This window comes from Equus przewalskii, chromosome X (genome assembly GCF_037783145.1).
Source record: "Equus przewalskii isolate Varuska chromosome X, EquPr2, whole genome shotgun sequence".
Lineage (NCBI taxonomy): Eukaryota > Metazoa > Chordata > Mammalia > Perissodactyla > Equidae > Equus > Equus przewalskii.
This window is the reverse complement of record NC_091863.1, coordinates 68,205,378-68,493,735: the sequence shown is the minus strand read 5'-3', so window position 1 is coordinate 68,493,735 and position 288,358 is coordinate 68,205,378. Positions and strand designations below refer to the sequence as shown.

The 288,358-nt window shown below is 35.7% G+C and overlaps 1 protein-coding gene and 1 pseudogene across 1 annotated transcript; one reads left to right on the top strand and one right to left on the bottom strand.

Moving 5' to 3' along the window:
* Positions 1-95,892: 95,892 nt before the first annotated feature.
* Positions 95,893-204,827, bottom strand: KLHL4 (kelch like family member 4). The gene is made up of 11 exons (XM_070606696.1): positions 203,960-204,827; positions 139,905-140,072; positions 138,709-138,845; positions 135,463-135,659; positions 131,205-131,417; positions 128,360-128,546; positions 117,720-117,944; positions 113,668-113,830; positions 111,667-111,879; positions 98,859-99,030; positions 95,893-97,363 (listed from the first exon to the last, which is right to left on the bottom strand). Exons 1-11 carry the CDS (start codon positions 204,379-204,381, stop codon positions 97,304-97,306), a joined length of 2,157 nt encoding a protein of 718 aa, XP_070462797.1. The 5' UTR covers positions 204,382-204,827; the 3' UTR covers positions 95,893-97,303.
* A 32,285-nt stretch (positions 204,828-237,112) lies between these two features.
* LOC139080867 (tigger transposable element-derived protein 1-like) lies at positions 237,113-238,885 on the top strand (annotated as a pseudogene).
* Positions 238,886-288,358: the final 49,473 nt, after the last annotated feature.

Here is a 288,358-nt window from a genome sequence, read left to right as displayed (position 1 = left end):
TTTTGTGGTATGGATGTCCCTTTTTGTTGTATGTTGGAGGGGACAGAGTCCCAGTCAAGTTCACTCTGCCATTATGCTGACATCCTCTGTCCACTCTCATTCTCAATTGCTTTTTTCCATTCAACATTTTGGTCCTCTTCTTATACTTATTGCAAACATTTTTCCTCGGTCCAACTAGAGAAGAACCATGTTTGAATATTTTTGCCTTGATATCTTGGCTACCTGAAATACTCCATATGTTTAAGAGAGTAGAGTAAAAAACAAGATGAAAGACCAGAAGAAGGTTTAATTTAGGAATGTATCAGGTATAAGAAGCAGAATGCCTATTCATAGTGACTTAAATAGGAGCTATTTTTTCCAACTAATAAGAAGTCAGAGAGTAAGATTCTGGCGCTACTTTAGCATCTTAATGAGATCAAGGCTTTTAATAGTTCTCTCTGTTTCTTTTGGCTTTCCTCTCATAGCCATTACACATGGTCACAATGACTGTATCTACACCATTCTCTAACTTGAGGTTAAAGGCAGGAAAGAGGGAGTAGCATGGAGCAGAATTTTTCTCTCATCCCCATCTTATATCAGGGAGGAAATGATTTCTCAAAAATGCTCCTCCTCCAGCAGACGTCTCTTTAACATTTATTGGGCAGAACTGGGTCATATGCTGACCTCTAATCTGTGAATGGGATCAGTTTCCCTGAGATCAAGGGATTTCCACCTGATACCTTTAAGGAAGGAAAATGGGTAAATGACTCCTTGGTAAACAGCTAACTGTGTGTGCCACAGAAAGTATAGGAGATAGTGTGGACACACACACACAAACACAGAATTTTATCCAATTGGTTTAATATTTACTTTCTATTCTTAGAAACCTTTCGAAGGCTCTTGGTCACTATGTATAGTCAAAAATAGGCAATTAAGGGAATATCAAATGAGCCTAAGAAAAAGTCATAAATTTATCAGTCTACTTCAGGTTTCTTTCCAGAGTTTATCTTTTAAGTTCTTAGCACTTTCTCACAACTTGATCTGTCAGGCTTCAAGATTTAGATGTTCTTATGGTAGTAAGGCAGGTAACTAGACATGTGTATGGTTTCTTTGGTGTCATCTGCATAAGTGAGGTCTTTTTAAGGTATTTTGATTCAAATGAGGGTATAGAGACTTCATTACAAAAGAACATGTTTCTCTTTGGCTAGAAAGTGTTAGCTTTAAAAAGGGGTTGAAAATGACAGCATTGATATAAAGATAACTATTATTTTGTGAATCAAACATTCTAATGTTATACTCATTTTTTTTTTTTTGATGAGGAAGATTCACTCTGAGCTAACATCCTGTGCTAATCCTCCTCTCTTTTTGCTTAAGGAAGATTAGCATTGACCCAACGTCTGTGCCAATCTTCCTCTACTTCGTATGCAGGTTGCCTCCATAGCATGCCTGATGAGTTGAGTAGCTCGTCACCTGGGATCCACATCCACGAACTTGGGCTGCCGAAGTGGAGCATGCAGTACTTTAACCACTTGGCCATCAGGCTGGTCTCCCATTTTGTTTTTATATAAATATATTTATAGCTAGATATTCACATTTGTGCCCAAATGGTAAAAATATCTGACATAGGATTTTAGCATAATTGACTGATTTGCATAACCCTTCCAATAGTACTATTGGATTATTTAGCAGCAGTCTGTTAGGACATATAATAAAAACAATGAATGCAATAAAATATTGTACACAATACAGTAGTTCATTAGACATACAAAGATAATTTACATCGTGGGTGGATCTTTACATTTAGATTTTTCATACATAAGAATGTAATTAAAAACATCCTACAAAAAGACTGTTAAGAGCTTTTTTGTAGAGGTCTGATTTTCCTTATGATTATTATTTCCCCTTTGACACATTTCACCAGATATATCGCATTGTAGTTCATCAATCATATTTTCAATATTTGATTCAACTAAGGCTGTCACTATGTCTCCCACTTGGGAAATTTATGAGGATTTTTTGTTATTGTTGATTTATTTTAATTTTTACTTCATTATTTTATTATTTTTTATTTATTATTTTATTTTATTTTTATTTTCTGTTCGTACTAGTTTTCTCTCCACTTCCTGGAGGTTTTCCTCAGCAGTGTTTTCCTAGGAAATCTGGTAGGACTCCCACTGACCTTAATCACAACAGATTTTCAATGCTTAAATAACTATCATTAAATGATTCATTAAGTTGTGGTATAAATAGAGTATTAAATAACTTTAGAATAATTTAGTATTTTGGAATATTTCCTCACTTTCTATGACCCATTTATCCTTCATTAGCATGGAGTCATACACAAAATTTGTGCTCACATACCGTGGTCATTTTTCTCCCTCATTTTTGTGTGAACATGTTTTATTGTATTTCCAAGTGGAATGAAGTATCAGAAAAACTGGTTTTTGTGCTCAGATCCTTACACAAGCTATGGAATTTGGGGGAGAATCCTTTGATTTCCCAGACTTGTATTTTGTTACCTACAAATAGAGATATTAGTGTTAATTTTTAGTGTGATTTTTTAAGGTTGTATAAATCAAATGAAATAATATTGTAAACAATAACTTTTAAGCTGTATGTAAAATTTATAAATTGAAAATTAGTATTTAAATGTGTACGATTGTTATGATTTAACTCAATTAATTGTGGGTGGATGTCGCATGATTCACCTGCTTTATAAAACTGTAGAAATCAAGAATTTAAAAGCAAATTAGTGGGCCCGACCCAGTGGCACAGCAGTTAAGTTCACACATTCCCCTTCGGCGTCCCGGGTTTCACCGGTCTGGATCCCAGGTGCGGACCTCTGCACCGCTTGTCAATCCATGCTGTAGCAGGTGTCCCACATATAAAAGTAGAGGAAGATGGGCACAGATGTTAGCTCAGGGCCAGTCTTCCTCAGCAAAAAAGAGGAGGATTGGTAGCAGATGTTAGCTCAGGGCTAATCTTCCTCAAAATATATAAATAAATAAAAGCACATTAGTGAGTGTTCTTCTAGTCTGAAATCTTTGTTTTCCTGATATGATGTTCAAGGCTCTGAAGAATTACTGCTTATTAACTGTGGTTATGGAGAAAACACTGGGATAGCATTCTTGAATGCTTGCCAAATAACCGTCTCTAACATCTGTGTTTAGAATGTGATCTCTGTTCTATTAAAACATAGTAATCTGCAAGTCCCCCAGGATTATTAGCTGGAAATATCAGATGCTGTATTACAGAGGAATTATATATTTTGATCTTATATACCAGAGAAGTATTAAGTTTTTAGTGCTACCCTTGAGATTTCAAACATTCTAAGGCAGTTAGAGTTATTGAATAAGTTCCTAAATTCTAATGGCTATAAGAAATATACCCTGTGTCCCTAGACACTGTGAAGTTATGACAAGCTGTCAAGGGAAGCATAAGTACTATCATACAGACTTCTAGTGAGATGAACAATATGACAATTTTCAGAGGTTTTTAAACATTTTAGAAAGACAAGCTATTTGAAACATACATACAGAAAGAATTTACTGATATGAGATCTAACAGACACAAGACAGCTAATTCTCAAATTTTGTATTTTTTTCTGCTACTGAGAAACAGAATTTGATATAAAATTAAATGAAACTAGATACTCAGTTCAACTTGCAGAGATTACAGAGAGTCTGAAGTCTTTGAGTGACAAAATACGTAGTGCCTTATCATGCAGTCAAATATCCTTGGTAAAACAACATGTACACTTGATGGCATAATTTTTTCCAAAATACTGGGAAACAGAAGAACAATTAATTTATTTAAGTTCATTATTTGGACTTTTCTTAATAAGAATAACACTGGATTAAATCCATAGTAACTAATAATAATGTAGACATGATACGATTGGTTTTCCCATCAATAAGAAAAGGTATTTAGTCTTACTAACCTTATTCTGCTACTAATGATAAGCCCTGTGCTTTGCTAGTGGAATGTTCTGTGCTCAGAAACCACATTTCAAAGATCAAAGAGGTTGCAACATATGCCAGATATGAAAAAATAAATCTATCATAGGATTTTAGAGTAGGAATGAGGCTATCTTTTAAACTACATTGAATCTGTAAAAAGAGCATCATTAGCATTAAGTTCTTAGTTAAAACTAACTTCTACACTCAGGTTTTCATGAAAATCTATCATAGTAGTAGTTGTAGTAGTACTAGTAGTAGTAAAAATAACTATGTTTTGAACACTCACTATCAGCCAAGCACTGTGCTATGTTCCCCTTCAGTACGCTCTATGATGTGGCATAATGATGAAATCACCTAATGACACATTTCTCAGAACCCATACCTGTCATTAAGTGACACATGACTGTATGTTCACAAGGTTTTGAATACCTCACCTCTATTCAATTCCAGAATGTTTTCACCACCTCCAAAAGAAACTCCATGCCTGTTAGCAGGCATTCCCACTCCCCCACCCCCCCCCCCGCCCCATACTCTGGCAAACACTATTTACTGTCCAAATGAATTTTCCTATTCTAGGCAATTAATATAGATGAAATCATACAGTATGTGGCTTTCCTGTCTGGCTGCTTTTACTCAGCATAATCTTTTCAAGATTATTGTAGTATGTATCTGTACTTAATCCTTTTTCTTGAAAATTAATAGACTTTAGTATTATTTTTTTTTAGGGAGGAAGATTTGCCTTGAGCCAACATCCTTTTCTAATCTTCCTCTTTTTCTACTCAAGGAAGATTGTCCCTGAGCTAACATCCACGCCAAGCACCATGCTGTCTTTCAAAGTGGATGTACCATTTTGAAATTCCGCTAGTAAAGAGTGAGCATTCCTGGAGCTCCACATCCTCACTGGCCTTTGGTGTTGTCAGTACTTTAGATTTTAGCCATTCTAGTATGTGTGTGGTGGTATCTCATTGTTGTAATTTACAATTGCTTAACGACATAGGGTGTTCAACAACTTTTCATAAGCTTCTTTGCCTGCTTATTTATCTGTATATCTTCTTTTGTGAAGTATCTGTTCAGATCTTTCTTCTGTTTTTAATTGCATTTCTTGTAGGATTTTAAGAGTTTTTTTGTATATTTTGGATAATATTTTCTCAGATATATCCTTTCCAAATATTTTCTACCAATTTGTGGCATATTTTATCTCTCTCTGGACACTGTCTTTTGCAGAGCACAAGTTTTTAGTTTTATGAACTTCCACTGGTCAATGGTTTCATTCCCAGATTTTGCCTTTGGTGCTGTATCTAAGAAGGCATCACCATACTCCAGGGTCATCTAGGTTTTCTCCTATGCTATCTTTTAGAAGTTTTATAGTTTTGCATTTTACATTTAGGTCCGTAATCAATTTTGAGTAAATTTTTGTGAAGGGTTTCAGTTCTGTGTCTAGATTCATTTTTTTTTTTTGCATGGAAATGTGCAATTATTCCAGCACCAATTATTGAACAGACTATCCTTTCTACATTGCATTACCTTTTGCTGCTTTGTCAAAGATCAGTTGACTAGATTTATGCAGGTCTGTTTCTGGTCTTTCTCTTCGGTTCTGTCGATCCTTTTGTCTGTTCTTCCACCGATATCACACTGTCTTGATTACTATAGCTTAATAGTAAGTCAAAGTTGAATAGCGTCAGTCTTCCAACTTTGTTCTTCTAATAGTGTGTTGGCTATTTTGTTTTTTTTTTTTTTGCCTCTCCATCAAAACCTTAGAATCAGTGTGATGATATCCACAAAATAACTTGCTGGGAATTTGATTGGGATTTCATTGTATCTATAGATCCAGTTGGGAAGAACTGATATCTTGACAATATTGAGTCTTCTGTCCATCAACATTGAATCTCTCTCCTTTAATTTAGTTCTTCTTTAATTTCATTCATCAGTTTTGTAGTTTTCCTCATATATATCTTGTGCATATTTTTTAGAACCATACCTAAGTATTTTTTTATTTTTTTGTGTTTATGTAAATGGTATTGTGTTTTTACTTCAAATTCTAGTTAATCATTGCTGACATATAAGAAAGTAATTGACTTTTGTATGTTAACCTTGTATCCTGCAAACATACTGTAATCACTTATTAATTCCAGGAACTTTGTGGTGACTCTTTGAGACGTACTATGTAGACCATCATGTCATGTGTGAGCAAAGATAGTTTTATTCCTTCCTTCAAATCTATACCTTTTATTTCCTTTTAGTGTTTTATTATTTTAGCTAGAATTTCCAGTCAGTGTTAAGTAACAGTGGTGAGAGTGTTCTGGAATGACTCAGAAAAATGGTGGCATAGGAATTTCTACTGCTCATCCCCTCTCAGAAACTTCAATTTGAAAATACCATCGCAAGATTTAAGGATTCCAGGTGAGTTATTACAGGACCTGGGTGAAGCACAGAACTAAGATAAGATCCATTGAGAAGTATAGGAAAGATAGATCCACGCTAATCCCATCACCCCTTCCCCAAGCCTGGGCAGCCCAGTGTGGAGAGAGATGCCCTCTCTTGGGAGAAGGAGAGTAAAGCGAGTACATGACATCACTGTGGACCCCAGAACCATCTCACCCCAGCACCAGGTCAACTTCCACAGCCCCAGGCTTCTCCCTAGAGGCCCCTGTGAACCCAGGCCCCTGGCTTACCCTGGTGCCTGCTGGCTCCTAGGGCCTCAGATGGCATCCTTAGCACCAGCCTCTCAGCAGGGTCCTGTGAATCCAGGTCCCTGGCTCTCCCCAGCACCTGCCAGCTCAAGTGGCCTCAGATAGCTCTCATAGCCCCTGGTGGTATCCTAGGCACCAGGTTCCTGTGAACACAGGACCCTGTCTTCTCCTCGTACCTGCCAGCTCCATTGGTCCCATGTGGCTCTCACAAAATGGAAAGGCAACCTACAGAATGGGAGAAAATTTTTGCAAACCGTATATTGGATAGGGGCTTAATACCCAAAATATATAAAGAACTCACATAAGTCAATAACAGAAAAAACAAACAATCTGATTAAAAAATGGGCAGAGGAACTAAATAGGCATTCTTCCAAAGAAGACATCCAAATGGCCAACAGGGATATGAAAAGATTTTCAACATCACTAAGCAGAGAAATCATTAGGCTAAAGAAAACCATAATGAGATGTCATCTCACACCTGTTAGAATGGCTTTCATCAAGTAGACAAGAAATAACAAGTAGAGCAATATATATGCACTCCTTTGTTCATTGAAGCAGTATTCACAATAGCCAAGATATGGAAACAACCTAGGTGCTCACCAATGGATGAAGAGATAAAGTGATGGGTATATATGGTAGTCCCCCCATATCCATGGGAGATAGGTTCCAAGATTCCCAGTGAATGCCTGAAACCATGGATAGTACCAAATGCTATCTTTGTTTTTTCCTGTCCATACATACCTATGATAAAGTTTTATTTATAAATTAGACACAGTAAGAGATTAACAACAACTACTAATAAAATAGTATAATTGTAACAATAAACTGTCATAAAAGTTACTGTAGATCTTAGCAACCTCAGCATATGATTGTTTCTTCTTTATTAAGTCAAGAATGTTCAACTTTTTACTTGAAGGAAGCACTGTATAACTTCTCTTTGTCATATTCAAATTGCCAGCATGACTACTCTTGTGCTTTGGGGCCATTAAGTAAAATAAGGGTTATTTGAACACAATCACTGTGATACTGTGATAGTCAATCTGATAACCAAGATGGCTACTAACTGAATAATGGAAGGGTAGCAGATAGATCATGGATATGCTGGACAAAGGGATGATTCTTGCCCTGAGTGGGATGTAGCGGGATGGTGCAAGATTTCATCATGCTGTTCAGAATGTTGTGCAATTTGAAACTTACGAATTGTTTATTTCTGGAATATTCCATTGAACGTTTTTGGACCACAGTTGACTGTGGGTAACTGAAACTGTGGAAAGCAAGACCATGGATAAGGAGGGGGCTACTGTGTATACAATGGAATATTATTCAGCCACAAGAAAGAAAGATATCCTTTGATTTGGTACAACATGGATGGAACTTGAGAACGTTATGCTAGGTGACATAAGTCAGACAGAGAAAGACATACTGTATAACACCACTTATATGTGGAATCTAAAAAAAAGCAGGCTCATAAAAACAGAGAGTAAAATCATGGTTACCGGGAATGTGGGGTGGGAGGATAGGACAGTTGGTGTTTAAGGGTACAAACTTGCAATGAGTAGCAAATAAGTCCTAGAGATCTAATGCACAGTATGGTGAATATAGACAACAATATTGTATTATAATCATCAAACTTGCTAAGAGACTAGAATTTAATTATCCCAAACATTATAAAGAAATGATAATTATGTAACATGATAGAGGAGGTAATTATCACTACAATAGCAATCTTAGTAGAATATATAAATGTATCAAAATAATATGTTGTACATGTTTAATTTACACATTATATGTAAAATATATTTCAATTAAGAAAATAATTAATAGAAGACCAAATGGTTAGACACGGAAAAAAATAAAATTAAAAATCCAGGGGACTCATCTTAAGTTTGTCATAGCTCTCAATGCTAACTGGCAAACATAAAAAGACAGATAACTATGTCACTGAACAGCTTATACTGAATCAAACTTATTTTAGCATTTGAAGCTAATGGTACTACATATTTAAATTTGTGAAGCATGAACTTAAAGTGTTTATCCATTAAAATAAATTAATGAAGCAATGAATGAATACATTCACACACAAATAGCACTTATAAAACCCTTCAAAGTTGACAATCCTACATTTATTTTGTCATCAAATATAGCAATCCTGTTAAGCAATTTTTCCCCTGTTTTACAGCTGAGTAAACTGAGGCTCTGAAAAAGAATAGTAGTAACTGGCCCCAAGACACTATACCCAAAACTCAGAACCAGGTTCCCTGACCCTAAACCTTCTTTTTCTTCAAAAGCCCATGTTGTCAATTTTCAAGAAACAATAACACACATAATTCTTTGAGTTCACACTGGACAACTGTTACATCTAGGGAATAAGAACCTCCCATCTTCTAAAAGAACTGTAGTAATTCAGGTGTTTTATTTTTGCAAGTGTGTCATGGGTGTTGGGAGACAATTCTCCATGGCTTTCTCACATTTATTCATGTCTTGTGAACAGAGGCACTGATAGCTTTTCAAGGATATTTGTATAGCAAACTGCCTTGGAAGACAGATATAGTATCTTCCTCTGGGGCAGATGACAGATTTATTTACTGTCCAGTTTGAGAAAGATAACACTTCTGGGGCAAAGGATGGCAAGTTTCCTGCCAGCCCTCCTATAATACTGAGGGTTTCCTAAGCTCAGAGTTTCTCAGCTGTGACACAAACTCAGCATCCACTTGCACCTAATACAGTTTTCCCATCTGACTTGGGCAAGAAGGGAAATTGATGTGAACTTGAAGTTCATGCTGCCTGTTATGCCATGAGTAGTAAAGTCCTTTTTCTCTGACCCAGGAGTCTCATGTCTTCTGCCAATATTCATGAAATTGTTGAAGGCTAACTTGTTAACTTTCAAGTAGGATGAAATCTCAGACCTTTCACAGTTCTTGAGAGTGGGCAAAGTAGCAAATGTTGAACATTTGTTGTACATCACACTCCAAAGAAAACTCTGAACCAAGTCAAAGATATTCTGATCCCTGAAACATACCACTAAGCAGCAAGGATGTTTTGGAGATGGAAAGATCCCTCAGACCAAATATTTATGTCACAGTAGAAATGGAAGGACATGGTAGTTCATTTGTAACTCAGGAGCTCAGCTTGCAGCAGAGAGAAACAACTTTGGCAAATGATTAGATAAAAGCCCTTCATCAAAATCATATGCAAGAAAATGGTGGCTACTGATGCAGAGTAAATAATAGAGCAGGAGTAGTTCAACTTGAACATGATAACTGGCAAGGGAACTAGACATCTACTTGAGAGTGAAAACTAGTCTTACTGCCCGTGTAAGACACATGAGAATCCTTCAGGCAGAAACAAGCAGAAATTGTAAATAAATCCATTAAAACCTCTGGAATTGACTGAAAATATGGTAAAAATGATTGGTCCCTTAGGAAAAATGTTAGTGTATTAAATTTGTTGAGCAGATTTGTCAGGAAATAGGTTTAGGTGTAACATGTTTTACTGAACAAAAAGAGTGGATAAAATTAAGATAAGCAGATGTTAAAAGGCGGGGGGAGGGGTGATTTGCAAAATTATCTTCAGGAGGAGTTTATCAAGTTGGCACAGAACGTAATAACGTTTTTCTAGTCTGGTAGTGTGATAAGCATAAAGTTTTGTGTTATTTCACTTTGATTTTCTTTATCAGTTCCTTTAAATTTTAAAGTATATTTTTGCCTGATTTTACATAGCTTGCCTGTGCAATTTACCTATCTAGAATTGGAAAGTTTGGTTAATATATGTGCATATACATATACTTACATCCATATAATTTTGTTTTTAGTTGCATGTGTTTTTTAATATGAAATATTTTTTATTTTAATGCAGTCTATCCAGCTGTTCTTCTGCTTTGTAATTCTTGTCTTTGCACATATACAACTAAAATGTCTCCCTTACTTTTAGATCAGATAAATGTTCACCTTTTAGTTATAGTTTCACTTTTATACACTGTATGTCTTAAATTCTTCTCGAAAATATCTTGTTATTGGTATGAATTAATTACCTTTTTATTTCCAAGTAGTTTAAAATATGTGTACAAAATAACAGATAAATATTCAGAATAAGTAAAGAAAACCTACAAATTTTTAAAAAGCAGCAAAATATAAATATGTGCTAAATATATGGACATCAATTCACAGAAGAGGAAATATAATAGCCCAGCCTATATGAAAATATGCTAAACCTTACCAGTGTTAGCAAATTAAAACCATCATGAGATATTATCTTTTACCTCAGAATGGAAAAATTGTGTTTTTCTATAAAGTTCAGGTAAAAGTTGGAGAGAACAGATACCTTTTGTCCTATTTTAAATTGAGGTATAAGTGACATGTACCATTGTTAGTTTCAGGTGAACAAGAAAATGATTTAATGTTTGTATATACTGAGAAATGATCATCACAATAAGTCTAGTTAACATCTATCACCATAGTTATGAATTTTTTTTTCTTGTGATGAGATATTTTAGATCTACTCTGTGAGCAAGTTTCAAGTTTGCAGTTGAATATTATTGTGTCTGTGGTCACCCTGCTGTACATTACATCCCCATGAGTTAATTTTATAACTGGAAGTTTGTACTTTTTGACTTCTTTCACCCACTTCCTCTACCCCAACCCCCACATCTGACAACCATCAATCTGTTCTCTGTGTGTATGAGCTGGTTTAAATTTTACATATAAGTGGCATCATAATGTATTTGTCATTCTCTGTCTGACTGACTTCAGAAAATAAATACTTTTAGAGTTACCAGATGTAGTAAACAAAAGTACAGGATGCTCAGGTAAATTTGAATAATTTCTATTTTCCTATGCATATTGAATATTGAGATCAAAGAAAAATATTGCATCAGACATACTTTTACTAGAAATTATTTGATATTCACCTGAAATAAATTATAAGTAGTGTAAATTAAATACTTTTTAAAATTAAATTTTATTGATAATTTGGTTCTTTGTAAGAGTTCTGTATTTTTCAGAATTTGCATATAAAATTTCTTGCAATTGTACACTTTCTTCCATTTACATTGTGATTTGGCTTTTTCAGTAGCCACATCCAACTTAATTTTGTCCTTTTGTCCATGGAACATTCATTAGTGAGAAAATACAGTCAATATTAGTATTATGAATCACTATACTGAATATGTACTGGCAAAAAATTAAGTCTAAAAATTGTTATTCAAATTTGATTTTTTTTTTGTACATAATACCAACTTCTGTGGTGTAACTTTCTTTTCCATTCTTTAGGACTACCTTGCATTGTTTGATTTACTTTTTAAAATGTTGTCCACTGATGAAAATGATGTTTTCTCAGTCTTCTTCAACACTATACATGATGATTCCACTTGTTCCCATTTGGGAATAGTATTTAATATTATCCATTTAAAGAATCAAGTTCTTGGGGCAGCCTGGTGGTGCAGCAGTTAAGTTCACACGTTCTGCTTCAGCGGCCTGGGGTTTGCTGGTTCTGATCCCGGGTGCGGACGTAGGCACTGCTTGTCAAGCCATGCTGTGGCAGGCATCCCACATATAAAGTAGAGGAAGATGGGCCCGGATGTTAGCTCAGGGCCAATCTTCCTAAAAAAAAATATCCTTGATACCTAAAGCAATAAAATTTTGTCAATTCTTTAACAAATTCAACAATTTTCTTAAACAATAGAGTACTTCAATAGTACTGTGTACCCTTCTTTCATTTTGCATAATTCTATTGTTAAAGAGATATTAAAAACTAAACAATGAAAACTAGGCTTCATTCAGTAGGTTATTGAAAAAGTTAAGAACTTTTGAGGCCTTTTCTTCAGAATTAAAGTATGATTTCAGTGCCTCCAAAAAAACTTAGTATTCTCTCAACTAAATAGAGCCAATAGGTTTTTAATTGTGAGACAGTTGAAGAATTCCGTGGACCAAAACCAAAATTTAAAAAGATATCCTTTAGTCATTCAGTTTGAATTGCATAAATGTTGAAGAGAATGATTTTTTGAGAGTTGCTTCAATGTCAGGAGAAAGAACTTCAGATACTATTTGAGCAGCATTATGCAGCATATGGGTAGGATAGCCAAGAACTTCCATGGAATCACTCAAACTTTTATTCAACTTTGACTATAATTGTACCTTTAAACAAACATCCACTAAAATCTGTATTTGTATTATCTCCACCAAAAGTAGTATAATTTTCTCATTAGGTCCTAACTCAGTAAGGGAGTTTATGTAAAAATTAACTGTTTCTGAAGTTTTACTTCCAATAGCCTTATAAGCAAGCGTTTTTTTGTGAGACAATATGGCACAAGCAGCAGAAAATTTCTTTCATGTATTGTGATTACTTGTATCCGTTAGTATTACGTAAAAAAAAAGGGGGGGTGTTTAGATCTTTAGTAATCCATTTCATAGTAAGTGGAGCAGTTTACTTTTTTTTCTTATTGCGGTAGATTTCATCCTGGAACTGGGAAATTTGCTTGCAATTTTGAAATCAGAAAATACTTCTGGTAGCAGCATGTTCAGTCCTTTTTGCTGATGTATGGTGCAGAAGGCCATTACAACTTTTGCTGTGATCTGTTTATCTTTGTCAGCTGAATTTCTGTTAATCAAAAGATTGATCACTTACTTTGGCACTAATTGAGGACATCATACATATCTTATGTTTAGCTATTAGTATATGGTTACTTATATCTGACTTTCCACTATTTTTAAAAAAAATTTTGAGCTCGTCTTTGCATTCCTTTTTTTTCAGTTTTTTTTATATGAGTTCATAATAGTTTACACCATTATGAAATTTCAGTTGTACATTATTTCTTGTCTGTCACCACATAGGTGCTCCCCTTCACCCCCTGTGCTCACCCCATCCCCTTTCCCCTGGTAACCACTGAATTCTTCTCTTTGTCCCTGTGCTTGTTTATATTCCACATGTGAGTGAAATCATTTGGTGTTTCTCTTTCTCAGTGTGGCTTATTTCGCTAAGCATAATTCCCTCCAGGTCTTTTCGTGTTGCTGCAAATGGTATGAATTTGTGTTTTTTTCCTGGCTGAGTAGTATTCCAGTGTGTATATATACCACTTCTTCTTCATGCAATCATCAGTCGATGGGCACTCGGATAGTTTCCACATCCTGGCTATTGTGAATATTGCTGCGAAGAACATAGGGGTACATATGTTAATTTGGATTGTTGATTTCAAGTTGTTTGGGTAGACACCTAGTAGTGGGATAGCTGGGTCATATGGTAGTTCTATTTTTAGTTTTTTGAGGAATCTCCATACTGTTTTCCACAGTGGCTGCACCAGTTTGCATTCCCACCAGCAGTGTATGAGGTTTCCCTTCTCTCCACACCCTCTCCAACATTTGTCCTTTTTAGTCTTAGTGATTGTAGCCATTTTAACAGGTGTAAGGTGATATCTTAGTGTAGTTTTGATTTGCATTTCCCTGATGATTAGTGATATTGAACATCTTTTCATGTGTCTATTGGCCATCTGTATTTCTTCTTTGGAAAAATGTCCATTCATATCTTGTGCCCATTTTTTTGATCTGGCTGCTTGTTTTTTTATTGTTCAGTTGTGTAAGTTCCTTTTAACTTACGGAGATTAACCCCTTGTCAGATATGTGATTTGCAAATAGTATTTCCCAATTGGTGGGTTGTCTTTTTGTTTTGATCCAAGTTTCTTTTGTCTTGCAGAAGTTCTTTAGTCTGATGAAGTACCACTTTATTTTTTTGTTTGTTTCCCTTTTCTGAGAAGACATGGTATTCGAAAGGATCCTTTTAAGTTCCATGTCAGAGTTTACTACCTATATCATCTTCCAGAACATTTATGGTTTCAGGACTTATCTTCAAGTCTTTGATCCATCTTGAGTTTATGCTTGTGTATGGCATGAGATAATGATCTACTTTCATTCCTTTGCATGTGGTTCTCCACTTTTTCGAACACTATTTATTGAAGTGACTGTCTTTTTTCCATTGTATTTTCTTGGCAGCTTTGTGAAAGATTAGCTATCTGTATATGTGCGGTTTTATTTTTAGGGTTTCAGTTCTGTTCCATTGATCTGTGTGCCTGTGTTTGTATCAGTACCATGCTGTTTTGATCACTATGGCTTTCTAGTACATTTTGAAGATGGATTGTGATGCCTCCAGCTTTCTTCTTTTTTCTCAATATTGCTTTAGCAATTTGAGGTCTTTGGTTGCCTCATATGAATTTTAGGATTCTTTGCTCTATTTCCATGAAGAATTATCATTGGGATTCTGATTGAGATTGCATTGAATCTGTAGATTGCTTTGGGTGGTATGGACATTTTAAGTATGTTATTCTTACATTCCATGTGCCTGGAATCTCTTTCCATCTCTTTATGTCATTATCTACTGCTTTTAATAACATCGTATAGTTTTCATTGTATAAGTCCTTCGCCTCCTTAGTTAAGTTTATTCTTAGGTACTTTATTCTTTTATTCACGATTGTAAATGGAATTGTATTCTTGAGTTCTCCTTTTGTTAGTTCATTATGAGAGTACAGAAATGCAACTGATTTTTGTAAGTTGATTTTGTACCCCACAACTTTACTGTAGTTGTTAATTATTTCTAATAGTTTTCTGATGGATTCTTTAGGGTTTTGTTGAGCATTTTTGCATCTATGTTCATCAGCAATATTGCCCTGTAGTTTTCTTTATTCTGTCCTTATCAGGCTTTGGTATCAGAGTGAGGTTTGCCTTGTAGAATGTGTTAGGAAGTGTTCTATCTTCCCTAATTTTTTGGAATAGCTTGAGAAGGATGGATATTAAATCCTCTCTGAAAGCTTGTTAGAATTCCCAAGGGAAGCCATTTGGTCCTGGGGTTTTATTCTTTGGGATGCTTTTGATTACTGTTTCAATCTCTTTACGTGTGCTTTGTTTATTCAGATTCTCTGTTTTTTTTGATTCAGCTTTCATAGGTTGTAAGAATCTAACAGTTTATCCATTTCCTCTAGATTATCTATTTTGTTGGCATATAGTTTTTCATAGTATTCTCTTATAATCTGTTGTACTTCTGTGGTATTTGTAGTTATTTCTCCTCTTTCATTTCTAATTTTATTTATCTGAGCTTTCTCTCCTTTCTTTTATCAGTCTGGCTTTGAGTTTGTCAATTTTATTTATCTTCTCAAAGAACCAGTTCTTTGTTTCATGGATTATTTCTACTGCCTTTTTTGTTTCAATAGCGTTTATTTCTGCTCTGATGTTTATTATTTCTCTCCTTCTGCTGACTTTGGGCTTTGTTTGTTCTTTTTCTAATTCAATTAAGTATTCTTTGAGTTTGCTTATTTGGGTTTTTTCTTGTCTGTTAAGGTGAGCCTGTGTTGTGATGAATTTCCCTTTTAATATGGGTTTTGCTGCATCCAATATGAGTTGGTATGGTATGTTTTCATTTTCATTGGTCTTCAGATATTTTTTGATTTCTCCTTTAATTTCTTCAATGATCCATTGCTTCTTCAATAGCATGTTGTTTAGTTTCCACATCTTTGTCCTGTGTCAGCTTTGTTCTTCTAATGAATTTCTAGCTTTATAGCATTGTGATCGGGAAAGATGTTTGTTATTATTTCAATCTTTTTAAATTTATTTAGGCTTGCCTGGTTTCCCAACATATGTTCTATTCTTGAGAATGTTCCCTGTGCAATTGAGAGGAATATGTATTCTGCTTTTTTTGGATGGAATGTTCTATATAAGCCCAACTGGTCTAGCTTTTCATTTAATTTCACTATTTCCTTGTTGATTTTCAGTCTGGATGATCTGTTCATTGATGTGAGTGGAGTCTTGCAGTCCCCTACCTTTTTTGTGTTGTTATTAATGTCTTCTTTTAGGTTTGTTAACAGTTGTTTTATGTACTTCTGGTGCTCCTTTGTTGGGTGCATAGATATTTATGTGTTATTTCTTCTTGATAGAATGTCCCTTTGATCACTATATACTGCTCCTCTTGTCCTTCTTTCCCTATCTTATCTTGAAGTCTACTTTGTCTAAGTAGGGCAACACCTGTTTTCCTTTGTTTGCCATTAGCTTGGAGTATCATCTTCCATCCTTCACTCTGAGTCTGTGTTTGTCATTGGAGCTGAGATGTGTTTCCTGGAATCAGCATATTGTTAGATCTTGTTCTTTAATCCATCTCACCACTATGTGTCTTTTTATTGGAGAATTGAATCCATTTACGAGTAGGGTGATTATTGATATATGAGGGCTTAATGCTGCCATTTTATCACTGATTGTCTGGTTCTCCTATATTTCCTTTTTTTCTCATCTTGTTTATTTTGGTCTCTCAATTGAGTTATCTAGTTATTTATGTTGTGTTTCTTTGTTTTCTCCTTATTTGTTATTTGTGTCTCTAATCTGCTTTTTTGTTTAGTGGTTATTCTGAGGTTTTTATTCAAGTTCTCATGGATAAAATAGTCCCTTTTCTGATGGCCTCCAATTTCCTTAGACTAAACCGATTCAGTCAGCTTCCTCTTTCCCTCCTAATTTTTTTCCCCACATTTTATTCCATCTTGTTTTATGAGTTTGTGGTTAAAATGACAAGATTATCTTTGTTTTTGCTGTTTTCCTTCCCCTTGTCTTTACTGCTATACTTGAATATTTGCTCTCCTGCTCTGATTCTGTCTCCTTATTTAACTGTTTACTCTAGGCTTTGTATCCCTTTCTCCCTTTTCTTTTTTTTTCCAGGTATGAGGGCCTTGTTGAGGTTTTCTTGTGTGTGTATGGGTGGGGTCTCATGGCTCCAAACTCCCTTAGCTTATGTTTGGGAAAGTTTTTATTTCCCCATGATATCTGATGGATATATTCGCTGGATAGAGTATTCTTGACTGAAGGTTTTTGTCATTCAATGATTTGAATATGTCATTCCAGTCTCTCCTACCCTGTAATGTTTTTTCAGACAAATCTGCTGAAAGCCTGATGGAGGTTCCTTTGTAGGTTATTTTTTTCTGCGTTGCTGCCCTTAGTATTCTTTCTTTGTCAGTTTTGCCAGTTTAACTATTAGATGCCTTGAAGTAGGTCTTTTTACTTTGGTATATTTAGGAGACCTGGCAGCCTCTTCCACATGGATTTCCTTGCCTAGGTTTGGGAAATTCTCTGCTATTATTACTTTGAACAAGCTTTCTACTGCATTCTTCTTCTCTTCTCCTTCTTGTATACCTATAATTCTTATGTTGGATTTCCTAATTGAGTCAGATATTTTCGGAGTCTTTCTTCATTTCTTTTTAGTGTTAGTTCTCTCTCCTGCTCCCTCTGGAGCATTTCAGCTTTGATTATGCTGATGTGCTCCTCTATGGTGTGTGCTTGAGCATTCGGGGAATCCATATTTTGTTTTATTCGTTCTATTGTATGTTTCATCTCTAATATTTCTGATTGATTCTGCTTTATTGTTTCAATCTCTTTTGTGTATAGCTCCTCAACTCATTTAATGGTTTCTCTACATTCTCTTTCACCTTGTTTTTTGATGATAGCTGTTTTGAATTCTTTGTTGTTTAGATTACATATTTCAGCATCCTCAGGACTGATTTCTGGGTACTTGTCATTTTCTTTCTGGCCTGGATATCTAATATAGTGTTTTATATTGCTAGAGGGAGTTCTGTTCTTTCACATCCTCATGTTATTTGCTTGCAATTACCGCCTGTCACCACTGGGTGGGGGTCAAGAGCCACATATTCTGAGCCCTGTACTTTTCAGCAGAAACCCCAGGGGCTGGAGCCTCACTGAGCAGGTAGGGGAGGGGCACTTTCTCCTGTGTGCTGTTGGGATTTTCTCCCTCTGTTCTCCTGGGGTGTTGGCTTGATAAGGTCACCCCTTGTGAAAGCTTTCGCTCCAATAGAGGGCTTCCCTCTAGGCTGCAAGGGCCCTTGCAAGTCCTTGATGTTCCTGCCAACAAACATCCACTCTCCCATTCCTTCCCTCTTGGAGCACTGCTGTGGTCCTGGATCTCAGTATATAAGGGGAGGGAGCAAAGATTTCTCTTACCCCATCCCACCTCCTCCGAGGGGGTTCCAGTCTCTGTGCCCTCTGTTTGATGGCTGTGTGGATATCTCTGACGTTTTTTTGTTTTGTTTGGATGTCCTCTGTTGGATTACAGACTTTTTTTTGTTGTATATTGGAGGGGAAAGATTTCTGAGAGACCTCCCTCCACCAAGATGCTGATGTCACTCCCTCTACCAGTTTTTTTTATGTTGAATGAACAATTACATATTACACAAAGAGCTTTAAAAAGACTTTTTTCATCTTTAATAAATGCTGATTGTTCAGAAAATTCATCACAAAACTTGTATTTGTGTTTTGCCATTTGCTGATGAAATATGCACAAAAAGTAGTTGATAGTGAGAGTTGAAAGATTAACCTTGATAATGTCATCTCATATCCACATCAGTGTGTCACTCACACATCCAAACCCATGACTAATCCTAAGTTAGGGCTGAACATGGACAGGGTCATGAACTAGTGAAACATTGAATTAGATATCTGATGTAAAAATGCTTAACCTTCTGTTTCCTTGAGGGACTGCTGTACTTGTAAACTGTAGTCTTCTCAAGCAAAGCTAAAGTGGATTTTATATAAGGTTGTGTTTAGCTTGGGGGTTCAGGGATTGGTGGACTTTCATAAGTACAATATTTAGGGATTATAGAATTTTCACCTCTGTTTCTGTTGTCACTTGAGTAAGGCTGCTGTGGAGCAGTTAACTTGCAGAAGCATGGTCACTGGAGTGAGTCATTTGCTGATTAGCTATTGTCTAAAAGAGTGAAGCTGTCACTGATTGGCTGACTTTAGGGACTATCATTGGTTTGCTAACTTTCAAAGGCATAGTTACTGGGATGAGGCTATTGTTGACTGTCTCATTTTCAGAAACATGGCCACTGGAGGGATGCCGTCAGATTGCCTTATTTTCTGAACATGTCTCCTGCTTCCAAGTTATCTTTAACTACTGGTAGTTCCTTATTCAACACTTGGGACTCTGACGAAAAGTAGTCTTTCCTTGAATAAGAAAAATGCGTAATTTTAATTTTCAGTCCTGCCTTTTTGTTTTCCTGCCACTAAACCAATAGGAGAGACCATTAAAAATCAGACTTTTCTTTTTATTGTGTAAATTTAAGGTGGACAATGTGATGATTTAATATACGTATATATTGCAAAATGCTTACCACAATAAAATTAGTTGACTCCTCCTTCACCTCACTCAATTACCAGTTTTTTGTTGTTGAGAACATTAAAACTCTACTCTCATGGCAATTTTCAATTATGCAAACACAGTACTGTTAACCATAGTCATCAAGTTGCACACTAGATCCCCAGAACTTACTCAGCTTATAAATGAAACTTTGGACCCTCATGATGATGAGAGTTAGACATTCTGACTCCGGAGCTCGTGTTAATCACCACTAACCTATACCAGCTTGTGATGATGATGGTGATGACGGTTATATTACTATGTTTAATGGTTAGCCAGAGCTAACCTACAAAAAAACAGGCTTTGCCTCTCATGATAGCCGCAATTAGGGCAAATACTTGCACCTGGATTGAATATCTAAAGTGTCACAGCATCCCTATTTACAGTTTAACCAATTCTAGAGCCCTAAGAAAGTCTTTTCAAGAAGGTCTCTTTTTGGGTTTTTGTTCCTCACATGAATCTCTAGCCTTAGGGAAAGGAACTTTTACAGTATTATCTAACTTATTTTGAGCTAATCACAAGTGAAAGTTTGTGTTCGTGATAGATCTATAGTCAGTTTTATAAAGCATATTTGCCTAAGTAAATTTGCCAAAGTTTTATCAAAAGGTTATATTTTCTCATACTTTAAAAAACAACTTCCGGGCCAGTCCCATGACCAAGTGGTTAAGTTCACGTGCTCCGCTTTGGTGGCCCAGGGTTTCGCCAGTTCGAATCCTGGGTGCAGATATGGCACCACTCGTCAGGCCATGCTGAGGCAGCATCCCACATCCCACAACTAGAGGGGCCCACAACTAAAAATATACAACTATGTGCCATGGGGCTTTGGGGAGAAAATGGAAAAATAAAATATTTTTAAAAAAACACAAAACTTCATTTTTTCAAGGTTATTCTCCAGAAAAATTGATGGAAAGACTGGAATTTGAGTCAGAAAACATGATTTTTCTGTTTAGTAACTGTGGCATTGGAATAAGAGCTTAATTTCTCTGAATCTCTGTATCTTCACCTTAAAATGCAGCTGTTTCTTAGAGTGTTTTGTGGATGCATTATACATAGGGCAGGCTACACAAGGCTGATATATTGCTTATAAAATCATAATCTTTGTTATAACATTGATCTTCATAACTTTTTAAGTGTTAGAACACTGTAGTGGTTTTATAAATATGTGCACAAATTCTTTAATACTCCTCCCTTTAAAAACTGGCGCCTCCTCATTAGGATGGGCTAAACTTCTTGACTCTCTTCTAACCAAAAGAATGAGTGGAAGTGATGGCGTGACACTTCCAAAATTAGTAGCTAAAAAGACAACAACTTCTCTCTTGGGTACACTTGCTCTCTATCTCTCTATTGGACCACTCACTATATGTAGATAAGCTGCCCTGTTATAAGTGGTCCTATTGAGAGGCCCACGTGAGGAACAGATGGTGCCAAGTAACATCCAGTATGGAACTGAAACCTTTTGTAAACAACTGCAAGAGTCAAGTCTTGAGATGACAGCACATCTGACCAACAGTTTGACTACAAATTTCCAGGAGACTCTGAGCCAGAACAATTCAGTTAAGTCAGTCCCAGATTCTGTATCCTCAGAAACTTTGTGGTGTAAAAACTGTTTGTTGTTTTAACTGTTCGATTTTAGGGTAATTTTTTTATAGAACAATCGATAACTAATACAGAACTATTCATGAATATCTCTACCTCTGTTTCTTATTCTTTACTCTCTCCTTTTCTTTCCTTCTCTATTCAAACTCATCCCTTGGTGATCACATTATTCTCATAGCATTAAATTCTGCCTGTTTGCTGATGGATCCCAAATTAATATCCTGATACTATACTTCTCCTTTGACCTCACACTCATATATTGGACCCTGAATCAGATCTATATTTGGAGGTCTAATTGACTTCTCAAAACACAGCCAAAATGGAAATTTTCCTTAGTGCGTTTTCCTCTATACCACTCTCTACCTAACCTGTTTCTCCTCATTTCCTGTCTCAGTAAATAGAGCCACCATTTACCCAGTTACACAGATTAAAAAAATGGGAATCTTCCTTGATTATCCCTTTTCCCTTTATATTTCATAATTTGGTCCATTGTCAAATCTTTACCACTATTTCAGAATATATCCCAAATCTTAGTACTACTCACCACCTTCCTCAATACCCAACTACCATCACCTCAGCTGAATTACCGAAATAGCCTCCTGATTTCTCTGTTTCAGACCCCTTCAATCTCTTCTCAAGCTGGCAGCCAGAGTGATCCTTTTAAAACATGAATCAAATCACAGTTCAAAAACTTTTATTGAATTCCCATCATACTCAGAATAAAATCCAAGGATCTACAAGGCCTCGCTTTTATTGACCTAGTCCACCTCCAACGGCTACTCCTATCCTTCTCCCATAAGCTCACTGTGCTTCATCCCCTCTGATCTTCCATGTGATCTTAAACCCATCATGATAATTCCTGCTTGTGTCTTTGCATCAGGTGCTATCTCTTCCTGGAATGTTCTTCCCCTAGATTTTGGAATTGGACAGCTATGTCTCCTAATACAGATTTCAGCCAAAGTTAATATCAGCTCCTCTGAGAGGTCCTTTCTTTTTTTTTTTATTGAGTTAATGATAGGTTAGAATCCTGTGAAATTTCAGTTGTACATTATTGTTTGTCAGTCGTATTGTAGGTGCACCAATTCACACTTTGTGGCCACACCCACCCCAGCTTTCCCCTGGTAGCCAGTAATCTGCTCTCTTTGTCTACATTTTTAAATTCCTCCTATGAGTGGAGTCATACAGAGATTGTCCTTCTCTAACTGGCTAATTTCACTTAACATGATTCCCTCAAGGTTCATCCAAGTTGTGGCAAATGGGACAATTTTGTTCTGCTTTACAGCTGAGTAGTATTCCATTGTATATATATACCACATCTTGTTTATCCAATCATCTGTTAATTGGCACTTAGGTTGCTTCCACGTCTCGGCTATTGTAAATAATGCTGCAATAAACATTGAGGTGCATAGGACTTTTGGAATTGCTGACTTCAAGCTCTTTGGATAGATACCCAGCAGTGGGATAGCTGGGTCGTATGGTAGTTCTATTTTTAATTTTTTGAGGAATGTCCATACTGTTTTTCATAGTGGCTGCACCTGTTTGCATTCCCACCAGCAGTGTATGAGGGTTCCTTTTTCTCCACAACCTCTCCAATATTTGTTACTATTACGTTTAGATATTTTTGTCATTCTAACGGGTGTAAGGTGATATCTTAGTGTAGTTTTGATTTGCATTTCCCTGATGAACAGCGATGAGGAACATCTTTTCATGTGCCTTTTGGCCATCTGTATATCTTCTTTGGAGAAATGTCTGTTCATGTCTCCAGCCCATTTTTTCATTGGGTTGTTTGATTTGTTGTTGTTGAGTTGCGTGAGTTCTTTATATATTATGGATATTAAGCCTTTATCAAATATATGACTTGCAAATATTTTTTTTCCCAGTTAGTGGGTTGTTTTTTGTTTCAATCCTGCTTTCATTTGCCTTGAAGAAGCTCTTTAGTCTGATGAAGTACCATTTGTTTATTCTTTCTATTGTTTCCCTTGTCTGAGAAGCCATGGTGTCCGAAAAGATCCTTTTAATACTGATGTCAAAGAATGTACTGCCTACGTTTTCTTCTAGAAGCCTTATGGTTTGAAGTCTCACCTTTAGGTCTTTGATCCATTTTGAGTTTATTTTCGTGAATGGTGAGAAAGAATGGTAAATTTTCATTCTTTTTATATGGCTTTCCAGTTTTACCAGCACCATTTGTTGAAAAGACTTTCTTTTCTCCATTGTATGCTCTTAGCTCCTTTGTCGAAGATAAGCTGTCCATAGATGTGTGGTTTTATTTCCGGGCTTTCAGTTCTGTTCCATTGATCTGTGCACCTGTTTTGTACCAGTACCATGCTGGTTTGATTACTGTAGCTTTGTAGTATGTTTTGAAGTCAGGGATTGTGATGCCTCCCATTTTGTTCTTTTTCTCAGGATTACTTTAGCAATTCGGGGTTTTTTGTTGCCCCATATGAATTTTAGGATTCTTTGTTCTAATTCTGTAAAGAATGTCATTGGGATTCTGATTGGGATTGCATTGAATCTGTAGATTGCTTTAGGTAGAACAGACATTTTAACTATTTTTATTCTTCCAATCCATGTACATGGAATGTCTTTCCATCTCCTTATGTCCTCATCCAATTCTCTCAGAAAGGCCTTGTAATTTTCATTGTATAGGTCTTTCACTTTCTTAGTTAAATTTATCCCAAGGTATTTCATTCTTTTTGTAGGGATTGTGAATGGTATTGCCTTCTTGAGTTCTTTTTGTTAGCTCGTTATTAGAATATAGAAATGCTAACTGATTTATGCAAATTGATTTTATATCCTGCAACTTTGCTGTAGTTGTTGATTACTTCTAAAAGTTTTCCGAAGGATTCTTTGGGGTTTTCTATATTTAAGATCATGTAATGTGCAAACAGCGAGAGTTTCACTTCTTCCCTCCCTATTTGGATTCCTTTTATTCCTTTCTCTTGCCTGATTGCTCTGGCCAAGACCTCCAGTACTATGTTAAATGAGAGTGGTGATAGAGGGAATCCTTGTCTCCTTCCTGTTTTCAGAGGGATGGCACTCGATTTTTGCCCATTGCATATGATGTTGGCTGTGGGTGTGTCATATATGGCCTTTAGTATGTTGAGGTAGTTCCCTTCTATGCCCATTTAGTTCAGAGTTGTTATCATAAATGGCTGTTGGATCTTGTCAAATGCTTTCTCTGCATCTATTGAGATGATCATGTGGTTTTTATTCCTTGGTTTCTTGATGTGGTGTATCACGTTGATTGATTTGCAGATGTTGAACCAGCCCTGTGTCCCTGGTATGAATCCTAGTTGATCATGATGTATGATCCTTTTGATGAATTGCTGAATTCTGGTTGCCAAAATTTTGTTTAGAATTTTTGCATCTATGTTCATCAGCAATATTGGCCTGTAGTTCTCTTTTTTCGTGGTGTCTTTGTCAGGCTTCGGTATCAGCGTGATGTTGGCCTTGTAGAATGTGTTAGGAAGTGTTCCATCTTCCCTAATTTTTTGGAATAGCTTGAAAAGGATAGGTATTAAATCCTCTCTGAACGTTTGGTAGAATTCCCCAGGAAAGCCATCTGGTCCTGGGGTTTTATTCTTTGGGATGTTTTTGTTTGTTGTTTCAATCTCTTTCCTTGTGATTGGTCTGTTCAAATTGTCTGCTTCTTCTTGAGTGAGCTTTGGGAGATTGTAGGAGTCCAAGAATTTGTCCATTTCCTCCAGGTTATCCATTTTGTTGGCATAGAATTCTTCGAAGCATTCTCTTATAATCCGTTGTACTTCTGCGCAGTCTGTTGTTATTTCTCCTCTTTCATTTCTGATTTTGTTTAATTGAGCTTTCTCCCTTTTTTTCTTTGTAAGTCTGGCTAGGGGTTTGTCAACTTTATTTGTCTTCTCAAAGAACCAGCTCTTTGTTTAATTGATCCTTCTACTGCCTTTTTCATTTCAATAGCATTTATTTCTGCTCTGATTTTTATTATTTCTCTCCTTCTCTTGACTTTCAGCTTTGTTTGTTCTTCTTTCTCTAATTTGGCTAGGTGTAGTTTAAGATTGCTTATTTGGGATTTTTCTTGTTTGTTAAGATGTGCCTGTATTGCGATGAATTTTCCTCTTAATACAGCTGTGGCTGCATCCCATAGGACTTGGTATGGTGTGTTATCATTTTCATTTGTCTCCAGGTATTTTTTGATTTCTTCTTTAATTTCTTCAATGATCCATTGCTTGTTCTGTAATGTATTGTTTAGTCTCCACATCTTTGTGCCTTTCTCAGCTTTTTTCTTGTAATTAATTTCTAGCCTTATAGCATTATGATCAGAGAAGATGCTTGTCATTATTTCAATTTTTTTAATCTGTAGAGGCTTGCCTTGTTTCCCAACATATGGTCTATCCTTGAGAATGTTCCATGCACACTTGAGAAGAATGTATTCTGCTGTTTTTGGATGAAGTGTTCTATATACGTCTATTAAGTCCAATTGTTTTAGATTTTCGTTTAGCTCCACTATTTCCTTCTTGAATTCTGTCTGGATGATCTGTCCATTGATGTGAGTGGGGTGTTGAGGTCCCCTACTATTATTGTTTTGTTTTTAACATCTTCCTTTAGGTCTGTCAATAGTTGCTTTATGAACTTTGTTGGGTGCATAGATATTTATAAGTGTTATTTCTTCTTGATGAAGTGTCCCTTTGATCATTATATATTGTCCCTCTGTGTCTCTCTTTACCTGTCTTATTTTGAAATCCACTTGGTCTGATATGAGAATTGCAACACCTGCCTTTTTTTCCTTGCTATTTGCTTGAAGTATTGTCCTCCACCCCTTCACTCTGAGCCTGTGTTTGTCCTTGGGGCTGAGGTGTGTTTACTGGAGGCAACAAATTGTTGGATCTTGTTCTTTAATCCATTTTGCCACTCTGTGTCTTTTTATTGGAGAGTTCTATCTGTTTACATTGAGAGTGATTATTGATGCATGTGGGCTTAATGCTGTCATTCTCTCACTCATTATCTGGTTTTCCTGCATTACCTTTGTTTCTCGTCCTGTGTGTTTTAGCCTACCCATTGACTTTTGCAATTTCTTATGCTGGGCTTCTTAGATTTTTCCTTATTTATGTTTTGTGGCTCTATTCTGTTTTTTAGTTTAGTGGCTACCCTGAAGTTTGTATTTAGAATCTCGTGTATAATATAGTCTCTTCTCTGGTGGTCTCTTACTTACGTGGCCTAGACTGATTTAGTCCCTTTGTTTTGCCCTTCCTAAATTATTATTTTCATCTCTTATTCCAACTCGTGCTATGAGTTTGTAGTTAGAGTGAGAAGATCGTCTTTTCTTTGGTGGTTTCCTTCCCTTTATCCTAAAGCTATAGTTGAATATTTGCTATCCTATTCTGGTTCTATCTATCTGTTTCCCCACTCTGTGGTTTGTGACCCCTTTCTCCCTCTTTTTTTTTTAGGTATGAGGGCCTTCTTGAGGATTTCTTGTAATGGAGGGCTTTTGGTTACAAATTCCCTTAACTTTTGTTTGTCTGGAAAAGATTTAATTTCTCCCTCATATCTGAAGGAAATTCTTGCTGGATAGAGTATTCTTGGCTGAACATTTTTATCCTTTAAAGCTTTGAATATGTCACTCCTTTCTCTCCTAGCTTGTAAGTTTTCTGTAGAGAAATCTGCTGAAACTCTGGTAGGAGTTCCTTTGTAGGTTATTTTCTTCTGTCTTGCTGCCCTGAGTATTTTTTGTCTTTCCTTTTTGCCATTTTTGCTATGATATGTCTTGCAGTAGGTGTTTTTACATTGACAAGTCTAGGTGATCAGAAAGCTTCCTCCACACACATTTCTCCTTCAATCCCTAGATTTGGGAAGTTCTCTTCTATATTTTCACTAAGCACACTTTCTGTTCTATTTTCCTTTCCCACATCCTGAGGAATTCCGATGATTCTTAAATTCGTTCTCCTCATTGAATCTGCTATTTCTCTGATATTTTCCTCATTGTTTTTAATCCTTACTTCTCTTTCTTCCTCTGTCTGGAGCCATTCAGCCTGTTTATCTTCAATTATGCTAATTTTCTCCTTTATGGTGTCTACACTGGCATTCAGGGAATCCATATTCTGTTTTATCTGGGCTATTGTATTTTTCATCTCTAGTATTTCTGATTTATTCTTCTTTATAGTTCCAATCTCTTTTGTGAGGTAATGCCAGAACTCGTTGACTTGTTTCTCTGTGTTTCCCTCTACCTCATTGAGTTTTTTGATGATAGCGACTCTGAACTCATTTTCACTTAGTTTACCTATTTCCAAGTCTTCAGGACTTAATTCTCTGTTTTTATTGTTTTCCTTCCAGTCTGGAGCTTTTATAAATTGCTGAATGGTAGAGGAGTGGGTTTTGCACATGATATTCGGTTGCAGTTACAGCCTGTTACCGCTAGATTGGGGTTGAGAACCACACGTTCTGAGCCCTCCACCTTCAGTCAAGATGGTGGCACCCACAAGGATTGGGGGAGGAGGGGCACATTCTCTCACGCACCTATCTGGATTCCAATCAGCTGTTGCTGTCTGGTCTCCGGGGGCCCTGGCTTGATGAGGTCCCTGCACACAGAAGCTTTACCCTGTCAGCGGGTTTCCACTTCACCTGCAGTGGGAGTCCTGGATGATCCCCCAGTCGCACAGCCCCTCCCCCCACTCCTTCCCTCCCCCATGGCAGCGATTCCAGTCTCTAGGGGAGGGAGAGAAGTTCTCTCTTACCCCGTCCCAGCTCCTCTGAGGTCGGCTGTGGCCTCTCTGTCCTCCATCATCTTATTGCTGTAGTTCTCTGATGGTCTGGTTTCAGGGTTATTGGTTGAAATTCAGTTTTTCTGATTCTTTGATTCTACTTTGGAGGGGAGAGAGTCCTGGGTCAGCTCACCCCACCATTTTGCTGCTGAGAGGTCCTTTCTCATCATTCCCTTTAACGTAACCATGCTTGCTTGCCCTGCCATTACTCTTATCCATTTCTCCTACTTAATTTTTCTTTCCTAAACTTATTACTTCCTGACATTATCCTATGGTTTCTTTGTTTTCTGATTTACATTTTATCTATCCCACTAGTAAATTCTTCTTTTATCATTGTATCCCTAGCACTTAAAGCAGTGGCTGAGACATGGCTGATATTTAATATATATTTGTTGAAAGAATTAGTGTATGGGATGACAAGACATATGTTTGTACGTATGTTTAGCCAGGAAGCATCATAGATCTCACTCTTGACAATAATTTTTTGTCTAATATCCCTGTAGAGGAAGACATAATTGTGTAGTTGATAAGTTAGTCTATAACTGAAAAAATATGTATAATATGATGGAGTTCACAGTATCCTGTCTTGTCTGTGTGTTGAGAATTTTGCTATTCACATCAGAAAGATTTGTCAAGTTCATATTTTTGTCCTATACAAGATAACAAGTGGACCAAGACAATAAGATGAACCAAAGAACTATGATCCATGAATGGAGTATGTGTTGAGGAGAATAGCATAGTGTACCGTGGTTAGAAATACCAGGCATGGAAGACAGAATTATCTCTCTGTCTTTAGTACTTAGTAGTGGAACGCTGAAGGAATTACTAAAATTTTCCAAAATTTAATTTTGTCGCTACAAATGGGAATAATAAGACAGCTCATAGAATGAGTATGGCATTGAATAAAATAATGTAGGTAAAATATTTGGCACCATGCCAGGTGCATGGTAAGTGTTTACTAGATCTTAGTGGATACTTGTAGTAATAGAGGTAGTTCTAATAGTGATAGTAGTATTATTTTTGTCATTGTTTTAGAGCACTAATTTTGAAAATCATTTTCTATGATTAGTTCTGCTGCATATATCTCATTATGTGATATACCATAAAATAACATAAAGTGTCCTAAAATAAATTAAACAGTATGAAACATTTAGTCTAGACAATGGAAGTTGATGTGAAAATTTATACTACATCAGTATGGCAATGTTGTTTTAACCTTTGGAGAGTTTCAACTGATGAGATTAAGGGTGTGTGTGATAGTGACAGAGTCCAAATATGATAAGAATGACAGTTGTGCCATTTCAGGAGAATGTTCTTTTCACAATAGAGATAATGCTAAGAAACTTATCAATTGATGTCATAATCTGCGTTTATTCATCTCCTTGGGCTTCAGCCACTCTCAATAAGTATTTACTGAATTGAAAATGGATATAAATTTCCTCCAGCAGATATGGCCTTGCACAACGTCCACAATGGTTACAAACTTATGGGTTTAATAATCTTCTGTCTTGTATTTTTGTCAAATGTATCATATTCTGTTTTCTTTGGCTAATCCTTCTATCTATGTTGCCTACCACTGTATTTTGCTCATCTCACGTTAGCAATAAATGTATGAATACCTAGAAGCTCTGTATTAATGGCAGGTAGCAAAATCCTAAAATACTAAGAATAAGAAGATACATTTATTGTATGCCAGTTGATTCATTACACACCTGTTTAATGCTGATGTACTGTCTTGTCTGATTCCATAAAAATTAAAGTCACAGTCTTTGTCTATTTTTAAATAACATTCTCTGCTAGGTTTTTATGTTTTCTCTGCTATCTTCTATGACAAACGGAGCTTTGAATTGACGGTGAGCAAAAGGATATTCTGAGCCAACCTTATTTAAAAGCATATTTGAGTTCTTGCATTTGGATTTTGAGAAGAACGTCTTATAAAAGCCTTGCAAGGCCATGAATTGAGGAACAGAAAATTGCTAAGAGTAGCTTAGATATATAGTGGTTTTTCTCCAAAGAACTTAGTCGCTTGTAATATAAAACTTGATTTTTATAGGGACTGAACTATTTTCTTGGTGTAAAATAGGAATCTGTACATAATAATCTCTATTTCAGAAAAACTAGACAATATTTAGTCCTCTTATGGATTTATTTCCTTAAATTGCAGTTTGTTTTGTCTTGAATTTTGTTTAATGTTAAAATCACCTTTCTTCCCCATGCTTTCTTTCTTGTTCCTTAAAGGATTTTGGCTTGAAATAAAGTCATACTGTGCCTTAATTTTAAACAAATATCAAATGATTTAAATAACAATCCACCATAAAATTTTCCTGTAGACTTACTGATATCTTCCAGTTCATTACCTATGAACTTCGCTTCCATTACATAAGCTGAAAAATCTTTATTTTTTCCCTTCTCTTTCAAAAAGTATGTCAAAATGTCAACGTAGGCTTTACAAAGCAATTATCATCACCACCTGAAAGTATCTACTCTCAGCTTTTAGTAACTTAGATGTGTCCCAAGGGCATTATCATTGGCTATACAAAGGCCCAGAAGTAGTCTGAAGTATTCTGAGGACCTCTTTTGAGACCCAGAATGATGATTACGACAGACCACACCATGGTATTCTTTCCCTCCAGATTATCAGCTCTTGGAGGGCAGGGGCTCTCTCATGTGCTTGGTACATTCTCAGTGCCTAAAACACTATTCAATAGTTAATAAACACTCAATATGTCTTCTGAATGAATGAAAACTGACAGCATGAAGAGTGCTGGTAGAGTTAGCAAGAAGTTGGATAAGAGAGAAAAATATATGTTACAAATATTAAGAAAAGGCTCTAATTGTAGCTTTGAGAGAGAGAATAGGAGCAAGCTTTGGTAGCAGATTGTGTGTCATGTGGTGTCACCATGATCAGTAACTAATTGGCCATTCTCTTCTTTATTGTGAGACTAAATAGGGGAGTGCATCGCCCACCATTCAAGTTCTACAGAATCAGAGGCGAAAGTTAAATTTATTTGGCCTTTGTAGACCTTGAAAAGTTTTAAAGAAATCGTAAAACTACAAGCCTAGTAAGATATGACTAGCCATTATTTTACAGATGTTTTGTTCACAAATATTTTGAATACATGCACCAGTATCTTCTTCAAGTACCCATTGCCATATAGGTGACAGAAATCCATTTTGAATTTTGTTTATCTTCTTTGAACTTTTACCAGAAAAAATTTTTTTTCTTTGTGATTAGAGTGAATAATCCACTAGAAGTTCCTGAAAGTAAAGCAAAGTTTCCTACTCTTTGAAAAATGATGAAATACGGATTTCTTAATATTTGAACAAGTATGCAAGTGATGCATCCCATCTTTACTCTTTCATGTTAGCGAAGCGTTAAAACCAAAGCACAAACTGTAAATTTATATTTCCACCTGAAAAATGTATTGTATAAATAATATGTTTCTGAAAGCTGAGATGTGTTGGATATGACCTGTCATTATTCTTAAAATATACATTTTTGTTCGTGTTTATTGTCTGAATATATACCTCCAAATAATTACTTTTGCATTTTGCCACATATTTGTTTTGAGGACAGTCACTATGTACATTTTAAATGTAAGAAGAGAGAGACATAGTGGAATAAATAAGATTCTAATTTAAAAGGTGCCCTGATATTCGTTGTCAATATTAAAGGTGAAATTTGTAGTTTTCAATAAAGGGATTTTTGCTTTTGAGTACCAAGATGTTTAAATAGATATTTATAACTGTAAATGTATTGAATACATGTTCTTTCCTTAGAATCCTCAAAATAATCACTGTCAACAATTCCCTCCTGATGCTCTGTAGCATGTGGAATTTTAAATACTTTTCAACTTCTACAAAATATCAACTTTGTTTATTACAGCAAGAAACCTGAATGCCCTCCTTATAAACTTGATTGTAGGAGTCATGGTGCTGTCAAAGCTTACATAATGAATCACAAAGCATATATGCTGAAACACATTTTAAAAGAACTTTTATAAAGTATCATTCAATTATTGCAATTTAATGTAGAATATAAAATGCTGAAGGATGAGGATTAACAGAACAGCCAGAACTTGTGGACTTCATCTCGGAAGGCTCTAGGAAGAGTATTTTTGAGGTTTTCTTAAATTGCGGTAATATACACATAACAAGAAATTTTCCACTTTAGCCATTTTTAATTGTACAGTTCTGTAACATTGACATTCACTTTGTTGTGCAGCTGTTGCCACCAACTATCTCAAGAACTTTTTCCTCTTCCCAAACAGAAACTCTATACCAATTAAACAAAAACTCCTCTTTCCCCACTTTGACCAGACCCTGGCAAACACCAGTCTACTTTCTGTCTCTATGAATTTGACAAATCAGTGTACATCATATAAGTGGAATCATAAAATATCTGTCCTTCTTGTGACTGATTTACCATAGTGTCTCCAAGGTTCATTCATAAGGTATCATGGGTCAAATTTTCTATTTTTTAAGGCTCAATAATATTCTATTGTGTGTACATATCAGATTTCATCAGTTCATCCATCAGTGGACACTTGGATTGCTTCCAGCTTTTGGCTAATTGAATATTGCTGCTATGAACATGAGTGTATACATATCTGTTAAAGTCCTTGCTTTAAATTGTTTGATATACCTAGGATATTTACCTAGGAATGGAATTGCTGGGTCATATCATAATTGTATCTTTAATTTTTGGAGAAACCACCATACTATTTCCTACAGTGGCTGCACTGTGTTACATTCCTTCCACCAATGCAAAAGGGTTCCAGTTTATCGACATCCTCACCAGTACCTCCTTTATATATATATGGTGTATATATATATATATATATATATATATATATATGTATATATATATTTATATATTTATATATATATGTATATATAATAGCCATCGTAATGAATATGAAGTGTTATTTAATTGTAGTTTTGATTTCCCTGTCCTTAATGGTTAATAATGTTGAGCATCTTTTCATGTGCTTTTTGGCCATTTGTATATCTTCATTATGGAACTATCTATTTATGTCTTTGTACATTTTTTAATTAGGTTGTTTTTTGTTGTTGAATTGTAAGATTTCTTCATATATTCTGAATATTAATCCCTTATCAGATATATGATTTTCAAATATTTTCACCCATTCGGTAGATTGTCTTCTCACTCTCAATAGTGTCCTTGGATCCATAAACATTTTAATTTTGATGAAGTATGACCTATCTATTTTTTCTATTGTTGCCTGTGCTTTTCATGTCATATCCAAGAACTCACAACCAAATCCAATGTCAAAAATCTTTCCCTCTATGTAATTTGTCTATGAGTTTTATAGTTTTACCTCTTTTGTTTTGGTCTTTGATTTATTTTGAGTTAATTTTTGTGTATAGTGTAAGAAAAAGGTCCAACTTCGTTACTTTACATGTGGATATCCAGTTTTCTCAGCACCATTTGTTGAAAAGAATGTCCTTTCTCCGCTGAATTCTTTTGGCACACTTGTCAGAAATTATTTGACCATATACGCAAGAGTTTTTTCCTCAGATCTCTGTTCTTTTACATTGATTTATATATTTCTCTTTATGCCAGTACCACAGTGTTTTGACTCCTACAGCTTTGTAGTAAGTGTTGAAATTGAGAAGTGTGAGACGTGTAATTTTGTTCATTGTTTTTAGATTGTTTTTGCTATTTAAGGTTTCTTGAGATTCTGTATGAAGTTTAGGATGAATTTTAGTATTCATACAAAATGTCATTGAGATTTGATAGGAATTGCATTGCATCTGTAGATTGTCTTGGTTGGTATTTACATCTTAACAGTATTAAGTCTTCTAACCCATGAACATGGCCTGTCTTTCCATTTATTTGTCTTTAATTTCTTTCAGCAGTGTTTTGTAGTTTTCAATGTTCAAATCTTGTACCTCTTTGGTTAAGTCTATTCCTCAGTATTTTATCTTCTTGATGCTATTGTAAGTGGAATTGTTTTCTCAATTTTCTTTTCTTTTTGTTGATCGTTAGTCTATAGACAGAAAACTGATTTTTTTCTATTCATTTTGTATGCTGCAACATTGTTGAATTTGGTTACTAGTTCTAAAAGTATTTTTGGAGGTGTGGACTCTTAGGGTTTTCCACATATGAAATCATGTCATCTGCAAGCAAAGATAGTTTTGTTCCTTCCTTTCCAAATTGGATGCTTTAATTTCTTTTTCTAGCGTAATTGCTCTGGCTAGGACTTCCAGTACTATGTTAAATAGAAGTATTGAAAGAAGGCGTTCTTGTCTTGTTCCTGATATCAGAGGAAATAATTTCAATCTTTCACCATTTAGTATGCTGTTACTTTTGGGCTTTTCATATATATTGCTTTAATAATGAAGAGGTATTATTTTTTTCTATTGCAAGTTTGTTGATTGTTCTTATTGTGTTTGTGCTTTTCTCAGTTTCCTTCTGCTGTTGCTTTCTAATTTGTTTTATTGTGATTGCCATGTTGCTAATGTTTCTCCTTGAGTTTTAAAGAAGAGTCAGGTATATGAGCTCGTAGAATAAAAATGAGAAGCTAATTAATGTCAAGGTGAAAAGACAGTCATGTGGAAACAGAAAAATTGTGCGTGGGTTAACACAAACAGATCTGTTGAAATCAGGCCATGTTTGTTTTGATTTAAGAAACACCAAGAGCAGCCTCACAACCCTAACTTGTCTCCCCTTTGAGCTCTTCCAGGGTCATTGGCACTCCTACCTCTCTAATCCTTTAGCAGCATTGAAAAGTTGACTCAAAATAAAGAACCTTTCAGAATTTCTTATTTTGGTAATGGCTGAGTACTTGTATTGGAATAACTTGTCACAGATAACAATCATACACGCTGGATAAAATATATTACACCATTACTTGATGGCACTTATGAGTAGGGAAAAAAGCTGATAAAAAATACTAAGGATTCAACATGAGAAGAAAGGAAATACACTGGATGAGATCTACATTTATTATCTTTTCCCTTGAGGGCACATCCAAGTCCACATGATGGAGGGAAGACAGAACTCACATAGAAGGCTGTAGTTTATTGCCTTGAAGTGTTTGAGTATGGAGATTGGGAGCCTGAAGTGTGGCTTGAAATTAAGAGGATATATCCATGAGAAGAAGTATCAGAAGTGGAGCCTAAATCTGCATATGAACTCACCTAAAATCCTTGGCTAACCCCTAAAATATATACCCACACAAGAGACTGAAAGGAACTCAGCAGAAATCAACAGTTTTGAAGCTTGCAAAAGTTGAGCAGAGATTTCAGCTACTACCCAAGATAAGAGAAACAGAACTTTGATTCTGAGTCTAAGTAAACAAATTGGTAATTCCCTTACTCTTTTCATTCATCTGCTGACAGATCAGTCTCATGACTACTGTAAAAGGGACATTTCAATCATATGTGAAACATGCACTTTGGGGGTATATAACCGCTCTGTACACCCCACTTCTTTGGTGCCCTTTCTTCCTTGGGGAAGGAAGGCCTTGGGCTATATGGTCCTCACACTTGGCTCATAATAAACTCACCCCAGTTTTGATTTACAGATTGGTTATGGATTATTTGCATTGATATCTGTTTTCAGGAATTCTTTCTTGTTTATTTCCATGTCCTATAATTTTGTGTTGAAACTGGACATTAAAATGTGGCAACTCTGGAAATCAGATTCCTACCCACTAAGGGTTTTGTTGTCCTTCTTGCTGTTTGTTTGTTCACACACCTTTCTGAACTAATTCTTTAAGTCTGTATTCTTTGTCTTGTATGGCTGCTGTAGTCTACTAAGTTGGCTTAGTGGTCATCTAATAATTCCACAGAGACTTCCTTAAACATCTGGAACTAATAAGTTTTTCAGTCTTTGCTGAGGGGTTGTGTGTGCATGTTGTGGCATGCCTTCAGCACTCAGCCAGGTTGTTTACCACTTTGCCTTAGCCTTCACTTCCTGCTTGTGCAGGCCCTCGAGGTCAGCCAGATGTGAAAGCTTAGTGCTTTTTTAGGTCTTTAGTGAGCTTTTGCACAGCACTGGGCATATGTGCCCTTCTAGACTCCCAGGAATGTGTCAGAGCTTTTCAAAGCACTTATTCTGCAAAGCATCTCATTCCTCAGCCTTTCCTCCCAAGCTTTTGGCTAGTCCATTGTTCACCTCAACTTATATGCATTGCCCCGGACAGTAGGAACTAATACATTTACCTGTAAATGTTTTTGAAAAATGCTCCTCTTCTTACCCAGTTAGCTGCCTCTGCTCTGGGAGAGTTCTGAGTTATGCAAACTACAGGTAAGGCCTTTGAGAAGTCCTCTCAGGAAGCCCCCTGGCAGTTAAAATTAGGAGAATTGTTTGCAAGTGAGGCTGTTCTGCTCTACCTGAATTCCAGTAGTGGGAATGTGGGATCTTAGTTTCAAGGCTCTCACTGTGCTAAGGCTTTAGGGAATACTACTAGACTAAGTTAAAATCCTACAAATCTTGCTATTCTTACCACTTTCAGCTGATTATCTTGGGGGTTTTTTTGTTTTGTTTTGTTTTTTTGAGGAAGATCAGCCCTGACCTATCTACTGCTAATCCTCTTCTTTTTGCTGAGGAAGACTGGCCCTGAGCTAACATCCATGCCCATCTTCCTCTACTTTATATGTGGGATGCCTAGCACAGCATGGCGTGCCAAGTGGTGCCATGTCCACACCCAGGATCTGAACCAGCGAACCCTTGGCTGCTGAAGCAGACCGTGCACACTTAACCACTGTGCCACCTGACCAGCCCCTCAGCTGATTATCTTGAATAAGCATTCCACAAGTTGATATAAGCTTTTGGTTTGTGTCCATGGTTCCAAAAGTGTTCATTCTGACAGGTTTTCAATTGCTTCTATGTAGGGGTAGACTCTTAGAATTTCCTACACTACCATTTCCTCTGATGTCACTCCCATGTATTCATCTTTGACAAAGGTGATATCTGTATTTAATGTGGAAAGGAGACTTTTTTCAACAAATGATGTTGGAAGAACTATGTATTTGACAAATAAATGACAAGCAATAGGATATATTGGAGTATATGAGGAAGCCATTTTGTGTAAACCTAATTCTGCCTGACTTTGTTTTTCCAAAAGGGCCTGACATGGCCTTTGAGCATGCATTGTATATCTGCTTTAAGCATTTCCTATGCCACAAAGGCAAGAACAAATGGCCTTAAGATAAAGGTGGACCTTCCCCACATTTGCATTTCTTTAAGGATAAGCATCTTTCCCTATGCTAGGAACTGATTGCTTGGCTCACTTGTGACCACCCAGCTCAAGACGACAGACCTGCTACCCTGCTGTGTCCACCTAGACAGTGGACCTACTGCCTGCTGTGTCCATCAATCACTGTTGCAACAGAGTAATCTCATGACTATTATAAAAGGGACATTTGAATAATACTTACTTAAAACATGCTCTTTGAGAGTATATAACCACTCTGTACACTCCCACTTCTTTGGTGCCTTTTAAGGAAGGCCCTGGGCTAAGTTAGTCCTCACATTTGGCTCAGAATAAACTCACTCTAATTTTCATTTATAGGTTGGTTATGGATTATTTTCATTGGTATATTCAAGTGAAGGAAAAGAGCTTTCATTCATAACTCTCATTGTAAATGAAAAAATAATTAGATATATATCATACATCTAAAGTTAAAAGCTAAATCTATAGTACCTCTGAATTAAAGGAGAATATATTCATGACCTGTTGTATGCAAAGTCCTTTTAGACAGCACATAGAAAGCAATAAACATAAACGAAAAAATTTTAAAATTTGATTAGATGAAAATTTGAATAAAAAAATCTATTGATCGAAAAAAACACCATTAGGAAAATGAATAGAATACCAAAAGGAAAAGCAAAAAGAGTAAAAATAAACTAGTGGAGCTGCATAAAAGCAAAAACTTCTGCACAGCAAAGGAAACCATCTTTAAAATGAAAAGACAACCTAGTGTATGGGAGAAAATATTTACAAATCATTCTATCTTATAATGAGCTAATATCCAAAATATATAAAGAACTCATATAGCTCATTAGCCAAAAAAATGTGATTAAAAGATGGGTGGAAGATCTGAACAGATATTTTTCCAAATACAGACATACAGATGACTAACAGGTACATAAAAAGATGCTCAATGTCACTGATCATCAGGGAAGTACAAACCAAAACAACAATGAGATAACACCTCACATTTGTCAGAATGGGTGTTATGAAAAAGAAAAAAAAACACACACACAAGAAATAATAGCTGTTTGTGAGGATGTGGAGTAAAGGGAATCCTCATACACTGCTGGTGCAAATGTAAATTGGTGCAGCTGCTACAGAAAACAGTATGGAGGTTTCTCATAAAATTAAAAATATAACTGCAGCATGATCCAGCAATTTCATTTCTAGGTATTTACTTGAAGAAAATGAAACCTCTAACTTGCAAAGCTATAGAACAGCTCCATGTTTGTTGCAGCATTATTTACAATAGCTAAGTTAGGTAAACAACCTAAGGATCCGTCAGAGGATGAATGGATAAAGATGCGGTCAATATATTCAATGGAATGTTATTTAGCTATAAAGAGGAAAGATCTCTTGCCATCTATGACAACATGGATGGACCTTGAGGGCATTGTACCACGTGAAATATGTCAGAGAAAGACAAATAGTGTATGATCTCAGTTATATGTGGAATCAAAAAAACAAACTTAGATACAGAGTACAGATTGGATGTTGCCAGAGTTAAGGGGCAGGGCATGGGTGAAACGGATGAAGGGGATCAAAAGGTACACATTTCTAGTTATAAAAGAAGTAAGTCATGGGGATGTAATGTGTAACATGGTGACCATAGTTAATGATACTGTATTGCATATTTGCAAGATGGTAAGAGAGTAGATCTTAAACTTTTCAACACAAGAAAAAAATTTTCTTGTAACTCTGCAAGGTGACGAATGATAACTAGAGTTATTGTGGTGACCATTTCGCAATCTATACAAATGTTGAATCATTATTTTGTATACTTGAAACTAATATCTCAATTATACGTCAATTTGAAAAAGTTAGAAGTGAATAGGCAAGCCACAGACTGAAAAAGAAATGACAATATGTATATTTGGCAAAGAATTTGTTCCAAAATATATAAGGAATTCTTACAACTCAATAATAACCAAAAAAAATTCCCAAAAAGATGGTTAAAATACTGAACAGACACTGTAAAAAGAAGGTATAGAATGGTCATTAAAGACATGAAAAGACGTTAAAGGTGTGCACACTATTATTATTTAGCAGCTAAATGCAAATTAAAATCAATATGGGACATGCTTTCACGTCTACTAAAATGTCTAAAATTAAAACGGCCAACAAATACCAAATATTTATGAAGATGTGTATTAAATGGGACTACTATATATTCCTGATGGGAGTGGAGAACCATACAGTCACTTTGGAAAAGGTTTTGGCAGACTAGTTGTAAAATTAAACGTATGCCTATCTTATGACCTAGCAGTTCTACTCCTAGTTATTTCCTCAGGACAATAGATAAGCAGATTATCGATTTTCATATAGTGGCTGACTACTCTGCAAAAGAAAAGAAAAAAGTGAACTACTTATAGATGCCAAAGCATGGGTGAATGTAAAAACATTATGCTCAGTGAAAGAAGCCAGATACAAAACTGTACACAGTGTTCGATTTTACTCTTAGGTTTTGCCTGTTCTTCAACTTCTTATCTCTTATATTAGAAACAAGAATAGTCTGCCTGTGGGTGATGGGATTGACTAAAAGCAGGCATGAGGAAGCTGTCTGGGGTGATGGAAATGTTCTATATTTTGACCAGGGTCATGTTTGCATTGTTAGAAAACGAACCAATTTCCACATTTAAACATATGTATTTCAGTGCATTTAAATTGTGTCTAAGAGAAAAAATATAAAACATCTATCTGGGATTGAAAACACATTTAAGCTCTCTCTCGATAGGCTCTTTTCTTCTTCAGTTTACTCGTATATCCCTTATTTTGCAAACTCTTTCCATGACTGTAGGAAAAGCATTGGACTAGTGTCAGATAATACATTTCCCCCTAGGTTTACCACTTACTAGCTTGGTGATTTTGCGTAAATTTCGAAGTGTCATAGATCCATAGACTTAAAGCTGTGGAAAAGTGTAAGGTGAATAAGAAGGACTGAACTGAATTAAAAAATTCCTCTTGAATGCCTCGTGGGCCTCCTGTAGAAAGGGTCCCTTTGATGTGCAATTGAAATTACTTTAATCCCTTAATAGTGCAAATTAAAACTTTCTATTTATTTTGAATGTCATCTGTTCTTAGAGCAAATTGCCCAGAGTCTTATGAAAGTTCTTATTTCTCTTGGGTCACACCCAAGGCTAATTGATTGGGATGTTTGGAATCGGGCATCCTTTAGAAATCCAATCTGACTCAATATCGCTTATGACTCCATGTGTACTCCCTTTCCTCTTGATAAAAACACTCAATGTATAAGAAAAGATTGGATTATGACATTAAAAGAAGAACTTTGACATTTTAAGGTTTTATTCTTTCATGAGGTAAAATGATATTGCTCTATAGAAATATCTGTGCTTTCTTTAAAGTGTTATGGTTAGCAAAAGCCCTGAATAGATATCAAGAGTAGACAAAATCTTCTTGGGAAATTGCAGTCAGGTAACAAGTTCCTCGTGACTGTACTCATTCATTTTTGAAAAGGAAGGAAACATTTTCCACTTCAGTATTCCTTTCACATAGTCTTTGGAGACTATTTTATTCACTCACATTGAAGAAAACCTCTGGTTGTTGATAAATTTTTGAGCATCTTCTAGGTATAAGAAGGCCCTTGTGATCTGATGCAGTGTAATATTCTGAGAACCTGGTAGTTTTCCACATGGAAAGAAATTTCTTTCTTTATTTTCAGTTTCCTTTTTAAATCAAATACAGTCACTGTGTTTGGGCTATGCCATTCCATTGTAAGTAGGCCCACCTGTTCAGCACTTACATAATGTATAGAAATCTTAATGCTTTGGCTATATACGTTACAATGGTCCATCCTGTTTTTGTTGGAGTTATAAAATTATGTTACAAAGGACTTGAAGATCCTCATATGAAACAACAACAATTGATATGAAATTTGCAAAAACACTTTTTATCTCAAATACTCAGGTAAGAAGTTCTAAGTAGAATGAAAAACACACAATTCAATCTCAGAGTTAAACCTTTTCCTCTTTGAAATAATTCAAATAGTCTCAGATTACTTTCTGTTTAGGTTCGTTTGAACCTTTCCATGTTTTTTGTTTCGGAAGTTTAACGCATTGTAAGATCATAGTTTCTTTTTTTCACAGATATTTATTTATATCCACGTTTCTCTATATCTCATTTCCAATTTCCCTTTACTGTCATTTAAACTGTCACCTCCATCTCAAATGGAGCCTTGTTTGTTCATCAGAAGCTCTTTGATTTTCAAATCTAACAGTCTCATGAGTATTCTCAAAGCCCTTATCAAACAATATATATTTAGGAGAGCTTGCTTTTAAAGTGGCATTGAAGCCTCAACTTCATTTTGATAAAAGAGGAAGGACACTGTATTCTAAAAATGCTTTCCTAGGCATGTTCTTTATAATAATTTTGCTTTCATCCACTTTCAGTTTTGTCACTCTTTTCACTGAGAATCTTTTTCATTTGAAATAAAATCTGCAAGTGGAAAAATATCCACTTCCTGGTTAAATAGTTTTCTCCTTATTCATTCCTTAACCCTAAGTCTCATAATTATTTTCCACTTATTTACTTGTACAGTTAACACACACAGAGACACTCAAAGACACACAAGGAACAAAAAACTAGTCATAGTAATGATAATATTTATTATTATGATAGCTGCTAACATTTATTGAGGGCTCACTATGTGTCTGGAGACTCATGAGGTTAAAATTATAAAGTAGATGTCATTAATGTCACACAGGCAGTAGTAGTGAGATTCAAAACCAGGCTTATCTGACTTTAGCATGTGTGTTCTTAGGGTACATATGAAAGACAGTCCCTGTTTTATTCACTGTGGTATCTCCTAGTGCCCAGCATAGTGCCTAATGAATACTAGGTATTCAGTATTGATGGATGACTGATAACTGCCCTCAAAAAACATAGCCTATTGGGAGGAGATATCACACATAATACATAACACACATAAAGTTGTATAAGGAACCGCGACTTAAATATCACACTTCAGTTGCAAATCATATTTTAAGATATTCTTAAAATTTGAGATTTTGTGAATAGTTGTGCTGATGATTTTTTCAGAGGAAGGAGCAGCAGTTGGGAAAGGAAATTTTCCTTGAGTCTAAAAGGATTGTAGTTCTCATTCGAAGTTGATTAGCCAAATTAGGGAGGAAAGAAACCTGGAAATGGACCAGGTCCACATCAGTATTTTTCGATTTGCTTTTTTGCTAGAGCTGTGCTGTTTACTCTCCCCAAAGCCTTAGAAGTCTTGCTAAAACAGTGCTTTTCTGGGTCATATATCAAGCATTGAGATGTGATGTTTCTGAAATATTTTCCCTGTTTGTATAATACATAATGCCTTCCAGACAATCTGTATCCAATTTTAACTTGAGATTGGATCTAAGTTATTTCCAATTCTGTTAAAACATTTGATGTTTAAACAAGAAATTTCTGTGCAGAGGACTTAATTTGACTACAAAATTTGGTTCAGGAAGATTATTCTTAGTAGTTTTCTTTGAGTTAAATCCATAATGGAAAAATCTGCTTTAAGGACAAAGGGCTTTTTAAAGCAGGAATCTACAGGAAAATTTTATAAATTTTTTTTGCAAATTGAGATTAATAGAGTTATCATTTATGTTTTAATAGCGTTTTGCATTATGGTCACCTTTTAATAATTAAAATTAAATAAATGAAAACTGTACAAATCACAGAGAAAGATAATAATGAAGGAACATTAACATACAATAGGTTACAGTAACAAATTGTTGTAAGATTGAAGAATAACTGATATGTCCCCACTGAATTCCAGAAAAGTTCATGACCGGGAGGAAGCATTTATAGTAGATATAAAGGCTGGAAAATAGAGAGACCCTTATAAAATCTATCATGAGAACATGTTCTCCAGCAAAATAGGGGTATACAGTAAAAAAGAACAAGATTTTGAGTTTCTTAAGATAATGCTGTGAAAAATATTTAACAGCCAGTATAGCATGACAGTGACAAACGAGAATGGATTCTCAAACAATCAAGAGACGCTGGGTGCTTTGCCATACAGCTGTATACTAGCTAAATGTCAGTCCTGGGTGTAGGGACCATGAATCTTAGTTAAGAGAGCTGAGAAAATTAGTCCCAGGGTAGCAACTGTATGGCAAGGCTGCAGAGCAGTCTGTCCAGATGGGAGCAGAATGATGGAGGGCTCCAGGAGGGAGGTGTCCAGGAAAATTAAACTCAGGAGAGCAGATGCTATGGTAGACAGTGTGATGGTGCAACTGGAAAGAATTAAGAGCATTTGGAAAATTGTTCAAGGGAACAATTTAGGCAAATAACAACCTGAAGTTATGAAAAATGTAATTAAATATATCTGATAATAAGATTTGGCTGTCCAGTCAATAATATTTACATAGTAATAATTATGAACAAGCTGATTAATAATTTAAGCAATATAGTGAGAGAGATGCATATATATTTTGAAGTGCAAGATAGCTAAATCTTCATCTATTATAATAGAAAGTCAATAGAGGTCGCTCGAAAAATGTTTAAAATTAAAAAGCCAAAGAAAGATTTTTTTCTATCCATATAGTGTAGAAATATGAACATCACCATCAGCTGAAGCACTGACAAGAATTTAAAGTATTGCCTCTGGAGAGCAGGGGTAGGAAGAGTTGGAGCCAGGGGCTACTGTATTTCATTAACAACCTTTCAGCACTGTGTAGTATTTAAGTACGGTCATAATTTATTTTGGTACATTAGACATTATATTAAAAATCAAAAAAGAAAACCAAACAAAACAAAGCGTTAGGAAAATAACAAAAACAAGAGCTTGTACAGAAGTGAAAAGTGCCAACACACTGGGAAGCCTTGCTCAGTGCAAACCCCATTGGCCAGGTGCAGTTCTCCCCGCTCCCCACGCTCCACCCGCTGTGTAGAAGCAGAGAGAGTCATGGATCTAAGTGCTTTGTAAGAGAAAAGATATTCTTAGTGAATGCGACTGTGCCCTCTGGACATTAGGTAGGTACTCAGGAAAATGTCCTTAATGTACAAACTAAAAATGTTAAACTTTACCTGAACCTTGTGTGCTGGAAAACAGTGACAATTCAGAAACCCACTAGCCTTTTGTGTTTCAGGAGATAGCTAACTGCAATGAACCACACTTCCTCATACAAATTAGATGATACTGGTGGATGACCCTCTTGTTTACCTATGACAAGGCTAGACAGTGAACTTCCAAATTCCCATTCTTTGCCCCATAAATTGGTTTGGTGAACTGTTTGTCCCCACTGACCAATCTGGACTAAATGCCACTAACTTGGCTTAATTAAACTTTAGTTAGGCTTCTCTCCTTCCCTAGGTCCCAGAACTTTGACTCACCCTCAGCCTGAACCAGCATCAGAATGTGGAATAGCCCTGCTTTTGGGCTCCTCCAGAAAGTTGGTTGACTGTAAGGAAAAACATATCCTTCTCAACTGTCCATCACAGCGTTTACCCCACTACCCCGTATGCTGTTTTTCTCCAGCCTTGTTCATCCCTCCCAACAAAGAGACTTGCAGATCTCAGGATTGGAACATTCTCCCTATTGCAATAGTCACCCTCATCTTATGAAAAGAATCCTTTCAAATAAGGTCTTTCCTTACTTAATTCTAATTTTTTATTTGACAAAACTGACATCAAAAATAATGATGTTTGTGAAATGAAGTCAGAATCTATGTATGAAATAGTCAAAGACTATCACAACATACTGTCATAATATTTAAAAATGACAGATTATAATTTTTATTAGCACAAGAAAGCTTGGGACCTGTAATGTTGGCAGTCTTTTATTAAATAGTTATAGACACACATGGTTTACAGAAAATTCTAGCTTCAGATCTAATTGTTTAGTATTATGCCTAAATATAGTTTGAAAAATAAAATACCTAGGCACTGTAAACTGATGAAGATGGACTAATTTACAGATGGACTGATTACATGAGTTTTATTTTTCAGTGTAAGAACAATCCAATTCTGAAGACTTATACCAAAATAAGACTAATATTCTGCTTCTTTGTAGCTTATGATTGCTGTTATAATGAATGCTAAATAAGAGAAATTCCTTCTCTCTAAATGCTGGCTGTGTGTGTGTGCTTGTGCCTATGGAGTAGGTTGTTAACAGAAAACTAACTGTTATCGGGTGATAAGTGAGGGTGATGGTCTGCAAATGGATGTTGTGACAGTAAATGCCAAGATGAGATCTGGTCCTGAGAAGTTGGTAGGAAATTTCAGTGAGATAAAGAAATGAAGCGGCTGGCTGGTGGCCTAGTGATTAAGTTCGCGTCCTCAGCTTTGGCGGCCCAGGGTTTACCAGTTTGGATCCTGGATGTGGACCTATGCACAGCTCATGAAGCCATGCTGTGGCGGGCATCCCACATGCAAAATAGAAGGAGATGGGCACGGATGTTAGTTCAGGGCCAATCTTCCTCAACAAAAAGTGGAGGATTGGGAGCAAATGTTAGCTCAGGGCTAATCTTCCTCAACAACAACAAAAAATAAATCAAAGAATAAAATGAAAATAGAAAAATTACTTATGTGGAAGAAATGTAGTACCTGTCAAATATCTTCACTGGCATAGAGGGTTAATAGGCCTTCTGAGAAAGATAGATAGAAATCAATCTTCAAAGAAGATCCAGTCTTATCCTTCAGAGAACTAAGCTAGATGATATTTATGCAATCAGAGAGCTCAAAATAATAATAGCTAACATTTACTATGTGCTCACAAAGTGCCAGGTGCTTTCTGTGTATTGTGTTCTTTAAGGCTTGGAACAACAATGTGAAGTAGATAGTATTAGTAACTTCCTCTCACAGCTAAGCAAACTGAAGCACAGAGGGCTTAAGTAACTTTCGAAGGTCACCCAGCAGGGAAGTTGATAGAGCCAGAATTTGAACCTAGACCATCTAACTCCACAGCCCAAGCCCTTGACCATTGTAATATACAAACAGCAAGACAGCCATCCTATCTACATACACACACCTTCCTCTTTGTATGACTACAGTAGACTTATTCTACATAAAACAAAGTGAGTGATCATTTTTCTTTGAAATTAAAATTCAATGAGCAGTGTAATTTAGTGGTATTTTCCAAGGTAAAAGACGTGAAAATAAAATCAGTCAAGGTTTCAACAATAGGTTTCTTTATTTGGAGGAATTATGGATATTTATTTTCTTGTTTGTTTGTATTTTCTGATTTTTCTATAATGAAAATAAATTGCTTTTATAAGAAGAAAAACATGAAATTATTTCTTATTAAAAACATGCCGCCTATAGTACGATGACCAATATTGCTTTCGTTAATATAAAAGCTGCCAGAGGGCCAGGCCATTTCCCTGGTGCTGTCCCCACAGAGCTTCTGTTTCTTCTCATCATTTATGGGTTCTTTCTGCTTAGAAGTAGGATCTCATTACTAAAGCACTTTTCAAAATTTCTTATGTTTAATAATCACCAGAGGTGTTAAAATATTTCAGATGTCTGGCCACTCCAAAAGAGTCTCATTCAGTTTTCAAAATCTGCATTATTTTAAAAAATCATTTTGGTTTTTTTCCTCCCCAAAGCCCCAGTACATAGTTGTGTAACCCAGTTGTAAGTCCTTCTGTCTCTTCTATGTGGGATGCCACCACAGCATGGCTTGTTGAGTGGTCTGTGCCTAAGATCCAAACCAGCGAACCCCAGGCCTCTGAAGCAGCGCCTGCGGACCTAACCACTATGCCACTGGGCTGGCACCTGCATTTTTTTTTTAAGAAGCATTTTTAATCTCATTCAAGATGAGTTAGATGCATGTGGTCAAAGAATAGATTGATCATCAGATTTGTAACATATAAACTGTAGCATTTTAGAAAGCGAAAGCCAATTTCAAAAATAATTTTTTATTTATTAACTGGCAAACGGGTTTCACTCTATTGGAAGACCTATAAAATAGTTACATTCAAAAACTATTCTCAAAAGTGGAATTATTTCAAGAATAAAATAGCTTATATCTGTACACTTTAAAGCAACATTTAAAAAATTACATAATTTATCTGAACATTGAAAACTAACATATGTAGAACACTTATTCTTGGTATATATTAATACACTTTAATCACTTTCTTAGCCATATCTACCTGTAATATCATGCCATTGATTTTTTGGACAAAAAAATTGATTTTAAAATATCATTTTTAAAAAGTTTTTCCCGGAAATGTTTTTTCAAGTTTCATTTTATAGTATATAAATTTGAATTTTTTGTACTGTCAATTGATTCTTCGCTTCAGACCATGATAATTTTAATTGAGAAAACTGTCTATAAGTCCTGAGATACTTGGGAAACTCAGAGAAAGTTCTCCTAAATGGACTGTATTCCCAATTCTATTGTTCATATTGAAATGTATATTTTTTAGGTAAAATATATTATTTTTGCCTCTATCAAGAGTATCTTTCTTCAACAAAGGCTTTTACAAGATAAAATTCATCAAGAAGTCTCTTCTTATGAATTTTTTGCAAGTTTTTCCAAATGTAGATGCTGCAAAATCATATTTCTTATTTTTTCATTCTATTACATAATATGAATTTATCCAATAAAAATATGTGCTCCATCAAAAAGTCACAGTCGAGATATTCTGAAGGGAAATTTTAGAATTACAGAATTTCAAAAAGAAAACTTTTCACAGTTTGAGTGCTCATCTTTAATTCAATCCATCCCTTCTGTAATAATAAATTTCAATATCCTCCTTTTTGCAAGCTTTGTTCTCAGTCACTGCAATTCATTAAAAGCTTGCAAAAGCAACATCGGTTAGGTATTTCATTTGTTGTATATTAAAGAGTTACAACTGATTTTGATAGAAATTCAACTCACATTTAAAGAACTCCTTGACAAAAAGTAATTCATTGCAATTGTAGGGCAGATTAATTTACGAAATAGTTATTGAAAGGCTTAAACATTTCTAAACTCTAATTAATGATGGGCATCAAGGAAAGAAATCAGGTAATTACGTGCAGAAGGGAATTTCTTTTTGGATTCAACATCACCTTCACACAAAAGTTTACAGTTTTATTACTCTTTGTCCATATAAATATTGACAATGTTTTCTACATTGTTTGGAAGAGTATTAAGGCATTTTAGGATGCAATTATGAATTATGTGTATTCCAAAAATAATTCCAAATAAATGTCTACAATAATTCCTTAATAATATAATATACCATAATGTTTGTTCAACTAATATTTGGATTCATATAGTGACTATAAAAATAATTTTTTCTCCAGAGTGTACCTTTAAACTGAATTTTAAAATGTTTTCACAATAATCTCAAAGATTTTACCTTTGACAGAATATACTTCCAAAGGAAGTTCCAGTCAAATTCATTGATTCCATGAATTGGATGAAAAAATAAAACCTGTTAAAAGCAACATTTTCTGTTTAAAGCATTTGATGTCATTGATCGAAAATTGCCATCATGTTACTGTGAAATTCTTCTGTTAATGGAACTAGCTCATTAAGTTACCACTTCACTTTTTGTTTATGCATATGAAAGGCTATAGCCAAATGTGAGTTCAGTTAATTCAGCATAAAAGTAATTTGATCTAAATAAGTAGCACATTTTGTACAAGTTATACATTTATCAAGTTTTTTAGAAACAAGATTGACATTACTTATTTTTCATTAAACACAATTGACTTTTCAATTATTGAGGTCATAATGGTTTATAACATTGTGCAATTTCAGGTGTACATTATTATTTATCAGTTTCTGTATAGACTACATTGTGTTCACCACTAGTAGTCTAATTTTTATCTGTCACCATATAGATGTGCCCCTTTACCCCTTTCACCCACCTCCCAACCCAATTTCCCTCTGGTAACTACTAATCTGCTCTCTTTATCCATGTATTTGTTTATCTTCCACATATGAGTGAAATCATGCAGTATTTGTCTTTCTTTGGCTTATGTCACTTAACATCGTACCCTCAAGGTACATCTATGTTGTTGCAAATGGATAATTTTGTCTTTTTTAATGGCCTAGTAGTATTCCTATATATATATAGGATTTATATATATATATATATATATACACCAGATATTTATCCATTCATCAGTTGATGGGCATGTCTTGGCTATTGTGAATAATGCTCCAGTTAGTTACCATAGGTGGTGCAGGAGTCTCTTTGAATTGTTGATTTCAAGTTCTTAGGATAAATACCCAGTAGTGGGATGGCTGTGTCATATGATATTTCTATCGTTAATTTTTTGAGAAACCTCCATACTGTTAGCCATAGTGGCTACACCAGTTTGCATTCCCATCAGCAGTGTATGAGGGTTCCCTTTCTCAACAATCTCTCCAACATTGATTATTTTTTTTGCCCTGTTTGTTATAGCCATTCTGACAGGTGTGAGGTCGTATCTCATTGTAGTTTTGAGTTGCACTTCCCCAATAATCAGTAATGTTGAACATCTTTTCATGTGCCTGTTGGTCATGTGTGTATCTTCTTTAGAAAAATGTCCGTTCATATTCTCTGCCCATATTTCGCTCGAGTTGTTTGTGTGTTGTTGAGTTGTATGAGTTCTTTATATACTTTGGAGATTAACCCCTTGTTGGATTTATCATATGCAAATATTTTCTGTGAGTTGGTGGGTTGTCTTTTCATTTTGTCCGTGGTTTCCTTTGCCTTGAAGAAGCTCTTTAGTTTGATGAAGTCCCATTTTTTAATTTTTTCTTTTGTTTCCCTTACCGAGTAGATATGGTATTTGAAAAGATCCTTCTACGACCAATGTCAAAGAGTGCACTGCTTATATTTTCTTCTAGGATTTTCATGGTGTCAGGTCTTACTTTCAAGTCTTTAATCCATTTTTGAGGCAATTTTTGTGTATTGTGTAAGCAAATGGTCTACTTTCATCCTTTTGCATGTGACTGTCCAGTTTCCCAGCACCATTCATTGAAGACACTTCCGTTTATCCATTCTAAATTTTTTGCGCCTTGATGGTTTTATTTCTTGGCTTTCTGTTCTGATCCATTGATCTGTGTGTCTTTTTTGGTTCCAGTACCATGCTGTTTTGATTATTATAGCTTTGTAGTATATTTTCAAATCAGAGATAGTGTACTCTTTCTGATATAAGAATGCCAGCACCTGCTTTGTTTTGCTTTCCCTTTGCTTGGAGTATCATCTTTCATTCCTTCACTCTGAAACTGTGTTTGTCTTTGGAGCTGATATGTGCTTCTTGGAGGCAGCATATTGTTGGGTCTTGTTTTTTAATCCATCCAGCTACTCTGTGTCTCTTGATTAAAGAATTCAAGCTATTTACATTTAGAGTGATTATTGATATATGAGGGCTTAATTTTATCTTTTGTTTTCTGCTTGTTCTACAGTTCCATTTTTTTATTTTTCTTTGTATTTTAGTGATGGTTTTCTCAGTTTCCTCTTTATTTATGATTTATGATCCCGTTTTGATTTTCTTTTTAGTGATTGCATTGAGATTTGTATAAAAGATCTCATAGATGAGATAGTCCATTTTCTGATAGCCTCTTGTCTTCATTAGCCTAAGCAGGTTCCAACCCTTTCCTCTTCCCCATCTAAGTCATTGTTGTCATAATTTATTCTTTTCTGTATTTTGAGTTTGTAAATAAAATGAAGAGTTTATAGTTATTTTTGATGTTTTCCTTCCTTTATCTTTTATCTTATAATTAAGTGTTTGCTAAGATATTCTGAGAGAGAGCTACAATTTTCTGATTTTTTTCTGTCTATTTATCTCCTTGCTCAAGTTTTTCAAAATCTTTGCCTTTTTGTTTCAGCTATTAGGGCATCCTTGATAATTTCTTTTAGGGGAGGTCTAGTGGCAATGAACTTCCCTAGCTTTTGTTCATCTGCAAAGTTTTTATTTCTCTATAGTATCTGAAGAGTGTTTCTGGATAGAGTATTCTTGGCTCAAAGTGTTGTCTTTCAGTATTTTGAATGTATCAGTCCAATCTCTCCTAGCCTTTTTGGTTTATGATGAGAAATCCACTGACAGCCTGCTAGGGATTCCTTTGTAGATTATGCTCTTTTGCTTTGCTGCCCTTAATATTTTATCTTTGTCATTGACTTTTTTCCAGTTTTACTATTATATGCCTTACAGAAGGTCTTTTTGAATTGATGTAATTAGGAGTTCTATTGGTTTCCTACAATTGTAAGTCCAGGTTCTTCCCCAGTTTTGGGAAGTTCTCAGCTTTAATTCTTTGAACAAGCTCTTTCACCCTCTCTTCTCCTTCTGGAATACCTATAATCCTTATGTTGCATTTCCTAATTTAATCAGATATTTCTCAAAGTATTTCTTCTTCCTTTTTGAGTCTTAGTTCTCTCTCTTCCTCCACCTGAGATAATTCTATATTTCTGTCCTCTAGACCACCGATTCTTTCCTCCATAACATTAACTCTGTTTTTTAAGGTTTCTAAATTGCTTTTTATCTCAATCGCTGTGTTCTTTATCTCCAGAATTTCTGGGATTATTTTTTCAAGATTTTATTTCTTTTCGTTTTTCTCCCCAACGCCCCCCAGTACATAGTTGTATATTCTTCGTTGTGGGTCCTTCTAGTTGTGGCATCTGGGACGCTGCCTCAGCATGGTTTGATGAGCAGTGCCATGTCCACGCCCAGGATTCGAACCAATGAAACACTGGGCCGCCTGCAGCGTAGCACATGAACTTAACCACTCGGCCACGGGGCCAGCCCCTCTGGGATGTTTTTAAGAGTTTAAATCTCTTTTGTGAAGAATTCATTTTTCTCATCAATTTAATTCCTGAGTTCATCGAACTGTCTTTCTGCATTTTCCTGTGACTCGTTGAATTTTTTTTATCACAACTACTTTGAATTCTCTGTCGTTTAGACTGTAAATTTCTGTGACTTCAGGATTGATTTCTTGAGGTTTCTCATTTTCCTTCTGCTCTGGAATGTTGATGTAGTTTCTCGTGGTGTTTGATGAAGTGATCATTTACCAATGCATAGTGGTAGTATCCAGTCACTCGTTTAACCTGTCACCACTGGGGGAAGTTCAGGAGCTGTGTTTTTTGAAACCTCCACATCTACTGGAAGTTGTCCAAATGGGACTCATCTGTGTTTGCCCATTGCCACCTGCCAGGTCAAACATGCACACGTAGGCATTGTGGTGCAGATCTGCTGACTTGGCCAGCAATTGGTCAAGCTTGTGCATTAGGCAGGGCTCGAAGGGGTTAAAGTGTGGTTTCTTTCATGCCTGGGCTCACCTCTGATTCTCCTGGGCTGATGTGCTTTGTGGCTGCATCCACATTTTGGCTGAGTTGTGCCACTCAGTGGGGAGCATTCCTGTGGGCCAGGCTGGAATCCAAAAGCGAAGGTATTCATGCACAGGCCTGCCTGCTCTGCTCCCTACTATTACAGTCATGTGTTGGCTGCTGCATGAAGACCTGCAATCTAGAGCACTGCCACTGCGGAGGGGAAGGTATCTGCTCACCTCTTTTCACTGCTTCCTGGGGATATATTTCCCCCACCTTCAGGTGTATGGCAGCATGGATCACTCAGATCTCCTGTTGTGGTTTGTAGGTAATCCTCTTTTGGTGAATGAATGTCTGTTTTCATAACTTATGTAGGGAGAGCCTAAGGGAACAGCTCACTCCACCATGATGCTGATGTCACTCCTCTAAAGACACACTTTTTAATGTTTACTTATTAATAAATGTGCTTATTGCAAATAAAAATGTTCTGCCCAACAATAGAGTTAATACACAGCTGTAGACCATATAATAAATGTGAAAACCACTGTAGTATAAGCATTGTGCTACAATAAAATCTAGAGACCAGATCTATGGCACAACCGTTCAGCTCTGTCTGGCACATATTTTTCACATTTCCCATTAAACCCAACACCTGGCATCTTTGTACATCTAGCAGGCCTAATAACCACCAGTTAAGGACTGAAGAAGCTACCAATCCCTAGCTGCTCATGTCCCAATTTACTTCCTTTTATCAGTAGTAGTTATTCATGTTGTCTTTAAAAGGGAGATGTTAATATTGTTGTGTCTGGGAAAGATCTTTCAGATTTACTCAACTGATAAAGTAAAGCTCTGTTCACTGCACATGTGTCTCATACACTACTAGACAAGACAATGATAGAAGCTGGATGTATAGAATGGAGGTTAAGCCAACCGCCAAGCTTATTTTTTGATGATGAAGATTGGCTGTGAGCTAACATCTGTTGTAAATCTTACTCTTTTTCTTTTCTTTCTCCCCAGTGACCCAGTAAATAGTTGTATATCCTAGTTGTAGGTGTTTCTAACTCATCTATATGGGATGCCGTTACAGCATGGCTTGATGAGTGATGTTCAGATCTGCACCCTATATCCCAGCCAGGAACTCCTGGCCACTGAAGTGAAGGACGCAAACCCAGCCACTGTGTCACCGTGCTGGCCCCCTCCATGCTTATTTTAATGTACCTATTCATAGTAATACTGTGTTAATTGAAAAATCTGAGAAAAAGCTAAACCAGACTGGACCTCTCCATGGACCACTGTTTGAACTCTGCTCTAAAGCTTCCACAGTGCCTTGTCCTCAGTTAGTGTTAAATATGTATTTCCTTAGGTGAGATGCAGGTTCCTGTTAACTCCTCATACTGCTACCCTTAGAAAACTTCCATGTTCTAGGAGCATATTTAGGCTCCTATAAATCATTCCAACTGCAATGACGGTAGAAAAACAAAAACAGCATAACTCCCCTCCCCACATATTTTCTGAAATGGCTTCTATAAACCAATTAGTCATTGAATTAGTTTTGTCTTAATTTGACAATTTTTCTGAGCCCATGCTGTAAAACATGAAAAATTTATACATTACAATATAATGTCTGTATACATTATATTTCTCATATTTCAATTGGGTCTTGCAGAATGAGTTTGTTTAGATTCCAGTGCATATTTTGTTATGGTAATCTATTTTGGTTGTCTGCATGCTACTGGTAGAAAATTCTCTATATCCATTTTATGAATCTCAAAGTTTTTTTTTAATTTTCCCAGTGTCAACTATTTTAACCTTTGAAAATCAAATGGCATCAGCAAAATCATTAAACTGTTTACAGCTTTCAAAATGTTTATCTGTACCTAGGAACAGCCTACTTTATGATGTTTGTAGAAGTACTGCTTAAGATAACTTTGGAGAACATATTTTGTTTTTTAAACTTCTTCCTAACTTCTCTCAGGATCTGAGGTTTGTCTGATAAGAGGCTAGTTTTTGTCTCATTTCTGAATCAAATATCAGTTTTGACAGTGTACTTGATGGTGATGATAATGACATATACTTTGGACATTTGTAAACATAAACAGTAATGTCAGGAAATTATAAAATGTTCAGAAATTCAGAGTATGGAGTATTCCAAAGACTGTCACAACTGTGTCTTTTGTAAATGATCACTTTGGCCACTAGGTCAGCTCAGCGATTATCTATCTCTAGATTTCTTTTTATGTGACAAATTTAAAATTCCTCCTTAGGCCACTTAATTGTTCTATTACTTGCAGCGGACCTTTTGCTGACGTATACACACATTAATGTGTTATAAAATTATGTTTTGGTTTATCTATATCAATCTTCATCATTTAGCTTTTCTTCCTTTTCTATTTTCTTCATGAAGAACACTTTCTTAAATCCAAGTTGCTAGAATAGTCTGACTTGTGGAAATATTCATGATGCCAGACTACTAGGAAGATTTTCAAAAACATATGACAGGTGCCTCTCCAAAAATGTCTATCTACCAACAAATGACCGTGACCTTCCCTGGCAATTGGAAGCAATAGTTTGCTGCTCAGCTTACCTTGGTCCCCCTTTATCTTATCTGCGTGTAGCCTTGTTTTCCAAGTCACGCTCTTACAGCTTCATAGAGTGAGAAATCAATAGCCTTTTAAACCTTGAGTTAGGCTTTTCAGGCTTAACGTGCTTTTTCTCTCAAACTAATTGTTTCTTGTTAATTTCAACTTGTTTAAGAATTTTGTGTATCCAAGTGAAAGTAAGAAAATAACTTTAGTTCTTTAAAAGGGCATCTGTTCCTTGCCTCACTACTTGATAAAAGTGGAAAAAGTTAACAAATTATTTTGTGTACATAATGCCAGTCTTTCCCTCATTCTTTGCTTGTCAACTACTCATCCTTGAGATCTCAGCTCACAATCTTCAGGGTTGCCTTCCTTTTAATCAGATCAGGTGGCACACATGTATTCTCTTTTTTGTTTTTTCTTTTTCTTCTTTTTTTTTCTGATGAAGATTTCCCTGAACTAACATCTGTGGCAATCTTCCACTATTTTTTTGTATTTGGGACATCTCCACAGCATGGTTTGTGAGCAGAGTAAGTCTGCGCTGGGGATCCAAATCTGCAAACCTGGGCCACTGAAGCAGAGCACACAGAGCTTTAACCATTTGGCCACTGGGCCGGGCCCACGCATATATATTCTCTTAACATTAGATAATTTTCTTCATTGCGCTTACTATATGTTGCAATTATATATTTATTTGTGTGAATTTTGATTAACGTATATCTTCCTAACTATGCTGTGAGGTTCATAATGTATTTATCTTTACCAAGCTATCCCAGTACGTAGCACTGTGCTTGGAACTTAGTTCTACGTACATGACCTGGAGCCTGCCAAACTCTGATTTCATCTTGTGCCAAACTCTCCCTTGCTTATCATGTTCCAGTAACAGGGGTTTTCTCTTTTCTTTTTTTTTTTTTAAATATTGGTCCTGAGTAACATCTGTTGCCAGTCTTTGTTTTCTTTTATTCTTATTCTCCCTAAAGCCCCTCAATACATAGTTTCACATCATTCATGTGTCAGGTTAAAAATTACCTCCTCATAGAGGCCTTCCCTGACCACTCAATCCAAAGAATCTTCTCTCCAATACAAGTAGCATTATACAGCTTTTTTTTTCTTTTTTCAGGATAGCCATTACTTTCTGAAATTCTTTTGTTTATTTGACTTTTAAAATTTCTTTTAAAACTAGAATGTGAGCTTCATGGGGACAGAGGCCTTGCCTTGTTTTGCCACTGCTATATCCTCATTTCTCAGAATACTACCTAGCACATGCTAGCTGGTCAATAAATTTTTGAATAAACCAGTGGTAGTCCATAAGTATGTGTGTAATAGTTGAATGAAATAATCAGTCATGTATGTAGCAGGGAATCTTCATCTCAGCAAGAAGCATCTTACCTCAAGGTTTGGGTACATCTTAGCATATTTAGAGAGTTGATGATGTGTGTCCATTATGGATTGGAATGAGGGATATAGAGATTTCACTCTAATGGCAATGTAGTTGCAGAACATAACCTGGTTCTAGGAAAATTGGCCAGTTCAAAGTAAAGAGGGACCGTGTAGAGCATGGTGAGTGTCCCTCAGGTTGTTTCCTGAGTCTCAGGAGAAGGCTATGATAAAACAGATAAAAATGAGAAGAGTAGGAATGGTGGGAGTAAAGAAAGCTCTGGTTTTGGCAATACTGGTTCCAGCAGTTTCAGCAATAATGGGAGATGACTGACACTGGGACTCATTAGATATTAGATTTCTGGAGCCTCATCCCAGATACCAATGGGCATTAGCAACAGCATCTCTACCTTCAGCAACCCTAACACCCGTGCTGAGCAGTTCTTGGACAAATGATGATATAGGTACTAACTTTCAGTATCAGCAGCAATAAGGAACTCAAAGTGGGAGAGTGAAGAAACAGAGGACTTAGTGTGGAAAAGAGCTCCTCTCTTCTCCCCCCTGGGGACTCCGGTAAGTATTTGAGAAGATTTTGAAAGGGATAATATTCCTATAGAGCAGATTTTCTTAACTTCAGCACTATGCCATTTTGGGAAGTACAGTTCCGTGTTGTGGTGGGATATACGGTGCAATGTAAGATATTTAGTAGCATTGCTGATTTCTACCTACTAGCTGCTAGTTGTACTCATCAACTGTGACAAACAGAAATGTCTCCAGACATTGCCAAATATTCCCTGGGTAGGCAAAAGTGTATCCAGTTGAGAAATGCTGCTATAGAATGAGACCACAAAGTCATAGAAATCTTTTTTTGTGACGTTTACTCTCATTTAAGTTTTCCCTCCAAGAGAGAAGAGTCTAAGAAACCGTGGTTATATGTACAAGTGAAGATATACCTAGTTTTTCTCATATGTTAACACTATATCTGTGTTAGACCTCTCCAGAGAAACAGAACCAGGAGAGATTTATTTCAAGGAATTGGCTTACAGAATCGTGAGCTCTGGCAAGTGTGAAGTTTGTGAGGCAGGCCAGTTGGCTGGAAACTCTCAGGCAGGACCTGAGGTAGCAGTCTTGAGGCAGAATTTCTTCTTTCTCAGGGAACCCTGAGTTTTTCTCTTATGTCCTGTCAAATGATTGGATGATGCCCACCCACATTATTGAGGTAACATCCTTTACTTAGACTCAACTGATTGAAGATGTTAACCCCATATGCAAAATACCTTCACAGTAACACTTAGCTTAGTTTTTGAGTAACTAGGTACCATAGCCTAGCCAAGTTGACACATAAAACTAACCCTAATACCATCATATGTTTTTGAATTTCACAAGCTATTTTGTATATACATAATAGTATAATGATTGTGAGTCTCAGTAATTGTTTAAAACAGAAATTTTAGCACTATTAAATAGCATAGAATCACACAAATGAACTCAAGGAAGAGACCAGCATAGTTCCAAAAGCATGAAGTCTGAAGTGAGACAAACCTGAGCCTGCCTCCTAATCCACGTCCTACTAGCTATGTAACATTGTGCAAATCATTTACCTTTCAGTTTCCGTTTTCTTGTCCTTTAAAGATGCATGGGAATACATACTTTCAAGCGTTGCTGTAAATTTGAAATGAGATGTTGTGTTGAAAACATCTAGGAAAGGACTTTAACAATAGGTATAACTTACTGGCTGCTTTCTATATGTTGAACACTCTTCTAAGCTCTTTCACACATCAATTCCTATAACCCTCACAATAATCTTAAGGGGTCCATACTATTAGTATTCCCATTTTACAGATACAGAAATTAATGCTTGGAAACGTTAAGAAACTTTCTCAGCCAGCATTTGCATCCAGGCTGCCTGACATTGGAACCCAAGCTCTTAACCTACTACTTTGGTTTGAACAAATACAAGTATTTAGATCTGGGATCAGCAAACTTCTGGCCACAGGCAGCAGGCCAAATATAGCCCATGCTCTGTTTTTGTATGCCCCATGAGCTAAGAAACTTTCTTACATTTTTAAGAAGTTGAAAGACAATCAAAAGAATACTACTACTTTGTGATATGTAAAAGGTACTTGAAACTGAAATTTCAATGTCCATAAATAAAGTTTTATTGGAACAAAGCTACACACGTTCATTTGCATATAATTGTTTTCATGCTACAACAGCATTGTTGTGTAGTTTCTACAGAGAAAGGATGGCCAGTTAAACCTAAAATATTTGTTATTTGCTCCTGTATAGAAAACATTTGCCAGCCCCTGATCTATTTACCCTTTCTCCTAACTTTGGACAACATATCCATTTTATACATTTTGTGTTTGTGTGTCTCGTGAGAAAATAGCATGTGTGAGACTAAGAAAATTAAATTTATCAAACAGTGAGAAGAGTTTGGAGAGACAGAATTTGCCACTTCTTTTGATACTGTTATCAAACTATTAATACGATGATAGAAATACAGAAAAAAATGGCTAGATAACACCATCTACTGAGAAAATTTGAGATTACAGAAGATGTGACCAAATCACTTTTTCTCAACTTTTGTAGCATCAGCATCACCTGGCCTCTTGGGTTGAAATACAGATTTGTGTATCACACTCCTCACATATTTTGGTAAGTAGGTCTGGAGTGCAGCCCATGAATATGTATTTTAAGCTAACAGCCTAAGTGATTCTGATGCAGCTGAGCCTTGAACACTCTTTGAGAAACATCAGTCTAACACAAAGCTTATACCTGGGGGAAACCAAAGACGCATGCCCATTTACATTTCCTCATCTTTTATGTATTTAGCTCAGACAGGTATTTAGTATTTAGCTCAACATTGCATCTTGAGCAATGAACTTGGTAGAGAGAATAGTGCGATGATGTGCTGGTTGGAATTAGGGAGGCCTCAGGCTTCACCCCAGTCATACTGAGTCCCAGTGCTAAGACCAGAGCCAGAGACAGGGTTAGGTAATTTAAATCAGAACAGTGGGATTGGTGATGTGGGTGGGAGGAGGATATCTGATGAATTCCCCTAATAGGTCATGTACTGCTGATTTCACCAGATTATATTGGCTCAGGAGTATAGAATTGTGGTCTGAAGGCACTACAAATGCACCATGCAGTTCCTGCTAAGAATCATCAACTGCAACCGTTTACTCTCCCGCCTTCAGTTTATGGTCCGGGTTCTATTAGGCTCTGCATGTGTATATACATGTGTATGTGCATCTGTATTCCTTTCTGTCTCAGGATTGCCACGCAGTGAAGAGAAGCTGGTTAACAAAGGTGAGAGAAGCTAGTAGAAGCAAAGTTACTTGAGCAGTACTAGTAGTGGCACTGCTAACTTTTCTTTCTACTGTGGTACAAGTTAGGAGGTATGACACCTTTGAGCTAGATAGTATTATGAAAGTCAAACAGTACTGATAAAGAAACTGAAGCTTAGAGAAGACAAAAAACTGTAAAGGTCACTGTTATGGTCTAAATGTTTGTGTCACCTCAAAATTCATATGTTGACATCTTAATGTACAGTGTGATGGTTTTAGCAGGTGGGCCTTTGGGCAGTGCTTACGTCATGAAGGTAGAGTCCTCACAAATGAGATTAGCTTTCTTGTAAAAGAGACCCCACATAGCTCCCTACCACTTTTGCTATGTGAAGATACAGCAAGAAGTCTGTGACCCTGAATAGGGCCCTCATTCTACCATGCTGGCACATTGATTGATCTCAGACTTCCAGCCTCCAGAACTGTGAGAAATAAATGGGTCTTTTTTCTTTGTTTTTAAGCCACCCAGTCATTGGTATTTTGTTATAGCAGCCTGAACAGACTAAAACAGTTACACAGCTATTATATGGTAGAGCCACCTAGGACAGAAAGCCAGTTTTTTCTAACCTCAAAGCCCATGCATCTTTGATAATGATTAGCTGCTGGGCAAGCAATATGCAAACAAGCATGCACATAAAAATATCACAATTGTTACCATTTATGGAGAACTTTGTAAGACTAATATTATCTATTAATTTTTGTCTATAATATCTATCTATCATGTTATCTTTCTATGATATTCATATATCATGTAAGTATATTATATGTTAATATTTATAATATTTTTATCTATACTTACCGCATAGGTATATTTATCTATCATATACCAATATATCATAGGTATATTATATTACATATTTATCTATCATATATGAATATTTGTGATATATGTATATATCATATATGTATATTTATATACATAATATTTCTCATAGATGTTAATATTTATCTATCATAAATGTATATTTACTCTTTGCTGAATTTGATCTCCGCCATAGCTCTGTAAATGAAGTAAGATACATTATTATCTCCATCCTACTGATGAGGAAATAGGTTCTAAGAAGTCAAGACCACTCAGCTAGTATATGCAGAAGCTAGATTGGAATTCCGGTCAGTTTGACTCTAAATCTTTCTACTGTATAAAGACACAATCTCTTATGGAGAGTTAAATCAAGAACTATAGTTAGCAAAAAAAAAAAAATACAATCCATCATACATGTCTAACATAATGTGTTTAAACTACAAATGAACATAGATAATTTCTGGGGATTTCAATATTTAAAAGACTATTTATTTCACAGTAGTCATTGATGCAATGTGTATTTCCTGAATATCCCGTGAAACTTGCGGATGAGGTTACACTTCAAACTTTAAGGTGATTTCAACCCCAGCCTGCAGGTTGACTGCAACCTCATGAGAGATTCTGAGACAGTACCACACAACTAAGCCACTCCTATATTCCTAACCCTCAGAAACTGTGTGACATAAAAAATGTTTCTTGTTTTAAGGCACTAAATTTGGGGTAGCCTCCCTGTTTTAAACATTGCCCTCCAGAGTGGTACATTTGTTACAGTTGATGAAGCTACATTGATACATGATAATCACTCAAAGTTCATGGTTTACTCTAGACTTCACTCTCGATGTTGTCCATTCAGTGGGTTTGGACAAACGTATAATGACATGTATCCATCAGGATAATATCACACACAGTAGTTTCGCTGCCCTCCGAATCTCCTGTGCTCTGCCTATTCATCTCTCCCACCTCCAACCCCTGGCAACCACTGATCTTTTTTTTTTTTTTTTTCCCACTTTTTTTTTTTTATTAATGTTATGATAGATTACAACCTTGTGAGATTTCAGTTGTACATTTTTGTTAGTCATGTTGTGGGTACACCACTTCCCCCTCTGTGCCCTCCCCCCACCCCCCCTTTTCCCTGGTAACCACCGATCAGATCTCCTTATCAATATACTAATTTCCACCTATGAGTGGAGTCATATAGAGTTCGTCTTTCTCTGACTAGCTTATTTTGCTTAACATAATACCCTCGAGGTCCATCCACGTTGTTGTGAATGGGCCAATTTTGTCTTTTTTTATGGCTGAGTAGTATTCCATTGTGTATATATACCACATCTTCTTTATCCAATCATCTGTTTCTGGGCATGTAGGCTGGTTCCATGTCTTGGCTATTGTAAATAATGCTGCGATGAACATAGGGGTGCAACGGACTCTTGAGACTTCTGATATCAGGTTCTTAGGATAGATACCCAGTAATGGGATGGCTGGGTCATAGGGTATTTCTATTTTTAACTTTTTGAGAAATCTCCATACTGTTTTCCATAGTGGCTGTACCAGTTTGCATTCCCACCAACAGTGTATGAGGGTTCCTTTTTCTCCACAACCTCTCCAACATTTGTCACTCTTGGTTTTGGATGTTTTTGCCAATCTAACGGGTGTAAGGTGATATCTTAGTGTAGTTTTGATTTGCATTTCCCTGATGATTAGCGATGATGAACATCTTTTCGTGTGTCTATTGGCCATATTCATATCTTCTTTTGAGAAATGTCTGTTCATGTCCTCTGCCCATTTTTTGATCGGGTTGTTTGTTTTTTTGTTGTTAAGCAGTGTGAGTTCTTTGTATATTATGGAGATTAACCCTTTGTCGGATAAGTGGCTTGTAAATATTTTTTCCCATTTAGTGAGCTGTTTTTTTGTTTCAATCCTGTTTTCCTTGCCGTGAAGAAGCTCTTTAGTCTGATGAAGTCCCATTTGTTTATTCTTTCTATTGTTTCCCTCAACTGAGGAGTTAGAGTGTCCGAAAAGATTCTTTTGAAACTGATGTCAAAGAGTGTACTGCCTATATTCTCTTCCAAAAGACTTATTGTCTCAGGCCTAATCTTTAGGTCTTTGATCCATTTTGAGTTTATTTTGGTGTGTGGTGAAAAAGACTGGTCAATTTTCAATCTTTTGCATGTGGCTGTCCAGTTTTCCCAGCACCATTTGTTGAAGAGACTTTCTTTTCTCCATTGTAGGCCCTCTGCTCCTTTGTCGAAGATTAGCTGTCCATAGATGTGTGGTTTTATCTCTGGGCTTTCAATTCTATTCCATTGATCTGTGGACCTGGTTTTGTACCAGTACCATGCTGTTTTGATCACTGTAGCTTTGTAGTATGTTTTGAAATTGGGGATTGTGATTCCGCCGGCTTTGTTTTTCTTGCTCAGGATTGCTTTAGCAATTCGCGGTCTTTTGTTGCCCCATATGAATTTTAGGATTGTTTGTTCAATTTCTGTGAAGAATGTTCTTGGGATTCTGATTGGGATAGCATTGAATCTGTATATTGCTTTAGGTAGTATGGACATTTTAACTATGTTTATTCTTCCAATCCATGTGCAAGGAATGTCTTTCCATCTCTTTATGTCATCGTCAATTTCTTTCAAGAAAGTCTTGTAGTTTTCATTGTATAGATCCTTCACTTCCTTGGTTAAGTTTATCCCAAGGTATTTTATTCTTTTCGTTGCGATTGTGAATGGGATTGAGTTCTTGAGTTCTTTTTCTGTTAGTTCATTGTTAGTGTATAGAAATGCTACTGATTTATGCACGTTAATTTTATACCCTGCTACTTTGCTGTAGTTGTTGATCATTTCTGATAGTTTTTCTGTGGATTCTTTGGGGTTTTCTATATATAAGATCATGTCGTCTGCAAACAACGAGAGTTTTACTTCTTCGTTACCTATTTGGATTCCTTTTATTTCTTTTTCCTGCTGAATTGCTCTGGCCAGCACCTCCAGTACTATGTTGAATAGGAGTGGTGAAAGTGGGCACCCTTGTCTTGTTCCTGTCCTCAGAGGGATGGCTTTCAGTTTTTGTCCATTGAGTATGATGTTGGCTGTGGGTCTATCATATATGGCCTTTATTATGTTGAGGTACTTTCCTTCTATACCCATTTTACTGAGGGTTTTTATCATAAATGGGTGTTGGATCTTATCAAATGCTTTCTCTGCATCTATTGAGATGATCATGTGGTTTTCGTTTTTCATTTTGTTGATGTAGTGTATCACGTTGATTGACTTGCGGATGTTGAACCATCCCTGTGTCCCTGGTATAAATCCCACTTGATCATGGTGTATAATCTTTTTGATGTATTGCTGTAATCGGTTTGCCAAAATTTTGTTGAGGATTTTTGCATCTATGTTCATCAGTGATATCGGCCTGTAGTTCTCCTTCTTTGTGTTGTCCTTGTCAGGTTTGGGGATCAGAGTGATGTTGGCTTCATAGAATGTGTTAGGGAGTTCTCCATCTTTCTCAATTTTCTGGAACAGTTTGAGGAGAATAGGTATTAAGTCTTCTTTGAATGTTTGGTAGAATTCTCCAGAGAAGCCGTCTGGTCCTGGACTCTTATTTTTGGGGAGGTTTTTGATTACCGTTTCTATTTCCTTACTTGTGATTGGCCTATTCAGATTCTCCATTTCTTCCTGATTCAGTTTGGGGAGATTGTAGGAGTCTAGGAATTTGTCCATTTCTTCCAGGTTGTTGAATTTGTTGGCATATAGTTTTTCATAGTATTCTCTTATGATCTCTTGAATTTCATTGGTATCTGTTGTGATTTCTCCTCTGTCATTCCTAATTTTATTAATTTGCGATTTCTCTCTTCTTTTCTTGGTGAGTCTGGCTAGGGGTTTGTCAATTTTGTTAATTCTTTCGAAGAACCAACTCTTTGTTTCATTGATCCTTTCTATTGTCTTTTTTGTTTCGATATCATTTACTTCTGCTCTTATTTTTATTATTTCCCTCCTTCTACTGACTCTGGGCTTTGTTTGTTCTTTTTCTAGTTCTGTTAGGTGTCGTTTGAGGTTGCTTATGTGAGCTTTTTCTTGTTTAGTGAGGTGAGCCTGTATTGCGATGAATTTCCCTCTTAGGACTGCTTTTGCTGCATCCCAAATGATTTGGTATGTCGTGTTCTCATTTTCATTAGTCTCCAGATAAAATTTGATTTCTTCTTTAATTTCTTCAATGATCCATTGTTTGTTGAGAAGCATGTTGTTTAGTCTCCACATTTTTGCACCTTTCTCTGCTTTTTTCTTGTAGTTGATTTCTAGTTTAATAGCATTATGTTCAGAAAAGATGCTTGATATTATTTCAACTCTCTTGTATTTATTGATGTTTGCTTTGGTTCCCAAAATATGGTCAATCCTTGAGAATGTTCCATGTGCACTTGAGAAGAATGTGTAACCTGCTGTTTTTGGATGAAGTGTTCTATATATATCTATTAAGTCCATCTGGTCTAATTTTTCATTTAATTCTATTATTTCCTTGTTGATTTTCTGTCTGGATGTTCTGTCCATTGGTGTTAATGGTGTGTTGAGGTCCCCTACTATTATTGTATTGTTTTTGATGTCTTCTTTTAATTCTATTAAGAGTTGCTTTACAAATTTTGGTGCTCCTGTGTTGGGTGCGTATATATTTATAAGTGTTATGTCTTCTTGGTGGAGAGTCCCTTTTATCATTATATACTGTCCCTCTTTATCTTTCTTTATCTGTTTTGCTTTGAAATCTACCTTGTCTGATATTAGTATAGCGACACCTGCTTTCTTTTTTTCATTATTAGCTTGGAGTATTGTTCTCCATCCCTTCACTCTGAGTCTGTGTTTGTCTTTGGGGCTGAGGTGTGTTTCCTGGAGGCAGCATATTGTTGGATCTTGTTCTTTGATCCATCCTGCCACTCTGTGTCTTTTGATTGGGGAGTTCAAGCCATTTACATTTAGAGTGATTATTGAGATGTGGGGGCCTACCACTACCATTTTGTGTCTTGTTTTCCGGTTTTCTTCAGTTTCCTTTGTTTCTCGTCCCATGGTTTAATCTGTTCTGATGTAGAGCTGCTACTCTCTGTTGTTGTCCTTCTATTTATCTCCTCTGCTCTTGGTTTTGTAGCCCCTTTCCTTTTTTGGATTTTTCAGGAATGAGGGTTTCCCTGAGGATTTCCTGAAGAGGAGGTTTTGTGGCAATGAACTCCCTTAATTTTTGTTTATCTGGGAAAGTTTTTATTTCTCCATCGTATTTGAAGGATATTTTTTGCTGGGTAGAGAATTCTCGGCTGTAGATTTTTGTCCTTCAGATTTTTGAATATAGCATTCCACTCTCTTCTAGCCTGTAAAGTTTCTGCTGAGAAATCTGCTGATAGCCTGATGGGGGTTCCTTTGTAGGTTAGTTTCTTTTGCCTGGCTGTCCTTAGTATTTTCTCCTTGTCGTTGACTTTTGCTAGCTTCACTACTATATGCTGTGGAGTTGGTCTTCTTGCATTGATAAAGTTTGGAGATCTATTGGCTTCTGAAGCCAATAGATCTCCAAACTTTTGGAGATCTATTGGTCACCTGAAGATCCATCTCCCTCACCAGATTTGGGAAGTTCTCAGCCATTATTTCTTTGAATAGGCTTTCTGCCCCTTTCTCCTTCTCTTCTCCCTCTGGTATACCTATAATCCTTACGTTGCATCTCCTATTGTGTCTGATAATTCTCGGAGAGTTTCTTCATTTCTTTTTAGTCTTGCTTCTCTCTCTTCCTCTGCCTGCAGCAATTCTATATTGCCATCTTCCAAATTGCTAATTCTTTCCTCCATATTATCGGCCCTACTGTTCAGAGCATCTAGATTTTTCTTAATCTCCTCTATTGTGTTCTTCATTTCCAATATTTCTGTTTGGTTCTTCTTTATTGTATCAAACTCTTTTGTGACATAGCTCCTGAACTTGTTGAGTTGTCGGTCAGAATTCTCTCTTAACTCATTGAGAATTTTAATGATGGCTGTTTTGAAGTCACCATCATTTAGGTTATATATCTCATTTTCTTTGGGATTATTTTCTGTGTATTTGTTACTTTCTTTCTGTTCTGGAGATTTAATGTATTTTTTCATATTGCTTGATGTTGTTGATTTGTGCCTCCGCATGGAGATAGAGTTTAGTTGCTCCTTTCACTTGTTTCAGCTGCTGCGGTGGGGGAGCAGCTGTTTATACTGCACCAACCAGGAACCCTGTCCACAGTTGCTAACTGGGCCTGGGCCCTTCCTCGTAGCCACAGTGGCCCTTTGGATTCCCTCCTCTGCCGTGGGGGCCGTCACAGGGGGTCTTCAGGCTGCTGGTGCCTACTGTTGCAGCCCACCTAGATGTGCTCTCTCCTTGGGGTCTGCAACGGTGTTGTGGGCTTTTCCAGCGGCCAGGGGTGGGAACACATATTTGTCACTCCGTTGCTGTCGGCACCCACAAGATCTCACTTGTCCTCTGTGGGTCGCAGGAGAGCTATTGGCATCTTCTACAGTCTGTGGTTAGTTCACCTAGCTATGCTGCTTTTGCCCTGGGGTCTTCCAGCTTTGTAGCTGGCGGCTGGGTGCCTTCTACTGGTGCTGTGCAGAGGCGTTCCCTAAGGCTGCTGTGAGCCTGTAGGGTTTCCCCCTAGGCTATGAAGCTGGGTCTCTGGAAGTCCCCCCAGCCCCAGTCCTCTCCTAGATCTCCGGCTATCCCTAGTCCCACGGGGCGGGCAATGGCAGCTGGGGGTCGCCCTGCCCTCTGGGATTCTCTCCAGGCCTCTCCCGGAGCCGTGAATGCTGGGCGTGACCCCTCTGCTAATGGCAGACAGAGAGTTTTGTCTGCTGCCCAGGCGGAACTCCAGCGCTTCACCTCCGGGTCGCAGAGCCGGCCTTTGAAAGTTCCCCCAGCCCCAGTCCTCTCCGAGATCTCCGGCTATCCCTAGTCCCATGGGGCGGGCAACGGCAGCTGGGGGTCGCCCCGCCCTCTGGGATTCTCTCCGGGCCTCTCCCAGAGCTGTGAATGCTGGGCGTGGCCCCTCTGCTAATGGCAGACAGAGAGTTTTGTCTGCTGCCCAGGCGGAACTCCAGCGCTTCACCTCCGGGTCACAGAGCCGGCCTTTGAAAGTTCCCCCAGCCCCAGTCCTCTCCGAGATCTCCAGCAATCCCTACTCCCACAGGGCGGGCAACGGCAGCTGGGAGACCTCCGTACCCTCAGCGACTCTCTCTGGGACCCTCCGGGCGCCGCAAACACCAGGCGGGGTCTCCCCGCCAATGGCGGGGAGAGACTCTCCCCGCGGGCTCAGGTGTGCAACTCCAAAGTTTCCCTCTGTGTTTAGGAGTAATTGCGGGGGGTTTAGGTAGGGTTCTGGTCACCTGTTTCCACCGTCGCTCCTCTGTTGTGTGCTCGCTCCTGCCCTAGATGTGTGTAGATCCTCTGGGGGCATCCGTTGGAAGAAAGCCACTTGCGGGTACTAGGCTGCTCGTCGGGGTCAGAGAGTTTTCACCTATTTCCACATTCTCCCGCAGGAAAGTCTGTCCGCCTTCCGATGTATAGTCGCGTGGGTATCTCAGACGTCCTGAGATGCTGTCTGGATATCCTTTGTCAAGCGATAAGTGTCCAAATAATTGTAGACTCGAAGGGGGAGAGACAAAGAGGACTACTCATGGCGCCATCTTGGGCGAAACCTCAACCACTGATCTTTTTAACATCCTCATTGTTTTGCCTTTTCTAGAATGTGGGAATCATAGAGTATGTAGCTGTGGGGAATCAGAATTTACCACCCAAAAATGTGTCTCTTTGGTTTATTTTTAAGAACAAAAGACTCAGAAAAAAACTTAACCCTTCCCCCTAACTGCCTAAAAGGATTTAAGATAGAAGGCCTGTTCCAGGACAGTAGAGCTAATACCATAAGATAACTATATATAATATGAACTAGGTATGGTAGCCAGGGAGGAACCTAGCAAGGCCCATTTAATCGAAGTCCTCCCCATGTCCTATTGTTTTTAAAAGGTTTGGTAAACATTTGTTTATAATGTTGCTTTTCCATCTCCATGTGAATTTCCTTCCTCCCCCTTGAAGTCCCAAACCTTCACCCTCAACGTCCTCCTTTGTCTTTAGCTGAAGATGGTATTTAAGGTGATGGCTTTAGCCATTTTGGTGAGTTCCTCAGGTTTTCTGGATTTCTCACATGTCTAAATGTTATTAAATTTGTTTGATTTTCTCCTATTATTCTGTCTCATGTCAATTTAATTCTTAGACCAACTAGACGGACCTAGAGGGTACAGAAATACTTCTTCCGTCCCTACATAGCCCTTACAGATTGCTTTCTTTCACTTGATAATATGCATTTAAGGTTCCTCCATATCTTTTTGTGACATAATGGCACATTTTTTTTATTAGTGCTGAATAATATTTCATTGTCTAAATATACCGTAGTTTATTTATCCCTTCACCTACTGAAGGACATTGCTTCCAAGTTTTGGCAATTATGAATAAAGCTGCTATAAATATCCTTGTTCATGTTTTCGTGTGAACATAAGTTTTCAGGTCTTTTGGGTAGATAGAAAGGAATGTGATTGCTGGATCATATGGTAAGAGTATCTTTAGGTTTGTAAGAAATGCCAAACTATTTTCCAAAGTGGCTATAACATTTTGCATTCCCACCAGCAATGAGAGTTCCTGTTGCTTCACATAATTTGATGTCAGTGTTCTAGATTTTGGCCACTCTAATAGTTGTGTAATGATATCTCAGGACTGTTTAATCTGCATTTTCCTGATGACGTGTGATGTATGGCATCTTTTCATATATTTATTTGCCATATGTATCTTCATCCTGGGTGAGGTGTCTGTTAAGGTCTTTGTCTCATTTTTTAATTGGGATATTTGTTTGTCTACTTATTGTTGAGTGTTGGGTGTTCTTTTTATATTTCAGATAATGCTCCTTTATCAGACGTGTCTCTTCTGAATATTTTCTCCCAGTCTTTGACTTGTTTTCCCCTTTGCTTTACACTGCCTTTCACAGAGCAGAAGTTTTAAATTTTAATGAAATTCAATTTGTCAATTATCTCTTCCATGGATCATGCCTTTGCTGTTGGATTTAAAAAGACATCACTGCATCTGCATACACATTAAGAATTGTTATGTCTTGGAGAATTGATCCCTTTATCATTATTTAATGCCCTTACTTGCCCTATAACTTTTCTTGCTTTGAGGAATGCTCTGTCTGCAAATATAGCGACTCTGCTTTCTTTTGATTAATTTTAGCATGGTATAATTCTCTCCATCCATTTATTTTTCATCTATGTATTTAAAATGGGTTTCTTGTAGAGAACATCCAGTTGGGTTTTGTTTTTTGATCCACTCTGACAATCTCTCTGTTTCAAGTGGTACATTTAGAGCATTGACATTCAAAATGATTATTAATTTGGTTGGATTAATATCAACCATATTTGTTTCTGTTTTCTATTTGTTGCACTTGTTCTTTCTTCCTACTTTTATCTTTCACTACTTTTCTGCCTTTTCTAGTTTAATTGGGCATTTTGTATGATTCACTTTTCTCTCTTGCGTCTTACCATTTCAATTTTACATTCTCCATTCTGTAAGCTGTCACTTTCTGTATTTGCTTGTCTCTCCAGTCTTGATAGCAACTTTTTTTCCCTGTGGCCTCACCTCTCTTATGGATCCTAGGAAAGTTGTTGATTTTTCAGTCTTACAGCTTTTTACTTGATGTTAAGATGGAGTGGTGATTTCTAAGCTCTTTACATGTGAACTGGAAAGCCAGAAATGGTATTTTTTTTATAGTAGAAAAGAACTGTAAGAATGGATTCATTTGGGATCATCCTATCATGTCTTAAAGGGGGTTAGAATAATCTAGGAAAACTTCTTTCTAGACATAGCTCATATGTCAGTAAACTCTTTCTGTAAAGGGCAGATAGTAAATATTTTCAACTTTGTGGAGTGCATCTAGTTAACTCTGCCGTTGTAGTATATATATGAATGAGCATCGCTGAGTTCCAACGAAACAGAAAAGAAAAAGGCAGTAAAGAGAAGCTGATATGATCAAAAGAGTGCTACTTTTCTAACACTGAATAACCTCAGACTGCCTCATTTAATGCATACAACTTTGAAAGGGGCTCATTTCAGTGAAATTTCTTCCCCAACATTCCAGAGGTTCAGATAAGGCCTAAATCACAAACTTAAACTGTTAAATCTGATATTTAAATTCTTATCTCCAGATTATGTGCTAAATCAATGTTTTCTTTTTAAAATTTGTTTCATTTCATCACTGAAGCATCTCTCAAAATCTCCTTATTAAGAAGAATAGGTTTTTTCCTGAGAGTACTTTTTGACCCCTATTATTACACAACTGTGTAAATGAAATGTTATGTTTCATCCATCACTGGGAATGATGACCAATAAAATTTAATGAGACTCACAGCAGTGACTCATCTGACCCAGAAATGACAACAATAAAAGAGTGGAAATTTTTCAAAACTTGAAAATTTTTACTTCTTTGCATAAATTTGTACACATGGAGCCATCTAGTGTATATCTTTACTTATGATTTCTGGTCGTCTTTGAAAAATAGAAATTGTTGAACAAAAGTTGCTAATTCTCCTAGGGAAGCACAGAAGTCCAGGTATCTGGATTTCTGGGAATTATAGATACTGGGGTAATTAGCCCTATGTGATTTTCCTTTCATGCCCTCCTCCTGTGACAGCTGATCCCAGAAAATTAATTCTGATTTCAATCATGTCTTGTTCCTCCTCTCCTGAAATTTGAGATGTGGCTCATCAGCTGCTCTTGGCTCCAGGCCTTTGCTTCTTCCTACTACAAACCTTGGGAGAGAAATTTTTCTAAGTTAGATATCATTGTAACTTGTTTGCATCCCTCCATAGACAATAGTTATGAATGAGACAATGTGCCTAGGAGAGTAAATAAAATATGAGCTGTGATTTTTACAGTGTGTTCTCCCTTAGCACTATAGGGTCAAGACCTATAAGAAGGTGCCCCAGGGAACGGATAGAATGATAATCCCTTCTTCTAGGAACTTGCAAAGTAGAGACTGAAGCAACATAACTGTGAATATCTGCCTGTCCTTTGGGGCAAGAGTTAGCCTTGCCAAAAAAAATAGGAGACCCAATTAAATTTGGATTTCAGATAAGCAATGAATACATTTTTAGTATAATTATGTCTCAAGTACTGCGTGGAGCATAGCTACACCAAAACGGTATTTGTTGTTTATCTGAAATACAAATTTAGCTGGTTATCCCGTATCTTTATTTGCTAAGTCTAGTAACTGTAGCTAGAGCGTAAATATCCCCAGTGGTGTCTATACCATAGCACAGAGCCTGGGGAATAAGCTTACTAAGTCAGGATCAGAAACTTAAGACTTTGACAGGTATTTTTTTTTGTAGACTTACGGTTATCTCTCTGTGATCCAATATTTTGTGCCTCTTTCACTGTGTTTGGTAAATTCCTATGAAGTGCATCCCAGCTTGTCAGTTGGTTTGATGAAAAATATAGAGACAGTGCTTAAAACAACATATTTAAGTGAAGCTAAATCCTATCCTTGCAGACCAGCATGGAAACGTTCTGGAATTTGATGGTGATGATTTATGCACAACTCTGAATATATCAAACACACTAAATGGTACATGTTAAAAGGGTGAAAGTTGTGTGTGAATTACATCTCTATAAGGCTGTTATACAAAGGTACATTATACAGGCATTCCTTCATATGAAGTAGTCAATATTGATGATATTCAATTTGTAAATATTTTTTATTCACTTTTTAAATTGGCATTTTTCTCTTGTAACAAACCAAATGTACTGGTTCTTCTTTTTCAACCTAAAAGAACAAAATCAACGTATCTTTGCTCATGAAAAGTTATCACATAACTTCTTAAAACTTCTTGAATAATGTTAGATAATCTAAAGTCATAATTTTAGCAATATATTGTTGGGTTTGTAAAATATATAGATGTAATGTATATAACAATTGTAGAAAAAGAGGATAAAAGGATGAAACTATATAGAAGTAAAATTTTTGTATTTCACTGGGATTAAAGTATTACAAATCTTAAGCAGATTTTGACAAGATGTATACTGTAAGGCATAAGCCACCACTAAGAAAATAAGTCCAAAATTTTATTTAAAAATATGGGTGAGGAATTAAAACGCTACACATAAAAACATCTGCTTAGTACAAATGAAGGCATTAAAAGGCAAGAGTAACAAAAAAGAGTTGAGACACACAGAAACAAAAAATGTTATATGTAAATATATATAGTAAATCAATAACCTAACTTTCCACTTAAGAAACTAGAAAAGAAGTGCAAACTAAAATCAAAGTAAGCAGAAGGAAGTAAATAATAAAAACTGGAGGAGAAATAGATGAAATAGAAAGTAGAAAAACAAAGAAAAAATCAACGAAAATAAAAATTGGGTCTTTTTAAAAAAAATAACAAAGTTGGCAAACCTTTAGCTAAACTGACCCAGAAAAACAGAGAAGACTCAAATTACTAAAGTCAGTAATGTATGAGAGGACACCATTACTGACCTTAGAGAAAAAAAAGGCTTATAGGGAATATTATGAACAATTTTATGTTAACAAAATACAACAGACTTTTGTGATAAAAACTTTCAACGAATTATGAATAGAATCGAAGTTTCTCAACCTGATAAAGGCCGTCAGTGAAAAACTCAGTTAATGGTGAAACTTCATACTTAAAGTTGAAAGATTTAAAGCTTTCCTCCTGTTTCCCCGTAAGTTCAGGAACAAGATAAGGTGCCTGTTCTCACCAGTTCTATCCATTATTGTACTGAAGGTTCTAGAAACAAAAAAGAAATACAAGGCAACCAGATTTGAAAAGAAGGAGTAAAACTATCTCTCTTTGCAGATGACATGATCTTATATATAAGAACTCATAAAGAGTCAACAAACAAACCTTTTAGGTCTAATAAACAAGTTCAGCAAAATGTCAGGATATAATATTAATGTACAAAAAGAAATTTTTTTTCTATACACTAGCAGTGAACAACTAAAAATGAAGTTGAGAAAGCAATTACCTTTACAATAGCATAAAAAATAATAAAATAGTAATATAATTATTTTTTAATTTTAACAGTAAATGAATGAGTTGTACACTAAAATCTACACAGCATAGTTGAAAGGAATTAAAGAAAACTTAAATAAATGGAAAGACATCTGCATACATGGATCAAAAAACTTATTTTCAAGATGGCAGTTCCTTTGTAATGAATGGAAATAGAATGAACCCAGAATAACCAAAACAATCTTGAAAAAGAGGATTAAATATGGAGGACTAACACATCCGGATTTCAAGACTTGCTATAAAGCTACAGTAATCAAGATAGGGTGGTTCTGGCATAAGAATAGACATCTAAGGAGATTGAATTAGAATATATTAACTCCGGATGAATAGGAGATGTAACTTCTGTGTGGATAGGAGGCATGCAGGCCTAAAGCAATGCAACCACCTTTATTTTGCTGACACAGATTAGTTTTTCTTTCTTACGTGTAAGTTAGCCGCTAGTCCTTCTGTGTCCTAGTTGCAGAAAATATATTTCAAAGTTCTCTTGAAGTCAACCTTTCCCATTTTTCAAATAAATTTCTGCAGCAATCCTCTTCCACTCTGATCCTATTTTTGTATTCTCAAGCTGACTGAGGAGGTTCAAGATGGATAGAATATATTTTTGTACACTTACTTTGTTACATCTGTATATGGGATTTGCCTCATACTCAATTTACCTGGTATATCATTTCCTCAGTTAAAACAAGCATACAGTTACATAGAGGTACAACCGTACATGGTGGAACCAGCAATCCAACACAGGTAGTGTGATTCTAGATTTCATTCTCTAAACAGTTATGCTTTGTTGCTAGTAATTAGTGCAACAAACATGCAAGTATGGGGATACTCCAGAAGACTTTGGGCATCCAGTGAGAGAATTGTGCATCTTCCGAGAACAAGAAAACCACAATCACAAACAGAAAGGCCCACGATAGAACTACTGGAATGCCAACAAATGTTCTCACATTAGCTCTTTTTTCTTTTAATTATGGTAAAATACACATAAAATTTACTATGTTAGCCATTTTTAAGTGCACAGTTCAGTAGTGTTAAGGACATTCACTTTGGTTTGCAACCAATCTCCAGAACTCTTTTCATCTCACAAAATTAAAAACTTTTTATCCTTAATTGGCAACTCTCCAGTCCACCATTCCCCAGCCCCTGGAAAGCACCATTCTACTCTCTGTCTTTATGAATGTGACTACTCTAGGTACCTCATATAAGTAGAATCATGTATTATTTATCTTTTTGCAACTGGCTTAGCTCACTTAGCATAGTATCTTCAATATCCATCAATGTTGTAACATGTTTCAAAATACCCTTCTTTTCTTATAATATATATATATATATATATGTGCCATATTTTGTTTGTCTATTCATCCATGGATGTACACTTGGGTTACTCATGCATTTTCACTATCGTGAGTAATGCTGCTATAAACATGGGTGTACGTATATCTCTTTGAGAACTTACATTCATTTACTATGGGTATATACCCAGAAGTGGAATTGCTGGATCATATTGTAATTTTATGTTTAATTATTGAGGAATAGTTGTACTGTTTTCCACAACAGCTACACCATTTTACATTCCCACCAGCAGTGTACAAGTGTTCCATTTTCTCCACACCCTCACCAACATTTGCTTTTTTTTTTTTCTGTTTTTTTTTTTATTGAGTTATTGATAGGTTACAATCTTGTGAAATTTCAATTGTACATTAATGTTTGTCAGTCATGTTGTAGGTGCACCACTTCACCCTTTGTGCCCACCCCCCCACCCCACCTTTCCCCTGGTATCCACTAAACTGTTCTTAGTCCACATTTTTAAATTCCTCATATGAGTGGAGTCATACACAGATTATCCTTCTCTAGCTGGCTTATTTCACTTAACAGAATTCCCTCAAGGTCCATCATGTTATTGCGAATGGAATGATTTTGTTCTGTTTTGCAGCTGAGTAGTATTCCATTGTATATATGTACCACATCTTCTTTATCCATTCGTCTGTTGATGGGCACTTAGGGTGCTTCCATGTCTTGGCTATTGTAAATACTGCTGCAATGATCATTGGGGTACATAGGACTTTTGGGATCGCTGACTTCAAGCTCTTTGGATAAATACCCAGTAGTGGGATGGCTGGATTGTATGGTAGTTCTATTTTTAATTTTTTGATGTTTTCTTCTGAAAATTTTATCACTTACATTTAGTTCTTTGGTCAAATTTGAGTTAATTATTGTGTAAGGAGTAAAGTTAGTATCCAACTTCATTATTTTCCATGTAGATATTCAGTTTTATTAACACCATTTGTTGAAAGGACTGTTCTTTCCTCATTGAACGGTCTTAGAACCCTTGTTGAAATCATCTGACCATCTATCTGAAAGTATATATCTGGGCTCTATTTTATTCCATTGGTCTGTATGCCACTACTACATTGTTGTAATTACTGTGTCTTTGTAATAAGTTTTGAACCAGGAAGTATAAGTCCTCCAAATTTGATCTTCTTTTTCAAGATTGTTTTGGCTATTTGGGAGTCCCTTGTGATTCCATATGAATTTTAGAATGGATTTTTCTACTTCTGAAAAAATTGTTATTGGGATTTATTACAGATTTCATTGAATCTTTAGATCATTTTGGGTAGTACGTCATCTTAACAATATTATCTTTGGATCTATTTACACTGGATATCTTTCCATTTACATGTGTCTTCTTTCATTTCTTTCACCATCATTTTGTAGTTTTCACTGTAGAATTCTTTTGCCTCCTTGTTTATGTTTCCTCCTAAGCATTGTATTCCTTTTGATGTTATTGAAATTGGAATTGTTTTCTTGATTTCCTTTTTGGAATGTAAATTATTAGTGTATAGAAATGCAATTGATTTATGTGTGTCGATTGTGTATCTTGCATCTTTGCTGAATGTTTATCAATTTAACAGTTTTTTGGGTAATGTTTAAGTTGTCTACATGTAAGCTTGTAGTGTCTGTTAATGGAGGTAAGTTTATTTCTTCCTTTCCAATTTGAATGCTTTTTATTTTCTGTCTAATTTCTCCAACGAGGACTTGTAGTACTGTGTTGAATAAAAGTGGTGAAAACAGGTATTCATGTTTTGTTGAAAATTGAGTATTTGAAAAAATATCCACCCCTCCTAGTCTTTGCGGACTGGGTGTGTGCAGGAGAAGATCTTCATTAATCAGCCCACTCATGAAGGCTCAAGGTCCTCTCAGGCCTTTTCCGAAGATGCATCTTCTGTAAGTATATGTGTGTGCTTTTTTTCCCCTAATTTCCCCAAATTTATAGCTATTTTTAAATGTCTTAATTTCCCTAGGAGTATCACCTCTGCTTCTTCTCAGAGCTTAGAGGTTCTATTTTATTCATCTGTCTGTAATTTCTTGCTCTTAGACACCCCTGTAGCTGTCATGCATTAAGGCCCACTCCAACTGCTTTCATTGGTTTCCAACCTGACACCCAAACTGTGCCAGCATTCCTATGAGTGCCCTGAGTTAGACGAGATAGAAAACCATTCTGTTGGGCAGCTCTCAGTCAAGCCAGAATATTGCAAGCAAGTTCCACCCTCTCCTTTTTTTCCCAGGAATTGGGCCTGTGCTATGCTGTAGCTCTGGAAAGGATTTGGACAAGGGAGAGCCAACACTTCATGAAATTTCCTGCTATTTTGAACGTGTCTTTTTCATGATTAGGCATTCACTTGGTTACTGCAGTTTCTTACAGCCCAACCCATGCCCTCCGAGTGAAAAATCTCCTTCCACTCTCAGCTACAAAAATTATTTTATCTACCAGTGGAGTATTATAGTCTTCGTGTAATAAACTTCATGTAAGTTGTCTATTCTATACTAAGTCTGCCTAGGCCAACATAAATCACCTGCAAATGCCCTGATGCAATCAGAACAGGTTCTACTGTTGCCTAATTAGAAGAGATATTAGTGTGACTTGGTAATATTTTGAGTCATTAACTTACTTTTTTCTCATTATATTTCCCTCTTCCCTTTCTCTTAATATATGAACGCAACTTGACTTTCATTGCCTTAGGAGAAATAGATTGCAGGCAAGAAAACAGATACAGCTTGAAATTCTTTCTGACCTTTGCATTCTCAAATTTTAAATATTCAGGAGAAGAGGACTTACAGGCAGATACAGAATGTCTTTAAGAAATAAGAAAAGAGAGAACTTTCTACTAGATAGTAAAATGATACTCCATGGTGGAAAAAAAAGACCCAGGTATTTGAGAGAGGTGTGCGGGATCCAAAAACAGATACAGCACGTGTACTTGCAAATGACATCAAGTCAGTGACAAGAATTGAGAGAGGAATGACTGAATGGTGCATCTCAGAGGAATGGAGAACATGGCGGCTTTAGTGAAGATTCAGGGGTGTCATGCAGAGCATAGAAGTAGCAGAAGGCTTAGGCATGAGAAGACCATGCAGGTAGATACACTAACTTATGCAGCTAGAGGGGAGAACCCTGAATTAAATTTTTCTTTTCCTTTTTTTGTTTTTGTTTCTTCATAGTCTGGTAGAATGAAAGTTTGGGTTCAAAAATTTTTTGAGTTATGCAAATAAAAAACTATTTTCTCAACCTGAGTTTGCATTTTAAGATTTATATCAACTAAGTAAATATGCAGTTATGTGACTTGGGACAAGTGTTAACAATAGAAAGTATTGCCAATATGTCTAATTTATCTAAATAAGAAGACATGCAATAAATTTATGAATTATACTATCCCTTTTAAGAGAGTATAGAAAGGAGATAGTAGAGGAATGAAGTCAGCAAGATGGCAGAATAGGAGGTCCCCAGCCCTTATCTTTCCACCCAACCCCATTTGGAAACTATCCATGGATAAAAGAACCTTTGTGGGATCTTCATGATCCAGGTAGGAGATTGTGACACCTTCATGGATTCCAAGACCAAGGAGAGCTGCTCAGAGAAGTCAGGCCTGTGCCACAGGGAGGAGGTCCACCAACCACAGACCAAACTGTAAGCCTGGAAGCAGCCCCATCCTCATCTGGACTCAGCTCCAGCCCCACTCGCCCATGATCAGGGAGGCAATCCTTTCTGCCTATGGTCCCAACAGGAACCATGTCCACCCATATCCCTGTAATGGGCCCGCTGGTTGCAGACCTGACTGTGGACTCATAAGTAGCCCCATGACCCAGATCCAGCCCCACTTGACTGTCTCAGAGGAAATCCTATCTGCCCAGGGAACTGACAGGAGTCATGCCCACTTAAGCCCCAGGTAACAAGCCAGCTCATTGCATACCTGGCTGTGGAACTGTAATCAGCTCATGATCTGACTCCATCCCCGCTCAACCACAGACCCAAGGCAGTTCTCTTTTCTAGGGACCTGACAAGAGTCATGCCCACCCATGACTCTGATAGCAGACCTGCTGACTGTAGACCCTATAACACCACTGATGCCTGCAGAGCTCGCTCCATTCCTGCTTGTGTGCAGTCTTGGAGGGAGCTCTGTCCACTTATGGAACTGGCTCCAGACTTGCTAGCAGACACAGCTTTAGCCATGCCCACATATGAGCTGATATCTCTGCATAAAGATTCTGGCAGTAGTCTTAACGTGGAAACTACCAACAAGATTGCCTACAGATCCTATTAGCAACAATACCAGAATCTCTGACCATGCTGAATGTTGAAGGTCTTTACCTGTCAAAACCAGTCTGTAAAAACCAAATAACTGGAAGACTACTACCCCTTCAAATGCACATACACAGACACAACAATACAAGGATCACAATAATCAGGCAAACAGGACACCACCAAAGAAAACTAATAAAGCTCCAGTACTTGACTCTAAAGAAATGAAGATTCATAAGCTACTTCACAAAGAATTCAAAATAATTGTCTTAAAGAAACTTCAATGAGCTACAAGAGAACATAGACAATTCAATAAAATCAGGAAAACAACATGTGGACAAACTGAAAAATTCAATAAAGAAATAGATACCATAAAAATGATCCAAATAGAAATCTTTGAGCTGAAGAATGCAACAACTGCTCTGGAAAATTTAAAAGAGAGTTTCAACAACAGACTCTGTAAAACAGAAGAAAGAATTAGCAAACTGAAAGAAGGTCATTTAAAAATACCCATTCTGGCCAGTCTGGTGCTGCAGCAGTTAATTTTGCAAATTCCACTTTAGTGGCCTGGGGTTTGCCTGTTCTGATCCAGTGTGGACCTACATACCACTTATCAAGCCATGCTGTGACAGGAATGCCACATATAAAAAATGGAGGAAGATGGGCATGGGTATTACCTGAGGACCAATCTTCCTCAGCAAAAAGAGGAGGATTGGCAGCAGGTCTTAGCTCTAGGCTAGTTTTCCTCAAAAAAAAAAAAAAATATCCATTAGAAGAATAACAGAAAGAAGAATGTGAAGAGTTAAAAAGCCTATAGCCCTCATGAAACATCATGAAATAACCAGTATATGTATTATGAGATTCCTAGAAGGAGAAGAGAGAGAGATAAAGGGGCAGAAAGCTCATTTGAATAAATAATGACTGAAAACTCCACACATCTAGGGTCTGAAATGGGCATCCAGATTCCTGAAGTCCAGAGAATCTCAAGTAAGATAAACGGAAAGAAATTTACACCTAGTGCATTATAATGAAACTGATGAAAGTCAAAGGCAAAGAATTTTGAAAGCAGAAAGAAAAAAAAGGACATTTTATGTATAAAGGAACCTCCATAAGACTATCTGCAGATTTCATAAAAACAGACATATCAACCTATGGAAAAGAATCAACACCCAAGAAATAAACCCATGCATATATGATCAACTAATATGTTGCAAGGGAATGAAGAATACTCAATGGAAAAAAGACAGTCTCTTCAATAAATGGTGCTGGGAAAATTGGGTGTTCACATACAAAACAATAAAACTAGACCCCTGTCTTACACCACTCACAAAAATTAACTCAAAATGGATTAAAAACTTAAATGTCAGACCTGAAACCATAAAACTCCTAGAAGAAAACATTTGGAAAAATATCCTTGACATTGATCTTCACTACCATTTGCTAAAAATTTTATTGTGGTCTAAATAATTTACAACACTGTGAAATTTCAGTTGTACATAAATATTTGTCAAACACCGTGTAAATGTGCCCCTCCACGCCTTGGGCCACCCCCTTCCCCCTGGTAACCACTAAATTGTTCTCTTTGTCCATAACTTTGTTTATATTCCACATATGAGTGAAATCATATAGTGTTTGTCTTTCTCTGTCTGGGTTACTTCGCTTAACATGATGGCCCTCAACGTCCATCCATGGGGTTGTGAATGGGATGATTATGTCTTTTTTTATGACTGAGTGGTATTCCAGTGTGTTTATATATACCACATCTTCTTTATCCAATCATCAGTCGTTGGGCACTTAGGTTGCTTCCACATCTTGGCTATTGTGAATAATACTGCAGTGAAGATAGGGGTGCATAAGTCTCTTTGAATTGTTGATTCCAAGTTCTTTGGATAAATTCCCAGTAGTGGGATAGCTGGGTCATATGATAATTCTAGTTTTAGTTTTTTGTGCAATCTCCATACTGTTTTCCAAAGTGGCTACACCAGTTTGCATTCCCACCAGCAGTGGATAAGGGTTCTCTTTTGTCTACAACCTCTCCAACATTTATTATTTTTTGTCTTGATGATTATAGCCATTCTAATGGGCATAAGGTAATATCTTAGTGTAGTTTTGATTTGCATCTCCCTGATGATAAGTGATGTTGAGCATCTTTTCATGTACCTATTGGCCATCTGTATATCTTCTTTGGAAAAGCGTCTGTTCATATCCTCTGCCCACTGTTCAATTGGGTTGTTTATTTTTTTGTAGTGCATTTGTGTGAGCTCTTTATAAATCAGGGAGATTAACCCCATATCAGATATATGATTTGCAAATATTTTCTCCCAATTGGTGAGTTGTTTTTTTCATTCCTTTGCCTTCCAGAAGCTCTTTTGTCTGATGAAGTCCGAGTTGTTTACTTTTTCTTTTGTTTCCCTTGTCTGAGTGGACATCGTATTTATAAAGATCCTTTTAAGGCTGATGTCAGAGTGTACTGCCTGTAGTTTCTTCCCAAAGTTTTATGGTTTCCTCTCTTACCTTCAAGTCTTTGATCCATTTTGAGTCTATTTTTATGTATGGAGAAAGGTAATGATCTCCTTTCATTCTTTTGCATGTTACTGTCCAGTTTTCCCAGCACCATTCATTGAAGAGAATTCCTTTCTCCATTGTATGTTCTTGGCTCCTTTGTTGAAGATTAGTTGTCCGTATATGTGTCGTGTTATTTCTGGGCTTTCATTTCTATTCCATTGATCTGAGTGCCTGTTTTTATACCGGTACCATTCTGTTTTGATTACTATAGCTTTGTAATATGCTTTCAAGTCAGGGATTGCAATGCGACCAGCTTTGTTCTTGTTCCTCAGGATTGCTTTGGTTTTGGAGTGTTGGTTTGTTTTTTTGAGGAAGATGAGCCCTGAGCTAACTGCTGCCAATCCTCCTCATTTTTTTCTGAGGAAGACTGGCCCTGAGCTAACATCCATGCCCATCTTCCTCTACTTTATATGTGGGACACCTACCACAGCATGGCTTTTGCCAAGCAGTGCCGTGTCCACACCTGGGATCCAAATTGGTGAACCCCAGGCTGCCGAGAAGTGGAACATGTGAACTAACTGCTGTACCACCAGGCTGGCCCCCAGGTTCTTTTTTCATTGCTTCTTTTTACAGTGTTCTTTATTTCAATATCCTTTATTTCTGCTCTAATTTTTATTATTTGCCTCTTCCTGCTGACTTTGGGCTTTGTTTGCTCTTTTTCTAATTCTGTTAGCTATAGTTTAAGACTCTTTATTTGAGCTTTTTCATATTTGTTAACATGGACCTGTATTGCTATAAATTTCCCTCTTAGGACCACTTTTGCTGCATCTCATAAGAGTTTACATGGTGGGTTTTTGTCCTCGTTTGTCTCCAAATATTTTTTTATTTCTCCCTTTATTTCTTTGATGACCCATTTGTTGTTCTGTAGCATGGTGTTTAGTCTTCACATTTTTGTTCCTTTTCTTGTAGTCAATTTCTAGTTTCATGGCATTATGGTTGGAAAAGATAGTAGATATGATTTCAGTCTTCTTAAGTTTATTGAAGTTTGCCTTGTTTCCCAGTATATGGTCTATCGTTGAGAATGTTCCATGTGTGCTTGATAAGAATGTGTATTCTGCTGTTTTTGGATGGAATGCTCCATATATATCTATTAAGTTTATTTGGTCTAGGTTCTCATTTAAGTCCACTATCTCTTTGTTGACTTTTTGTCTGGATGATCCATCCATTGATGTAAGTGGGATTTGAGGTCCCTTATTATTACTGTGCTGTCATTGATACCTCCTTTTAGGTTTGTCAATAGTTACTTTACATACTTTGGTGCTCCTGTGTTGGGTGCATACATGTTTATAAGTGTTATGTCTTCTTGGTGCAGACTCCCATTTATCATCATATACTGCCCCTGCATGTCCCTCTTTACCTGTTTCATCTTGAAGTCTACTTTGTCTGATATAAGTATGGCAACATCTGCTTTCTTTTGTTTGCCAATAGCTTGGAGTATTGTCTTCCATCCCTTCACTCTGAGGCTATGTTTGTATCTAAAGTTGAGATGTGTTTCCTGGAGGCAGCATATTGTTGTGTCTTGTTCTTTAATCCATCCGGCCACTCTGTATCTTTCGATTGGAGAATTCAATCCATTTACATTTAGAGTGATTATTGACATATGAGGGCTTAATACTGCCATGTTATCCCACGTTTCCCAGTTCTTCTGCATTTCCTTTCTTCTCATCCCATGTATTTCGACTACCAATTTGACTAGGTAGTTTTCTCTGTTGGTTTTCTTCTTTTCCTCTTATTTTATCGTAAATGTCTCTGTTCTAATTATTTGTTTAGTGGTTACCCTTAGGTTCATGTAAAAAAATCTCGTAGTTGAGATAGTCCATTTCTTGATAGCCTCTTCTTTCCTTAGACTATGCTGATTTTATCCCTTTCCCCTTCCCCTTGTAAGCTATTTTTGTCGTATCCTTTTCCTTCTTGAGTCGTGAGTTTGTGGTTAAAAAGATAAGATCACTGTAGTTTTGGTGTTTTCCTTTTGTTTATCTTTGATATTAGAGTTAAGTGTTTACTAACCTGATCTGATAGAGAGCTGCCGTTTTCTGATTATTGCCTACTTATTCGTCTCCTTGCTCAGGGCTTTGTAGTGGCTTTCCTATTTTTTTTTTTTTCAGGTATGAGGGCTTTTTTGATGATTTCTTGTAGGGGGCATCTTGTGGCAATGAATTCCCTAAGTTTGTGTTTATCTGGGAAAGTTTTTATTTCTCTGTCACATCTGAAGGAGATTTTCACTGGATAGAGTATTCTTGGCAGAAAGTTTTTGTCTTTCAGGATTTTGAAGATATTCCACTCTCTCCTAGCTTGTAAGGTTTCTGCTGAGAAATCCGCTGAAAGCCTGATAGGGGTTCCTTTGTAAGTTATTTTCCTCTGCCTTGTTGCCCATAGTATATTTTCTTTGTAGTTGACTTTTTCCAACTTCACTACTATATGCCTTGGAGTGGGTTTTTTACATTGACAAAGTTAGAAGATCTGGAGGTCTCTTTCAGATGGATTTCCAGCTCTCTCCCTAGGTTTGGGAAGTTCTCAGCTATTATTTCTTTGAACACGCTTTCTGCTCCATTCCCTTTCTTTTCCCTGTCTCGTATACCTGTAGTCCTTTATGTTGCATTTGCTTATTGAGTCAGGTATTTCTCTGAGAGCCTCTTCATTTCCTTTTACTCTTAGTTCTCTCTTCTCCTCCCTCTGAATCATTTCTATAGTATCCTGTAACTGGCTGATTCTCTCCTCCATATTGTCAGCTGTGTTGTTTAGGGAATCCAGAGTTTTCTTTATTTCATGCACTGTGATTTTCATCTCTACAATTCTGATTGTTTCTTCTTTATGGTTTCAATTTCCTTTGTGAAGAAGCTCCTGAATTCATTAATTTGTTTTTCTGTGTTTTCTTGTAACTCATTGAGATTTTTAAGATATCTGTTCTGAATTATTTGTCATTTAGGTTATGGTTTTCTGTTCCTTCAGGGTTGGTTTCTGGATACTTGTCAGTTTCCTTCTGGTCTCGAGCTTTAATATACCTACTCAGTATACTGCTTCATGGGGTAGATTTTTGCTTCCTCATGGTGTTATTATAAGATCACAACTGCCACATAATGCCACAGGATGGTGATCAGTGGCTGTGTATTCTGGGCCCAGCACAAGCAGGGGCTCCTCAGCTCCAGCCACTGAATCCTTTTCTCTCTGACCAACTGATCAATGGCAGATCTGGAGCACCAGGCAGGGGAGTGGTGCTCTTCTTCCCCAGCACTTCTCCCAGTCCCTGCTTTTCGCTGTGTGTGGAGCTCTGGGCAATTGCAGGACTGTGCACTTTCCCTTTCTCTGTCACTGCTGCCACACTCTCCACATCATGCTCTGGACGATTCTGGGGCTGAGGTACTGGGCCAGTGCCAGGATGCCTCTCTCGGTTGCACACTTTCCTCTCTGTGGCTGCCACACTCTTCACGCTGAGCTCCAGATAACTCTGGGGCTGGGTTACTAGTGCCCTCTCTCAACTGGCACACTCTCTGTACCAAGCTCTGACGACTCTGGGGCTACACACTTTCCCTGCTGCCACCACCAAACTCTCTGCACCTTGCTCTGAGTGAACCTGGGGCTGGAGTGCCTGCGGCCTTTCCCCGCTGCCACTACCAGGCTGACTGCACTGTGCTCTGGATGATTCTAGGGCTGGATTACCAGGCAGGGACGGTGCCCTTCTCACCTGAGCACTTCCTGCTGCTGCGGCCCATTTCTCTCACCAGAGGTCCTGCAGATCAGCTCACACTTCCTCCAGAGGATCCAGCCCCATCATCACCTTCAGGCATATGGCTGCATAGGTTTCCCAAACATCTTTTGTGATGTGTATATCTCCTCTGTTGGTGTATGAATGTCCTTTTGATTGTATCTTAGAGAGGAGAGTCCAAGGGAAGAGCACATTCCACCATGATGCTGACATCACTCTCTTGGCAATCGTATTTTGACTATGACACCTAAGCACAAGGAACAAAAGTAACAATGAATGAGTAGGACTGCATCAAATTACAAAGCTTCTGTACAGCAAAGGAAATGATTAAAAAAAATGAAAAGACAGCCTAGAGATGGGAGAAAATATTTGCAAATCATTTTATTGATAAAGAGTTAATGTGCACAATATATAAGGAATTCTTCGAACCAAATAGCAGAAAAAATCCTGATTAAAATTGGGCAAAATACGAATAGACATTTCTCCAAAGAAGACGAATAACAAACAAGTATTTGAAAAGGTGCTCAATCTCACTAATCATCAGTGAACTGCAAATCAAAACCACAGTGAGATATCACCTCACACATCTTAGGAAGGCTATTATCAAAAAGACAACAAATAGCAAGTGTTGGCAAGGATGCAGAAAAAAGGCAACCCTTGTACAGGGTTGGTAGGAATGTAAATTGGTGCAGCCACCTTGGAAAACAATATGGAGTTTCTTCAAAAAAATTAAAAATAGAATTTCCCTTTGATCCAGCAATCCCACTCTGGGTGTAATATCCAAAGTAATTGAAATCTGCATCTCAAAGAGATATCTGGAGTCCCATTTTCATTGTTGTATTATTCACAAGAGCCAAGATAGAGGAGCAGCCTAGATGTCCACGGATGGGTGAACAGACTTAAAAAATATGGTATATACATACAGTGCAATATTATTCAGCCTTTTAAAAGAGAGAAATCCTGCCATTTGTAGCAACATGGATGGACCTGGGAGACATTATCTGAAGAGGAATAAGCCAGACACAGATAGAAAAATACTGTGTGATCTCACTTCTATATAGAATCTCAAATAGTCAAACACATAGAAGCAGAGAGTAGAATGATGGTTTCCAGGGGCTAGACGGTAGAGGAAATGGGGAGGTATTGTTCAAAGGGTACAAAGTTTCAGTTTTGCAAGATAAGTTCTGGAGCTCTACTGTACAACATATGTTCTATGATTAGCAACATAGTATTGTGTACTTAAAAATTTGCTAAGAAAGTAGATGTTAGGTTATGTGCTTTTACTACAAAAGGAAACAAAACAAAAACAAAGGGAGCACGTGCAACTTTTGGAGGTGATGGATAAGTTTATGGCATTAATTGTGATAATGGTTTTATGGGTATATCCTTATCTCCAAACGTGTCAAGCTGTATACAGTAAATATCTGCAGCTCTTTGTATCTCAATCATACCTCGATAAGAAAAAAATACCTAAATTTTGAAGGTTATTTTAGGTAATACATGTAAAGAATTTAGCACAGTGCTCATCACATAATAAATATTTAAGCATTAGTTATTAATAAAGCACAAAGAACATGCATAACCTTTGAGTCCCTAGTGACTATTTCACTCACTATATCTAGGCCTACCCACTCCAGGAAAGCAGGTCTCTTCCAGCTCAAGAATATTGTAAAGGAGTCAGTTTTCCCTTTACCACTTTTCTGTGGTTTTCTAATGTAATTTTGGGTCGTTAAGTTCTCAAAGTAGATAATCAATAATAATTTAAAATATGTTCATCTAGAAACCACTGGAAAACTGTGGAAAACAGTAATACTCACACATATCCATTGCCTATGTCTTTTCTGGATAAATATGATGACCATTCTCCCTTACCCCTTTCCAGTTAGTGAGTGCCGTGTGACTGGTTCAATTCAATGAAACATGAGTGTGTGTCTCTTCTGGGCTGAGGAATTTAAAAGCCGCTCTGCTACTCCATAGTCTATCTTTTTCTGTCTTAGTGGTTTTGGAGGTCACATGTTGCGATGTTGGTGTCACAGTATGTAGAGATCCTGAATATCTCTGAGTCACAAGATGAAGAACAGTCCATTCCCATCTTCAACGCATGTAACCACACCCCCAACATAGCCGGTATCATACTTTGCACGAGTGAGAAACAAACATCTGATATGCTAAACCAGCAAGACTTTGAGGTTTCTTTATTAGCCAAGCCTTGCTTGGCCTATTCTTATGACTGTAAATATTGTTACAGTTTCATCTTCCAGTGACTGATGAACAAGATTCTGCAAATTTCTTGGACATACCACCCTTTTTGTCCAGATTATCTGTATGATTCTAGATAATAAATTAAAAGCTTACATAGTCAGCAATAATATGTGACCACTCCTGGGCTTTGCTGAGTAATGCATGTGCTTCATTCTCTACTTTTCCACAGTCACTTTCAGATAATGAGTCTCATCCAGGGAGAGGATTATCACATTCATGTATCATCCTTGGATTCAAACAAATCTGGCCCTACCACTTAGTAGCTATATGCTTTAGGGCAAGTTAATTAACCTCCCTGAGTTTCAGTTGTGTCATTTGTAAAATGAGACTAAAAGAAATCTATCTAGAAATGCTGTCAGGATAAAATGAGGTAATACATGGAAATCATTTAACACAGTACCTAGTAAATAGAATATACATACTGTCATTTAAATGTTGGATCATTATAGAAGCGGCTTTTCTGCACCACTGTCTGTAGCAGGGGCATTTGAAGAACTTAAAAGACTTTTCATCTTAGCACTCACTCTGGCCTACCCTAATATGGTGATAGAAATGTTATTATTCCAAGAATCACTCAGTGCAGATGATTCCATCCCATGTCTACTTTCCCTGGAAGGCAGTCCAAACCAAGGGCAGGTATCATATCTGGGAACAATGCATGGTGAAGGATCCCAGGACTAGCAATGGTGGGTAACCTCAACCAGCCCCAAACCTAAAGGGCAAGGGAAGGGAGTAGTTATTGAAACCCAGAGAGAGATGTAGCTATAGAAGAGGGATACCCAACAGAAGCTGTGGCTTTCCATAAAGCAGGCACTGCCAAACTGCACCCCGGCAGGAAGAGAGCCAGGGAAATAAATATCCTAAACTTTCTCTCTTACTCACTGATATCCTGCCAATACCTCCGGTTGGACTAGTTCCCAAATGGAAGACAGAGAACAAAGAAGCTAGGTTGATAGAATCAGTAGCGGTCAGCCTCCCAGGACACAGAGCAGGGTGAAAAGAGTAGAAGGAGATCTGGAGGAGCAAATGAAGAGCAGATACATTATTTTACCCAAGGCCTGAGTTTCTAGAGAATATTGCATAGAAGGAAGGTTGCATAGAGGCTGAAAGTGACTTTTTCCAAACTCGAGAGGGTACAGAGGTGGTGCTACCTTTCTTTACTCCATGAAGGAAGAAGGACAAAGGTGGCAGGATCTCAGAGAGGATAGCTGCTAGCTCAGAGTAGAATATAATTTACTTTATTAAAAATAAAGAAACATGACATCTGACTTTATGAAATAAGCATCCTACCTACCAAACACATACTATTACTTATTTGTGATTTTCCAATTCATAACAATAATTCTAGTTATTTTATCCTGGCAAAAGTTATAGGTTATCTTTCTATATCCATCCTATATGGGAAAGTTATAGGTTATCTTCTTATATATTCCTTCCACTTATCTTCCTAAAGACATGACCACTAGATATTTAAAAACGACACCCATATGTATCTGTGAACATTTTGCCATACTCATTTCCGGTCTTTTTTCTGCAAAGGTGCCAACTGCTAACATGAGGTTAGTGTATATCCTTCCAGTCCATTGTTTTGCGCTTTTACATACACATATAGTGACTGTTTTAAAAAGTTTACAGAACTGGAATCATTATATCGTCCCTTTTGAGAAACAACGTATCCTATCTGTCCTTGGATATGTTCTTCTCCAGTCATGACATACACTGTGAAGAACTTCTCATCTGACTGCCAGCTCTCTGGTTCCTTCCGTATCCTCTGTATCAGGTGTATCCATTGTTCCAGCAACAGGACCACCTCCAGGTACACAAGTAATTGACATGCCTCATTTATGGGGCCATGGGAATTCCTGGACACTCTCCTACCCGATTTATGGTCACAGAAAACTCAGAGGTTATTTTCAGCACCTTTCCTCCTAGACATACTACACGCTTATTCCTGATTTACAGCTGCTTCGGCATATTACCAAAGCTAGCTGTCTCCCCAGGCTTTATCCTAGGAAATAAGGTATATATCGTCTCTTCTTGGGGATCTCTAATCTTCTCTGGGGGTTCTACTGCTCTTAGGTCTCAGTTGAAGAAGCTAAGGACGTGGCAAGCTCCTCCTTCCCCCAAATGCACATTCATGTCTGTCTTCTTTCATTACTAACCGTCTCTTGAAGAATGTTTCTCTCCAAGCTCATAGTATCTTTATCTAGTCTTATTCGGGAATCAAGAAAACATCTGCTTCTAATTTAACATAACTTTTTGTTAAATCTTTTGTTCTTATCCCTAGACTAATGTCCTTTGAGTTTATAAGGTAGGATTTTATTCTTATAACTCCTGATTGAGAGTATAGTGCTTCAAATTGGAGATGGTTACAGAATGAGAGTGAATTCAGAGAAGTAAAGAACATCTCAGATAATATGTCAGTTCATTTTCTGTTACACAAGCAGAATTTAAAAAAAGATTCCCCTCCCTGTTACAGAATTGGTGAGTGGGCAGCTGCTTGAGTTAACAAATCAAGATAATGAGTGAAAATGGTAGCATTGAGAGATTTGGCCTACTACTGCCTAAACAACTAGAAAGAAACTATCCCTGGGGTTTGCAATGTGAGACGTGGTGTGGTTTTTATTTTTTCACATCTTTACTTAGATATAAATAATATTCACTCATTTAAAGTTTAGCATTCATGTTTTTTAGTATATTAATAGAGTTCCCCAACTGTAACCACAATCTAAGTTTAGAACATTTTAATTAGTCTGAAAAGAAACAGTACGCTTCCCCCCAGCCCTAGGCAATCATTAATCTGTTTTAATTTTCCATATATTTCTCTCTTCTGGACATTTAATATAAATGGAAGCATACATTATGTGACCTTTTGTCTCTGGTTTCTTTCATGCAGGATAATACTTTCAAGGTTCATCCATATTGCATCATGTATCAGTACTTTTTCCTTTTTATGGCTGAATGATATTCCATTGTATGGATATACCAGATTTTGTATATTCATTTATCAAGTGATAGATATATTGCTTCTTTTCCCTTTTTTGACTATTATGAGTAATACTGCTATGAACAGTTATGCACATGTTTTTGTGTGAACAGATGTTCTGATTTCCGTTGGAGATGTACCTAGAAGTGGTATTGCTGGGTCATGTGGCAACTCTGTGTTTAACATTTTGAACAACCATCAGATTATTTTCCAAAGAGACTACACAATTTTACTTTCTCACCAACAATGTGTGAAGGTTTCAATTTCTCCAAATACTTGCCAAACCCGTTATACCCTGTCTTTTCCCAGTTTTAACCATCCTAGTGGGTGTGAAGTATTATTTTATGGTTTTGATTTGCATTTTCCTGATGGCTAATGATTTTGAGCTTGTTGGATAAGCTTATTGGGCATTTATATATCTTCCTTGGAGAAATGTGTCTTCAAATCCTTTGCTTAGTTTTAAATTGGATTATTTACCATTTTATTGATGTTATGTTTTTTAAAAATGTATTCTGGATACAAGTCACTTACCAGATATCAGAGTTGTAATGACTTTGCCCGAGTCTGTGGCTTGTATTTTCACTTTCTTGATAGTGTCCTTTGTAGCACCAATGTTTTTAATTTTGATCAAGTATAATTTACCTATTTTTCTTTTGTTACTCTGCCTTGTTGTCATTTCTAAGAAAGCATTGCCTACCAGAGATCATGCAAATTAACTCCTATAATTTAATCTCAGAGTGTTGTAATGTCATCTCTTACATTTAAGTCTAAGAAACATTTATTTTTAAAATTTTTTTATTCTAGTAAAATATGCATTACATAAAATTTAACATTTTAAAGATTTTAAGTGTACAATTTGGTGACATTAAGTATATTCACATTGTGGCAATGTGCAACTATCACCACTATCCATTTCCAGAACTTTTTCATTATCCCCATCTGAAACTGTACTGGTGAAACATTCACAAGGACTCCTCCTCCTTGCTGGAGTCCTTGGGGACCCTGGTGTTGGGGTGGGTTGAAATTCTGAGACAGGGTTGTCAGCTTGGCACTGGGCCCTCCTGGGTCCCTGGGTTCACAAATGAGCCCCTGGAGCCTAGGTCACAGGCATCAGTTGGCAACCCGAGGCCCCAGGAGACATCCAGGGCAGCAGGAACCAGCTGGTGCTGGAATGTGCTGGGAACTTCCTGGAACCTGCTGCGAGCCTGTTGCCATGGGAGCTACCTAGGGCCATGGGAGCCAGCTAGTGCTGAGGTAAGCTGGGAACATTTTTTCACAGGAGCCTGTCAGAAACCTGGCGGGCGCCAGGGAATTCAGCTGGCAACATAGTGGACCAGGATCCCTGTGGTTATTGTATCAACTTGGGACCATGGGAGCCAGCATGTGCCAGAATGGATTGTGGACTTTGGTTCACTGGAGTCCTCTAGGAACCTGAAGCCAAGGAAGCTGCCTTCCCCCATGGAATCACCTGTGGTCACTGGTCACCTGGGACTGCTGGTCCTGGCCAGTTCCCTAGTGGGCTGGAAACTTGAATTTACCGGGCCCCTATGAAAACCTGGAGCCGTTGGAGCTGGCAGGCACCAGTGTGAGACAACAGTTTGGCTTGGTGCAAAACTACTGAAAGCCTGGTGTTGCAGAAGCCACCCGGGTCTATGCGAGCTGCCTGGGGCTACTAGAGTCAGCAGGTATTGGAATGAGCTAGGAGACTGGCTTTGTGGGGTCCTGCTGGGAGCCTGATGCCACAAGGGCCACCTGGGGTCACTGGAGCTGACAGGTGTCAGGGTAAGATGGGGGCCTAGATTCATAGGAGCCCACCTGGTGTCTGGTGTTGCAGAAGCCATCCTGGGCCACCACAGTTGTCAGGCACCTGAGTGGACGGGGGCCTGGGTTCCTTGTGGTGGAAGCCACCTAGAAAGAACCATGAAAGGTCCCTGGGGCTGCTGGAGTAGGAAGGTGCCAGGGTGAGTAAGAAGCCTGAGTGTGGGAGCCACTGGGAGCCCTGTCATGGAAGCTGCTTGGGAAGCTGGAGTAGGCAGGGGCTGGAGTGAACCTGAGACTGGGTGCACTGGAGCCCACCAGAAACTTTACGCCAAAAATGCCACTTATGGCCGCCTGAAGCAGCAGGCACTGGGGTGAGATGGGAGCCTGGCTTCCTAGTGGCCTGGTGCCACTGGATCCACCTGGGGCTGACAGAATTGTCAAGTGAGGAAGTGAGCAGGGGCCTTGGTTCATGGGAGCCCACCAGGAGTCCTGTGTGGAAGCTGCTTGAAGCTGTGTGAGTTCCCTGAGGCCTCTGGAGTAAGCAGGCATTGGGGTGAGCTGGGGTCTGTGTTCATGGGAACCTGCTGGGAGCCTGGTGCCAAGGATGCCATTTGAGACTGCTGGAGATGCCCATAGCTGCTGGAGCCAACAGGTACCAGGGTGAGTGTGGGGGTCTGTGTTCGTGGGAGCGTGCAGGGAGCCAACTAGAGCTGCAGGAGTCAGCCTGGTGCTGGGGTGGGTCTGCTCTGGTGTCCGTGGTGAAGTTGGGTGCTGACTTTACTCTCCTTCTCCAATGGGAATGCTGTTTCTCTCCACCCTGGGCTGCCTGGGCTTGGGGGAGGAGTAATGAGGTAGTGTGAATATATTTTTCTTATTTTCCTCAATGTATCTTTTCTTATTTCGGTGTTTCTCTCAGGTGCTGTGATCCCTCACCTGGAATCTTTCCTCTTGTGAAGGTATTTTCATGCATGGATAGTTCAAATTGATGTTGGGCGGGGCAATAGAAATTTCTATGCCGCCATTTTGCTGACTTCACTCTCCACAAAGCTCTTTCTGATTTTGTCTTTTCAGGCCTATGTTTAAATAAGACTAGTTGTGCTCTGATGGCCAGAACCTCTATATGTCCCAATTCTGGTAAGGTCTAATTAGTTATGATCCAGATAGGATTATTTAACCACTTAGATAGTGGTTTAGCCACTTCGATACTGAATTTAGCATATGGAACTGGGCTGTTTGTGTAAGGGCCTCCATGACCTTAGATGAAATTTGAGCTTGGCAAATTCACCTGGCCTTTGGAGAGGAGAGGACATCAAATTCTGATTCTCCATCACTGGGAATATAATTTAAACTATGTAGACCTGGATTTGATAGAGATTTCATAAACTGAGCCCTAATTTATATATATATCACTAGGGCCTAATACACAGTGGATCCTTAATAAATGTTTGTGACACTATTTTGTTTGGTATACTATTTTTGAAGAATATCAATGTGCTTTTTACCTTTTAAAATTTACTCATGAGATTCTCCATATTTTGCTAATGTGCCCATTTCCCTCATTGTTTATGTATGCTCTGTTTGTATATGTGTGTGTCTAAGGGAGAGGATTAGGATTATGACAGGAATGCATAAAATGAGAATGTCAATATTAAAGTTCTAGCACATAGAATAGCATTTTTTCCTAGTCTGTAGCAGGCAATAACCTTAAAAAGCAAATATTGCTGAGAGGAGAAAAGCTATAAAAACTTTTTAAAAGTTTCCTTTGACAGATGGAGAGCCAGGTTTGTGAAACAGGAAGTTTATGTGTGGTATCTTCTACAGATTAGAAAGAAGATACTCCTTCCATTATTCAGCTTGGGGATTAGTGGCTCCAGCAAGGGGTATATGATATAAAGGAAGTCCATTACAAAGAGGAAAAGAAACGGGGAAACCTGTCCTTCTATCTCAAATAACTATGATAAGAGAGATGATGACAGAGAAAGACAGAATGATGACAGCTGACGAAACATGGGTGTTTTATCTTTTCCTGAACTAAGATCTCAGGGTAGGATTCTTGTTAGAGAGCTTAAGGAAAAATCTGAAATCAGAGGAGTTTTTGCTCTATACCCCATTTGGGACTGTCAGAGGAGACTTCTTTTCAGTGTTCCTCATATCAAAATGGGGCAGCAACCACATCTGAACCAAGTTTATGGATGGCATAGTAAAGCAGAGGGAGGAACCAAGTTTACTTCCTCAGATTCTCCTTCAGCTCCTGCGTGATACAGAAGGGATTCAGAAGTTCCTGCACACCCTATGGAAACACAGGGAGAGTAGCTGATAGTGTTGTCTGGAGAGGAGTTATGATACAGGCCGAGGCCTGCAGAGTCAGGAATCCTGAGCACAGTCATAGTGATTACAGAAAAATCAAGAACCAACATGTTCTTTCCAATCTGAGTATAGTGTCTACATTTGTAAGACCTCACACTTGTTGAAAGAATATATAAATTAATAACTCCTTTTCTTATCTTTGTTAGCTTAAACAAGTCTGATCAGTCATCTCCACTAAGCTGTGGTAGCAAGGGGCCTGACTCTATAACTCCTTTTCCCAAGTAGGTTTGACTGAGGGAAGTACAGTTATGTTTTAGTGTCCTGAGCCTATGCAGCTCTCTATTCTAACTGCTCAGATCTGCTCAGAGTTTGGCATCCCAGCTAGGCCATAGTGGCCCAAACATTATTTTCAAAGGCTGTTGGTGCAGCAGTAGCCCTGGGCAACATACATCTCTCTCCTCCTGGTCAATACCTGATCAAAATGAAGGAAGCCCAACTGGACCATCAAGAATATGGGATTCAGTCTTCACCTGCCTTACCAAGCATGACTCTGGGCACAGTCTCCCTATTGGTGCCATCTAGGTGTGATTAGAGCATTGGCAAGCTGGGTTGTGGTAGGTCCTTTGATCTTTTCTTTTCCTACTGGCTCACACTCCTGTTTAACTTGACAGGCCAAGCTGTGCTCTGGGTTTCCGTGACACTCTGCTTCTACATTGATTTGGATAAGGTATGAGTTTAAAGATCCAACAGACCTGTGTGTGTGTGTTTATTTTTTTACGGCATCTATATGTCTCCATCTGTACCCCTAGAACTGAAGATATCTATAGTCCTCTAGAATTAAAGATGATGGCAGGGATAAGAAACAAAGGAGGGGAATTTTATTTTTGTATTTAAATATTTTAACTATTGGGACAATAAATACCAAAAAGTCATCCAAGCTGTACTTGACATAATCTAAAGCCACACTCTTTATAATCAGAGGAAATAGATTTTATTTCAATTCAATTTGTCAAAGTACAAATATTTCAGTGCAACTTAGGTTGCTCTTTTTTAAAACTTAAAAGGTAATAGTACATTTTATGTGTCTCTCTGGATTTTATTTGTTGGTTTTACATACTAGAATACAAAGCCTGTTTAAAAGAACATATTACAGAAATTCTAAAATCGTACATTTAGTTGAAAAGTTACTTTCATAAAGAAATTTTTTCAACATTCCATCTTAAATATTTTTATAATGCAATAAACGGAAGCAAGAATTTAATAGTAAAATAATACCCAACTAGCATTTTTTTTGTGTGTTTTTTGTAGTGGATATATCCTTCATGTTTTCTACTGGATGAATATACCTTAACAGAAAAGCATGTATTGGTACGTAAAAGATAATTATAGAATTAACCATGGATATTGAACATTTTGGTGTTTTCGTGTATTAATATTCTAGAATATCTTCTCAATTTTACTGCACTTTAAAAATTGTTTTGTGTTTTAAAACTTGTTTAATTTAATGGTAGGTGTTTACAGAGTTTACTGAAATGTTTAAGGAGACTATTATTTTCTAGAAAGTGAATCCCTGACACTCTAAAGCTGAGGTCACAGTTTGTATAAATATGATATTCACTATTTGACTGCACAGATTGTGTATAGGAAATTATAATAATATTTTACGAGTAGCAAATTTACCAAGACGACATGTTAAGGGATACCAAATCTATATGTGTACTTTGGAAGATGGTACTGTAAAAGAGTAAGTCTGTGAAAATTTAAACATACTGTGACCAGCATAACAAACTGTGTCAATGAGCTATTGTTTGGTTGTTTTTCTAGCCTCAACAGAGTGAAAGCTTTCCTCTTGGTAAACGTGAGGTATTATTCAGCTATTTGGGATAGTGTTTAAACAAGAGAATAATGTTTTACTGAAAATCAGACTTTATATTTTAAACTTTAGATGTTCTCTTTATATTAGTTATGTTTCAGATAATAATAGAGTACCTTTTTTCTGAAACATAAAATATTTTTAACTTCTCAAACTTTTAACTTAAAAATTACCAATGTTTTTATGACCTTTCATACCTTGGCCACTATCAATTTCCCTTAACCATTTTAACATGTTAAAGTAATGAGGCTAAAACTAGACTATTGGATTTCCATTTATATTATCAGCTATGACAACACACACACTTAACACTTACATGTAATTCATGTTTGAAAACTTGTTTTGGCTTCACAAATGAGAGCAGTTGTAACTACATATTAAAGTGACACAAGAATTTTCATGTTTAATTACTAATTGAGGGAAATAACAAGTTTGTTCTTCCTTTTTTTTCTTCCTACTCCATTTCTTGAAATTATCCAGTTTCCTTCCATTTGAAAAAGATAGTTTTATGGTAGCTTCATCACCACAACACATGCACCAGCTCTTCCAATGTTCACAGGAACTTCCTAACACAAAAAACAAAAACAAGGAAAGAAATGCTGTTTGGATGAACTCTGTCTTTAGCATAATACAGCACATTGAAGTTGAAAAAGTCCTTAGCTATTCTGATCCATTCTTCACCTTGTGTAAAGATAAGGGAAAATGCAGCCCTACTAACAGTCCAGTGTGGTGGAAGGAACATCGTCTTTAAAATGATGTAGACCTGAGCATGGGAGGCAGGTGATCTTGGGTAAGTTTCACCTCTATGATAATTTTCTCCTTTGAAAAATCACAGCTAATACCGCTCATCCTTCAAAGTTTTTGTTAGGGTTAAGTGAGATAACAAATGACAATAATTTGGCATATAATAGTTATAATCCCATTATCTGTTAGTTCTATTTTGAAAGTCACACAATGAAACAGTGAAAAGCCTGGAATAGTATCTAGGTCTCTTAGCTATTGATCTAAAATTTTCAGAAAAGGAAATTCCACAAGCTTAGATAAACATTTTGATTATTGTATTTGACCTAACTCCTAGTTTGCTAAAATTTTTTATTCTATTTCTAGCTGCTTCTAAGCAGTGACAAAGTAAGGAGCTATGTACATGGCAGAATTTGAGTGTTTCTCAGGGTCTTAATGAATCAAATTGTTGGAGGAAAGAGACAGAAACTCATAATGAGCTGTCATTATATTAACACATATTTATTTAGAACAGTAACAAGCTTACTATGTAGAATACAGAGCATCATGAAATCAGTATAAGAGAAGATGAAGTTAGATACCAAATACAATGTTTGCCTGTTTATGGTAATGGGGAAGAGTTAATCATATTTCATTTTTGATTAATCCATCATTTAATTAACAAAGCACCATTAGATATTTTGGAATAAATCTAGAGCTATCACTGGAAAAACCATCAGAAGCATCAGGTTTGCCTTTAGCATCCCCGAGACGTCCATTCAGTGCCGGTTCTTGTACCCTCTTTAGAATTTCTCCTGTTAGATACGCACCACTCTTGAGAGGGTTTACTTACAGTCTTTTACTGTGCGGTAAACTCCTTGAGTGACTTATTTGGAATTAGGAGTGTTGCAAATTTATACAATCTCTACAAGGATAGGATGGAAGGATTTTTCTCCTGGGCACCAGGCATTAAGAAGGGGCAGGCATTTGTGGAAGAGGACATTACTTTTTGGTTCTCAAGTCATAATACATACATAGAAAGTTGGTCAGAGGGTAAAGCTCTTGAATTAGGGAATATGATTCACTTTTCTTGAAAGGAATGAGTCCATGAAGACAAGCCAATATTCTGTCCCCTTTCATGTAAGGACCAAACGATCCTGCTAATGATCAACTAGATCAACTAATAATTATAGCATAGATAAAGTGTGTACTACACATTTCACTAAAAGATTATGGTTAGGGCCCAGAGAGGAAACAAATGGAATTAATTACAAACTTATATTTTTAAATTCTTTATTAAAACCCGAAGTATACCAATTTGATTACTTTTCATGAGAATACCTCTTTCCATTCATCTTTCTGTGCATCATACGACTCAACGGTGTTCACATAACCATGTCCATCATATCCTCCAACCACATAGAGTTTTTCTCCAAGGGGACATACAGCCACACCATCTCGAGGAACGCTCAGAGGTGCCACAGTTGACCATGAATCAATTTTTGGATCATACCTTAAGAGGTTTAGGAAGACATATGAGAGAGGAAGTCCAGTAATGTTAAAATTAAAAATAATAGGCATTAATAAAATATATACTTATCTAATATAATCAATTAAAAACAACTTATAAATACCAAGTGTAGTTTGACTAGTATATGTTAAGGATAAGTACACGACAAAATTCTCTTCAGCCACCAGAGGTCACTCAAAGCATATCAAAAATGTACTTCCTTTCCAAATACCATGCATTTCTTCCATCAGTACTCAGATTCTCTATGGGGAAATGTCACAGGTTAGCATCTTAACATTATGTGAACAATGCCCCCTCTCTCATTTATTATGCTGGTTGTAGAGCTTTTGTTTTTCCTTGTTTTTTGTTTATCAAAATCCTACACAATAGAGGTCTAATCCTGGTTGTATGAGAGCTTACATTTTAGTAAATCTGAATAAAATTGCCTTTCTGTGTTATAGAAGGTAGTATTCTGGTATTGATACTGTTTGTAGTTAGAATAACCTTAGTCTTATCCTATCTTTTTCCTCTATCAAAGTTTCTATTTATCTTCATAGGAGCCTAGGATTTTTTTCCATTTTTCTGGTTGACCCCTTATCCCCAGATCTTTTCTGTAAGCAAAATGAAAAACAATTCAGTAAGTAATAGTCTAATCCAGGAATTCTTTCCTAAAATTTAAACTTAAAAAAATTACATAATACTAGAATCTACAAGGGGTGAATAATAAAAGAAAACTCATGCAATTATACATGCAAATGCTCTCTGATTTTATATTGTCCCATTTGTAAAACTCAGTGACAAAGATTTCTTTTACAAAAAAGATTTTAATTTATTACATTTTATTAATTTCCTTGTATTTCTATTACCCCTCTTAAATCTGTTCTTATCTTGTTAATCATATTCTAAATTACTTGACCCCAGCTTTCTTATGAACTTGGTGTCAGATCCAGTAATATTTTTAATGAATTCTGAAATCGGCAATAATTAAGATAATGTCAATATTCAGTACATATTGTTGAGTGTCATGTAGCATATCACCTTAAATTCTGATGTTATCATAAAACTCAGAACCAGAAAATTCATAGTTGTATTCTTTAGTTAAGCTGAATTTTCCACACAATTGCCATTGTTAATTGATGCTGCACTCAGATAACAAAGCACACACATATATGTATGGTAAACCAGGGCTCACAGAAGGATTTCCTTACAGATTTGCATCCAAAACCCAAGACTTTTATGCATTTGCATGGTAATGTTCAAAAATCAGGCTAATGTTAATATAATCTGGATACTGCCTGATTAATAGACGGGTTTAGGGAATGTTGAATCTTTTGAGGAAAAAAACATTGGCAATATGGTTACTTTCTGTAAAGACAAACAAAAGCAGTTATTAAAGAAAAAGTTAGCCACTACACTACTTTCAAATTAAAATAGCATCACATTCCTCCTTTTTTGTTTATCTTTTGATTTTCTGTCTCTTCTTGCTTTGAATATAAGTGCATATTTTATCGTGGAAATAAAATGAGCCTGAAAGTAAAGAGAATTAATCATGAACTTATTCCTCCACTTAGGGTAATTAGGGATAATTTGCTTGACTTCTTTGCCTCCATTTTCTCATCAACATTATAGAAATAGTAATCTCTGACCCAACCAACATAAGCTTATGTGATGGTTTTAGAAACCTTTAATTTAAATGATGACCTCAAAAGATTACTTTTTATCCCCTATAGGATATTAACTAGTTTTGCATATATTAACAGTTTTTTTTCAGCATTCTTAATTGTCTATATGTCTTTACTTCAGAGACTGTTTCGAACCAGTTTTAACATGTTACGGGTTACTTCACTAATTAATGAAACAAAATCTTTGACACATGTTAATGTTATGTTTGTAAGAAAGTCGTAATTATAATCTTTTGAAAATTATACTTTAGCCCTAGCCATTTTCTCAAGATCTTTTCAAGAAAAATGTTAATAAGGGGATAATAATGGTAATAACAATAACACTGATTACAAAAATAATATAAACAAAACCAATACCAGCAACTAACTTCTATCAAGTACTTAATATGTGCCAGGCATTGTGCTAAGCACATTAACATTTATTATACTGTACTCTATGTGGTTGATTCTATAATTACTCGCGTTTTTCACATGAGGAAACTGATGTTTAGAGATGTAAAGTAACTGGGTCAAGGTCACATAACTTGCAAATAGTAGACATGGGATTTGAACTCAGATCTGTGTGATTCTAAATCCAGTGCTTTTAACTAGTATACTGTACCTTTTTTGGTTCTTGTGAAGTGTCTTTTAACCCTTTAAAAAATTTTTTAATTGTATCTGACTTTTTTTTTTTTAAAGATTTTATTTTTTTCCTTTTTCTCCCCAAAGCCCCCCAGTACATAGTTGTATATTCTTCGTTGTGGGTCCTTCTAGTTGTGGCATGTGGGACGCTGCCTCAGCGTGGCTTGATGAGCAGTGCCATGTCTGCGCCCAGGATTCGAACCAACGAAACACTGGGCCACCTTCAGCGGAGCGCGCGAACTTAACCACTCAGCCACGGGGCCAGCCCCGTATCTGAATTTTTTTAAAAAATAAGTATATAGGGAAATGTAAGTATGTCAGTAAATAAACTTAGACATGTAATTATTAGACTATGTAAATATTTAATTTTGTAGTCTGCCTTATGAACTTTTCTAAATCAAAAAAATATGAACTGAGTTTATATTTTTTCCAGTTGTATGTATCAATGCCTATTTAAATTGGTATAAACACTTCAAGCCAATGTAAGGGTAATTTTACTGTGAACTCTACAGTTTTAAAATGCAGCCCAATTCGTCTCTCTTTCAGGTCTTAACAGAGAATTTCACCATTTCAGGGGTTCCTGCAGTAAAGCCAGGAAAATTGTGGCATAATAATGGGAGAGAACATGGTGATTTAATTAAAATATTTTATGGAGCCAACCCTGATGGTCTAGTGGTTAAAGTTCAGTGCACTCGGCTTTGGTGGCCCAAGTTCAGTTCCCAGTCGTGGAACCACACCACTCATCTGTCAGTAGCTGTGCTGTTGTACTGGCTCACATAGAAGAACTAGAAGGACTTACAACTGGAGTATACAACTATGTACTAGGGCTTTGGGTATGCACAAAGAAAAAAAAACAAAAAAAATAAATTATTGTATGTATTCTAGATATTTTCCTTATGAAATGTACACTTTTTTGAACCAAACCTAAGTTCTGTAGTCCTATACATTTAGATACAAGGAAGCAAGAAAATGCAACACATGTTATACCACTAAGATTCAACAAGAAGCCTCCTTAACTGCAATAGAAAAAAAAGCATGGATCTAGTATATATAAAGAAAGTGTCTTACTAATTTGGATTCCTTACAAGAAAATTGTTAGTATAAGGGCTTAGAGTTTTTTAAAGATTTTATTTTATTTTCTTTCCTTTTTCTCCCCAAAGCCCCCCAGTACATAGTTGTATATTCTTCGTTGTGGGTCCTTCTAGTTGTGGCATGTGGGACGCTGCCTCAGCGTGGTTTGATGAGTAGTGTCATGTCCGCGCCCAGGATTCGAACCAACGAAACACTGGGCCGCCTGCAGCGGAGCGCGCAAACTTAACCACTCGGCCACGGGGCCAGCCCCATATAAGGGCTTAGAGTTTTGTCTGTCTCTCTGTATATATATTTACATGCTTTAACTTTTAATTCAGAAGAAAATATTGTTAAGTCAGGTTTGATTTTCTTAGTAACAAATCTTGATGACTTTTTATTTACTAGATACAATTTTGTAGAGTATTGTGTTATTTTGTATAAAATCCTTTTAGAGAATTTCTAATATTTCTCTATAGAACAACATGAATTCTCCACACCAATATCATTCTTGGAACTCTCCCTCCCATGGACTTATCAGTCCAATATAGTTTTAAGTATTAATGGAAACATGAAATAGCATAATTAGTTTTACATGGATTTTTTGTACTTTTGAACAAAGCAAGTTTTCCCAAATATAATAATTCCTGATATTGTCTGTTTAGCTTAAGAGATGATTTAGTCTTGTGCATTACCAACAGTCTTATAAAGATGAGGCTTAGTTATTCTCAGGTATAGAAACATAAATATTTTCAGGCATAAGAATAGAATTCAATGCCTAGATACCATCACTTAAAATGAAAACTACACTTACTTTTTTTAATACAAGTATAGGTTTTTTCAATGCATGTATATATTGACAGGTGGGCTTGTAGCTAACCTTTTGTGTTTTCTATAATCTTTTGTGGTCTATAGAAGGCATCAATAAATTGTCTAGGCAATTTAAAATTTCGATAGAATATCCTTTTCTCAACTTCTTACAATGAATTTTAACAAATATTGAGTCTATTGTATTCTTCTGGTCTTTCTAAAAGTGAAACATGATTCCCCGTAGTTCCAGGCATACACACACACACACACACATATACAGGATAAAGGCTTACAATTTGGTACACGTGATGAAATTCTGTGTCAATAAAAGTAGAAATTATTGGCTTGAAGTTTATTTCTATCAGTTATTCTGAGTGTAATATACTGAACTTTTGGTTTTATACTGAAATGGAAAGTGAAATATGATTGGTTTCCAAACTTCTACAAACTCCACTTATATGAAAAAGTTTTTTTGCCATTTGTTTGTCATTTAACCAGAGAGGGCTTCAACTTTCACTTCTGTATGGTGATAGGGATGTACTAGGTTTTCAAGGCTCTTTCCATTAGTAATTATATATAATTTCATCATTGTGCTTCTGGATATAAATAAAAGAGTGAATTAATCTTTATCTTTTAAATATACAGGCAACTCAATCTGATTTTCATTTGGTTTATATCTTCTTTTCAATGTTGTATCACTGGGGAGTGATGTCAGCAAGATAGTAGAGTAGGAAGCTCTGGGAACTCATTCCCTCACAGAAACAGTAAATAAACACACAGAGACTGGCTAAAGTAACTTTGTAGGAGTTCTGGAAATCAGTCAAAGATCCATATCAACCAAATAAATGCTTAGTCGTGAAAAAGCTACATTTAAATCAGTAGGAAATTTTGTTACATTTTTACTTGCCTTGTCCCACCCCCTCCCAGCACTCACCACATGGATTGAAGAAAGCAGTTGCCCAGCCTTAGTTCCTTTCCTTGAACCAGAGATAAAAGAGCAGAGCCGATATGCAACAATGTAATTTGGGTGCTTTCTAAGGGATTATTCTCTTTGTTGCCTAACTCAGCTCAGACAGTCAAAAGTGGCACAGCTTAGATCCCTGGCTAGGAAAAACCATGGGGAGAAGTGCACATGGTTCATGAAAGCTGTGAGGACATAATAGATGCATAGACACCTGGGGCAAGAGATTACTGATTGAAGACTACAACACAGCAGCTAAGGCCCTGAGAAGCAGCAGCGATGAGATTCTTAAGGAAATTAAACATTTAAAAGCAGCCATGTATATGTTGGATCAAAACAAACACACACAATGGCCCAGGAGGCCCATGAGCTCAGAAAAGGCCCAAGAAGACCTCAAGTCTTTATGTTGTGCTGGTTCCAAGTATAAAACATGACCTGCTATTTAGTGATGGGTTTCCTATGGGTTGAGCAAGTCTGCAGCTTGGGAGAGGTATCTATTATTTCAAATGCCCAATATTCAACAAAAGATCATAAAGGAAACAAGTAAGCAGGAAAACGAGTTTCATTCAAAAGAACAAAATATATCTGCAGAAACCACCCATGTAAAAACACAGGCATTTGACATACAAGATAAAGACATTAAGTTAACTGTCTGATATATGCTCAGATACTTAAAAGGAAAACATCTAAAAGAAATCAAGAAAATGATAAATGAACACAATGAGAATGTCAACAAAGGAAAATAAATTATAAAGAAGAACAGAAATTCTGCTGCTGAAATATAAAATCACTGAACTGAAAAATTCACTAGAGGCCTTAAGTAGGAGACTCGGGTAGGCAGAAGCAAGCATAAGTGAACTTGAAGACAAGGCATTTGAAATTATCAAGTCTGAGCAAAAAGAATGAAGAAAAGTGAACAGAGTTGTAGGGACTTATGAGACAAAATTATGTGGATCAATATCTGCATTTTGGGAGCCCCAGAAGAAGAATAAGAAAGTCAAAGAAAGAGTACTTGAAGTAATAATGGTTGAAAAATTCCCAAATTTGAGGAGAACATGAATCTACGAATCCAAGAATCTTAGTGAACTTAAAGTAGAACAAACCTAAAGAGACTGACATTGAGACGTATAATAAAACTGTTGAACATCAGAGAGAAAGAGATAATGTTGAAATCAGCAAGAGAAAAGTAATTCATGACACACAAGTGATCCTCAGTAAGATTATGAGCAAAAAACTTCTCAGCAGAAGATAGAAAGCAGTGGATGACTTATTTAAAGTGCTAAAAGAAAAATCCTGTGAACTGAGAATTCTTTATCTGGCAAACCTATCCACCACATAAAGAGAAGAGATTAGTGGTACGAGAGGGGAAAGAGATTGGGGGCTGGGTGAAAGGGAAGAAGGGGCACAGATTTAGGGGGATGGAGAAAAATCAGACTATTGGGGGTGAGCATGATGAAGTATATTCATAAATTTATAAATAATAATGTAAACCCAAAATTTCACAATGTTATAAACCATTATGATCTCAATAAAATTACTTGAAAAAAAAAACCTGTCCATCATAAGGATGGGGAAACTTAAGACATTCCCAGGTAAACATCAGGCAAAGGAGTTCATTACTGGCAAACCTGTCCTACAATAAATTCTAAAGGGAGTACTTCAAGTTGTAATGAAAGGATATTAGACAGGAAGTAAAAGTCATAGATATATATGAAGTTCTCTGGTAAAGGTAAATACGTAGACAAATATAACAACTAGTTATTTTAACTTTGGCTTGCATCTCCACTTTTTATTCTTCTACAGGTCTTATAAGACAAAAGCAAGAAAATAGTTATAAAACTATGTTAATGGGTTCACAATATGTAAAGTCAATTTGTGATTTCAATAACAAAGGGGAGAGTGCAGAGCTGTAAAGAATAGAGTATTTTTATGCAATTGAAGTTAAGTTGGTATCAATTTAAAACAGATTGGCAAACCTTTAGGATGTTATACGTAATCCCCATGGTAACCACACAGAAAAGAATTATAGAATACACAAAAAAGGAATTGAGAATGGAATGAAACCTGTCCCTATGAAAAACCAGCTAAACACAACAAAGGCAAGAAGAGAGGAAATGAGGGACAATATTTCTATAAGACATATGAAAATAAAGAAGCAAATGGCAACATTTAAGTCCTCAGTAATTAACTGTAAATAGATTAAAGCCCCCAATCAAAAGGCATGCCTTGGCAGAATGGATTAAGAAAAAACAAACCCAGGATGTAACTATATGCTGTCTACAAAACACTCATTTTAGATCTAAGGCACCACAAGTCGAAAGCGAAAGGATGAAAAAAGATATTCTATGCAAATATTAACCCAAAGAGAGCAGGAGTGACTATATTAATATAATACAAAATAAACTTTAAGACAAAAGTTTTATGAAAGAAAAAGAAGCAGATTATATAATGATAAAAGTGTCAATTCACAAAAATATATACAACAATTATAAACATAAAAGGACCAAACACCAGTGCTGCTAAATACATGAAAACAACATTGACAGAATTAGAGGGTGAAATAGCTCTACAGTAATAATAGGAGAATTTAATTCCCCACTTTCAAAAGTAGATAGAACAGCCAAATAGTAGCTCAATAACTACATGGAAAACTTGAACATTATAGACCAACTGGACTTAAATATATATGAAAAATTCTAGCCAACAAAAGAGCATGCATTTTTTCTCAATTGAACACTCTACATTATCCAGGATAGACCATATGTTATGGCACAAAACAAGTGTTAATAAACTTAAAAAGATTAAAAACCTGCAAGGTGTTTTCACAATGGAATGAACCTATAAATCAATAGCAGAAGGAAAATTGGAATATCTCCAAATATATGGAAATGAACAAACACACACTTAAACAACTAATAGGTCAAAGAGTATATTATAAGGGAAATTAGAAAATATCTTGAGACGAATGAAAATGAAAACATGACATACCATGTCTTATAGTATGTACAGAAAACAGTGCTGTGAGGAAAATCTATAGCTGGAAATGCTTACATTAAAAAGGGAGAAAAATTGAAAATCAACAACCTAACTTTACTCCTTAGAAAACTAGAAAAGAGAAACCAAACCCAAAGCTAGCATAAGGAAGGAAATAACAGAGATTAGAGCATAGAAAAATAATAGAATACAAAAACAATAGAGAAAATCAAGAACATCAAGAGTTGGTTGTGCAAAATAACCAAGAAAATTCACAAACCTTTAGCTAGATTGAGTACAAGAAAAAGAGAAAACTCACATAAGTAAAACCAGAAATGAAAGAAGGGTCATTAGTACTGATTTTACTGAATAAAAGTATTATAAGAGACTACTGTGAACTATTGTATGCCAACAATTTGGATAACCTTTATGAAATGGACAAATTCCTAGTAACACAACCTATCAAGACTGAAGCATGATGAAATGGAAAATCTGAAGAGACTTATAATTGTAAGGAGATCAAAAATCTACTGACAAAGAAAAGCCTAGGGTCAGATGGCTTTACTGGTAAATTCTACCTAACATTTAGAGAAGAATTAACACCAATCCTTCTCAAATTCTTCCAAAAAATTAATGAGGAAATAACACTTCTGAACTCATACCATAAGGCCAGCGTTACACTGATACCAAAGCCAAAGACACTATAACAAAACTACCAATGAATATCTCTAACGAATACTGATGCAAACACTTATTTTCTACATAATATTAGTAAAATTAATTCACTGTCATTATTAAAATGATTATACACCATAATAAAATGGGATTTATTCTTGGAATGCAAGGATGGGTCACATTACAAAAACCAATCAATGTAACACACCAAATTGACAGGATGAAAGGGTAAAAAACACGATTGTCTCAACTGATGCAGAAAAAATTTCATGACAAAATTTATCATTTTTTCATGATGAAAACAGTAACCAATCTAGGAATAGAAGAACACTACCTCAACATAATAAAGGCCATATATGGAAAACGCAGAGCTAACATCATACTCAGTGGTGAAAGATGGAAGGCTCTTTCTCTAAGATCAGGAACAAGATAAGAATGACAATTTTCATCAGTTCTATTCAACATAGTATTGAACGTCCTAGTCACAGCAATTAGGTGAGAAAGAAATAAAATGCATCCACGTTCGAAAGGAAGAAATTAAAGAGACCAATAAATGGAAAGCTACCTCATGTTCCTGGATTAGACACAATATTGTTAAGATGTCACTACCACCCCAAATTATCTACAGATTTATTGCAATCTGTATCAAAATCCCAATAACATTTTTTGCAAAAATTAAAAGTCCATTATAAATCCATATGGAATCTCAGGGAGCCAGAATAGCCAAAATAATTTTGAAAAAGTTGAACAAAGTTTGACTTCTCACATTTCCTGATTACAAAACTTACTACACAGCTACAGTAATAAAAACAGTGTGGTGCATATATACATATATGTATATTTATATATATATCTCCCATGAAGTGCAATACAGGGCCCAGAAATAAACTGTCAGGTACATGGTCAAATAATTTTCAACAGTGCAGCCAAGACAAATCAATGGGGAAAATACAGTCCTTTCAACAAATGCTGATGGGAAAACTGGATAAGCACATGAAAAGTAATGAAGTTTGTTCTTTACCTTACTTCAAATGCGAAAATTAATTCAAATGGATCAAAGACCTGAATATAGAGCCAAAACTACAAAACTCGTATCAGAAAGCATAGGGGAAATGTTTCATGACAAGGTTTGGCAACGATTTTTTGGATATGACCCTAAAAGTACATGCCACAAAATAAAAAATAAATTGCATTTAATTAATAAAAACTTCTGCACATCAAAGGCACTATTAACACAGTGAAAAGGCAACCCACAGAATGGGAGAAACAATTTTCAAATCATATGCGAGAAGGGATTAATATACACAGCATATAAAGAACTCCTACAACTCAACAACAAAAAGACAATGTGATTAAAAAATAGGCATAAGACTTGAATAGACATTTCTCTAAAAAAGATATACAAATGGTCAATAGCACCTCTTAAGATGCTTAATGTTACTAACCAGTAGGGAAACTCAAATCACAACCACAAAGAGACACCACTTCAAATCCATTCAAAACAAAACAAAACAGAAAATAAGAGTTGCTGATGACGTGCATATATTGGAACCCTTTTGCTTTGTTGATGGGAATATAAAATGGGGTAGCCACTTTGAAGAACAGTATGAAAGTTCTTCAAAAATTTAAAAATAGAATTACCATATGATAAAAGCAATTCCAATTCTGTGTATATATCCAAAAGCATTGAAAGAGTTTCAAACATTTGCACACCTATGTTCATAGCAGCATTATTCACATCCAAAAGGTCGAAGCAACCCAACTATCCATTGATGAATGAATGGATAAACAAACTGTGGTATATACATATAATGTAATGTTGTTCAGCTTTAAAAAAGAAAAATCTGACAAATAGTATAAGATGGATGAAACAGGAAGAATTATGCTAAGTAAAATAAGCCAGTTACAAAAGGATAAGTACTTATGATTCCACTTTTAAGAGGTATGTAGCATTGTCAAATTCATAGAAACAGTAAAATGTCAGTTGCCAGTGGCTGAGGTGAGGGAGGAAGGGGGATTTATTGTTTAATGAGAATGAAGTTTCAATTTGAGGAGATAAAATTCTGGAGGTGCATGATGGTGATGTTTTCACAACAATGTGAACGTACTTAATGCCAATGAATTGTATAACTAAAAATGGTTAGGAGCTGGCCCAAAGGCACGCTCCACTTTGGCAGCCCAGGGTTTCACTGGTTAGGATGCTGGGCACAGACCTAGCACCACTCATCAAGCTAAGCATCCCACATAGCAGAGCCAGAAGGAGCCACAGCTAGAATATACAACTATGTACTGGGGGTCTTTGGGGAGAAGAAGATTGGCAACAAATGTTAGCGCAGGTACCACTCTTCAAAAAACATGATTAAACTGGTAAATTTTATGTGATGTATATTTGCCACACTAAAAAATAATCTAGCTTAATAAAGAGGTGATCAACTATTACTTTGTTAACTGGGGAGAACTGGTACCGATAATCTCAGTGTCACATATATTTGGCTATAATATATTTATATTGGTTATAATCTAATATATATAATATATTTTGATGCAATGATTGACCTTATGTTTTGCATAAAGTGAAAATAAATTTTGTTTGCATCTCTTAAAAACTGATCTCAGGAGAAGCATTCCAGATATACGCTGTAGCAAGGAGCTGGTCTCTTAAGATTAAACTTTTTTTCAAAAAACTACCACAGTTCAATTATTCCCTATAAGAAAGTATTAACGTTATCCATTATATTTCAGTTATATGTTTCTCAGAAGAAAAATAACAGTGTTCTTACTCCTGTTTTTAGTCTCTTCCTACATTCTATCCTATATATCACTGTTAGATCATTTCCTCCAAACTGCTTTCTTTGTGATATTCCACTGTCCCCCAAATTTAATTATCCCTTTGCCTACAAGGTAAAATCCAAAAGCTTTCACCCTGACATTTCAGGCTATCAAACAATCTGTTAGTTGTGTTTTGAACTGCCCTTCAAATTATATTTCAACCTAAAGTCTCTGCCCTTATCTATCAAGCTTTCTTGTTTACTTCCATGGTTTTGGTCGTGCTTTTTCCTAGACCTGAAATTCCCTCCATTCTTTTCTATGCTTACAAAGTTCAAATTCTACCTACTGTATGATTTTCCATTGAGAACACCATCCCATATTCATCTCTGTCTTCTGAATTCTGATAACCTTACTGACTTTAAATTTGTCACTTGGTTAATTAGGTTAATATTATTTAACTATTATGTTTGCATATAGAGAGAGATAGGTAGATAGATTCTATCTAGAAAGGGAATGTGCAAGTATAACTTAATGTCATGAATGACTTATTTTAACAAACATATCACACTTTATCCAAATTAATGTCTCCCATTCAAAGAAGTTAGCTTTGGGAAATTAAATACTTAATGCCATAGAGTCACTGTTCAGAAAATTATTAACATCTCTGTTTAGGAATTCTTTCTGTATGTTTTGTCGTGGTAAGTCTTCATGTTTTGAAGATTGATTTTATTTTCAGAACAGTAAAGTTATTTTGATTTGAGCTGGTGAATGGATTGAGTGATTATAGCTTTGCACAAAATTTCTTTAATCTTACATCTATTTTCTCTCTTTATTTTATAAGGTCCCTATCAATAAAAGCATTTTTTAAATATATTCTTTAAGATGGATCTAAAACACATCTGGAGGATTTCTTCAAAATATTATGAACCTAGGAGTAAGTGCAATTTTACGAAGTATTAATCCTCTGAATGGATTAACACATGTTTGGAAGACTACTTTCTGGTAGCCCAAAAGTCTTTCTCATTTCTGAAAAAATAAATAATCAAATAAGTACATACATAAATAAATAGAAACATTTACCGTTCCACACAATCAGAAAGCCTGGAGCAATGGTTAGAGGCAGGGGCTTCATGACCCCCGACAACATATAAGAATCCATTGTATGTTGTAACTCCCACACCTCCGCGTCTTTTGGACATTGGAGAACATGGACTCCACTTGTTAGTGTGTGGGTCAAAGCATTCCATTGATTTAAGGCAGGAACTTCCATCACGTCCACCAATAGCATATAGCCTGGAAAAAAGACAAATGTGTATGTATGTATGTTTTTGTGTGTGTGTTTGTGTGTGTGTGTATATATATATATATACATATATATATAAATTTCCATATAGTGTTTGCAATTTGTGCATAGAGTGAAAGTGAAAGAATCTTGCACAAAGCATTTCAAGTTTTTAGCTATGTATTCTACTCTCTTAGCATTTTGTAATGGATGGCCTGAGTTTGTGAATGGATGGTTAACCTGACGGCACCTGTCAAGGTCTATCCTACCTCAAACCTCCCCACTTAATCATTTTTGTGAAAGTTACTTTGACATACTAGATTAAAAGATCCCATGGGAAATTAACTACTGAGAAAGAATGGAGATATCAAAAGTGTTGGCAGTATTTGTCAATTATAACTCAATAAAGCTGTAAATTAAAAACAAAAAAAGTAGGATGTTTCCAAAGACCAACTCCAGCAATCCTACAACTTTAGCTAGGTTCAATTGCCTAGCATTAGAATCCCTGTTTTTATAAACTATTTAATATAAAAACATTTGTCACTAAGAAGACATTAACAATAAACAACTGAGGGAATAGTATAGAACCTACACACCAGATTGTTTCTTAGGAAGATACATTAGCGATAACATTAATCCCATAAACTTTAAAATGCTATTTCCTTTGGTGAGTAGTATTTTTGCTCTAATTTAAATTTAATGCTGCCTCAATAAAGAAGATAAACATTTACTAAACCATATGTCTAAAACTGCCCTTCATGCTCAGTTGTGAACAACAGCAAATCAACAAAACAAAAATTAGTCAAATTTGGTGATTTCAGCTTGTTCTGTAATTGCTAGGAGAGTGTTAGTAAGCTGATATCATTCAGGTCAGGCCAGAGATAATCTGATTTAGGAATATTTTAAGCTCTAAGACACTGTAAGGCTGAGTCTCCTCTTAACTATTGACATTCCCTACTTCTACAAGGTGCTAAAAATCATCTGTGTCGAAAGTTCTACTGAACTCATTTATATGATGAGATATTGGCTTTAAGCATAGTCAGTACAGATAGATAAGGCTGTCTCCTGCCACTGACCCACCCTGGTGTCTGAAATTCTCATCACTCAAGTCCCTCCTATATGTTGGTCATTATCTCCAAAGGTCTCTTGTCAGAAACCACACAATTACCTGGAGGAAGTAACAATTCAAGCTGCTAGCAACTTCTAACACTATCAGGTTTCACTATATTAGTTTGCTGTCATATGCAAGTGATCAGAAAGATGGGACTAGATGTAATTCTAGAGTTGGGAACCCTGAACACTCAGGAGAGTGAATGGTAAAGAACAAAAAAGATCTGCCCTTTTACAAAGATAGACCAAAGTTTTGATAAGATTTAGTCATAATGTAAAAAGTGGTAGCTTCTTGAGGGTAAAATTGGAACTGGTTTGCCTACAAAGGTGCTTCTCAAATTTAATGGGCCCATAAGTCACTTGAGGATCCTGTTAAAATGCCAGTTCTGATTCAGAAGGTCTAGGGTGGGGCTAAGATTCAGCATTTGTAAGTAGATCTCAGGTAATATTGATGCTCCTGGTCCCAGGACCACACTTGAGTAGGAAGGGACTATGGAATATTCAATTAAATGTTCCTTTTAGACAAGTATTTTTCATCATAATGAAGGAAGGTTTTCAACAAAGTCCTTTTATTATTGATAACTAGGATCTCCTGATCATTGGGAATGCTTACAGATTGATGGATCATATCACTGAAATGCTGTCCCACATGACCTGGGAGGAAAGAGCATGCATGTTGGGTTACTCACTTGTTGTTTAATGCTACAACACCAACTGTGCTTCTAAGAGATGACATACTGGCCACGTAATTCCACTGACGTCCCTCAGGGTCCCATCTTTCTACAGTATTTAGATAACTCCATCCATCATGACCACCAACAGCGTACATTGGTCCTTCAAGTGTGGCTACACCTAAAGGATAAAAATAGCATGAGGGCTCACTTGGGTATGTCACACATAATGGATACTGTGTTGTTTTGCAAGCTACTGACTCCTTAAAAATTTATTTTTGTTTTTTAAATGATTTTGTGTACACATGAATAATTTGCTGATCTTGATATGAAACTAAATATGGTACTTTAACCCTAGGAAATTTTCCAGCATAGTTACCATATCATGGAAGGGTTTCATAATAATGAAGTCAAAGGAGGTAGTGGAACGCATCATTTCTAGGGATGTAATAGAAAAAGGAAGCTGATTTTATTCCTGTCATAATTTGAATGCCATTTTTTGAATGTAAGGGATAGATGAGATGATACTGAATCTTAGATAAATCTTAGAATTGTGGGTTTACTGGTAGGTCTTTCTAATCCCTGCTTTTTATTATAGAGATCAAGAAAGATTCCCGTGAGATAACTAAATAGGGCTTTTTGAGGTTTAGTTGGAAGTTTGTTCTATTAGATACTATGAATAGCCCCTTTCTAACTGCTTCTCATCTGTTCTGGGAATTCACATAATTGGCTCCCTCCCCCATCACCTTCTTCACCATCTCAATCCGTCTCAGTGCTTTGTCCTCATCACCTCTCCTACCTCGTTAGTAATATCAATTAGATTTTAAAAACTTGCTCTGATTTCTCTGTAAGATATGTTTCCAAGGTACATCTAGGAATCACACTGACACAACCCAACTGGATAATCATGTAGTCTATCATTTGACATAGACAATTCATCAGATAATTTGGGGCAAACAACATCAGTGCTAGATCTGCCACTTTTTAGCATTGAGCACTTTTTGGTGTAAAAGTTCTTAAAAAACAAGGCGTTTGTTCTTTTTTTTTTCCCCAACAAACTCTATGATATTGAAAACGTATGGAGTCTAGCATGAAGAAAGATGTACCCTGACATATTTAGGAGAATAAAAGTTTCCCACTGCTCCAGAAGTCTCCACTTCATCTTTCCTAAACTTCTTGGGAACCTCTGACTTAAGTATAACTTAGAGCTGGTCTCAATCAAAGTGATTTTTCTAAATATCCCTGCCTTGGACCTGTATCCTGATGCTTTTGCTGAAATATAGATTTACTTCTAATGCGAAAGAACATGATTCATCTAACAAGAAAGACAATGTCTCTCCATCATCAAGTGCCCTTTTTGCTAAATTTGAGCTTAGAAAAAAACTACCTGTTGTAATTTTATGTTGCTCAGTAATATATTCCTTCTTAAAGATTTTATCCTTTCTAAAGTGGGGTGCAGTTTAAAATACTGGGAGAAGGGAGGCAGGATTAACAAGTATGACATCTGAAAAACGTTTCACGGGCTTTTACTATTTGCTTAAGCTTTTCAACATTTTGAAGACATTTTGACTAAAGGGTTTGGCTAAATCCCAATAATATGTAGCTGAATTTAATTTTTATAAAGCTCTTCTAAGTTTACATTCTTTAGAAACTATTCAGGCATACCTCATTTTATTGTGCTTCACTTTATTACACATTGCAGATATTGCGTTTTTTTATAAATTGAACATTTGTGGCAATCCTGCATTGAGCAAGTCTATCAGTGCCATTTTTCCAACGGCATTTGCTCACTTCATGTCAATGTGTCACGTTTTGGTAATTCTCGCAGTATTTCAAACTTTTCATTATTATATTTGTCATGGTGATCTGTGATGTTGCTATTATAATTGTTTTGGGCGCCAAAACTGTGTCCATATAAGACAGCAAACTTATTTGATATATGCGTGCGTTCAGACTGCTCCACAGATCGGTCATTTCTCAGTCTCCCTCCCTCTTTTAATACAAGGCTGCTTCATCTCAGGCATCCCTATTCCCTGAGATACAATATTGAAACTAGGCCAATTAAGAATCCTACAATGGCCTCTAAGTGTTCAAGTGATAGGAAGAGTCACATGTCTCTCACTTTACATCAAAAGCTAGAAATGAATAAGTTTAGTGAGGAAGGCAGGTTGAAAACCGAGACAGGCTGAAAGCTAGGCCTGCTGCACCAGACAGTGAGTCAAGTTGTGAATTCAAAGGCAAAGTTCTTAAAGGAAATTAAAAGTGCTATTTCAGTGAACACATGAATAAGAAGAAAGCAAACAGCCTTATTGCTGATATGGAGAAAGTTTTAGTGGTCTGAACAGAAGATCAAACCAGACGCAGCACTCCCTTACGCCAAAGCCTAATCCAGAGCAAGGCCCTAACTAACTCTCTTCAATTCTGTGAAGGCTGAGAGTGGTGAGGAAGCTGCAGAAGAAAAGCTTGAAGGTAGCAGAGGTTGGCACATGAGGTTTAAGGAAAGAAGCCATCTGCACAACATACAAGTGCAAGTTGAAGCAATAAGTGCTGATGTGGGAGCTGCAGCAAGTTATCCATAAGATCTAGCTAAGATAATGAATGAAGGCATCTACACTAAACAACAGATTTTCAGGGTGGATGAAATAGCCTTTTATTAGAAGAAAATGCCATCTAGGACTTTCATAGCTAGAAAGGAGAAGTCAATGCTTTCCTTCAAAGGGTCAAAGGACAAGCTGACTCTTGTTAGGGGCTAAAGCAGCTGGTGACAAACCAGCAATGCCAATGCTCATTTACCACTCTGAGAATCCTAGGGTCCTTAAGAATTATGCTAAATCTACAGCCTGTGCTCTATAAATGGAACAACAAAGTCTAGGTGATGGCACATCTGTTTACAACATAATTTGCTGTATATTTTAAGCCCACTGTTTAGATCTGCTGCTCAGAAAAAATGATTCCTTTCAAAATGTTACTGCTCATTGACAATGCACCTGGTCGTCCAAGAGCTCTGATGATGTACAAGATTAATGTTGTTTGCATGCCTGCTGACACATCTATTCTGCAGTCCATGGGTGAAGGAGCAATTTAAACTTTCAAGTCTTTTATTTAAGAAATACATTTCGTAAGGCTATAGCTGCCATAGGCAGCGATTCCTCTGATGGATCTGGACAAAGTAAATTGAAAACCTGGAAAGGATTCACCTTTCTAGATGCCATTAAGAACATTCATGATTCATGGGAACAAGTCGAAATATCAACATGAACAGGAGTTTGGAAGAAGTTGATTCAAACCCTCATGGATGACTTTGAGGGGTTCAAATCTTCAATGGAGGAAGTAACTGCAGATGTGGTGGAAATAGCAAGAGAACTAGAATTAGAAGTGGAGCCTGAAGATATGACTGAATTGCTGCAATCTCATGATAAAAATTTAATAGAAGAAGAATTGCTTCCTATGGATGAGGAAAGTGATTTCTTGAGATAGATTCTCCTCATGGTGAAGATGCTGTGAATATTGTTGACATGACAACAAAACATTTAGAATATTGTGTAAACTTAGTTGATAGAGCAGCAGCAGGGTTTGAGAGGACTAACTCCAATTTTGAAAGAAGTTCTACTGTGGGTAAAATGCTATCAAACATCATCACATGCTACAGAGAAATCATTCATGAGAGGAAGAGTCAATCCATGCAGCAAACTTCATTCTTATCTTATTTTAAGGAATTACCACAGCCACCTCGACCTTCAGCACCCATCACCCTGCTCAGTCAGCAGCCATCAACATGGAAGCAAGACCCACCACCAGCAAAACAATTACTACTCACTGAAGGCTCACAAGATGGTTATAGCATCTTTAGCAATAAAGTATTTTTAATTAAGGCATGTACATTGTTTTTTAGACATAATGCTATTGCATACTTAATAGACTGCAGTATAACGTAAACATAACTTTTATATGTACTGGAAAACCAAAAAATTCGTGTGACTCACTTTATTGTGATATTCACTTTATTGCAGTGGTCTGGAACCAAACCTGCAATATCTCCAAGTTATGCCTCTATAACATTAAACTCTTACCTAAGCCGTGCCTGTGTGTTGACATGGGAGGCATCACAGTCCAGATTTTGCCAACTGGATTAAAACATTCCACAGTATTCAAAGTTTTTAAACCATCTCTTCCTCCCACAACATAGAGCTTATTATCAATAACTGCAACTCCAAACTGAAGCCTACGGCCACTCATCGTGCCAATATGTAGCCAGCTGTTGGTCCTGAGATCATATTTTTCAATTGTTGTGGTACCTGTTAAAGGGATATTGAACAATGGTAAAAACCACTTGTATAAAAGTTTTTAATTGGCATCATTCACATTATATTTATGTACCTATATTTTATTTTATTTATTTTTTCCTTTTTTTTATTGAGTTATTGATAGGTTACAATCTTGTGAAATTTCAGTTGTACATTAATGTTTGTCAGTCATGTTGTAGGTGCACCACTTCACCCTTTGTGCTCACCCCCCACCCCACCTTTCCCATGGTATCCACTAAACTGTTCTTAGTCCATAATTTTAAATTCCTCACATGAGTGGAGTCATACACAGATTATCTTTCTCTCGCTGGCTTATTTCACTTAACATAATTCTCTCAAGGTCCATCCATGTTATTGCAAATGGAATGATTTTGTTCTCTTTTGCAGCTGAGTAGTATTCCATTGTATATATGTACCACATCTTCTTTATCCATCCGTCTGTTGCTGGACACTTAGGTTGCTTCCACATCTTGGCTATTGTAAACAGTGCTGCAATAAACATTGGGGTGCATAGGACTTATGGGATTGCTGACTTCAAGCTCCCTGGATAAATACCGAGTAGTGGGATGGCTGGATCGTATGGTAGTTCTATTTTTAATTTTTTGAGGAATCTCCATACTGTTTTCCATAGTGGCTGCACCAGTTTGCATTCCCACCAGCAGTGTATGAGGGTTCCTTTTTCTCCGCAACCTCTCCAACATTTGTTGCTATTAGTTTTAGATATTTTTGTCATTCTAACGGGTGTAAGGTGATATCTTAGTGTAGTTTTGATTTCAATTTCCCTGATGATTAACGATGATGAGCATCTTTTCATGTGCCTATTGGCCATCAGTATATCTTCTTTGGAGAAATGTCTGTTCATGTCTCCAGCCCATTTTTTGATTGGGTTGTTTGATGTTTTGTTATTGAGTTGTGAGAGTTCTTTATATATTATGGATATTAAGCCTTTGTCAGATATATGACTTGCAAATATTTTTCCCCAGTTAGTGGGTTGTTTTTTTGTTTCAATCCTGCTTTCATTTGCCTTGAAGAAGCTCTTTAATCTGATGAAGTCCCATTTGTTTATTCTTTCTATTGTTTCCCTTCTCTGAGAAGGCATGGTGTCCGAAAAGATCCTTTTCATACTGATATCAAAGAGTGTACTGCCTACGTTTTCTTCCAGAAGCCTTATGGTTTCAGGTCTCACCTTTAGGTCTTTAATCCATTTTGAGTTTATTTTGGTGAATGGTGAAAAAGAATGGTCAATTTTCATTCTTTTACATGTGGCTTTCCAGTTTTCCCAGCACCATTTGTTGAAAAGACTTTCTTTTCTCCATTGTATGCCCTTCAGCTCCTTTGTCAAAGATAAGCTGTCCATAGATGTGTGGTTTTATTTCTGGGCTTTCAATTCTGTTCCATTGATGTGTGCACCTGTTTTTGTACCAGTACCATGCTGTTTTGATTACTGTAGCTTTGTAGTATGTTTTGAAGTCAGGGATTGTGATGCCTCCCGTTTTGTTCTTTTTTCTCAGGATTGCTTTAGAAATTCGGGGTCTTTTGTTGCCCCATATGAATTTTAGGATTCTTTGTTCTAATTCTGTAAAGAATGTCATTGGGATTCTGATTGGGATGTTGTTGAATCTGTAGATTGCTTTAGGTAGAACGGACATTTTAACTATGTTTATTCTTCCAATCCATGTACATGGAATGTCTTTCCATCTCCTTATGTCGTCATCCAATTCTCTCAGAAAGGCCTTGTAATTTTCATAGGTCTTTCACTTCCTTAGTTAAATTTACCCCAAGGTATTTTATTCTTTTTGTTGCGATTGTGAATGGTATTGTATTCTTGAGTTCTTTTTCTGTTGGTTCATTACTGGAGTATAGAAATGCTACTGATTTATGCAAATTGATTTTATACCCTGCAACTTTGCTGTAGTTGTTGATTACTTCTAAGAGTTTTCCAATGGATTCTTTGGGGTTTTCTATATATAAGATCATGTCGTCTGCAAACCGCGAGAGTTTCACTTCTTCCCTCCCTATTTGGATTCCTTTTATTCCTTTTCCTTGCCTGATTGCTCTGGCCAGGACCTCCAGTACTATGTTAAATAAGAGTGGTGATGGAGGGCATCCTTGTCTCGTTCCTGTTTTCAGGGGGATGGGGTTCAGTTTTTGCCCATTGAGTATGATGTTGGCTATGGGTTTGTCGTATATGGCCTTTATTATGTTGAGGTAGTTTCCTTCTATGCCCATTCTGTTCAGAGTTTTTATCATAAATGGCTGTTGGATCTTGTCAAATGCCTTCTCTGCATCTATTGAGATGATCATGTGGTGTTTATTCCTCAGTTTGTTGATGTGGTGTATCACTTTGATTGATTTGCAGATGTTGAACCATCCCTGTGTCCCTGGTATGAATCCCACCTGATCCTGATATATGATTCTTTTGATGAATTGCTGAATTCTGGTTGCCAAAATTTTGTTTAGAATTTTTGCATCTATGTTCATCAGTGATATTGGCCTGTAGTTCTCTTTTTTTGTGGTGTCCTTGTCAGGTTTTGGGATCAGCATGATGTTGGCCTCATAGAATGTGTTAGGAAGTGTTCCATCTTCCCTAATTTTTTGGAATAGCTTGAAAAGGATAGGTATTAAATCCTCTCTGAAAGTTTGGTAGAATTCCCCAGGAAAGCCATCTAGTCCTGGGGTTTTATTCTTTGGGATATTTTTTATTGCTGTTTCAATCTCTTTCCTTGTGATTGGTCTGTTAAAATTGTCTGCCTCTTCTTGAGTGAGCTTTGGGAGATTATAGGAGTCCAAGAATTTATCCATTTCCTCTAGGTTATCCATTCTGTTGGCATATAGTTTTTTGTAGTATTCTCTTTTAATCTGTTGTGTTTCTGCAGAATCTGTTGTTATTTCTCCTCTTTCATTTCTGATTTTGTTTATTTGAGCTTTCTCCCTTTTTTTCTTTGTAAGTCTGGCTAGTGGTTTGTCAATTTTATTTATCTTCTCAAAAAACCAGCTCTTTGTCTCATTAATCCTTTCTACTGCCTTTTCCATTTCAATAGTATTTATTTCTGCTCTGATTTTTATTATTTCTCTCCTTCTGCTGACTTTGGGCTTCATTTGTTCTTTTTTCTCTAGTTCAGTTAGGTGTGCTTTAAGGTTGGTTAGTTTGGATTTTTCTTGTTTGTTAAGATGTGCCTGTATTGCGATGAATTTTCCTCTTAATACAGCTTTTGCTGTATCCCATATGAGTTTTTATGGCATGCTATCATTTTCATTTGTTTCCAGGTATTATTTTATTTCTTCTTTAATTTCTTCAATGATCCATTGCTTGTTCAGTAGTGTGTTGTTTAGTCTCCACATCTTTGTGCCTTTCTCAGCTTTTTTCTTGTAATTAATTTCTAGCCTTATAGCACTATGCTCTGAGAAGATGCTTGGTATTACTTCAATTTTTTTAAATTTGTAGAGGCTTGCCTTGTTTCCGAACATATGGTCTATCCTAGAGAATGTTCCATGTGCACTTGAGAAGAATGTGTATTCAGCTGTTTCAGGGTGGAGTGATTTATATATGTCTATTAAGTCCAATTGTTTTAGTTTTTTATTTAGCTCCACTCTTTCCTTGTTGATTTTCTGTTTGAATGATCTGTCCATTGATGTGAGTGGGGTGTTGAGGTCCCCTACTATTATTGTGTTGTTTTCAACATCTTCCTTTAGGTCTGTTAATAGTTGCTTTATGAATCTTGGTGCTCCTGTGTTGGGTGCATAGATATTTATAAGCGTTATTTCTTCTTGATGAAGTGTCCCTTTGATCATTATAGATTGTCCCTTTGTGTCTCTCTTTACTTGTCTTATTTTGAAATCCACTTGGTCTGATATGAGAATTGCAACACCTGCCTTTTTTTCCTTGCTATTTGCTTGAAGTATTGTCCTCCACCCCTTCACCCTGAGTCTGTGTTTGTCCTTGGGGCTGAGGTGTGTTTCCTGGAGGCAACAAATTGTTGGATCGTGTTCTGTAATCCATTTTGCCACTCTGTGTCTTTTTATTGGAGAGTTCAGTCCATTCACATTGAGATGATTATTGATGCATGTGGACTTAATGCTGTTAATCTATCGCTCATTATCTTGTTTTCCTGCATTTCTTTTCCTGTGTGCTTTATCCTACCCATTTAATATTGCAATTTCTTATGCTGGGTTTCTTAGATTTTTCCTTATTTATGATTTGTGACTCTGTTCTGTACTTTATTTTAGTGTCTACCTTGAAGTTTGTATTTAGAATCTCATGTATAATATAGTCTATTCTCTGGTGGTCTCTTACCTACTTGACCAATACTGATTTAGAACCTTTGCTCTTCCCCTCCTAAATAATTATTTTCATTTTTTATTCCAACTCGTCTTATTCATTTGTAGTTAGAGTGCTAAGATGGTCCTTGTTTTGGTAGTTTCCTTACCTTTACCCTAATGCTATAATTGAATATTTGCTATCCTGTTCTGGTTCTATCCATCGGTCTCCCTAGTCTGTGGATTGTGTCCCCTTTCTCCCTTTTTTCCTTTTTCAAGTATGAGAGCCTTCTTGAGGATTTCTTGTAATGGAGGGCTTTTAGTTACAAATTCCCTTAACTTTTGTTTGTCAGGAAAAGATTTAATTTCTCCCTCATATCTGAAGGAAATTCTTGCTGGATAGAGTATTCTTGGCTGAAGGATTTTATCCTTTAAAGCTTTGAATATATCACTCCATTCTCTCCTAGCTTGTAGGGTTTCTGTAGAGAAATCCGCTGACAGTCTGATAGGGGCTCCTTTATAGGTTATTCTCTTTTTTTGCCTTACTTCCCTGAGTATTCTTTCCTTATCATTCCTATTTGCCAACTTTACTACTATGTGCCTTGGGGTAGCTCTTTTTACATTGACAAATCTAGGAGATCTAAAACCCTCCTCTACACACATTTCTCCGTTGATCCCTAGATTTGGGAAGTTCTCTTCAATAATGTCGTTAAGCACACTTTCTGCTCCATTTTCCTTTTCCATATTCTCGGGAATTCCTATGATCCTTATTTTCTTACTCCTCATTGAATCCATTATTTCTCAGAGATTTTCCTCATTTTTTTTTAATTCTTAGTTCTCTTTCTTCCTCTGTCTGGTGCCATTCAGCCTGTCTGTCCTTGATTATGCTGATTTGCTCCTCTAGATTGTCTACACGGGCATTCAGGGAATCCGTATTCTGTTTTATCTGGTCCATTGTGTTTTTCATCTCAAGTAATTCTGTATTTTCATGTCAAGTGATTCTTCTTTATGATTTCAATCTCTTTTGTGAAGTAACTCCAGAACTCGGCTTGTTTCTCTATCTTTGTCTCTACCTCATTGAGTTTTTTGATTATAGCTGCTCTGAATTCATTATCACTTAGTTTACCTAATTCCAAGTCCTCAGGACTTAATTCTGTGTTTTTATTGTTTTCCTTCTGGTCTGGGGCTTTTATAAATTGCTGGATGGTAGAGGAGCGGTTTTTTCTCACGGTGGTAGAATTCAGTTGCAGTTACAGCCTGTCGCCACTAGATGGGGGTCGATAGTGGCGTGTTATGAGCTCTCCGCCTTGGGGCAAGATGGCTGCGCCCACTGGCTTCGTTGGGGGGGAGGGGCTGTTACTCACATGCGCCGGTCTGGGTTCAGATCAGTTCTGTTCTCTGGTCTCCCAAGGCCCTTGATTTATGGGGTCCCCGCAGACGGAAGCTTTCCCCCATCAGCAGGTCTCCACTGAATCAGTGGCAGGAGTCCTGGATGAACCCCTGGTCGCGCGGCCCCTCCCCCGCTCCTTCCCGACCCATGCCGCAGCGATGGCAGACTCTAGGGGAGGGAGCGATGTTCTCTCGTACAGTTCCAGTGCCTCCGAAGGTGTAAGCAAAGTTTATGATCTCTGCCTTCTTGGTATTGTAGGTCTCTAATGAGCTGGCATTATTTTTCTTCTCTGAAATTCAGTTCTTCCAATCTTTTGTTGTATTTTGGAGGGGAGAGAATCCCGGGTCAGCTCACCCTGCCATTTTGCCGACAGGCTTCTTTTGTGTACCTATATTTTATAGCATGGAATCAGTGACTGAAACTCAAATTAAAGCAGTAGCTTGGATGATTCTCCAATCTGGCAGACAGGGCAAGGGTAATATTTTACCATTCCTGGATCCAACTGGAAGAGTCAGAATAAAATAGTTTATTTAATGTATATAGTTTATACACTAATAATGGCTTCTTTGCCTATACTAGGCTACTAGTAGTACTAACAAAGATGTCGAACACCATATTTTACAACAGAATATTACCTTGGAACATATTATTGTTTACACATCCATTATGGTTTAAATTACCCATGACCATTCCATATATTAATTTATGCCCTTTTATTTTATTCAGTTTGGGGTGTGTGTCTGTGTGTGAGTGTGTGTTGATTTAAAATACAAATGCCTAAAGGAACAAGAATGAAAATTCCTTTTAAATAGATCTTTGGGGTTGATTCATTCAATATTCTGTGATGATAGCACAAAGAATTGTAATTTATTATAACTATTATAAAGAATTATAATTTAGAATAGAATTATTTATTATTTATTTTTTGTTTTAATTAAGAATAAATTCTGAGGTATTACCTCATTTATGTGTTGTTAAAAGTTCATTTTCTTCTCAGTTACTGAAATACCAAGTTTACTACCATAGTATACTGTCAATACTGTCACAGTAAATTATCACTACTTCATAATAAATTGTCAGTTCAGTAGGCAATGCTTTTTCCCAGTCATTCACAATAGCTGCTGCTTTTTTTTTTTTTTGCTGCTGCTATTTTTTGGTAAAAGTTGACGTTGCACAACAGGGGAAGTTTCTGACTAACCAAGGTTAAAATGAAAGAATTAGTATTCAGGCATACAATGTACCCAAGACAACTTGTGACAGCCTTAGGGAATTTATTCCAATTGCATAAAGCCAATCATAGGAATAAACAAAAAAACTTTTCAGTTGTTCTTCTACTTGGAAATTTGTGGAGAAAATATAATCCATTAGTTATGATGCAAATATGGTTAACATCCGAAGTGTATCTAATAGCCAATTATAAGGCTATGATATAGGCTCGTGTCAAGTCAAAATTTAAGCAGAGTACTATATATTATATCTATGGCTGCTTCTGAAAGCTTTTCTGTATATATTGGATTAGTGGAAACTGTTACTTTTCTCTAATTTTAAATATTTTCTGGTGAATAGGGCACTATAAGTATTTATATGTCTCAAGAGTTTGGGTTTTCACAATAAAGACTTGTGAATATTCAGGCATTCATTTACTCTTTCTCTTTAATCCCTACATCTTTCACTGATAATGTGGATTTGGCTGAAAGCTGACTTACAGATCAGCAATTGCTCTATTGACTACATTTACTGCTGAGAAGTCAAATAACACCACCTAGCAGAGTATCTTTTCTCCACTAAATAGCTCTGGATGATACTGTTAAAACTGGAATACCTACAAAGACACACAATCTTCCTAAATCTGTTTCCTATCTGTTCCTTCCTATTTTAACTTTTTATTTCATACTCTTTTCTTTAGGAATTTACCAAAGTGCCAATTTAGATTTGGAGTGAAGGCTTGGCTGCACTAATTATTAAGATTATGGAGATATTAATGGTGAAGTAATTAGGAAACTCTACAAAACTACATTAATCAGCTTTACATAGAAGATTTATACACTGAAAGGATGTAGAAGTCTGCTTTATGCCAGGTTAATTTTTTCCAGGCATTAGATTAAATATAGAAGGTAAATTTATCCCACATTTCTTATTTGCATCTATAAACATATATGACTGTTAGTTCTGGATCTTGAATTCTGAAGATTTTTTTCAGCCCATTTGCCCACCTCCACTTTTGTTCCAACTAATCAAAATGTAAGCCCTCTAGCTGACTTACTATGGCAGCTCTATACTGATAGGGAAACTTAGATTTTTTTACTGATCTCTCTTCTTAGGACCCACTTTGTAACTGTTCTCTGTAAATTGACCTTCTGCCCTAAAACATTGCAAATGTTGTTTCGCAATTCATTTCTAAGCTCCTTTTTAACCCTCATTTATGATCTATTGAAGAAGGAACAAAACCATCCAAACTTTGTAGTATTGTTGGGAACATGATAGTTCCTGTGGTTGTGAATATATCTGATTTAGTGATTTCCTCCATCTACTTTTTAAATGATCTAAAAATGACCACATTAGCCTTTAATTTGTCCCCTGCCATACTATCTCTAAGAATTAATTGTTTTTTAATAAATGAAAAGTTAATGAATACCTTGTATGTACAAAAGTCCAAAGTTTACCATTTGATCATTTTTAAATTTTAACTCTGTGATCATACAACTTTCTGATGATTCTTTTAATATACATGGTAGGAATTATAGTTAACTCGAGCCACTTGTGTGCTCTCTATATTTAGTAGCTAATTCCAAGTTTACTGTATGAGTCAGAGAGGAAATTAAAGACTGAGGAAGTACTGTATTTCCTAGACATCAAAAGGTGAAAGTTTAAAAAGTATCTTTAAAAAAAGATAAATGAAAAAACTCTGTAAGAAAAGGCATATGATACAAATTCTTTGTTACAGCTTTGTGAGTGTAAATTGGTAAGTTTTTAAAATGTGATACTGATTTATATAGATATATGCTACTCCTTTAATGTTTTTGCTATACTTAGTTTTTTTCTTTATTTCTTTATTGGTTCTTAAGTGCTCACCCTGGTTCTTCAGTAGATTCTAAGACCCTCAAAGAGAGAGGTCAGTTTTGTTGTTGCTCTTTCTTCTAAAATAGTGTCAGTATAGCAAAAAGGAACATAGAGAGTAAGAATTTCATTTCCAGTCTTTCTAGATGTTTGTCCTTGGGTTGGCTATCTAACCATAAGGGCTTTAGTTTCCTCATCTGCAAAACTGGGGTAATCTTGTAGCATTGTTGTAAGAATTACAAATGATGTTTGCAGAATGCCAATCAAATATCAGGTACTCAAAAATAGTAGTTTTTACTATTATTGTAGTTGTCTGCAACGTCCCATATAGCCTTTTATGTCTCCATACACTAGGTACTCAACGAGTCTCAAAATAATGGCCTTATTTCCTTACATATCAAACTGCTAATAGAGTCAGGGATTATAGGTTCACATTACACTCCTTTTTAGAAACTGTTAAGTAGTTATAGATACGTGCTACCATTTTTTTGTGACACATTCATTTATGTAACATTAACTTAAACAACAGGAGCCTGAAAAAAGAAAAAAAATAGAAAACAAACACAAAATCCAGACAAACACAAAATTTTCCATTTCTCACATTGCAGGTTAGGCTTTTTTAAAAAAATCAGAAACTAAGGATAACTATGCTTACATTTTGTATTTAGTAACCTTTTAATTTAAATATCAAACAAGACACCTTTTAAAATGCTGCTAATATTCATTCTATTCAACAAAATGCAATAAAGTATCAAGTTTCCAGACTTGAGATTAATTATAGGATCTCATTTGTATTTGTTATTTTCTGAAGAACACTAGTTCTGTGAAGGTACTCTACTACTTTGGAAATAATCCCATTTGCAAGCTTTTGTTTTACAGGTTTATGATTAATTGGCACATTTCCTATATAGCCTTCCAATTTCCAGTTGCATATATCAAAAGAAAACTATCAGTTTCCAGTAGCACAGAACTCTGACTTTTGCATCATTTTATGCAAGTTGTCAAATGACATATCTATGTACGATTTGGCAAATTTTAAGTGGGTTGATTTTATTTCCTACACGGCCAACTCTTAATTACAAAATCCTTGCATCACTGTTTTGCCAACATGGGTCTATGACTGAGAAGTCAAGTGTGAAAATGCAGAGGTATACAAAAATAGGTTTTAAGAAGGGTTCAGGGTAGAGAAGATGGCTTTGGAAACATTTCCCTTTGATAAATTTCTTATGTAAAATTATTACTTTATTCCCAGATTTGAATTGCTGATCTTGTTGTCAACACTTCAAGATTCTTTGTAATTGGCCTTTGAGCATGTAACAGGAAACTGACAGCAAGGAGTTAGAGGACATTCTTCAGTTTCAAAAAACAAATTTGGAGGACCTTGCCCCTTCCATTCATGATACAGCTTAAATAAGTTTTCCCTGAAAAGATATATTGCAAAGCAAATACTCTAATTTAAAAATTGCTGCCATAAAATACAAGTATTTACTTAGCCAACACAAATTAAACAGTCATATTCCATAAGGTTCCAAAAAAAAAAAAAAGGAAGTCACAAAATTACATAAAGTACCCTATTTAGGAAAATTAGCTTTAGATACACATTTAAATACGGCTTTAATGCCACCCTTATAATTTGGAGAGTGTTGAGAGTATATCTTCTTTTTTGAATAACTTCCTAAATTAATTAATTTGTTCCTGTTACCTTTCACAGCATTCATGCCTCCCAAAGCATAAAGTGCTCCCACAGTTGATTTTCTAGGCTTCGTCCGAGGGCTCTGCATCATAGGTCTTCTCTCAGGTAAGAGATGATACTTCATAGCTTCCATCAGGAGCTTCTGACACTCAAGATTACCAGTAAACAGGGAGTTGTTTTCAAGATCTGCCAGTAACTAAAAAGTAATGAGGAATGGTATGTGAAATGAAGAGCCCACCATTAGAAAGAATATCTTTTCATTTATATAACTGGAGAAAACTCAAGCTAAGTCAAATGTAGAAGTGTTATTATTTAATATTTTAAGTCACTTAGTAACATATTTTTATGTTCACTTATGATTTAAAATGATTAAAAGCCTCTTGGTGGTAGCTAATGATCTCTGCAGATTTGTTTGACATATTTATTCATCTTTGGAATATGTACATCTATAACCCCAAGGAATGAAAGTGAAACGGCACTCACAAAATGTGTTACTGAAAGCTATTAAAATGAACGGCTATGTCTGCACAAAGCAAGCATCTCCCAGTCCACTGCATGCAGCTAGAGAAGCAGTCACCTTTTTGGTGGATTTAGGGGAGATGGTACAAACATGCCCAGTTAAAATATCACCCATAGAGGACTGCAGCTTTATCATCAAATCACTTCTGTAAAGTATTCTGAAAGCAGGTGCTTTTTATCTGTACATGCACCCGTGTACATCAGTAAAGTACACGTGTTAGTAACTAGTCAATACATCAGCAATAGGAGATGATCAATACTTTCTAATCATCATTGCCTAGTAGACAATAAGATCCTAACTGAATGTGATAAAAGCTAATTTTCCTGAGATGAGTTGAGGAGGAATTAAGAGTTTGTTTCAGAATTTTACTAAGGATCATTTAGCTTGGTTTCTTGGAGTTTGGGGCCCACAGTGTCATAGGACATTAAGAGAAATAGCAAGAGGTTGCTGGAATGGAGGCACTAATCTCACTCTGTAAAATGTCCCTGAAGTTTCCTGTAATCTCTGATGGATCATTATTTTGACTTGGCTGGTGAGACCCCAGGCATTTCCTTAATGCATATGCTGCTTAAATTAGGTTTGACAACTGGGCTATATAACTTTTTTTCTTTTGAAAATATTCTTTAGAGATCTATCACCATTCTTTTCATATATTTCATTTCTGGAATATTTGTTTAAGGTCATTTTTTAAAATTGTTTTCGAAAATCTATATTTTGTATGCCGTTGCCCACCACTACCATCATCAGGAAAAGTTCACATAGTCTATATTCTATGCAAAAGATAGACTCAGGAGTGGGTTGTATATTTGGGCTGGAAATTTAGTCTCATTCCAACAAAGTAAGAGAAGTCCAAACTAAGCACTTTGCTGAAAGAATGTTATATAGACTTAAACCAGTGTAAAGATAAGGGCCTCTGATCCTTTACACCAGTGCATCTCAAATTTTTGCATATCTAAGAATAATCTGGAGAACTTGTTAAAACACATATTCCTTGACTTCACCCCCAGAAATTGTTTCAATAGATCTGTGATGGAGGCCTGAGGAGCTGAGTTTCTAACAAGCTCCCAGGCAATGCTATGCTGCTGGTCCAGGGACATGTTGAATAGTAATGCCTTAGAGAATCTGATTAATTACACAGACTCTCTCTGAGAATAGCACATATAAGTGTTCACACATTCACACAAACAAAATTTCTATAGATTCTCAACCTTGCATCTAAAATTACTGTGTATTTCAATGTTTCTCTTTTTTGGTGCTGCTATTGCCTTGCCCTTTTGAATAAATTTGCTATACCCAGGAGGGCAGTCAATGTTCTTTCATTGCTTATAGTAAAAAAAAAATGTAGAGAAATAATCAGCAAATTAGCATTCTATTTTTCAATTTTGGGATTTAATTAGCAATTTTGTTGAAAATCGATTAATTTTAATGTTTATGAAACTACTGATCCACTAAGTCCAGATAAGACCCCTCCAGAATTCCAATGTGGATAATGTTTGAGGTCTTTAGCTACAGGCTGTATAATATATGAAGTGTGCATATGTGCAATATATTCATACATATATGACATGTATGTGTATATATGTATACACATGTGTCTATGTGTCATATATATATGTACAATGTACATATGTCATATATATATATCAATAGTAAATTGATCAAATTGCTACAGAGAAAAAATTGTGGCTATACCAATGGTAGAATTATGTAGTGGGACTGCACTCCACACCTCACTAAACTTCACATACTAAAATTCAGTATTAGGTAGGTCAATCCTGAATCATATCGAAGGGTGTTTGTGTTTAGAATCATTTTTACTACAATCCTTCAGCATGCATGATGAAGATGCCATTATAATGATGCTCTAGTGCATCTGAAACCATTATAGTATGCTTTCAATCATAGCAGCTAATTACCCATGTTAGTAAGTATTATCCAGAATCTAACTCCTTCCTAGAGTCTCCTCTGGGATATTACTGTGCTGATTATTATCACCTTGCCTAGAAAGTGGGCAGGAAAAGAAAAAGAGTTAGCCTAGTCATTTTCTCTCCTTGTTACAAGTGCTGTTTGGTGAGAGAGAAAACTGAAACTAATGAGAATGCTGAAGTTAAGGGATTATCTGTAGGGTTTTTTTTTTTTTAATCCTTATTTCTTCTCTCTTCATCATTATCATTGCTAATTGAAGGCTGGATATGTCCTTCTGCGAAACAAATCCTATATACTCCAATTACCAGAAAGCCTCTGAATAAAATAAAATTAGACAAATAAGAAATGGATTAATGCCTAGTGGTAGTTTAGAACTATAATTTTCATTACCTGGGTAAATTTCCATACCTGTGGTGGAAGTAAAGGCAGTCTGATGTAAGAAAGCAGCATCGCTAGGTCTCGTTGCCTAGTCTGCACATCATGTCCCACCCACTCCATTAAAGCATGGAAAATGGTTTCTTCATCAGGCACATTAATGTCATCACTGCACAGAAGTTTTGAAATTTCATTGGCTGGAAGCAGGAGGAATTCTTGGTTCTTTATTACCTCGATGAAGTGTTCCTAGAAAAGAAAGGTCTTCTGAAACTTTGTACTTTAGAAACTTCTTAACAAAATAAGCATATCAAAGCATTATCACTTCGTTAAACTTCAGAAAAGGCCAAGGAGACAGATATATGCCTTTATAACAAACAGGTGCTATGGCTGCCCATGATGGGGGCATGAGGAAGCCTTCTGAAGCTGAGGAGCCAAATGGTCCCACTGGGAATTATTTATTGAACACAAGGAAAGGCCTTAACTGCTTCCTTCACAGGCCACATGGCTAGTGTGTGAGTTGATACCAGTGCTTTTCACTCCCAGCTGTTGTGGGTGACAAAGAGTTTATGACTCCAGAACTGAATAAATAATGTCAAGTTGATCTTTAGTTAAAAACCTTAAGAGAAAGACTGAAAGTTTTCAGGGTGGAGGCTATCTTGAGGGCATGGGAGAGGTAGTTCTGGCTATGCATTTTAGGGAGCAATATAGTGAATTCCTTTGAGATGAGAAAAAGAGATTGAAGAAAAACTTGAAGAAAAACTCTTCTCTTATGGAAGAGCAGGATCTTCTATTAACCAAGGAAAAGGTATCTTTTACAATGGATAACGATCTATAGATTTAGCATAATCCAACAGGAACTCCTATGGAATTATTTTTTGGGGGGAGGAGCTGTCTTCCAATTTTTATATATTATACCTCAATTCTCCCTTCTATCATTGTGCTGTCTTGTATTTTGTTAAGTATCAAATATCAGGCAGCCGTGTTTTAATTTTTTTCATCAAAACACCACTATATTTTTTCTGAATTATAATGTTACATATTTTTCTTTGACAGCACATTTATCATTTCCAACATTTTTCATAGTAAAGATCTCAAGCTTTAAATGCAATAAAATGTACTATATTTCTGAAATGGAGATAAACATGTTTAGTGGGTGACTCATGTTGCACAATAAGTAGATATTCTGGGAACAGCTTAAGACAGCCTCTGAATAACTGGGGGATCTGGATAAATCAAATTACACCCTCAGCTCCACTTGAGTTTAGTCATTGTGGAACTGAGTTAGCCTAACAGCAAAATTATCCATGCAACAATCATCAAGTTTGATAGACCCATCAGGAAGCTCTGATACCATAAATTCCAAGTTAACTTGCCTGTTTAGACAAAGAGCACTCTTGTGACTAAGGCAAACAACTGAGAAAGAACTACTGTTCTTACTGTACTAGAGGTCCCTGGTTGAAAACTTTCTCACCTATAGCAAAATAATGGAGATAGTACTACAAGTAATAATACATTACACTGGTACAGCACTTCACACTTTACAGATTTCTTTCACAAACATTAAGTCATCACCAAAGTGATTTTGTGGGAGGTGGAATTATTCTGATGAGAAAACAGGCTATTATGAATTGTTTGATATCCTGTGTAGTAAATGGCAAAGTATGGACTCAAACCTAAGCCTTCAGGTCTACTTCATTTCATTTGATACTGCAACTGCATTTCGTAAGTGACATAATTTTTATGAGAGGGTTAAGAAAAAGATACAGCACTCTAAAACGTATGGTTATCTATTACTGGTAGTGTATGTAAACTCTGAAACTGTGCCAATATTAATGGAAGACCCCATGTCTCATTCTCCTTTCTATCCACTCTCCAATGAACGAAAAGAAAATAATGAGAGTGAGAATGATCAAGCAAGAGAGAGAGAGAAAGGGAGATTGGCCCAGTGTGTAAAACCTACTTAATAGCTGATGTGGATCATAGTACACTCTATCAAATTTGGTTATACATTTGAGAAAGTTAAGAAATGATTAAAATGGTTTATATGATGGTCATATTTAGGTATAGCCAGAAATTATATTTTTTATTAGATTTGTTATGGCTTCAGAGTGGCTGCCTGATGAAACTACTGAAAATTTCTTGGCAATATAGTAAATTAATCTAAATAAAAATAAGTGTGTTGGTTTAAAGTACATGTGGCAACTGCAGTATCTAGTACTGTAGAGAAATATTTAGTTAAGCTTAAAGATTAATTTTAAATTGTTTTATTTTGGAATTATTTTGCTCCTAATTTCAAGACAAACACTTTCTTCCTTGAACCTTCCCAAGAATCTTCTTTTGTACCTTTGGTTTGATAATCATTGTTTTAAATCCACACTTACATTGTTGTTAAACTTATTAAATCAATATAGCATACTTGACGAATGTTTCATCAATGCAGATTACTATTTATGTGATCGTGATGGTTAATTTTATGTGTCTACTTGACTGAGCCATGGAGTGTCAAGACTTTTGTCCAAACATTATTCTATGTGTGTCTGTGAGGGCGTTTCTGAATGAGGCCCACTCACATCAGGGAGGGCAATCTGTTTTACTCAAACTACAATTCAAATGACTATAACTGAATCCTTAGAGTTTAACATTATTCTTAGACCTTATAATTATTTGCATTTTATACTATCAATACAGTATTACAAAAGCATTATTATAGCAAGGCTTTTACTTATTTTACCGCATTTATAATAGACACTAAAATAACTAAAGGAGACAACAGTATTGTGTTCTTATGCACATCCTGCTTTAACACTCAGTTTCAGTCACATAATAGGAAAAGGAAGACAAGTTCATTTTGAGCAACAAAAATAATTCAAGCTGTTTATCAGAATGTGTTTTGTCTGCAAGAGTAAGATACCAGACAGGAAACTGTTAATACTTAGCTCAAGAATTTAAGTAATTTAACAGGAAGCTTTCATGTTTGGCTTTTGTGGTAAGATTAACCTTTGAACTATATAACTGCTGTTCCTATAGATTCTATGGCATCTGTATTTAGGACATAGGAATATAAATAGCATAATTAAGTGACATATGTTAAAATGCCAACTCATTATAATATGACTCTCCACATAATCGTATTGTCCTAGCAATATGTTTGAAACTTCAAATTTTGAACAATGAGTAGGAGTGGGAAGAAGAGGGGGCAAGTTTTATAAGAAATTTTTAGAGAATTCAAATATTAGAAATTTGAAAATTTTAAGGTCTGTATAAAACTCTAGAAAAATACTCTTTATTTATACACATCTTGATCCTAAAGTTGTACTGTTAATTTAATTTGTTATTTTTAAGTATTTCTCTATTGTTCACTTTTATGTACTCACCTTTTATTTTTGAATTTTAAAAAACTATACCAATATTCTTAGCTCGAAATATTTGTCTTTTGGTTGGGTTTCACAGAAAGATCCATCTCTTGTATTATTCCCTACTTCAGAGGTTAAAAAGTTAATTTTCTTCTTTACATCAGGGAATTATTAGCGTTAATGGTAAAGGTTCATTTAATATCCTCTGTCTACTTTTTCTTGTTTCCCCAATCTATATTTCATGTCACTGTCACTTGATTCATATTAACACATACAAACATGTTCATTTATTATAATTACTAATAGAATTAAGAGGGATTTTAAGTTAGTTAAGTTAAAGAATTGAACTGCAAATTGTTTTTAGCCAAAATACATGTTTTCATTAAGACATAAAGAGTCCATTCAGTAGAATTGTCTGATTTACTAATTATGATAGTTCTTAAGCTCTTCCAGTTAATATCTCTCCATCAATGTTAGTGTTTTTCTTATTGAATATTTAACTTTCATTAGAAATCATAATTTGTACAATTTCACAAACTAAACTTCTAATAGTGCAGAAACATCAGGGAAGTTATGTTTTCTTAATAGTGTGGATTCTACTTGAACTATGTACTTGTACAATTTAATTTTTGGCAGTATTCCCATTTCTCCAAGCTTTGAGATTTAATTAAACCTTTTTAGTTTCAAAAATGAGAATCTTGCTTGGGTACAGCTCAACCAGACAAATATTTTTATCTAATATCTATTCTGTAGAAGTCATTTGCAAATTATATGTTTACATTGTCTTTTACTTTTATCCCAACATTATAGTCTTTACTTACGAAAGGTTTTATAATATATATACACACACACACATACATATCAGTAAACAAATCAGTAAGTTAGATATTGTGTTAATATATTATTATTACAAGTTAATTTGAAGCAATTGGTTTTACCATTGTATACTTATGTGCCACATTCAGGAGCTCCATACAGCCCTGGGCATCTCCAAATGATCGAATCCCTAAGCAGTTTGAAGGATGGAGTTGCTTTATGAGAAAATTGGAGCAGACTTCAATGACTTGAGTCAGCTGCAGGAGACAAGCTGCAGCCAGCAAATTTTCAATAGTATCTTCTTTCAATTGCAGGACACCTGGATGGTTTGAAAAAGTAAAGAATGATTCTATGTTCCACAAAGTAAGAGACAAACATGCTAGCTAGGTGAATTTTTAAATTTCTCTCATTACTAGGGCTATCCTTTCTAGTGTATAGTAACCACTCAGGGAATACCTTTTGAGGCCAACATATGCAAGGGATTCTGTATAAATAGTAATAAGATGGCTGAAGGGAGCCAGACTAGATTAGCAAAAACAGCTGTAGCACATGAACAGTGAATGCCATCATTGCAAAGAACAGCAAATTGTTGCTTCTTTATCACCTTAGACCTGCATCTAAATCTTATATCAAAAACTATCTACATTATGACTTGAGGAGCATTATGTCATATTGTATAAGGATCATGCAATTGGCCATACAGGTAACTGTCATTTGTGTGGAAAAATATCTTGGCAAATAAGAAGAGCATTGAGCTTATAGGTCCATATTTTTGCATCTGCATTTATTAGCTGATAAGGATGGCTTTGCTCAAATATTATCCCTCAAGTTGATGCCTGTCACTGTCTCAAAAGAAAGAAAATCTTGCCAAGAGTCCTCAAATAAAGAACTGCTTATATGATGATTATTTTCTTAGGTATAAAAAACAAGCTTTGTTTAAAAATGCTTTAAAGAATTTTTAAAAATGAGGTTAGAGCAATTTAAGCTGTTCCCTTTATACTGACATATCTGTATTATTTTTGGAACAAGCATTATTGATGAATAATTGCAAATGTTTTAAGTTATTTTGATAAGTTATATTCTACTTTTTTGTTTTAGCCAAGCTATAGGTAAGTTATAAAGAATGATATTTCATGTGGATTATATAAACCATAAACTATTCCTTTATAATTTTACCTTGTAAAATACCTTAATATGTATTGTATATGGTTCCATAACCATAAAGAAAAGCGTAATACATACTGTGAGATGCTCTATATTTGGTTCAATCTCTAAAGTATGTTGTAAAGGGGGTCCAGTCCATCAGCAGACTTTCTTGTAGTGTTTCTTTTCCTGGATTTTGAAGCAAGAGCCCTGTCCATATCTCATGGAACCCAGAGAAGTATGAATTATTCTCAGACTCAGATTTAAAGAGCCACCTGCTATAGACATTGAAACTTGGCCTGGTTATTAAGAAGAATATTAATTTCTTTGTTTATACCTTTTTAAATTGAGGTCGCATTGATTTATAACATTATATAAATTTCAGGTGTATATCATTATATTTCAACTTCTATGGAATAGACTGGTATTTATACACAATGGAATATTATTCAACCATAAAAAGATGAAATCTTGCCATTTGCGACAAAATGAATGGACCTTGAGGGTATTATGCTAAGAATATTCATTTCTTAATGAATGAAACTATAAAACTCCTTGAAGGAAACAGTGAAAAAGCTCCGTGACGTTGGTCTTGGCAATGATTTCTTGGATAAGACACCAAAAGCAAAGGGAACAAAAGCTAAAATAAACAAGCAGGACTACATCAAACTAAAGAGCTTCTGCACAGCAAAGGAAACAAAAATAAATTGGAAAGGCAACCTGCAGAATGACAGAATACTTTTGCAAACCATATATCTGATAAGAGGTTAGTATCCAAAATATATAAAGGACTTATACAACTCAATAGCACAAAAGCAAGTAACCCAATTAAAAAATGGGCAAAGAACCTGAATAGACATTTTTCCAAAGAAGACATCCAAATGGCCAATAGGTACATGAAAAAGCACTCGAAATCACTAATCATCAGGGAAATTCAAATCAAAAACACAATGAGGTATCACCTCACACCTGGCTATTAGCAAAAAGACAAAAGATAACCAATGTTGGCGAGGCTCTGGAGAAAAGGGAACCCTTGTGCACTGTTGGTGGGAATGTAAACTGGCACAGCCATTATGAAAAACAGTATACAGGTTCATGAAAAAATTAAAAAGTAGAACTACAATCCAAAGGAAAGGGAATCGGAATCTCAAAGAGATATCTGCACTCTCGTGTTTATTGCAGCATTATTCACAATAGCCAAGATATGGAAACAACCTAAATGTCCTTCGATGGATGAATGGGAAAAGAACATGTGGTATCTATATACACAGTGGACTACATTCAGCAATAAGGAAGATGGAAACCCTGCCATTTGTGACAACACGAATGAACCTGGAGGGCATTATCCTAAGTGAAATAAGCCAGAGAGAGAAAGATAAATACTGTATGGTATCACTTGTACATGGAATCTAAAAAAAAAAAAGAAAGCTGATTTCCTAGAAACAGTGAGTAGATTGGTGGTTGCCAGGGGCTGGGTGGGGGAAATGTGGAAATGTAGGTCAAAGAGTACAAACTTTCATAAGATGAGTAAGTTCTGAGGATCTAATATATAGCATGGTGACTACAATTAATAACACTGTATTGGGTACTGTATACTTCAAAGTTGCTGAGAATATATCTTAAGCATTCTCATCACACAAAAAGTTAATTATTTGAGATGATGTATGCAGTAATTATCTTGATCTTGGTAATCATTCCACAACGTATATGTATATCAAATCACTTTTTATACTTTAAATATATACAATTACATTAGTCAAGTATTCTTCAATAAACTTGGAATAAAGAAATAAATACTTCTTGGCCCCCAAACTCATCTTGTTACCTTTGTTTTATAGTTTGAGTAAATATGACTTTATTATTTCAAAGGAAGAGACTGACTAAATCTCTAATGTAGAGTTGGAATATCCCCCTTACACTCTCATTTTTACAAATGAGAATGTACCCACACTATTCAAGAGGGAAAGAGATACGTTCTTGTATCTCTGTGTTAAAATAGCTCTATTCTCTCATGGTCAAAAATTTTTATAGCATATTATTTATCTCCGGCTCTTATGTAGTATTGAATTTAAATCTTGATTCTGCCCCTTATTACCTTAGGAAAGCTACTTAACTGGTCTATCGTTCAGTTTTCTCACTTGTAGAGTAGGAATAATAATAATGCGAGTTATATAATGTAGGGTTATTATGAGTATTGAATGAATTAATACATGCCGAGCACTTACCTGTGTAGGCATACTGCACCAAAGAATTAAGTGCATTAGGATCGACTCCTTCCATCCTGACCTCTTCTTGTTTGGCTTCAAGCACATCATTAGTAAACATTGCAGCAAAATAATCAGACACTGCACTGAGAACCAACCTGGAAACACGAATGTTTCATAGGAACTTAAATCAGTCCATAATCTCATTGAAAAGCATGAAATACCGTCAGTAAGTCTGTGACACTGGTGAGTCTGTTTTCTGCGTAAATCTTTCTCAGTTCAGTAAAGTGTGGTGAAATTAAAGAAGCAGATTAAGTCAGTCAATTTTCGTTTAGAGGGTTAGTGCTGTTTTTCTTCATCAATTTCTCTAAAGTTTAGCTCTTCTAAATATCACACAGGGAAATGGATCCTATATACTAATGCTTTATAAATATAGGAAGATAGAGAAGGGAACACTTGTTCACTGCTGGTGGGAGTGCAAACTGGTGCAGCCACTATGGAAACCAGTATGGAGTATCCTCAGATAATTAAGGATAGATCTACCATATGATTCAGCTATCCCACTGCTGGGTATTTATCCAAAGAACTTGAAAACACAAAGGCATAAAGATACTTGCACCACTATGTTCATTGCAGCATTGTACACAATAGCCAAGACTTGGAAGCAACCTAGGTGCCCATCAAGGGAAGAATGGATAAAGAAGATGTGATATTTATACACGATGGACTACTACTCAGCCATAAGAAATGATGAAATCCGGCCATTTGTGACAACATGGATGGACCTTGAGGGTATTATGCTGAGTGAAATAAGTCAGAGGGAGAAAGTCAAATACTATGTGATCTCACTCATAAGTAGAAGATAAAAACAACGACAAACAAACACATAGCATTGGAGATTGGATTGATGGTTATCATAGGGGAAGGGGGGAGGGGAGAGGGCAAAAGGGGTGATTAAGCTCGCATGTGAGGGGATGGACTATAATTAGTTTTTGGGTGGTGAACATGATGTAATCTACACAGAATTCAAAATATATTATGATGTACCTCCGAAAATAAATAAATGAAAAAAAAAGAGAAAATAATACCAACAATTCAGACAAAGAGGGGGAAAAATATATTTTCCTTAATGTTCCAATTTGTAATCAATGGACTGATTCTTTTTCATCCATACTTGCTATACTCACCAAATGTTCTGTCTGCATAAGGATACTTACCGATGGGCTGGGATTCGAAGGTGTCCAGCAATGAGTAGCACATCACAGAGTTGTTTCTCTTTCAAGTAGTTCTCCATTTTATGGAGAGTTTGCTCTGCATGGTTTACAGCAAGGAACTGCTCCTCAGACGTGTTGGCATTCATTTCTTCAGGACGTTGTGTATCTAATCTGAGAGGGAGGTAAGAGTGAGAATATGGTTTATTCTCTTAGTAAGTGTGCAAATGCCCATTAGAAATTTAGGCACATCAACTTTTAAAAGAAATATATTGGATTAAAGTAAAATTAAAATTTGTCCTTTGATCTTAAATATTTCACTATGATTAGTGCCTAACCTTCCATTACAGTAAAGTGTCATGCACAGTATTTATATCTGAAATGGAACCATAACTATATATGGTTCAGCTGCAGGGCTAGTGGTAACTGTTATATGCCCAAACATAAACTTCAAAATACCAGCCTCTTTCTTTGATTTTTATTGGTATCACAATTACATCATTAGGCATGAAATTGTAGGCATGATTCAAAATATTCTAAAATTTGATTGTCCTGAAGCTTCTCCATGGAGTACTCATTACACATCAGAAATATTTCTGCTTGAAGAATCTCAAGCCTGAGTTCCATAACATTCTTTACAATATGTCAGTCCCATCAAGAAAATATACATATTTCTATCTTTTATATCTATTTTCCAGCTTTACTGAGATATAGTTGACATACAGCACATATAAGTTTAAGGTGTACAGCGAGATGATTTGATCTATGTATGTATTCTGAAATGATTACCACAATAAGGTTAGTTAGACATCCACCACCTCAATAGTTACGATTTTTTGTGTGTGTGGTGAGAACACTTAAGATCTGTTCTCTTAGCAATTTTCATGTATACAATACAGTATTGTTAACTATAGTCACCATGCTGTACACTAGATCCCCAGAACTTGTTCATCTTCTAACTAAAAGTTTGAACCCTTGACTATTTAGGCAAATATGACGACTGTTGAATTTATAATAATGAAAGCACATCACACAATGGTGAAATTTAAATACTAACACAAGTACATAGAGGCTTACAATCAGTAGAAGCTTAAAAATTTGATGGTTGGATGAACACACAAATACTTTCCTTGTTACCTTTCTTGCTTCTAGGCATCATTTTCCAGCCACCAGTTGGGATTAGTTTTAGTTTCCCCCACCCCTAACTCAGACTGTGTTTTTTTGAAGACAAGGTCCAGGGTGACATTACTCTCTTTGTCTGTTTAATTCAAATATATGATTCATCTCTGAATCTTCTAAACCTTTAAAGACTCCTTGGAACATTCAATCACAATATTGTATAGATAATCAGGCTAACATGGTATGAATATCCCTAAAAATTGCCTGCTACAAAATGTGCTTGTTTATTTGTTTTGGAAAGGAACAGTCCCTTGGCACCACAGACTGGAAAGCATTCAGGTTTCACTTAACTCACTTATCCTCATCTTTCCTCTGGTCAAGTAATGTTTGATTCACATTGAGGCAAACATTTGAAGTCTAATTACCTTAGCTAACTTCACATATACTCCATCCTGTATTGGAGAGGGGCATATTCTGAAGGAGTAATCTTGTGTCTCATCGAGAAATAAAAAATTATTATTCAAAGAGATATTGGTAGATCAAATTATAGCATCCAAAATATAACAGACATATTAATCTAAAAATATAAAAATATTGTAATCTACTCTTGATCATTATCTAAGAACATAATAAAATATATCAAACAAGCAAATCGACAATTAAACTAGTCTGTTGAAACTTAACCTGTTCTTTATAATTTCCCAGAGCATATAACTTGCAGTTCTCTTGCCCCCATTTTAGATACTGTAATATCAGGTCAAAAGTTACAATGGAAGCCACTGCATAAGAGAATGTTCTTCCCTTTTCTTCACTGTATGACAACTAAATTGTGACATGGGAGGCAGCATGATGGAGTGAAAAGAGCATTAATGCCTGGATTTAGTTCCTGCTTTTGTATTCACAAGCTGAGTGATCTAGGGCAAGTCACTTTATCTTTCTCAGCATTAATTTTCTCCTACAAAATAGGGATGAAAATAATACATATACCAATATTACCAATAATAAAGCTTATGTCACAGGGCTCTTCAGATGATTACATGAGAAAATGTACACGAAAGCCTCTGTACAGATGTTGTCTTGAGTTAAGTTACTCCTAACTACGAAAATGTACTTATTTCCAAAAATATCTTTAAAAACTTTTTGTTTTGAACTGTTATTTATTTAATTAATAAACTTTTTTTTTTGAGCAGTTATAGGATTACAGAAAATTTGAGAAGTACAGAGAATTCTTTACTTTTGGTTCTCACAAGTAGGAGGACATTTGTGGTTGTTACAACTAAAGAAGAGTGCTACTGGCATCAAGCAGGTAGAGGCCAGAGATGCTAGTAAACATCTTTTAATGCACAAGGAAGCCCTCTACAATAAAGAATTATTCAGCTCAAAATGTCAATGATGCCAAGTTTGAGAAACTCTTGTCTCTCCTTTAATTCTACAATTAGTTTTTTAGGCCTTTGAAAGCAGGGACTATGTATAAATTTTTTTATACGAATGCACCTAATACAATGCTTTGGCACACAATCAACATATAATTGCTGATTTAATATTCAAGCCAAATTTCAGTGACTAAACATTACTCTATATTAACGTTTTTTTACTGTGGCAAAATGAGTAAATTTATTGAGTTCTGGGAAAGAGGAGGGAAATTTGGGCTATTGTTGCAAAGCACCATTATTTTAATGAAATTTTACCATACCAAAAATTGTGTTTATTTTTAAACATTACTTTTTAGAACAGTTTTAGATTTACAAAAAAATTGAGATGATGACAGAGAGTTATCATATACCCGTACTCAGTTTCCCCTATTATTAACATCTTATGTTAGTATGGTACACTTTTTACTATTAATAAACCAATGTTGATACATCATTGTCGACTAAAGTCCATATTTTATTTCAATTTCTTCACTTTTTACTCGATGTCTTTTTACTATTCCAAAATCTCATCCAGATACCACATTTGGTCACCATATCTCCTTAGGCTCCTCTTGGCTGTGACAGTTTCTCAGACATTCCTTATTTTTGATGATGCCGAAAATGTTGAGGAGTATTGTTCAGGTATTTTATAGAATTTCCCTCAATTGGGATTTGTCTGCTTTTTTCTCACAATTAGGTGGGGTTCTGGATTTTCAGTAGGAAGACCAAAGAGGTAAAATACCATTCTCATCACATTATAGTAAGGATGCATTCTGTCAACATGACTGACCACTGTTGATGTTACCATTGGTCACCTGGCTGAGGTAGTGTTTGTCAAGTTTCTTCACTGTAAAGGTACTCTTTTTGCCCCATTTCCATCCTATTCTCTTTGAAGGGAAGTCACTATGTGCAGCCTACACTTAAGGAGTAAGAGACATTATAGTCTACCCCCTTGAAGGTAGAGTAGTTACGTAAATTATTTGGAATTCTACTGCATTGGATATGTCTTTTCTCATCTCTCTGTCTAATTATTTTTTATATCAGTATCAACTCATGGATATTTCTTTTATACTTTGGCTTATAATCCAGTACTACTTTATTAATTTTGTTGCTTAAATTGCTCCAGCTTTGGTCACTGAGAGCTCTTGCAGTTGGCTCCTGTGTCCCTTTCACATACCCAATCATTGTGGGGTTATTTTCAGCACTTCCTTACTTTCTGACACTAGAAGTTACCCTAGGTTCATCTTGTGTAGAATCAGCCATTTCTCCAAGAAGGCTTAGTTCCTTTTATTGGAGAAGCATCTTAGAAATCAAGATCTGAGCACTAGATATGCTCGTTGTGACTCTGTGTTACGGCTTCTAGGTTTTCTCAGCTGATGGAAAAAGGAAATATATGTGTATATACTAACCCAATAAAATATAAATATAAAATAAATTTAGGATGACATTGAACGTGTGAATGAGAATTGTAAACCAAAATAAAAACCAAAACAGAATTTAAAAAATCAGTTGTCCTAAATACAATTACTCTTCTCCTACCAGGATGCTTCAAATAGACTCTAATGAAAACAGAAAACTAAACAAATAATGTTTCCTTAAATGCCCATAGTGTCATACAATATACAAGCCACATTATATTCTCCAAGCAAGTGCTCAGCATTCAAAATGGGCTCATAAGAAATTGAGAAGTCAAGGATTATTGTTAGAAATCTTTCTTTAAGCACTCAGAGATGCAGTTTAAATGCTTACTTTGGGGAAGATGGCAGAGTAGCAAGGCTCTGAACTCATCTCCTCCCACAGACACAATAAATCTACAACTACCTGTGGAACAATTCCTCTGAGAGCAATCTGGAACCTGGATAAAAAGAACCCTCACAAGGGACAACACTGACAGGGGTGGAAGAGGCAGAAATGCATCTCTGCTGAGGAAAAATATCACACCCTAGTTGCAGTACTTCCCAGCCAGGAGCAATCTTAAAGGTACTAAGCTTTTCCTGGAGGAGTGAGGGTATCTTAGCAGGGGTTCTATGCTACAATAGGGATCCTGACATTTAGATTCAGCACAACCGAGATGATATATGATAGATGATAGTGATCTGGATAAAAGGGTAGAGGAAATCACCAAAGCTGAACAGAAAAAAGAATTAAAAAGAATGAGGACAATCTAAGGGACCTCTAGGCCAATATCAAGTGCACTAATATGTGTATTATAGGTGTCCCAGAGGGAGAAGAGAGAGACAAAGGGGCAGAGAACTTATTTGAAGAAATAATAACTGAAAACTTCATAACCTATGGAAGGAAACAGACATCCAGGTACAGGAAGTACAGAGAATACCAAACAAGATAAACCCAAATAGGCCCACACCAAGACACATTATAATTAAAATATCTAAAATTAAAGATCAAGAGAGAATCCTAAAAGCTGCAAGAGAAAGGCAACAAGTTACACAGAAAGCAAACCCCATTAGGCTATCAGTTGACTTCTCAGCAGAAACCTTACAGGCTAGAAGGGAGTGGCACGATATATTCAAAGTGCTGAAAGGAAAAAATACAGCCAAGAATACTCTATTCAGTATGGGTATCAGTCAGGGTGGAAGGTAAGATAAAGAGTTTTCCAGAAAAGCAAAAACTACAGGAGTTTATCACCACTAAAGCAGCTTTACAAGAAATGTTAAAGGGACTTATTTTAGTGGAAAAGAAAAGACCACAAATAGGAATAAGAAAATTATCATAGAAAAAATATCACTGGTAAAGGCAAATATACAGTAAAAGGAGTGGATAACCACCTATAAAGCTAGTATGAAGGTCAAAAGACAAAAGTACTAAAAATATCTATCTCCATGGTAAGAGGTTAAGGGATACACATACACACAAAATAGGTTAAATGTGATATCAAAAACATAAAATTGTGTGTGTGGGGAGTAAAAGTGTAGGGCTTTTAGTAGGAAGTCAAAGTTAAGAGACCATGAACTTAATATAGGTTATTTACATAGGTTATTACATGTGAACCTCATAGTAATCACAAACCAAAAACTTACACTAAACACACAAAAAATAAAGAGAAAGGAACTGAAACATACTACTAAAGAAATCCATCAAATCACAAGAGAAGAGAGTAAGAGAAGAAGAAAGTAACAGAGAAGAACTATTAAAATACCCAGAAACACCACACATCTATGGACAGGTAATCTTTGACAAAGGAGCTGAGAGCCTACAATAGAGGAAAGAAAGTCTCTTCAACAAATGGTGCTGGGAAAACTGGACAGTCACATGTAAAAGAATGAAAATCAACCATTCTTTTTCACCATTTACTAAAATAAACTCAAAATGGATCAAAGACCTAAAGATTAGGCCTGAAACAATAAGTCTTCTAGAAGAGAATATCGGCAGTACACTCTGTGACATCAGCTTCAAAAGAATCTTTTTGGACACCATGACCCCTCACATGAGGGAAACAATAGAATGAATAAACAAATGGGACTTCATCAGACTAAAGAGCTTCTTCAAGGCAAGGGAAAACAGGATTGAAACAAAAAAACAGCCCACTAATTGGGAAAAAATATTCACAAGTTATTTACCCGACAAAGGGTAAATCTCCATAATATACAAAGAACTCACACAACTCAACAATAAAAAATCAAACAACCCAATTACAAAATGGGCAGGGGACATGAACAGACATTTCTCCAAAGAAGATATACGGATGGCCAATAGACACATGAAAAGATGCTCATCATCACTAATCATCAGGGAAATGCAAATCAAAACTACACTAAGATATCACCTTACACCTGTTAGAATGGCAAAAATATCCAAAACCAAGAGTGACAAATGTTGGAGAGGCTGTGGAGAAAAATGAACCCTCATACACTGTTTGTGGGTATGCAAACTGGTGCAGCCACTACGGAAAACAGTATGGAGATTCCTCAAAAAGTTAAGAATAGAAATACCTTATGACCCAGCCATCCCACTACTGGGTATCTATCCTAAGAACCTGAAATCAGCAATTCCAAAGTTCCATGCACCCCTATGTTCATCGCAGCATTATTCACAATAGCCAAGTCATGGAACCAACCTAAGTGCCCAGCAACTGATGATTGGATAAAGAAGATGTGGGGTATATATACAATGGAATACTACTCAGCCATAAAAAGGACAAAGTCGTCCCATTCACAACAACTTGGATAGACCTTGAGGGTATTATGTTGAGTGAAATAAGCCAGATAGAGAAAGACGAACTCTGTATGACTCCACTCATAGGTGGTAGTTAACATATGGACAAAGAGAACTGATCGGTGGTTGCCAGGGGAAAGGAGGGTTGGGGGAGGGCACTAGGGGTGAAGTGGTGTACCTACAACATGACTAATAATGATCTACAACTGTAATTTCACAAGGATGTTAACTTTCATAACCTTAATAAAAAAAAAGCAATTTAAAAAAATACCCAGAAAAAAGTAACAAACTAGCAATAAGCACATACTTATCAATAGCTACTTTAAATGTCCATGGACCTAATGCTCCAAACAAAAGATATAGGGTGCCTGAATGGATAAAAAAATAAATTATGTACGTTGCATACAAGAGACACACTTCAGACCTGAAGACACTCAGAAACTGAAACTGAAAGGATGGAAAAAGATACTCCACGCAAATGGAAACAAAAAGAAAGCTGGGGTAGCAACACTTACATCATACAAAATAGACTTTAGAACAAAAACTGTAACAAGAGACGGAGAAGGGTACTACATGATGATAAAGGCAACAATCCAACAAGAGGATATAACACTTGTAAATATCTATGCATCTAACATAGGAGCACCTAAATATATAAGGTAATTATTAACAAACAAAAGGAGAAATTGACAATAATAATAATAGTAGGGGACTTCAAGACTCCACTTATACCAATGGATAGATCATCCAAACAGATCAATAAGGAAACGGTGGCCTTAAACAACACATTAAACCAAATGGACTTAATAAATATATACAAAACATTCCATCCAAAAACTGTAGAAGACACACTCTTTTTGAATGCACATAGAACATCTCTAGGACATATTACAGTATTAGGCCACAAAACAAGTCTCAATAAATTTAAGATTGAAATAATACCATGCATCTTTTCTGAGCACAAAGATATGAAACTAAAATATACACACGATGGAATACTACTCAGCCATAAAAGAAGATGAGATCTTGCCACAACGTGGATGGACTTTGGGGGTGTTGTGCTATGAAAAATAAGTCAGAAGGAGAAAGTCAAATACTGTATGCTTTCACTCCTAAGTGGAAGGTAAAAACAACAACAACAAACAAACACATACAGAGATTAGATTGGTGGTTACCAGAGGGGAAGTGGGAGAGGGAGGAAGGCAAATGGAGTAATAGGGCACCTGTGGATGGTGATGCATGGTAATTAGTCTTTGGGTGGTGAACATGATGTAGTCTACACAGAACTCAAAATATAATGATGTATACCTGAAATTTATATAACGTTATAAACCTCAACAAAAAAGATGCTTATTGGAAACATGTGCTTACTGAGTAGTCCCACATATTAAAACTAAGGCTAATGAAAATATTTGGAAAAACGTTAATCCAAAGCTACATATTTGAGTGCATATACTGAAATGCAATCTTGCATTGCAGGAATAAATCCTACTTGATGATGGTGTATCATTTATTCAACATGCTACTGAATTCTGTTTGCTAGTATTCTGTTGAAGAATTTTGCATCTATAGTCACAAGAAATGTTAGTCTAAGATTTCTTTTCTGGTGGTACCTTGGCTTTGGAATCAGGGAAATGAGTTTGGAAATGTTACCTCCTCTTCAATATTTTGAAAGAGTCTGAAGAGGATTAGTATTAATTCTTCTTTAAATATTTGGTAAAATTCACTAGTGAAGCCATGTAGTCCAGGGTTGTTCTTTGTTGGGAGGTTATTGATTGCTGATTCATTCACCTTTTACTAGTTATAAGTCAGTTCATATTTCCTGTTCCTTCATGATTCATTCTTGTCCGGTTGTTTGTTTCTGGGAATTTATCCACTTTATTTGGTTATCCAAAGATGGCATACAATTGATGATAGTAATTATAATGTTTTTTATTTTTGTAAATCAATAGTAATGTCTTTTCTTTTAATTTCAGATTTTAGTTGAATCTTCTCTTTCTTTTTAGTCAATGCAGAGAAAGGTTTGCCAATTTTGTTGATATTTTCAAAGAACCAATTCTTGATTTCATTGGTTTTCTCTATTGGTTTTTTATTATGATTTTATTTATTTTTGTGTTAATGTGTATTATTCCTTTCCTTCTGTTGAGATCTAGTTTGTTCTTTTTTTTATTTAAGGAATGAAGTTAGCTTTTTGATTTGACATCCTTTTTCTTTTTTACTGTATACGTTTATAACTATAAATTATCTTCTTAGCACTGCTTTTGCTGCATCCAATGTTTTGGTATGTTGAAATTTCATTTTCATCAGCTCAAGATATTTTCTAGTTACCCTTGTGATTTTGTCTTTGCCTTTTGGTTGTTTAAGAGCATATTGTAATTTACACATATTTGTGGATTTGCTAATTTTTCTTCTGCTATTGATTTCTATTTTACGCCATTGTGATCAGAAAAGATACTCTGTATGATTTCAATCTTTAAAACTTACTAGGATATTACGCAGTCTGAGATATGATCTAAGCTTTAGAATATTCCACAAGCACTTAAGAAAAAAATCACTATTTTTCTATTGTTTGGTGGATTGCTCTGTATATATCTGTTAGGTTGAATTATTCTATAGTGTTCTTCTCTATTTCCTTATTGAACATATGTCTGGTTATTATATGGATTATTGATATTGGGGTATTGAAGTCTCCTAATATTATTGTAGGTCCACATAATTCTCCCTTCAATTCTGTCAATGTTTTCTTCATCTAATTAGGAGCTGTGTTGTTTGTTGCTTCTATCTTTATAATTATTATATCTTATTGGTGAATTGACCCTTTTATCAGTATAACCTTCTTTGTCTTTTGTAACAGTTTTTGACTTAAAGTTTATTTAGTTTAATATGAATATTCTATAGATATTTTCTTTGTGGTTACCACGGAGATTACATAAAACATCCTAAAGTCATAATATATTGTAATCTGATCCGAACTTAATTTTAATCATGTAGAAAAACTCTATTCTGTTACAACTGTGTCCCTCCTTTTTTGTTATAGACTTCACAAATTACATTTTTATGTATTGGATTCCCATAACTATAGATTTATAATCATTTTTTATGGTTTTGACTTCTTAAATCCTGTAGATGAATAAAAAATAGTGTTATAAATTGATATTACAATAATACTTTTTTATATTGTCATGCATCTTTCTTTGTCTGAGAACTTTATGTTTTGTTTGGCTTTGAGTTACTGTCTAGCATCATTTCATTTCAACTTGAAGGATTCTCTTTAACATTTCTTGTTGGGCAGGTCTAGTGGTAATAAACTGTCTCAGTATTTGTTTATCTGGGAATATCTTAATTTGTCCCTCATTTTTGAAGGATGGTTTTGCCAGATAGAGAATTCTCAGTTGATAGTTTTATTTTCTTTCAGTACTTTAAATATATCACCCCATTGATTTCTGTCCTGCAAGTTTTCTGCTGAGGGAACTACTGATAATCTTATTGATGATTCCTTGTATGTGAATGAGTCACTTCCCGCTGCTTTCAAAATGTTCTTTCACTTTCAACAGTTTGATTACAGTTTGTCTTGTCTGGGTCTCTTTGGGAGTTTATCCTGCTTGGAGTTCATTTAGCTACGTGTATTTCAAATCTATATCTTTCTTCAAATTTGGGGAGCTCTCTACCATTATTACTTCAGAGAGGCTCTCTGCCCCTTTTAATCTCTCCTCTTCTTCTGGGATTTCAGTTATGAATACACTGGTCTGTTTGATGATGTCCCATAAATCCCTAAGGCTTCATTAACTGTTTTTCATTCTGTTTTCTTTGTGTTTTTCAGATTTGATAATTTCATAAACTTGTCTTCAAGTTCACAGATTCTTTCTTATGCTGGTTTGAGTCTGATGTTGAAGCCCTCTAGTGAATTTTCAATTCAGTATTGCATTTTTCAGACCCAGAATTTCTGTTTGTTTTTTAAAATAATTTCTATCTCAATATTCTTATATTCATATATTGTTTTTATGATTTCCTTTAGTTCTTTTTCTGTGTTTTCTGTTAGCTCTTTGAGGATGCTTAAGGAAGTTGTTTAAATTCTTTGTCTAAAAAGTCCAAAATCTGTTTTTTTAGGGTCAGTTTCTTGATATTTATTTTGTTTCATTTGAATGCGCCATATTTCCATGTTTATTTGTATGCCTTGTGATCTTTTGTTAAAATTCGGCCTTTGGAAGAACAGCCACCTTCCCTAATCTTTGCATAATGGCTCTGTGTGAGGGAAGTCTTTCCCTAATCTGCCCAGCATGAAGGTTTGAGGTCTTCTCAGGGCTTTTCTGGGCATGCATCTTTTGTGGGTTTGCATGTATGCTTTTTATCCCAATCTCGCATATATACAATTGCTTATACATGTATTAATTTCTCTAAGTCTCACCACTGCTGCTTCTTGGGGCCTTAGATATTCTATTGTATTCACTTGCCCATAATCTCTTGCATCAAGGTGTCCAAGGGTCTACAGTTCCTCTGCAGCTTTTATGTGCTGTGGTGCCTGCCCCTACCTTCTGTGGCTTCCAACCTGAGATTCAAACTATACTGCCATTCTCATCTGAGCTCTGAGTTAGGCAATAATGAAATCTGTTTCTTGGGTAGCCTATAGACAGGCCAGAATGTTGCAGACAAGTTCCACTCTTTTCCTTGTATCCTGGGAAGGAAACCAAGAAATATGTTGCTTTCTTTCAATTATGCCATGCCACCCTGGGAAGGAGGTAGTACGAGAGCAAGCACAAATGCCATGAAATTTCCTACTGATGTGAATGTGATTTTTTCTTGATTGGGCATTTTCTTGGTTGCTGCATATCTTTGACTTATTTCCAGAGGTCCCACAAAGCTATTTTAATCAGTCTTTAGTTGTTTACTTGATATATACATGGTTAAACGAGGGTCTGGAGCTTCTTAATCCACCATCATGCTGACATCACAGAGGGTACTGTTTCTTGATTTTATTTGCTTTTTATTTGAAGTTCCTGTCTTTTTTTGAGTAACAGTAAAACAGACATCAGAAAAATAAACCTTTAAGATTGCTTTTGCTACAAAGCTATTTTGTAACAATTTTAATTTAAGAAAGAATGGAAAGCATTATCTTAAAAATTGGTGAGGGTGTTAATTTTGGCAGCCTCTTTTTAAAATAAACTAAAAAATTAAAATATGCACACTCTGTAAAGATATTCTTGGGGAGCCTCAGAGAAGCCTCTAAGTTCAAAGTTGAAAATCTGAATGCACTTACATTACGAGAATATGTCTTTTACCATAGTTCAAATGTGGTAAATGCACAGAACCAGGTGGTGCTAACACAGAGTGCATAATTAATATTTAGGCATTTCTGTTCTCAAATAGCTTCATATCGTTTTTTTCTGGTTTTCTTTTGTCAGGCGTTTGTCCCATTTTTCAAGTGAGCCATGGAGGTTAAATGGAAACTCAGGCTTCTTCTAAAGGTTCTGCCTAAGTTCCCAAAACTCATTATAGAAAAGATTATTTTCTTACTGAGGGAATGTAAAGCCACAGAGAAAAATTAATTTCTTTTTTTAAAATTTCTTTGTACACGGAAATGATTGACTATACAAAAAATTGCTTTCTGAAATCCAGGGTACAACCTTATTGCTTAAATAAAATTCTTGTACTGACTCTCTTTTAGAGAGCTGTTAAAGCTTGATCCATGCGCTTTTCTTGGCAAATAGACGGCACTCAGTAAATGTCTGATCAATATATTAATTTATGCACATATTTTAACACTTTTTCAGTTTGAACTTTACTACATTTGGAGTCTTGAAAATTGATGAATTAAATCTCAACAACAAATCACAAACTTAAAGATTCCTCTTGCTCAGATAGCTATAGTACATATTGGGAAACTTGCAGTCATGCAGGTAATATTACTATTCTGAGGAGCATATTAAGCCAACATCCTAAACCTATATTAGGTAGAGTATTTCATCTGAAGAAATGATGCATCCTTTTATGTGAAATAAGTATTTTAGTATATAACATGGGATCATATTTTAAGATGTATGCTGCTGTAAATGACTAAAATTATTTGAAAGGATATACTATATATGGATAAAAAAGCAACAGCTTACAATGTTTCCATTAAATCCAAAGCATATGGCTATCTATGTAGGCATATCTGTTATTAATACTTAGGATAGTATATTTCAAAATTTTATTATTTAATTATAATAAATGATGATGGCATCAAAGTTGAAAACACTTTCATCTAGGACTGTAAAGTGTGTTTGATCTGGGATTTCTAGCTTCCAGAATTGTGAGAAAATAATGTTTTTCAAAAATTATTTTATTGAAGTCATATTGGCTTATAACATTGTGTGCATTTCAGGTGTACATTATTATATTTTGGTTTCTGTTTAGACTGCATGGTATTCACCACCAATAGTCTAGGGTTTTTTTGTGTGTGTGAGGAAGATTGGCTCTGAGTTAACATCTGCTGCCAAGCTTTCTCTTTGTGCTTGAGGAAGATTTGTCACTGAGCTAACATCTGTGCCAATCTTCCTCTATTTTGTATGTGGGATGCTGCCACAGTATGGCTTGATGACCTGTGTGCAGCTCTGCACCTGGGATCTGAACCTGTGAACCCTAGGACGCTGAAGTGGAGTGCACGAACTTAACCACTAAGCCACTGGGCGGCCCCAATAGTCTAGTTTTTATCCATCACCATACACACGTGCCCCTTTACCCCTTCTGCCCTCCTCCCACCCCTTTTCCCTCTGTTAACCACCAATCTGTTCTCTTTCTCTATGTGTTTGTTTCTTGTTTATCTTCCACATATGAGTCAAATCATATGGTATTTGTCTTTGTCTGACCTATTTTGCTTAGCATAATATGCTCAAGGTCCATCCATGTTGTGGAAAATGGCATGATTATGTATTTATTAGCTGAGTAGTATTCTATTGTGTGTGGGGTATATATACATATATATCACATCTTCTTTATCCATTCATCCATTGATGGGTGCTTGGGTTGCTTCTATGCCTTGGCTATTGGGAATAATGCTGTCATGAACACAGGGACACATAAAGTTTTTGGACTACTGTTTTCATGTTCCTTGGATAAACATCTAGTAGTGCAAAAATCTGGATCATATGGTATTTCTATTTTTAATTTTTTGAGAAATCTCCATACTGCTTTCCATAGTGGCTGCACCAGTTTGCATTTCCACCAGCAGTCTATGAGGATTCCCTTTTCTCCACATCCTCTCCAATGCTTGTTATTTCTTGTCTTGTGAATTATAGCCATTCTGACAGGTGTGCGGTGATATCTCATTATAGTTTTGATTTTCATTTCATTAATAATTAATGATGCTGAACATCTTTTTATGTGCCTATTGGCCATCTTTACATCTTTGGAAAAATGACTGTTCATATCCTCTGCCCATTTTTTGATTGGTTTGTTCATTTTTGTGTTGTTGAGTTGTATGAGTTCTTTATATATTTTGGGCATTAGCCCCTTGCTGGATATGTGATTTGCAAATATTTTCTCCCAGTTGGTTGGCAGTCAGTTGGCAGGTTATCTTTTGTTTCATTGATGGTTTCCTTTGCTGTGCAGAAACTTTTTAGCCCAATGTAGTCCCATTTGTTTATTTTTTCTTTTATTTCCCTTTTCTAAGTAGCCATGGTATTTGAAAGATACTGCTAAGACTGATGTTCAAGAGCATACAGCCTATGTTTTCTTCTAGGGATTTTATGGTTTCAGTTCTAACATTCAAGTCTTTAATCCATTTTGAGTTAATTTTTGTGTGTGGTCTACTTTCCTTCTTTTGCATGTGGCTGTCCAGTTTTTCCAATGCCATTTATTGAAGAGACTTTCCCTTCTCTATTGTATGTCCTTGGCTCCTTTGTCAAAGATGAGCTGTGCATAGATGTATGGTTTTATTTCTGGGCTTTCAGTTCTGTTCCATTGGTCTGTGTGCCAGTACCATGCTGTTTTGGTTACTATAGCTTTGTAGTATATTTTGAATTCAGGAGGTTTGATACTTCCAATGTTGTCCTTTTTTCCCAGGATTGCTTTTGCTATGCGGGGTCTTTTGTTGTTCCATATAAGTTTTAAGATTCTTTGTTCTAGTTCCACGAAGAAAATCATTGGGATTCTGATTGGGATTGCATTGAAACTGCAGATTGCTTTAGGTAATGTGGACATTTTAACTATGTTTATTCTTCTAATTCATGAGCATGAAATATCTTTCCATTTCCCTAAGTCTTCTTTAATTTCTTTCAATAATGTCTTATAGTTTTCTTTTGCTGTCTAGGTTAAATTTACTCCTCGGTATTTTATGCTGGCATGATCAGTAAAAGCAACAGAAAAATACAGGTATCCTTAGGAGGATACAAAAAGAGTACAGGTGAGCTTAACCTTGAACTATAAATTTACTCCTCGGTATTTTATGCTTTTTTTGTGATTGTAAATGGGATTGTATCCTTGATTTCTCTTTCTGCTAGTCTCTTATTAGTGTATAGAAATGCAACTGAGTTTCGTATGTTGATTTTGTACCCTACAACTTTACTGTATTCATTAATTATTTCTAATACTTTTTTGATGGATTCTTTCAGGTTTTTTATATATAGAATCATGTCATTCACATAAATTAATGTTCAAGTCACCAGGTCTGTAGTGGTTTATTATGGCAGTCCTAGCAAACTAATGCAAACTATATATAAAATTAAATATACAGTCAGGTAATATTTTTCCTGACTCGTTATCTCATAAACACTTGTTGATAGCAACTATATGTATTTAATAATAATAAGTGACAAAATCACAAGAGATATAAAAAACTAGTATTAAATATTGGATTAGTTGTAAAAATTAATAAAATTTGAGAGGAGTCAGTATGGTGTAGTCAATAAGAATTTAGGCTTTTTACTCAGATAAATGCTTAATCTCAGTCCCAAAACTTCACTAAGTGACTTTAAGAAATTCAGTAAACTTCCCTAAAGCTCAACTCTTTCCATCTGTAAAATAGCACCAAGTCAAAAGAGGTTTTTTTGAATGCAACATTGTTCATTAAATATTAGGCATTGTAGTCACCAGCAGCACTATCACCACCACCACTGTCATCATCATTATCATCATAATGACCATGTAGGGCTGGCATGATCAGTAAAAGCAACATAAAAATACAGGTATCCTTAGGAGGATACAAAAAGAGTACAGGTGAGCTTAACCTTGAACTATAGACATGGCCTAGATAAGTAGAAAAGAGTGAGAAAGGCATGGAAGGAATGGTGAACCAGGTGAACAATAGCTTGTAAATATTGTAATTGCTGTTATTTGCCCCAGCTGGATTTCTCTTAGATGTTAGAAGGAATGTAGAAGTAGGAAAGTAAAAAGTAGACTATAAAAAGAGGTTAAACACCGAGAAAAGCAAAGGTCATTTACTAAACCTGGTGTGGGCGATGAAAACTGAGAAAAGGGAAATCTGGGGTCCGGAACTGAGACAATAGGAAGGAGTTGCTCAGAATGAATTAATCTGAAGGGCATTCTACATGACAGTTGACAGTGACTTGACAAAGCAAAGAAAGTGAAAGCAGTTACCATTTGGCTGCAGTGAGGCCCCCTTTTGAAGGTCTTCTCTGAGTAAAAGAATGGTAATTCTGAGTCAGATACCTGGGAGCAGAAAAGTGCGCAGCATGTTCAGCACCAGCATTCAACTAACTTCTCTGGGGTATACAGATTACATGTGAAACAAAAGTGAAGGCAACAAGTAACAATTACATATTAGTTTTAATGAAATACAACAAGGACTAGAAAAAGAATAATATAGAATTGTGATTTAAACAGAAACAGTGTCAAGAGAAGTTGGTGATCTTTTTTTTGTTTGTTTTATTTGGGGAAAAGTAATTTAACTGAAGGGAGCTTCATGCTTTTTGTTGTTATTATTACACCATGCTGGGCAAAAAGTGTCTGAAAAGAGGTTAAGAAGTCCAAAATGATGAGACAATCTCACAATCTACACATAAAAGACAGCCCCTTAGATATGAAGATTGATGTAGTTGGTTGAGGTTGGTGAAAGATCTATGAAGAAATTCTTAAAGCCTTGTGATTTTCAATAGGAATAGTGGGTAAGGCAAGGGGAGGTAGATAGTCCTCCAACCAGTTTTTAATATGGTATTAAAATGTTTGCTTATTTATTGTTTTCATGTGGTCTTATAAGACTGTTGATAGTATTTTGTAGCAGTGTTACTGTTTTTCATTTGCTTTATAAGATTCACAAAGCTGTGATTTTTATTAAATACAGAGGTCAGTTTTCTGCATTAGAATTTTTAATAAGGTTTATTTGTTTAAATATAAGAACATATTTTATCATGAACGACCCTATCCTAGAAAACATCTTAATTTTTCTTGTAATTCTATCCAATATTTTCATATTATATATGAATATATTTCTATTAAAAATAATGATTTTAAGCTACTAATAAAAAATGAATAACTATAGAGTGCTGACTAGTAAGTTATGAAATCTGGTATAATCATTTGCAAGTAATGCAGCCAAATCACTCACTAAGTAAGTACATGCTGGTACAAGATTCCTTTTGGATACATTATTGTAATTAAGGCACATTTTCCACATTTCCCACAATATATTGAATCTGTGATGTCTATCAAGTGTTTCATTTAACATAAGCAGAAAATCTGTCAGAGCTGAAAATAGAACATATTGAAGCGTTCCAAATGTGAAGAGCTATACTTGTTTCCAATATGTTTGCAAGTCTGCCAGGAGTGAATGTATTTTTCTTCCCTTCTTGATATCATCACAGAAGGCTATTTTTTATATATAAAAAGACCCATTAGCACCTTCCTTTCCCAAGCTTTCTTGGTATAACCTTAATGCTGTATTACAAAAATCATCTAAAGTTAATGTTCATGTCTGTGCAGATACACATACCACCGTTCTGCATCTTAGTGAAAGCATGCTACCAAGTATTTTAAGCCAATATCAAGATCAAGTCCTAGATCTAGACGTATATCTAAATAATAAAAAGAAAAATGTATATTCTCATTTATGCCCTAAATGAAAATTAGATAGAGACTGTAATAAAGATATATTTGTGGAATATAAAACTAAGGCTTTGCGTATCATCAAATAAAGACAAAAGAATATATTTTTTGAAATCTCAGGAGAATGCTAGAAACTGAAGTGCTACTACCTAGAGTACCCTTTACTCCAAGTACTATTTGATTTTGCTGTTGTCTTCCTTAGTTTTAAAATAAGATTTAAGGAAAGAGAAAAAATCCACAGGACAAAGTAAGGAAAACTATTGATAGTGAATTTTAATGATGAACATTATAGAATATTGTTAGTTCTTAAATAATTGCTTTTCATGTTGTACTTGTGACCACTCTCTCTTCACTCTAAAATATAGTTAAAGATTTTCTATCCATTTTACATGCCTAAATAAACTATAATTAAATTAGTAATAAGGACAGGTTGGGGGTCATGCTAATATATTTACTGTGGGTAATGTTCAAATGTCTTCCAAATATGCATTCTTTGAGCAAAGTGAAATAAATATTTGCATGCTAACCAAGTGAATATATTTATTTATAAAAATAGCTTTTGCTCTTTTACATCCAAAAAAGTTTTTGTAAAAATAGCAAAACAAAAACATCTTCATGAGGCTGGAGTGGGGGCTGACAGAACTGATGCTTGCCTTATCGGGTACCTGTTATGAGCCTATTTCTCTTCAGAGTTGCTGCATATTATGAGGCACAATTTGAGCAGCAGTATATCTAAATTCACTTTATAATGAACCAGATACTTTATAATTTTAACTATGGTGCAAGTTCCCATGCAAATATAAAGCAGTCTTTTATTTTTATCTACACTTATCAGAAAAGGAAGACTTACACACCCTCATACATTACCAATGTAATAATAATAATAGACTATTTATCGAGTATCAGTTATGAGCCAGGCAGTATACTAGATATTTTCTTATATATTAACCCATTTAATATTCACAGTCTGTACGTTAAATTTTTTCCCCTTTTTCAGATATGGAAACAGGCTCAGAAAAACTTTCCCCACATTACATGCTTAGTAAATGAAGAATTTGCTTTTAAACTAAGATCTGTCTGATCCTAAGGCTGATTTCTTTCTAGTATTCCATTTAATTACAATGCCATTTAAGTACTTACATTACATTGCACATTTAATTTATAAGATATTGGAATCTTTGTATTGTCTTCTAAACAGTTGTAATTTAGGCTAGTACAGATAAAGTATATATTTATTCTAAAGAAAATATTAGAAAAGAAAATTCGTTGGAGACAGCAGTTCTGTAATTTCTGAACTATAATTTCAGAAATTATATTATCTTCTCAAAGCTTCTCAAATAGTTTATTATACTGATAAAATGTAAGGATTACAAATTAGTGACCTGGGAATCACATTTTTAGCTCATGCTATTTTAAGGAGGAAGACAACAGTTTTGGGATTGCTTGGTTTAGAAGTCATTTATGAAACACATTAGTTTCCTGGGCTGACCTACTAATTTTAGCATTTTACATCCTTTACTTTTAGAGCTTGTTTCAGGAAGAGAGGGCTCATTTACTGTTCTCTTAAAAAATCTTATCTATGAATATTTTTAAAAAGAAATAAATTATGTTTTTCATTACCAGATTTTAGAGGAGACACAAGAAAGGAGGGAATGATGTTTCTCTTTCAAATAGTATTTTCAGATTGATGATGAAGTGTTTTGATTTATATTTTTTAGACTCCTGTACCAAATCTTTGATTTGTAGTGTATTTTGAAAACAGGGACTACAAGAAAAAACAAACGCTGTATAATGGGTTTCTTTCCTCTTTAATAGAGTTGGATGACTTTACTGCAATTTGCATATAAGGTTCATTTGAATATTTAGGCCATGCACAGTGTTTTTAGTTCTTTTTTCAGAGAGTGACGCTATTATCAAACCCAAAGTAGAGTTGCTGATGAGGTAGTGACAGAAGGAGAAATGCGGAACTGAAGTAATAATTGTACCCTCCCAGTGATCTAAGAATGCTCTACTCAAAGCAGCAGAGGGGATACAATCATCTAAGCCCATGTTTGGCACTCTCTGAGAATCACATCACTGTTTTGTTTGCTGCTTATATTTTTCATATTTCTAAACTATTTATAGGATCAAGTGAATCTGATTATATGTTTACCTCAGATGTTTAAAATATTCAGGACCTGTGACTGTAGATAAGGAACACAAGTGGTATCTTTCAGAATGTTGATATATGAATTGAAAGATAAATGTCATTCATACATGGAATGTAAGTTTTAAAAAACATAATAACGGGTTATTTTAGTCCTCAAAGCTGGATTAAATTTGAATCTAGAAAAGCAAAATATATTTTTTAGACTGAGTTGAATGTTTCTGGGGAATATTTTTTTTCCCTTTCACAGTACTTTTGAATTCGGCACTTAGATATTTAGGTAAGGCAGTGGGTCAGGATCCACTCAGTCAGTAAGGACTTCAGGAGAACAAATGAAAGGCTCAGAATGCGATGAGCCAGCCAAACAGGCAGATAGACGAAGATGAAGTGGGCAGAGATTTACGGAAAGACAGGGCATGAAGTCAAAAGGCTGAATGTGAGAAACTCAAGAGGAATTAACAGAAAAAAAGAATTCCACAATAAAACCATTGTATATCATATTAGAAACTATTATATTAATTTCAATAATCCATAGAGCAAATCAAGCCACCTAAAAACACAATGACAAAATATGTGTGTCTTATTTCCCATGGTTTAGCCATAAAATGGTTATTATTTCTGGTTCCCACACAATGTTATAAAGTATTCCACTATACATTCTTTTGGAAGTTTTAGCTTCCCTTTTTATCATGCACAAAATATTTCAGGACCCACTACTAGTTAACAGGAAAGTACAGAAAGATGTAGCATTTTACTTCTCTTTGGGTGGAAATAATATCAAAATTAAACTATCAGAATCTATTATGTTAGAGTCATATATGTTTTAACATCGTCATAACAGTGGGAATTTTAATTGTGTACTCCCTCATTTGATTGGATTAAAAGCTGAGAGTTTCAATAATTCTCAAAATAACATCTGTTATTTTTCTAAATTGCTTAGTGATTTTATTCACTTCTATCTCTTCCCTAGATTGGTACATTTTCCCCTTCCTAATTATTTTGCAAAAATTAAATGAGCTGACACTTAAGTAAGTAGATAATAAAATCATTATCTTCTTTATATTAAATTATTGGATTGCTTTACTTAATTAACATATTCACAGTTAATTCACGGACCTATCACCATTTGCTTTTACTAAATGGAATGCCAAAGTATCAGTATATTCTATATTCACATTACCTATTATAAACGACCTGTCAAACTTCATTAATTTGGACTTCTCTAATTTAGAATTTGTAATACTTCAAATGGTAGACTAATACTGTTGAAAAGAGTTTACCAAGCTAATTAATCCAGAACAAAGGAAAATACTTACAATTACAGAGAAGACAGTTTTAAAGTAGAGTAGAAACATTCATTTACAAACCAAAAGTATAACCCTAGTATACACAGAGAAGAACAGATTGGGTTTTGATATACTCATTACAAATAATTCTTGAATAGACATTTAATTAATATTCCTACTAGGCCATATGCATTTAAAACAATTTTCTTTCTTTTTGAAATAGTGTTGGGATCAGAGTCCCATTACTATCATGTCCTGTGACCTAATGTAACCATGTAACCACAGGACCAGGAGCAGAATTTGCCAGCCCAAAATATGCCTCTCTGGCATAGGAATTATTTTGGGCTGATTATTTTTAAGAAACTGCAGACATAGGAGAAGCTCTGAAAACTGAGGAGAACTTACCCATTTGTAAGGGAAATTCACATTTATAAGAAAATTCTCCATTTGTAACGGTGCTTTCCTCTCTGTGCCAGGAAGGCGAGGATGATTAAATCTCTAGAAACTTATCAATAGAGAAGGCAATGACTTAAATCTACATAACAACATCACCCTTGTTTACTGTGCTGACCTCATTGTTTCTTTTATTGAGGTAACATTGGTTTATAGCATTATATAAATTTCAGTTGTACACCATTATACAGAAATATACTATTTCAGTGTAGACTACATTGTGTTCACCCTCAGAGTCCATCTGTCATCTGTCACTGTACACATGTGCCCTTTTACCCCTTTCACCCTCTTCTCCCCCTTCCCCTCTGGTAACCACCAATCTGTTCTCTGTGTCTAGGTGTTTGTTATTGTTGTTTTTTATCTTCCACATGAGTGAAATGACACAGTATTTGGCTTTCTCCATGTGACTTATTTCATTTAGCATAATACCCTGAAGGTCCATCCATGTTGTTGCAAATGGCAAGATTTCATCCTTTTTTATGGCTGAGTAGTATTCCATTGTATATACATGCCACTTCTTTTTTATCCATTCATCCATTGATGGATACTTAGGTTGTTTCCAAGTCCTGGCTATTGCGAATAATGCTGCAATGAACAGAGGAGTGCATATATCTTTTTGAATTAGTGTTTTTGTGTTCTTTGGATAAATACTCAAAGTAGTATAGCTGGATCATATGGTATTTCTATTCTTAATTTTTTAAAAAAAATTATGTTATTGAGGTCATATTGTATTATAACATTGTGTAAATTTGAGATATACAATATTATATATCAGTTTCTGTGTAAACTGCATCATCTTCATCATCAATAGTCTAGTTTTTATCCATCACCTCATCTTAATAACCAAATGTTAAGGCTATTTTTCAGAGGTGTAGGCCAGCCAGGAGCATGCACAGAAGAGAAAATTTTGACCTGCTAATGGAAAGTAATTCCTGCCAGGAATTCCACATACCAGTCTGCCCTCCTTGATCCCTTAAACCTTACTCCATACCCTGAATCAGGGAGACAGAGTTGAGAGCCTTTCCTTCTTGTCTCCTTACCAATCAACTGCATAATAAACTGCTTCTTCCCTCAAAGATCGGTATAGCACAGTACTGTCTTCTGTGCACATTGGGTGGAGAGAACCCTTGCTCAGTACCACTAAGACTAATTAGTGGAAAGACATCAAATTCAAATGAACAGACTTTTTGACACAGGAAAAACATGAAGATAGTTTTCTTGTCTATGAAATGATTCCTCTGCACCGAATATCAAATGATGGGAAGATAGCACTTTTTCAATACTCACAGAAAATAATATGTAAATTGCTGATTCATTTAATTTAGCACATTTTTATTGAGAGACTACTATATACAAGGCACTGAACTGATGTATTATGCACCATAACACATGTGAACAGCCTACCACTTTCTACAGAAGGTCTTACAGTCAGATTCTCAAGAAACAAGGTTCACAGCCTAATGTTGTCCTATGTTTCCACATACAGTAAAGCAAATATTAACCAAAATGGAATAGTGTTGTCTTGAAGTAACCGCTATCTTTTCCCCTCCCCACATGGATTCTTTATGCCTAAACTTAGCATATTTATTTTCCTCTCTAAGCTTCAGTCAAAGTAACTTTTTGAATATTGAGAAGAAATTCAAGAGGAATAAGGTTAGATAAAAGCTAAGCCTGGAAATTCATGGCAGCTTTGAAGAGGTTTTATGCCAGAAAGGTGTGTGTTAACACCTATGCCACCTAGAAACATAAGCAAAGACTTAAGACAAATCATGATTTTATTATTCTTCCTATTTATATAAAGGTGAGGAGCAGGTATGAGAATTTCAGTTCCTTATTTTAAGGCAATCTTTATGTTCTGGAATGAATTCTAGGTACAATGCCAATATCAATAATAATCATAGTTAACACTGAATTATCACTTGCCATGTGAGAGGTACTTCTCAAAGTAGTCCACGTAAAGTAACTCATTTAATTCTCTCAACAACTCTGTTCTTATACTAATTTCATTCATAAAGAAACAGGCTCTGCAGAGTGTTAAGTAAACTGCTTGTCATAAAGCTGCTAAACAACACAATCAGAATTTGAATCCAGACAGCCTTTCTCTAGACAGCCAGAGTCTTAACTACTAAAGAAAATCTCCTCTCTTTCTGGAGCGTCTGGTTTCATTTGTCTCTTTCTTGATTAATTTCAGAGATTAAATGCAGACTAATAATGACTAACCATATATTAAATTTTGTCAGGATCTGGATAATTATAACAGCTCGCATATGTCAGATTCTTTCAGGCATCCCAGAAGTTGGAAGGTTGCCCAAGAGACAGTTTGTGCCTCCAATTTTCTTACATATAGATTGGAAGTAATAGTTACAGAAACCTACAGAGAGAAGCATAACTTTAAAAGCGCACAGCATTCTGCTCTGCCTCCCTACAGCCATATTGTAACACACAGCTGTGAAGGAAATGGTTGTATCCATACTATATATTGTATCTATACTATATTTGGAAGTAAAATACCCTTCAATTCTTAAGTAATTTGATTTATAAGTATTTTTGAGACACATTTAGGTAATTTCTTTATTGAAGTCTATTTAGTCTCTTCCCAAATGAATGATTTTCTAAAAAGAGTATAAGAGTTCATTCATCCATTTAACAAATATTTATTGAATGCTTACTGAAAAAGGAAGAAAGACATGGAGGGTCTTCCGCCATCCATGGTTTCATGAGATGAATTATTATTTTCTGTGTAACTAAAATGATAAAACAAAATCTATATTTTTATGAGTAGCCATCAATTTTAGTTTCACAACATTATAGTTTGTGGAGAAGTATTTTTAGAAGAAAACATATACATTATACTCTATATTTATATTTAATATAATTATACTTTATATCTATATTTAATATAGTTTGCATTATTATATTTTAATTAGCTATTATTCTCCTGCAATCTAATTGGATACTATTTTCCATCATTTCTTATAATTTCTAATATAGTAAAAATAAAAATTAGTATAAAATGACAATATAGCACCCAAAGGCCACTCATTGTTTGGGGGGAAATTATTACTCATATAGCCAAGACTAGTAAGGGCTGAAGAATATGTCTGACAGACCCTGGTGAAAAATTGAACATTCTTGTCCTCCAGGAAAAAATAAGTAGGGAATATATGACTATATATGCAAGAGTATTATGCTCATGTACCTCAGATAGGATAATGAATGAGGCTACTTAAAACTTCAGACAAGGATATAATTTAGAATTTGTCCTTCAACTAAGAGCATTTTTCAATGAAGGACATAGTCTGAACTTAGTCGAGGGTGGGCTGGTTTGAATCCCACTCCACAGATCATGGAGACTGTACACACATACTGTGCAAAGTTAGAGTGTCAGGCTGTATAAGCAGAAATGTCCAAGTGAATCTCTCATAATCAGCTCTTCTGAAGAATGCTTAAGACTCTCTTACTGTGGTAAGGGAAGTAAAAGACTTTAGCACTAAGTATGATATAATAAAGATCCCAAAGACAGGAGAGGAGGAAGGAAAATGAGTGATAGCATTTTACTGGCTCCCTGGAACATAGATAGATCTAAGACCATGACACTAGGGAGGTTACTTCTCCTCTGTTCCTTTTGAAGATAAATGTTTAGGAGTCCAGAGATATCTAGCAAATCTTTGGCAATTTCTTAAAAATGAAGCAAACAACATCTACGTTGGTGGAAAAAGAAGATTTTTTTTTTCATAGTTGTTAAGAAATCCAATAAGAAAAAAACCCAAAATAATGGAAAAGCTTTGTAATTTTAGCCTTGTGGTTTAGTGTAGTTAGAGATTCCAGAAGCAACATTTCTCAGGATCCATCTCTGGATGGCATCAGCACCAACTGATTCTAGTGAGTCTCTACTGCAACAGCAATGTGTAGTTTCTTGGAAGAGGGGTGGGATTGGGGATCACACAGACGTGTGATATCTCAAAGTGATAGTGGCAAGACAAAGGGAAGAACTCGTTCTTTTTTCTCTTTTTTTTTCAGTTTTATTGGGGTATGATTGGCAAATAAAAATTGAGTATTTTGATTGTACAATGTGTTTTTTAAGGTTTACAATGTGAAGATTTAATATATGTATATATTGCGAAATGATTACCACAATCAAGTTAATTATCATATCTATCACTTCACATAGTTACTGTTTTGTGTGTGTGTGGTGGGAACACGGAAGATCTACTCTCTTATCAAATTTCAAGTATACAATACAGTATTATTACTGATATCACCATGCTGTACATTAGATCTCTATAGCTTACTCATCTTATAACTGAAAGTATATACTACTTGACCAACATCTCCTCATTTTGTACACTCCTGTGTAAAATGGAAATATTCCCAAAATCAATCTACAAATTCAGTGCAATCCCTATCAAAATCACTACAGCTTTTTTTGCAGAAATAGGAAGCCTGATATTAAAACACATATGTAATAAGCAAGGGGCACTGCATAGTCAAAAAAATCTTGTAAAAGAATAAAGCTCGAGGACTCACACATTCTAATTTCAAATCCTGAGAAGGGAAAAAAGCCTGAGAAGGAAAAGACTAGGAAAGGAGGTATGTGATGGAATATGGGCTTTGAAAAGCTCTCACATAAACCTGGAAATCTAGAAGGCTGCTTACATGCCCAGGGCTGGACACATTCTCAGAAAAGACCTGAGAAGACCCTAAGCTTTTAACTCGGGATGATGTATAGGCTCCATGCAAGCAGGAAGCGAAGGCTAAGGCAAAGTTATAAACAGGCTTGCTAAGTGTTGAAAGAGGTACTCAACACAGAGCCAATCTGCAAAGACTTTAGTGATTGTACATGAAAAAGAATCATGTTTACAAAGATAGTTTAGAAATTCACTACGCAAACAAACATAAGCTATAAAGAGCAGCAAAAACAAATACCAGGAGGAATTGTAATCTGATATCCATAGCTGCCACATTATAATACTCAAAATGTCTAGTTTTCAACAAAACATTATGAGGCATGTGAAGAAACAAAGTCTGACCCACTCACAAGAAGAAATCAATAGAAACTGTTTCTGAGGAAATGCAGATGTTGGTCTTAGACAAAGATTTTAAATCAACTGTTTTAAGTATCCTCAGAGAGCTAAAGGAGACCCTAGAAAAAAACTTGAAGGAAACTAGAAAAATAATGGCTCACTAAATAGAAGATATCAATAAAGTCAGAACTTGTAAAAAGAGCCCAAATAATTTCTGATGAAAAATGAACAGGCTCTAAGAGACCTGTGGGATACCATCAAGTATACCAATGTACACATAATGAAAGTCCCAGAAAGAAGTAAGACAGAAGAAGGGACAGAAAGAATATCTGAAGAAATATTCACTGAAAATTTCTAAAACCTGATCAAAGAGCTGAGTCCACACGTACAAGAAACTCAACAAAACTTCAATAAAGTTTTTATTACGCAAGATGAATAAATTCTAGAGATCTGCTGTTCAACATAGTGTCTATAGGTAACAATACCATATGTCTCATGTTAAGTGTTCTTACCACAAAAAAAAAGAAATTCAATTAGCTCCAACTAGAATAATCTCAGAGATTCACAATGAAACACAATATAATCAAACTCTCCAAAGGCAAAGACAAAGAGAGAATTTTTAAAGCACCAAGAGAGATGTGAATCTTCATATACAAGATTAATAGATTTTTCATTAGAAACCACATCAGTAGAATGAAACAATCAAAGTGCTAAGTAAAAAACAAAAATGTCTAACAAGAATTCTTTTACGGCAAAAGTATCCTTCAAAAATGGAGGAGAATTTAAGACATTCCATGAAAAGTAATAGCTGAAGAAGTTGGTCACTCGTAGATCTGCCATACAAGAAATCCAAAATGGATTCCTTCAGGCTGAAATATAAGGACCCTAGACAGTAGCTTGAAGCAATCCAAAGGAAGAACAAACACTGGTAAAGGTAACTGAAGATGTGAAAACAATAAATAAATCCAGTGTCACTGTATTTTTAGTTTATAACTCTTATTTTTATCTATATTATTTAAAAGACAAATTAATAAAACAATAGTTTTGAATCCATGTTAGTGGGAGCACTATGCATAAAGATATAATTTGTGAAAATAACAACATAAAGCAGGAAACTGTGTAAGAACAGAGCTTTTTGTGCTATTAAAGATAAGTTAATAGTAATTCAAACTAGATTGTTATATATTTTAGATGTTAATTTATAATCTCCAGGCCAACCACTAACAAAAAAACTGAAAAGAAAGTGAGAAAGGAATGAAAATAGTACAGTAGAAAAAAAGTCAATTAAATACAAAAGAAGATGGTAATGGAGGAATTGAACAAAAAACATATAATACATATAAAAGAAATAACAAAATTGCAGAAGTAAGTCCTTCCTTATCAGTTATTACTTTAACTGTAAATCAATTAAAGTCACACATTAAAAGGCATAATTTTGCAGAATTGATTTAAAAAATAATCAACATATAAGCTGTCTTCAAGAGACTCACTTTAGATCCAAAAACACAAATAGTTTGAAAGTGAAAGGAAGGAAATATATATTTAATGGAAATAGTTACCAGGAGTCCTGGTATGTTTACACTATCATCAAACAAAATAGATAAGTCAAAAATCATTATAAGAGACAAAGACATTGTAATTGATAAAAAATTAATCCATTAGGAAGACATAACAATTATAAGCATACATACCCAACAACACAGCAAGAAATCATATGACACAAAAACTGACAGAATTGAGGAGAGAAATAGCAACAATAATAGTTGGAGGAGATTGGATCAAGATGGCAGAGTAGCAAGCTCCTTAGCTCACCTCCTCCCGCCGACACACCAAAACTACAACTACATATAGAACAACAATTGTTGAGACCTACCTGAAGACTTGTAGAGCAGATTTTTCACAACTAAGGATATAAAGAAAAAGCCACATTAAGATGGGTAGGAGGGGCAGAGATACAGTCTAGTCAGGACTCACACTTCTGGCTCAGAGATCCACAAGCAGGAGGGATATTATAACTGTGGATGTCTTCCGAGATGAGCAAGGAGCTTGAGCCCCACAATGGGCTCCCCAGCCTGGAGAATCTGTGCTGGGAAGATGAATCCTCATAGAGTCTGGCTTTGAAAACCAGCAAGGCTTAATCTAGGAGAGCTGGGGGGCTACAGGAAACCAAGACTCCGCTCTGAAAGGGCACATGCACAAACTCACATTTGAAGTCCCAGTGCAAAGGCAGCAGTTTGAAAAGTGCCTGGGTTATAGATGAAGGAGATAACATCGACTAATTTTAGGGCATATGTCAGAGGGGCAGGGATCTGTTGGAACTTTGTCTGGGGGCAGAGCACTGGTAGGCCCTATTTTTCTTCCTCCTAACTAGCTGACCCAGCCCTGATGGATGCCATTTCTGATACTCTCCATCTACCTTGTTAGCAGTTAGCAGTGCTTGCCCTGCCCCAGCATTCCCCTGCAGATATGCCCTGGCTGACACCCCTCCAAAGTGGCTTCCTCCCTGTCCCACCCAGTGGGTGGCTTTGCCCAGCACCAGAGCCCCTCCAAAGGGCTCTCACCTTGAGGGGCCAGCCCAGCAACCAAAGTGCCCACAGCAATCATGGCTCCAGTACAACAGGAAGGTGCATGCAGTCTACACAGTGGACATACCTGGTGCACCTGGCTCTGGTGACCAGGGGGGATTGTGCTATTAGGCCCCATAGGACACCTTGTACATAAGGCCAACCCTTCAAGACTGGGAGATGTAGCTTATCTGCATAATACATAGAAACAAACAGTTAGGCAAAATGAGGAGACAAAGGAATATATTCCAAACAAAAGAAGAAGACAAAACCTCAGAAAAACAACTAAACAAAATGGAGATAAGCAATCAACCAGATAAAGAGTTTGAAGTAATGGTCAGAAAGATGCTCACTGAACTGAGAAGAATGGATGAATACAGTGAGATCTTCAACAAAGAGAAAATATAAAAAAGAACCAATCAGAGCTGAAGAATATAATAACTGAAATAAAAAATCCACTAGAGGGAATCAACACAAATTAGATGATGCGGAAGAACAGATCAGTGATCTAGAAGGCAGGGTAGTGGAAATCGCCCAATGGGAACAGCAAAAAACAAAATTTTAAATGAGGATAGCTTAAGGAACACATCTGGGACAGTATCAAGCATACTAGCATTTGCATTATAGGGGTTGCAGAAGAAGAAGAGAGAGAAAGGGACAGAAAACCTTTTTTAAGATAATGGCTGAAAACTTCCCCAACCTGGCAAAGGAAACAGACATCCACGTCCATGAAGCACAGAAAGTCCCAAATAAGATGAACTCAAAAAGACTCACACCAAGACATGTAATTAAAATGTCAAAAGTAAAGATAAAGAGTAAATCTTAAAAGCAGCAAGAGAGAAACAACTACTTACATACAAGGCAACTCCTATAAGACTATCAGCTTATTTTTCTGCAGAAACTTTAGAAGCCAGAAGCAAGCAAAACAATATATTCAAATTGCTGAAAGGAAAAAGCTTACAACCAAGAATACTCTACCCAGCAAGGTTATCATTCAGAACTGAAGAAGAGACAAGCAAAAGCTAAAGGAGTTCAACACTGCTACTATGGCCTTACAAGAAATGCTAAAGGAAATTCTTTAAATGGAAAAGGAAAAGCCCTAACTAAAAATAAGAAAATTATGAAAGAAAAAATATCTCACTGGTAATGGCAAACATTGTAAAGGTAGTGAATCATCCATCTATATAGCTAATTTGAAGGTTAAAAGACAAAAGTAGTAAAATCATCTATATCTACAATAATTAGTTAAAGGACACACAAAATAAAAAGATGTAAAATATGACATCAAAAACATAAAACATGGAGGGAGGGGAGTGAAAATGCAGTGCTTTTAGAATGTGTTAAAACTCAAGCAACATCAAAATAGACTGCTTTATACTGAGGCTGTTATATAAGAAACTCATGGGAGCCATAATCCAAAAACCTGTAGTAGATATAGAAAAAATAAAGAGAAAGGAATACAAACATAACACTAAAGAAAGTCATCAAATCACAAGAAGGAAGCAAGAGAAGAAGAAAGGTACAAAGAAGAACTACAAAAACAACCAGAAAACAATTAACAAAATGGCAATAAGTACATATCTATCAATAATTACTTTAAATGTAAATGGACTAAATGCTCTCATCAAAAGACCTAGGGTGGCTGAATGGATAAAAGAAACAAGACCGACATATGTGCTGTCTATAAGAGACTCACTTCAGTTCTAAAGACACACACAGACTGAAAGTGAAGGGATGGAAAAATATATTCTATGCAGATGGAAAGGAAAAGAAAGCTGAGGTAGCAATACTTATATCAGACAAAATAGACTTTAAAACAAAGCCTGTAACAGGAGACAAAGAAAGACATTACATAATGATACAGGCATCAATTAAACAAGAGGATATAACACTTGTAAATATCTATGCACTCAACATAGGAACATCTAAATACATAAAACAAATATTACCAGACATAGAGGGAAAAACTGACAAGTAAGACAATAAAAGTAGGGGACTTTAGCACTCCACTTAGATCAATGTAAAGATCAACCAGACAGAAAATCAATAAGGAATCATTGGCCTTAAGTGACACATTAGGCGAGATGGACTTAATATATACAGAACGTTCCATCTAAAACTAGCAGAATACACATTGTTTCCAAGTGCCCATGGAACATTCTCCAAGATAGCTCACATGTTAGGCCACAAAACAAATCTCAAAAAATTTAAGAAGACCGAAATAACATCAAGCATCTTTTATCACCACAACAGTATGAAACTAGAATTCAGTTGCAAGAAGAAGACTGGAAAAAACACAAAAACATGGAGGCTAAACAATATGCTACTAAACAACAAATGGGTCAATAAAGAAATCAAAGAGGACATAAAAAAACTTCTTGAGGAAAATGAAAATGGAGATGCAGTGCTCCAATATCTATAGGATGCAGCTAAGAGGGAAGTTTATAGCAATACTGGCCTACCTCAGGATCAAGAAAAATCTCAAATAAACAGTCTAATAATACACCTAAAGGAATCAGAAAAAGAAGAACAAAGCCCAAGGTTAGTAGAAGGAAGGAAATAATAAATATCAAAGTGAAAATACATGAAATGATGCTAAAAAAATAAAGATTAATGACATTAAGAGCTGGTTCTTTGAAAGGATAAAACTGATAAACTTTTAGCCAGACTCATCAAGAAAAAGAGAGGTCTCAAATAAAGAGAATAAAAATGAAGAGAAGTTACAACTGACAACCCAGAAATGCAAAGAATCATGAGATTACTATGAACAATTATATGCCAACAAATTGGACAATTTATAAGAAATGGATAAATTCTTAGAAACATACAATCTTCCAAGACTGAATCAGGAAGAAATAGAAAATCTGAATAGATTGATTACTAGTAATGTAATTGAATCAGTAAACAAAAAACTCCCAAGAAACAAAAGTCCAGGACCCATACAGCTTCACAGGTGAATTCCACCACACAGTTAAAGAAGAGTTCATACCTATCTTTCTCAAACTACTCAAAAAAATCAAGAAGTAGGAATACTTCCAAACTCATTCTATGAGGCAAGCATTACCCTGAAACTAAAAACCAAAGACAGTACAAAAAAAGGAAACTACAGCCTAATGTTACTTATGAACATAGAGGCAAAAATCTTCAGCAAAATATTAGAGAACCAAATTCAAAAATACACTAAATGAATCATACACCATGATCAATATGAATTCAAAAAGATCTATGCATCTCTATATTCACTGCAGCATTATTCTCAATAGCCAAGATATGGAAGCAATCTGTGTCCATCAACAGATAAACGGATAAAGAAGATGTGGTATATGCATATATATACACACACACCATGGAATATTACTCAGCCATAAAAAAGAATGAAATCTTGCCATTTGTGACAAAATGGATGGGCCTGGGGGTATCATGCTAAGTAAAATCAGACTGACAGAAAAATACAAATACTGTATGATTTCACTTATATGTGGAGTCCAAAAAACAAAACAAATGAACAAATACAAAACAAAAACAAGTTCACAGATACAAAGAACAAACTAGTGGTCACCAGAGGGGATAGAGGCAGGAGGATGGGTGAAATAGGTGAAGAGTATTAAGAGGTATATGCTTCCAGTTATAAAATAAATAAGTCACATGGAGGTAATGCACAGCATAGGGAATATAGTCAATAATATGGTAATAACTTTGTACGGTGACAGATGGTTACTGGACTTGCTGTGGTGATCATTTTGTAATGATATAAAGGTCAAATCACTATGTTGTACACCTTAAAGTAATATAATATTGCATATCAACTATACTTCAATAAAAAAACAATAATAGTTGGGAACTTTATATTAATTTCAATTTCAATAATGAAACAACCAGACCGAAGCAACTATAAAGAAATAGAAGACTTGAGCAACACTATAAACTGACTAGACCTAACAGAAATATACAGAAGTCTCCATCCAACAACAGCAGAACACCCATTCTTCTCAAGTGCACATAGAACCTTCTCCAGGATAGATCATATATTAGGACTAAAAACCAAGTCTTACTGAATTTTAAAAGGTTGAAAATATGCAAATATGCAAAGTGTCTTCTCTGACCACAGTGGAACGAAACTAGAAATCAATAACGGAAGGAAAAATGGAAAATTCACAAATATGTGGAAATCAAACAATATATTCTTAAATAATCATTGGGTCAACCAAGAAATTGCAAGGGAGATGAAAAATACTTGAAGATGAATGAAAAAATACAACATACTTAAACGTATAGGATGCAGCAAAAGCAGTGCTCAGAGAGAATTTTACAGCTGTAAATACCAACATTAAAAAAGAAGAAAGATGTCATATCATAATTTATCTTTATACCTGAAGGAAATAGAAACAGAAGAGCAAAGTGAAAATAAACCTAGCAGAAGAAAGAAATAGTAATGATTACAATGGAATTTTTTTTAAAAAAAGAGAAAAATAAGAGAGAATTAATGAAACCAAAAATTGAATCTTTGAAAAGTTCAACAAAATTGGCAAGCTTTACCTAAACTGACTAAGGAAAAGAGAGAGGACTCACTAAAATTAGTAATGTAATAGCGAACATTACTACTGATCTTACAGAAATAAAAAGGATTATAAGAGCAGACTATGAAAAATTCTATGCCAACAAATTGTGTCCTAGATGAAATGGAAAAATTCATAGAAACACATAAAATGCCAAACTGACTCAAGAAAATCTGAGCAGCCCTATAACAATTAAAGAAATTGAATCAATCAAAAACCTCCCACAAAGAAAAGGTCTGGACCAGATGTGTTCATTGGTAAACTGTACGAAGCATTTATAGAAGAATTAACACTAATCCTCAAACTCTTCCAAAAAATAGGATGGGGGAAATAGTTTACAACTCATTTTATGAGGCCAACATTGCCATGTTGACAAGGACAAAGACAATACACGAAAAGAAAACACAGGGAAAACATCTGCAATGAATATAAAAATAAAAATCATCAACAAAATACTAGGAAATCAAATCCAGCAGCATACTAAAAGGATTATACACAATGACCAAGTGGGATTTATCCCAGGAAGGTTGGGTCAACAATCAAAAATCAATCAATATAATAAAAGCATATTAGTAGAATGAAGGGGAAAAAATTAACGCAGAAAGAGCATTTGACAAAATCCAACACTTTTTCATGATTAAAATAAGAGACTAGGAGTAGAAAGGCACTTCCTCAACCTGATAAAGGACATTGATGAAAAACTGACAGCTAAAATCATACCTAAATGTGAAAGAGACCACAATGAAATACCACTTCATACACATTAGAATAGATATTAAGAAACAAATAAACAAACATAACCAGAAAATAACAAGTATTGGTGAGTATGTGGAGAAATTGGAATCCTTGTACGTTGTTTGTGGGTATGTAAAATTATGCCACTGTGGAAAACTATAAAATTTCCTTAAAAAGTGAAACATAGAAGTACTATATATTCCAGCAATTCCAATTCCAGGTATATACCCAAAGAAGTGAAAGCAGGGATTCAAGCAGATATTTGTACAATGTTCACAGCATCATTGTTCAGCATAGCCAAAAAGTGGAAACAACCCAAATATTCACCAACTGATGAATGGATAAACAAAATGTGATATACATATACAATGGAATATTATTCAGCATTAGAAATAACTGAAATTCTGATATATGCTACAACGTGGATGAATCTTGAAGACATTATGCTAAATGAAATAAGCCAAACAAAAAGACAAATATTGTATGGTTCCACTTATGCTATGTAACTAGAACAATCAAATTCATAGACATATAAAGTATAACAATGGTTATCAGGGACTGAGAGGAGGGGGTATGGGGAGTTATTTTTCAATGAGTATAAGTTTCATTTTGGGATGATGAAAAAGTCCTGGAGATGAACAGTAGTGATGGTGTGTGTGTGTACTAAAGGCCACTGAACTCTACAGTTAAAAATTGTGAAAATGGTAAATTTTACGTTATTTGTGTTTTATCACAATGCTAATTGCTGAAAGAAATTCAAACAGATGGAAAGACATCCTGTGTTCATGGATTGGGAGACTTAATATTTTTAAGATGGCAATACTTCCCAAAACAATCTACAGATTCAAGGCAATCCCTATTAAAATCGCTACAGCGTTTTTTGCAGAAATGGAAAACTTGATATTAAAATGCATACATAATAGCAAGGGGCACTGCATAGCCAAAATAAACTTGTAAAAGTAGAGTAAAGTTAGAGGATTCATACATCCTGATTTCAAATCTTAGTACAAAGCTACAGTAATCAAGACAATGTGGTACTTGGATTAGGAGAGACATACAGACCAATGGAATATAATTGAGAGTTCAAAAATAAATGCACAGATCTATGGTAAATTGATTTTTGACAAAGGTGCCAAGACCAGTCAATGGGGGAAAAATAGTCTCTTCGAAAATGGTGCTGTGAAAACTTGATATCTACATGCAAAAGAATAAATTTGGACCCTTACCTCAAATCACATACAACAAAAAAAACCTCAAAATGAATCAAAGATCTTAAATGTAAGAGCTAAAACTATAAAACTCTTAGAAGAAAACATAGGGGTAAATCTTCATTATCTTGGATTTTGCGATAGTTTAGATATAACACCAAAAGTAGAGGTGACAAAAGAAAAAATTAATGAATTGGACTTCATTAAAATTAAGATCTTTTGAGTTCCAGAGGAAACAATAAAGAGAGTGAAAAGACAATCCACATAGTGGTAGAAAATATTTTCAAACCACATACCTGATAAGGGACTTGTATCTATAACATATAAAAAACACAACTAAACACCAAAAGACAAACAACCCAGATCACCCCTAACCAAGTATTTGAATAGACAGTTCTTCAGTGAAGATATACAAATGGCTAACAAGCACATTAAAAGATGCTTAATATAATTAACCATTAGGGAAATGTTAATCGAAACCACAATGAGATACCACAATGAGATACCACTAGGATGGCTATAATTAAAAAAAGAAGTTTTGACAATGATGCAGAGAAACTGGAAGCTTCATATGCTGCTGATGTGAATGTGGTGCAGCCACTGTAGAAAACTGTTTGGGAGATCCTAAAAAAGTTAGATAAAGTATTACCATATTACTCAACAATTCCTGATCCTAGATATATACTCAAAATAATTTAAAATAGGTGTTTAAACAAAAATTTGTATATGAATGCTCATAGAAGCACTATCCACAATAGTTAAAAGGTAGAACCAACCCAAATATATCAACTGATGAATGGATAAACAATTTGTGGTAAACACAATGGAATATTATTCAGCCATGTAAAGGAATAAAGTACTGATACCTGTTAAAACATGGATGAACCTCGAAACATTATGCTAAGTGAAAGAAACAGAAACAAAAGGCCACATGTTGCATGATCCCATTTATATGAAATATCCAGAATAGGCAAATTCACAGAGACAGAAAGCAGATTAATGATTGCCAAGGCAGAGGGAAAGAGGAGGAGGAAGAATGACTGCTTAATGGTTATGGTGTTCCCTTTTAGGGTGATCAAAACCTTTGGGAACTAGATGGCAAGGATAGTTTCACAACACTGTGAATGCCCTAAATGTTACTGAAGTTTTTACTTTAAAAGTGGCTAAAATGGTGAATTTTATGTGAATTTTACCACAATGTAAATATTTTATTGAGCACATCTATTATGTTCAAGGTACTGTGCTAGATACACTGCAGAGGAAAACATGCTGAGACACAGTCCCTTTCCTAAAGGAATTTACGATCTTAAGGGAATGTAAGTTCAAAAACAATGTAAAGAGGTACAAATAAAAACATGGGCTTGAGAGGAAGAAGATATTATTTATAGCTTCAGAGTATTGGGAAAGGCTTCAAAAAGGAGGTTATAATTTACATAACCTTCAAATCATGTGTTAGTATACAGGCATATATCAGACGTATGTAGCAGCCTGTTAATCAATTAATAGGTATAGCCTGCCTGCTATGAATAAGGTACTGTGCTTTCTGCTGATAATACAGTAGTGAATACAAGAGACATTTCCATGGGCTACACTCTGTTATGGAAACCTGATGATGTTAATTAAACAACAACAAACATAAGCATTTTGAAGGAAAATTATAGTGCGCCCTGTGATTACAGCAGGGTGATTTCACCTTCTCCTAATTGTTCAAGGGGAATGGTGGAAGCAAGCATTCTAGAGGGAACCGCAAGACCCTGATAGAGCATGGCAAGATTCATAGAACTGAGAGAAATGAAGTATAGGTGATCATGTAATTTATCTTGCAAATGTGACCACATTTTAGACTGAAAGGGAATTGCTATCAATAATTATGCCAGGACAACAGGAATAAATTGGAACTCTCCCTAAGGAAAACCCTGGATTAGAATCAACTCAAATAAAGCTGAACAGGGCAAAAGAGGGGGAGTTAGTAAATAATGAAGTCAAGAAGGTAGGCCAGATTAATCAGGGCGTTGTAGGAAATTGTATGTGTTTTCAACATATTCCCAAGAACAAAGAGAAGCATTTTAACAAGAGGGAATGGCATGACTGGATTTATGCTTTTAAACAGCACTCTATCAGTAATATGAAGAGATCGAAGTGGATAAAGTGGTGAAATAAGTAGGTTCAAGGATGTGAATGTAGGTAGGATCAAATGGATTTTGGCAAATGAGTCTGAGAAGGCAGTATGTAGCATACTGTTGATGATGATCATACTAGTCTTCCAATTTTGTGCTTAAGGTAGTAGGAAATCGGGATTCATTGACAGTTTTCAAAAAGGGTAGTATGATCAGATTTTGATAACCTTATTATTGGAGATAAATTACCTATAAATTTAAGTAAACCCTTATCAAGGTAATTTATTTATTTTTCCTTTTTTAAAAAAATAAATTTTACTGAGGAAGCTTAGCCCTGAGCTAACATCTGTTGCCAATCTTCCTCTCTTTTTTTTTCTTGCTTGAGAAAGATTAGCCCTGAGCTAACATCTCTGCCAATCTTCCTCCACTTCATATGTTGGCTGCATGGCTGATGAGTGGTGTAGGTCTGGCCTGGGTTCCAAACCCGTGAACCTGGGCCACTGAAGAGGAGCGCGCCGAACTTAACCACTATGCCACGGGGCCGGCCCTGGACATAGTTTATTTTTAACCTGGATCAACTCCCATGGGACATATTTTATAATCTTACAACTCATCTCTCTTGGAAATATAGTCTATTTGTCATATATTATACTTCTGTGAGCTTCAAGGGTTAAACTGTAGTTTATGAATACATTTGTAATCAATTATGTGTGCATTTTATAGTTTTATAATATTGAACATATTCTCCATCAATTTCATTAAATTTCTACAGGATCCTTTTTTAAACCATACTTTTTACCTTGCTACAACAAAAAATGTCCTTTCAAACCCCTCTTTTTGTGATTTAAGCACCATGATTAACATTTTCCTAACATTATTCAAAACTCAAAGGATACAACATCATAAAAACCCCACAAATTTATTTATTAAGTAGATAGACAATCTGAGCTATTTCATAGTTTCATAAAATAATAATTTAACAGTAGGAAGAAATATTCGGCCTTAGTCTTGTGAAAAATGCAGTGGTTCACTGATTTGATTTAGATGAGAAATTACTGCATGAAATAGGATCATGAAAGTTACCAGAGGGGAAGCCAGGAGGGAGGATGGTGAAAGGAGCAATAGGGCATATGGGTACAGTGACAGATGGTAATTAGTCTTTGGGTGGTGAACATGATGAGTCTACACAGAAACTGAAAGATAATGATGTACACCTTAAATTTATGTAATGTTATGAACCAGTGCTACCTCAATAAAAAATTAAATAAACTGTAAAAAAAGTGTTTCTAATTTTAACAATGCTTAAGTGCTTCAAAGAAACATGGTTTTCTTTAGTTTTCTTATAGCACATAAATTTTTTCATTCTCATCCTTTAATTTTATTCTTTTTCTATAGCCTAGCCATTGCTTGTAAAACATACATGTTTGTTATTTATTTTCTCAGAGGAGTCAGCTTTTATAGAGGCATTTTGCTATGGGTGTCTTTATCCCCAATGGAGTTGTTGACTTATGCTTCTTTTCTGTGTGACAATTGTTGATGATTTTAATGAAGCTGTCTGTCCACACTGACTACTGTGTGTTTCCTAGCATTCAGAAATAGATAAGCCAAAATAACACTGTGAAAAATACAGTACAAAATCTAATATTTGGCTTGGAGGGGGGCCAGGTAGATATGCTAACAAACACTTGCTCGTACCCACAGCAGAAAATGACAGCTAAGCAATAACTTGAATTTCTGTTTGTATTTCTATTTCCAAGGATAACAGTTTTAAAGTGAAGATTTGTGGTTCTTTGTAAACAAAAGTATGTTTGAATTACTCCATTTTGCATTTCATACCAGAGAGTCAGGTTCTGCAAAATCTTTCACATACACTCAGTTCTAAATAAGGCATAAGATATTATTTAAGGAGCCATTGGAAAGCAAAGCATTTACAGAGAGAAATTTTACAAATTGTCTACTGGTTCTTCCCCTCCTCAGGTATAAAGTGCAATTTGATCATTAGTCTACACATAGAGTCACTCACTTAACAAAATAAGTACTTAATATATTCAATGCTGTATGCAAAGTGTTTGGTGGCTATCTCTCTCTTTCTATAATGCAAGGTTATTGCTTTTCAACGAGCTAATACACAGGCACCTGTATACAAACAAACAGACATAAGAAAATGTACATTTAATATCTCTTGTCAAAATTTCTATATTTATCATTTATAATCTACTTTTTTCCAGAGAGGATTGTGGTGGCTGGAAACATTAAAAGATATACTAAAGAACCATTGCAATCAGACTTAAAATTACAAAAGACAGCTCTCAATACAAGCAAAGAAACAACTGAAAATAAGACAATGAATTACCCAGAACCTAGTATAAATTACTATAGCTGAACAGTAAAATCTATTCTGAGCTTGCTGTAAGCCAAACCAAACAGAAAACACATTCTGTCATATACTTTTCTAAGAAACAGAAGCATACAAGTTCATTGGGAGCGACAGGCTTCTTCTTGGCATAAAGGTAAATAGAAACCTGAGTGCTGACTCATTAAATAGTGAACATTTTGTTACTCACTGGACAATTTATTTGACTAATTTTATAAAAGACAGACAGATTTCACAAACCAATGTTTCTCTTAATGCCTTTTTATAAAAACTGAAGGCATTAAATTAAATTGTAAATTCAGTAAAGGCATTTGTTTGGGTTACCGCATCACAAAATTCAGGATTGTTGCTTTTGGATCAGCTAACATAACAGAGTGACAGAATTTACAAAACCAAGTTAATGGAAAATTAGCATGCGCTCTAGACCAATGGTTCTCAAACACCAATCAGATCTATTCAGTGGAGGTGTTACATCAGTATCACTTAGTGAACTTTTAAAAAAATATACATGCCTGGGCCACACCCCCAGAGATTTTGATGCAGTATCCTGTTTTTAAGAAATGGTCCTTAAGTGATTTTGATACACTACTATATACTGTCTCTCTCAAATATCACTGCTTTCAACTGAGCTTGTCAAGTACTGGATGATAATTCATTACTGAATTCTCTGATAAAGTACAATTCAATGAATATTTATTGAGCACCTTCTATGTACCAAGCACTGGAATATCTAGGCAATAAGACAGGTAGAATTTCTTGTAGAGCTTGTATTCTGGAGTGAGGGGTATTAGACACACAAATAAACAAATAAGATAATTTCAACAGTGACTAGTGTTATGAAGAAAACAGAATAAGGTGATGTAGGATAGAGAATGAATGGCCAGATGAGGATTGGTTAGTTGATGGAGAGAAGGTAAATACTGAAGTACTAGGAGCATTAAAATGTTGGTATGAACATTTTAGAGAGAATGTCTGAACATAGAAATATTCATTAATAAAGCTGGAATGAAATCTATATGGTAATGATAAACATCAGAGTCTGCCCTTTAAGCGAGATTTCTACAATTTCGTGATATTACAAAGTAACTGTAATCTTTTTTTTCATAGAAACAATGACAACTGCAAGCTAAATGATAAGGTTGGTGATCACTCTCACACTTTATCCCTGTTGGCAAAAAGGAGAGGTTGCATAGTGTTCCTTGCTGGAGTTTTGGGTATTTCAGGTACTAAGTGAAAACTGAAATGTAAGGATTTATGTGTATCTGTATTTTAAAGCAATAAACAATACAGGAAAAGAAAAAAAAACTGTGGATGCCAGGTAAGAGGGCTTTAAAAACAAACCACCAACCTCAGTGATGAATGCAGTTTACTTTACTAAATAAATTTTATAATATTTAAAAATGAAATAAACTATAATTGATTATTTATAGGGAATCTATTCCATTATAAAATTCTTCTCCTAGACATATTTCAAAACTAACCTAAAACTAGTTCTCGTGACATGGTTATCATCTGTCACAAAATCAGAGTTGTGACAGTTTTATATAATCTTCTACTAGTTAATATATAATATTCAGGACCTCTTAAGAAGTAAATATTTCAAATATTTTCTATGTGGATTCACTCTCTTTCTTTCTCTCTCTCTCTCTATATATAATATTCACCAAATATGTACACACCATTTAGTTCCACACTACAGTTTTAAATTAAAGCATATATATTTAAAAATGTATTTTCATAACAAGATAATAAATCTAATTCATGAGAAAATAATGACAAGCGGTCTTTAAGTATGTTATTGACCAAATCTTCACGAGAAATGACAAGTTTTTTAAATGCCATCTTCTTAATTAGGACACAACATTTTGATATAGTGTTATAAAGTTACACACGAGGGACATTTAGCACTGAATAAACTATAATGCATTAGATTACCACATACAGGTAGGTGTATGCTAAAATGTTAAAACTTACAGGGTATGCTAAAACATTAAATATAGTTACCATTCCTTTTTCCGGCTTTATTGAAGTATAATTGACAAATAAATTTGTAAGCTATTTGAAGTGCACATAGTGATGATTTGATATAGGTATACATTGTGAAAGGATTCTCCCCATCTAGTTAGTTAACTCATCCATCACCTCACATATTAATTAATTAATTTTTGCTGAGAACATTTAAGTTCTACTCTCCTAGCAAATTTCAATTATGCAATACAGTGTTATCAACTATAGTCCCATGTTAAATTAGATCCTTAGACTGTATTCATCTTATTGCTGAAAATTTGTGCCCATTTACCAACCTCTCCCTATTTTCCCCACCCCGGCCTCTGTCAATCACTTTTCTATTCTGTCTCTATTCTTTTTTTAAAAACAGTATACTCAGCAACTCTAGCTATTTTCAGATAACAGAATCGCCTTGCTTCATTTTACAACTGCCTTCCTCAGTCTATGTTATATATTTATATTTTGTTCTTTTCTGCACTTTTTTTCGCAGCTATATTGAGATATAATTGACATATAATATTGTGTAAGTTTAAGGTGTACAACATGATGATTTGATATACGTATATATATTGCAAAATGATTACCACAATAGGGTTAGTTAACACCTCTATCACACATAATTATTTAATTTTTGCGATAAGAACATTTAAGATCTATTCTCGTAGCAACCTTCAAGTATACAATACAGTATTGTTACCTATAGTCACCATGCTGTACAATAGATCCCTAGAATTTATTCATCTTATAACTGGAAATTGTGCACTTGACCAACATCCTCCCATCTCTTCCACCCCCTAGACCCTGACAACCAGCAATCTACCAATCTACTCTCTTTTTATATCCGTTTGGCTTTTTTAGATTCGACATTTAAGTGAGATCATACAGTATTTGTTTTTCTCTGTCTGACTTATTTCTTTTGGCATAATGCCCTCAAGGTCCATGTTGTCGCAAATGACAGGTTTCCTTCTTTTATATGGCTGAATAATATTCTATCATATGTGTGTATATATACATATATACATTCAGACAGTGCATGAAACTGTATATATATAGTTATACATATATACACAGACATACACACACTCACACACACACATATACACATCACATTTTCTTTATCTGTTCATCCATCAATGGACACTTAGGTTGTTTCTATGCCTTGGCTAATGTGAATAATGCTGCATTGAACATGGGACTGCATATATCTCTTGGAGACACTGATTTCATTTCCTTAGGATATATACACTGAAGTGAGATTGCTAGATCATATGGTAGAACTATTTTTAATTTTTGGAGGAAGATCCAAACTGATTTCCCTAGCAGCTGCACCATTTTACATTCCCACCAACAAAAGGGTTCCCTTTTCTCAACATCCTTGCCAACACTTGATATCTTTCGTATTTTTTATAATAGCCATTGTAACAGTTGTGAGGTGAAATCTCTTTGTGATTTTGACTTGCATTTCCCTGATGATAAGCGATATTGAGCATCCATTGCAGACTTGACCAACACACTCCCATCTCCCCGACCCCGTAGCCCCTGGCAACCACCAATCTACCAGTCTACTATCTTTTTATATCAGTTTGGCTTTTTTAGGTTCCATATTTAAGTGAGATCATACAGTATTTGTACATATTCATGTACCTGTTGGCCATTTGTATGTCTTCTTTGGAAAAATGTCTATTGAAGTCTGCTGCCCATTTTTAAATCAAATTATTATTATTATTTTGGTATTGAGTTGTATGAATTAGTCATATATTTTAGATATTAACCTCTTCTTAGATAAATGGTTTACAATTATTTTCTCCCATTCTGTAGGTTGTCTTCATTTTCTTGATTGTATTTTTTTTTTTTTTGGTGTTTCCTTTACCTTTTCTTTTTTTTGAGGAAGATTAGCCCTGAGTTAACATCTGCCACCAATCCTCCTCTTTTTGCTGAGGAAGATTGGCCCTGAGCTAACATCTATGCCCATCTTCCTCTATTTTTTTATATGTGGGATGCCTGCCACAGCATGGCTTGACAAGCGGTAAGTAGGTCCACACCTGGGATCCGAAGGAGCAAACCCTGGGCCACCGAAACGGAATGTGCGACCTTACCATTATGCCACCAGACCGGGCCCTCCTTTACCTTTTTTAACGTAAATAAAGGCTTTCTTTTAAACAAGTAAACACTACGTAGCATTACATAAGATTTACATGGATCTTGATCAAGAACCCAATTGATTTTACTTTGATGATATAGTAAAATTCTGTTAGAAAAATCTTACAAAAATATGCACATTCATGTCTCCGTAATTTGGTTGTCAATGCACTACAACTAAATAAGTTTGGTGAGATACCTATGCATAATATCTGTATTTCAATACCAGCATAATGTTAAGTGTTTCTTAATAGAGGTTTCTAAGTTTTGAAATGTGGTGATAAATTCTAGAATTTGTTCTTCTTGGTAAAGTTTCTTTTCTGTCTTTTGGATTGTATTTCCAATTATATCTCTATCTCAGGTTTAAATTGAATTAAAATATTCTCTCATTTGCTAAAGTGGATTTCTGGAATGGTACTGTTTACAAGGCACCATATTCTAGTAATCGAAGCAATGGATGGAATACGATACATTTAAGAATCCATTTCAATACACCATTGCCTTACTTGGATTGTGGTAAAATTAATCTAACAACATATGGAAAATAGGAACAGAGGACTGCAAATAAACATGATCCTTATTGAAACCAGTAGCAGAGAAGCCAGGGCTATTTATGGCTTAACAGAGAACAATGATTGCTTTGAAAAAGAGGAAGTAATCTCCAAAAATAAACGTGGAAATCAGCAAGATGGATAAAGACGGAATATTCTAGCCATGAGGTGTTTTTATAGTACTCCTCAAATTACACTTTGCCTACTTAAGGGGCCACTATGAGAAGTCTAGAAGCAAGATTGAAGCACTATTGGCACTGGGTTTTTAAAAGTAAATGCTGGCCAGCAACATTTCCTTTAGGTGTCTGGACTTTACCTTAACATAAACATTTCCTCGATAAAGAGAAACAGCTACTTTTTTTATGAAACTACTTGGCACCTAATTATTGTCCAAAGAAATAAACATATCACACACACACACGCGCGCACACACACACACACAGTGCATCAGTAGTTAATATACTGGGACTAAGGGTACAGTTTTGGTTTTATTTAATACTAATGGTACAGTTTTTGTAAGCAATTTTTTTCTAATTTACTTTACAAAATACTAACATTACCTATGGCCTATGCAAATGCTACTATTATAACATTACTACATTCTATGTTGCATTATACTCATTAGTGTACATATTTTATGTTCTCTACTAGAATTGTAAATAACTGGAAAGCATTTACTTTATACATCATTCTGTCAAGGTACTTTGGATATATTATGCATTCTAAATATTTATTGAATGTATGAATGAAGTAGTAATTTTGGGGGGATTTTTACTTTCATGTGATTTTTGTTTTCCAGACATGAGAGGAATTTACGGTAATACACTTTCTTGACTTTCATTTACTGTTTTGTATCAGTGTAAAAAACTTCCAGTCAGAATTATTTTAGCTTCTCTAACAGGAGAGAAAGCATCTTGATATAGAAAATTTAATCTAAATAGAGTGTCAAATCAAAACACTTGTGAAAAATGAGCAAGACTCAGCTAGCGGGAAGGTTCAAGGCTTAAAGTATCTCAGCTAAGGCTGTCAACATGACAGAATTTTCATGGCTGTCTGTTGTAGAAAAAATCCCTTCACGTCTCACAAAGTGCTTCTACAACAACAGTTGACAAACTGTGGCCCATGGGCCAAATCCAGTCAGCCATCTGTTTCGTATGGTTCATAGGCTAGAAATGGATTTTACATTTTTAAATGGTTAAGAAAACCAAAAGGACACAGGAAAATTATATGCAATTCCAAATTCAATGTCCATAAATATGGTCTCATTGGAGCACTGTCACACGAATTCATTTACATGTTATCTCTGGCTGCTTTTGCACTAAAGTCAGAGCTGAGTAGTTGCAGCAGAGACTGGATGGCCTGCAAAGCCCAAAATATTTACTCTGTTTCTTTACAGAAAAAGTTTACCTATTCCTGTTTTAAAAATTTCATTGCATTCATGTCCCACAATGTGCTTCTAGAACATACAGCGAGGATTTATAAGTTTTTATTATCTTATAAGCTATATTTTGTTAATTTGATTTTACCACAATCCAAATAACAAAAGTACATATTAAAATGGATTCTGAAATTTCTCACATTCCATCCACTGCTTGCATTACTAGAAAATCTTACCTGCTAAACATTACCACTCCAGATATCCATTTTAGGAAATGTAGGAAGGATGCTTGTAATTGACTAGATTATGAAGATATGTGAAAATCTTCTCAAATGAGAAATTAAATGAAGGAATTGGTAAAATAACAATGATTTATACCTATCATAAAATAATTAACTGAATGATTAAGCAATGGCAAAATAGTCAGGAGGCAGTTTTTATCACCTATAAGAACTACAGTATGCTTAACAATCTGCATTATCCTATAAGATGAATGAGGTATGAGGAAAATTGTTCAACAAATGTAAAATAATGTTAACATTTATTGAACATTTATATGTGAGACATTGTTCCAACGACCCTATATTTATTGCCTCAATTAATCTTCCACACTGCCATATAGGATAGGTGCATGCACTGTCTTCATTTTAAAAATGAGACGAACTGAGGCACAAAGAGGTTGAATAACTCACTAGAGCTCATAACACAAATAAGTGTCAGAACTGGCCTTTGAATTCGGATACTCTGACTCCAAAGTGCACCCTATCGTGCCTTTTTATATAGGGTGTGGTAGGAAAATGCCCCAGGACACAAACACACTTTACTTGGGTTGGGTGTGGGGCCACAAATACCTTTTTTTTTGGAGAAAACAATGGGCATTTTAAGTTCGCTAGCATGACTAGAAGATAAATTCCATTGCTCATGTCAATTAATTTTTTCTTCAGCATATTAGCAATTTTGTCAGTGTGCTTTTTCATTCCCATTAGTTTTATAAAACAAATAATGTCTGATATTTTGAGTAAATCGAATACAAACTGAAGTAGACTACGAAAATAATGATTCTTCTTGGGAGAGCAAACCATAAAACTACAAAGTCACACTTTGTCTGCTGTCCATAACAATTACCGATTCTTCTCTATGTTTGCAACCAGCAGCACAGAGCAGATCAAGAGACAGGAGGAAAACTGATTTGCATTTGGACAGCAGCAAGAGAGTATTGTTATGTACAAGCTCAAGTCTGACCTTTCAGTGATGCCTGCTTAAAATTCATAGATATTGACTCAAGAAAGTAATATTGGCAAATTTCTATTGCTGCTCTTCACTCACAGCTCACTCTGAAAGTCAACCAGGTATATTTTTATAATGGCATATTACTTTAGATGTTCTGTACAGAAATGGCAAATTATAAAAAAAAATCATAAAAACAGGATGTTTATTATTGCTGAATCCCAGAAAAAAATCATTGCATGTAAAAATCAGATCTATCAAGTAAAACAAAGACAAAGAAATTACCATGAATATGGTGTTCTAGCAGAAGAGAGCAAGATACTTTTCAGATAGGGAGAAGACATAAAAAGAACTGGACACTCTGTGAAAAATCAGAGCGTTTTTTATATTTAAACAAAAATGATGATAAAAAGTTTGAGTTGAGAGAAAAATAGTTTAATGTCCTCCTTACTACCCCGTTAAATGCAGCAGATATTGGCTAATGGCGAGAAGCCCTGAGAAGTAGAAATTTCCACAGTGGTAGCAAAGATGAGTGATTAAGATGGTTCTCAAAATGAAGGTATTTTACAAATCAAATAAGTTAAATAACAGGCTTGAATTCAATATATAAAGTGTGTTCTGATGTCACAATGTATACCATTCTCACTACTAGTAATAAACCATTTCATGTATTCTGTGCTTTAGAGCCTTCAGTGTCCTTCACTAATGGTATTGCATGCATCAATAAAAAAGAAGGAAAGCTTTGAAAATATTAGAGATGCAAATGATTTAATCATTAAAAATACTTAATAGTCTACTAGCTTACAAATGCTTCTTAGATACACTTTCAGAATTAACCAATTACCATTCAACAAACACGAGTAATTCTCTTTCTATGTACTTATAAATTAATGTTTGTGATTTAGTGTAAAATTTTTAAAAAATAGACATACATGTTTAAATTCTGAGTTTTACAAACACCTGTAAATTACATTTTTAAAGTATGTGATGATCAAGCTATTTAAAAAGGACAATCAACTATCTATACAGTCTTGTTTTAATATAACCTCAGGAGAACTATCATTATATTTGATTCATTCAAAATGATAACACAATGAAACACGATGTATTAATTTTACATAGCATATTGCCCACATGGGCGTTTTCCACACTTTTGACAGATTGATATTTTTCCTAAATAATGAATAGAATTCTCATGCACCTGTAAAGATCTATGCTATGCTGGAAGGATAAAAGGAAATAATTTTATGCAAGGGAAAATACCTATTATTTGAGTTTGACTGGAAGCAATACCAGATGTTTCATGAATTTTCATGTTTTTGCCAGTAGTTTCTTCTCATTTTAATACCACAGAACTTTGAGTAGAACCAGCAATTTGTATCCATTTATTTTTGCAAGCCACTTTCAACATAAAAGTAAAAAATCTGTGATAGGCCCTTTCTAGTGTATAGCTGTCAACAGAAGGCTAAACTATCCAGAGGGTGAGAAAGGAGATTTTAAGAATCTTATGTCAATTCTGGCAATTCAACTTGAAGAAGAAAAACTTGAAGGATAATTTTAAAAGTTGTCTTAGAAGTTTTACACAGATATTTTATCCTCAGTCTTATATTGTCGAGAGGAGAATAAGAGAACAGGGCCTGGATTGTTTTAGTGTATTTGTTGGTTAGCTGTCAGAGAAACTCTTACTGGAATTACTTCCTCATTTCTTGAATAAAGTTGCAAAATGGATCTACTTAAGAATAACTGCATAAATATAAACTAATTCAGTTCTTTATTATGCATACTACTAATGGGCAGAAGCCAAAAGAGCAGATGATTCCTCAATCAGAGATCCTTCTTGCCTTGTTCTTGAACGTCTGACTGTACGGAAAAGCCCTCATACAGTGACAGACAACTTACAGAGCACAACATTTACTCCTGAACTGACTGATTATTGTAAATATTTTCTGCAAACAATGGAATGAAAAAGATGATTTAACTATTTCTATGATATCAAGGTTTGTGAAATGTCCTAATTTATATCTCTGATGTGTCAGTTATCTGACATAAAAGTCACAATTATTTGAAATATTTAACTCCAAGAGATTCTGTAATCAGCCTAATCTAAGCACTATTTAACATCATCTATAATGATGAGTGGACACTCATAATTTTATCAGAAGGACGGAGTTGAATATGCTGCTGAGCAAGCAGTGTGGTGAAAGTCCTGAAGTTAGGAAATTTGACTTATAGTCCTAGTTTTGCCACTAATTAGCTGTAGTCATTCTATGTTTTAGGCTTTACTTTCTGCACCTGTGCAGTTCTTTAAACGTCCTTTCTAATTAAAATCCTAAGATATCTCTAAATATGCAATTATTATAGACACAATTCAGTCAAAGTAAAAAGGATGAAAAAATCTCAGAGGAGAAATTTCCATTTTATTCAGATATACAGTAGTTATGAAAATAATTATAGCATACATACTTGCTGTGATAATCTGTGGCAAGTTCAAGTGTATGTACAATACTTTGTATAAAAATAAAAATCATCTTGATCAGTTGCAAGATGTATGCTAGTTGCTATCAAAGTTGCTTCATCATTAAGCAAGCCAAGTTATTAAGATCAGCCAAATGCTTCTGAAAAGTAATTATTTAACATATTAAATACTTGGATTCATAATTTGTAGAGAAAGGCTTAATTTTTCATCTCATTTTCTAGCTTGCTTAAAAATGACAATAAACCATTTCTCCTTTTTATTGTTTTTCAGTTTGTGTTACACTTTTAGACTTATATACTTTTAATGTGTTAGCCCATGCAGAGAGCAAAGAAAACACAGAAGGTGAAGAGAGCAACTCTGAAGTACCAAAAAAAAGTAAGGAGAAAGTAACAGAAGAGCAGCCAATTAGTTACCGGAACTGAGAAGAGGTAGGTCTGCGGGCAGTGTACCAGAATATAATCAGTATTTTCAATAAATGTCTATAGTATATACAGCATTATCTTAGTAATCATTGTCCAACCTTCAGAACAGCTCAACTGAGAGTTGAGGGACCCTAGTAAAGATAAACTGTCATTGGTTACATTGTTTCTAGGTTTGAAAAATTGAAAATAACAAAAAATTTCTATGTGGTTTAAACTTATTTCTATTTTTGGATTAGCCTTTCTATGTTTGCATTTCAAGATGTCTTGAGTCATTAACCGTACTTCCGTCTTAATTATCCTGGATAGCCTCTATATTAAACACTAGAGGATCTGAACTGAGTCGCTGCCTTGTAATTGCTCTTAAAGCTTTATTGGCAGCGGAGTGTTTTTCCATTCCAACTGGATTATGAACTTCTTAAGGATAGGATCTCTGTTTTTATTCCTTTGTCATCCTTTCACAGAACCTAATACAGTTCATTACATGTGGGAGGGGTAAGAATAAATTAATGCTGCTATTTTTTTAAAGCATTTTCCTGGTCAACACTTGAGATCTTGTCAATGTAAATCACAGATTCAAGTGCATCTACAATTCTTACATGAAGTATAATCGATTATTATACTGTATAATTGAATATACTTTATATTAAGCCCTGGTGTTTTATTTATTATGTGTTTACCATTACCAATATATCAGGTATTAGGATCCTATAGGAATCCTGACAAATTGGGCTTGTAGGAACTGATCAAATATTTTTTAAAGTTTAGTTCAGAAGTTTGTTAAAAATTCAGATTCCTAAATCCCACCTCAAAAGTAATAAATTCTCTGGTCATGGACACTGAGCAACTACATTTTTAACAAGCTGCCCAGATGATTCTTGGGCACAGTGAAGTCCAAGATCCTACTTTGCGCTATCAGGAAAGAGAACTGTCCTAGGAGTAGCTCATTTAACTAGCATCTCTGAAAAAGATCTCCCTCTCTCACTCTGTTACAACCTTTGTAACCTTAGAGATTTAACAGTGGTGCTTTTCCTCCTATTCTTGCTGAGTTTCTAGCCTTGGCTTCCCATTCTTGTTTTTTGTGTCACCTTTATTCCAGATTCGGACCTCCAGATTTGTGGCCTTGGCCAGGTAAACTGACTATAACTCCTAATTGAAGCTCCCTTTATTTAATGATCTGGTTTTAATGTTCTTAACCTTTTGATTATACCCTGATTTTGGTTAATTCACTATGACTCAACAAGAAGCTCTTGAGTTACTTTTCCTCATGAAAGGCTTTTAGTGATACATTTTGGAGGTGAAAATAATAGAGGTTCATAACTAGCAATGGGAAAATTGAGTAGATTTTAAGGTATAAGTTATATCTCTAAGAAGATGGGTATTATCACACTGGGGTGGCTCTCGTGATAATTCTTTGCTTATACTTGGTGAAATTTCTAATGTAGTTTCCTGGTTGCCTAATTAACCTGGAATAGGAAGTGCTTCAAGATTAGGGTATTTAAATCGTATCGACCTAGGGGTTTTGTACTTGGACTTTACTTCTCCAGAGAAAATGAAAACCTCTATTGTCTCACCAAGGTATTTTGCCATTTTATATTTTTGACTTTTCTCAAAGAAAAAAGTTTAATAGAGTATGGTTTTATGTCCCTTTTATAAGATTATCTGCTATATCTAGCCTTTTTTTTTTTTTTTTAAAGATTTTATTTTTTTCCTTTTTCTCCCCAAAGACCCCCGGTACATAGTTGTGTATTCTTCGTTGTGGGTTCTTCTAGTTGTGGCATGTGGGACGCTGCCTCAGCGTGGTCTGATGAGCAGTGCCATGTCCGCGCCCAGGATTCGAACTAACGAAACACTGGGCCGCCTGCAGCGGAGCGCGCGAACTTAACCACTCGGCCACGGGGCCAGCCCTATCTAGCCTTTTTTTTAATAATAACGCAGACTGTCATCACTGTTCTGAAAAACATTTTCTTTCTGAAGCATATGTAGTCTATACTGTAGTCTTTACATATATAGAATTTAATAATAAAAGCTCAAGATTAATGAAACTATCCTAAGGAAATACAGCAAGGTTTCTCTGTTCTTATAACTAATTTTTCAGTCAAAAGAAGTACTTTCCTCTTCCAGGTGAGGTACTATATTCTTCATTACAATAGCAATTGGACTCAGTATGAGTATACTAAAGGTTTTTTGGTCCCTTTTTACATGAGCAGTATATCATTTCATGGAATCTTGAAAAAATGCAAATGACTTACTAGTGGATGATACAAACTTCTTTCTTATTTATTATAGTAAAATTCGGAAATGTGATAATAGATAATAAAACTTTTAAGACATCTACTCCTCTCAATAAACTAAGTATAAAAGGAATTTACCTTAATATAGTGAAGACTGTATATGAAAAGCCCACAGTTAAAATCATACTCAACAGTAAAAAAAAATGAATGTGAATGTTTTTTCTCTAAGGTCAGGAAGAAGACAAGGATGCTCACTCTTATCACTTCATTTCACCATAATACTGAAAATCCTAGCCAGAACAATTAGGAATAAAAAGAAATAAAAGTCATCCAAATCAGAAAGAAAGAAGAAAAATTATCTATGTCTGCAGACAACATGATCTTATATGTAGATAACCCTAAAGACTCCTCAAAAAAATTGGCAGAACTAATCAATGTATTCAGTAAAGTTGCAGGACACAAAATCAACATATAAAAATTACTTGTGTTTTTATACACTAACAATGACCTATCTGAAAAGGAAATTAAGAAAAACATCCCATTTACAAAAGCATCAAAAAGAATGAAACACTTAGGAATAGACTTAACTAAGAGTGTAAAAGACTTGTACAGTGAAAATTACAAAACATTGATGACAGAAATTAAAGAAGACACAAATAAATGAAAAGATAGCCCTGTTCATGGATAGGAAAAAATAAAACTGTTAAAATGCCCATAATACTCAAAGCTATCTACAGATTCAGTACAATCTCCATCAAAATCTTAATGGCATTTTTTCGCAGAAATAGAAAAAACAATCCTAAAATTCATATGGAACTACAAAAGACCCCAAATAACCAAGGCAATCTTGAGAAAGAAGAACAAAGCTAGAGGTATCACATTTCCTGATTTGAAAATATACTACAAAGCTACAGTAATTAAAACAGTATGATACTGGCATAAATAGACATATAGACCAATAGAGTAGAGTTGAGAACACAGAAAAAACCCCAACACATATATAGTTAACAGATCTTTGACAGGGGTGCCAAGAATACATAATGGGGAAAGGACAGCCTCTTCAACAAATGGTGTTGGAAAAAACTGGATATCTACATGCAAAAGAATGAAATAGAACCTTATCTTAGACCATACACAAAAATCAACTCACAATGGATTAAAGATTTAAATGTAAGACCTGAAACTATAAAACTCCCAGCAGAAATCATAGGGGAAAAGCTTCATGATATTGGTCTTGGCAATGATTTCTTGGATATAACACCAAAAGCACAAGCAACAAAAGCAAAAATAGACCATGCGGATACATCAAACTGAAAAGGTTTTGCACAGCAAAGGAAACAAGAGTGAAAAGGAACCTATGGAATGGACAAAAATATTTGCAAACCATCTATCTGGTAAGCAGTTAATATCCAAACTGTATTAAAATCCCACACAACTCAGTAGCAAAGAAACGAAAAACCTGATTAAAATGGGCAAGGGACTTGAATAGACATTTCTGCAAAGAAGACATACAAGTGCCCAAATGGGGATATGAAAAGCTGCTCAACACCACTAATCATCAGAGAAATAAAAATCAAAACCACAATAAGATATCACCTCACACCTATTAGAATGGCTATTACTAAACAAAAATATAATAATCAAATGATAACAAGTGTTGGCAAGGATGTGGAGAAATTGGAACCCTTGTACAATGTTGGAGGGAATGTAAAATGGTGCAGCTGCTAGGGAAATCAGTTTGGAGCTTCCCCAAAAAATTAAAAATAGAATTACTATATATGATCCAGCAATCCTACTTCTGGGTGTATATCCACAAAAAAATTGAACTCAGTATCTTGAAGAGATATCTGCATTTCCATGTTCATTGCAGCATTAGTTACAATAGCCAAGACTTGGAAACAACCTAAGTGTCCATCAATGGGTGAATGCATAAAGACAATGTGGTATGTACATACAATGGGATATTATTCATCCTTAAGAAGAGAGAAATCATGCCATATGCAACAAGATGAATGATTCTGAAGGACATCACGCTAGGTGAACTAAGCCAGTCATAGAAGGACAAAAACTGCATGATTTCACTTATATGAGGTACTTAAAATAATCAAACTCATAAAAACAGAGAGTAGAATGGTGGTTTCCAGGGGTTGGAGAGAGTGGGAAATACGGATTTGCTATTTAACAGGTATAAAGTTTCAGTTATACAAGGTAATATGTTTTATAGATCTGCTATACAACATTGTGCCTATAGTTAACACTACTCTATTGTGCACTTAAAATTTTGTTGAGAGGGTAGATCTCACGTTAAGTGTTCTTACCGCAATAAAAAATAAAATAAAAGCTAAAAGATGTTTAAAAAATTAAATATCACTCATTCAAATTTATTAGTGAACTGTCCTGAGTCCTAGAATTTCATTCAACCAAACCTTGATTAAAAAAAAATCACACTCTTTTAGATCTAAACATCCTAAATGGATATTCCACATGTCAAGTCCTGTATTTTCTATTTTTCTCACCACATTTTTTGTTCCTTAAAGTATTATATCTTTCTTTCCAACAGTCGTTACTTTGTTCTTCCTGTGAAATGGTGCTGTTTGAGAATCTGAGCAAAGCAAGTGGAACTTCTCCTTAAAATTATTCACAGACGCAAAACATTTCTGCAAATTCTTGGGGGTTAATAAGCCCTGACTCTAAGATAAAGTCCAGAGAGTCCTTATCTTGTCTTTTTTTTTTTTTAAGATTGTCACCTGAGCTAAGATCTGTTGTCAATCTTTTTTTCCCTTCTTCTCCTCAAAGCCTCCCAGTACATACTTGTATATTCTAGTTGCAGGTCCTTCCAGTTCTGCCTAAGAAAACATAATGCATACAGTAGGGGTTCAATAAATACTTGTTGAATGGAGGAAACAATAAACAAATACCAATGTCTTAGTTAAGCAATTGGCTTGTTGAATGTTACAAGAGACTTCAGGGTAAACTAAATAGTTGTGTTGCTTATAGTTTTATGTGACGATCTGTTACACATGAAGTTGTTTATTAGCGTTGTTGTAGCTACTATAATCAATATTAGTTAGAAAAGAACACCTAAATGCCACTGTGCTGACAGTAGTCTATTTTTACAGGAAAAAGGTGGACAAAAGATTTAACAGATAGCTTCTACTGAGTGAGATAGCAGTGGAATGATCAAGAACCAATCACTTATGATAAAGACCTGCTAAAAAAAGTTGCAAGTTGTTTAGTATGGCTATTACAAAAGCAATAGCAATAGACAGGGTGTGAGGAGGGCAAGAGGTTGCCATTCTGTAAGTAGCATTTGAAAGCATGTAAGGGTAAGGCACTTTGACTACTAGTAACAGGCTAAGAAAGGTTAACCAGGAGTAACAAAGGAGTAACAAAGGATTCATTTCTGATAGTCTCATTAAAAATGATCATTGATATTGCTCTCTTTCAGTGCAAATGCTAGTGACATGCATTATGTCTATACATTGATTGAGAAATACATATTTTACAGTGTTTTCAGAGTAAAACCTTATGTAATGCTTTTTGTTTAAGATTTCAATAATACCTGTACCATCCTAAAACATCAGATAACTGAAAACTATTTGATTTCAATTTTCTCACTTTTAGTTACCCTTCCTCAGGTAATTCTTTTAAAGTCTATTTACAAAATCTTATTTCTCAAACACTAGGGCTACACATTTTCCATTCTATTTAGTGAAATTATACTCTGAATAGAACAGAATCACCAATAATAAAATATACTCAATGGCTATACTTTTTATCTTAGCATGGAAGGATAAAGATTTTTATATGAGGAAGCTTGTTTTACATCTGTTATTGCTTTCCTCCTGAGTAATGAACCATAGGTAGCAATGTGAAGAAATAGAAAAAAAAAGTGGCAGGCCATGTTTTCATTTGGAAACACCAATAAATATGTGCCACCTCAGTAGTATTCATGGTGTCCTCAGTGATTAAATAAAAATGATTTTCTCTTATATCCACCTATGACCCTATTAGTTGCTATGCACTTAAAAGTTGGTCCACACCAAATGATAGCCACAATCAGTATCCTCAGGATAGGATTGGAAACTGCATACAGTTTTTAGATGTTGTCAGAATTTCAGCTGACTTCCCGAGGATTGCCTTTAAGACATTATCTTGTTGCCAATGTATAAGATTTTTGCATGAAGGAAGTAATAGCCCACTGATTTTGATTTAGTATCTTTTTAATCATTTGCCAAAGAACAAAAATAAACAAAACAAACAAAATACAAGTACTCAGTTCTTAAAACTGGGTGGTCTTCGGGGCTGGCCCCGTGGCCGAGTGGTTAAGTTCGTGCGCTCCGCTGCAGGCGTCCCAGTGTTTCGTTGGTTCGAATCCTGGGCGCGGACATGGCACTGCTCGTCAGACCACGCTGAGGCAGCGTCCCACATGCCACAACTAGAAGAACCCACAACGAAGAATACACAACTATGTACCGGGGGGCTTTGGGGAGAAAAAGGAAAAAATAAAATCTTTAAAAAAAACAAAACAAAAACAAAAAACTGGGTGGTCTTCTAGTATTAGTACACGAAATGTTTACTAGGACAATCTTTGCTAAAATGTACTTTTTTACAAAAAAATTGTGATACGATAATGATAGTATAGAAAGTCCCCACAAACCCCACACCCAGTTTCTCCTATGATTAATATCTTATATTAGTATGACACATTTGTCACAATTAATTAACCAATATTGCTACATTATTATTAACTAAAGTTAATTCTTTATTCAGATTTTTTCAGTTTTTACCTAAGGTCCTTTTTCTGTTCCACATCACATTTACTTGTCCTATTTTCTTAGGCTTCTCCTGGTTGTGATGGTTTCTCAGACTTTCCTTATTTTTTTATCACATTGACAGTTTGAGGATTACAGACCAGGCATTTTTTAAAAATGTCCTGTTATTTGGATTTGTCTGATGTTTTTCACATGATAGGATTAGGGGGGTGATGGGTTTTGTGGAGGAAATGCCATTCTCATAACATCGTATCAAGTGCACATGCTGTCTATACAACTGAGCAGTTTTGTTGTAAACCTTGATTACTTGGCTGTGGTAGTATTTGTCACCGTAAATGTACTGTCCCCCACCCCCATGCTTCCACAGTAGTTACTCCTTGGAAAGAAGTCACTATGTGCAGCCCACACTTAAGGCACAGAATTCACTCCACCTCCTTGAGGGCAGGGTACGTACATAAATTATTTGGGATTCTTCTGCACAAGACATTTGTCTTTTCTCTCTCATTTATTTATTTATGCAACCATTTATTTATATCAATATGGACTTATAAATGTTTATTTTTTACTTTGGTTTATAATCCAATACTATTTTATTTTGCTGCTAAAATTGTTGCAGCTTTGGTCATTAGAAGCTTTTTCAGTTGGCTTGTGTCCCTTTGACATACCCCCGTCATTATTTTTTTGAAGACTTCCCTACTTTATAGCACTAAAAGATGTTCCAGGTTCATCTTGCAAAAAATTATTATTATTATTATTATTATTATTATCATTTTGTGGTGAGGAAGATTCGCCCCGAGCCAGCATCCACACCAATCCTCCTCCACTTTGTATATGGGATGCCTCCACAGCATGGCCGATGAGTGGAGCAAGCCCATGCCCAGGATGGGAACCTGTGAACCCGAGCTGCTGAAGCAGAGCATGTGGACCTTTAACCACTCGGCCGTGGGGCCGGCCCCCACAAAATATTATATTTTGACTTGTTTCTTTATTAAGAATTCAGTATTTGTCAGTACTCCTCCTTGATTTCAGTTTTTCACTCCTTCAAATATAAGAATTTCATGCTGATATACATACACACATATACATATATATATATGAGGGTGTGTGTGTAACATTGCAATTATTTTCACTTATAAAGTCATAGGAAAGACATCAACATGATTAGCGTTAAGGGGCAGATATCTTACAAAAAGTCAGAAATAAGACATACAAGTTTAAGAAACAAACTTTAAACTAAAGTACTAACTGACTGAACATTTAAGCAATGTGTAACAGGTCAATGTAATTAATATGCTGCTCTTAAAGTCACATATTAAATAGTGCCATAAATTTTGAGTCCTTTACTTCTATTTCCAAATGTAGAAATGAAATGATACTTGCCCTTTAAATATCAGACATAACAACTATAGGTTCTTAATCATAGTATTTAAAGGAACATGGCCTTAATATATCGCCAGATCCCTAGACGGAAAGAAGTCCTAAATTTTTCAAATATTAAATATATTTTAATTAGTGTTAATTTAAATATATATCCAATACCACAATGCTAAGAATGAGACATGAAGACCATGGTACCTCACTCTCAGGAATGAGGCTGTGAGTAGTAGCAAGGATTTAAAATCAACCAATAGATGTTCCATCTCTAAAAAGGTTAGTAATCATTTCATGAAGTTTAAATTATTTATTAAAATGCTCTAAATTAGTAAAGTAAATGAATAACATGTAATTTTGTATGGTACATGTTAAACCATAAGCAAAGGGATTTAATCTTTAAACCTATTAAACTTTCTATAAACAACAGTAAAATTGTGGTTTGTTCCCTATGCTTTCCTTTGAGGTAACAGTTTCTACTGAATAATGCAGTGTAAAATTAAGTAAAGCAGGTCTCATTATTAACTTTAGAAAGCCACATTATTTTTGCCTTATAAGAAGATAAAACGCAACAACAGATATCCAACAAAACAATACCTAGAGAAACATCATTTGTAGATGTGAACACCATCTTCAGGTGCAAAGATTTTCCTTGGGAGAATGTGAAATATATGTAAAGTATTTAGTGCCTGGCACATAGTAAGTGTCTACAAAAAGTACTTATTATTGTTATTACTATTATTTTCTGAGGAAGATTTGCCCTGAGCTAACATCTGTGCCAATCTTCCCCCACTTTATATGTGGGTCACCACCACAGCATGGCTGACAAGCGGTGTAGGTCTGTGCCAAGATCTGAACCTGCAAACCCAGACTGCTGAAGTGGAGTGCACCAAAATTAACCACTATGCCACAGGGCCGGTCGCGGTACTTATTATTTTTAATGTTTTATTATTATTGCTACCTTTCCAAAATCATCTCCTACCACGCTCCCCATTGAGGACTCTACTGTAGCTGCATTGGCCTCCTTATGTTTGAACATATCAAGCACACTCTCATCTCAGGGCTTTTGAAATTGCTGTTCTGTCTTCCTGGAAAGCTCTCCCTGTAAATACCCATATAGGTTATTATCTACTTTATGAGAAAGAATATTATAATAAGTTTCACTGTTTAAGATTTAGGATTTTCTTTTTGCATAAATATTTCCCAAGCATATTCCACATCACAGATGGACTTGTGCTGAGGACGAACACACACAATATATTTGGCCCTATCTGATAGTTTTGTTAGGAAAGAAAACACACCATCGTTTTTCTGTTTTCACAAAGGTCACAGGCCTCTATAGATGAGGCATTTGGTCTGCTGGCTGAATACCCAGATCCTCAGAGGACAAAACGACATCGTGGTCACAGGATGGCCGGAAAGTCACCTCTGTGGCCATGGGATATGCATGTAATCTTAAAATCACTACATAGTCATGCATCACTTAACAACGGGGATACATTCTGAGACATGCGTCGTTAGGCGATTTTGTTGTTGTCTGAACATCACAGAGTGTACTTATACAAATCTAGATGGTATAGCCTACTACACACCCAGGCTATATGGTACCAATCTTATCGGACCACTATCATACATGCAGTCCATTGTTGACTGAAACATCGTTACGTGGTGCATGACTGTAATGAACAAGAGGTCAGGGAATATTTTTGAGTTCACTAGTTAAGTTAAGGATGTTTTGGATATTAATCAATGGACTGTGTGGGAACATGTGACATTGATTTGAATAGAAAAAGATGGATGGTGGTTAAGGGCTCCCTTATGGCACAGCAGCAGTAATCTGTCACTTGCTTCAAATTCTTGAGTCAGATATCCTCATGACTTCCCCCTTCACTTTATTTAGATCTCTCCTCAAATGTTACCTTATCAGAAAGGCCTTCCCTATCTGAAGGAGTATCCCCTTCTTTACTCTCTTCCTTCTAATTATTTTTTCTTCATACTACTTATAAACATTTAAGTATTATATTTTTGGTTTATTGCCACCTCTCTCCATTAAAACATGACTAACAAAAATGTACAACTGAAATCTCACAAGGTTGTAATCTATCATAACATTAATAAAAAAAAAAAATGTATACTCCATGAAAACAGGTTGTCTGTTTTGATCCTATTTTATCCCTAGCACCTAGAAGTATGCCTGATGCACAATGGGTGCTCAATATTTGTCGAATGAATTATTAATGAATTTTAAGTGTTATTCATCCCATCTCCCCTTCTTTGGATTATCACAGTATACAATGACAGCTGCTCTTTTTATTCTAGGCAAACCTCACTTGAAAATTGGAAAGGACTCAAGAGGAAAGGAAATTTGGAGTTTTGTCTAATAATGCAACACTAGCAAAGATGTACAAAATTACACATTGTATAGTTGGTAGGTTATGCAAAAGGCTAAAAGCCTCAGCAGGTAGGATGAGGATATGATCCCCATTCCTGAAAATTCCTTAAAACTCAACAGCCCTGTGAACCTCCAATCTGTACTGAGGCATGTTGTTCTGGGCCCATACACAGGCAATCAGCATTTTATTCAATGCTCTCAAGCACAGTGAGGAGATAACTTAATTTGGAACAGTGACACACACCTGGAGACTTATGCAACCATTTCTTTATGAGCAGTTAAAAAATATTTTATATATGTACAATTTCATAACTGAATATTCTGTCATATAAGAAGCATGATCATAAGACTCTGTTAAAAATATTTGTTCTCATTTTGGGAATGCTAGGGATGAGATAAAGAAAGGACACTGAGCAAGGTAGTTATGGGGGAGCAAAGATGCAGAGTGAGTAGATATCTAGGACAAGAAGAAAATGATAATTGAGCCCAGGTCTCTGATGACGGGTATACTGGTGTGTGCATACTCACAGTGCAGGATCACGATACAGAGATTTTCCTAAATGAAGTACGTATTTATAATTCAATTACAAAGAAATGTATTTGGGTTTTTAAATCCCCAAGCCAACATATTAATATAACTTTAATACCTTGGCTTTACTATCTGTTTTAGGAATAATTGTAGGTTATTCAGTTATATTGCAGGCTAGTAATTTAGTCCATTCTCTATTCACTCTCTGCAACATCTGTAGAAAGCAGGGTGACTTAAAGATCCTTACTTTGCCCTGTTAGAGCCCATCTTGTACTAGTGGGATAATTCTCCACACTGACTGCCAATTTGTTTGTTTGTTTTTTAACCACAAGAGTTCTGTTGAGGGGATGGCAGGCGACTGCCAACTTCTCAGGATATTTTCCTCCGCTCCCCAGTCTTGCTGAAGAAGAGAGGCATTAGAGAAGAAGGACATGAGAATTCTCCTTCTCAAACTCTCCTTAATCGAGACATAGCAATTCAGAATGGGTAATGATAGATTAATAAGCCATCATATTTCAATTAATAAGGTCCTCAATTTACCCGATCTCTTCTGCTTAAAATATCCCTGGCACAACTGTAAAACCATGTCCTGTATTTATTTTAAGAAAATATTAACTTTCTACTCTAACCATAGGATATTTAACAGAACATTTTTTTAGAACATGAAACTATCAGGAATAAAATAAAAAGAAACATATTTTTAAAAAATATTACTTGGTGATGCTTTATATTTTATATTTTATCTGGTATTTTATTTTAGCAAGTAATTTATTGTAAATACATTCTCATGCTGGAAAATCAATTCAGGGATCCTCAAATAACTCTGTCAGGAGATCACAGTAGATAATTTAAATTTCTATACAACAGTTTCAATGCGTTTAATATTGACCACCAAATTCAGCAAATTTTAAAACTGTTCAAGGTGAGGAGAGATAATTTGAAAACCTGCTGAATTTAAAAGTATAGATTATATATTACTTTGAAACTTCAATTAGTTGTACCAAATACAACCTGCAATGCCAACAGTTGTATAGCATTTTCTTGGGTAACAGCAAAAATATTTAGGAAAATTCATACATACACACTTTATTTCTTAAGACCTCTGTATCACAAACAATCTAATATTATATTTAAAGTCATTTCACGAAGTCTTTTGCATGTTTACATTTCAACAAGAAGACCGAGTTCCTTTATATAGCATTTTGCACAGTTGATTTGTCTTTTGTCACAATGTTGTTATGTTGCTTTTTATATTGATGTTATGTTTTGGATTTATGGAAGCAAGGGACTGCCAGGCAGATATATTGGAAAAACTCATATCTAGAAGCAAATTTGCCAGTCCTTGCCCTCTATACTTATGAAGGGACACAGTATATCAAATATCCAGATTTCCAAATAAATTAGCATAGCTTTATGTTGAACTGTTATATAATTTAAAACATATCAAAATACGCCTTTCTTTATAGCTCTTTTACACTTTAATAACATTGCCAAGATCATCAGTTGTGTCTACAGCATGTTGGGGGAAAAAAATCTGGTAATGAAAAAGAAAACAAAAGTAAAGATCTACTAGGTTAAGTTATATTGGACAATATCAGAGGAGGGAACATAATTTTCTTCCACTCAAACAATACTGGTGGACACAAAAATAAAGATAGTCAAATATTTTATGAACTATACTGAAACGATACTGTACCACTTATTTCATTTTAATGTCCTGAAATAGCTGACATGTTCTATTTCCTACTTTAAGATCTCACTGCTGTAAGCAACATTTTATTACCTGCTTTATGCAAAATATTTTCACGATTGCAAACTAACTATGAAACTAATACAACTTGAAATAAATCTCAAAGGCCAAAAAAAAGCTTTTCCATATTCTCACATAAAGATAACATATTTATGAAGCATCAATATAGCAGCTATGTACTAAAGAACAGATAATGATGTCCTGAGCAGTCAGAGCTTTTATTTTGTCAGAGTTGGCCTAACTCAGTCAGAAAGAGTTCTATGTGATTCATCATATTTGCACAACTATTTGAACAACCAAGCGACAGAGAATATTTACAGAAAATTAGTAATTGTAATAAACATCTTTTAGAACTGAAACAGAATTCTTAATGGGATAGGAGAAGTAAATTCATAACCCTAAAACATATTTCCCAATAATTATCAAAACATACGTATTATTACTGTTTTCCTTTATAGATTTAGAGGAGGGAGTTTCTTGGAGACCCTGATTGGCTGCATACAATTTCAGAGATCATTATGGCACTTTTATTTAAACACTAAATGAGAGTTTTTTAGAGGATAAGTTAGCCCAGTTATGGCTCTCAGTTATGCGATGGAAAACTCCTACCTTGCTGGAGAATCGTCTGTAGTGTCATCAGCCATCATCTCCAAATCTTGTGAGTGTTTCTCACAGGCTTCTTTGAACAAATTCTCCTCTGGAACAGCTTTAGGAGTATCTTCATTTGCTCGAAGATGTTCTATCAGGTTTAGTGGGTGCCAATTCTGAAGGGCTCTTTGATGGGCAGGGGATGGCCCTGGCACTGGTACCAGTATGTTGTGGTGGACAGGACTGTTGCTTTTCTTCAGTCCGTTTCTGTCCCGAGAGTGGTTCTTCAATCTGCCCTGAACCGGGGTCCCTCTATGCTCATATCCTTCCTGCTGAAGGCAGTTTCCAGTGTTGGGCGAACCTTGAGAAGGATGACTAAACCACCTCCAGCGTAGTCTTAAGATCTGTTTCACATCAAACTCTTTCTTGCCAGACACTGACATCGTTGCAGAAAGACAAAAGCCTTCTCTCACAGAAAGGAAACGGAGCCTTTGTTATCTCTTGTTTCTCTCCCTCTTCTGTAGAACTAACAAAAGCACAAGCGCCGAGAGCAGTCTTTCTTGCTTCCCCCCAACCCCTGCTGCCTGTGGTACACTGTGAATACTTCTAGCTTTCTAGCTGAAGCAGAAAGCTGCAGCTAACAGTGTAGGTGGGAACCCATACTGACAGGATGATGAGGTCAGACCTTAAACAAGTAAATCAGCTTAGCACAGGAAAGTAGTTACCACAACACACTCCAGCTGCTAGATCTGTGCACTCGCAGCCCTCCCGCCTGGACTTCGAATATCTAACCCAGCTTCTTCCTTACCGGGTAAAGTAGCTGCAGCTTAAACCCAGGCAAGCCAGCAAAAGCAAAGTGTTTAAATTCACTTCCTTCTAGATTCCCCCCACTCACCCCACCCTCTGCCAGATTCGTTTTCCGGTAGCCCACTTCTAAAAATGTGCCACTTGGTCCTAGGAGAATTTGTAACAGGGGATTCATTATGATCTATTTTGGGGTGCTTATGCAAATTTTGAAGGTGGTTCATTAAGGGAAAGCATCTTGTATCAGTCCCCTTGTGCAGGTTTCTAGTTATTTTTACAAAACATCTGAAAATGTGAATGTCTTTATATAAATATGTGCTTGAAAACCTGAACAGTTTCAGAAACATAAGAAAGTGTTGGTTATCCATGACTAAACCCACACGCCCCACTAAGGGATGTGTTAATGCTACTTTAAGTCTACACCTGAAGGAAGAGAGCAGTGTTTTTCCAAGTTGGCTAGGTTAGAAGAGATGTCATCTCTCAGTGACCAAAGCTTGAACAAGAATAGTCCATTCTGGCTCCATGCCTGTAGAAACACCTCCTTATCATGCTCTTTACTTTCACAGGAAGTGCTAAAGGTCTATTTTCTTCATTCAAAAGTCCTTATGAGAGAATGCAAAAAGGCACATTTTGAATTAACTCCAAATTGCCACAGAATTCAGTAACAACTGTACAGAAAGTACTTCAAGATCTGAATCAGGATCACGACTTTGTATAAAGGTAAATGTTTCTATAATAGTCATGTATCAGGAATGCATTCACCAATGCCATTTTGAAATTTAGTTTGTACTTTATCCAGCTTCCATGTCCTGCATACAGGTGACAATGGGGAAATTGTACCAGTGTATCCTTAGAAAGAATACTGATAAGGTTTTTGTTTTAGTTCTGGCTTTATGGTTAATGAGCTGTATGATCTTGGACAAGTCACTTTACTTCTTTGCACTACAGTTTCTTCATGCATAATATGCATAGGCTGAACAGATTCTAAGTTCTGCTCCAGTGGATTTAAAAAACTTGGAAATAGAGAATTAAATGAATATCTTTTTCTAAGTTATGGTAGATATTTCACTTGCGGTTTTCTATAAATCTAATTATACCTTTCCCTTTCTGCTCTTGTTTTTGTAGGTGTAATGGTAAATTTATGTGTCAACTTGCTGGGCTATGCGGTGCCAAGATATTTGGTTAAACATTATTTTGGGTGTTACTGTGAGGGTAGTTTTGGATGAGTGTAATATTTAAATTGATAGACTGAGTAAAGTAGAATGTCTTCCCTAATGTGGTTTGAAGGTCCAATCAGTTGAAGTTCTGAATAAACAGACAGCTGACCCTTCCCTGAATAAGAGGAAATTCCTCCTGCCAGACTGCCTTCAATCTGGGACATCATTTCATTCCTCACCTCAGACTCACACTGAAATATTGGCTCTTCCTGTGTCTCAAGCCTGCCAGTCTTTGGACTGGAACTATACCATCAGCTCTCCTGGGTCTCCAACTTGCTGACTGCATTACTTGGGACTTGTCAGCCTCTATAATCATATGAGCCAATTCCTTATAATAAATCTGTCTATATATCTATCTATCCATCCATCATCTATCTATCTATATCTATAGGTAGATATAGATATATCTTCCTCTGGAGAACCCTGAGTGATATAGTAGGTTTTTTTCTAGTACTAAGAAATTAATAAATACACATTGATAGATATATAGTGGATTTTATATCAGTTACAACCAGGTTATTCCCATCTCCAACTTCCCAATCTATTTTCCAACAGGCCCCTTAAGCCTCAGTGTTAGCATCTATCATCTTCTCTCCTTGGTGAGTGTGTTGTCTGTTGCTGGGATTTAGCATGTAAATAATTGAAGAGAATCTCAAATAGTTCTTCTGATAAGCCCTAGGCATATCAGTGAGTACTGGCAACTAAACACGAATTGCCTTTCTGTTATCTGGGTAGGTAACATTCCAAGTAAACTCCCTGGAGTCAAGATTTGTGTTTTAGACCTTTGTATTCCCCATTGTGCCTAAAACCCAATGTTGGACATAGAGTAAGCAAACTTAACACCAGGCAGAATGAATAAAACGTTATAATAGAGGTGCAAATAATATGCGGTAGGTGCAGGAAGAAGTACTAAATTGGCCATTTAAGTAGCTCTAAATAATACTTTCTTGGATACCAGGAGTCTACAACCTTACTTTTCTAGTATGTTTCCTGAACTTATTATGATTCAGATATAATTGTGTATCTCCCTGTGGACCTTTTACAATAAGATGAACAGTAACTAATACCTGTCAAAATCTAAACATTGATAGCACAATATTCTGTATGATTATACCGATAATGTGCTTTTTAAAGTATACAGATTATGGCCATTTTCCTAGATCTTTCCTGGATCTTAGTCATTGTAGAATGACTAAGAAAATATATAGATCTAGAAAGTAATTGAATAGAATGATATTTTATGAAGAATGAGAGTTCCTTTTAAATTTAAGCATATTCAAACAGAAATAAAGAAAATGTCTGTGAAGATAAGAACCATATCTTATTCCTCATTTCATTCCTATTGCCTTATTATCTACTTGACACCCAGTAACTATTTAATATATGTAGAATTAGCAAATGACAAATTCTAAATGAATATAATATCATGTGAATTTACTGTTTCAATAAAGTGCTAGAATTTTAAAATGAAACTGCAAAACAGTTATGGGCTAAAATACGTTTATAAATAATTAATGATTATACAAGTGGGGGAACAAGCCTGAAAACCAGATGAAATCTCCTGGCAACTTAGCAGCCATGTGCTCTCTTGATATTGTATTCTGAGCAAAATCCTGGCCAGAAAATTCAATTAGTCAGCTTCTAAGACACTTCAGAAGTTAACATTATTCGAAAGTACTTAAGAATACTTAGTTTTATTTCTTTCCCATAATTATCTGATTGCACAACTTAAAGAAAAATAACATAGCCATAGACTTCTGTGTATTAAAAGTTGCACATCAACAATCTAGTATGGTCCTGAGGTGGAACTATTCACTTGGCACAAGCCACACTGGGCAGCACTAAAATGGTGGAAAGAAAAGCAGTATCTGATTTGGAAAGCTTGGGTGCTAAATATACAACTTGAAACCCATCCTGCCCTAAGTCACTGCACCCAAAATCACTATAAAATTTTGAAGAAGGTTAAAAAACATTAACATTGACTTATAGCCCCAGTCAGCCTCCTGACAATTGCAAGAAGAGATCAAAGAATTCAATGACATTGCTGTAAAAAATAAAAAAAAAAACTCCTTCCATTTACATCCACTTATTTAGGTGAAAAATATTTTTCAGCGCTCACATCTATAAAAACAAACAAACAAAAATAAATTAAAAGATGTTGACTTCTGTCTCATCCTAGCCAAAAGCAATATTCATTCTTTGATAATACCTAAGTACCAAAACAGCCCCATATGCCTGTACTAATGATGTATTCCTGATAAAATTTTAATATTTATTTAATATCTTTTACAAATATAAAATACACCTATGTTGGGGCGGCCTTGTGGCTGAGTGGTTAAGTTCACACGCTCTGCTTCAGCAGCCCCAGGTTTGTGGGTTCAGATCCCGACCTCTGACCTACTGCACTCATCAGCCATGCTGTGGAGGCATCCCACATACACACTAGAGGAAGACTGGCAGAGATGTTAGCTCAGGGCTAATCTTCCTCAAAGCAATAAATAAATAAATAAATATATAAAGTAAAATGCACCTATGTTGTTTTGTTTAATTATTATACTAATTATAATGCTCCCTCAATGAAAGAATTATACTTAGTGTCAAAGGAAATTTAAAAAATACAATTCAATTTATATATGCATTTTTGTTGCAGGAATTACGACAAGATAGTCAATAAAATACTTTTAAGCAAAAATATATTATGTTAGGAAATAATTCTTTTAGAAAAGTGAAATAAAAATATAGGTTCAAGGAGAAATGAACTATTTAAAATTTCTGCTTGTAGGGGCCGGCCCCATGGCCGAGTGGTTAAGTTCATGAGCTCCGCTGCGGCGGCCCAGAGTTTCACTGGTTGGAATCCTGGGCACGGACATGGCATTGCTCATCAAGCCATGCTGAGGCAGCGTCCCACATGCTACAACTACAAGGACTCACAACTAAGAATATACAACTATGTACCAGGGGTCTTTAGGGAGGAAAAGGAAAAATAAAATCTTTAAAATTTCTGCTTGTAAATGAAAGTTTTTCCATGTATTGTTAAATGAATGACAGAGCTATCAAATCACCACAGTATTTAGATTCCATTGGATATATTTGAAAGAGTGATTTAAAAGATTTATTTTAAAATATCAATATTTACAAATATGCTGGAAATTGCTTCCTTTGCAATTGTTTAAATTTATGATGCAATATTTTAAATGTGAACTTTGTAATGTATCAGGCTGTAGACTGATTTTCAAAATTTGTAGGGGTTATGTGGAGCAAAAATGTTTGAAAACTGCTGAAGGCTAACTCAATTTTGAAAGATCATCACTTTGATTTTAATCCCCTTGTCATTCCATTTCATAAGTAAGTTAATTAGAGGTGTTCTACAGTAGCTTTCTACAAATCTTCCCCATTTATTCCCCCCAGAAGGTCCCTTGAAATTTGAGTGCTGTCACTATGTTTATCTTGAAACTGTTCACTTGGATACAATTATTCTCAAACTTTAGTGAGCAAGACTTTACACATGTTACTTATTAAAACTGCAGATTCTGATTCAGTAGTTTTCAGGTAGAGTCCAGAAACATAACTTTCACTGATCACCCTAGGTGATTCTCTTTGTAGGTGGCCCACAGACCACAATTTAAGAAACAGTATTTTAAAGTAATCAGTGGGAACTGGGAGACAGGGACAATTATCCTCATTAAACAATGTTCAAAGGAACAGTGGGAGGTAAAAATAAACTTGTGCTTTGATCACAATCCATGTATCACCTTTGTTCAACATATCAACTCATATATTTTGAAAATTTTTGTATTCATTTGGAGCCTGAGTTTACTGTTTGAAGATATATATCAAGCTATGTACAAATGTTTTCTCTTTTTAATATTGTATTGGAAGCTAAAACCACTCACTGCTGAGTTAAAGCAGTAATTAGGTTAACTCATCTATAAATAGCAGTACATACACATCTGTAGGAATATACACGTGACAATTTTCCAGGCACATAATTAGAATTGAGCTGGACCCCGATAAGTAATAGAGGAAAGTGGAGAGATATATTATGTGTTTTTCCTCTATTCCCTACAGTGGGTAGCAAAGTGCTGCACGGAGAAACAAGCCGGTTCTGCCACTTGTTAGTACTGTGACCATGAGCAAATTGCTCAGCTCTCATTTATTCATTCATTCAACAAAAAAATGATGGAGAAACAAGAAGCTGGGAAGCAGTCTCAAGGAACATTCAAGTTATAGAAGGTTGACAGCCAAAATCTAGGGACAAAGCTGGATGGGGATCAGGAGAGAGCAGCCAGAGCACATGGGAGATACTGTATAGGCATGTAGCCACTGAGGACCCCACTAGACATTGAATTAATGCCTGATTAAACTCTGAGGAAGGGCATCCATGCCCTGGGAAGACTCACATTATCTGCATCTTGGATTGCTAAGTATCCCATCTGCTATCTCAGTCGGTTTCCTTTTTATGCCATTCATAAAAAGCGGGCAAAAAAATAATGAACGATATGTCCCTAGTTGAATACAACTATTTCTTCCCATTGCTTATTTCCTTAACAGATGTTTTTCATTTATGCATTCATTCATTCATTCATCAAACAAAAGTTTATTGAGGGTATACTCTGTGCCAAACTTTGAAGATGAAAATATGATTACATTGCTCTTGCTCACAAGAGCTTACCTTTTGCACTATTGACCATCCTATCCTTTTTGAAACATTGTCCTCCTTATCTTTCATAATATACTGTCTCTTTCTAGTCTCTGACTGTGCCTTGGTTTTCACCACTCTCTCCTTTTCACCTGACACCAACCTATGAGCAGGTCCCAGGTTTCAGCCTTGGCCCATTGCTTTTACTCATTTACATGAACTGTCTTGTAAACTTTATTGGTCTCAATTGTATGAGCTGTGATCTCTGTGTCAGTGATTCCTAAATCTTTCTCTTCAGCCACACTATCATCTATACTTTGGTTTCAGTTCTCTAGCTGCCTATCAGATATTACTATATAAAAAGATGTTTATCTTTATTTCATGACTATGAACTCTCAGGAATCTGTATGCTGAGGTAACAGTGTATAAGACAAAAAGAATACCAGTTATTCCATAAGATGATTAACTTGAGTTAAAATTTTACCAACTTTGGATTGAACAGAATTGGTTTCAGGGTTTTGAGGAACATAATTTTACCTTAAAAAAGAATTTTTAAAACTTATCTTGGCTCTCAGCAGTGTGAACCTGGTTGTAAATAAAAACATGGACACTGGTCTTTGATTATATGAAATTATGATATATTTTAATGCTAGCCAACATAAATAAATACATTTTCAATGTCACAAATATTTATAGATGTTGCCATAACATTTTAATAATTAGTAAAATGCAATCCTTTATTTCTAACCTTTCTAAATGTTTAATTTTTATTGAATAGATAAAAAGTATTCATTCTTATTCATTGTTTACCTTTAGTCTTAAAGAAACGAAAGGAGAATATCTTGATTTGCAGAGACAAATCAAAATCACAAAATTTCATACTAAAACTATTTAGATTCATTTCCAAGACCACATGAAATGGAAAATTGAGAACCTACTCCAGAAATATTAGACCCCCAAGCATACTACAGAGGAAAGAATATCTAAATTATCCAAAATTGGTTACCATCATGATAGAATTCATTAAAAAACTAATTGCATACATTATATTTAATCATAAATAATAAAAATAGGATCGTCTTTACTATTTCAAACTGAAGCCTGTTTCCTCATTTCAGAATGGAAACTTGAAGAGAAATGTAGCATACAATGGCAGAATGGTGGGGATTTTTATTTCCGCGTGTGTGTGCATGTGTATGTGTCCATGCAGTGTACTATTTTCAACAGAACCTTTTACTTTGGAGGCTGTTTTTGGCCTTTTTAGAAGTCTGCTTTCAAATGCCAGATACTTCATATATAACATATAATAGAGAAACAACATATAACATAACTGAAGCAGGCAAAGGCTGAATTTGAATTATCTGTACTAGTTGGTATTAGTATGTCCACAGCTATAGATGAAAAGTCAAAATCTAAATTCCACAAGGATTTTATGTAATTAAAGTTATGTAAATAATATAAAATTTTTAATAAATCCAAATAATTTAATATTTGTTAAATATTAAAATTTCATTAATCATTAAATTTAATAATAATAATAAAATAATTGTAAAAATATAAATAGATATACTTTTATTTTCTAAACATTTTGAAAAATGAAGAAAGAGCTGCTGAGAGAAACTTGAAAGGGAATTTAGAAATTTCAACACAACAAAAAACCCCAAGTTTCTGGATACAGAACAATATAGTATTTTGTAAATACAAATCCTGCAATACAGACTTCATGTGGTATGAATGTTTTTGTAAAACACAAAGAAATAGATAGACATACACATTACATGTACCAAATCATGTTCCATAGATAAAAAACTTCAAGCAATAAATTCGATGTCAAATAGTCAATAAGATAAGTTTTTCTTCTCCCATCACTACACAAGTACACAGATAAACACAGAAGACCCTGGAAAAGAAACACATATGGCCTTCTGTATATACTATTTATTTAGATGCTGATAAGCACACACAAATGCACAAACACACACACTGATTTCAAGCAGTTATAAATTTAAGAAAGTAAAGAAGTTCAATCTCTACTAAAGTCTAACTCAACTATAGGAACATATAAGTCAGACCTACAAAATCACAGTTATCTGTTTAACAACATAATTTGGCTTTAAGAAATTCATTGAAAACAACAGTTATACACATATGCACATGTGTTATGTACATTCTCATAGTCACTGCATAAAGAAGAAATTTACATTAATATATGCCACTTCATCTTGGTAACCTGTCTTTCACAAGTAATTACTCAATATATATGTGGATTATAATGCCCCGGTTTAGATCTGACAGTTGAGTTGTATAAAAGTTACCTATAAATAGCTTCAGAAAATTACTGAGTGTAAATTTTGAGTATAAATATATTCATTTTCTCTATAGATATTTGCATTCAATAGATTATGAGAAGTAAGTATATATATCTAGGGTTGCACAGATAATTAAATTCAGGAAATATTTATCAACTACCTACTATGAAAAAAGCATTGCTTAGTAATGGGAGATATTTATAGTCCAGTCTGAAGATATGAATTTTAGGAAGATACATATAGCAATAGTGTGAACGATGGATTACAGAGAAAAGAGAGGAAAACTGAAAATCAGGAGGCTGCTATAATAGCATAGGTATGAGATGGTGGGGGCCTGAATCAAAGTAATGGAAATGGGCAGTTGGGGAAAATCATGAAAGAAATCATGGAACAGTATCAACAGCATCTGATGACTGGTTACATATGGATGCTGATATGAAGACATGAATTACAAATAATTATTTAATTTCTGCCCTTGGTAACTGAGAGGTTGATGATGAAATAGGAAACATCAAAGTAAGTAGAAACAGCTTCTCAGGTGGAATGTGAAAGTATGGGTTGCAAAATGATGAGTTTAGTTTGAGATAGGTTGAGTTTGATATTCCAGTGAAATACTGGCATAGACATGTTCAGTTGGTATTTGGAAATTTAGATCTGGAGCTCAATACAGAGATCAAAGGTAGAGATAGATCTGGGAATTTTCAACATAAAAGTTGATAATTAAAAGCTTATGAGTGGATCACTTCACACAGAGATGTTTCTGAAGGGAAGGGGCGAGGAAGAGGAGGGACAGAGAAGAAAGAGTTTAGGAAATGCTTTCAGTGAAAGCCCAGGGTTCTCAACACTTTATAGCAGTACAGAATTAGAAAGAAAGCAAATTAAAATTGTTATACTAAAATCTAGATGAATTAGGTATAATAAGACTCAAAATAATTTCAACACAGTTTAAAATTATACTGTTTATAGAGTAGAAGACTGAGCTCATGGTTACAAAGTCAGACGTTTTAAGGATAACTCTGTTTGATATTTGCTTAGATATCGCATTGTTTCACCTAAACAGCAACAGGTAGAGCACACTTCATGAGTCATTTTTATACTAACTACATATTAGAATACTGAGGTTCAGGTTGAAGACATTTACAAGATATACATTATGTAGACCATATTTCTAGCTGTCTTGGAGATACGAATTGTGAGGACAGATGAAACTGTATACAAATGTAAAACCTTACCTAAAGCTTTCCACACGTAACTGGAAATCTCAATTAAAATCCAGGCTGAGAAAACATGTATATATTGAAGTTAATAATAATTTAAGAGCTCCATTTAACAGTTCTGTCTCTTTCAAATCTGATTAGTGCCTCCTTGGTCATGCAGAAATGATGAGCTTCATAAAAGCCTTATAGCTAGCTTATAGATGAGATGCTTTGAGTGAAATTCCATTTGGAAAAAAAAAATCCTAGGTTTATCAGGGCATGTAGCTTCAAGGACATTTCTGGAATAAATAAAGACATGAAATGGAAGTAGCATAGTCATCTAGAGAGAGAAATCTTTGAACTGGTCCTGTTCTCAGTTCCCTTACTTACTTGTGTGAGCAAAGTCATAAAAACTGTCTTGTGCCTCAGATTTTTCTTTTGTAAAACAAAGTAAAAAACAATGTGCTCTTTCCTTAGCTTGTGAGATATTGTGAAGATAAGAAAAGCAATTTAATCTATAAGGTGTTGATAGCTGTCTAGAAACAAGCAACGTAAAAATACAATTTCTCATTACAAAACCATTATTTCAGAGGATTTGATTGTTTGAAAAATTTCTTTGGGCACATACCTAAGTCTCATGGAATATTATGAAAAATTAAGACAGTTCATTGCCCTCAATACTGAGTACATCACAAGCTAATGGGATGGGAAGAACATATTGGGATGATTGGAAGGGTGGTTAAGAGTTGTAAGAGTTAAAAGGAGTTACAGTTGTCTCATAAAGAAGATAAATCAGATCATCTTCTTAGAGTTAGCAGTTCACCTAATTAATGCCATTTGTCTCTTCTAAGTAAGCTCATAGGCATGGTTGTCAGTTTAGAGTGATGAAAGCAAAGTAACAAGGAAATGTGAAAAAGTGCGTTATTTGTGCCATCCAAAGAGAAAAAAATATGCTAACTTCTTTCAGGACAAAATATAAGAAAGCTACCTTTTTACTCTTGATTTTTAAAACTGCAGTAAGTTTACATTAGAAAACAAATCTATGTTTTTCCAAAACATTTTACTGAACTTCGTTTTAATATGTAAACTTTGTTTTCATAAAACTGCTGTCTATCTAGCTGTGTACACACACACATATACTCATACACACAGAGTTTCCTGTATAGGAAATTGGTACTGTTTGCAACTACTTTGCAAAAGTATATTAAATTTAGCCAAAAAAAAAATTGAAAAAGGGGCAATGTATATAAACAAACAATGCAGAAGAGAAGAGAAAAACTGAATGCCCAATAAAAATGTGAAGAAAAATTCAGAGTCGTTAAGTGATCAGAAAAATGCAAGTGAAAACTGAAAATGAAATAATATTTCATATCCGTCAAATTGACAGAAATTAACAAGCCTTACAATACCAAGAATTGCCTAGGATGTGATGTTATCTAACAGGAATTACATTTAAATGATTAATAAAATCATTTTGCCAACATTTAATAAAGTTGAAAATGAATATATCCAATAACCAGGGATTCCACTCTCAAATATGTGACCAGGAGAAACTCTCACACATACGTATGAGGAGACATGTACAAAAATGTTCATTGTGGGAACATTTGTCATAGAATGAAACTGGAAGGAAAAACAAATCTCTATCAATATGATAACAGAAAAAAAGATGTTTTGAAATAGGTGTACAATAAAATACTACTCAAAAAGGAAAAGAAATAAACCGAAGATAAATTAATCATTATGGACATAAGTTTTAAAAAGCCATAATACCAAGTGGAATAACTTGCTTATTCACAATAAAGTGTGTACAAAAATAATACACCGGGAGGAATTTTCTTTTACAGCATCACAGTATCTGTGGTACAGAAGGATATTTGAGAGTATGGGAGAGAGAACAAGGCTGTACAGTGAGAAATGAAAGTAAGATGTTGAGATTTACTGCATAGCTACATTAAGCAGGAAAAATTAATATATGTTTGATATATATATGAGATATATATGTTTAATGAAATTCTTATCAACTCTAGCAAAGACTTTTGTAGACATATACATTCTTCTTTGAAAACTTATAAGGAAAGGCACAGTCCCTATAATAGCTATTATGGACTGAATGTTTGTATCCCCCAAAATTCATATATTGAGCCTCAACCCCGAATGTGATGGTACTAGAAGGTGGGGCCTTTGAGAGGTAATTAGGCTAGATGAGGTTGTGAGAGTAGGTTCTACATGATGGAATTAGTGCTCTTATAAAACAAGAGGAAGAGACACCAGTTTGTTCTCTTTCTCCACTATGTGAGGATACAGTCAGAAGGAGAGAAGGAGACTGTCTGTGTGCCAGGAAGAGGGCTGTCACTAGAACTCGACCATGCTGGCAACCTGATCTCGGACTTCCCAGCCTCCTTAACTGAGAAATAAAATGTCTGTTATTTAAGCCACCCATACTGTGGCATTTTGCTATACCAGCCCACACAGAGTAAGACAATAGCTAAAATAATCTTGACAAAGAATCACACTACCCAATACTCAATACTAAGACCTTCTATATGGCTACTGTAATCAAGATTGTGTGGTATTGGCAGAGAGAGTTACACACAGATCAGTAGAACAAAACAGAGACCCCAGAAGTAGACACACAAAAGCATGCCAAACTGATTTTTGACAAAAACACTTAAATGAGGAAAGAAGAATTCTTTCAACAAATAATGCCAGAAAAACTGGACATCTGTAGTCAAAAAAATGAACCTTGACATAAATCTCAGACTTTATACACAAAGTAAGACAAAATGAAATATGGACTTAAATATAAAATATAGAACTATAAAAGTTTTAGAAAAAAAATAAGAGAAAGTCTTTAAATCTAGCTCTTAACAAAGTTCAGAAACTTGACACCAAAGCATGATTCATAAAAGGAAAATATAGTGAACTTGACTTGGTCAAAGTTACAAACTTCTGCTCTGTGAAAGAACCTCTTAAGAGAATGAAAAGACAAGCTAGAGAGAAAATATTTGAAACCACATATCTGACAATGGATTAGAATCGAGAATATATAAAGAATTCAACAATATAAAGAACAAACAATCCAACTAAAAAATGAACAAAGACATGAACAGACATTGCACCAAAATGGATATAAATATGTGCTTATTTAAGCATATGAAAAAGATGTTCAGCATCATAAGCCACTGGGAAAACACAGAGAGAGGGGAAATCCTGACTGCTAAGTTCTCATCAGGAAAAAAAAAAATGGAAGCCCAAAGACAGTGGAACATCATCTTTAAAATGCTGAAAGAAAAAAAAGAGTCAATATAGAAGTCTATATTTAGAGGAAATATCCTACCAGAATGAAGGCCAGATACATATTTTTCAGAAAAATAAAGAGAATTCATCACCAGTAGAGCTGTATTACCAAAAAAAAAAAAAAAAAAAAAATAGTAAAAGTTGTCTTCAGGCTAAAGGGAAATGAAATCTTTAAGGAATGAAGAATAGTAGAAATGGTAAATGTTTGGGTCAAAATAAATTTAAATACAAATTTAATATCTTTAAGTTACATATGACTAGTTAAAGCAAAATATTATATGTAACATTCTATTGTGGGATTTATAATGTATGTAGTTGAAAGACATGTGACAACTATAACAAAGTACGGGATTGGTAAATTGAAATATGTAGTTACAAGGTTATTACGTTTTACTCGAAGTGGCATATTAATGCTAACTAGGAGGTAAAAAGGTGGGGATATATATTATACTACCCATAGACACCACTAAAAAATCATGCAAAAAAAGTGTAATTAAAAATCTAATAGATACATTAAAATGAATTTCTAAAAAAAATATCAAATTAACTCCAAAGAAGAGAGGAGAGGAGCAACAAAAAACAGATGGGGAAAAGAAAAAAAAAAAAGAAAAAATGGCAGGTCTAAATTCAACCAAATCAAGAATTACTTTAGAATGGCAGTGTAGGAGAATCTTGAACACGACTCCTCCCATGGACACAGCAAATTTGTAACTACCTGTGGAAAAATTTCCTCCAAGACAGATCTGGAAACTGGGTAAAAAGAACCTTCACAACAAGAGACAACACAGAGAAGGGTGGAAGAGGCAGAGATATAGCATAGTTGAGGAAAAACCCATAGCTAACTGTGGCACTTCATGGTTAGGAGTGATCTCAAAGGTATAGAGTTTTCCCTGGAGGAGCAGGTGATTCAAGGCTCAAGATTACACACCCCAGCCCTGAGATCCAGCACAAGAGAGACAAGATCCAAGCACACCTGGCTTTGAAAACCAATGGGGAATACACCCAGGAAAAAATATAGAATTTCAGGGAAAGGAAAACCTGCTCTTAAAGGGCCCACTCAAAGACTCACTTGACCCAGAAACCAGCACAAAAAGACCAGACAGAAAAGTGCACAGTCTGTTGGTAAAAAGCTACCCACTTACGAAGTTTGGAGCATATCCCAGAGTGGTAGGAGGTGGCTGGGCCCAGCCCCAAGGGACTGAGACACTGGTGACAACCATTATTGTTACCTAATTTAACCATGCCAAGAGGGTCACTGGTAGGCGCCAATGGAATCCTTCCTCTAGCCTTTTAGCATAGGAGCATGCCCCATCCATCAGTGCACCTGAGGAAGCCGTGCACCACAGGGCTGCGTAGCCAGTTCGTGCAAAAGGTCTGCCCCACTGAGGAGTGAGCTGACAACAGCCACACGTCTTTCAGCTAGACTCAGCAGAAGCCTACCCCACCCAGCAATGCATCGAAGGCAGCCAAGCACTGCAGGGCTGTGCAGCCAGCCATACTGGGGGACTGCAGCAGTTGTACACCCCTACGCCCAACAACCAGCTACACTGGGGTCCTGACTCACTCTCTAGAAAAACTACAGTAGTTGTGTGCTATCAGACCTTGCAGCCAGCTAAGCTCAGGGCCTGCCCCATCCAATAATGTGCTCTTAGCAACTAGACGTGGCTGGGCCTCACAACCAGCTGGCCTGGGGGCTAGCCCAGCCCAACCACACACCTGCAGCAATAGCAACCATGCCACAACCTAAGGGCACATGTAACCCACACAGGGGACACCTCTGGAGCATTTGGCATGGGTGATGAGAAGGGAGCATGCTCCTTGGCCCCATAAGACATCTCCTACATAAAGCCACATTTCCAAAGATCAGGAGGTGTGGCTGATCTACCTAATACATATAAATAGCACAGAGAAGCAGGCAAAATGAGGAGACAAAGAAATATAATCCAAATAAAAGAACAGGACAAATTCTTAGAAAAAGAACTAAATGAAACAGAGATAAGCAATGTACCTGAGTACAAACTAATGGTCATAACAATGCTCACTGAACTGGGGATGGAAGTAGATGAACACAGTGAGAACATCAATAAAAAATTAGAAAATATTAAAAAAGAACCAATCAGAGTTGAAGAATATAATAATGGGAATGAAAATTTCACTAGAGGGAATCAACGGCAGAGTAGATGACACAGAAGAATGGATCAGTGATCTGGATGACAGAGTAGGGAAAATAACCCAAGTTGAATGGAAAAAAGAAAAAAGAATTAAAAAGAATGATGACAGTCTAAGGGACCTCTGGACAACATCAAGTGTACTAACATTTGCATCACAGGTGTCCTAGAAAGTGGGAGAGGCAAAAGGGCAGAGAATTTATTCAAAGAAATAATAGCTGAAAACTTCTCTAACCTGGGGAAGGAAACAGACATCCAGGAACAGGAAGCACAGAGAGGACCAAACAAGATGAACCCAAATAGGCCAACACCAAAACACATTACAATTAAAATGTCAAGAATTAAACAAAAAGAGAGAATCCTAAAGCTGCAAGAGAAGAGCAACAAGTTACATAAAAAGAAAACCCATAAGGCTATCAGCCAACTTCTCAGCAGAAATCTTAAAGGCTAGAATGCAGTTGCACAATATATATAAAGTGCTGAAAGGAAAAAACCTACAGCCAAGAATACTCTACCTGGCAAGCTTAACATTAAGAAGGAAAGAGAGAAAAGAGTTTTCCAGACGAGCAAAAACTAAAGGAGCTCATCACCACTAAGATGGCATTACAAGAAATGATAAAGGGATTTATTTTAGAGGGAAAAAAAGACCACAAATAGGAATAAGAAAATTATCAAACAAAAAATATCACTGGTAAAGGCAAATATACAGTAAAGGGAGTGGATCAACCACTTCTAAAGCTAATATGAAGGTCAAAAGACAAAAGTACTAAAATCATCTATATCTATGAAAACAGGCTAAGGGATAAACAAAAATAAAATAAGTAAAATATGATATCAAAAACATAGGATGTGTGTGGGGGAAGTAAAAGTGTAGAGTTTTTAGTAAGAGGTCAAAGTTAAGAGACCCTCAATTTAATACAGATTGCTGTTTACATAGGTTACTATATATGAACCTCATGGTAATCACAAACCAAAAACCTATGATAAGTACACAAAAAATAAAGAGAAAGGAACCCAAACATAACAATAAAGAAAGCCAATCAAAATCACAAGAGAACAGACCAAGAGAAGAAGAAAGGAACCAAGAAGAACTACAAAAACATCCAGAAAAATAGTAACAAAATGGTAATAAGTACATACTTATCAATAGTTACATTAAATGTAAAGGTACGAAATGTTCCAATCAAAAGACATAGGGTGGCTGAACAGCTGTAAAAACAAGACCCGTATATATACACCACATACAAGAGACACACTTCAGACCTAAAGACACTCAGAAACTAAAAGGGAAGGGATGGAAAAAGATATTCCATGCAAATGGAAATGAAAAGAAAGCTGGGGTAGACATATTTATATTAGACAAAATACACTTTAAAACAAAAACTGTAACAAGAGACAAAGAAGGGCATTACATAATGATAATGGTAAAAATCCGACAAGAGGCAATAATGATTGGGAATATCTATGCACCCAATATAAGAGCACCTAAAGATATAAAGCAAATACTAGCCGATATAAAGGAGAAATTGAAAGTAACACAGTAATAGTAGGGGACATTAGCACTCCACTTATATCAATGGATATATCATTCAGACAGAAGAACAATAAAGAAACATGAGCCTTAAATAACACATTAGACCAGATGGACTTAATACATATATATAGAATATTCCATCTACAATCTGCAGAATATACATTCTTTTCAAATGCGTATGGAACATTCTCCAAGATAAATCACATATTAGGCCACAAAACAAGTCTCAATAGATTTAGGAAGATTGAAATAATATCAAGCATCTTTTCTAATTACAGTGGTATGAAAGTAGAAAGCAAGTACAAGAATAAAGGTGGAAAAGTCACAAATATGTGAAGATTAAACAAAATGCTACTGAACAACTATTGGATCAACAAACAAATCAATAGAGAAATCAAAAAATACCTAGTCACAAACGAAAATGAAAATACAACATACCAAAACATATGGGATACAGCAAAAGTGGTACTAAGAGGGAAGATTAGAGTAATACAGGCTTACCTTAAGAAACAAGAAAAGCCTCAAATAAACAACCTAATGATATACCTTAAAGAACTAGAAAAAAAGGACAAATGAAGCTCAAAATCAGTAGAAAGAATGAAATAATAAAAATCAGAGCAGAAATAAATGAAATAGACTTAAAAAACAATAGAAGAAAATCAATGAAACCAAGAGCTAGTTCTTTGAACGGATAAACAAAATTGACAAACCTCTACCCAGACTCACCAAGAATAAAAGAGAGAAGGCTCAAACAAAGAGAATCAGAAATGAAAGAGAAGAAATTACAATGGATACCACAGAAATACAAAGGATTATAAGAGAATACTATGGAACACTATACACCAGCAAATTGGACAATCTAGAAGAAATGGATAAATTTTCAGCATTATACTACATTCCAAAACTGAATCAAGAAGTAACAGAGAATCTGAATAGACTGATCACTAGTAAGGAGATTGAAACAGTAATCAAAAACATCCCAAAACACAAAAGTCTAAGACCAGATGGCTTCCCCAGTGAACTCTACCAAACATGCGAAGAAGATTTAAAACCTATCCCTCTCATACTCTTCCAAAAATTAAGGAGGAGGGGATACCTCCTAACTCATTCTATGAGGCCAACATTTTTCTGATACCAAAACCAGACAAGGACAACAGAAAAAAAGAAAATCACAGGCCGATATCACTGATGAACATAGATGCAAAAATCCTCAACAGAATATTAGTAAATTGAATACAACAATACATTAAAAGGATCATACACCATGATCAAGTGGGATATATTCCAGGGAAGCAAGAATGCTTCAACATCTGCAAATCAATCAACATGATAAACCACATTAACAAAATGAACAATAAAAATTACATGATCATCTCAATAGATGCACAGGAAGCATCTGACAAGATACAGCTTCCACGTATTATAAAAACTCTGAATAAAACGAGTATAGAAGGAAAGTTCCTCAACATAATAAAGGCCATATATGACAAACCTACAGCTAACATTGTACTCAATGGTGAAAAATTGAAAGCTATCCCTTTTAAGAACATAAATAAGACAAGGATGCACACTTTCGCCTTCTTATTTAACATAGTATTAGAAGTCCTAGCCCAAGCAATTAGGCAAGAAAAAGAAATAAAAGGGATCCAAATGGGAAAAGAAGAAGTAAAACTGCTACTCTTTCACAATGACACAATTTTATATATAGAAATCCCTAAAGAATCTATCAAAAACTATTAAAAATAATAAGTGAACACAGCAAAGTTGCAGGGTACAAAAGCAACATGCAAAAATCAGTTGTGTTTCTGTACACTAACAACAAAATACCAGAAAGGGAATCCAAGAATATGACCTCATTTACAATAGCAACAAAAAGAATAAAATACCTAGAAATAAATTTAACCAAGAAGGTGAAAGACCTGTACACTGAAAACTATAAAACACTGTTGAAAGAAATCAAAGAAGAAACAAAGGAATGGAAAGATATCCATGCTCATAGATTGGAAAAATTTACATAGTTAAAATGTCTCTATTATAACATTTTATTCATTCTGCCTTATGTTAAGTTTTCTTACTCTATGTCCATACTTCCTAAATCAATCTACAGATTCAATAAAATCCCTATCAAGTCCCAATAACACTTCACAGAAAGAGAACAAAGAATCCTAAAATTTATATGGAACAAGGAAAGACCCTGAATAGCCAAAGCAATCCTGAGAAAAAAGAACAGAGCTGGAGATATCACACTCCCTGATTTCAAAATATACTACAAAGCTATAGTAATCAAAACAGCACGGTACTGGCAAAAAAACAGATACACAGATCACAGAACATAATTCAGAGCCCAGAAATAAACCTACACATCTATGGAGAGCTAATTTTCAACAAAGAAGCCAAGAACATACAATGGAGGAAAGAAAGCCTCTTCTCAGTTGGGAAAACTGCACAGCCGTGTGCAAGAGAATGAAAATAAACCATTATCTTACACCATACACAAAAATTAACTCAAAATGGATCAAAGACTTGAATGCAAGACCTGACACCACAAAATTCCTAGAAGAAAACATAGATGGTATGCTCTTCAACATCAGCCTCAGCAGTATCATTTTGAATCTCATGTCTCCTCAGGCAAGGGAAACAAAAGAGAAATTAAAAAATGGGCTACATCAAACTAAAAAGCTTCTGCGTGGCAAAGGAAACCATCAACAAAATGAAACAACAACCCACCAATTGGGAGAAAATATTTGCAAATAATATATTTGATAAGGAGTTAATATCCAAAATATATAAAGAACTCACAAAACTCAACAACAAAAAAATGAACAAGCCAATTCAAAAATGAGCACAAGATCTAAACAGACATTTTCCCCAATAAGATATACACCATATCTATGGCCAATAGGTGCATGAAAAGATGTTCAACAACACTAATTATTAGGGAAATGCAAATTAAAACTACAAAGAGATATCATCTCATGCCCATCGGAATCACCGTTATTAAAAAGGCAAGAAATAACAAGTGTTGTAGAGGATGTGGAGAAAAGGGAACCTTTATATACTGCAGGCAGGGATGCAAACTGGTTCAGCCACTATGTAAAACAGTATGGAGATTCTTCAAAAAATTAATAGCAGCACTACCATATGATCCGGGTATTCCACTTCTGGGTCTTTATCCAAAGAGCACAAAAACACTAATCTTAAAAGATATATGCACCCCTGTGTACATTGCAGCATTATTCACAATAGCCAAATCTTAGAAATAACCTAAGTGTGCATCATTGGATGAACAGATAAAGAAGATGTGATATGTACACACAATGGAATACTACTCAGCCACAAAAAAATGATTAAATCTTCCCATTTGCAACAACATAGATGGACCTTGCAGGTATTATTCTAAGCGAAGTAGATCAGACAGAGAAAGCCAAATACTATATGATTTCACTCATAAGTGGAAAATCAAAAAAACAAGAAAAAGAAACAAACACACAGACACAGATAACAGATTGATGATTACCAGATGGGAAGAGGGGAGGGGGGAGGGCAAAAGGAGTAAAAGGGCACATTTGTACAGTGAAAGACGGCAACTAGACTTTTGGTGGTGAACAAGATACAGTCTACACAGAAGCTGAAGTACAATGATGTACACCTGAAATTTATATATGCTATAAACCAATGTTACCTGAATAAAATGATAATTTTAAAAAAGTTCCTGAGGGAATGTTATTGCCAAAGAAACCACAATTCTGGCCTGGGTAAGCCCTGGGGCTCCCCTAATCTGAACTACTAATGAGTAGATGAAAACTCTACAGCACCAAGGAGAGCATGCACAGTAACACCCACCTCAGATGTGCCTACTGAGTATGAGAGACAGGAAGGATCTCCCACGGCCAAACTAGGATCAGGGAGGACATGCAAAGGTGTTCCTTCCAGCATGCACAACAGGTCAAAGCAAAGAACATACTCCAGGGCGATCATAGGATTTCATAAGAAAAAGAATAACTTTAGAGTAAGTGTACTAAACATTCAAATTAAAAATAACCCTATGAGGTTGGTGCTATTTTTATTTCTTTTTTACAGATGAAGAAACTGTGAAGCACAGAGAGGATAATCACTCCTAAAGTCACACAAGAAGTAAGTGGAAAGCCGGGATTTAAACCCAGACAGAATCCTTGTTCTTACATCAAATCTATATCACTTTTTAAGTGGTTCTGACCCATCACAAATTAATTTCCAAAGAAAGAAAAAGAACATTTTTTTTAGTTGTGAGACAATAATTTGGAGCACAAGGCTAGTCAATTCAGTGTCATGAAAAAAGTTAGTGATACAGTACTCACACACAAAACAATTAGAGAAACACAAAAGACAGAATATGAATATGTATTGAGTAGTATAGTGCAAACTAAAAGTAGAAAGGGAAAGGGACTTTGCTTAAAAAGGGAAGCACTGGGGATAGAAGTCATTCAGGAAATCTACATGGAGAAAGCCTAGGCATTAAAGAATAGAGAAGTCTTAGTAGATGAGTGAAGTTATTCCAAACCAAGCAAATAGAATGTGCAATCACATTAAGTTCAATGTACTGTCTTGTGGAGTAAAGTGAAGAGATCAGCCTGTTTGGTGGTATAACATGCACAGGCAAGTCAACAAGACAGCTAAGTATCTGTAACTAGTTGAATAACTAGACAAAGAATTAATGTATCAAAGTCTCACTGGACATACATCTCTTATGGTATGGTCAAAGGCTGTCTTCTGCCGTATTCTATTTTATAGCTTTTGTGAAAGACTTGACTAGGAGGAGAGACGGTCATTCACATATGCAGTGAGGCTGAGAGTTTGGCCAAACATATTGTTTGATGTATTTATTATGCAAAAATCTCTTAACAGGCTGGAAAAAGTAGCCAAATCTATCAAAAAGAGATTTAATATATACTTCTAAATAAACAAGTACAAAATACAGGGAGAGGTTTTATAACAGTTAGTATGAAAATTCCTTCAGGATTTTATATAAATTCATGCTCTAAGCGTCAGTTTCTTCACCTTCAAAGTGAAGTGATTGGATTAAAATATTTCAATGTTTCCTTGAAATTCTAAATTTCTATGATTCTTTGCATCAATAGTTGAATGTGGCTGCAAAAATAACCAATGTGATCTCAGGTAAATTAATAAGAGCTTGAAGTACAGAAAAGGAACATGGTACTCCAAATTTACTCTGTGCTGGTCACACCACACGTGGGCAGATTTCTCTTAAGGACATGATGAACCGAGCTTGTCCAGAGGGAATGGGTTAGACGGTAAAGAAAACAGAAACTATGCTAAATAAGAAACCTGGGGATATTTATCACCATATTTCAAAGGTTTTTCCATTGCACTTAGGATAAAATTAAGAAATATAAAAGTCTACTATGGCCTAGAAAGTCCTATCTGATGTGGTTCATGTCTATCAGGGTCAAACCTAGAAATGTATCTGTGGGACAACTCAACAAGTGAGGGCCCATTCAAGAACACTTTTCATAGGCATATTACTAAAGACAGAAAGCTTGAAATTAACTTTAATGATGTTCAGAAAAGAGAAATAATGTGTACCCCCAGATGCCCTGCCTGATATATGCTACTCTCTAACATCACCTTGATTGACTCTACTGCTAGCTCAGCCACACTGGCTTCACCCCTTAAATAAAACAAATTCTTTTCCACCTCAGAACTTTCACAGATTTAGTCTTCTCTTCTTAGACAACTCTATTGGCAATTTTTCACTTGGCCAAATACTAAGCATCCTTCAGGTTTCAGCTTAAAAGTCACTTGCTCAAAGAAATCTTCTAAGACATACCATTCTAAATCAGGTCATCCTGTTATAATCTCTTTAATGAATCACATAACTTTCTGATCATAATCTTTAATGTTCTTTCATAGTAGTTTATCATGAGTCATAGTTATATACTTATTCGATAGTCTAAAAAGTCAGGAACTTTATTTTTTTGGTCCAGAGTTGATACCCGGAATCCTTTGTTCTTTGTTTACTGGAGTGACTTAAACGAATTTTCATCTTGAAGCAGAAATCCATATAGAGTAAAAAGGGCAGGAAGAGAGAGTTGGAGAGGTAAACTGCTTTGCATAATGAATTGAGGAATGTTCTGAATTTCTAGGCACAGCCTGAGAGAGTGAGAATGAGGTGTCAGAAAAATGGAGAGAAGATGAAATACGAAAAATGAGATCAGGTAGACAAAGAGATGGGATCCAGCTCAATAGCGGAAGAAATGGGCAATGAGAAACTTCCAGTGATGGCAGTGGCCAAGGAATTTTAAGAATAGAGGTGTATAATATTCTAAATTATTTGCTGTGCTGCAAATTAATGACCCTAGGAATATTGGGCATATTAGTTTGCTAGAGCTTCTAAAACAAAACACCACAACCTGGGTGTCTTAAACAACAGAAATGTATTTTCTCACAGTTCTAGAGATTAGAAGTCCAAGACCAAAGTGTCACCAGGTTTGACTTCTCCTGAGGCTCTTTCCTTGGCTCCAGAAGGCAACCTTCTTGCTGTGTCCTCTAATGGCTTTTTGTCTGTGCATGCAACCCTGGTGTCTTTCTTTGTGTCCAAATTTTCTCTTCTTATAAAGACATCAGTCACATTGGATTAGGGTCCACTCTAATGGCCTCATTTTAATTTAATTACCTCTTTAAAGACCCTATCTCTAAACACAGTCACGTCTGAGGTACTGAGGGTTAGGGCTTCAACACATGAATTTTGGGAGACACAATTCAGCCCATGACATTGGGGAAGAAGGTGAAACATGCTGGATCTCCCACCAAACACGAAATGAAAGCTAGAGCAAGTTCGTCTAAATACCAAGGGAAGGAGTAACCCCACAAAAACGAACTTGGCTGTCTTTCAGGTAACTGGCACTTTTGTTGCAGTAGTTGCTCTCACTTGTGAATATTTACAGAAGCTTAGTCAAACAGCACAACTTTCTTTAATCCAAAACATATTCTCATTTATCCAGTTTTGCCATATTTCTTATCATTTTTATAAATTTGATTCTTGTAAGATTACTCCAATTGAATGAGCAAATATAAGAGGTAGAGTGAGACAGTTGTTTCCACAATTACAAATTGCCTATCATGAGTATGAAAAATGTAAATATATAAAAACGTTTTTCAGGCACCTTGAGAAGAAACAAGAAAAGGAAAGGACATGAAAATAAAATTGTGGCACACTATCTGGGAAATACTGAATCCTATCCTTAGGATCACATTAATAAACCACTGAAATTCTTACTGAATCACCAAGGAGCCTATAAAAATTAAGCTTATGTAATTAATAAGCTTGATTCTTTTGGAAATGATAATTTGTTTCTTCTTTGATGCTGACTATACAGAATTTAACGGTTTATAAGGATTTTTAAAGCTTCTAAAATCTATTTTCTAAATTAAGCTTTACTCTCTAAAATCATGTTTCTCTTTTCAGTAAATTAAAACTTTTCTTAAGAGAGTAATATAACAATCTTAACTGAGTTCAAGGGTATAAATGCCAAAGCAACCTAGGAAAGTTACATTATCTATATTTGTTGTGGGGACTGCCAGTCACCAGTCGATTAAGCCCCTTTTTATTCATCTTCATAAAGTGTAATATGATTCTCTTATCCTTTTTAAGCACTCTGTTGCTTATATATCAAAGAAATTACAGCATTTGTTTAGTTGTTGTTCCTTTGGCCACAAAAAGTTTCATTACTGAGCATAAAATATTTCTGTATATGAGTGGAAAGGGCATTTAATTATGACTTTATACCCTTTTTTGCTGTTTGACGTTTTTATAATGTGCATGTATAACTTTAATAACAAAAATATATGCCTCAGAACATACACAGACGAGTTGACAATATCTTCAGTTAATTTTAATCTGTGATCATATATTTGCTAAGCTATTTAGTATTCTCTAAATGAGATTCATGTCAAAATGATAATAATGGATTAAAAATTAATGCTGAGTGTGATCAAAGATCATAGCAGTAACATCATTTTTGCCAACTTTTAGTGTACTCTGTGGTATAGCTATACTTAACTGCCAATAACAGTGAACTAATTAAACAATAGAAGTTTATTAAAAGTATAATTTCTAAGAGATATGTGGCTCTATCTGAAAAGGGTTATTTAGACTTCATCGAATTTCTAATTTTTTATTGACCAAGTGTGTGGCCAAGAGGTAAAATGTATTCTTAAAACTTGATTGCTAAAGGAACATTAGAGAAGCTGTGATCCTAAGGAAAAAAATCAAAGTTTCTGTTCGATTTAATGAAAAAATAACTAAGCACTGGTTTGCATTTACTTTGGTTTCAGATGTTAAAATCTTTCAAAAGTATAATACAACATATGTGAAGAAAAATATTTGAGTTTCCTATCAGTTTAGAAATTGCATTGTTATACATGTTAAACGATGCAGGAAAAGTGGCCCATCAATATGAATGCATTTTTAAAGGCAAAATTAAGTTCTATGCATCTTTTCCTGGCTAACATCTACCAATTGTTCAGTTCTCTACTTCAATGTCGCTTCCTCAGGGAAGCTATCCATAGCACCATAGGCTAAGCGAAGCTCAGTTTTATGCTCTTCTAACACATGGCACTTCTCCTTCATAGCACTTAGCATAAGTTATTATTACATAATTTTATAATTATTTGTTTAATGTACCTCCACTTTAATGAGCAGGGACCCTGTTTATTCTGTCCATCATTGTCTCCCTAACATTCATCAAAATGCCTTGTGGATAGTAAGAAATCCATAAATACATGTTGAATGAGTGATTAAGGATATTAATACCAGTTCTAATACACTGTCATCATTCATCCTGATCCAATTTCTCACTTCTTAAAGGTCATTTTAATAAGTGTTGCTCAACTGGGGTGTTGTCCTCCATCCAGGGGACATTTGACAATGTCTAGAGGCATAATTAGTAGTCACAAATGCTGAAGAGTTGCTACCGGCAACTACAGGGTAGATGCCAGGTATGCTACTAAATATCCCACAATGCACAGCACAGCCCCTACAACAGCCCCTAGTCCAAAATATCAGTAGTGCTGAGGTTGAGAAACCCTGGATCAGATTAAGAGCTTTTGTTTTTATTCTTTTTAGTTGAGTTCAGGTTCAGGTAGATAGGATAAATATATCAATACGTTTAACTGAGAGATTATTAAACTCTCTTCTTTCTTCCAAAATATTTCACTTCCATATAGCATGGTATATGAATATATTTTGTGTATTGATTTTGGAATGAATACAAGTAGTGTATATCTTTTTTTCATGAATAGCAACTATGAAATATGCTTTCAAAATTCATAAATATGATTTAGAGGTCACAGCACAATGGTTAGTATCTTAGTTCTTAGAGAATTTATGTGGTAGACATCTGTCAGCTCATAGGAAGGAGAAATATGAAGGTTCGTTTACATAAAGAAAAATCACTGAATAACAATGCTTTTTTCTTTGACCTAATCCAAGACATCAAAGTAATGTCTTTTTTTTTTAAAGTTGCCTTTAGTGGGTAATAGTTTAGTTTTTTTTAAAAAAATTAAATTACTTGGGGCTGGCCCCGTGGCCGAGTGGTTAAGTTCGCGCGCTCCGCTGCAGGCGGCCCAGTGTTTCGTTGGTTCGAATCCTGGGCGTGGACATGGCACTGCTCATCAAACCACGCTGAGGCAGCGTCCCACATGCCACAACTAGAAGGACCCACAACGAAGAATATACAACTATGTACCGGGGGGCTTTGGGGAGAAAAAGGAAAAAATAAAATCTTTAAAAAAAAAAAAATTACTTCAATCATCTATTCTTAACCTAAAATTAAAGAAACAATATGATTATTCCACTTTGTTTCTGGCAAATATTGGGGTATAGGAGGCTGTTAATTTAAAGAAGTATTTTGTGAAAGTTATTACACTGGTTATTGGACAAATCTATGCATATGTGACTAAAATATTCCATTGGTATAATTACTCAAGGTTCACTGTCTTAATGACAAAGTTGCAGGATATGTTTTCTACATCTCTGCTCCACAGAACAGAGTTCCATATAAAGATGTCTTATAAATGAGCCCTGCCTACCATTATAAGCTTTGTTCAATTCAGGTATACTTGGATAAGCAATGTCTGGAATTTGTGCAAGGTCTCTTTACTATAGAATATTAGGTGAGAAGTTTGACATAATATTTAAAAATATCCAACTAGGAAAATTTGACTCTTTCCTTTCAGACTGAGAACATTTGCTAGGCATACAAAATCAACCCAGCTTTTACTAAAAGGGCTGTGGCTGAATTTATTAGAATTTCTGTTTCCCTACTCCTCATTCTCTTCTTTTCATCGACATAAAATTCCCAATTTGTCTTGAATTTCAATATTTTCTAATGGTATATAGGAATAAGTATAATAGGTATAATATCCAGTACACTCATAATATTTTTCCTCAAAATGCACGGGCTAAGTGTACAAGCTTATATTAGTACTTAAATTTATATTTCCAAGAAGAAATAACAGAACACGGCCCAGCATAGTGTGTCTTATGAGATACCACCAGATATTATTTTTTAATGTTATTAAAAAAGATTTAGGGATTCTTATTGTTGCAAAACTATCTATCTCCATACTAAGAGACACTGCTGACATAGGTGGGATGATGATTAATTGAAGATCATTGAATTGAGCTAACTCTTGTTCTGTTTCACATAGACAGAGAGAGAAGGAAAGACAGACGGATGTGTTTCCAAGAACATTTGCACTAAGTAGTAGTATTTATTCTAGTGTTGAGTTTCTTTGTAGAATATTCCACAATGTAAATCTCAATTCTACTCTTACTCTCCCTCCATCATTAACACTATATATTTTAAAAAGTATCTTCCACATTTATCTATACCGCAACTTATTTTGGGGGGTATTTCCTCCTACAATTTTCAAGAAATAGTTTGTTCCATTGACAGTGCCTTTGACAATCTGAAACATCTCCATCTCTGACATTTTTTAAAAAGTTTTCTAAAGAGCCAGTCTCAAAAATTTAAAATGTTTAGGAGCTGGAGCTTCTAAAGAAATTTATCATATTAGAATAATAATAATGCTTGTGAAAATAAAAGTAAAACCAACATTCTTAGTAAGACACCTTAGAAAAAATAAGTAAATGTGGATAAACAGAACAATACCTTTTGGATATGAGCATATGAAATAACTATTTTCTTGCAATAACTTTCTTGAGGTAATACCTGCTATACATAGGGTTTAGTATAGACTATTCTCTATGTGTTCTTGTTTGTCTATTTGGCCTAGAAATAGCCTCAAGGTAAAACTTTTTTATTTACTACTCTTACACTAGTGAGTGTGCCACTTAAAAATGAGATACTGTTTTCACCATTGTTGTGATTATGTTATGATTTATCCCTTACTGCACTGTGTTCATAATCACAAGGTTTATGGCAATTTCCAATGATACAGCAATTTTTAATTTAAATTTCCTTTTTCACATTATAAAAATAAGATAAATAAGATGGGCTTATTGTATGTGTGTGTGTACTTATTATTGAGGCATCACCAAACCCTGAACAAATGTCACTGAAATATAATGAATGGTACATAGGGGAAACTGTTTTATAAATGAGAAAAGCAAAATTAAATTGTCTCATTTTCTCTAGGAAATGATGACACAACCTAATTTGTACCTTTTATAGAGAGGCAAAGAAAATATTTGAAATTAATATATCAAAGATTATGTTTTTGCAAGCAATTATTATCTGCCATTTGCAAAGATACTGTTTCAAACTCCCCACCCCAGCCCCTAGACACACAATTGTATTTGAAATAATTCTATTTCTGATTTTTCTCAAGGAATATATTGAAGTTCTCAAAATAAAGTGAATTTGCATTTCCTTTCACCTAAAAAATAACACATATATTGTACAGCGCTTCTGTGGAAGAGTCAAAGAAAAGGAATTAAAGATAGGATATAGTAACTCCAAAAATGTTGGAATCACTGTTTTACCAGTAAATCGTGTTGGGTGACAGTTCCTTCAGAAATAAATATGGCATTAACTAAAATAATATTTTGGCCGTTGCAAGTATATAGGGAAATAAATGGTTAAAGACTTGGTGGTGAGCCCCTGAACCTGTTGCTTCTCTAAGTCACAGAACAAATTAGATTTGCGTTAGCTATAATGTAAGTTTCTATTATCAGATATCTGTTGATTACCCGATGTGAAATAAGCTGATAATTTTATTTCACTGTACAAGTCACCAACATATGAAACAAAGCAAAGCATGATAGCTTTAATTGGCAAGGTGCCTGAAGCTGACTAAGAAGTCAAAGGATATCAAAACAGAAATTCAATTTGACTATCTAGTAGTCTGCCAAATACTACAGATGGAGTAAAGGGTGAGGTCTTAGGAAAGCATTCGGGACTAAGATAAGGAAGGCAGAGAACAGACAATATGCCCAGGAAAATTGGTTATGGTAGGAAAGAACAGCTTTCTATATCATCAAAACAGAAAGTGTATAGGAAGCAAGAGAGAGTTAGCGAAAACAGACTTTTTAAAATGTTCTCTTATTCTAGAGCAACACTGTTGGCCCTCTCCCATTTTATGCTCTCTCCTAAGTGTATGCCCTGTGGGCTCAACCTATTTTAACCATCTCTAGAAGGAGATCGGATAACTGATAGATGATTATCACTCACTCATCATTACACACACATGTTTAGCGTGTACTGTGTTAGAGGCACTGTGATATGCTCTATAATCTTGCTCTTCATGGAGGTGGGACAAAAGTGAGAAGTGCTTCAGATTAAGAATACAGCATATTGCACTCTAGGGTAGGCTCCTAACCTGGAATTTGTGTACTTCTGGGTGCATGGAAATATCTCAAAGGGGTCTATAAACTTCCTGAGTTTTTTCATCAGACTTTCAAAGAGGTCCATTACCCAAAAAAGGTTAAGAACCACTTTTGTATTTAATATTGTTTATTAATTAATTTAGTTAATCAGTATTCATCTTGCTGTAATCTGCCCCCATTACCTACGTCGGTGCTTCTCACAACGGTTTTCCTAGATCAGTAGCATCAGCATAACCTGGGAACTTGTTAGAAATGAAAATTCTCTGGCCCACCCCAGACTTACTGAATCAGAAACTCTGGGATTTGGGTCCAGCCATTTTTGTTTAAACCAGCCCCCCAAGGTGATTTTGATGCATGCTTAAATTTGAGAGCTACTGACTTGGGATATAGCTGTTGCAAAAATAAAAGTTTTTCTTTCCCCATGATTTTTCCATCTAACTCTTTACTGAGGAACTAGTTAAGTCCATTTAGGTATAAATAAAAAATATGAGGTATATAGGGGTAGAAGGGAATGGGAACTAGCATTAACCGAACTTCAAATATATGCCAGGTGTCTTGGATATGTGATCTCATTTGTATATATGTGTATCCTTTGTATATATAGTCCCTCATAATAATCCTATGAAATGGTTATTATCTCTATTGAGAAATACATAAATGGAGGTAAAATTTATTTATCAAGGTAAAATAATTTGCCCCAAAGAGACAGAGCAACAGAGAGGGAAAGTGCATGATCTAATTTATATGATTTCAAGCTATTTAAGGATCTAATAGATCCAAAAATATCAGTTTTGAAAACTAATCCATGAAAAGTAATGTGACTAAAATCTTTTCCTTAGAGCTCACGGATAAACCTTTAGTTTTATTTAAGTGCATTCAGTTACTTTTCTATTATTTTTGTACATATCACTCTAATATGTGCGTATATCAAACAAACAAGTTGGAAAGCTGTAGAAAAGTGAGAGGCTCAAGTTTCTTTTTCCTTTACACCTAGGCCAGCAGGCTCACTATTCCCTCTGGTTCCTTTGAGGTATCTAGGTGTATAAACCTCAGGCTTAAAATGAAATTATTTTCTTTGCTCCATAGCTACATGAACCATGACAAAGTTAGTCCCTTAGTTTCTGATCCAACTCCTCTTTAATCAGTGTATTTTTCTTAGCCTTTCTTTGCTTAAGTACAAGTCTCCCTATTAATTCCCCAAGACCTGTTTTTTGCTCTTAGTCCATTATCTAACTTCCAGTTAGTTGATATACTACTAAAGGCTCCAAAGTAGATAAAATCATCCTCTTTTATGCCCAAACAAATTTTTATATATTTATTTGTTTATTTTACCAAACAAATTCTACATATCACACCGTTGCCTCTTGTCTAGAGTCAATGAGTATATCCCATAGTCCTTCAGTCCTTTTTAACACAACAGGAAATTAAAATTTTATGTATGAACTACAATTATAAATGTTGATCTATAGGGAATCATGTGCTATAATATAACAAACAATATAATTTGGGAGGAAAGGTAATTCTTAACAAGCACTTTTTATTTACACTAGCATTTCTTAACTGCGTCACATAAGCACTCAATAGGTATTCTTGGTTGGGTGTTTTCAATGGTTGAATACTTTAGGAAAAACTGAGTAAAACAAAATTTAAAAGGTTTCTTTATTGGAGCACTAATTGGAATATTAAATATGCAAACGTACATTGCAAATACTAAGAGGTATTATAATAAGCAGCATTTCCTAAATTTATTTGAGCACAGAGCCATTTTTCTCTGAAATTCTAACAGTGTTTCACAGAACCCAGTTGGGAAACGCCTGTCCATACCATTCAATTTAGATCATTTTCAAACATTGTTTATTTTTATCTAACCATTTTATATCTGTTATATTTCTTGCTTCTCAAATAAGATTATAAGATATTTCCTAGGTAAAAGAATGAGACATACGTTTTCCTCTGGTTCCCCATTACTGCATAGTAAATTGTTGTACAGAGATTATGGCACTTAATATCTGGTAACAATGATTTTGCAAACTTCTTTTCAGTTAATTGTATTTTGAAAGCTGTTCACCTTAGTCTTTTTTATGCTAGAGCAAAAAAAAAATTCTAATAACAGCATGAATTGAGGGACTTCCAGCATAACAATGAGATGAGCTCCACAGATCCACTTCCCAGAAAAACTGCCAAAAATTATAAAAACAAACAAAAAGCAACTATTTTAAGTCTCTGGAAATGGCCCCAAGAATGTACAGTAAATAAAGAAGCATTTACTCAAGCTGCTAAAATGTGGTAAGAACAGCAAGACTGGTATTTAAACACAGACTTACTCCTTCTGTCCTACCTTCCATTTCAGCAATATGGAAACTCCACTCTAGACTGGTGAAGCAAAGAACACAGGCCTCCCTCTCCACCAAGCTCCCTGTAGGAGGGTTATCTTCTCTAGAGGGGTAGGATGTTACCATTTATTATCCTGAACCAAGATATTTGTTGCTGCGACTAAGTTCTGGGCAGGTGTGGCTGGGAAGGTGGGGATTCTTCTGCCCAGCCTCTACTCGCTGAGTGAAGGCTCTACCATAGGTGTGGTGCCACTAATAATACTGGCACCCCAACTGTCCTTGCTCTGTGCCCTGAGTCAGTGATTCCACTCTGAATAAACACAGAGTCACAGACATATCATGGTAAAAATTATGAATGCCGAAAACAAGAATAAAATCTTGAAAGCAGTGAGAAAAATAACTACAGACCTACCTTGTTTTATTGTGCTTTGCTTTACTACACTTAGCAGGTACTGTGTTTTTTGCAAATGGAGTTTGTGGCAACCCTGGGTCAAGCAAGTTTATCGGTGCCATTCTTCCAACAGCAATTTTTCACTTCATATCTCTGTGTCATATTGTGGTAATTCTCACAATATTTTAAACGTGTTCATTATTATTATATTTGTTATGGTGATCTGTGATCAGTGCTCTTTGATGTTATCATTGTAATTGTTTTGGGGTGCCACAAACTGTGCCGATATAAGACAGCAAACTCAACTGATAATGTTGTGTGTGTTCTGACTGCTCCACTGACTGACCATTCATCTGTCTCTCTCACTCTCCTTGGGTCCCCCTATTCCCTGAGACACAACAATATTGAAATTAGGCCAATTAGTAACCCTACAATGGCCTCTAAGTGTTCAAATGAAAGGAAGACTTGCACATCTCTCACTTTAAATCAAAAGCCAGAAATGATTAAGGTTGCTGAGGAAGGCATGTTGAAAGCCAAGATAGGCTGAAAGTTAGGCCTCTTGCACCAAACAGTTAAGCAAGTTGTGAATGCAAAGCAAAAGTTCTTGAAGGAGACTAAATCTGCTACTCCAGTGAAGACATGAACGATAAGAAAGCAAAACAGCCTTATTGGTGACATGGAGAAAATTTTAGTGGTTTGGATAGAAGTTCAAACAGCTACAACATTCCCTTAAACCAAAGCCAAATCTAGAGCAAGATTCTAACTTTCTTCAATTCTATAAAGGCTGAGAGAGGTGAGGAAGCTACAGAAGGAAAGTTTGAAGCTAGCAGAGGTTGGTTCATGAGATTTAAAAAAAGAAGCCATCTCTATAACATAAAAGTGCAAGGTGAAGCAGCAAGTGCTGATGTAGAAGCTTCAGCAAGTTATCAAGAAGATATAGCTAAAATCATTAATGAAGGTGGCTATACTAAACAACAGATTTTCAGTGTAGATGCAACAGCCTTATATTGGAAGAAGATGCCATCTAGGACTTTCATAGTTAGAGAGGAGAAGTCAATGCCTGGCTTCAAGACTTCAAAGGATAGGCTGACTCTTTTGTTAAGGGCTAAAGCAGTCAGTGACTTTAAGTTGAAGCCAATATTCATTTACCATTCTGAAAATCCTTGGGTCCTTAAGAATTATGCTAAATCTACTCTGCCTGTGCTGTAAAAATAAAACAAAAAAGCGTGGATGACCGCACATCTGTTTATAACATGGTTTACTGAATATTTTAAGCCCACTGTAGAGCTAATGCTCAGAAAAAAAAGATTCCTTTCAAAATGTTACTGCTCATTGACAATGCACCTGGTCACCCAAGAGCTCTAATGATGTACAATAAGATTAATGTTTCCATGCCTGCTGACACAACATCCATTCTGCAGTACAGGGATCAAGGGTAATTTAAACTTTCAAGTCCTATTATTTAAGAAATACATTTTGTAAGGCTATAGCTGCCATAGACAGTAATTCCTCTGATATATCTAGGTGAAGTAAATTGAAAAGCTTCTGGAAAGGATTCACCACTCTAGATGCTATTAAGAGCATTTGTGATTCATGGGATGAGGTCAAAATATCAACATTAACAGGAGTTTGGAAGAAGTTGATTCTAGCCTTCATGGATGACTTTGAAGGGTTCAAGACTTCAGTGGAGGAAGTAACTGCAGATGTGGTGGAAACAGCAAGAGAACTAGAATTAGAAGTGGAGCCTGTAGATGTGACTAAATTGCTGCAATCTCATGAGGAAAATTTAATGGATGAAGATGTGCTTCCTATGGATGAGGAAAGAAAGTGACTTCTTGAGATGGAATCTACTCCTGGTGAAGGTGCTGTGAAGATTGTTGAAATGACAACAAAACATTTAGAATATTACATAAACTTAGTTGATAGAGCAGCAGCAGGGTTTGAGAGGATTGACTCCAATTTTGAAAGAAGTTCTACTGTGGGTAAAATTCAATCAAACAGCATTGCATTCTACAGAGAAATCATTCATTAAAGGAGGAGTCAATCAAGGTGGTAAACTTCACTGTTGTCTTATTTTAAGAAATTGCCACAACCACTCCAATTTTCAGCAACCATCATCATGCTCAGTCAACAGACCTCAACAATGAGGCAAGGCCCTCCACTAGCAAAAAGATTATGACTCGTTAAAGGCTCAGATGATGGCTAACATTTTTAGCAACAAAGGGTTTTTTAATTAAGGTGTGTACTTTGTTTTTTTAGACATAATGCTATTACACACTTAAGGGACTACAATATACTGTAAACGTAACTTTCATATGCACTGGGAAACCAAATAATTCATGTGACTCCCTTGCCATATTTGCTTTAATGTGGTGGTCTGAAACTGAACCTGTAATATTTCTGAGATATTCCTATAGTCACTTACAAGGCATCTGCGATAAGATTAACAGCTGATTTTGCATCAGAAAGAATGGAGGCCAGAATGCAGTAGAATAACCTATTCAAAGTGATGAAGAAAAGCATTTTTCAAGAATAAAATATCCAGTAAAGCTATCTTATAAAAATGAAAGAGAAATAAAGATATTACCAGATAAACAAAAGCTAACAGAATATGTTGTTAGCAAGACCAACTCACAAGCAATACTAAAGGAAGTTTGTCAGGTTGAAAGAACATAACCTAAGACAGTAATTCTAATTCATATCAAAATGAAAGAGCATCATTTCATTTACAAATTATAATTACAAATGTAATTATGTAATTATAAAAAGCAGTATAAATGCACACATTCTTTCTTCCTAAACTGATTTTTAAAGCAATTATATAAAACAATATGCGTATAATGTACTGTTAGGCCTATAAAATATAGAAATATTTGCCAATAACAGCACAAAGGAGGTTGTAGGAAGCAAAGATGTATTGGGCTAAGGAAATGAATTCAAATGTTCACTAAAATACACAAGAACAAATAATGAGAAATGGAAATAATAAATGAGAAGGTTAACAAAAGGTATAAATATATACTTGCTCTCCTTTCATCTCTGATTCTTTAGAAGACATAAATTACACAAACTGATGTAAGTATATATTGTTGGCTTTGTAATACTTATAGATGTTACATGTATGACAATAGTATCACAAAAGGTGAAAATATAGAGCTATATAAGCGTGATGTTTCTACAGCTCACTGAAATTAAGTTAGTATAAACCTGAGGCTGATTCTGATAAGTTTAGATGTATATGGTAAGCCCTAGAGTAAACTAAAGAAGTAACTAAAAAATATCATGAAAAAATTATTGAAGAAATCTACATGCTACAATAGAAAATATTCACAAAAAAGTAAAGGAGCAATAGAGGGAGAAAACTACATGAAACACCTAAAGAACAATACGTATAATGGCAGAAAATAAATCCAAATATATCAATAATAACATGAAATGTGAAGGGATTAAATAATCCAATCAAATAATAGAGATCGTCAGACCCGATGAGAAAGCAAGATCCAACTATATGCTGTCTGCACAGCTTAGACTCAAAAATACAAACAGATGGAAAGTAAAAGGATAGAAAAATATATATCACGCAAACAACAACTACAAGAAAGCTGGTATGGCTATATCAATATATGACAAAAGAGACTTTAAAACAAAAATGTTACTAGATATAAAGAAAGACATTTGCAAATGATAAAGGGTCAATCTATCAGGAAAATGTACCAATTATAAACATATGTGCATCTAATACCAAAGCATCAAAATACAGAAAGCAAAAATTGACAGAAATAAAGGGAGAAAGGGAAAATTCAATGGTAATAGGTCAAAATTTCTATACCCACTTTCAACAGTGGATAGAACACCTATGCAGAAGATCCACAGGAACTAGAAGAATTGTAAAACACTACAAACAAACTAGACCTAACATATATCTGTAGAAAACTCTACTCAAAAACCAATATACATTCTTCTCAAGTATACATAGAACATTCTCTAGATAGAACATATATTAGGTCATTAAAAAAACTGCAATAAATTTAAAGTAATACAAAATATATTCTTCAAAGACAATTAAATGCAATCTTATATCAATAACAGAAAGAAATCTGGGAAACTCACCAATATGTGGAAATAATATAGGAATAATGAAGCAATGGAAATTGAAAAGAAAATTCAAAAAATACATTGAGATGAATGAAAAAGAAGACACAACATACCAAAACATATGGGACACACCTAAGGCAATGTTTAAATGGTAATTTATAGTTGTAAATGCTTATATTTAGAAAGAAGACAGATCTCAAATCAGTAAGCTAAACTTACCTTAAGACACTGGAAAAAGGAGAAAAAAACAATCTTAAAGACCACAGAAGTATAGAAATAATAAAAATTAAAGCATGAATTAATGAAAAGAGAACAGAAAAAAAATAGAGAAACATCAATGAAACCACAAGTTTGTTCTTTGAAAATATCAAAAAATTTGACAAACCTTTAGCTAGATTGACAAAGAAAAAAGAAGGGAACACTCAAATTATTAGAATCAAAAATGAAATAGGAGAGATTACTACTGACCTTTAGAGAAATAAAAAAGTATTATAAAAGAATACTACGAACAATTGTATGCCAGTTAATTAGGTAATTTAGATGAAATGGACAAACTCCTCAAAAGATGGAAACTACTGAAGTTGACAGAAAAAATAGACAAAGTGAATAGACCTATAACAATTAAGGAGACTAAATTGTTAATAATAATGATAATAATAATCAACTACCCACAAAAAAAGCCCAGGATCATATGGCTTGGATAATTCAATACTGAATTATACAAAATATTCAAGGGAGGATATCAATTATTCATGAACTCTTCCAAAAATTAAAAGAAAACACTTTGCAACTTGTTCTAAGAATCCAGTATTATCCTGAAAACAAAGCCTGATCCAAATATCTCAAGGAAATAAAACTACTGACAAATATCTCCTATGCATATGGACAAAATCCTCAACAAAACACTAGCAAACAATCTAGCACATGTAAAAAATATTATGCATCATGAACAAGTTGCATTTATCCCAGTAATGCAAAGGTGTTATAACATCTGAAGATAAACTAATGTGATACAATACATCAAACAAATAAAAAATGAAACCAAGTGGTCATCTCAATAGACAGAAAAAGGAGTTGACAAAATCTAACACTCTAGAAAGTTCTAGCACGTCTGGCAGGTTCTAGCCAGTATTAGGCAAGAAAAAGAAACATAAAGCATAAAAAATAGAAGGTAGAAGAGAAACTATCACTAGTCTCACATGAAAATCCTAAAGAATACGCTAAAAATTACTAATCCTCATAATGGTGTTCAACGAGGTTGCAGGATAGATGATCAATATACAAATATCAACTATATTTCTATACACATGTAATGAAAGTCCAAAAATACAATTAAGAAAACAATTCCATTTACAATTGCATCAAAACTAAAATACTTAGGGATAAATTTAACAAAGGAAATGCATGACATACTCTGAAAACTACAAAACACTGTTGAAAGAAATTAAAGATCTAAATAAGTGGAAAAAATATTCCACGTTCAGGAATCAGAAGATGTCATGTTGTTAAGATGGCAATAATCTCCAAATTGATCTACAGAGTCAATGAAATTTCTCTCAGAATTCCAGCTGACTTCTTTACAGAAATTGACAAGATGATTTTAAAATTAATGTGGAATTGCAAGGGACCCAGAATGGCCAAAACAATCTCAAAGAAGGAAAAATTAAGAAGAATCACATTTCTCAGTTTCAAAACTTTGCTATAGAGCAATGGTAATCAAGGCAGTGTGCCGACTGACATAAAGATAAACATGTACAGTAGATCAGTGGAATAGAATTGAGAATCCAGAAGTAAAACCATGTACCTACGGGCAACCCAGTTTTGATAAGGATGACTAGACAATTTAAAGGAGAAAGAACATTCTTTTCAAAAAATGATGCTAGGGCACTGGATAGCCATGTGCAAAAGAATAAAGACAAATAATTAAATGTAAGAGCCACAAATATAAAACTCTTATTAAAGAATAAGGGTAAATCTTCATGACCCTGGGTTTGGCAATGAATTCTTAGATATGACATCAAAAGTACAACTGCCAAAAAAAATTACATATATTGGACTTCATCAAGATTAAAAACTTTTTGGGGGGCTGGCCTTGGGCATAGTGGTTAAGTTCACGCACTCCACTTTGTGGCCCAGGGTTCACGAGTTTGGATCCTGGGCGCAGACCTACACACTGCTCATCAAGCCATGCTGTGGCAGCGTCCCATATACAAAATAGAGGAAGGCTGGCACAGATGTTAGCTCAGTCACACTCTTCCTCAAGCAAAAAGAGGAAGATTGGTAACAGATGTAAGCTCAGGGCCAATCTTCCTCACTAACAAAAAGCGAAAAAGCTTTTTTGCTTCCAAGGATACTATCATGAAAGGAAAAAGGCAACCTACAGAATGGAACAAAGTATTTGCAAATAATATATCTGATAAGGGACTTGTAACTAGAATATAAAGAACTCCTACAATTGAATAATAAAGAGAAAAATACCCAACTTAAAAGTAGGACAAGGGAGAAGTGACTTCATCAAGATGGTGACATGGGTTGTTCCCAACTTCTGTCCCCTCACAAGAAGACCAGCTAGTAACCATAGACAAGACATCGTTGTAAAAATCCCAGAACCTGGAGGTGAGGCTGAAGCGCGCCCCACCCCTTGGCCCCCCGACACTGGGACCACAGACACTGAGAAGGACTATATTAGAAGGATAAATGGAGCAGCTACACTCTGACCACTTCACCCCTCCACCAGGCCAACACAGCACCCCATTGAGAGAACCGTCTGGGCTTATAGTTTCTCCAGTGGGAAAAAAAGAGTTCAGGTGGCCATCCAGGTCTCCCAGAATTTCAGGATGCTTCCCTGGAAGCCTACTTGGGTTTCATCTTACAGGATCACGGGGGAAATCTGCGGGGCTTGACCACTAAGGATCAGATAGAAGTGGAGAAGGAGGGTGCGGCTTAAGGCAACCAGCACTCAGATCTTGGTAGACAGTATTCCTCCTTGTAGCTGCATCAGAGTGGAGATCCCAGCCAGTGGCTCTACCTACTTGCACAGTCATGCTTGTGGCCCTGTCTGGCCAGGAAGTTCACTGGGTAGTTCTGCCTGCTTTGGGTCACCATCCAGCAAATTGCGCCAGCCATGGAGCTTGTTCTATGATCCCACCTGGGCAGGGAACCCGATTAGGAGCCCTACCTGCTGCTGAATGTAGCTCCTAGACCTTCCTGACCAGGAAGCATAACCAGAGAACCCTGGCAGCTGTGGAGTTCATCCCACAGCCACAGTGGCAGCAGCACCCTAGCAGAAAGCTCAGCCAATGACTCTGCCCAGCTATAGAGCCAAGCCAGTGGCCCTGTCTGGCTGGGGAGCAAAGTAGGCAGTTCTGCCTGGTCTGGTCACCAGCCAGTGAGCCACGCCAGCCGTGTAGCTAGTTCTATGACCCCACCCCAACAAGGAACTGTATTTGAAGCGCTGCCTTACTGTTGAGAACAGCCTGCAATCCTGCCAGCCAGGAAACCTAACCAGAGAATCTGGGCAGCCATTGAGCCCATCCTACAGCCATGCTTGGGCAAGAAACAAAGCCAGCAGTCCTGCCCAAGTATGGTCTCTGACCCCGCATAACCAAAGAGCCTCAACAGTGATCCTGGACAGCTCTGGAAACCAACTTACAGCACTGCCCAGCCATGGAGCCCAGCCATCAGACACGCCCCTCAGAAGAGCCCAGTCAAATGGTTGAACATGGCTTGTAGCCTCACCCGGGGAGGGATATAGCTGGAGGCCTCTGCTGAACAGAGAGCCCAGGCAGCAACCTCGCCCAGCAGCAGAGCACATTCAGCTACCTATCTGATCATGAAGTCCAGCTGCAGCCCTGCCCAACTACAGGCACAGTGTGTGTCCTTGCCTGATTGCAAGGCACAGCTTTAGTCCCTGTGAGAGCACGAAGCCCTGCATGTGGCTCCACTAGAACACAGAGACCAGCCAGCAGCACCATCCAGTCAGGGAAAACAGCCTGAGACTCCACTAGACCAGGAATGACTGAAGAGTCTAGACCTTAGCCCTGCCCAATCAGAGTCCAATCAGTGGTACCACCCTGCCAGGGAAGACAGCCAGCAACCTTGCCTGAGCAAAGAGATTGCAGAGCCCAGCTAGTGTCCCCACCTGAACACGGAGAATAACCAGCATGCCATCTTGTCAGGGAGCCTGCCCACGAGCCCTGCTTGAACACAGAGCCAAGACAACAGGACTACCAAACTGCAGAGCCCAGCCAGTAGTACTCAGTGAGGAAAGGACAGCTTCTTCAATAAATCATGTTGAAAAGGCTGGATAAAGGCCAAGCCCGTGGCCTAGTGGTTAAGTTCAGCATGCTCTGCTTCGGCAGCCTGGGTTCAGTTCCTGGGCATGGACCTACACCACTCATTGGTGGTCATGCTGTGGCAGTGATCCACATACAAAATAGAGGAAGACTGGCACAGATGTTAGCTCAGGGCAAATCTTCCTCAGCAAAAAAAGAAAAAAAAAGAAAGAAAGAAAAAAAGAAAGAAAGAAAGAGAAGCCTGGATAATTAAATGCTTAAGAATGAAATTAGAACCCTATCTTACACTGTGCACAAAAAGTTATCTCAAAATGAATTAAAGACTTTAAAATAAGTCCTGAAATTGTAAAACTTCTAGGAGAAAACAGAGAGAAAAAGCTCCTTAACACTGGTCTTGGCAATGACTTTTTGGAATGACAGCAAAAGCATATGCAACACAAGCAAAAATAAGTAACTTAGACTGCATCAAACTAAAAACTTCTGCACAGGAATATAATCATCAAAATGAAAAGGTAACCTATGGGATGGGACAAATTATTTGGAAACCATATATCTGATATATAGGGATAGCATCCAAAATACATAAGGACTCATACAACTTAGTAGCATAAAATCTAACAATCCAATTTAAAAGTGGGCAGAGGAACTGAAAAGACATTTTTCCAAAGATGACATACAAATGGCCAACAAGTACATAAAAAGATGCTCAACATCACTAAAGATCAGGGAAATGCAAATCAAAATCACAATGAGATATCACCTCATGACTGTTAAATTGCTATTATCAAACAGAGAAGAGATAACAAGTGTTGGTAAGGATGTTGAGTAAAGGGAACTCTTGTGCACTGTTGGTGGTAATATAAATTGGTACAGTCATTATGGAAAACAATATGGAGGTTCCTCAAAAAATTAAAAATAAAACATCATATGATCCAGCAATCCTACATCTTGGTATATATCCAAAGGAAGTGGAATCAGTATCTCAAAGAGATATCTGCACTCCCGTGTTCATTGCAGCATTATTCACAATAACAAAGATATGGAAACAACCTAAGTATCCATTTCTGGATGCATGGATAAAGAAGATGTGGTATATAAATATAAACTGGGATATTATTCAGCCATGAGAAAGAAGGAAACTTGTCACTTGTGACAACATGGATAAACTTTAATGGCATTATGCTAAGTGAAATATACCAAACAGAGAAAGACATATACTGTATGATATCACTTATATCTGAAATCAAAAAAACCGACATCACAGAAACAGAGAGTAGACTGGTGGTTGCCAGGGGCTAGGGGGTGGGGGAAATGGAGATATGTCAGTCAAAGGGTACAAACTTCAATTATAAGATGAATAAGTTCTGGGGATCTAATGTACAGTATGGTGACTAAAGTTGCCAATACTATGTTATATACTTGAAAACTGTTGAGAGTAAATCTTAAATGTTCTCACCACACAAAAATAATGGTAACTATGTGAGATGATGGAAGTGTTAACTAACCCTATTGTGGCAATAATTTCAAAATATATACATGTATCAAATCATCACATTGGACACCTTAAACTTCCACAATGTTATATGTCAATTATATCTCAAGCCAGAAAAAATAATTAATCTTTTGCCTTAGGAAACTAGAAGAAGGGCGAATTAAATCCAAAGTAAGTAGAAAAAAGATAACAAAAATTTTAGTAAAAATCAATGAAATTGAAAAGAGTAAATTAATGGCAAAAGCCAACAAAACCAAAAGATGGTTTTTTTAAAGATCAATAAAATTGATAAAGCTCTAGCCAGGCTAACCATGAAATCATAGAGAATATAGAAATTCTTAATATCAGAAATGAAAGAAGATCCACTGCTACTGGTCACATGGATATTAAAAGGATAATAAGGGAATATTACAGACAAGTATACGCCCACATATTTCTTTTTCTTTTAGATGAAAAGAACTAAAAAGACAAAGAAAATACTTGAAATATAGACAAAGGACTTGAGTAACATTTCCCAAATTAAATATGCAAATAACAGACAAGCACATGAAAAGGTACTCAGTATCATTAGTCATTAGGAAAATGCAAATCAAGGGGGTCAGCCCCATGGCATAGTGGTTAAGTTCAGCGTGCTCTGCTTCAGTAGCCCAGGTTCGTGGGTTTGGATACCAGGCACGGACCTACGTCACTCGTCAGCAATGCTGTGGTGGGGACCCACATAGAAAGTGGAAGAAAATTGGCGAGGAGTTTAGCTCAAGGCTAATCTTCCTCAAGCAAACAAAAGAGGAAGACTGGCAAGAGATATTAGCTCAGGGCTAATCTTCCTCAGTGGAAAAGAAAAAAGCAAATCAAAACCACGATGAGATATCACTCACACTCACTAAAATGGCTATATTTAAAAAAAATGTGTTGGTACAGATGTGCAGCTATTAGAACCCTATACATTCCTGGTGGGGATGTCAAATACTGCAGCTGCTGGGAAAAATAGTTTAGTGTTCCTCCAGGAGTTTAACATAGATTTAGCATATGCTGGAGCACTCTCACTCCTAGATATCTACCTCAAAGGCATTAAAAGGGGTATTCAGACAAATACTTCTACAGAGATATTCATAGCAGCTTTTTTTCAAATAGCAGCACTAATCACGATAACCAAAAGTTGGAGATAACCCAAATATCCATCAATTGCTGAATGCATAAACAAAATGTGGTATATCCATACAATGAAATATTATGTAGCCATGTAAAAGGGATCAAAGTACTGATACATGCTACAGCATGGATGAACTCTGAAAATGTTATACTAAGTGAAAGAAGCCAGACACAAAAGGCCACATATCATAAGATTCTATTTATGCGAAAAATTCAGAATAGATAAATGCATAGAGACAGCAGATGAATGGTTTCCAGGAGCTGAGGAGAATAAGGAATGAGGAGTGACTGCTTAATGAGTATGGCATCTCCTGTGGGGATGATGAAAACACTGGGACTAAATAGAGGTGACGGTTGCACAACACTGTAAAGGTACTAAATGCCACGGAACTGTACAGTTTAAAAAGTTAACTTTATGTTATGTGAATTTCATCTCAATAAGATAAAAGATTGAAAAAGAAATCACAATGAGATACCACTTCATACCCACTGGATAGCTAGAATCAAAAAGTCAGACAAGAACAAGTGTTGACAAGATGTGGAGAAATTGGAAGCCTCGTGCAGTGCTGGTAGGGATGTGAAATGGTGCAGATGCTTCGGAAAATTGCTTGGCAGCTCCTCAAATGATTAAATATAGAGTTACCATATTACTCAACAATTAGACTCTTAGGTATATACTCCAAAGTTAAAAACAGATGCCCGCACAAAAACTTATACACAAATATTCGCAATAGCCAACATGTGGAAGCAACTCAAATACCCATTAACTGATGAATGGATAAAAAAATGTAGTATATCCAAAGAATGGAACATTGTTTGTCCAGAAAAAGAAATGAAATATTTTTAGGTGCTACGTGGATAAACTCTAAAGACATTATGCTAAGTGGGAAAATCCAGTCACAAAAGACCACATATTAAATGACTCCATCTATACGAAATATCCAGAAAAGGCAAATCTAAGGAGATAGAAAGTTGTTGCTTGGAGCTAGGGTAGGGGACCGTGGGGAGTTGGATATGGGGTTGATGGCTATAGTGTATGAGGTTTCTTTTCGAGGTAATGAAAATATTTTAAAATTGACTGTGGTGATAGTTGTACACATTGGTTGGTATACTAAAACACACTGAATTGTACACTTTAGGTGAATTATATCTAAATAAGGCTATTTTTAAAAAAGAATTAAATGCAAATGCAATAACAAGAAAAAGATTAGCAGGAATCTACTTCAAATAATGCAAATGCCACGAACAGTCAGCATATTTTTACAATATTGTTCAGCAATCTTATGAAAGACTGCATACAAGGCATGGGTCATTTGACTACATGAATAGTGCCAGTTGGTAAACCTCAGAGAATAGAATAATTTCATCATGGATGGCTTGATTATTTCAATCACAGACATCTTCCATGAAGTGTATGTTAGAGACTGGACAAAAGCAGGTTTTGTGCTCAAGGTTATTCTTTCATCCCATACTCCAAATCTCGAAAGTTTACTTTTCTGCAAATATCTGTTATATATTGCCAACTGAAAGGTAACGAACAATGTCTTTTATCTAAAATTAGGAACCCCTAGAGAAATCAATGTTTCGGTGGAGAGTGAAAATGAAATGTTACTAATAAAGTTGCATCAGGTTTTCTAAAATTGTTTAAAGCCTGGGTTCTAATATTTCAGACAGCTGGACACATGTACAATGTCGATGTAACTTCTATAAGAATCCAGAAATGGTAGCGAGTGTGCCGCATATTCCCCCTGAGAAGCAAGGATGGAAGAAAGGGGAAAGATATGCAAAGAAGAAGGAAGAACTAGAGTTTTCTGACTACATCACATGTACCAGGTAATTTACGTATCTTATTTAATATTCAGTATAATCTTTCAACATCATATTGTTACCTTTATTCTAATGGTTGAGGAATACAATTACCAATACTTAAATTGTCTAAGGCTCACTTAGTTAAATGGTGGAAATGAGATACAAAGCACAAGGTCTATCCGGCTCCAGTCTGTGCTCTTCCTTACGTTTATCTACTGCTAGATAATTCTTGAAAATCAAATTTGATGATACTGAATAATAAATGTAAAAGCATCACAGGTCTTCGCACGGGGAAACAGATTGATTAATTGATTCAATGAGATATATATATGTATATAAACTTCTAAAATAATAAATTGTAGAAAAATATATAATCAAGTGAATCATCACCTTCCGGTTGCTAGATACCAAATTTTAAATTCCTTATTAATCTAAGCAATTTGTAAACTTTGCGTATTCATTTTAATTTCCAAACATCAGAAAGAAAGCCTGCTTTCAATTGAACTTCATTAAGATTAATTTAAATATGGCATAAATCACTTGCAGTTCTTAGTGATAAGTTTGCTAAAGCTAGAAGGCACAACAAAGCTTTTCATTGTTGTTTGTTCTTTTCAAAACCCACTTCCTCATAAACATGATACTAAAACGCTTTTCCCAAAGCCAAACCAAAATTATGACATAGTGGAAAGCAATTAAAAATTCAACTGTAGGAAAAACATAAACACCAAACATTTCCAGCCATTGTGGGTCCTTTTATTGTTTGAGAAATTGCACTTTTGAATTGTGATCTAAACTGGGTTGTTACACTGCATCTTTCTCTCACCCTGAGTCAGCCTATTTGCTCTCCATCTCAGCCCTGTGAGCTGTCCTGTGCTATTGATACATTTCAACTACAGTCAGTCTCTCAACCTTAGATCAACTTGACTTCTCTTCATAAATCTTATAATCAGTGTCTGTTCTGACCCTGCCCCCGACCCCCAAACAGGCTACTTTACTCCAGATCTTCACAAGTTAACAAAAATTTTTGTTTCCATCCATCATTTTTCCCCTTCTTCTTCCCCCCAGACACTTTAGAAACAGAAACTTCACCTCTACATTTAACACTGCAAATGAAAATTGGTTCTGAGCAGCATAAAGAGTGTGTAGAGCTGGAATGCTTGTATGTGTGAGAAGGAAAGCAGAGCTCATTTATTTACAGTAAGATTCGTGGACCCCAGTGGCCTTTCCAAACAGGCTGATTCACCAAAGGAATGTTATATATTACTAAGAATAATTTCTTTTAAATTAATAGAAATGGTAAACATGTATACAAAATTAAACTACATATTCAATAGAAAGATATTCTTTTGAGAAAACGCATTTGTTTCATACCAGAAAATGTTGCTTTAACTTTCTGCATTTCATACAAATAAGACCAGAAAACATTGACGGTATTTAGGCACTTTAATTTCTGCTATTTCTGTAACATTATTATAACATGTTAACATCTTTTGTGGTGAAAATATGTTCCATAATGCATATAATAATATAAAATACAGTATATGTAACATTGTATATATAGCATATATATAGGGTTTGTGTGTATATATACATACACACATATATATGTATATAAATTACAGTATATATAGCGTTATATATGTAATGTTTATGTGCATACATACATACATGTATGTATGTAATGAGTATCAACTGTATAAATATACATATATACGTATGTATATATACACGTATATATATGTATTATACATATGTATATTTATACAGTTGATCTTCATTTTTCGCAAATTCCGTATTGACCTATTGGCTAAGACATGTTTGTAACCCCGAAACCAATAGCCACAATGTTTTTGTGGTCCTTTGCCAACATGCATGGAGCAGCAAAAAACTGGCATCGCTCGGTGCGCATGCACATATCCAGCTGAGATCAAAGGCGGCAATGCTCTGCCTTCTTGTTTTGGCTTTCAAACTGTGAATGAGCGCCCCTTTTGCAGTCTATTTAGTGCCACATTTTTTGCATTTTTGTGCTTTTTATTGGTGATTTCACTGGTTAAAATGGCCCTCAAGCATAATGTTGAACTGTTGTCTGGTTTTGCTAAGCACAAAAAGGCTGTCATGTGCTTTTGGGAAAACGTGTGTGTTGGATAAGCTTACTTCAGGCATGAGTTGTAGTGCTGTTGGCCATGAATTCTATGTTCGTGAATCAACAATAGATATTAAATAAGGTGTCTTTAAACATAAACACACATAAAACAAGATTATGTGCTGATAAGTTGATGAAAAGGAATCTAGCCGTAAATTTCACCCAGGAGCTGTGTTTCAGTATTTGCTAATTCAGTGTTCACAGTGACTTTGTAGAACATAACTTCTGCGAATAACGAGAAGTGATTCTGCGTGTGTGTGTGTGTGAGGGCACGTGTATGTTGGTGTCCTGAAAAAAAATGGCAAACTGAAAATTATAGTGATAATGCAAATATAAACAACAGTAAAGTAGAGTTGAATATACTATGGTCAGCCATATTAGAAGGTTAAGGGAAAAAAAACCCTAATACATATCTAATCAGATATAACAGGAAGTCAGCCAGAAATTCTAAATTGTGAAGACTATTTGAAGTATGAATTTATATTCGCTGTCATTAATAACAAGTCTTGCCTTAAGTGTATGTTGTACCTTGAAATATTTACTAACAAATGTATGAAATCACTAAAACTGTCAATACATTCAAAATATTTCTTATTTCACCTTTATCTTATTTTCCTTAAATGTCTATATATGTATTTTACGACTGTGTAAAAAAACAAATATACATGTTTTGTGGGTTTATGTTCAAAATATTTTGCTGATTTGAATTATTCTAAAAAGCTTCAAGACTATTCTTTTTTTTTTTCTTAGCAAACATTTACTCACAGATTAAATATCTCACAAGTGTCCTTACAACACACCTACATGCACACAGTGGATGAGTGCCTCTTCCTTTTACCTGTCAGACCAGGGAACACATATGCATTTCAGAGACAGAAGTTAAGATGCTGATCCTTAGCAAATAACAATTAGAACATTATTAATTTGGGTCTGGTTCCAAAACCAAGTCAAGAAACATTTAGTGAAGTCAACTTTTGTTCAGTAGTGGTGTACAGGACTCCATTTTATAAATATACTACACATTATCTATTCCACTATATTTGTGGTTCCATTCCATTTTGTTCCTAATATTATTTATTAATTTGGGCCTTTTCTCTTTTTTAAATTTATCAGTCTTTCGAGGTGATCCTCTCTATTGTTCATTGTTGATTTCATTCATTTCTTCAGCAAGCATTTAATGAACACCCACCAACAGCCAGATACTGTTTGAGGCACTATTCTCTCATGTGGCAGGCTACACTAGGCAATTTCTGTATTTTTATTCTTTTACTTTTATTTTCATTAATTTACTCTGTTGTTCCTTTTATAGCTTTTCATGTTAAATGATTAACTCACTTATTTTCAATCATTCCTGTCAAGACTATTCTTTGATCACATAGTTTCTAATATATAGGAGCCACATACCTGCTTATATAGTCTTAGCACATTAGAAATGAATACTCTTCAACTGTTTTATAAGATGGCAAACAATTTTATAACTTTAATTCTTTCTAAATAGTGGTTCTATATTGTATAGAACTGTCACATTTGAAATTTTCTCTTTTTACATCTACCCATTGCTATAAGATGCAATTCATCTTTAGAAAGTAAATAATTTATTAAAGATAATTTGCCAAAGGTTTTTTTTCCATCACTAATTAAGCTCAGTTGTAGACTATAAAGCAGTGTGGACTTTCTCAGTGAAAGTCGGTTCCAGAGTCACTGAAGTCTGAACTAAAAAAATAAGCCAGCATAATTCTAGTTATGGATGTCAGCCCAAGAATCTTGGTTGTAAAATTCACTGCCAGTAAGATAATGCAGTCTCATTTTCTCACTGCAGAATTTATGAAGTCTGAACCCACAATAAATAACTATAAATTAAACAAATAAGGATAAGTCTTGTGTATGCCCTTGAAATGTTAGCCTTTCTCCTCTATTTTGTGCATAATATTTGTTTGGACACCTAAGGAAAGGAAGAAGAAAGCTATAGATATTTTTCTCTACTAGAAGCAAATATGGATATGACTTTTGGTAGTCATGGACTTCTTTCAGGTAGAGCTAGCTCTAGGCAGTAGTTTGAGTGAGAATTTTGACATAGGTAAATTATATCTTTGGTGCCTTCCCTCATTTTGTCTTCCGATAGCTTCATATGTGGTATCCTCCTCTCTTACTGCCCTACACTACCCAGATACTCCCAACCTAAGTCTTCTCTCTCTTCCTATACACTGTACTCAGAGTCTACTTTTTCCTTCACTTCCTGTATTAACCTGTCCTCAGCTATCTGCTACTACTCTCAAGAGTATCTGCATTTGGATAGAGGATGAATAATGAAATAAAATTCATGGTAAAATGAGGGTCATGTGGGAGGATGTGTATGGGTGTGCACCTGCACATGTGAGGAGGGACTTCCAGGCACCACTAAAATTTCCACACGGATAAATATTCTAACAAGGAAGGCTGCTCATATCTAACCCATGGCAATTTTTTTTTTACTGGTTTTTTTTTTTTTAGATTTTATTTATTTTTTATTTATTTTTTACTGAGTTATTGATAGGTTACAATCTTGTAAAATTTCAATTGTACATTAATGTTTGTCAGTCATGTTGCAGGTGCACCACTTCACCCTTTGTGCCCACCCCCCACCCCACCTTTCCCCTGGTATCCACTAAACTGTTCTTAGTCCATAATTTTAAATTCCTCATATGAGTGGAGTCATACACAGATTATCTTTCTCTCGCTGGCTTATTTCACTTAACATAATTCTCTCAAGGTCCATCCATGTTATTGCAAATGGAATGATTTTGTTCTGTTTTGCAGCTGAGTAGTATTCCATTGTATATATGTACCACATCTTCTTTATCCATCGTCTGTTGCTGGACACTTAGGTTGCTTCCACATCTTGGCTATTGTAAACAGTGCTGCAATAAACATTGGGGTGCATAGGACTTTTGGGATTGCTGACTTCAAGCCCTCTGGATAAATACCGAGTAGTGGGATGGCTGGATCGTATGGTAGTTCTATTTTTAATTTTTTGAGGAATCTCCATACTGTTTTCCATAGTGGCTGCACCAGTTTGCATTCCCACCAGCAGTGTATGAGGGTTCCTTTTTCTCTGCAACCTCTCCAACATTTGTTGCTATTAGTTTTAGATATTTTTGTCATTCTAACGGGTGTAAGGTGATATCTTAGTGTAGTTTTGATTTGCATTTCCCTGATGATCAGCGATGATGAGCATCTTTTCATGTGCCTATTGGCCATCAGTATATCTTCTTCGGAGAAATGTCTGTTCATGTCTCCAGCCCATTTTTTGATTGGGTTGTTTGATGTTTTGTTGTTGAGTTGCAAGAGTTCTTTATATATTGTGGATATTAAGCCTTTGTCAGATATATGACTTGCAAATATGTTTTCCCAGTTAGTGGGTTGTTTTTTTGTTTAAATCCTGTTTTCATTTGCCTTGAAGAAGCTCTTTAATCTGAGGAAGTCCCATTTGTTTATTCTTTCTATTGTTTCCCTTCTCTGAGAAGGCATGGTGTCCAAAACATCCTTTTACTACTGATGTCAAAGAGTGTACTGCCTACGTTTTCTTCCAGAAGCCTTATGGTTTCAGGTCTCACCTTTAGGTCTTTAATCCATTTTGAGTTTATTTTGGTGAATGGTGAAAAAGAATGGTCAATTTTCATTCTTTTACATGTGGCTTTCCAGTTTTCCCAGCACCATTTGTTGAAAGACTTTCTTTTCTCCATTGTATGCCCTCAGCTCCTTTGTCAAAGATAAGCTGTCCAGAGATGTGTGGTTTTATTTCTGGGCTTTCAATTCTGTTCCATTGATGTGTGCACCTGTTTTTGTACCAGTATCATGCTGTTTTGATTACTGTAGCTTTGTAGTATGTTTTGAAGTCAGGGATTGTGATGCCTCCCATTTTGTTCTTTTTTCTCAGGATTGCTTTAGAAATTCGAGGTCTTTTGTTTCCCCATATGAATTTTAGGATTCTTTGTTCTAATTCTGTAAAGAATGTCATTGGGATTCTGATTGGGATGGCGTTGAATCTGTAGATTGCTTTAGGTAGAACGGACATTTTAACTATGTTTATTCTTCCAATCCAGGTACATGGAATGTCTTTCCATCTCCTTATGTCGTCATCCAATTCTCTCAGAAAGGCCTTGTAATTTTCATTATATAGGTCCTTCACTTCCTTAGTCAAATTTATCCCAAGGTATTTTATTCTTTTTGTTGCGATTGTGAATGGTATTGTATTCTTGAGTTCTTTTTCTGTTGGTTCATTACTGGAGTATAGAAATGCTACTGATTTATGCAAATTGATTTTATACCCTGCAACTTTGCTGTAGTTGTTGATTACTTCTAACAGTTTTCCAATGGATTCTTTGGGGTTTTCTATATATAAGATCATGTCGTCTGCAAACAGTGAGAGTTTCACTTCTTCCCTCCCTATTTGGATTCCATTTATTCCTTTTTCTTGCCTGATTGCTCTGGCCAGGACCTCCAGTACTTTGATAAATAAGAGTGGTGATAGAGGGCATCCTTGTCTCGTTCCTGTTTTCAGGGGGATGGGGTTCAGTTTTTGCCCATTGAGTATGATGTTGGCTATGGGTTTGTCGTATATGGCCTTTATTATGTTGAGGTAGTTTTCTTCTATGCCCATTTTGTTCAGAGTTTTTATCATAAATGGCTGTTGGATCTTGTCAAATGCCTTCTCTGCATCTATTGAGATGATCATGTGGTTTTTATTCCTCAGTTTGTTGATGTGGTATATCACGTTGATTGATATGCGGATGTTGAACCATCCCTGTGTCCCTGGTATGAATCCCACCTGATCCTGATATATGATTCTTTTGATGAATTGCTGAATTCTGGTTGCCAAAATTTTGTTTAGAATTTTTGCATCTATGTTCATCAGTGATATTGGCCTGTAGTTCTCTTTTTTCGTGGTGTCCTTGTCAGGTTTTGGGATCAGCATGATGTTGGCCTCATAGAATGTGTTAGGAAGTGTTCCATCTTCCCTAATTTTTTGGAATAGCTTGAAAAGGATAGGTATTAAATCCTCTCTGAAAGTTTGGTAGAATTCCCCAGGAAAGCCATCTGGTCCTGGGCTTTTATTCTTCGGGATGTTTTTGATTGCTGTTTCAATCTCTTTCCTTGTGATTGGTCTGTTCAAATTGTCTGCCTCTTCTTGAGTGAGCTTTGGGAGATTGTAGGAGTCCAAGAATTTATCCATTTCCTCTAGGTTATCCATTCTGTTGGCATACAGTTTTTTGTAGTATTCTCTTATAATCTGCTGTATTTCTGCAGAGTCTGTTGTTATTTCTCCTCTTTCATTTCTGATTTTGTTTATTTGAGCTTTCTCCCTTTTTTTCTTTGTAAGTCTGGCTAGTGGTTTGTCAATTTTATTTATCTTCTCAAAAAACCAGCTCTTTGTCTCATTGATCCTTTCTACTGCCTTTTTCATTTCAATAGTATTTATTTCTGCTCTGATTTTTATTATTTCTCTCCTTCTGCTGACTTTGGGCTTCATTTGTTCTTTTTTCTCTACTTCAGTTAGGTGTGCTTTAAGGTTGCTTATTTGGGATTTTTCTTGTTTGTTAAGATGTGCCTGTATTGTGATGAATTTTCCTCTTAATACAGCTTTTGCTGTATCCCATATGAGTTTTTATGGCATGCTATCATTTTCATTTGTTTCCAGGTATTTTTTGATTTCTTCTTTAATTTCTTCAATGATCCATTGCTTGTTCAGTAGTGTGTTGTTTAGTCTCCACATCTTTGTGCCTTTCTCAGCTTTTTTCTTGTAATTAATTTCTAGCCTTATAGCACTATGCTCTGAGAAGATGCTTGTTATTATTTCAATTTTTTTAAATTTGTAGAGGCTTGCCTTGTTTCCCAATATATAGTCTACCCTAGAGAATGTTCCATGTGCACTTGAGAAGAATGTGTATTCAGCTCTTTCAGGGTGGAGTGATCTATATATGTCTATTAAGTCCAATTGTTTTAGTTTTTCATTTAGCTCCACTATTTCCTTGTTGACTTTCTGTCTGGATGATCTGTCCATTGATGTGAGTGGGGTGTTGAGGTCCCCTACTATTATTGTGTTGTTTTTAACATCTTCCTTTAGGTCTGTTAATAGTTGCTTTATGAATCTTGGTGCTCCTGTGTTGGGTGCATAGATATTTATAAGCGTTATTTCTTCTTGATGAAGTGTCCCTTTGATCATTATATATTGTCCCTCTGTGTCTCTCTTTACCTGTCTTATTTTGAAATCCACTTGGTCTGATATGAGAATTGCAACACCTGCCTTTTTTTCCTTGCTATTTGCTTGAAGTATTGTCCTCCACCCCTTCACCCTGAGTCTGTGTTTGTCCTTGGGGCTGAGGTGTGTTTCCTGGAGGCAACAAATTTTTGGATCGTGTTCTTTAATCCATTTTGCCACTCTGTGTCATTTTATTGGAGAGTTCAATCCGTTCACATTGAGAGTGATTATTGATGCATGTGGACTTAATGCTGTTAATGTGTCACTCATTATCTTGTTTTCCTGCATTTCTTCTCCTGTGTGCTTTATCCTACCCATTTAATACTGCAATTTCTTATGCTGGGTTTCTTAGATTTTTTCCTTATTTATGATTTGTGACTCCGTCCTGTAATTTATTTTAGTGTCTACCTTGAAGTTTGTATTTAGAATCTCGTGTATAATATAGTCTATTCTCTGGTGGTCTCTTACCTACTTGACCAATACTGATTTAGACCCTTTGCTCTTCCCCTCCTAAATAATTATTTTCATTTTTTATTCCAACTCGTCTTATTCATTTGTAGTTAGAGTGCTAAGATGGTCCTTGTTTTGGTAGTTTCCTTACCTTTACACTAATGCTATAATTGAATATTTGCTATCCTGTTCTGGTTCTATCCATCGGTCTCCCTAGTCTGTGGATTGTGTCCCCTTTCTCCCTTTTTTCTTTTTTCAAGTATGAGAGCCTTCTTAAGGATTTCTTGTAATGGAGGGCTTTTAGTTACAAATTCCGTTAACTTTTGTTTGTCTGGAAAAGATTTAATTTCTCCCTCATATCTGAAGGAAATTCTTGCTGGATAGAGTATTCTTGGCTGAAGGTTTTTATCCTTTAAAGCTTTGAATATATCACTCCATTCTCTCCTAGCTTGTAGGGTTTCTGTAGAGAAATCCGCTGACAGTCTGATAGGGGCTCCTTTATAGGTTATTCTCTTTTTTTCTCTTACTTCCCTGAGTATTCTCTCCTTATCATTCCTATTTGCCAACTTTACTACTATGTGCCTTGGGGTAGCTCTTTTTACATTGACAAATCTAGGAGATCTAAAACCCTCCTCTACACACATTTCTCTGTTGATCCCTAGATTTGGGAAGTTCTCTTCAATAATGTCGTTAAGCACACTTTCTGCTCCATTTTCCTTTTCCATATTCTCGGGAATTCCTATGATCCTTATATTCTTACTCCTCATTGAATCCATTATCTCTCGGAGATTTTCCTCATTTTTTTTAATTCTTAGTTCTCTTTCTTCCTCTGTCTGGCGCCATTCAGCCTGTCTGTCCTCAATTATGCTGATTTGCTCCTCTAGGTTGTCTACACGGGCATTCGGGGAATCCGTATTCTGTTTTATCTGGTCCATTGTGTTTTTCATCTCAAGTAATTCTGCTTGATTCTTCTTTATGATTTCAATCTCTTTTGTGAAGTAACTCCAGAACTCAGCTTGTTTCTCTATCTTTGTCTCTACCTCATTGAGTTTTTCTGATTATAGCTGCTCTGAATTCATTATCACTTAGTTTACCTAATTCCAAGTCCTCAGGACTTAATTCTGTGTTTTTATTGTTTTCCTTCTGGTCTGGGGCTTTTATAAATTGCTGGATGGTAGAGGAGTGGTTTTTTCTCATTGTGGTAGAATTCAGTTGCAGTTACAGCCTGTCGCCACTAGATGGGGGTCGAGAGCAGCGTGTTATGAGCTCTCCGCCTTGGGGCAAGATGGCTGCGCTGACTGGCTTCGCTGGGAGGGAGGGGCTGTTACTCACACACGCCGGTCTGGGTTCAGATCAGTTCTGTTCTCTGGTCTCCCAAGGCCCTTGATTTATGGGGTCCCCGCGGACGGAAGCTTTCCCCCCGTCAGTGGGTCTCCACTGAATCAGCGGCAGGAGTCCTGGATGATCCCCCGGTCGCACGGCCCCTCCCCCGCTCCCTCCCGACCCACGCCGCAGCGATGGCAGACTCTAGGGGAGGGAGCGATGTTCTCTCCTACTGTTCCAGTGCCTCCGAAGGTGTAAGCAAAGTTTATGATCTCTGCCTTCTTGGTATTGTAGGTCTCTAACGAGCTGGCATTATTTTTGTTCTCTGAAATTCAGTTCTTCCAATCTTTTGTTGTATTTTGGAGGGGAGAGAATCCCGGGTCAGCTCACCCTGCCATTTTGCTCCCTAACCCATGGCAATTTTGAAGAAATTTATCTTTAAAGAATACTCCAGGATACTTTAAAGAACTCAGACACTGATATGACCTAGAATTTCATAATATTAATAGACAGTAATTTTTAAAAATTATTAGTATTATTTTGCCAAGGAAGATTCACCCTGAGCTAACATCTGTGCCAATCTTCCTCTCTTTGTATCTGAGCTGCCACCACAGCATGGCCACAGATAAGTGGTGTAGGTCTATGCCACTGTACTTAACCCTGGTGGCTGAAGCAGAGCACACAGAACTTAACCCCTAGGCCACTGGGGCTGGCCCAATAGACAGTAATTTTTAACTTAATTTAAGCCCTTGTGCTAGAATTTAGTTTTATTTATTTCTCTTCATTGCCCATTGGAAATATGGCATGAATGTATCTTTCATATACCTGGATGATCCTTGCTAAACATTTCTCTAATCAACCGATCTAAAGGAAATGTCACATGCTTTCATAACACTAACATGAACAAACTGAATGTAACAATGAATTTTATTTTCTTTAGCATAACAATATTTCCATTCTTCCCAAAGTCAGAAAAACTACAATGTCTGATCTCTTTTCTCTGTCTATACTGCATCCCTAACCTGGACTACTGTATCAGCCTTTCAACTAATCACCTGTTTCCAGTATTTGCTATTTCATTACGTCCTTCAACCTGCCATCAGATCTACCTTCCTAAAACACATTTTAAATCATGCCATTGTCTTCCTGCAAAACCTGTGATGATTTTTCATTGTCTTTGTCATATAGTCCATACTCCTTAACATGAGATTCACGATATAATTTTCAACCTCATTTTACTAAATTTGTTTTCAAAAAATTTTATAGTCTAATTAAGGACACTAGTCATATATAAAAATCACTATCATACAAAAATATAAACTTACATATGTAACAATAAATAAAATTCAATTTATTTTCCCAAACATATACTTAGGATCTGGTGCTTGTCTCCCTTGAGGATCCTGTAATCTAGTTGTAGATTAAACAAAGTGGTACACACCAAACTAGAACATAAGACAGAATATGATATGTACAAAGTTTTGTAAAGTCTTTCAAAGAATATAGCCATTAAGTAAAAATAGAAACAGAACAATCTTGGAAAATAGAGCATTTGAACGAGAACTTAAGAAATGAGAAGGGTTTTACCTGATGAAGATGGCAGAAAAGAGATTAGCCATGGTAAGAGATAATATGGGTCTGAACTAAGGTTGTGGCAGTATGAATAGAAAGGTGAGGACAAATGTGTGACACTTTTCTGAGGTAGCACCATTAAAACTTTTAACTGATAGGAAAGATGAGGGAGGAGGAGATGCCAAACCTCACAGACAATTCTGTCTTCACATGAGGAAGAGAGGATTTGATGAAGAAATGAGGTGAGTTTGGAACGTCTGTAAGATATACAAGTGATGTCCAGTAGGCAGATGGCATTATATGGTCTGTGGCAGAGCTAGAGATCTAGGGATAATAGGTACAGCAATGTGGTCCTGCTGCTTCATGAGAGCTCTGAAAATCCTGATGCTAGGAGGGCGGGAATCAAGGGGAGGGAGGATGTATTGCAAGAGGAGCTTATGACAAATGACTCAAAGACTAACTCATTTTAGCTCCCAAATCCTCTCACTCCCATCCTGTGTGTTTGGGGCAGAGCAAGAGAGAGAATCCATGCAGATGTTGAATCCACATGCATCTGTGTCTGACTGTAGCTGAAAACAAGATCAAAGTGCTTTCAGAGATTATCCATTGTCGGTTTTCCCCCACCTCTTCTCTCCAGTAATACAGAAAATTGTGATTTAGTTTTATTATATTTATTTGATGCAGTGCAGTAACAGGTATCACTATAATTTCCGGATATTATAGTGACTCAGCCTATTCATAGCTCTCATTTCTCCCAGAGAACAGATGACATTTGCAAACCCCCTAAAATGTGAATCTCCAGTGTGAATTCAAAACATAGGAAGTCAAGAGAGAAATTCTTATATGAGTGAAAGCTATGGGCAATTTGCTGTGCTTCCAAAAAGAGTTATGCCTGTGAATGCCAGGTCTATCATTGCATATGTTTTTTGCACCACACTTTGGGCAGAAGCATAATGCCTTAGGCTCTACTCTTAAAAGGCTAGACCTAATTTAAGTTGAAAATGTGGGCAAGAAACTTCTTTTGTAATAAAAGTAGAAATAGCACCCATTTGGGATTGCTCTTTTCCAGTTCCTAAAGTTTATGACACTAGCTGCACTTTCAAAGTGACACTGATCAATGAGAGGAGAAATAGTGCTAGTAAAATTGGTGGGAGAAATACTTAAGCAGACTCAATATGAATAGAGGTGAAGGTTATTTTGGTTATCTCACTCCCTGGTATATAAGGCCATCTATTCTCTAACGTTAGTTGTCCATCTATATTTTTTAAAGCTTCCCAACTGAGACCCTCTATTTTGAGCCAAGTTGTTGAAACAGAAGTTTATTCATTATCACCTCTTTGCCCTTGTTCATATCATTCTCTCTACTGAGAATGACCACCTCTTTCTCTCTGATTATTCAAATCCTACTTATCTGTCAAGGCTTATCACAGATCTTACCTGCTCCATATTCAGTGGCCTCTCTTATATCAGGATTTCTTACTCCCTACAGAGTTCATGAATGGGTTTCAAGAGGTTCTTGAATCCTCTAAAATGTTGTCTGCATTCTTACTAGGAGAGAGTTCATAGCTTTTATCAAATTTTTAAAGAAATGAATGAGTTAAAATGGTCAAGAACTAGTATCTTAAATATTCTCTTTAGCACAGTTGTGGTCTCTTTCATTGCTAGTTTCCTTTTCAAGTTTATTCTTCTCATCATTTCAGCTAGGTCTTAAGTGATTTATCTATACACCTTTGTTTCCCCCACAACACAAAATAAAGTTCCTTACACACAGTAGCTACTTAGTACGTAATAGCAGATTGATCTTGGGGCTACTGTGGATCTTAAATACCCACACATAAACTGTATCCCATCGTAAAGAATATGGTTATTGGAACTACATCATACTTTATAATAGTGAGGCAACCAAAAAGTCCTGCAAATTTTGGCCTTGGAAACACTCTGTCAGTGCATTAGATTTGCTTCAGTAATGCAATCATCATTCCAGCTAATAACAGGATTCTTTAGAGTGCTCTATTTTTATGACTCAAACCTATTATTAACAGAGAAGTGATTTTTCTGAATATTTTCTGCAACAATTATCATTCAAAATATTGGTACCTAACACTTTCTTAAGGAACTCCATAGAACTCCGCATATCCCAGTATAATTACATGGTCCAAGTTTTTAAATCAGACATCATGATCACAAAATGATTTAGGAACTATAATAAATCTACAGAAAATAAATTAGAAGTATTTTAAATTAATATAGAAATTGGCAGATTCATATTAAGAGAATAATCAGAATGAGATGGAGTAATTAGGTATGATTTCGGAGAGGTAAATTAGGTGAATACTTGACCTAAATTTTGGGGAATGTAAAGGAAAGAAGGTTTGAGGTAGAGAGAATTGCATATGCAAAGACATAGAAACAAACCAATTGTGTTCAGGAAAAAAATGAGCAAAATAAGGTAAGTTGTGGGATAAGTTAGGAAAAGTAAGAAACAAGATTAGTAAATTTGGAGTCTGGGATACAATTACAGAAGGCCTTGGATAAGAAGTTTGGATTTTACTTGGTATTGATAGGCAGTAGGGTACACTGTAGGAATAAAGGGAAAAAAACCTAAATATATGCTGTCTGCACTTAACACCTATATACTGAAAGTAAAATAATGGGAAAAGACATATCAGACAATCACTAATCAAAGTAAAGCTAGTGTCTCAATATCTGGAACAACAGATGTAAAGACAAAAAAAGCATTATTGTGGATCCAAAGGCTCATCAAATAGTGAAAAATGTTTCATTAACCATGCATGCACCTAAGAAAGATAACATTAAAATGATAAATCCACTATCATAGCAAGAAATTTTAACATATTTTTATTGATTATGGATAGGTTACACAGACAAAAAAATGATGGCCTGAGAAGCACAAGTACTGAATTTATGTGACCAACAAGTTGTGGATAGATGGTTTTTTCAAGCACCCCTGGAATATTTACAAAACTGATCATGTAGTAGGCCATAAAGCAAACCTCAACAAATGTCAGAGAATTGGTATCAGGCATATTGAATCTCTGACCACAAAAAAATTAAGTTAGAAATTAGTATCAAAATATATGGTTTACAATACTTTCACCATCTGGTAATTAAAAAGATTAAACACTGCTAAATAACTCATGAGGTAAAGAAAAAATCATAATGAAAACAAAAAAACTTGGAAATGAATGCTAATGAAAATATCATTTATAAAAACTTGTGAGATAAAACAAAATTGGAATTTTGAGTAAAACTCATAGCCTGAAATATGTTAGAAAAAATTTAAATGTTTAAAATTAATGTGGTAAATGCTCCTCTTAAGAAGTTAGGAAAAGAGCAAAACAAAGTGGAAAGAAAGGGAAAATGAAAACAGGAGCAGATCTACAATAGGGATCCATTGCCACTTTGAGTTTTAAGACTGACATGATAAAAAAAAAGCCTAAAAAAGTATATGGGGATGTAAACTAAGAAAATCAACCTAGAGGCCATTGCAAAAGTTCAGACTTAAAATATTCATGGCCTAGACTTCTCTCTTATCCTCTAGCCTCCACTATCATCCACCTGGATATTATTAATTTTCCAAAACTGAGTCCAACATCACTGATCTATGAAGTCATCTCTGCCTTCTTTCACCACTTTGACCCTGACTCTGTACTTTCATTACTTCCCAAACACACTGTATTAAAGCCATTGTTTTTTAGCATACTTTCATTAATATTTAATTACAAACTGTGTTAAATAATGATCACAAAGAAAACTTTGCAGCTTTTTTTATCTCCACTTATTTTTTTATCACTTTCTTAAACAAGATACTCTTATTAGCTGTTTTTTTGTTATTGCAGTAACATTGGATTATAACATTGTATAGCTTTCAGATGTACATCATACTATATTTCGAATTCTGTGTTGATTACATCATGTTCACCACCCAAAAACTAAGTATAGTCCATCACCACACACGTGAGCCTAATCACCCCTTTTGCCTCCCCCCCTTTCTCTTATGGTAACCACCAATCCAATCTCTGCTGTGTGTTTGTCGTTGTTTTTATCTTCTACTTATGAGTGAGATCATATAGTATTTGACTTTCTCCCTCTGACTTATTTCACTTAGCATAATACTCTTAAGGTCCATCCATGTTGTCACGAATGGCCGGATTTCATCATTTCTTATGGCTGAGTAGTATTCCATTGTGTATAAATACCACATCTTCCTTATCCCTTCGTCCCTTGATGGGCACCTAGGTTGCTTCTGAGTCTTGGCTGTTATGAATAATGCTGCAATGAACATAGGGGTGCAAGTATCTTTGTGCATTTGTGTTTTCAAGTTCTTTGGACAAATCCCCAGCAGTGGAATAGCTGGATCATATGGTAGATCTATTCTTAATTTTCTGAGAATACTCCATACTGCTTTCCATAGTGGCTGCACCAGTTTGCACTCCCACCAGCAGTGAAGGAGGGTTTCCTTCTCTCCACATCCTCTCCAACACTTGTTGTTTCCTGTCTTGCTAATTACAGCCATTCTGACCGGAGTGAGGTGATATTTCATTGTAGTTTTGATTTGTGTTTCCCTGATAGTTAACGATGTTGAACATCTTTTCATATGCCTGTTGGCCATCCGTATATCTTCTGTGGAGAACTCTCTGTTCAGATCTTTTGCTCATTGTTTAATTGAGTTGTTGGGTTTTTTTTGTTGTTGAGATATATGAGTTCTTTGTATATTTTGGATATTAACCCCTTATCTGATATATGGTTTGCAAATATCTTCTCCCAATTGTTAGGTGGTCTTTTCGTTTTACTGACGGTTTCCTTTGCTGTGCAGTTTTTTTAGTTTGATGCAGTCCCATTTGGTCATTTTTTCTTTTGTTTCTCTTGCCCGCTCAGACATGGTACTTGAAAATATGCTGCTAAGACTGATGTCAAAGAGCATACTACCTATGTTTTCTTCTAGAAGTTTCATGGTTTCAGGTCTTACATTCAAGTCTTTAATCCATTTTGAGTTGATTTTTGTGTGTGGTGTAAGATAATGGTCCACTTTTATTCTTTTGCATGTGGCTGTCCAGTTTCCCCAACACCATTTATTGAAGAGACTCTCCTTTCTCCATTGTATGCTCTTGGCTCCCTTGTCTTCCACTAAACTGTGAATTCCTTCAGGGTAGAGACTGGGACTTTATATCTCTAGAATTTGGCACAGTTCTGCTAGACTGGCACTCAGTAATGTTTCTTGAATTAATAAATGAATGAACAACATGATGAGATCCCTGGATTATTTTAATAACATTTATTGAATACTTAGAATGTGTGAGGTATTGTGCGAAATGCCTTCCATGCATAATCTAATTTTATCTTCATAGAAATCCTGAAGTAGATACCATTTTTATCTCTACTGTACAGATGAAGAAACTGAGGAATGGAAGGATTAAGAAACTTCCAAGGTCACACAGACAAATAAGTGAGAGATGCGGTGCTCAGATCAAATTTATCTGATGTTAAAATGTATGTTCTGAACCACTATTCTATTCTGTATCCTGCTTTACTGCTATAAGACTTCATCAATTTACCCAATATTTATTGGGAACCTTGAGTACCTCATATGCGTGCATGCGTACATGTGTGTCGTGCATATATGTGTGTTTTGAGGGAGCAGTTTTTGATAATATGGGCAATATGAAAATAGATCCTGTGTCCAAGGTGTTCACAATTTAGTAAGGGAGACAGATTCACAATCAGTTAACTACATTATAAAATGATAAGTTCTCTCAAAGGAATAAACAAAGTATTATACATTTAATAATATCTTACATGTGTATAGAGCTTTATACTTCAAAAATATTTTCATGCATATTTTTTTCAAAGTGGCCATGGGAAAAACAAGATGCTAATGTCTTTGAAGAACTAATTGGCAGGAATTTGTGGTGGAGCAATAACAGGAGACAATGCAAAGACTTAGAGTTACTCCAGAGTTTTGAAGCTCAGAAATTGAAAAAGTGTGGTTCACCCAGCAGTAATAGGAAATTAAAGTGGTAATTACAGGAGAACAAAGATAGATTCAGTTCACTCCATGCTAAAAAAAATTCCAGTTTCTTTCTCTCTTCCTCCTAGACCCTATTTTCCAATCAAACTGTTTGAGTCTCTCTTCTCAAGTCTGAAGTTACTTCAAAAGTTTCCAAATTCTGGGGCTGGCCCCGTGGCTGAGTGGTTAAGTTTGCGCACTCTGCTGCAGGCAGCCCAGTGTTTCGCTGGTTCGAATCCTGGGCGCGTACATGGCACTGCTTATGGAACCACGCTGAGGCAGAGTCCCACATGCCACAACTAGAAGGACCCACAACTAAGAATATACAACTATGTACTGGAGGGGTTGGGGGAGAAAAAGGAAAAAAATAAAATCTTTAAAAAAAAGTTTCCAAATTCTTCATGATTTTCAGAAACCAGAATTAACATTAGACTACATTAAGTTTGATCTAATGATTTACACTGAGTAAAATCATAATAATATCTACTATGTATTGAGTGTTCACTACTTGCCAGGTATTGTGTGCAGTGTTCGTTACACACATTCTCTTGTTTACTTCTCAAATGTAGTCTCCATTTTGCAGATGATGAAACTGAGTCTTACTGACATTAAATAACTTCCCCAAGGTTACAGAGACGAAAGACGTGATCAATGCAGAATTTATACCCAGATCCAAAGCCCTAGCTCTTAACCATTCTTGCTAGCATACGTGCATTTTAAAATAAACTTTAATACAGTGTTTTCTGTTTTGATTTTTGATAAGCACTATCCATTAAAATGATCTTAAATAATTTGTGTTTGTAAACACAGCTTGCAACTATACTAATCCTTACCTAATTTTAATATATTGGTTTATAAACACTTTCCGAATGCTACTTATCCATCTTTGTCCTTTGGAGTTAGCTACTTAAATTCTCATCCTACTTCTCAAGGATGCTTGTTTGTTGTTATCCAGAAATAGTGTTGAAAGTGTTAAATGATACTTAGCCAGGATTGATCATGAGGAACATTATTTATGAAACCAAGTATATGTAGACTCCATGTTCTCTTCTACTCATCCAACCTTCCCATGATGTGGTTCTAGAAGGCATCAAGCACCAATTACAGGAGAGGTAAGGAGATATCATATAAATGTTAAATAAATATAAAAAATAGTAAATGATAAACCCATAAGATAAAGAAAAATAATGGGAGAAGTAACACTGGGGCAGATACTGGGTGAAATTCACCTTCTTCCTCCTATCTCTCTTTTGAACATATCACAAAGCGGGGGTTCCCGAACTTTAGTAACAATTAGAGTATAAAACAGAAGGAACTAGAGTTACTGAGTGCTGTAGGGCTGAGCCATTGACTTGCAAGGCACCTTAGACAATGGAGAACTAGATGAGTCAGCCAGGCTAAGGTGCAGGGAATAGAAAGCAGGGAGTGAGAGACTTAAGATTTGTTCCAGGTTTGGCAGAGGGAAGTAAAAGGGTCCCTCAATTTCCTTGCTAGGACACGAAAGAATATAAGACTCATTTGTTCTCTCATTCATTCAATGCACACTAATATTTATTAAATATTTACTGTATAGAGTCATTTTTCTATAGTACTAAAGAGACAAAGATGACTAACTTGGCACACAATTTAAAGATTTATATACAGAAGAAGCCAGATTGCAGCTGATTTCAAACCAAGAAGTTTTTGTTTTTTCGGTAAGTTCCATAAAAGCTCGACAATGCTTTTGATCTCATTTACATTTGATGATGGCAACAATCAAGAGATCTGCAGGGGCGCCTACATTCAGTGATTGTGACACCATGGACCGGAGCACATGTGGTTTGGACCCACACACCGTGCAGCAGAAGGCAATCATACACCATTGTTGTATTTTCCTTTTTTTTATCTTTCTTTTAAACTCTTTTTTTTTACCTTGAAAACCCTATGATGAGATAATACAAAATGAAATATGAGACAACATTGAAAGATGAGACTGTAAAGTTGGAAGGCACTCCAATGATTACTGGGAAGAGCAAAGAGCAAGTACGAATAGCACTCTTGCTAATGACGCAACTAGACTAAAGCCAGAATGACGTCTAGCAGCTGAAGTGCGTGAAGTGGAAAGTCTAATGCTGCACAACACACAGAACTGGAACATAGAATGTGAGAAACATGAACCAAGGTAAACTGGAAATTGTGAAGCAAGAAAAATTTAAACATTGCAGTGCTTGGTGTTAGCAAATTAAAATGGACTGGACTGGGACAGTTTCAGTCAGATAACTACAAAGTGTTCTACTCTGGAAATGACAAACTTAGAAGAAACAGAGTGGCTTTAATACTGAGACAAGATCTAGCACAGTTAGTGGCTATAATGCAAGGTCTGATTGAATAATATCAATCAGATTTCAGGAGAAACCTATTAACATAACCATCATTCAGGTCTATGCTACAACAACAGATGCTGAAGAAAATGAAACTGGAAGTTTTTACACAAGTATCCAAGAAGAAATTGATCATACACCAAAACAAGACATGCTGATAATTATAGGTGACTGGAATACAAAATTAGGAAATAAAGTGGAACCAACTATCATCAGAAAATTTGGATTAGGGATCAGAAACGAAGCAGGAGACCAGCTGGTGGATTTCTGGGAAGTCAACAATCTGTCCATAACAAATACATGCTTTAAGCAACCAAGAAGACGGCTTTACACATGGACATCACCAGATGGCCAATACAGAAATCAAATGGACTACGTAATTGGAAGCAGAAGAGGGAGAAACTGTATTCTCTCTGCAAAAACAAGATGATGAGCAGATTATGGTACTGATCGTGAACTGTTAATATCAAAAATATTAAAGTAAAGCTGAAGAAGGGCAGTAAAAGAATCATAGTGCCAAAATATAACATAAACAATATTCCCAACGAATTTAAAATCTACATAAAAAACAAACTTGCATTGTTAAACTTCATTGATCGAGAACCACAAGAACTATGGACTGAAACCAGAAATATTATTAACGAAGAATGTAAAAAGATAATTCCAAAGTAAAAAGAAAAGAAAATCAAGATAGATGACAAATGAAACACTAAAATTGTTAAGAACAGGCAGGAAGCAAGAGTAAAAGGTGACAAAAGTATGGTTATAGTCCTGAATGCAGTTTTTCAGTGACTATCATGTAGAGATAAAGAACTACTATAATTGCCAATGCAAAGAGATAGAAGAAAACAACAAAAAAAAAGGAAGAACAAGAGATCTCTTCCAGAAAATCCAAGTAATCAAAGGGTAATTTAAACTTAGATTGAGAATGCTGAATGACCAACAGGGAAGTACACTGTCTGATCAAGAGAAAATAAAGGGAAGATGGAAACAGTATACAGAAGAGACAAAAGGATTAAAGATTCCTTTGAAGAAGATTCCTATGTGGAAGTACCTGTAATTTTAGAAGGTGAAGTGAAAGCTACCCCGAAAGTGCTGGGAAGAAATAAGTTACCAGAGGTGGATGGGATATCGATAGAATTATTTCAAGCCACAGAGACTGAATCTGTCAAAATCCTAACAAGAATATGCCAACAAATATGAAAAATAGAACAATGGCCTATGGACTGGAAACACTCAGTATATCCCAATCCCCAAGAAAGGAGATGCCAAGGAGTGCAGTAACTATAGGACCATTGCTCTAATTTCTCATGCAAGTAAAGTGATGTTCAAGGGGCTGCAACAAAGCCTTTTACCTTACATCAAGCAAAAAATGCTTGATGTCCAAGCTGGATTTTGAAAAGGGAGAGACACATGAGACCTAATTGCGATTATTCATTGGCTACTTGGAGTGCTCCAAAGAATTTTGGAAGGTTAGTCTGTGTTTTATAGACTGCAGTAAAGCCTTTGAGTACATGGATCATGAAAAGCTATGGGCTACTCTGAAAGAAATGGGCATTCCTCAGCACTTGGTTGTCCTGATGTGTAATCTGTATCATGGACAAGAAGCCACTGTTAGGACAAAACATAGAAAGACAGAATGATTTCCTATAAGCAAAGGTGTCTGACAAGTGTGCATTTTATCTATCTATTTATCTTTACACAAAATTTATCACACAAAAAGCTGGGTGAGACTCAGATGAAGTAGTAGTGAAAATTGGTAGCAATTTTTGGCACCAATTTTTGGTGGAAATATTGACAATCTAAGATATACAGATGACACCATCTTACTGGCAGAGAGCAGCAATGACTTGAAACAACTTCTGACAAAAATGCAAGAAGAAAGTGCCAAAGTAGGACTGAATTTAAACATCAAGAAGATAAAAATCATGACTACGGAAGAACTACACAACTTTAACACAGGCAATGAAGACATCAAAATTGTTAAAGATTTTGTTTACCTTGGTTCAGTCATCAATATAAATGGAGATTGCAGCCAAGAAATCAACAGAAAAGTGAGACATGGATTGGCAGCAGTGAAAGAATTAGTAAAGATCATCAAGTGTTAAGGAAGTGTCATTAGAGACTAAAGCTAAGATTACCACACTCATATTCCCAATTACCATGTATGGGTGCAAAAGCTGGACAGTGAAGAAGGCCGACAGGACTAAAATTGATTCGTTTAAAACATGGTGTTGGAAGAGAACTCTATGGATACCCTGGACTACCAGAAAGATGAATAAGTGGGTCCTAGGGCAAACTAAGCCTAAACTATTGCTGGAGACAAAAATGATAAAACTGAGGCTATCCTACTTTGGGCACATCATGAGAAGGCAGGATTGTTTGGAAAAGACAATAATGTTGGGAAAATTAGAAGGCTGCAGGAAAATAGCAAGACCAAATACGAGATGGCTTGACTCCATAAAGGAAGCCATAGGCATGAATCTACAGAAGCTGAGTAGGGCTGTTGATGACAGGACATTGTGGACATCACTCATTCATAGGGTCACCGGGAGACAGACCTGACTTGATGGCATGTAACAACAACAACAACAATCAAAAGAAGCATTTCTACATTTAAATGATCTTCATTCTTGTAGCTTGGCATGTTTTCCTTCACCTTGATATAGTCTCCTCTATAATCTAAATGCAAGTTACATAGATGTTACAAGAACGGGCTATTTTCCAGAATGGTTGACTAATGTACAAGGTGAACTAAAACCTTAGAAAACACCAAGTTGGATTATAGGTACAGTGACCAATTTTCCTTTTTGTGAATAGAAAACCAGGGTTTTTGGAATAAAAATATTTATGTGATGCTGTGAGAGACAATCTTGGAACTACAGAATATTTTAATGGTTAATAGGGACAAAAAGCTAGACTATTTGCAAGGCATAGTTTAGGGAAGGTTGGGATATTTTGTCACCCATAAGGGGAAACAAACACGATTTGTCTCAAATGTATCCTGCATAGTACATACAACTACTCACTCTCCAGGAGAGAATGGAGTGGTTTTCATTTACATTAGCTATTGACTAAATGCTAAGGCTGTATGATGGCTTTAAAATGTGTAATATGTGAGTTCAAAATATATATATAGGAATAATGGAACTTTACAGCTAGAGTAGATATTGGATAAAACAGTTTATGTGACTTGCCTAGGATCACATAGGTAGTTAGTGCTAGATATAGACTTAATAACTATTAATTACTTCATATCCTATGAAACCATTGTTTCAGTGTGTGATCTTCCCAAACCTTTGACTTTATATTTCTCTTGCATGCTAACGTTAGTTTGGGCCTCACAAACAATGTGAAATCAAATTATATTTCACTCTTTGTTAGAACTTAAAGTCAAAATTTCTATAAATTTAGCTCCTCCTAACAGAATCCACTGAGAATTTTTTAAATTGTCCATTTACTGTGTCCCTTTGATAATTTTCTATGTATATTGATAGCTTATATATCTTTCTGTTGTGTGTTCTGTATTTGTTAGTAATTCATTTTTTTCCCTTGCATATATTGGGATTGTATCCACAAAAACATAATACATTTCATTTATATGGCAAGTAGTAAATTTCCTGCTAATGAATGTCTTTTATTTTCAAGATGTTTGATATTTTTATTTAATTCTAACAATCTCAGAGAATTAAAAAAACAATATTATTTCAAATTCCCAGAAAAACATGACAAAGAACACACGTTAAGGAATCTCAACACTAAGCTTAATATTCAGAGGCATTAGTCTTATTTCTAGAAAAAAAATGCTGAGGTAAATTTCCAGATATTCAAATGACATACAATGTGCTTGGTGAAGAGGAAACACTTCCCTCCCCCTTCTCTCACCCCTGCTTCTATCTCCAAACTGTGACTTATGTCAGGTTCAAGAAGAGAACTATGAACTGTAGCTTGTAACCTACATATAGCTGTCAACACCAACACTTTCTCTGAGACTGTCTATACACAAAGAAGTAGGGCTGAACTAAGTGTTTGGAAATTTTAAACAGAATTTTATTGTGTTAATGTCATCAAATAATCAGTTTTAATTTACCTTTAAGCCTGTAGAGGTCATAGCTCAAGGGAAAAAGTTCACTAAAAGATGAATACCTAATAATAGGATAATAAAATTCTTCCTCTCCCCCATACCTTACCACTACATCAATAAGGCTCCTGTATAATAACAAGAGAATACAACTGAAAGAACTGCATGTCTCAGACATTATTTAAAAAGAAATCTTTAGAGAAACTCAACAACAACAGGAGAAACAAAATCAAGGACACCAGAGGAAGTTTTAGCCTCTGACACCTGCAGCTACTGCAAAGAGTAAACAGAGCCTAACTTCTAGAGAAATAAACATAAAATCTCACACTAAAGGGTTATTTATCTAAGTTCTTTTTACCAAGTGCATCATGCCCAGCTTTTGAGAAAAAATTACAAGATGTATTAAAAGACAAAAAACACACTTTGAAGAGACATAGTAAACATCATAACCTTACTCAAATAAAGCAGAGATGTTAGAATTATCAGACCAGGAATTTAAAACAACCATGATTAATATGCTAAGGGCTTTAATGGAAAGAGTGGACAAAATTCAAAAACAGATAGGTAATGCAAGCAAAGAAGAAGAAACTCTAAGAAATAATCAAAAGGAGGTGCTAGAAATAAAAAACACTGTGACAGAAATGAAGAATGCTTTTGAAGAGCTTATCAATAGCCTGGACACAGCCAAAGAAAGAATCAGAGAGCTTAAAGAAATGTACATAAAACTTCCAAAATTGAAATGTGAAGAGGAAAAAAGCATGAAGAAGACAGAAAAGCATATCAAGAGGCAACTGAAAAAGGTGTGACATAGGTATAGTGGGAATGCCTGAAAGAGAAGGAAGGAAGGGAGGAAGAAGTATTTGAAGCAATAATGACTGAAAATTTTCCAAAATTAAAGATAGATATCCATCCACAGATCCAGGAAGCTCAGAGAACACCAAGCAAGATAAGTACCCAAAATATCAACATCAAGGCATAATATATTCAAACTGGAGAAAATCAAAGACAAAGGGAAAATCATGAAAGAAGTCAGAGGGGAGGAAATAACAATCCTATTTTATAGAGGAACAAGGATAAGAATTACAATGGAGTTACCTTCAGAAACCATGCAAGCAAGAAAAAAGTAGAGAGAATCATTTAAAGTGGTGAAAGAAAAGAAATCTCCCAACCTAGAATTTTGTATCCCGCAAAATTTCCCTTCAGATTAAAGGAGAAATAGACTTTTTCAGACCAAAAAGAAAAAGATTTTGTCACCAGTAGACCTGTCTTGCACATAATGTTAAAAGAAATTATTCAGGAAGAAGGAAAATAATATGTTAGAAATTCAAACCTATTTAAAGAAAAGAAGAGTATTAGAAAAGAAGGAATGAAGGTAAAATATTTTATCTTCTTTAAATTTGGTCTAAAAGACAACAGTTTGTTCAAAATAAACATAGCAACAAACTACTTAGTGATTATAGCTTATAGATAAGTAAAATGAATAACAGTAATGAAATAAGTGACTGGAGGGAGAAATTAAGAATATTCTGCTATAAAGTACTTGCACTAACCAAAAATGGTGTAGCGTATTTGGAAAAGGATTTTGATTAGTTGTCAATGTATATTGCAAACTCAAAGACAACCTCAATACAAAAAGGAAAGATAACTAATATGCTAAGAGTGTAGAAAAATGGAATAATATAAAATGCTCAATTAAAACCAGAGAAGACAACAACAACGACAAGAAACAAACACATAGATACATATACAAAGATACATAGATACAGAAATTAGATTGATGGTTACCAGAGGGAAAGGGGGCAGGGAGGAAGGCAAAAGGGGTAACAGGGCCCTTGTGTATGGTGATGGATGGTAATTAGTCTTTGGGTGGTGAACATGATGCAGCCTACATAGAAATCAAAATATAATGATGTACACCTGAAATTTATATAATGTTATAACCAATAACATTATATACTTACTTTACTTCAATAAAAAACTTAAGTAAAACTTAATTTACTTCAATAAAAAATTTTTTAAAAAACAGAGAAGGCAGAAAAAGAGTGGAAAGCAAAAAAATAAAAAAAACAAAGGCAACGAATAGAAAATAGTAACAAATATGGTAGATATTAACACAACTCTATCAATATTGTAAATGTCAATAGTCTGAATACATCAATTAAAAGATAGAGACTGTCAGAGTGAATCAAATAAGACCAAACTCTCTTTTGGCTACAAAAAATCCCACTTTAAATATAAAGACATATGGGTTAAAACTAAAGGGATGGAGAAGGATATATCATGCTAACACTAATCAAAAGTAAGTAATTTACATTAATTTCAGATAGAGCAGACTTCAGGGCAAGGAAAATTATCAGGGATAAAGAGGAGCACTGGATATTCATAAAGGAGTCAATTCACCAATAAGGTATAACAATCTTTAACGTGTATGTGCCAAACAACAGAACATCAAAATACATGAGGCAAAACTGATAGAATTGCAATGAACATAGATAAATACACTATTATAATTGAAGACTTCAACACTCTTATGTCAATAATTGTCAGTTCCAACAGGCAGAAAATCAGTGAAGCCACAGTTGAACTGAACAACTCTATCAATTAATGGATCTCATTGACATCTATAGACTATTTTATCTCACAACAGCATTATACATATTCTTCTCAAGTTCACATGGAATGTCATCAAGATAGATCACACTCTGAGCCGTAAAATACACCTGAACAAATTTAAAAGAATAGGAATTATACAATGTATGCTCTCAGACCAAGTGGAATTTAAGTAGGAATCAATGACAGAAAGGTAGCTTGAAAAACCCTAAAATATGTTGAGAGTGAACAACACTATTCTAATAACTCATGGCTCAAAGAAGAAGTTATAAGAGAAGTTTAAAGATATTTTGAACTAAATCAAAATGAAGACACAATTTATCAAAATTTGTGGGGTGCAGTGAAAGCAGTGCTTAGAGAAAATTTGTAGCATTGACTGCATATACTGGGAAAGATGAAAGACCTAAAATTAATAATATAAGCTTCCACTTTAGGAAACTAGAAAAAGGAGAGTATATTGAATCTAAAATAAGCGGAAGAAAAGAAAAAAAAATAGAAAAGAAATCAAAGAATTCAAAACAGGAATTCAATAAAAAAAATCAGTGAAACCAAAAGCGTTTTCTTTGGAAAGATCAATAAAATTGATGAACTTCTAACCAGGCTTCTAGAAGAAAATATAAGCAGTACAATCTTTGACATCAGTATTAAAAGGATCTTTTCAGACACCATGTCTTCTCAGAAAAGGGAAACAACAGAAAGAATAAACAAATGGGACTTCATCAGACTAAAGAGCTTCTTCAAGGCAAGGGAAAACAGAATTGAAGCAAAAAAACAACCCACTAATTGGGAAAAAATATCTGCAAGTCATATATCTGACAAAAGGTTAATCTCCATAATATATAAAGAATTCACACAACTCAAAAAAAAAAAAAAAAATCAAACGACCCAATCAAAAAATGGGCAAGAGACATGAACAGACATTTCTCCAAAGAAGATATACGGAGGGCCAATAGGCACATGAAAAGATGCTCATCATCACTGATCATCAGGGAAATGCAAATCAAAGCTACACTAAGATATCACCTTACACCCATTAGAATGGCAAAAATAACCAAAACAAAAAGTAACAAATGTTGGAATGGTTGTGGAGGAAAAGGAACTCTCATACACTGCTGGTGAAAATGCAAACGGGTGCAGCCACTATGGAAAACAGTATGGAGACTTCTCAGAAAATAAAAATAGAAATACCACATTACTCAGTCATCCCACTACTAGATATCTATCCAAAGAACTTGAAATCAGCAATTCCAAAAGTCCCATGCACCCCTATGTTCATTGCAGCATTATTCACAATAGCCAAGACTTGGCAGCAACCTAAGTGCCCATCAACTGATGATTGGATAAAGAAGATATGGTCTATATATACAATGGAATACTACTCAGCCATAAAAAAGGATAAAATCGTCCCATTCACAACAACATGGATGGACCTTGAGGGTATTATGTTAAGTGAAATAAGCCAGATAGAGAAAGACAATCTCTGTATGACTCCACTCATATGTGGAGGTTAAACATGTAGACAAAGAGCACAGATTAGTGGCTATCGGGGGAAGGGGGGTGGGGGTGGGCACAAAGGGTGAAGTGGTGTACCTACAACACGACTGAAAACCATAATGTACAACTGAAATTTCACAAGGTTGTAAACTATCATAATCTCAATAAAGATAAAAAAAAAGACACAAATTACCAATATAAAAAATGAAAGAAATGCCATCATTAATAATCCCATGGACATTAAAAAAGATAAACAAATATTATTAACAGCTTTTACTGTTCATAAAACACCAATTTGATGACCTAGATGAAATGAACCATTTCTTTGAAAAACATAATATGCCACAACAAGCTCACTCAGGGGGAAATAGATAACCTGAATAGGTCTCTATGTGTTAAAGAAATAGAATGAATAATGAATAATCTTCCAAACAGAAATGGCCAGGACCAGATGAGTTCACTGGTGAATTCTACCAAATATTTTAAAACAATGAAATTATACCAATTTTCTGCAATCTCTTCTAGAAAATAGAAGCAGAATGAATACTTCTTAATTCATTTTATGAGGCCAACATCATCCTAATACTAAAACCAGACAAATCCATTACAAGAAAGGAAAACTACAGATTAATATCTCTCATTAACACAGATGCTAAAATCCTTAATGAAATATTAGCAAATTGAATCCAGCAATATACAAAAAGAATTATACACCATGGTCAAGTGTGATTTATTCCATGTATGTGAGTCTGGTTCAACATTTGATTATAAACAATGAGGTCCATCACGTCAACAGGTTAAAGAAGAAAAATAATATAATCATATCATATCTGTAAGTGCATAAACAGCATGTGACAAAATCCAACACCACCCATCCATGATTAAAAAAAACTCATCAAGCTAAGAATAGAGGGGAGCATCTTCATCTTGATAAAGAACATCTACAAAAAACATATAGCATACACGATTCTTTTGTTTCACCTTTTTAAAAAATTATTTTATTGAGGTCATATTGGTTTATAACATTGTGTAAACTTGAGGTGTACATTATTATATATCAGTTTCTATACAGATTGCATTGTGTTCACTACCAATAGTCTAGTTTTTATCCATCCCCATACCTATGTGCCCCTTTACCCCTTTTGCCCTCCCCCCATCCCCTTCCCATATGGTAGCCACTAATCTGTTCTCCTTATCCATGTGTTTATTTTCCACATATGAGTGAAATCATATGGTGTTTGTCTTTCTCTGTCTGGCTTATTTCACTTACCATAATACCCTCAAGGTCCATCTATGTTGATACAAATGGCATAATCTTGTCTTTTTTATGGCTTAGTTGTATTCCATTGTATATATACCCCACCACTTTCTTTATCCATTCATCCATTGATGGGCACTTGGGGTGCTTCCACATCTTGGCTATTGCAAATAATGCAGTGATGAACATAGGGATGCATAAATCTCTTTGAATTGTTTATTTCATGTTTTTTGGATAAATACCCAGTAATCGGATAGCTGGATCATATGGCATTACTATTTTTAATTTTTTGAGAAGTCTCCATACCATTTTCCATGGTGGCTGCGCCAGTTTGCATTCCTACCAGCAGTGCACGAGGGTTCCCTTTTCTCCACATCTTCTCCAACACTTGTTATTTCTTGTCTTCTTAATTATCACTGTTCTGACGGGTATGGGGTGACATCTCATTGTAGTTTTGATTTGCATTTCCCTAATAATTAGTGATGTTGAACATCTTTTCACGTGCCTTTTGGCACATCTTCTTTGGAAAAACGTCTGTTCGTATCCTATGCCTATTTTTTTTATCGGACCCTTTGTTTTTTGTTGCTGAGTTGTATGAGTTCTTTATATATTTTGGAAATTAACCCTTTGTCAGACATACAATTTGCTCCCACTTGGTGGGTTGTCTCTTCATTTTGTTCACAGGGTCCTTTGGCTTACAAAGCTTTTTAGTCTGATGTAGCCCCATTTGTTTATTTTTTCTTTTGTTTCCCATGCCTGAGTAAACATGGTATTCAAAAAGATACTGCTATATATAGGAAACCCTAAAGAATCCACCAGAAAACGATTAGAAATAATCAACAACTACAGCAAAGTTGCAGGGTACAAAATCAACTCACTAAAATCAGTTGCACTTCTATACACTAATAACACTAATAACTAGCAGAAAGAGAGGTCAAGATTACAATCCCATTTACAATTGCAACAAAAAGAATATAGTATATAGGAATAAATTTAACCAAGGAGCTGAAAGACCTATACACTGAAAACTATAAGACATTATTGAAAGAAATCGAAGAAGATGAAGAAATGGAAAGATATTCCATGCTCATGGATTGGAAGAATAAACATAGCTAAAATGCCCATATTGCCTAAAGTAATCTATGAATTCAATGACATTCCTACAGAATTCCAATGACATTCTTCACAAAAATAGAACAAAGAATCCTAAAATTTATATGGAACAACAAAAGACCCCAAATAGCCAAAGCAATTCTGAGAAAACCAAACGAACCTGGAGGAATCACAATCTCTGACTTCAAAATATCCTACATAGCTATAGTAATCAAAACAGCATGGTACTGGCACAAAAATAGACACATAGATCAATGAAACAGAATTGAAAGCCCAGAAAGAAAACCACACATCTACAGACAGCTAATCGTACAATATTTCAAACTTTTTCATTATTATATTTGTTATGGTGATCTGTGATCAATGATCCAGAGATCAATGTTACTACTGTAATTGTTTTGGGCTGCCATGGACCACACCCATATAAGACAGTGAACTTAATCCATAAAGGTATGTGTTCTGACTACTCCACCGACCAGCCATTGCCTATACCTGTCTCTCTCTCCTCAGGCCTCCCTATTCCCTGAGACACAACGATATTGAAAATAGGCTAATTAATAACTCTACAATGTCCTGCCAGTGTTAAGTGAAAGGAACTCTCACACTGTCTCTCACTTTAAATCAAAAGCTAGAAATGATTAAGCTTAGTGAGGAAAGCATGTCGAAAGCCGAAAGAGGCTGAAAGATAGGCCTCCCGCGCCAGTTAGGTAAGTTGTGAATGCAAAGGAAAAATTCCTGAAAGAAATTAAAAGTACTACTCCAGTGAACACACAAATGATAAGAAAACAAAACAGCCTTATTGCTGATATGGAAAAAGTTTTAGTGGTCTGAATAGAAGATCAAACCCGCCACAACATTCCCTTAAGCCAAAGTCTAATCCCGAGCGAGGCCCTAACTCTCTTCAATTCGATGGAGGCTGAGAGAGGTGAGGAAGCTGCAGAAGAAAAGTCTGAACCTAGCAGAGGTTTGTTCATGAGGTTTAAGGAAAGAAGCCATCTCCATTTAAAAAATTGCATGTTACTAAGTAAAAGAAGTCAATCTGAAATGGTTTATACTATGTGATTCCAACTCTATGCCATTCTGGAAAAGGGAAAAACAAGACAGGAAAAAGATCAGTGGTTGTCAGTGTCTGGGAGGAGGGAGGGAGGGATGAATATGTAGAACATACGGAAATTTTAGGGCAGTAAAACTATTCTGTGCAATATTGTCATGTTAGATACATATCATTACACATTTGTCAAAATCCAAAGAATATATGACACACAGAGTGAACCCTAATGTAAACTATGAACTTTAGTTAATAATGTATCAATATTGGTTCACAAAATATAACAAACATACCACACTAATGCAAAATGTTGATAATAGTGGGGCCGGCCCGGTGGCGCAGCGGTTAAGTTCGCACGTTCCGCTTCTCGGCGGCCCAGGGTTCGCTGGTTCGGATCCCGGGTGCGGACATGGCATGGCTTGGCAGCCATGCTGTGGTAGGCGTCCCATGTATAAACTAGAGGAAGATGGGCACGGATGTTAGCTCAGAGCCAGGCTTCCTCAGCAAAAAGATGAGGACTGGCAGTAGTTAGCTGAGGGCTAATCTTCCTCCAAAAAAAACAAAACAAAACAAAATGTTGATAATAGTGAAAACTTTGTGTGTCTGGAGGGGTGAAGGATGATGACAACATACATGGGAACTCTCTTTTCAATTTTTCTGTAAACTTAAAATTGCTGTAAAAATAATCTATTAATTAAAAACAAAACAACACCTCTTAATTATGAATGGACCAAATATTGCTGCTTTTGATGAAAGAGTAGTTAGGTGAGGTCATACATTAATTATATTTTCCTGAGAGAATAAAGCAACATTGATGATACCATAATACAAACATTAATGTTGTAAGAGATTAATTTATGGACTACATACATGATCATTAAAGTCCATAAGTAGTGAGTTGCTGAACCACTCTTTAGTGTTGGTCTAGGATCAAGTCAGAGAGAATGTGATGGCTAGCACATACTTATGAATACCAGCTTAAAACCCATAAGCCTTGTAAACTGACTTGCTCTGCCTCAAAAGACCTAGGTGCCCATGTATCTTATTTTAGCATGCTTCCCCTTTAAGATATAGGAAGAAGATTGAAAGGTAAAACTCAATATAAATATGCTCAAAGAGTTTGATCCTCTGCTCAGTCTGCTTTCTGTTTAGCGGAGATCAAACAAGTATTAGGTCACATTACAGGCAAACTTGCAGATGGTGTATAAATTCCACTCTTTAAATATAAAGTAATGAGCCTTAGAGTAATCACAGTTATTGTTTTGGTCTCCAGTTCTTGGTCTCTGCAACGTTTGAATAAAGGGAGCAATGAAGTTAACCCAAGGTATAAGGTGATTGATTTCATAGACACTCTGGTGGCTGCCCTTTCGTAACTGTGAAGAATCCTTAATGAGTGTGGCAGAATATTGCCAATCTGCAGTATTAGAAACTGCAGCTGGGAATAATGAAGCAGGATCATATGGCATAGGACAAATCTTTAACTTTATGCTCATTAAATATATCTTTTCTATCTATTCCTTATAATTGTCACATTAATTTTTGATCCACGATCCAACTAATTAACCATAAATTCTGAAAGGGTCATTTGAGGTCTGTGGGTCAATATTTTCTGTGGCAGTGGCAGGTGGGGTGGGCATGGCCGTCCCTCAAGAGGTTAACTTTAAAGTGTATGGATGAAAACCAACCCCAGATTTATACAATAAACCATCAATAAATATATCTAATGCTCTATAAAACCTTCCTATTGTGAATCTGTATAACCCACTTTGAGGAAATAATTTTCATAAACTATATACTCTGTGAAGCACCACTTAAAATTGTCCTAGATCATTTAATACTTTTTTTTGCAAGTAGTTGATCAATTTCATGACAATGATGTGCATTTTTCTTAGGGAAAATGATGATCAATCAAATGCTTCTGACTATACAAAAGCGTCCCAGCAGGGCTGCAGGCATCTTTAAGATATAGTTCAAGTTCCTCAAGATGTTGCTTAATACTCTGAGGGATTTATCTCCAAGAATAGAACATATGGCCATCAGCTCCTGACGACTTGAACAATATGTCTATTAATTGGAATTTTTCAACTTGAGTTTGTTAAAATACCCCTGTAACTAGCACTGGCTAAGTCAAAACATATTTTATATATGCTCGAAATAACTGAAGATGAACTAATTTAATAATTCTCAGTTAATATCTTATAACCTCCATCACATTATCTTCACTATAACACTGCCTTGTCTAACGGTTATCTGTGATCAGACATTTTGAAGATTTAGAATTTGGCATATGGGGTCGGCCCCATAGCCCAGCGGTTAAGTTTGTGCGCTATGCTTCGGTGGACCAAGGTTTCGTTGGTTCAGATCCTGGGTGCGGACATGGCACTGCTGATTAGCCATGTTGAGGTGGTGTCCCACGTAGCACAACCAGAGGGACCTACAACTGGAATATACAAGTATGTACTGAGGGGCTTTGGGGAGAAGAAGAAAGAAAAAAAAGAAGAAGATAGGCAAGAGATGTTAGCTCAGGTGCCAATCTTAAAAAATAATTTGGCATAATATTACATCCTCTGGGTCAGCTTTGCTACCATTATTGTTGATGCTCGGGTATATTACCCTCTTTGTTCCTATATCTAAGTATCTTGAGTCAGTCATGACACTTGAATTCTTACTTAGAATCTATTTGGTTTTAAAATCTGTGGAACGGTAGATATTATATTAAGGAAAGAGAATAAATGTGTGCTGTGATGTGTAACGGATGTCGAGATCATCCCCAGGGTTTGGGCAGTGTCAACTTTCATTAAGTGCTTGTGAAATAAAGTTGAGTAGATGAGATTGTAAATTTCCACAGTACCATAAAAAATGATGATGATTAAAAAGAAATACATTGATTCAGATCTCATGTCACATATCTCCTTTAGAAACGTTTGTCTTTAAAACTCGAACCTGATTTACACAGTTATGGAATGGTAGTACCTTTGAAAATTGAAAGGGGTACTGCTACTCACTCATAAGCAGTGAAAAGTTATTGTTAAATGGGACAAGGTTTAGCTAAACTCTCAGTAATTTTGGAGCACAGAACTTCCTAGTTTAAAGTACCAAAACATTCTGGTGTCTTTTTCAAATACTTGTTTTTCCATTTTTGTTTGTGTTTTTAAACAGATGGCACTCAAATCAGTGCTGAATTCCTAGGTGATGGACTGAGAAAGGCAGGAAGTCTACACGTAAAACCATGAGATTGCTAGAGCCCACCTATGCTAAACATGCCTCTGAACCTACAAAACTAAGGGCTCACAGCTTCAAAAAACTTGTCAGGAGTTGTGACAGAATCAGAATCAGAATGCAGACTTCCTGATTCTTGGTGCAATGTTTTTCCCATATCAAGCTACCACCTAGGTTTGTATACCAAGTATTAGCCTTTTGCTAAATTATTTTCCTCAAACATTAAATTTCTGAGGATTGTTTTCTCATCTCTAAGGCAGTGTTATGCTTTTCCCCTTTCTTTTTATCACAGTTTGGAATAAAACATACTATACCAGAGAGCCCATCACACTCAGTAACTTCTGTTTTTAAAACAATGTTTCCAACTCAGTACCTCGTTATCTGGGCCTCTCTGTAGTGCTGCTTGAGTGTTTCCCAGGGCATAGTGGCTGGCTTCCACCAGAGTGAGCAATCCAAAAAAGAGCAAGACAGGAGCCACAATGTCTTTTATGACTTAGACTCAGTAGTCACACACTGTCATTTCTGTAATGTCCTATTGGTTACATATGTCAGTCCTGTTCAACGTGGGAGGGGACCACTCAAAGACATAAATACCAGGAGGTGAGAATCATTGGTAGGGGATCATCTTGGAGGCTGGCCTAGGGTCAGACCTGTTGTCTCCCACTCACTAAGATAATATCTTCAACTAAAAAGTATACAGTCATCCTTGCATAACAATGTTTTGGTCAACAAAGGACCCCGTATATGATGGTGCTCCCATAAGATGAATACCACATAGCCTAGGTGTGTAGTAGGCTATACCATCTAGGTTTGTGCAAGTACACTCTATGATCACACAACAATAAAATCGCCTAACAATGCAATTCTCAGAACGTATCCCCACTGTTAAGTGACATATGACTCTAGTTAATTAATCTTCCCATTTTGAAATTGTGTTCATAAAGTTGAACTACCTATGGTCTTTATATACCAAATTCTTCAGATTCAAATAATCCATTATTTAATTTGGAGTTGAAATGGATAACAAGATTTAGATTCTATATAAAGAATATTGGGGGCCATGACTAAGAATAGTTTTTACATTTTTAAACGGTTGGGAAAAATCAAGAGGGATACTATTGTGTGGCACAAGAAAATCATAAGAAATTCAAATTTCAATGTCTGTAAATAAAGTTTTACTGGAACACAGCCACATTCATTCATTTACACATTGTTTATGGCTGCTTTCATGCTACAATAGGAGAGCTGAGTTGTTGCAACAGAGACCATAGGGCCCACAAAGTCACAAACATTTACTACCTAGTCCTCTACAGAAAAAGTTTATTGACCTCTACTCTAATACAACATTTCACACATTGCTCATTTTATAGTAGGCATTCAAGCAGAGTCTCCCACAAATTCCATGAATGTTGCATTCAGAAAGTAAATAAATATATTGACTGTTTATGCTTCCATATTGTTAAAGTGTATTTCCAATAGAATCATATATTACATGCTGGCTAGATTTCCAAATTGCCAACAAAAGCCTACTTAAACCACAAGCTACACACTTGAGCTGATTTCTTTACACATATTTTTCCAGTTGTCTCAGCTACTCTTAATGATTTTCTTTTTTCTTTTTTTGAGGAAGATTAGCCCTGAGCTAACTACTGCCAATCCTCCTCTTTTTGCTGAGGAAGACTGACCTTGAGCTAACATCCATGCCCATCTTCCTCTACATTATACGTGGGACGCCTACCACAGCATGGCTTTTGCCAAGCGGTGCCAAGTCCGCACCCGGGATCCAAACCGGCAAACCCCACCCCGGGCCGCCAAGAAGTGGAACGTGCGAACTTAACCACTGCACCACTGGGTCGGCCCCAAGACAATGATTTTTTAGTCAATATTATTTTGTATTTTTTTACAAAGTTGTCTCTGCGTGTATAATGATACAATGTTAATTTATTAATAAGCTCATTTAATTGTGTGATATGTTTGGAGAGAAGTTAGGGATTATCCATATTTTTAGATTATTTCTGAAATTATGTCGAGGATACTTACAAATATATATTAATACATTGGTATACATAAAACACACAAACATACACACACACACCCATAAAATATTTTCTTGTTCAAAGTGAAGTATGATTTAGTCTTTTTCCATGCATTTTTTACAACTAACACCACTTACTTATCCCCAAGTTCTTTATTTCTAACTCAAATGTTCTAATTTATTCTTACAGATTAAAGGCAAAAAGAAACAGGCTAAGGTAATAATAATGTAATAATGATAAAAATAATGGATAACTTTTATTTACCACTTACAATGTGAATAGGAACGATGTTAATACTTTGAAATAGTGCTAATACATTATGATAGGATTCAAACTGTGTGAAAAAGCTATACAGTTTCTGATAATTAGTAAGCTGCTGTACCACATTCCTAGCATATTTGACACTACTTGTGAAGTAAAATATAGCATCTAGATTTAATTCCAATGAAGATACTTTAAGAATAAGTTAGTGCTAACTGTATAAACTTTTAACAACTGTTGCTTTGGGAATAAAAACACTTGGCTGCATTCATTGCTTAAGGTAGGATGCTTTAGCTTGAATTAAATTTTCATCATACATGTTGTAATAGTTAAACCACTGACTTGCTGTTTCTTTTAACATATAACACATAATAGATATATATCTATTATAATAGAAATATATCTATTATAATATCTAATAGTATATAAATCTACTTTTGAGCTACTATAAAGATGATCCCTTTCCAAAGTATTTATACCAACATTATCACATTTTAGCAAAGGAAATCTAAACTGAACTTGCTAAAACACTTTGATGAAACTTTTAGTCGTATCTCATATCACAGAACTAGATTCTCTCAGAATACAAGAAACAGAGCATAAGCTAGGACCTTAGTAAATTCATAGATTGATACAGTGTGACAGTTGGAAAGTACCTTAAAGACCACTATGTACCGACCTGGCTTCTAGACAGGGTATTTAATTTGCATTTTGGTATCATCACTTAATGCCTAGAAGTAATCATCTAATTCACTATTTAAAAAGTAGCTAAGTGTGGTGTAGGAGAAAGGGAAAGAGAGTGAGAGCAAGTGCACACTGGGAATAACTCAAAATACTCTGAATTTGGGTCTTATATCTGGGGTTACCAAGCTGTGTGATTCTGAATCAATCACTTAACTTCTCTGAATATGGTTTTCTTCATCTGTACAATGGGCATAATGATACTCGTTCTGGTTATTTCTTAGACTCATTGAGGATTGAGTCTATGAACGATTATAAAAATATTACAGAAACTATAAAAAGCTATACAAGTAGACCACAGTGACAGTAGGACAACACCAGTGACGCTTTGCATTAAAAAAATAAAATAGCTACCAGCTGAGCAATGGCTGAGAAAAGGAAGTTGCTAGAGAAAATGTTTGTACCAAAATTGTTTGTCAGCACTCAGCCTCTGAAACTTAGAATCAGTTCGTAACACATCTCCCCTACTCCCAGTCAACTAGGCCCACTTGTTCAGGCTATATTTATCATTCACTTTAACCTGATTTCTGGAGGACAGTAGCTCTAGCCCCAGCCCTCATCCCCAGAGTTGGTTGTGGTTTATAGGGTTCTCTGCAACAATATCTCCTCAGTCTGACTTCATTGTATTTGAACATATAAAAATTGCTTTGGCAGCAAAGTATCTTTTGTATTAGATGAATTCCTATTCTTCTCACCGGAACAAGAATGAATTTGATAACTGACAGAAGATGGAGAACAGTATTTGCCTTGCAGTCTCTTTTATTCTGGTTTTGAATTTTTCTTTACTTTGAAGGTCATAAAAAAGCCTAAAATAGTTTGCCAATGTTGTAATTAGGACTCTCCATAAATGATCTGTTCTCTTAG

Excerpts from the sequence above, each read along its gene's own strand:
- KLHL4 (XM_070606696.1), bottom strand. The coding sequence starts at position 204,381 with ATGTCAGTGTCTGGCAAGAAAGAGTTTGATGTGAAACAGATCTTAAGA. Across the intron at positions 117,945-128,359 it reads AGGCATGAATGCTGTGAAAG|GTACCACAACAATTGAAAAA; the intron begins GTAACAGGAACA and ends TCCCTTTAACAG. Across the intron at positions 97,364-98,858 it reads AGAAAGATGAATGGAAAGAG|GAAGTTCCTGTGAACATTGG; the intron begins GTATTCTCATGA and ends TTTTTGTGTTAG.